Here is a 282,262-nt window from a genome sequence, read left to right on the forward strand (position 1 = left end):
AATCATAGAATGGTGGAAAGAGCTCTGAACTGGGGGCCCTTAGATGGGGTCCAAGTCCTGGTGACTTAGGACAAGTCACTTAACTGTAATTGAATCTATTTTGCCATCTGTGAAATGGGGATCATGGTGCCTTCCTCACAGAGTTGTTGTACCAATCAGGTGAAATGATGCCTGGGAAAGAGCTAGGTAAATGGCAAAATGCTCATCCTAGCCCTCCACTTTTGTGCACAGTGATTTAAAGGTGGCAAGAAGTTTCATACACACACGTTTTTGAGGCATTATGACTGAGGGAGGCTGGGGACAGCTGAGGTCACTTCAGGTTCCCAGGAAACCCAGGTCCAAAGGGTTCAAGGGGTCAGGAGGAGCAGAGTCTAGGGATGGGGGTAGTGTTATGGCTGTATGGCTTGCTGCTATTTTACATTTTATAGGCATTCACTTTTCAGGTTGTTATTCATAAATCTCTCTTTATTCTCACACACCATCACATGAGGTAGGATGTTGGAGGAGGGAGGTTGGTGTGTGGGGAAGATGCAGGGCCCTGGGCCCGGTTCCTTGAGGGTGGGGGGAGGGCCTGGAGGAGCCAGTAAGCAATGGGTTTGGCAGGAGAGGGGGTGACATATGTGGGGAGCCCTGGGGACCCAACCAGGCAAGCGGTTGGCAGGGAGAGCAGACGGCGTTAACCCTCGCTGTGCCACACTGCCTGACCGTGCCCAGGAGTAGCCCGTAGCTGGGGGTGCTGTTTTGTAAGACTGGCAGTGTTTGGGGTCAGAGGAGCAAGGCAGGCAGGAGGAGCCTGGACCAGGAGCTGTTGTGTTTCTGGGAAGTGGCAGCAGGTCTTGGATCTTCTTCCATCTTTGAGTTTCTCTCCTTGTCTCTTTCCACGTAGTCTTTGTCAGTTTATCTCTGGGTTTCTCCTGGTCTCTGTCTCCACCTCTGTGTGCCTTGAGAAGGTGACAGCGGGTCTCCACTCTGGCTAACTACACAATCTGTCACTCTCTCTGCTGCCAGCCCGGCTGGAAGCCCCCCTTTTCATCTTCCAGACTGAGCCCTCTCTCACCCCTGGCCCCTAGGCCTTATAGCCTTTGTCTACTGAGGCACCGCCCCTTCTTTCTTCACTCACCTCTCAGCTCAGAGCCCATCTCCAATCTCATTATGGCCTCTGACCACTGTACCCCCCCCCCCCCCCCTCAGCCTCTTCTCTTCCCTCCCCCATCCATCTGTCTTCCCTGCAGCTCTCCTCTTTGTGTCCACCCATCTGTCACCACCAGCTCTGGGCCCACTCCCTTCCTGGCCACGCCTGCCTGGCCTCTCTTCCCTCAGGCTCTGTTCCCTTGCAGCACTCTCTGCCTCCCCTTCCTTCTTCAGCTCTACTAGGATTCCCTTCTTCCTTAGTTTCCCTTCACTTGTTTCTTTCTTTCAGATACTTTCGTCTCAGTTGTTTCTTCTTTCCTCCCAGTTTCTTCAGCAATTCCTCAGCTGAGAGTTGGGGGAGAGCATGCAGACTCTAGGGTCCTTGCCCCTAGCCCCAGAGCAGCCAACCAGCCTGAGCCAGAGGCTGGTAACACTTACTCACAATTGCATCATCTCACACTAATGGCTTCTCCTCAAGCCTCTTGAGATGACCCCTCTGCTCCTGCAATGTTTTCCCTGGTTGGGGAGAGGGGCTGCAGCTGCCCTTCTCTACAACAGGACTTTAGGAGCTCCTCTACCTTCCAAGTTTGGGTTCAGGAAGGAATACAAATTCAACCTGAGGCCCATTGACCCTGACCCTCCAAGGGTCACTGCTTCTCCCATGCTCAACTTCAGCAACTCTCTTCAAGCTTGTTTTGATGATAGAATGCTGAATGACAGGGTCTCTTTTCTATTGCACAATGTCATAAATTCCCCCAAATTCTTACTGCTCCTGGGTCAGAGGGCAATAGTGCTCCTTAGGCCACCCAACTCTCAAATTGACCCTAGTGCTACCCTAGAGTTCATGAATTGATCAACCCCTCAAATCTTCCCCTGCTCTGAGGAATTCAAGAAAGAAGGGAAGGGAGGCCTACAACTCCAGCTCTCCTTTCACAAAAACCAGACTGTTAGCACCAGGAGGGACTTCAGCTAGCACTGTCTAGCTCCACACTTGAAGCTCCTCCTGACTATCCCCACCCAAAACACTCAGTCTTCTGAAGTTAGGTAGAACCTGCTTGTAGCACTGATTCTGCAAGGATCATGTGCTGCCTCATCTGGTTAATTATCCTGTCATCTATTTTCCGAATCCCAAGTCTCTAAGAGAAGAGGCCAGATCTCATACCTTTTTATGATGCCAGGACAGCGTGGCTTGTCCATAGCCACATTCAATAAATGTTTATTACTGCTGTGGCTGACAGTGCAGATGAAAGAAATGTTCTAACCCTCTCTCTAATTTGCTGTGTGACCTTGGGCAAGGCACACCACTCCTCTGGGCTATTTCCTCTACCTATCAAATGTGTTAGACCATATGAATAATTTCTTAGGTCTTATTATATGTTCCCTCAAAGAAACAAAGTCCTACACAATAAGGTGGGTTTTTGGTACAGAATACCATTGAAAAGATCACCTCCCAGGATTTTTTTGTGGGCAGTGACACAGGTGCAGGAAACAGAATATTTCCCTTTAGCCAAATAAACTGGGGAAGAGACACTGTCTGCTAGCAAAGCCCTCGGTGTTGGTCTTGAGAGTAGAGGTATAATCATAGGTGGAGACAGGCTGGGTCCTGGAGCAGAGAGGTCAGCTATTCAACTTCCCACGTAAGTCGAGAAGAGAAGCAATGGGATGGGGCAGGGAGGGAGAGAAGTTTTGAGGGAAAGGAAGGGGCTGGAGAAAGCAAATATCTGAAGGCACAGGGGTGAGCAAGGCCTAGACCAAGGAGGGGATAGGGAGGCTAAGGATCAAGAAATCTGTTTCCTAAGATGCTGCCACCCAATAAAACGTGGTCTTCAGGGCACCAGAGGTAACTGGTGGGCAGTGGGAATCATGGTCTGAGAAAGGAAGGGTGTTTGGGGGGCCCCAGTTGGTTATCTGGTTGTGCTTCTTCCATGGTGATGGAAAAAGTGTTTGTTTTGTTTTGTTTTGTTTTGTTTTGGGGGGGGCTCGTTACAGGAGCATCCAAGGCATAAGACAAGCTTGTGTTTGGGCTGCTTCCCTGGGCAGAGGAGACTGGAATATTGGAAGTCTTAAATTTTGTACCCTTCTTGCTCACCCACACTGTCCGCGTGATTCTGCCCAACCCTCTGCTTCTCTTTTCAGCCCCCTCACTGGTACCCAGCCACTTCCCTGCTTCCTGAAGCTGCCAGCAGGATGAGGGAGCTTACTGCTCTGTCCTTTGGGAGACCTGTTGGCCGAGGGAGGTGTGGAGCCAGCCCAGATGATGGTGGCAGCTGTGCTCGACTCCCGCCGGCACAGCACACAGCTTCTCTAGCTCAAAGCTAGGAGGAATGGGGTAGGGAAGCAGCAGGGTAGATATCTATACCCCAGAACCCTAAACATCACACACACACACACACACACACACACACACACTCAGGGAGGGGATTCAAGGTCAACAGCCCAATTCAGAGCACTAAGAGGAGTGCTTGGGACTCTGAGAAAATGGCCAGCTTTTTTCCATCACTGCTTGTCTTTAGGCATGTGTCAGCAGTGAGGGGAAAAGGCTGGGTTTATGCTTCTACTCCTGCCAGTTCTCTTCCCCCCTCAGCTGATTCAGCCACTGTCCACAATCATTTAGCAGATCTTCTATACTCCAGAATTTTGCCTCCATGAAGACCTAGGGAATCAGAGCATCTCCAGTTCATCCTCTATGAAGCCAAGGTTCTTTCTAAAACAGTCCAAAACCATTTTTGTTTTGGTTTATGAAAAGATCACCATTTACAGAAAGCCCAAGCTCCTCAGCATGCTAAGGGCCTTTGTGATCTGGCCTCAACCTCATCTCTTGCTGATCCTATGGCCCAGGCACACCAAATAATCATTCCCACCCATGACATGCCCTTTTTCGACTGTGCTTCCTCACCTAGTAAACTCTTTAAAGCACAACTCAGATGCTTCCTCTTTGCAGCTTTTCTAAATGCCACAATTTGCCCCTTGAATCCCTCTATATGCTACCAGAGCACTCTGGATTTACTGCAATTATTCCATTTATTACATTGTCTGTCTTCTCATCCCAGCTGTGAGCTACTTGAGGGTAAGGTTGTATTCTCTTCATCTCTGTACCCTAGCCAGTGTCTCAGAATGAATAAATTTATTGAAGTGGGGAGAAACTTTGCTAACACTCTTTTTATGAGAAGGGAACCAGAATTTGTCAAAGAGCCCCTCCTTCTCCTAGGGCCCTCTGGAGACCCAGAAGATAGCACTTGAGGCAATAATTTCATGATTTCCAGGGAGCCTGGGAAGAATAGCAAGTAACAGTATGGGCCAGATGGGATAATCTATTTTAATGAAAAGTGCTATTTATATATTTACAAAAAAGGAAAAAAGAAAACAAAAATAGATATTACAGCTTAATAAAAAGTATAACTGACCACTGTGGGCTGAAGGTGGGATACCCACCCGGCAGCCCACCCTAATGTGCCATCTGAGGGCCTGGAGAAAGGATGATGGGAAGGAGACATCAAGCTCAGTCCAGAGATCGCTGTGGTCCTCCTCAGGAGTTCCCTGTAGTTTGATCCTGGCATTTGACTCTTCTGTGTCTTTCTTCCTGGTCAGGAAGTTGGTTGGGTACAGGGAGCGGGGGCAGAGAGCAGAGGGGTGGCACAGGGCAGGACGGAAAGAGTAGAAGAGGGATCCTGAAGGATATGTTGAGATGGGTAACTAGGGAGTAAAACAGGAGCAAGAAGCTTCTATTTGTGATCCCAGGATCTGGCAGGGAAGAGGAAGGAAATGGGGGAGAGAGGGAGGAGGAGGTAGGGAGAGGAGGTAACTTGTTTATTTCTCACTGTCTCTTTTGGACAGGTTCACTCTTTATGCTAATCCCAGTCTGAGCCAGGCCCAGAGAGGTTCCAGTGACAAACTAGTGGTTTGTGTCCCAGTGGGACAAATGATCTATGAAGTGCACTGCAGAGCTGGCAGGAAAAGCTGGGGTCCTCCTCAGTAAGACACAGCTCCTGGCTCCCGGGGAGTAACGAAAAGGACATCAGCTTTGGCGTTGATGAAGTAGGTGACAATGAGAGAGAAGATGAGGATGCCGAAGCCCACCATCAGAGTGATAAACTGCAAGGTGGGGAGGGAATGGCGTGGGGAAGGCAGGAAAGGAGAAAGGTGTTCTCAGAACTCTGTCCAGTTTTGGATAATTGTTTGGGGCCAGGAGCCAGGACATCAGAATTCTGGTTCTGGCTCCAAGCACCAAGTACTGAAAACCCCCCATCTGGGGACTTAGTTTCACCATTTACAAAGAGGAGTAATTATCTCTGTTCTTGCTTCCACCTTGAATTACTTCAATTTTAAGCATCTTAAAGGTAGGGCCCATGGCTTTGATTCACTCATGGCACTTCCATTACTGACTTACTTGTGACAGGTGTGCAATAAATATTAGATTGCCTCATCCCAACTCTGCCAGATGGGGAATGCCAGATGGGACTGGATCTGTGGAAGGGCTACCTAGGAGCCGCAGGGAAAGGAGTATCTCCTTGGGTCTCTATGGGAGCATATCTCTATAATGAACATTTAATTCAAACTATCAATGAAGAAAAGCTTCCTCATAGGACATCCTGGCTGACCAGGGACAGATTTGCAGTAGGTTTTTGCTGCTTAGGAGATGGGAGTATAAGACAAAAGAAAGAGGTCAAATAGACTTCTGCCTGCTCCCACCTGCCCCAACCCCACCCTGTCTCACCTCAAGCTCTTTGCTGGCTATCAGAAATATCCGGGCACGGATATCCTTCCAGCGGCTCTCAGTCCATGTTGAGTATTCAGTAGAGCTCCACTGCCTCAGTTCAAAGGCAGGGGACAAGGCCCTGGCCAATCGTGCCGTGGAACGTACACACCGGGGGACCCAGTCCGTCTCGTTGGAATTCCAAGAACCCTGAACCCATGAGTACTCATACAGCTGCACAGGAAGACAGGCCATAGAACACGGTTGAGGTGGTCCTCTTTTCACTCTCTCCCTTTACCCTTAACATGGTCTTCTTTCATGCAGGCTGCTGCCTCTTCAACACTCAGATTCAAAGGGCTGCATCCCTCCACCTCTCCACCCCAATCCCTTGGATCCAACTGGGCCTGGGAGATCAACCAACTTTCCCTAGGGAGAGGGGACCCTCAGGGCACCTCCAACACCCACTACCACTCACATCCTTGTTTTCATTTGGGACTTTACTTGGATCTTGGCATTGTTCTCGAGTAAGGTCGATCACTTTGCCAGTCAAATTTGCCAAGGCATACTGTACCACATAAGTGGCGTTGGTGGGGCTGGAGACAGCAATGTAATGTTGAAGAGGCCCGTCACCTGAGTGGAGATCACAAGGGAAGGGAGAATTTGGTGAGTTGAAGGTGGGGGTGAGTGGAGCGGAACCCAAGGAACCAGGAAAGAGAAGGTTAAGAGAAAAGAATCCAACAGTTATCAGGAGAAAGAAAGGAAAGTGAAACAGAGAAAAAGAAAAGAAAAAAAAAAAAAAAGAGTAGAGATTAAACCAAAATTACAAATTTTTATCAGTTCCCTTCCGTTGCTTAAGAGTTGCATTCCCACACCATATGCTTACCCAAGTAGGACCTTAGGTCCTGCCTCATGATTGACTGGAACCATGAGTTGTTGGCTCTAACCAGGAACCCATAGAGCAGGCGGGTAACCTAGGATTGAAAGAGTATGAAGAGGAATGCATGTGACTAGGGGCACAGGGAAAGTTATGAGTGGACATCCAGACATGGGGTGGGAATGAGACTGGCCAGATGGACTCCGAGGTTGGGGAGGCAGTGGCTGGCTCTGAGCATGCTGATGAGGCTACACAGGAGCAATCTGGAGCATCAAGTGTCCTCACTGGTACAGGAATGCCGACTTCCAAGATCTGGGAGACCAGGCAAGGGACGTAAAGGATAGGGGCAGCCTGCTGTGTCAAGAGATGGAAGGGAGTGAGGGCACCTCTGCTCTTACCGTTTTAGGATCAGCCTCAACTGTGTCGATGGAGCCGGTTCCTCCTGCAAGCTGGTAGAGTGCTCTTCCCAGCACTGTAGCCACATCTGCCAGGGCCTATGGTAGGTGAGGAAGGGGGCTAAAGGCCCTACCTCCTCTGTCCTCAAATGCTAACATTCTAACCATCTTCACTGTGGTCTCCATGTTCCCACCCCAGCCCAGGTTACTGCTACCTTGGCAGTGTCTGTCACAAAGTTCAATTCCTCTTCTGGGCTCAGCTGTTCAGGGTAGCTCACATTAATGTTCTCAGCAGTGTCATAAATGCTCTCATAATATCTGCCAGGAAAGACAGTGTGAGCCTTGGCTATACTCAGCCAAGGCCCTGCCCCTTTCCTCCCTCAATGTCCCTTATGTAGGAACTCAAAATCTCATTTTTCTCTATAAGTGGGAAGGAGAGAGAAAAAAATTAGGATCCTCTATTGAAGAAGGTGTGGAGAATAGGGAGGTGGGAGTTAAGGGTGGAAGTAGCCAATTAAATACAAAGAATTTCCTGATGGACAAAGTAGAAAAGGTAAACGAGATCAAAATGCAGGAATCTCTCCTTCTTGTGAAATCTTTAATCACAAGGGACATTTCTATATGGTTTGAACTAGGGGTGCGGGATGGTTAAGATGACCTTCAGAGATCCCTGTCACACTTAAGAGTCTCACATCTTTAGAACACTATATACTTATGTTATTGTTCCAATGAACACTTACACTGAGGGTGCCCAGAAGCAGGGATTTGTGGGTATTAGAGCACATCTTCTCAACGATAAACATTACATTGTAATAAACCACCATGAAGCTCCTTGAGAGCCTCAAGGAGACAGATAAGAGAAGAGGGGTTAAGAGAAGAAAGCTCTCAGACTTTGTCATCAATAAATGCCTGCCTCACACAGAATCAAGTCAGCTACATAAACAAGTCCAAAATGTGTTCAAATGATGAATTATTCCTCACCTCAAACTGATGCAGAGGAAAGATCTGGAGAAGAGAGCTGACCCTATCTGCCAGAACTGTCATTCCTCTTAGTAAATGAGATGATGATACGTGGCTGGCATCAGAGAACCAGAGCTTAAGTATTTTCACTCAGAAACTCACTTGGCCCATTGGGAGAAGGGAAGGGAGGCTGGAGGCTAAGCAACCAGCCAGAGGAAGAAGGCCCCTGCTATCCCAGGCCTCAAGTTATAGGCAGCTTAGGTGCCCAGGGTCAAGAATGAGGTGACTCACAGAGCCTCACTTATCTGTGCAGCCCCCTCAGCTGTAGGGAACACTTTTACCCTCACATTGGACCATGCGCACCTACCTGAGTGGTGACAAGCACAAATGCATTTCACAGTGTAAGAACTGTATGCATCACCCTTCAGGTGGGTCCCAGAGTGACATGTTCCCTCTATCCTCCAGCCAAAGGACCCCCATCACCCTTCTATGTGCTTTTGTTTGAGATGCCCTCTGCTGGCAGCCCTGGGGAACTGATGCCCCTGGAGAGCTTGGGAGAAGGGGAACTGTACCAGGACTGTGCTGGGTAAGGGCTAAAGGTGAGGACTATTTTCTGAGATGAAAGTCAAGTCAAACAAGGGGCCCAGATCAGATGTGAACAGGGTACTGAGCAAAGAACACAAACTGACCTGTGGGCTTGGGGAGGGGAATATGAAGAAAGCAGACAGCAGTGACCCTTCTTGACACAGAAGACTCCCAAACTGCAGAAAAAACTCTCTTGGAGAACGAATAGGGTGCAAGGCCAGGGGACTCTTACTGGTTATGGAAGGCAGCAAAGTGGTCAGCAAGAACAACACCAGAAATGTTTCGAGCACGAAGAAATCGCTGCAGAGAAGATGGTGGGAGAGGCTGGGACTGACTCAGCCTTCTGAGGGCCACAGTAGGGACACCAGCACCGACGTTCTCCAGTATGGCCAGGAGATCCTCCACCTAGGCGGAGGAGGGAGATTAACTGAGGAGGCTGGGGAATGGGAAAATGGAGGTTTCTTTTAGGTTTGAAATGTTCTATACTTCAAGTCCCTTGCTTGGGAAGCTGTCCTAAGCCTGCAGGGAAGTAAAGACAATCTCTGAGATCTAAATTTCTTTTGGGACCAATGCTCTCTGAATTTCCTGCAGTCCCCCTACCCACTTTTTATAGTAGGACATTACTATACAAAGAAGGGAGAGGCCTGGGTTTTTTCATACTTATAGGTAAACCCCACTGTCCTCACTATTCTGCCTTATTTTCAGTTGATACTTAGTAATTGTTATACAGAATTAAAGGGGCAAACAATAATACAAAGCAGTGTGTTAAAAGCCAGATAGGTAACCCATTCTGTAAGTGCTACAGAAGTCCACAGCAGGGATGACACTGAAGGCTGGTATTACAGTAAGACCTCATGGGGAAAAAAAAAAAAAAAAAGTAGGCCTAAAGCTGGACCTTGGAGGGAGGGAGGGTCTTGAACAGGTAGTGAAGAAAATCTGGACAATTTGGGTACAGAGTATGGTACAGCCAGGAACTGGGTGGGGAAGCCTTGACAAATGGATACATGGGGCAGCAAGGACAGAAGGGCAAGTGACTCATTTGTCCTTAATGAGGAGTGATAGTTTACCAGGCAATGAATGATCAGACACCTACCCTTCTGAGGGAACCAATGCTGTACAACTAAGCTGGTAATTCTTCCCAAGGAGCAACAAAAGCTGTGGTGCTTATCTTTTAGCCAATACCCAATCTAAGGTCCTGTCTCACAGGCTCAGGGGATTGGTGGGACGGTGCCAAAGGGAGGGGGCACCTATATTCTGAGCTGCTGAAACAGGAAGTGAGGAGAGATGCTCAGGTTACCTGGTTCCGTACAGACTCATTTTTCTGAGACATGGGGTCTGTGTGCATCCACAGCTCTAGTGAAGTCCTTAAGGCCACCTGGGGGTGGGGAAGAGAAGACAAAGAAGCAACACTTTTAAACTTTTAATCAGTCTCCTGTTCTGGCCCATACCTGGGAGAAAAGAGTGGGAACAGAAGAGAAGTCAAAGGAAGAAATGGTGATACCTGCAATGAGGACAACAGAACAAAGAGGAGGAAGCTTTAAGTAGGAAGGAGGAGGGGTGGAGGACATATGCTGCACACCTGTCCCAGCTCCACGAATGAGTCAATGTTCTCTAACTGCACAGGAAACTTGCCCTTTTCCATATCGTAGACCATTCTTGAACTGCCAATGTAGTCAAAAGTTTCCTGAGGTGTGGGGATGGGTGAGAAAGAAACCAGAAATTCCAGGGGTTAAGAAGGGAGCCTCAGAAGGTCAAATCATGAGAGCTCTAGACAAGAAGACTACTGTCTCATGCCATCTCAAACGCAAGCCAGCTTACAGTCACAAGACCTTGCCCTCCTTCCCACCCCCGCTTCCCAGCTGTGACTATCTCTCACACATACGTGTCACTGGACTTCTTAAGCCCAGAAATGGGGAGAGCCTGAAGCGAACATCAGCTGTTATATATCTGCTTCTTGACTCTTCCCCACTTCTGCCAACTCAGCCCCAGCTGCTGTTCCTGTATTCCAGGACCAGGCTGTGGTGCCAGTGGGAAGAGGCAGGAGCCTCAAGGATCCTGGCTGAAGGCAGTAAAGGAAGGGTCCAGAAAATATAAGTAAAAAGACACCTCAAAGTGATCTTATCAGTACAGGGTAAGGGAATACACCAATTCCAGGTCAGGGTGCAAAGGCTTCCTAAAAAAGGGGGAATGTAGAGGGGAGACACAAGTAGACACATGCAGAAGCTCTCTGATAATTAACAACTTAGGTCAAGTGCTGAGATCCCACTCCTTCCCCAACCAATAGACTTGGCCCCTCAGAAGCATCAGCCACTCCCACCTTTACTATCCCTCTCATTCCCTGTCACTTCATGCCAGTGAAAGAGTCCTTACCCCTTGGAAAAAGACAAACATGACATTCCGGGGTAGGGTGGTCACATCAGGTGCCTTTTGCAAAGCTTCAGCTGCAGCCAGCTGGGTGACGAAGGAGGCAACTGCACTTTCAGCCCCTGGGGCTACATTCCAGAAAAAGGAACGACTGTCCAGCTGAGTACAGCAATGGGAAAGGCAGGAAAAGCACATTTTAAAACTGGAAATTAGGACCTGACCCCCAAACCCCATCTCCAGTTCCAGCCAAGAGAATATACATTTCCTGAGGCCCGGCAACCCAGATTCCTCTCCATATGATTCTGCCCACCGTAGCAACTCTGAAATCTGATATGCCCAAGAGAGGCCTGCCAGCCCTTTGAGCCCACCCTGGCCACCCCGACTCAGGGGCCAACACTCACCCGGGTGGCAGCAACCACAACCCTGTCAGCAGGCTCTAATGTCCCAGATGTATTTATAGGCTTAAGCATACTCCATACGTTGTAGTCAGATAGGGGATCACAGACAATTTCTGAGCAGGATAGAAACAGTGAGAGATCAACAGGAGTGAGAGAAAGAGAGGCAAATAAAGAAGGCATGGATGTCTTCTGTGACAAGTGCCCCAAGGACTGTGTGACATTTTCTCTATCTCTAACTGCCCCAGGTTAGTTTCTCTGCTGCTGTCCACCTCAGGGACAAGCTGCCTCACTGATTCAGAATTGTTTCCAGTTTCCACCCAGTATTCCCTTCCTATGCCCACTCCTTCCCTACCTTGGTCTCTCCAACATTCTCTGGCCAGGTGCTTCAACCTAACCCCAATACACCCAGCAGGCCTTAGATCTGTCCTACCTGGGTTGATACTGAAGGTGCTCTGGATAGAGCTGCGGCGCATGCAGGTGACAGTGCTGATGACAGCATGCATGTGCGAGAAGAGCTGCATGGCACACAGTGGGAAGGTAGGTGCTGAGCCATTCAGACTCAGGTTGTGATCTTGATAGCACTAGAAAGGGAGATGGACCCCACTGAAGAGACAGGTAGCTGTGGAGCCCCTCCCACACCTTCCAGAAAGAGGAGGGCCCAGCTCCATTCTTAAGCTACTCCCACATCTGTCCCTGAGCTACAGTTGTCCTGGTACAATCACAGGATCTAGAAGGTCAAAGAGAAAAACTCATCAAGAGGTGCCAAGAAGCACAGACTCAATGGCTTAGTTAGGGTGGATGAAATTATCCTACATCAAATGGCCTGGCCCAATTTGTAGCTTCAGACACTGTTCCTAATGTGATTTGATGTAACAAGCACCAAACGGGAAATCAAAAGACCAGATTCAACAGTTTGGACATCGATTCACCATGTACCTTGGGACAAATCTCTTAACTGCTCTAAGTGTCAATACCAAGAAGCTAGACTAGAATTATAGTATATTAGAGCTAAAGAGAACTTCAAAAATTACCAAACTAAATCTCTCAATTTCTATTCCAATGCTCTTTTCACCAGATTAGTGGTTCTTAACCAGGCTGGACTCCTTCCTTGTTCATATTAAATATTCTTTACATTTTCTTCCAATCTAGAAGATTTTAATGCTGTGATATCAGACAATGCAGAGAACTGAGAGGGGAATATGAAATAAGGATAAGAAAGAGTTGGCTCTTCCTTGGAGCTACTATCTTACAGAGGGTGCACAAATAAAATGAGCCTCCCTCCCAATAGGAGAACCTAAAAACTAATCCTTATCTCCCTCCCCATCCTCTCTCTAACCCAAATTGCTAAGAATTGGCAGAATCATTACCTGCTTGATGACCTGGGTTTCCTTTTCATCTTCAAGAAGAAAGATGGGGAAACTAAAGTCTTCATAAGCTAAGCCATCGCCCAGTGGGTTCCACTCGATTTCTTTACAGTGGGCAAACTCTGGCCCATAGGAGTTAGAGTAAACACCTGAAGGGGCGGATGGGGGAGACAGGTTGTTAGGGAACCGGCACTTAAGGACCAGGTGAGGGAAGAAGGCTAGGAAATCATAGGGTTGGGACTAAGAATACAAAAGGAGGAAGTGGCTCAAAGGAGCAGGTACCAATCTACTACCACCCACAGCAAAAATAGAGACACAGGTATCAGTGAGCCCTAGGCTGGCAGATGAGGGAAATGACAAGAAGAGAGGATGGAAGGTAAGTGAAAGGGGAAGTAGGAGAGGAGACGGATGAGTGACAAAGACAAAGAAACATTATCTTCTGTTTAGGAGTCAGTCACTCACACTACACACACACACACACACACACACACACACACACACACTCACCCACAAAAAGAACAGACACACCATATCAAAAACATTCACCGCAGACATGAATGTCTAACCAATGGCACTGAAGCAAAAATGAGCCTTGGGTGACTGTAGGTTCCCTTGATACTTTGGGGTGCTTACCAAACCCATCATTGGGGCACTGCACACTAGGAGAGAAGCCTGTGGGAGGACTAGGTTTGGCCAAGGACACTGCAAGACCAGCAATTCGCCTGGTTTTCCCCTTCAGTTTCTCCATCAGATTCCTAGAATAGAAAGGGATGCCAGGTAGGAATGCAGGGAAGTATTAGACAGTCCAAGATCCTGTCCCTCAGGATGGTAACAAATGGAGAATCAGGGAAATCAAAACTGTTGACCCATTTCTTGCCTTTTTGATCTTTAACTTCTGAGTCAGGACTTATGGCCCAAGCTGCGTTCAGGGCTTAATCTCACCTACCCTGTCCACGAATGGCTCTGTACACCATCACTTTTCCTCCCTGGGGTCCTTACTCATTCCAGCTATACTTTAGGGTCACTGAGATGATTCTATTTGGATGTGCACCTTTCCTGCTGAGGATCACAACTCCCCCCTGCCCTGATCAGACTAGGGCTGCCAAGGGAAGTTTTCACCCACAAGTGAGGGGAATGTTCACTAAGTCTTTCCCTCTCTGGATACATTTTCCCAGTAGGCACACCCAGTTCTTACCTGGTAAACAGCTTGCCCTCCAGCAGAACCATGTAAGGTGGGTTGGGGCCATCAGTCAACACCCATTTCAGATCCTCTTCTTTCTCTACTACGTGGATAACCCCTGTGTCCCCACTAATGGAAGCTGCCAGGACAGAATGGGTCAAATTAAAGCTTCAGCAATTCTGACTTTGCCTCACTGATTCTGCAGATTATTTATCTCCCAAAAACATCACAGTACATCTGAGTTAATGTAGCCACCTCTGGACTTGAACTCCATAGCTGAATCGCCCCCAAATGGAGAACAAGAGCCCAAAAGGACTATCATTAGAGGCCTTGTTCACTAAATATCAGAAAGGCTCTATAAACTTCATTTTCTTGCCCTCTTCCTTCAACCTCACTTAACCATATATATATAAGACTCTAGGACAGTACACACCAAAGTTTTCAAACCTGCATTTTCTCCAGGAAATGGCAGGCTCTAGTTCTCTAGCTTGGAGTTCTAGCTTTGAATCTTCCTTTGTGAAAACATATGTGTAGATTCCCTTGGGCTCAGTAGCCTTCCTGGATCTCCGTTCCTTTTGCCCTATTTAGGAATGACTTTACTTGCTTTTGGCCAGTTGTAGGTGAGGTTAATTAAGAACTTTGAGGTCTCTAGAACAGAGCTTCCCAACTGATGGGCCTTGAATGGGTTAGAGAGGTAATGAAATTGATTTCCTTCAGTCCTTGGGAAGGTTGGGGGCTTAGGGTTTCTACAGTCCCTAGGCTGGTCACCTCTAGCCAGGAGCAGACTCATCCATTTACCCCAAGATATCCTACAAATATCATCTATTTTTCTATGTGCCAGGATGATAAACAAATAACATTTTCTGTGTTTCATGTCATGATAATGATTGGGAAGCTTTGCTCTAGTAGATGGATGATTCATAGTCCAAAATGCCTTGAGTTCTACTTAGCAATACCCGAGTCTCTTGTGACCCATGGAGAGACACACTAGGTTTCTGCATTTCTTCTCCCTGCTAAAAGTTGGGTGTGTTACTCATATTTTAGTTTAGAGCAGTGGTTCTCAATCCTGGCTGTATATCAGAATCACTTTGGAATTTTTAAAAAACTACAGATACCTGAGCCTTACCTTAGATTTACTAAATTAAAATCTTTAAAGGTAGGGCCCAGGTATATGTATTTTTAAAACACACCACATGTGGTTCTTTGATATACAGCCAGGGATGAGAACTATGGCTCCAGACCAAGGCACTGAAATACTTGTAACTGGCATGAGACAGAAACCACAAGCACTTCCAGATTGATAGCCAAAAGAATTTTTCTCCAGTGAGATCTGGTAAAATCTAGACATGGAGGCAGCATCCCCAGTATTCAACTATGTTTTATGTATACAGTAAATAAATCCAGAATAAATTCAAGTTGATGGTGATAATGTTAGTATGTGGAGGAACATCAGAGTGTGGAATAAGGATCTAGATATCAATGGTAGTTTCTAAGTACACCAGAAGACAACAATCCTTGCCATAGCATCTGAAACATGGCGGGGGGCGGGGGAGCTAATCTAGCAAATACAAAATATATATAACTTCAGCTCTAGGAAGGACTGGAAGAAAACAAGCTATGACACCAGACTGGAAAAACAGGATTTTAATCTGGGTTCCAACTGGTGACTGTGTAGTCTTAAGTAACTTGCTTATTTTCTCTGGGCCTTCAATGGGGAGAAGCTTTTCTATTCCTTATTCATCTAATACTTTGGGGACAGATGAAAAAGAAAGAAGGAAAGAAAAAAAAACCTACATATAATAACCCTTGAGCACCTTAAAGAAAAGGTTCCAATAGAAACTGGGCATTATAATCAGAAAATCAACCATGGGTCTGTTTCTTCTTAGTTTTATTATGCTAGCTATCCTAATTAAAGAGCATGTAGCCTGCTCAGGATGGACAGATATGATGAACTAACACTTAAAAACAAGTAGATGGAAAAGGAAACAAGATCTTAATGAGGAAGTGACCCAAGTCCAGCCCCTCCCCTCTCCTTTCTTTGTACTGGCACTTCCTTTATCTTTAGAGGCTATCACTTTGCTTCCCATAGGGCTGCTCTAAGAACATGCGGCAGAATGATTCATTCCCGAAGGGGATTTCTTAGAACTCAGTTCCAGGAGGATAGGATGCTGGCTTTTTGCACTTACTGTGAGATCCCAGCAAGACCAGCAGTCTGCTCTCAGCCCATACTAGTCCTGGTTCTTTTCCACCCACAAACCAGTTTAAGAACTAAGTCCAACAAAAATTCTATTTGGAGCTTTTTGGGACCAGTCAATCTATTCCCAGTACTTCCTGTTAACAAGGACATGGGACAATGAACATATAGCACAGCTCAGGGAAGGATGGGTAGAAAAGTAGTAACTGTCTCCTTCAGCAAGTCCTTCATTTATCAGTGTCTCAGCTTTCTCCTAACAAATTGGAAGAATGATTCAGGATTCATTCAGTGCTGCTTGCTGACTGAGACCATACTACCCATTCAGCATCATCAATAAACATCTATTCAAAGGTAGTTTGACTTTTAGCTTTGTGAAGGACTGTTCTAATCATTTGTAAGTTAAAATTCAGAGGTGACCATTTTGATGATAGAGAAGTCAAGATTAGACCCTAAATTTCCTGCTCACATGAAAAACTATATTCTAACAGAGCTTCTGTCCAAGGAAGAACAACATCTGAAGACAGCTGGTTAAGCAACAGAGGAACTGCAATTCAGCCTTCAGATCACCACTTTTTTTCCCTCTGTGATTTTTACAGATTTTAGAACCATGTTGTCATAGCACTACTTTGGAACATGTTCACAAAGCACAAACACAAGTCCAAATGTCTCATTAATTCCACCTGACAACTCTTTAGTATTCTCAATGTCTTCTCTTCAAAGATTGTTCACTGCCTTTAAGAAGCCCATTTTGGTTTCAAAAAGATCATTCAGAATGCAGATGATGACTGGGCTCTAAAGGACTTCTATTCTGATTCCTCAGAAGGCAGTATACTAGAGTGGTTAGGAATCCTGGCTTAGATCTTGGATCACCATGGTTCAAATCCTGGCCTCATCACTTACTAGTAGTATGATCTTAAGAAAGTTACTCAACTTCTGTAAGCTCACGTCATCATTTGTAAATGGGGATAACAGGTCCCCATGGAGTTGTTATGAGGGTTAAATAAGATACACTTGTAAAAAGCTTGGTATGTAGCACTAAATGTTAGCTCTTGTTATCTCGTTCAGTTTGACAGATGATTCTCTTTCGCCTCCTACCCCAAAGTCTAATTTGAGCACTAAGATTCCCAAGCAGGACATGGGTCTTTCTATATATCTAGGGCACAGACTGAAATATTGGCCACAACACAAATCCCAACCCCAACTCACACTGGCAGCCAATCTGATGAGTGGCATTGAGCAGACGGACACAGGGTGCTGTTTTATTTAAGGGGATGTAGATCTTCCTCTCCACCGAATTTCCCCTGCACAAACCTGATCACAAGAAAAAGGTGTTAGAAATAATCGAGAACATTTCAAAGAACATTTCAAAGAGACCATAACAAGGGAGTAAGAAAAAGACAACTAACCTAAGATAACTGCTTAACTTCCAACATGGTCTCTTTGAAATGTTCTTTTATTGTATGTTTGTTTTCTTTTTAACTTTTTTTTTTCATACAGTTGATTTAAAAAAGAAGGGAAAGTTAAAAAAAAAAAAAAGAAATAATCGAGAGACATCTGTACCAGCCTCTATCATGTCATTTACTCACTGTATGGCTTCAGTAAGTCATTTGATAACATATTTTCTAATATGGGACTAATATCTTCTCATCACTTGGGGACAAATGTTCTACATTGGATAAATGTTCTACAAAGCACCCAGCAATGTGTCTCAGAGAGTTATTAAAAATTCCATGTGGAGCAAATGACAAGGAAGCCAACAGAGAGAAAACTTGATTTGTCAAAGGAAAGGTGTCTGACCTTGGATGTGTCAGTTTCTGCATGCATGGGTAACCACGCTTCTGGTTTGTCTTGTATGTCTCTTACTAATCAGTTAACAAAAGGGTGCCCATCTAAGAATACAGAACACAATTAAAAAAAAAAAACTTTCTGAGACACTTCTCCAGTAGTCTGAACAGCATTGGGAGAAACCTTATGCCACACCCCTGTCAGGGTTAGTCCACTCTTAGTCAACTACACCAAGAGCACCAGTTGGGCATTTGTGTGTGCTCACACTGCGGGAAGCTAGAGTTTGTCTTTTCAAGAACTATAAAAACAATGCGAATTTGGGGGAAGGCAGTCATGGTTACATACAGATATGTTTGCATTTTAGGGTTTCATCAACTAAAAAACCATATACCAGAAAACAAACTCATGAAAACAAGCACTTAAGCGCATTACAAATGCCGAAATCGCCTTCAATCTTTACTTCACGGTCTAAACAGTTAAGAGTACCCATATCCTACCTTAGTCTCATTTTACAGATGAGAGAAACTGAGGCAAGGCACAGGGATACGGGCTTTTGATGAGACCAGCAGAGTAGGAAATGAGGTATTTACCTTCCCAAGCCCCGCTCTATCCCCACTAAACAAGGCTGCTTACATCTTAAAAAGTCGAAACGCTCTGGGAAGGAAGGTGAACTCTGACATCCGCCGCTTTAGATTATGGGTGGAGTGGCTGGGGCCGTGGGGAAAACAAGGCACCCCGAAAAAATGGGAGACAGCTGGGCTCGAAGTCCAGGAAAAGGCCTGGAGGAGGAAAAGGAGCGACACAACGTGCCGGGGGGGAGAAGGGACCTTCAGGTCTAGGCAAAGGGGGAACTTCTGTCGCGGGAACGAATGAGAAAGAGGATTTAGAGGGTGGGGGGACAGAGGAGCAGAAGGGACATTAAGGGGCACGGCAGCGCTCGCTGGGCAGATCCGGAGGATTCCCCTTACAGGACGGAACTCATGGGCAGGGGAGGCCTCACCTGCCAGTAAGAAGCAGAAAAACAAAAAGTGAAGAACACTCCGATTTCCCCGATCAGGCCCAGAGCCGCCCCCAGCCGTGGCCATCTTGCCTCTCCGCTGAGCGGAAGCCTCTGTTCTCCTCCGGTCCGGTAGCTGCCTCTCTAGGCCACTATTGGCGCCGTCTCTGTGGCACGGAGTTCCAGACACCGGAAGTTCATATCTTGGCGTTTCCGGCGTTCGCGGCGAAGGGGCGCTGACGTGGAAGCTACCGAAGGATAGCCGGGAGTGGCAGGGCGCAGAGTAGGACTTCGAAGGCGGACGTCCAAAGGATGCTAACCAAGTTTGAGACCAAGAGCGCGCGGGTCAAAGGTAATGGAGAGGCAAGGGGGGAAGCACGGAGGCTGGATGCTAGGGCGGTACTGTCACGGAAAAAAAGAGGGGAGGTAGACGTGCCGGCCGAATTGGGCCCACTGGACGAATCTAGAGGAAAAGAAGAGGGAGGGAGGTTAGGTCTGGCAACGGTTTTCCAGTCTTCTCTTCATTGGTGTGTCCTTGGGTTCTGGTTCACCTATAAAATGGTCCCCGCTCCGCAGTTCCTCAGGCCCGCTATTCTCCTTTCCTTTTCCTCCTGGGAGCTGTGCTCCCTACTTTTGTTCTGCTCCCGAGGCCCTGTGACCTGTTAGGCTTTTTGCTGACCATGTTTTGGGGAGTTGCTCTGAGCTTTAGATCTCGATCTGCCTCTCACACCCGAATCAGTAGCTTTTTCAGAGAAGAGCACTGGCTACTTAAGGAGGCATTGGCTGCGCCATATCAACATCCAGTGCCTCCATTGGAATATATTTCCTACTCTGAAACGGGCCTGTAGTCATCAATAAAGCTTGATAAGATTGCCAGCCAAAGTACCGGACTCCCAGTTCAATTTGAATTTCAGATAAACAACTAATAATTTTTTGGTATTGTTTGATGTTTATCTGAAATTCATATTTAACTAGGCATCCTGTAATTTTCTTTGCAAGATACAGGAACTCCAGAGCTTGAGTAAATAGCAGTGGAGGGTGAGAGTGGGGGCAAATGCCTGAAATCTCAGTAGTAGTCTCTTAGACTGTTAGAATGACAAAGGCAGAGAAGTAAGGTCTTTTGAGATCTGGAAAAAATGATATCTAGAATATTTAATAAGATACAGTATGACAAAATATTTAGGAACTTAGCTTTGGAATTCTGAAATTTGATGTTGGGCAAGTGATTTAACATCTCTAAATCTCTGTTTCCTCATCTGTAAAATGTGAATAACATTCTCTTATAGAGAGGATTCAAATTAGAAGATACATAGAAAGTGTTTATTAACAGTGCCTGATAGTGCCTTAAAAAATGGAGGCCATTAGTAATGTGAGAATGGATTCTGAGCAGTTTCTAAGTCTCCTGGGAATATTGATCATTAAGAATTTCTGGACCTGGATTTTCAGAATGGGTCTTCATAACCTTTGAGTTTTCTTTTCTGTTCTTAATAACTTATTGGACAGTCGAGAACAAAAGTGAAAAAAGTGGAAGAAAAAAATATGTGTCAAAATATTTGAGTGTTAATATCCATTAAGGAGTATTTCTGTGTATCATAAAGGAAAAAAAAATGAACAACCTAATGGAAAAAATAGACGAAACATACAATTTAGAAGAAGAAATGTAAGTGCTCAGTAAACAAATGAAAATAAACTCCACTTCACTATTAATGAAAGAAATGCCAAAAAGAAAAAAAAAAAAAGAGATACCCTGTTTTTGTTTTGTTTTAGATTAGCAAAACAAACAAAACAACATATAATAGATAACATTCTGTGTTGGGCAAAGTGTAGCAAAAAAGTACCTTCATAAACTAGGTAAGAGTGTATATTGATACACACTTTTTGCAATCAAACAGTTATCTGCTGAAAGTTTAAATGCCCATACCCTATTCCTGACTAATCCCATTTCCAGGTCTTTAGTCTAAACAGTAATAATGCAAATTGACTAAATTATGACTGAAAGTATCTTTATTAGGCTTGTTGTTTTTTTTTTTGTTGTTGTTGTTAATTTCTTTTTTTTTTTTATTAAATTCAGTTTTATTGAAATACATTCACACACCATACAATCATCCATGATATATAATCCACTGTCCACAGTATGATAACATAGTTATGTGTTCATCACCACAATCTGTCTCTGAACATTTTCCTTACATCAGAAAGAACCAGAACAAGAATAAAAAATAAAAGTGAAAAAAAACACCCAAATCATCCCCCCATCCCACCCCATTTGTCCTTTAGTTTTTATCCCCATTCCTCCACTCATCCATGTACTAGATAAAGGGGGTGTGATCCACAAGGTCTTCACAATCACACTGTCACCCCTTGTAATCTACATTATTATATAATTGTCTTCAGGAGTCCAGACTGCTGGGTTGGAGTTTGGTAGTTTCAGGTATTTACTTCTAGCTATTCCGATACATTAAAGCCTAAGAGGTGTTATCTATATAATGCATAAGAATGTCCACCAGAGTGACCTCTCGACTCCATTTGGAATCTCTCAGCCACTGAAACTATTTCGTCTCATTTTGCATCCCCCTTTTGGTCAAGAAGATACTCTCAGTCCCACGATGCCAGGTCCACATTCATCCCCGGGAGTCATACTCTGCGTTGCCAGGGAGATTTACACCCCTGGGAGTCGGATCCCACCTAGGCAGGAGGGCAGCGAGTTCACTTGTCGAGATGGCTCAGTTAGAGAGAGAGAGGGCCACATCTGAGCAACAAAGAGGTACTCAGGGGGAGACTCTTAGGCACCATTACATACAAGTTTAGACTCTCCTTTGTGGTAATGAGCTTCATAAGGGCAAGTCCCATGCTCGAGGGCTCAGCACATCAAACCGCCAGTCCCAATGTTTGTGACAACATATGCTAGGGGATCAGCATCTCAAAGTTTAGAGATAGGCCTTACACTTCAGGGATAGAGTTAACTGCTGTAAGAGCTTACAATCTAGGGACTATTACAGTTATTGTGTCCACGTTAGGCTATGTTCTAAGATTCAATTCTGAGTTTACACATTGTAGTTAGTCCATATTGGTGAGGCATCATCCCTCTCACCATGTTTTCTCCAACACTTTTACTCCTATATATATATTTTCCTACAATTTTATAGAGTTATATTCACATACCATACATTTATCCACAGTGTACAATCAGTTGTTCATGGTATCATCATAAAGTTGTACACTTATCACCACAATCAGCATTTGAACATACTTATTACTACAAGAAAAATTGTTTTTTTTGTTTTTTGTGTTTTTTTTTAGCAATAAGAAAAAATGATAAAAAGAAAAATAACATGTCATACAATACAATATACTACTAAGGACAGCAGATAACACCACTACCAAGAATCCCATATTACTCCCCTATATCCCCTTCTCATATACATTTAGCATTGGCGTATTGCCTTTGTTACATTTAATGGAGGTATATTACAATGTTACTGTTGACCATAGACTGCAGTTTGCTTTGATTATGTTTTTTCCTGAATACCATCCCTTTTTCAAATTTCTACATGGTTGACATTCATTTGCTTTCCCACATGCAAAAACATTTTTATATTTGTATATTTAGTAACAGTCATTGGCCACTCCAGTTTTTGCCACGTTATACAGTCCCAGTCTTTATCATCTATCTTTACCTCTGGTGTCATACATTCTCCTATCCCACCTCTTTCAGCTTTACTCACAGACATCTTTGTTCAGTGTACTTACAATACCGTGCTACCATCACACAGTATTATCCTGTCTATTTCTGGATCTATGCAATCAATCCTAAACATTCTGTAGTCCTTCAGCATCAAATGGCTGATCTCTGCCCTCTTTCTATCTCCTGGTCGCCTGTGTTGTCAGCTTTTAACTCCCAAAGTTTGTTCATTAATGTCTGTTCATATTAGTGAGACCATACAGAATCTGTCCTTTATTAGGCTTGTTTTTGATAACCAAAAATGGTGGTGGTGGTGGGAACTGTGCTCCTCAATAAAATAATTTTAAAATGTGCATTTGTACTGTGCTGTTGCTAAAATGAATGAGACTGTATTTATATGTACTTAAATGTAATGAGACCCATGATATATGATTAAGTGAGAAAAGATGTTTGCAGAGTGATATTATAACATGATCCTTTTTTTAATAAAATGAATAAGATCTAGGTTTATATTTAACTAAGCATTATAAATCTGAAAGGATACACTGCAGACTGTTAACAATGGTTTCCTCTCGGGACTTCATTTTCGGTCATGATAGGGTAGCAGGAACTGGATTTATCTTTCCACCTTAAACATCTGTACAGTTGAACAAAAAATGTATGAAACAAAGATTTTCAGACATAGGCAGTGCAACAGAGTGATTCTTGAGAGAAGGGAAATGAACGAGTTGAGTCCTGTGATTATTTTAGCTTATAACCTTGAGAGAGTTTACAGGCTGCAGTGCAGGGAGGGAGAAGAGTCCTGTGGTCTTGCTGAATTGAGCAATCAATTTAGAGCTTGGGGAAACCAAGATAGCTAGAATTTGTTGGTCAAATATCAGGGAAGAGGGACCTGCACATATCTACAAGGTACCTACTTTGAGTATCGGCCTGCACATGCATATGAGGAAACTACCCAAGGAAAGAACCAGTGAAAAGGAGATGATAGAACAATCCCTGGAGCTCACACCAGGCTGGGAATAGTTTTTGTTCCTATGAGCTAGAGCAGAAAGACCTCCTAATATGCAGTTCGTCATATAGAGACCTCAGATGAGCATTGCATTAATAGTTAGTGATGCTAAATTAGGCTTAGATTAAAAGCTGCTCTGGACACACCCTAACAAAGCTCAAAGGCAAGCCTCTAAAGGATCAAACAAAACCCTACAATATTTAAAAGAAAATAATAAAAATCCGGTACCTAACAACATAAGCTTTGTAATATCTGGCATCCAATCTGAAATTATCAAGCATGTTGAATTAATGAATCTAGGATTCATCTAGCTGTTCCTTTTTCTTATCAGAATTGACAGAGGGTGACATATGGGAATTACTTAGCTCATTGTTTCATTCTGTTTTTCCAGGGCTCAGTTTTCATCCCAAAAGACCCTGGATCCTGACCAGTTTACACAATGGGGTCATCCAGTTATGGGACTATCGGATGTGCACCCTCATTGACAAGTTTGATGAACATGATGGTAAGAGAGTTTCTAGGAGGAAGTTAAAAGAGATATAAATGTTGTTTTCTGGGGTGGTTTAAGCCCTGTTTGATGGTTATTCCTTTAGGATTAAAGAATGTGAAAGGATAGGACTAAAAAAATTCTGAATAGGAATCACCTTAGAGATTGGAAACAATAGATTTCTTAAATATATGTTGCCTGCCTTCTCCCCCAGGTCCAGTACGAGGCATTGACTTCCATAAGCAACAGCCACTGTTTGTCTCAGGAGGAGATGACTATAAGATTAAGGTACAGAGGGTTTGTCATGACTGGGAGAAAAGGATGGAGAGAAATGGGAAGGTTTGAGAATTATGGAAGGGACTAAGAGACTGGGCATCTTATTCTTACAGAGCTCAGGCTTTTGACTAAAGCATTTATCCAGCAAACATTTATTTAATGCTTACTGTATGCCAGACATTGTTTTTGTTGGGAGTTCAAAGTTAAATAAGATATGGTGTTTGGAAGAACATTTTATTTTTGGGCTGTTTGAATTTGTTACAAGAAACTAGTGTTACTTTAGTTTTGGGTTTTTTGGGGTTTTTTTTTTGTAATTTACAGAAGAAAATTTAAAGATTTTAAGTTTAAAAACAAAACTAGAATAGTAACATGCTGGTCAGCTGGATTATAAACAGAAATGTTAAAAAATAAAAAAAAAGCATCTGACTTCTCATTTTTGCACTTTTTTTGGGGGGGGAGGGGGGAAGGATGTTCTTGATGAGGAGTATGAGTTGGCATTTATGGTCCTGTTTTTGGTGCCGTCTTTAGTTGTGTCCATCAATATCTGGTACTTTGGTAGTTGATTCAACTTCATTTCCAAATACACATTTTCTCTGCTTAGTGCAGCCTAACTGAGCAATGTAGTATTTTCCATAATAATGAGTTAAAGTGTGTTTGCCTGATAGCCAGTACAGACCAGACATGGCTGAATGTATGGGTATCAATTTGCTCCTAATTAGGAGTCTAAAGAGATGATACCGTATGTTATATTACTGTATCCTTTGGTGTCATGGTTATCTGTTCTGCCTTTTTTGTCCTGAGCTAAGGTGACAGGTAAAGCACTAAGAGGTTTCTGTTTAAACTGAGACGAACACAGTTATGTAGTAGAAAGGAGTTTAAATTTAAGTCCTGGATAAGTATCGTGTTTCATGTTATTAAATAGAGATGATTTTTCCCCAAAGAAAGGAAAAATCTTTATTTTTTTCTTTTTCTCTAGTCTTGCCTTCCCCCACCCCCACATGTTGTTTTAGCTGGCTTTTATTTTCATCCTTGGTCCTCTTCCCTCCAACCTTAATCAGGACTTCCTACCAGGGTTCTTAGACTGATTTAGAAATGCCAAAATATAAATCCATTCTTGTTTATTGAGAAACCTGAGCCTTTGAGAGGCCCAAGATCCTTAGTTGGATTTCTTTCTTTACAGGTTTGGAATTACAAGCTAAGGCGCTGTCTCTTCACATTGCTTGGACACTTAGATTATATCCGTACCACATTTTTTCATCATGTAAGTAGCCATGGTGGCCCCATAAGAATCTTCTCCTTGGTCTTTGAGAACCCTTGCTTTGATAACAAAATTTTGTTGTTGGAGTAGCTCTTCTAGGATCTGTGTGGTGTTGACCTTTCTGCTTTGTTTCTTTTTGCAAAAGTAAGAACTCGGGATTATTTTGAATTTAATTTAACTGAATTCAGAGGAGTCTAAGAGGAAGCCATTGTTTCTCTGTAGAAAATTGTGGGAATTTATTTGATTTCTGGTTTGCTGAGCCAGCAAGTTTGCAGGCAAATCCCATGTGGGATATTATTAGTAAATAGTAGGTGTATCTAGAGGAAGGTGAAGCTGAGATGTCATTTTTTTTTTAATTAAATTCAGTTTTATTGAGATATATTCACATACCCTGCAATCATCCATGGTGTACAAGCAACTGTTCACAGTACCATCCTATAGTTGTGTATTCATCACCCCAATCTATTTTTGAACATTTTCCTTACACCAGAAAGAATCAGAATGAAAAATAAAAGTAAAAAAGAACACCTAAATCATCCCCCCCATCCCACCCTCTTTTTTATTTAGTTTTTGTCCCCATTTTTCTACTCATCCATCCATACACTGGATAAAGGGAGTGCGATCCACAAGATTTTCACAATCATGCTGTCACCCCTTGTAATCTACATTGTTATACAATCATCTTCAAGAGTGAAGGCTACTGGGTTGGTATTTGATAGTTTCAGGTATTTATTTCTTGCTATTCCAATACATTAAAAACTAAAAAGTGTTATCTATATAGTGCGTAAGAATGTCCACCAGAGTGACTTCTTGAATCCATTTGAAATCTCTCAGTCAGTGAAATTTTATTTCATTTCATTTCACATCCCCGTTTTGGTCAGGTAGATGTTCTCAATCCCACGATGCTGGGTCCAGAATCATCCCCGGGAGTGAGACATCATTTTGATGAGCTAATACATGTTTTGAAGCATTAACAGTCATGTCCTATCTTAAAGTTTTAAGTCTGGTGGAGATTGTTCCCCTAGCCAGGCTTACTGCTTTCTTTGACTTTTGATCTATCAAGTACTGTAGTAGACTTAGGTACTGAGTTACATACTGGGGACTCCCAGCATCTTAATTCAGTCCCAACCTGGCTGGATCTTCTTATAATTCTATGCTATTAGACATAACTTGTACTATCCCTTAACTCCTAGTAAATGAAATCTCTTGAATTAAGTTAGAAAGAATATGATGAAATAAGCAAGGGTTTCCTAAGTATAGTTTATTTCCAAAACTACTACTGAAAATTTGAGAATGATAACTGCTCAGTTAGATAATATATTAGTTAGGAACTATTTGTTATCACTATAAAGGACTTGCTGAAGACCTTTGCCTGGAACAAATTACCACTAGCTGGAAAGTTAAGAAGAACCTTATTTTCTTTTATTTTTTCAGTTCAGTAAATACGTATTTGTCTTGCACTTGTTAGGCTCTGTGCTAAACACTGGAGGTGCAACTCTGAATAAGAAATTTCTTTTCTTAAGCTTATTTAGACATCAGAAAGGCTAGATCGTCTTTATGTGGTACTTTCTGCTTTGATTAATGAGACGTGGGTTTTTTGAAACTAGATGGCCTGACCAAAAGGAGTCAGACTGAAGACAAATATTCGCATCTTGGAGTTAAAAAGGGAAGGTCCTCTCACAGGATCATAATTTTTAAGAGTAACTGTATAGAAATAAATACATATACATACTGCATATGTAAAAAGGCAAATTAAATATATATTACTTTATTTGTCACTGTCTGCCTCTAAGACTCTATTATGCTTTTGTCTGGCTTCTGTTATCTCATAGGGCAAAATGCCGAAGTTGGAAAAGCTGGTAAACTGTTAGAGAGAAGACAACTAGCTTGATATCAGAAGCAGCAGCCCCTTTGCTAATATAGCTAAGACATTAGGCAATGGAATGATCCCCCAAAAAGAGAAAAATGGTTTCAGGAGCCTGACAGAACAAGTTTGTTTAATGTTCAAACCCTTTCTCTGATACTCCTGTATCTTTTAGGAGTATCCTTGGATTCTGAGTGCCTCAGATGATCAGACCATCCGAGTGTGGAACTGGCAGTCAAGGACATGTGTCTGGTAAAGCAGGAGACAGACGGCTCCAAATGACTCTGAAATCTTTTTTGAATTCCCCCATTATCACCTTCTCTTAAGAGCAGTCACTTCTCTTCCTGAAGGGGTTATGTCTGCTGATTAATTACTGATTGTGTTTGTAAAATGCTTTTAAGTACAAAATGATACATGTAGAGGGAATATCATTAGTGATATATGATCTAGATTTTCTCATCATTTCATGCCAGGGAAAGGAGGTCTTAGCTAGACTTTTAGAATAAGAACTTTAAACTGGTTTTTTGTTCTGTTCTCATAAAGCCTGAATCAAGGTCTAGACCTCTGTATTACATTGTGTTTGGGGCTGGCGTTCTATGTAGAGCTTTCTACAAAGACATAAGGACCATCTAAAATGATGCCCTTTAAGAGGGATAACCCATAAAATCTAGGAGATAAATCCCAGTATGAATTATTAAGATTTCATTTATTTTCATATTTTGATATGTCTTTGGTCTGAGAGGAGAGCTATGCAATCTCAGTTCTTCTTAAATTAGTGATATTTAAACACAAGCATTATAAGCAAGAAAAGAGCTATTGTTAAAACAGTGGATTATATTTATTGGTTCAGAATTGTAAGTGTAATTGAATAAGTATCTGTTGAATCTGGAGAGTGATATTTAGTATAGGAGTTTGTTGATTCCTGCCTCTAATTTGGTATCGTTTTTCTTTTTTCTTCTTGCAGTGTGTTAACAGGGCACAACCACTATGTAATGTGTGCCCAGTTCCACCCTTCAGAAGACCTGGTTGTATCAGCCAGCCTGGACCAGACTGTGCGTGTTTGGGATATTTCTGGTGAGCTATACAAGTTCAGGGGGCAACCTAGTCACCTGGTGCAAAACTGCAATTGCTTTAAATACAAAGGGTAGTTGGCTTAGAACAGGAATATTTAGAATCTTTGTTTTTGAGGGTATTGAATCGCCTTTAATGGTTCTTTGTGTTAGAGGTATTTCATAAGAAAAGTGGTGGTTCTGAAAAGTTCATTTAATTTGAAGAAATTTTCGCTTTTTAGTTAAAGTCTATTTACTGTTGGGAGTATTTGATTAAGAATCAAGCTTTTTACTGAAATAAAAAAAATACAAGCTTAATGAAAATAAATTTTGAGAATAAGGTTAGTGTAGGGAAACAGGATTCATGGATCCTATTGCCTCATGAAGAAATAAAGAAATCCCTCTATTAGATTTCTTTCTAGTGTAAGGAACATGAAAAGTAGGAAGAGGTTTATGTCCAGAATACCTTTTAATGGGCAGACTTCTAATAGACTTTTAGGACCAGAAATTAAGTAACTGGTAAATTTTGGATAGTTGAGGTAATCTTCCTTTCACAGTCTGTGTAACCTTGATTTTGAAATTATGATTTAAATTTTTAGTACTCTGAAGAGGCGATCTAAGAAATTGCTAACCAGAGAATTTAAATGCAGAGTTAGAACTGTTCCTATGGGATAGCCTTGGTAGGTAGATGGAAGTGCTTTGGTGAGTGTTGAAATAGGGAAATGAGAATCTAAATGCCATGGTTCTCTTCCCAATTAAAATTATTTGTTACTTACTGAGTTCTCTTCTATTTGTTTTTTGCCTTAGAAAATTTTAGAGATTTGGTTCTCTAAAAGGTCAATGGCTAGACTACAAAATTGTTTTTATTCTATAAGAGGAAGGCCCTCTCATGGGTCTTTGCCTGATTTTTTGTGGTACTAAAACAATTACTCTTCTGTATTGTATGTAGCATAGAAACAAGCTAAAGGGAGATGGGGACAATTGGAGAGTAGATCATGCTGTCTTTGCAATTTTTGAAAGCTCAGAACTGCAAGGGAGTAGTGTAAACAAGATTGTATTGGAGATAGGACAGTTGTACTCTGTTCCTCTAGGGCTTTTGCCATTGCAGTTTTTCATCAGACTGACTAGGCTATTTGAAGTACACCCAGATGTGATCAGTCATGCCAACAGGAGTTGCTGGACACAGGCACATGAGCCTGTGCCCTCTACTCTACCAATACCAGGGATCTTAACTTTGGCTCTACCAGTAACCTGGCTATGGTTTTCTATGGTTTTTTCACTGTACACACATTCAGAGCACCCTCTCTGTCTCAGGATGTAGGAGCCTGGTGGAGTTGGATCTTGGCTTGTACTATTCCAGCCCAAGAGTGTTGATTATTTAGAATACTTTTCTCAACATGGGTTCTGTGAGAAAATTAAGCCCTACAGAAAATACTTTAAGTGACTGTTTGCTCAATTCTTCCAAGAATATTATATTATACAACTAATGCCATTCTAGATCATAAGAGAGAAGTTAATTTATTATATATCTCATCTGATGCTTTAGGGCACTTGGGTTTCTTTCCCAGACCACCGGTTTGAGAAGGCCTTATACTTCTTCCTTCTGAGAATACTGTTTCTTCCACCTGATGCTAGCACAACTTCTTCCCTGTGGTCTAGCTAAAACAAATTGGGACAGTCAGTTGGAAGGATTCTAATTGGAGATCATGAAATGCGCAAGACAAGAAACACTTTTCTTCGTCTTTTGTAAGCAGAAAACATTTTTGCATTAGAATTGAGGGCCCTAGATCAGAGAAGAGAAGGAGAGGGTATAACCCCAGTGGGGTTTATACTTGTTCTTGAATGTGTGAAGTGCATGAATTACTATTATAACACTGTAATTGTTGTGCCTCGTGTATGTGATAGAATTTTGTGCTAACTTGCTGTACTAATGTTAATGCTCTCTTTTACCATTTTTAATTGTTTTTCTCTATCTCCAACTCTCTTGACTTCCAGTAACCCCTTAACCAGAGTGGAAGGACATCCTTTGGTATTTAACCAAGTGGGCAGAACTTTGGGGTTAGGCTTTTGCACTTATTCTTTCCTTTTCTAAAGGTCAGCATACACTTTTCATCAGGGTTATTTTTGTTTGGGTTCAAGTAAGTGCTGAACACAGAAAAGAAGTTAGCTTTCAGGCATGTTAGAAATCAACCAAAAGTTGGTTCTGAGTAAGAGAATGAACCTCCAAATTTAGAAGACTGATGAAAATTCTAATTTTTCTGAGTGTCTCTTAGAAAGGAGACACACTCTGAGCTAAGTAAGCAGTAAGAAAATACAGAGCTCCTTAAAGGAAACTAAACTTAGCTTAACCTGAATAGCTTAGCCTGGCAAAAGCTATTTGTTTAGCAAGGAAATATATTTACAAACTAGATATAGAAGATAGGTTATTTCTCTAGTTTGAGTTTTCAAGTAAACTGACAGTTAAATTACTTTAATATGCTTACACTTTTGCATGTCAAGCCCATGTACTTCAGGCTCATCTTTGAAATGGCTACTAAAAAATTATTAATTTACTGCTAGATCCTGTCCTCATCGTTCTCTTTTTACTGCTTCTCCTGGTCCCCTTTGGGAGGCATGCATCAAACTGGTCTGTTCTGAGAGTGTCCCTCTGGATTTGGGTAGCTGCTGTAGAAATTTTCCATCTGTCGTTCAGTCCTAGTGTGTGGCTTGTTGAAGGAACAGATATTTCTTCTCCAAGTTCTTTTCACTGCCTGTCACTATTCATCTGTCTGTTTTTGTCCTTTCCCTGGATCATTACATGCAAGCGCAACAAAGGCTTCCATTCTGTCATACAGCTTTCCCTTTTAATGTGTTTGTTGAAGCTTATTGAAAATGAAGTTCCTCACAGCTGTCTGTCTTTGTGTCTTCCCTTGAATCTGTTTTTATGCACCAGACTCATTAGAAAAAGTTGACAGATCCCATTAAAGGGACAAATGAAATAAGTGATGAAAGGAGGCATCCCTGTGATAATGTATTTTATGAAGCCTTGGCAGAGTGAATTAAAACACACATACACACACACACCCTCAGCTTTATTTTCCTCTGTCTATTGGCTAAATGCTCATTTTGGACAGGGACAAGGTAGTAAGAGCTGTCATGTCCTTTTAAACTCTTGCTTTTCCACTGCTGTTAATTAGGTGCCACTCTAACAAAAGAAGAGATACATTGTAGTTTTAAAATGATGAGTATAAATGCAGTCATTGAAATTAAGGTTTTATATATTTCTACTGATGTCAAATTTTAGGTTTGAAGCTACTTAGGTTTTATTTTTAATGATAGTTTTTTTCTTTTCCCCCTATTATAGATAATTGTTTTTGATTTTACAAACTTTAGGTAGTCTCATCTTCTACTTTCCCCCCCAAATACTTCAAAAGACAGGGTTTTATTCCCAGTTCTTCTGTTTTCACATTTATAAACTGTTATAATCATACCTGACTTGCCTACTTCAAAGGGTTTTTATCAGGATCAAAACACATAACGTATGTAAGAGTATTTTGAAAATCACAAAGTGCTTTTCAAACCGAAGGTCTGGTATTGTAATTTTGGTTCTGACCGTAGCACTGATAATACTCAGCTTTTGAAGATGGGTGTAGTTGAGCCATAAATGTGGGTTTTATACAAATAAAACTCTTCTTATCCTGGTGTCTTTTTTTCCATTGTTTTAAAATTTTGGACTAATTCCTTCCAAGGAGATCACCCTGCAAAAGTTTTAATGGCAAAATATAAGATCTGTAACCAACCTAGGAGTCTGTAGCAGGTAGGAGTATACTTTTTACATAATCCCTAGTTGTGTGGATCTTCCACCAAACAACTGTTTTGTACTTTATAGGTCCAGTTTTCATAACCCACTTGGAACTTCCCCATGAGTTGCCTGAAAGACTTCCAGTTTCAGAAGTACTGAGCTGTGGCCTTCCCAGATGGCTTTTCTTTAAAAGTTTTTGAGACAAGGGAAGAAAAGGTGGTATAGATTTTGTAAAGTTGAGTAGGATTTGAGTGTTTACCATTTGAGGCTGTTTTTCAAGAGCATTGAAGAATGGAAAATGGGCATTATTGGAAGTAGATAGCTCTTGGATTGAGGTTTGTCAAAGAAATCCCAGTATTAGTCTGTTAAGTTAGTGTTAGAGGAAAAAGGATGATAGTGACTGTACTTCAATATTTTAACTTTTCTAGAAAGAAATAGATAGGAGCTCTTGAGTCTCTTTTTTCTTCAGTATCTCTCCCCTCATCAATCTCTTTTCCCCTCTTGTCAAGCTGTCACTGTACCTTTCTGTGCTTCTAATACGGTGTTTTGTGGGTTTTTTTGTTTGATAACATTATGTTTGCATCTTTCATCCCACTCCTTACCCCTTCAAAGGCCTAAGGAAAAAAAACTTGTCCCCTGGTGCGGTGGAGTCAGATGTGAGAGGAATAACTGGGGTTGATCTGTTTGGAACTACAGATGCAGTGGTGAAACACGTGCTGGAGGTACTTATCTCTATAGTCAGTTTGCTGGATATGGGCTCTTCTCTAGTGAAACAGTGGCAACATGCTGTTATTTATTCATTTCTTCAACAAATATTTATGGAATGATTATTAAGTGCCAGGCACTATTCTAGGCCTGTTCTGGTAGTAGAATAGTGTGTGAGCCAACAGAGAAACACAGCTTTATGTGCAACCTGAGGGAGAGTAGTATTGCCTTATAAACTCACTGGGTAGAGAGGGAGAAAGCCTGGCATAGGCTCCATCACCATCCAAAAGCCCTTTCTCAGGCCTCTTGTAAGAGGGAAAAAGTAATTTAATGAAAATTATTCAGAACAAACTATGTGTAGATAACTTGCTGGCATGGTGGGAAAATAGAAAAGCATAAGGAAAAGAAACTGGATTTTTTAGGATTATCTAATTTAATCCTCCCAGCTGAAGTACTAGTATCTACTGAAGTAGTAGTATCTACATATATCTAAGTAGAACTGGGATTTGAACTTGGATCTGTCTGACTCCAAAACCTAGGTACTTTTTACCACGCTATAATTCATCTCAAAAATACCACCGATTCGGAACTCCTCATCTATGATCTGTCACAGTACAGAGTACAACTATATAAATAAGAATAAGGGTGTAGGTTCTCAAACTTTTTGCTCTCAGAACCTCTTTATACTCTTAAAATGTATTCAAGGCCCTAAACAGTTGTTATATTTGTTTATGTGAATTATTCCTGTCACTTTTTTTTTTTACCATATTAAAAATTAAAACTAAGAACTTTTTAGAACATGAAATAGCCAAGCACGCATTCCAAGAGCTATCAGAGCAGAAATATCATCACGAATCATGTAGCCTTTGGATAACTCCACTGTATACTTAAGAGAGAATTAGAATGAAAAAGGTAAAGAAAATCTTAGTATTATTATGAAAATAGTTTTTGGTCTTACCCCTTAATAAGGCGTTGGGAACCTTTATGGGTTTCCAGACCATACTTTGAGAATTGGTGCTTTACATTATAAAAAGCCTTTATTCTTTGGATGTTAATAATTGGATGGGAAAGTGACATGAATAGACAAGTAACAAAGCAAAGCTGTATATCCTAAATGTAAATGAAGCTGAGTTTGGGGTTAGAAAGATTTGGGAATTCACATGAAAATTTGGGGATAATATTGGATATAGAGTGACATAGTAACGCTCATGTTCAAAATCTTAGAACAGCGTAGTCCCTTCAGTCTTTTGTATGATGAGTAAATGTCAGGCACCTTTTATACCAGTAGAGTTCATTGATTTGCTTTGAGTGAGCAGTTACCAAGCCATTTTAGAAGAACCACTTCTGCTTTTCTGTAGGGTCATGATCGTGGAGTAAACTGGGCTGCCTTCCACCCCACTATGCCCCTTATTGTATCTGGGGCAGATGACCGTCAAGTAAAGATCTGGCGCATGAATGGTGAGTGAAGCAATAGTATCACCATGTCTAAGAGATTGATTGCTGGCTGCCAGCACGGTAGAGTAGCTGGGTCTTCTGGACTTTGTGACATATTTTGCTTATCTTGTGCTAATCTTGGGAGCATAAAAATTGCCCTTTTCCCTTTTTTCCTGTAATAGCATCCTGATTTTAAGGAGTATGAACAGCGTTAAGAATAAGGATTCATTCATTCATTCAACAAATATTTGAGTACCTGCTTTGTACTAGTCATTGTTAAAGTCTCGAGAGACACAATGGTGGCTAAAACAGATAAAGCCTCTGCCGTATGTAGCTTACACTTATTTTATTATGATAGCCAGGGACAAATGTATCAGGACAAATAAAACTGTAAGGGGATAAAGCATGATGGAGAAGGGATGTTACAATTGGTAGGAAGGTCAGAATGAAAGAATAAGGAAATGTGTAAAGATTAAGAGGCTTAAATGAAGAAAATTGCACTTTTAGATAGCAGTTGCTAACATAGCATTTTGTAGTAGTACCTAGCATTTAATTGAGAGGGTGTTGTGTCACCAAATCCCAAACTTACTGTGGTAGGGAATTGTGATGACCAAATTCTTTTTTGTCCTTCAGAATCAAAGGCATGGGAGGTTGATACCTGCCGAGGCCATTATAACAACGTGTCTTGTGCTGTCTTCCACCCTCGCCAAGAGTTGATCCTCAGCAATTCTGAGGACAAAAGTATCCGAGTTTGGGATATGTCTAAGCGGTAAGGGGGTTATTGATGTTGTGTGACCAAACCCAGGGGAAAGCCCCTTTCTCACTCTGTCTTTGGAAAATGAGTTGTGTGTTATCTGTCACATCTTTGTCATGTAGAAAAATCAAATTATACATTACGAAAGCTAGACCTAGAGTTAGGTCTAGAGTTAGTAGACATTTACAAATCTTAGAGTTAAGCCAACATTTACAGATTTTCAGTCAAGTAGAAATCTCCATATGTATTCATTTTATAGACTAAATTTAAGCATGTGTCTTGATTTCCTGCTAATTCTGAAGCTAGAGAAGAATATGAAATGAAAGCAATGCAGTAGAAAGTCATGATAAATAGGGAGAAATTGAAATATCAAAATAATAGGGTCAGTTTGAAGTCTCTTCTTTCTGTTCCTTGTTAGAGTTTATCATGACTACCTTCACTTAGGTTATGCAATTTACTGTCCCTAGTTTAATATTTTATTCAGCTTGCTGTTTTAACACTTAGCATTCTTGTATGCGACAGTTTGAAGTTTCTTAGGAAATTAATATTTTTTCTTTATGTACCTTTTTTATTTCCAAGGACTGGGGTTCAGACTTTTCGCAGGGACCATGATCGCTTTTGGGTCCTGGCTGCCCACCCCAATCTCAATCTCTTTGCTGCAGGTAAGGGTTATTTCTTCTTTTTTTTCTTTACTTTAGTTCAGAGTTTATAAGACTTGAGAGTGATTCTACATTAGCTTATTCTCCAGTAAATTCATAGTATGATAAGGAGGAGTAGATTTCTCAGTGCCACTTAGGTGAAGCTTTTCTCCTTTCCCCTCCCCTTATCTTCTTGGATTAGTGTTTTATTAGTGTTCTTTCTCCATAAAGAGCCATTTAACAGTAAGTCCTCTTTGACTAGTTCCTAGAGACTTGGGAGTCTAATACTAGACACTTGCCAGTTCTCCAACTAGAGGGAACTAGATGCTGCTTTATTCATTCATTTAACAAGCATACTAGCTTGTTATATGCTAGTATTCATTTAGTATTGAGTGTCACTGGTTGCTGGTGTTACAGCAGTGCGTAAAACAAAGTCCCTGCTTTTATGGAGCTTTTACTTCTAGTGCAAAGAGATAAGCAATAAAACAGTAAATATGCAAAATGATGTGTGGTGAAATTTTGAAGAAAAATTAAGCAAAAGAAAGGGAGATAAAGTTGGGTGTGGGAACTACTATTCTTTATCAGGGTTTCAGAAAAGTAAGGGGGAATGAGCCAGTGGGAACAGCAAATTCAAAGGCTGATCTGAGAGGTGATTCATAGCATGTTTGAGGATCATATGAAAGAGGCCAGTTAGAGCACAGTGAGTAAGGGCATAAGTATTAGGAGGTAAGACCATGGCCAGATTTTGCACTGCCTTGTGGGCTATTGGTTAGAATTTAAGATTTTATTCTGAATAAATGGAAAGGCATTGGAAGGTTTTAAGCAGGGGAGTGACATGATCAGACGTATGTGTGGAGAGCAGAATGTGGGAGGACAAGGGTGGAAAGTTTCTCTAAGGGATAGATAATGCTAGTAGGAAAAAAGCTTCTCTTTTTAAAAACAGAACCAAAAAAGCTACTTAAGCTAACATCCTTTAATTCAGCAAATATTTTTTTATGCTCTTGTTATATGCTAGGGACTAGGGGTAGGATGTAAATTATTTTAATTTTTGCCTTCTGGGATCTCATAGTATTGTGGGGATGATAGACCTAAATAAGTGCTGTAATAGAAGTTTGTGCAAAATATTGGGGGAACCCAGATGAGGGAGTGTCTAACTGTGGCAGTGTGATACAGTGTTCGGAAAGGATTTACAGAGATTCATTTGAATAAAGATTACAAGAATTGTGAAAATTTAGGTAAATAAGAGGTGCGTTCAGGTGCCTTAACTTTGTTTTTAGCATACATACCAATAGTAGTCCTTAGGTATCTCCAGTTTACAGTTTTTATTTTTTCCTGTGCATACTAATTCTTTCTTCTCCTTGTGCTCCAGGCCATGATGGTGGCATGATTGTGTTTAAACTGGAAAGAGAACGGCCAGCCTATGCTGTTCATGGCAATATGCTACATTATGTCAAAGACCGGTTCTTACGTCAGCTGGATTTCAACAGCTCTAAAGATGTAGCTGTTATGCAATTGCGGAGGTAAATCAGATTTGTTTCTTCTCTCCAAACCCTCTCACCCTTTGTTTTTTTAAATTTAACTTTATTTAAATTGAGATTTGAGGAGTTATTTTTTCAAATGATAAAAATGCATGTGCTTTATCAGCAGAAACTTTAGTTTTCTATTTTAAAACTCATAGCAAAAATGTGAAAAAAACAGATATTTTCAAATAACTAAATTTTTAGAAGATAAATTGAAAGGTGGAATTAATGAATAAGTCCTTTTATTGAACTTCTAAAAGCTGAGATTGTTTTTGCTTAATGAATTTTGAACAAAAGTTTGGGGTTTTAAAAACCTAATCTCTTTGTAAATAAAGTGATATTTTACTCTAATTTTAAAAATAGAACCTGGAAATGAGCTTTCTTAGTTTGTGGCCTGGTATTTTTTTTTTAACAGAGACGTTGTGGGTTTACAGAAAAAGCTTACAGTAAATAGATTTTCCATATCCTTCACCCTCACGCCCCCTTTATTAACACTTCACATTGGTGTATTACCTCTGTTACAGTTGATGAAAGAATTTTATTATAATCATACTATTAACCATTGTCCATAATTTAGAGTTCATTGTTTATGTTGTACAGTCCTGTGGATTTTAAATTTTATTTTATATATATATATATGTATGTATATATATCCTAAAATATCCTCTCTTAACCACTTAACAAGTATATAATTCAGTGGTGTTAATTACATTCACAGTGTTGTGCTACCATTACCATCATCCAGTACTGAAACATTCCCATGAGCTCAAACAGAAATTCTGTACTAATTAAGCATTAACTCCTCATTCCCTATCCCTACTCCAGCCCCTGACAACCTATATTCTAGTTTCTGACTCTGTGAATTTTCTTATTTGAATTATTTCTTATCAGCGAGACTGTACAATATTTGTCCTTTGGTGTCTGGCTTGTTTCACTCACCATGATGTCTTCAGGGTTCATTCGTGTTGTCACATATATCAAAACTTCATTCGTTTTCATTGCTGAATAATATTCCATTGTATGTATACCACATTTTGTTTATCCATTCATCTGTTGATGGATACTTGGGTTGCTGCCATCTTTGGTCAATTGTAAATAGTGCTGTTATGAACATTAGTGTGCAAATACCTCTTTGAGTCCCTTCCATCCAATACCCATAAACCACCATGGTACAGTACCCACAAACAAGACACCGTTCTTTTAACACTATTTTAGGTCTAATCTCCTGTCACAAATGGGATCACCATGGTTGAGCTGCTCCATTTAAACCATAGGAGCATAATGGGCAAGGAGGTGGCCATGAGTAGAATGGGAGTCCTCCAGCTGAGAATACTAGTTAACCAGTGGAAAGGAAATCATACTGCCACAATCTGCAGTGTGTCAGTTCTCCTGTAAATCAGGGAAAGTTTCCTAGTAGAGGGTAGCCCAAGTTGGTGACAGACCTTTCTGCCTTTATTTGGCCTTTCATTTCTGTAACTCTTCCTCTGCTTTTCAACAAAATGTGTATGACTCTAAACCAGAATATGTGTCTCTGGAAACTTCTAACTCTGAAGGAAAGATAACCTCTGGGATGCCTGGCAAAAGGAATTGTCCTCTTGGAAAGCCAGCTGCATCAGCATGCTAAAACATTCATGGTGGCAAACTTTGGCACATGGGTTTGATATCCACCCTCCAGCATCACTACAATAAAGAAATGGGTTTATCCAAGCACTCCAAGGGACAGGGGAAACCAGCCAGAGACAGATCACATGTTACTTTGTGGTGTCCACTGCACTTATGTGTAGGAATTTGTACCCAAATAGAACTAATTACACTCACTACAGTGAATCCTTACCCTATCTTCTGTTGAATAATTTGTGTTGTACTCAGGTTTGCTTTTTTAAAACTATTACTTGCTCATAGCTGAGCTGATGAAGCCCTTAAGGCTTGAAGAAAGGAAGAGTATAAATGTAGTATTTATTTTTATAAAAACCTAGTGAGTATATGTGTAAAAATTGCATAAGTAAGAGGTGTGGATAATTCCTTTCTTCCTTCTATCCTTATGCCTCTTTCCTGTTTTCTTCTTTTTCTGTATTTATGTACAGTGGTTCCAAGTTTCCAGTGTTCAATATGTCATACAATCCAGCAGAAAATGCAGTTCTACTGTGTACAGTAAGTAAGCCATGGTGTCCTCCTAGGATCTCCTCATTTTCCATGTCATCTCCCTGTCATGCCCTGGGGGAATCTCTAATGGCTATTTCAAAGCTATTTAATGGTTATTTTGAAAGATAAACAAGACTGACATAGTAAACACTCAGAGGCCCAAACCAGGTAGGCTCCAGTTATCAGAAACATGTTGTTAAATATTTGTGAACATATATCTTTCATAAGGCTAACAACTTCTAAACGTATGCATCAAGGTGAATGACCTGTATTGCTAAAAGTGCTTTGAAAGAATGTTTATGACTATATCCTTTCTATGCAAAGCAGATGCTTAACTTGGCCACTTGAGTAAAATAGAAGAGCTGTGATTTTGAGGAGTGGGGAGGGTTCCTTTCAGTGGAGGTGCCTTTAGGTTTATCAAGTATTCCCTCCGTTTCTTGTGTACAAATTAAAAAAAAAAAAAAAAGATGGGGGCTGGCATTCTAATTTTATTGCCCTGTTTGCTAAGTTAGAATGTATTAAAGCCTTTATTTCCTCATTTGATGCCTATTGTTTAATCCTAGCCTTCAATCTCTAGCAGTCCCATATTCTCTTAGCAATTTTCTTTAAACTAGCTTGATACTTTTTCTTCCAAGCAGACTTTTAAGCTAATGAGTATACTCAGGTTGGATTCTAAGATATTGAGGTCTTAGTCTGTTATTTTGTGGAATAGAATGCAATCCTTATTTTTATTCAAATAGTACCAGTATCTTTGGGATATAAATAACATAACACGAATGCTGACTTTGACAAAGAGTCCTGTAATTCTTAGATGTGGAACCATTCAAGTGTCCTCTAGGTGAAGGGTGAGAAAAGTATAGTTTCAGATTGTTGTCTGTGTGATGGAACTGTTTTCTCTGTCAAAATAAGCTGGTTTCTTGAGTACCTCTCACTAACAATTTAATTTCCCCCTTTCCTCTACAGAGAGCCAGCAATTTAGAGAATAGTACCTATGACCTGTATACCATCCCCAAAGATGCTGACTCCCAGAATCCTGATGGTAGGCATTCTTTTTTGTCTACCCTACTCTGCTTTCAACTCTCCCCATCCACATTATCACTCCTCATCAAGTTTTTCACATTCCATCCCCAGGCCATGGTCACATCACTCATGTCTGTTGGCAGGTGCTGCTGACAGTTGCATCAGAGGCGACCATGGTTTCAAATATTCATGTTCCTCCCCCCTTTTTTTTACCCCAGCTAGATATATATATATATTTTATAATTTGGTTATTAGAAACACTTCATTTTCTTTTTCAGCACAGCATGCTATCCTAGTTTATTGTCAGCTGAGATGACTTTCACCCTGGTATTTTCATTTATTTAAAAATGTGGTTCCAATCTTGGAATGTATCATCCTGGGACTAGGGATTTATGCCCTCCCATTCACATCCAAATCCTATTTGCTTCCTTTTGCATGTCAAAAAGATGAGGCTGCTAACAGCCCCACATCCCACCTGGGATCCCAGGATCCAGCTGAGACTCCTGCCTGCTTCCTCCATCACCACCATCCCATGTTCATGCCCTTACTATTAGAACTTACTGACAAAACTGATTCTCAGAATAGATTAGACTCTTACTTATGCTCCTTTCTGTAGACTTCCTCTAGTGTATTTATAGAAACTACCAGGTCAAAGCTTTATTCCTCAGGTCCCCACTCTTACTAGCATAATTTCATATATTAGACCTTATCAACAGATTCTCGAGAAATATTTTATTACCCTAGCTGGATGTGCATTTTTTCCATGTTGCCTTTGTGGGTGCTACCGTGTCATTATTGCTGCTAATATGACTCACTTTGTTTTAAATGTGATCATGTGTATTTGGTATCCATGAATCAAATTCTCCCCTGTAGATTAATAAACAAAGCCACCTCTGACTGAATTTTGTGATTTGGTCCACTCCTATCACCCCCTTGCTTTTTCCCCCAGATTTGTTTACAATTGATAGAGTTTAAATACCTTAGTTTTGTTTTATTACCAGTTTTATTTTCTCTTCTCCATCCTTTGAGGGAGATGCTGTTTAGTAAAGATGCAGCCCAAAGACGCGAAGCAGAAAGGAGGAACAGGAAAAGCAAAAGCTTGAATAGTGTGGTTCCCTAGTCCCTAGAAAATGGGAGTGTTGGTTGTCATAATAATTAGCTTTGTAAATCTGTCACCACAGGTGCTAGGTAAGTACAGGATGAGGCTGGCCAGCATGTTCTGTCCAGTTACGTGCTGACACCAATATATGTTTTGGTGCATCCTTCAGTTTATCCTCCTAGAAGTTTCTGAAGTGGAGTGCCCATTTCAAAATTCTAATCAGTAGGGCAATGTTTGGGAACTTAGGAACATTTTGTAACTCTCTTCATGGTGTTGAGAATGATTGATTGACATTTACGGAGCATCAGCTTAATGCTAAATACTGACCAACACAGAGCTCACTTGTCAAGATTTAGTTGGGAGTGCTTTGCCCTGCCCTGTTCTACTAGGAGGTCTGCATTTGCATGTTAAAAGCAGCAGAGCAGCTGTGTCCTAGGGAGGGGGCTCTTCTCCAGCTTGTCAGAGGCCTAACGATAGGAGGGCCTGCGCCACTGACAGGCTGCTTGCTGTGCCACAGCTTGGCCAGGGAGGCCCTGCTCGTTAGCTTGATGGAGTGTGCTGTCTCCTAAAATGGGTGGCTCTTCTGCCAATATGTGGTGTTGGTTGAAATGCAGCCACTTGGTCTAGAGAAAAGAGGCTTGGCAAGGGTAAGTGTTGGAGTTTGGAGGGGACTAGTGGAGAAAAGTCACTCAACAGTAGCCTCAGGTTACGGCTGAATTAGTTAGGAAGCAGCTGAACTGGCAAGGCCAAGATGGCAGCCAGCAAGACCAGCAGCTCCAAGGCACCTGACTCTGTCACTTGCCAGTGGCTCACCACATGCTCCCGTCCCTTGATTTTGTTCTTCTCAGCCCCTGAAGGGAAACGATCCTCAGGCCTGACAGCCGTTTGGGTTGCTCGAAATCGATTTGCTGTCCTAGATCGGATGCATTCGGTGAGTCAAGAATAAAAAGGGAAACTCATTTGGTAAGTGTAGTGGTAGTGGTCTATGTATTGTAGAATACAGAGCACTGTATTTCCCCTGTTCTCTCCAGGGCAGCTGTGATCATTACATATCAGTCTTACCTTTACCCCTTTCCCCCTCTCCACTTCTCCTGGGAAGAAAGGCTTTAAAATAGGTTATAATGATCAGTAAGGTGATCATTGTGCCTCTGGCTTAAGAACCAAACCAGAGACACTCTTGACAACGTGAAAGCCAGAAAAGCATCAGATTTGAAATGAGCAAGCTGTATGAGGAGTAGATATCTGTTCCTCCCTCTCCTTATCCTATCACTTTCATTGGTATTTGAAATGTAGTAAGCTCCAGCACAAGATAGTACTTAACAGTGCCAAGGAGTACTGTTTTTCTCTCTGATACATTAGGTAACTCAGACTTTGGTTGGACTTCTCAGGGTGTTTAAATTGAAAAAAAAAAAAAAGGAAATATTATGGCCCATGGATAGAGTCTTGGTTGGAATGGTCTGCCCTGAAGTGGGGATTGGCTTAGATAGGAAAAAAAACAATTTAGTTTACTGAAGCTAAGGAATGGTGTCAGCTGTCATCATTTTATGTACCTATTCCCACTTCCTCTCTTAACCCCTAATCTTGTAATACTGGCTTCAGCTTCTGATCAAGAATCTAAAGAATGAGATTACCAAGAAGGTACAGGTGCCCAACTGTGATGAGATCTTCTATGCTGGCACAGGCAACCTCCTCCTTCGAGATGCAGACTCCATCACACTCTTTGACGTACAGCAGAAGCGGTAACATGTCAGGTGCCCCTAACAGATAGGCAGGAGTTGGGAAGAATAGGCATCATTAGTAGGACCTTTTTTTTTTCTTTTTTTTTCCTCCAAGTGGCTTGGGCATTTCCTATGCTATGCTTCTAAGACTTTTTCTAGCCACTTTTTTCCTCCATGATCGTTCTCCATCCTGCATATACACAATGTATTGCAGTGAGGGGCTTATTTATTTGATGCCTATTTTTAGAGCACTTACTCTGAATGAAGAATGTTCTTAGGACTTAGAATGAGAGGGACACAGAGATGAATAGCACATTTTCTGCACTTAGAGAAGCTTACAGTCCAGTGGTGAAACAGACATACACAAAACCCTAACATACATGGGAATGAGGAGCAAGCAGTTGGGGGAGAGGAAAGGGCACAATGTGAGCCAAAAAGTTTAATTGCCTGAGTTACTGTATGGGGAATGTTTATTTGGTATCATTTTAAGAAATTGAGTTTCTGTTAATTTGAGGGTGAAAAGGAGTTAGGTTATAACCTGTGACAAGGGAATCAGGTCCACTCGTGTTTATTCTTTATCCCAGAACTTTGGCAACTGTGAAGATTTCCAAGGTGAAATATGTTATCTGGTCAGCAGATATGTCCCATGTAGCATTACTGGCCAAGCATGGTAAGCCTTCATTATATCCACCCTGATTCAAAGATGAGTCCCTCCCTCCCCCTATCGCTGCCAGTCTACTACACTCATCTCATCCAATAGAACACTCATACCCTTTGCCTCTTACAGCCATTGTGATCTGTAACCGCAAACTGGAGGCTCTGTGTAACATTCATGAGAACATTCGTGTCAAGAGTGGGGCCTGGGATGAAAGTGGGGTATTTATCTATACCACAAGCAACCACATCAAATATGCTGTGATCACTGGGTAAGTTAAATTATCTGAGATACTAAGTGGGAGAAGGTGGCTTCTTGAAATCACTATCCTATCTCAAGAGATATAGCTGAAGTCCTCCATAAGCTTTCTACATGGAAAAGCCTTGTCTGGCATTTATGAACTAGGGGGCATCAAAACATTCTTTTTCAACTCTTAAAATTGTGGAATGTAATACAGATACAAAAAGACACATAAATTACAAATATACGATGTAATGAATAGTTATTTACTAAACATCTGTGTAATCACCACCAAAGTCAAGAAATAGAACAATTCTGGTAACCCGGAAGCCCTTGCTATGTGATCGTTATTGATCACAAAAGATAACATTATTCTGACTTATTTGGTAATTTCTTCCTTGCTTTTCTTTATAATTTTATCACCTAGTGTGTTTCTTAAAAGAAAATGGTTTAGTTTTAAGTGGTTTTGAACTTCATATAAATGAGAGCGCATTGAATATATTCTTTTTATTTTGTTTATTTCTGTAGGGCGTATACCCAGAATAGAGTTGTTGGGCTATAGGGTATACATGTTTTTCATGTTTACTACGTAATGTGAAACTGCTTTTCAGAGTGTTTTTGCCAATTTGCAAACCCACCGACATTGTATAAAAGTTTCATTGCTCATCCTCCTTGTCAACACTTTGTCAGACTTTTTTGTGTCTATCATGTGGATATGTAATGCTATCTCATTATAATTTTACTTTGCTGTTATCTGATTCCTAATGAGATTGAGCACTTTTTCATTTGGCCATCCATTACGATTTCCTTTTCTGTGAATTCTGTTTAACTCTTTTATTACCCATTTTTAAATTATCCGTGTTTTTCTTGTTAATTTGTAGGAGTTCTTTATATATTTGGGTATCAGTCCTTTGTCAGGGCTATGTTTTGCAAATAGTATCTTCCATGTTATAGCATGTCTTGATTCTCTTTCTGGTGTCCTTTAATGAACAGTTCTTAATTGTAATATAGTAAATTTATGAATCTTTTCTTTATGAATATTGCTTTTTGTGGCCTATTTAAGAAATCTTTATTGATTCTAAGATCATAAAGTTATTTTTCTAAATTCTCTTGTAAAAACTTTATAGTTTTGCCTTTTCTTTCTAGGTCTATAATTACCTGAACTTGATTTTTATATATGGTATGCAGTAGAGGATTCAATTTCACATTTTTCCTTAAGGACGCTCAGTTGTCCCAGCATCAGTTGTTGAAAAGATCCTCACTGTTCTACAAGGCCATCTTTGTTATATGTAAATCAGGTTTCTAGACGTGCAAGGATCTGTTTCTGTGGTCTGTCTTCCACACTTCCACATTGTCTGAAATACTGTAGCTTTATTATAAGTCCTTCAAAAGTTGTTAGGCTATTTTCTTATAAATTTTAGAATCAGCTTGTAAAATTCCACTCAAAACCAATAAAGAAAAACCAAAAAAACAAAAACCTGTTGTGATTTGCTTTGGGGTTATATTGAATCTGTATGTTGATTTGGGGGTAACTATCATCTTTACAATATTAAATTTCCAAATCTATGAACATAGTTTAGTAGCTCTTCATTTATTTAGGTCTTCTGAAACATCTTTCAATAAAGTTTTATAGTTTCCTCTGTAGAGATCTTACATTTCTTTGGTTAGATTTATTCCTAAGCATGTGATAATTTTTATGCAATTTGTAAATGGATAGTATCCTTCTAGAAATTTCATTCTCTGACTTTTGGTTGTATTTAGAAATCTAATTAAGTTTTTAAATTGATTTTATGTCAGGCCTTGATAAACTCTTATTCTAGACATTTATTTGTATTTGCTTTTGGATTTTTTCATAAATAATCATAGCATCTGTGAATAGTGATAATTTTGTTTCTGTGTAATACTTATATTTTTCTTTTCTTGCTATAATGACTAAACACTGTGATAGCAAGCATTCTTGTTTTGTTCCCAGTTTTAAGGACAAACTTTCCTTTTATTGTGTTTTGGAATTATGTGGGTTTCCTATACAGTTTGAAGAGTTTTATAGAAATCGTTTATCTAGTAAGGAATTTCCTTGCTATTTCTTGTTTCCTAAGAGTTTTTATCTTGAATAAATATAGTTTTTTTATCAGATACCTTTTCAGCATAAATTAAGATAATGTGATTTTTCTCCTTTGTTCAATTAATGTGGTGAATTAAATTTATTTTTTCTAGTGTTAAACCAACATTGTATTCCTAACACAAACCTAACTTGGTCATGGTGTTGAATCCTTGTCAGATATTGCTGGTTTCAGTTTGCTAATGTTTTGTTTAGGATGTTTTCATCTGTATTTGTAAATAGATTGACCTGTGATTTCCCTTTCTCTTTCTATTCTTGTCAGGTTTTTATATCGAGGTTGCACTAATTTAATAAAATGAGCAGTGGTGTACCTTCTTTTTCTTTTCTCTTAGTGAGTTTGTATAAGATTGGAATTGGTTCTTCCTTGAATGTTGGGTAAAATTTGCCAGTTCAGCCATCCAGACCTGGGGCTTTCATTGTGAGAAGATTTTTATCTGATTCACTTTATTTTGTTTAATGGTTATAGAACTGTAGGAGTCTTTTGTTTTTTGTTTTGTTTTGTTTTGTTTTGTTTTGTTTTTAGTCATTTTTGGTAAATTTTATTTTTCTGGGAATTCAAGCATTTAAGAAAGTATTCCTGTCCTCATTCTTCAGGGTCTATAGTGATATCCCCTTTTTCATTCCTGTTAATGCCTTTTTCTATTTCCTTCTTAATCAGCCTTGTGAAAAGGTTATTAATTTTATCCAACTTTTTTTGGCTTTTTTGAACTTCTCTATTGTATTTTTGTTTTTTTCTGTTTTATTGATGTCTACTACTGACTTTATTATTTTCTTCTAAGTACTTTCTTTGGTTTAACTTTAAAAAGAACAGTAAAATTTTCACAATGGATGCTTATTAATTTTTAGTCTTTCTCCTAATATATGCATAGAGAACCAATTAATTTGCAATATTTCTTTTAATAGCGTTTATGCTTTTAAGGCCATAAATTATCCATCAAGAATTACTTTAGCTATACCCACAAATTTTGATTGATATTTTTATTTTTTAGTTCAAGATATTGTCTGCTTTCCATGATTTCTTTGTGTCAGAACTTGTCACATCTCTTTTTCTTCTACTTTCATCTGTTGCCTACAAGGAAGGAATTAATTGTCCATAGTGCCTACTGATCATATAGCAAAACTTGAAGATTTAACTTTAGGTCTAATTCCTATAGTCACTTCTGTTGCTCAGCTCCTATAGTAATAGCTTATAAAGAAAGATGATATCATCTGACCCATGTTTTTCTGCTTCATACAGAAGAATAAAATAAGTAAAATTGGCATTTGGTTTTTCTCTTTTTTGAGTCACTTCTGATCTATTCCATTGTTCAAATGTCGCGACAAAAGGATAATGAGAAGCTACAAGGCTGTGTTCTAGTTTGGTTCCATTTCTTTACAGGCTGGATTTTTCTTAAGTTCTAGATCTCTCCTCTCTCTTACTGAAAGTTTTACCCTCTACTCCTTATTCTTAGGGACCATGGGATCATCCGAACTCTGGATTTACCCATCTATGTCACACGGGTAAAGGGCAACAATGTATATTGCCTGGACAGGGAGTGTCGCCCTCGGGTGCTCACCATTGATCCCACTGAGTTCAAGTTCAAGCTGGCCCTGATCAACAGGAAATATGATGAGGTATGAAGTGGGTGTAAGTATGCTAGGAGTATTGACTGGGGCAGGACCCCATTTTTCCTTTAACTGATCTTTACTCCCTGTCCTACCCCACCAAAATGTGTAGGTACTGCACATGGTGAGGAATGCCAAACTAGTAGGCCAGTCCATCATTGCTTATCTCCAGAAGAAGGGCTATCCTGAAGTGGCACTGCACTTTGTAAAGGATGAGAAAACTCGATTTAGTCTGGCACTGGAGTGTGGAAACATTGAGGTGAGGGGAATATGAGGTCAAAAACCCCACATCATTTTAAAAAACAGAGTGGCCCCAAGAAGGCATTATTCTGGGCTTACTTCTTTAGCCAATAAAATAGAATTTGGGATTTTTAAAGTTAGATTGTGCCATCTTTGTGTTGCTGTCTGCCTGCCTTTACCTTTTTCTGTGTTTGCTTCTGACACAGGATTTCTGCTACTGTTGTTATTTTCAGTTAGTCTGGATTCAGTAACTTCTGGAACCAAGAATTAGCATGCAGTTTGAAAAATCTCTTTATTTCCTTCCACTTGATCATGCTGACTGGCTCATGGATGAAAGAATACTTATTAGATGTTGAGGCTCTGAGTCTACAGGCATTAATTTTAAATGAGGAGACAGCTTAGGAAAATTGACTTTCCAGTTCTGAACTCCCTTCTTTCCTTATGTCTTCTGTCTTCTCCAAAGTTCCTGAGGATCTTCAAACTTGGCGAGTAGCAAGTAAATAGCTAAACAACTGCTAGGAGGTGATTTTGTTGTAAAAGTAAATTTCTGAGGTAGAGGATAATGTGATATGACTCTTCTGTGATTCCAAAAGGACTGTTTATTGATACAATTTTTAATAGAATTAGACTGAAAGCTAGGAGTGATTGAAAGGGAATTCCTTGGCGTTTGTTTAGAGGCAAATGCTTTGACTACAGAGCCCCTGATTTTGAGTCGCAGTATCCTTCAACCTGTTTGACTTTGACCCTCGGGATTCTTTAGATTGCTCTGGAAGCAGCCAAAGCTCTGGATGACAAGAACTGCTGGGAAAAGTTGGGAGAAGTGGCCCTGCTACAGGGGAACCACCAGATTGTGGAAATGTGCTATCAGCGCACCAAAAACTTTGACAAACTTTCCTTCCTGTACCTTATTACTGGCAACTTAGAAAAACTTCGCAAGATGATGAAGATTGGTGAGGCCTCTGAAACTAAGAATGGAAAGGGAAGGGCTGTTGAGGGGAGGAGGGAGGAAAATAGAGGAGAGAGAGAACTTAAGAGAAAAGAAGTAACTTGGTGTCTCTTATTGACTTGGTGTAGCTGAGATTCGAAAGGACATGAGTGGTCATTATCAGAATGCCCTATATCTGGGTGATGTGTCAGAGCGAGTTCGGATCCTGAAGAATTGTGGGCAGAGTGAGTATTTATCCAGGACTCACCACTTCTTTGGGGCCTTAGGATGTATTTCCTCTTCATGATGAGTTATCACTGTGTAGTGGTGAGGGATTTCCCTTTATTGTGCATGTTTTCAGGAGAGACAGCATGTTCCTGCTGTGCTTAGAAGACTTTCTTTAAGGCCAAATGGGAGTGCAGCCAGAATATTCAGCCTGGCCAAACGCCTTTAGAAAATATTTAATAGTTGTGGGAGAGACAGGAGGTTTTAAAAGGTACTGGTACATATGCCCTAGTAAATGTGGTTGGTTGGATGATAATTTTATACCTTTACTTCAAGTCTGGAGGTTTCACTCATTTATTTATTTATTCATTTATACATTCAGGTTATATTTCTTGAGAACTCACAATAAACAATACTACATTTGAGAAACATCAGGAAACAAGAAAGGTGAAAGGTATACTTCAGACCAAGGTGTTAGCAGTAGAGGGGGAACCAATGGTCAGATTTGGGATATGTATTAAAAGTGGAATCAACATGATTTGTTGAAGTACTGGAAGTGCAATGTGAAAGTTATCTATTGCTATGTAAAAAATTACCCCCAAAACTTAGTGGGTTAAAACAATAAACATTTATTGTCTCAGTTTTAGCATGGCTTAGTTGGGTGCCTTTGGCTCAGTGTCTCTTGTGAAGCTGCAGTCAAGGTGTTGGCTGGGGCTGCAGTTATCTCAGCGTTCAACTGGGGAAGGATCTGCTTCCAAACTCATTCACATGGCTGTTGGCAGTCCTCAGGTCCTTGCTGCCTGTTGGCTGGGCAACATCAATTTTTGCCATGTAGAACTCTCCACAGGGCAGTTCACAGCTTGGCAGCTGGTTTCCCTCACTGTAAGTGAGCAAGAGAAGGGCACCCAAGATGGAAGCCACAGTCTTTGTAACCAAATCTTGTATGTGACATCCCTTTAATTCTGCCATATTCTGTTCATTAGAAGCAAGTTGATAAGTCCAGCCCGCACTCAAGGAGAGGGGATTATGCAAGGACACGAATTCTAGAAGGCAAGGTTCACTGGGAGGTCATCTCAGAGGCCTCCTTTCACTGCAGCATTCACTTGGAAATGAACCTGCCTATACCACAAAATCTTTTCTTTTACAGAGTCACTGGCTTATCTCACAGCTGCTACCCATGGCTTAGATGAAGAAGCTGAGAGCCTGAAGGAGACTTTTGACCCAGAGAAGGAGACAGTGAGTCTTTGCTTACATAGGTGTCTCTGGTTGTGGGAATAACTCTTGAGATCTTGGGGCAGTTTGGAACTATAAATGTCACTCTCCTATGTGGTTATCAGGAGAGGCAGAGAAACAAATGTGATCAGAGGAGCCTCCATATCCTTCCCCTACATGACTCCTGGGAGCTGTTTGCTTTTAACCTCCTTCCTTCTACCTCTCAGATCCCAGACATTGACCCTAATGCCAAGCTGCTTCAGCCACCTGCACCTATCATGCCATTGGATACCAATTGGCCCTTATTGACTGTGTCCAAAGGATTCTTTGAGGGCTCCATAGCCAGCAAGGGTAAATACGCATCTCTCCCATCATGTTTTTGGTTTTGTTTTTATCATTGTTATTATTGTTCATTTGTTTATATTTTGTAAAAGTGCTCTAGGGGATACCATTAGCTCTTAGCTTGATGTCCTTTTTGTGTATGAAGCTTCATAGAGTACTGAGATAACAATCAGAGTTATGGCACAGGCTTTTAATAACTCAATAAAAGCATTTTGAGATCATTAAAGAAAATTTGGAAAATAGGAAGAGAAAAGGGAACATCTTTTAGTCTACATTTCTAGCAACCACTGTTAACATTTTGGTATACTTCCTTATGTTTTACCATGGATGTAGTCACAGTCTCCATTCAGTATTTTATTATTCTTGACATACAATCTTAATATGCACATTCTCCTGCCTCAAATTCTATCATGTGGGTATACCACTTCTATCTTTATCTTCCTCCTGTTTTCTTGGATATAGCCTCTAGTTAACTTATCTTCAGTTAAGAGCCTACGTAGACTTTTGGATCTTTGTTCCCAGCTCTGCTGTTTCCTCTGTCTCCTTATACCCACCCTATATCCTCTGCTCTGCACATATTGTAAAACCCCACCCCACCCCCACCCCCACCCCCACCCCCAAAAAAGAAGCTTGAACCCATGTAGGTATATAGGTAGAGAAAAACAGGGAGGAGAGAGAACCTGTTTCTAATATGTTTTTTCTGCCAAGGATCACAAACAGAGCTGCCCCTCTTCTAGAATTATTGTCTATATTTCCCTCTCTACCACCACCTCTTTTTTAAAATGTAGCTTTGTTTTTCATTTTCCTTTATTTTATTTTATCTGGACTTTTTTTGTTTTTTTATTTTTATTTTTTTTTTAAATTTATTTTTGGGTAAATAAAGTTAATTTAAAAATCTAGCTGTCTTTTCATGTGTGGTTTAGTCATTTTAATTTTATTATATCTGAGCCTCATTTATGATAAGCCACCTTTAATCTTTAATGAAATAGAAATAAGTGAATGGTTGAATGCATATATCTACACTCAGATGGTAAAGTAATGAACACTCTGCCAATAAAAGTCCCTTTAAAAATTTCTTCCTACCCTCAGACTAAAAATAATCCAAATAAAGTCTGACTTCTTAACTTTGAGGGCTCCCTTCTCCCTGCCTAAGTAGAGTCATTTCTAGTATAGTATATCAACAAAAAGAAGTGAGGTGACAGGGAACTCTTCATCTCTTTTCTTTCTCAGAAAGATGTGAAGTCAGTCTTGAAGAACTGTGAAAAGGATAAAAGAGTTAGAAAATATACCTAGAAAGACGTTCTAGTGAAGGGGGAGGGAGCAAATTACTGGATACCTATAGGTTCCAAACCTTTTGCTTGACTCTATATTATCCTGTAATCCCCATAAAAAATTCTATAGAAGGCATTCTGGAGAAAAACAAACCGAGGTTAAATAACTTTCTCAAGCTACATAACTAGTGAATGCAGAGCTCCATGAGCCCAGTTTTGTCTGACTGTTTAAAACCCTAGTGTTTCTCACTAAGCCATGCATTATAATTGGGGGAGGGTTGAGGGGACTTTGTGGAGACATCTGGATATTGTGTTATGGTCGTGAAACATTTTTAAAAAGGTTGCTAATTATGTTTTTAGGAGAAGCAATGTGATGCAGGCAAACATTTCAAACTTAACTCTCAGAACATCTGAGTCTGAATTTCAGATTTATTGCTTTCCCAGCTGAATGACCTTGGACAGGTCTCTTAATTCAGTGGTAATACTACCTGTTCAACCTCCTTCCTTAGGTTGCTCTGGAAAAATAAATACAAATAATAATTGGGCAGAACCTTGGCATTTGCTTTAGAAAGGTACAACTCACCTGTGGAGAAGGCCATATCAGACTTCCTTGGCTATAACCAGCTCCTCTCTGTTCCCTCCCTCTGTAGGGAAAGGAGGAGCACTGGCTGCTGACATTGACATTGACACTGTTGGTACTGAGGGTTGGGGAGAGGATGCAGAGCTGCAGCTGGATGAAGGTAAGAGTGTTATTCTAGGGCTGTTCTGGGTAGATGGACTGGGACTTACTGGGTTGTGGGGCAGTTATACAGGCTTCTAGACCATCGGGGCCAACACAAGGATCCCAGAAGTTTGCTTTCCTTTTGGTTTCCTCAAATCTGTTTTGAACCTGGATTTTCCTTTACAGATGGGTTTGTGGAGGCTACAGAAGGTTTGGGGGATGAAGGTCTTGGCAAAGGACAGGAAGAAGGAGGTGGCTGGGATGTAGAAGAAGATCTGGAGCTCCCTCCTGAGCTGGTAGGTGGAATTCTACCCTTGTAAGGTTCTTCCCTTTCTTCTCCCCGTGGAAGCTAGGGGGTCTTGTTCCTCCCTTCATCCCTCCCTATCTCATCCTGAGGTTTCCACAGGGGAGGGGGGTCTAGGCCTTCCTATTCTGATGCTTATCCTTCACTGGAAAGAAGGAAAAATTAGAGGGTTGGTAGCCTTACCACTCACCACCTATCCTGAGATACTGAAAGAGAAGGATCTAGGACATTCCTCTTATCTGATTCTTCTCTCATTGGTAAGAAAAGAAGAATGAGATAATCAGGGGTGTGCTGGTGGCAGTTTTTGAAAAGGCAGCAAACATTTTTGCCTGAATTGGAGCCTTTGGTATTTCATTTTGTTACCAGTGAGGCTTCTCCTGTCTTCTCTCACTACCACCACTCCTCCCCATTGGAGGCTGGGAACAAGATAAAGCATAATGTTTTGGATTCCTTAGAACAAAGTGTTTTAACAGCTTTAAAAATGACTCAATGTTTCTATTTTTCCCCTAGGATGTCCCCCCTGGGGCAACTAGTGGGGCTGAGGATGGGTTCTTTGTCCCCCCAACCAAGGGAACTAGCCCAACTCAGGTAAGCAGGAAAACACAGCCTTGTGGGGATGAGTGTTTTTAAGCTGTCTAATACTTGGTTTGTATATCAAAAGTATCAGATACGTTTCTATTCTGGATAGAGTAGGATAGTTCGGAAAGAGAAAGAGGAAAACTTCACATGGCGTGGATTTTCTGTTTCTTGTTAGATCTGGTGCAATAACTCTCAGCTTCCAGTTGATCACATCCTGGCAGGCTCTTTTGAAACAGCCATGCGGGTAAGTCTTCTTAGAGTAACCTTGATTCTTCCTCTTGATTATGCCTAGCCCAGGGTCCCAGGAAGATGGTTGATTGATCTTAACCAAGTGGAAATCCTACCTACAAGGGTAGAGATGCATATTTAGCATGAAAGCCCTTGGTCTTGCCTAAGGATACTGCTGCCCTCATAAAGCCTTCCTCTTACCTGATTTCCCTGGGCCTAGATATCTCTAAAGGCAGATCCTCCCAGCCATCTTTTACCCATTTATAGGTTGCTTTCTAGTTTTGCATCTGGCACCTGTTCCTGAATAGGTGAATGGTTTGAACACTAAGTCCTGTTTTATAATAGCAACAGCAACAATAGTAATAACCACAACAAACAACATTTATTCAGCGTTTACTGTGTTTCAGGCACTATACTAAATGTTTTATAGGTATCATTAAATAAGGTAGTTCTTACATTTTATACTTAATATACTTTTTTGCTGATGAGGAAACAAGCACAGAGAAGTTAAGTACCTTGCCCAAGGACAATTGATTTTTAAGTGGCAAGGTCAAAAATCCTTGTATCTTTCTTCCTATATTCCAGCTCCTTCATGACCAGGTGGGGGTAACACAGTTTGGCCCCTACAAGCAACTATTCCTACAGACATACGCCCGGGGCCGTACCACCTATCAAGCTCTGCCCTGCCTGCCCTCCATGTATGGCTACCCTAATCGCAATTGGTAAGGCCTCTTGCTCCTTGCTTCTATCAATTTCAAGTTTGGTAGATATTTCAGATGGTAGTCTCAGTGACACAGTCAGAATTGTCCCAGTGCTGGGGTTTCCTCATAGGAAAAGCTCTTTGGCCTAACACTCTATGGGGTTTGGCTTACATTTGCTGCCGGCCCATTCCCCAGCCACTTCCACAGTAGAGGAGGTGTGATCATGTTTGCTAGAAAAAGAAGTTGAGTCTTAAATGGCTACTGACTTTCCTCTGTTGTCGTCTTACTTTTCCCTTTCCAGGAAGGATGCAGGGTTGAAGAATGGTGTGCCAGCTGTGGGCCTGAAGCTTAATGACCTCATCCAACGGTTGCAGCTCTGCTACCAGTTCACCACAGTTGGCAAATTTGAGGAGGCTGTGGAAAAATTCCGTTCCATCTTACTCAGTGTGCCACTTCTTGTTGTGGATAATAAACAGGAGATTGCAGAGGTAGGAGAGGTCTAGCCACTTGCCAATCCTGGGCACTCACACATTCTTGAATTTGTAGCATGATCTTCCTCTACCCCCCTTTCCAGGCCCAGCAGCTCATCACCATTTGCCGTGAGTACATTGTGGGTTTGTCCATGGAGATAGAGAGGAAGAAGCTGCCCAAAGACACTTTAGAACAGCAGAAGCGCATCTGTGAGGTAAGAGCCATAGACCTCTGAGCACTACAAAGATGTCCTCCCCAACCCTCCATTAGATCCTAATCCCATAATTGTATATCCAGATCTCAATCTGGGGAGGAAGAGAGATTTGGGCCCATTTTATGTGAAGGGGGCTGCATTTCTATACCCTTCTTGCTTACCCCATCAGTCTTCCATACCTCTGATTTATAGCCAATCCTGGGGTTTTGTTTGTTTGTTTGGGTTTTTTTCTTTTATTTTAATGCGTGTGAAACCTTGTACATGGCCTATCCTAGCTGCAGCGTCTACTTGGCATATGTTCCTCTTTCTGTCCACCAGATGGCAGCCTATTTCACCCACTCAAACCTGCAGCCCGTACACATGATCCTGGTTCTGCGCACAGCCCTCAACCTCTTCTTCAAGCTCAAGAACTTCAAGACAGCTGCAGCCTTTGCTCGGCGCCTACTTGAGCTTGGGCCCAAGCCTGAGGTGGCTCAGCAGGTAGAAGGAAACTCCTTCAGTGCACCTAGAGAAACTAGATCTATTTTACATGGAGGATGTAGAAGACCAAGGTCCTTACCTCTGAAACAAAACACTATATAACAAAATTCACCAAACAGAAAAACCTCAACAGAATGCAGAATGCCATTCTCTATTTAGTTCCTGACCTGGGTTCTTCCTTTTGTTCCTGGAAATGGAATAAGTAAGATATTCAGACATAGCACCAGTGTGAGAGTGATCTAAAACCTAGAATAGCTCCATGCACCTGAAAAGGACCCCAATCCTGTTGTTAAGCTCCAGATAACCCATTGCTACCTCCACTACCTCCATGTATGCATCAGAATTGTCTCAGAGCTGCAGTTTCCTCATAGGAAAAGATCTTTGGCCCAGCACTCTTTGGAGTTTGGCTTACATTATTGTGCCCTTCAAAAAGCATTCCCCTTAGGTAGTGGAAGACAGTTTTAACACTTTCCTAGGGCCTGACTCTGATAATTACCAGACTTGGTGAAGCAGTGTGGGTATGAGTCACTTTGTATTGAGAAGGGGAAATCCTGATAAAGCAGAATAGTGGTTGTTATAACATACATGACATATATCCTGTCCAGAATATGGGGCCTGTATTCATACAGTACAATTGCATCTTACATGAAAGAAACCTCTAAACCACGGTGATGAGATCATTTGAGTTGCTGTGTACAACTTTCAGTCCTATTAAATAAAATACTTGTTCCCTCCCCTAGACCCGAAAAATCCTGTCTGCCTGTGAGAAGAACCCCACAGATGCCTGCCAGCTCAATTATGACATGCACAACCCCTTTGACATCTGTGCTGCATCTTACCGGCCCATCTACCGAGGAAAACCAGTGGAAAAGTGTCCACTCAGTGGAGCCTGCTACTCCCCTGAGTTCCATGGTCAAATCTGCAGGGTCACTACAGTAAGTACTGATCTCAAGAAATGCTTTTAGGATATTGAGGAAAGGAAAAGAGAAAGAAGCGTGGTAGTCCTTTTTTTTTTCTCCTGTATTTGCCCCTGGCAACTTGAGGCAGTGACAGCAGAGAAAGTTAATGTTTCTCTTCAATGCTGTATATTGATACGTAACAAACAGCTGTCCACTGTGCCCACTTAGGGGTGGAGAAAAATCTGCTTTCTAAGATTCTTAACCTCACAGATCCTTAACTTTTTTCCTCTGTTTCTCATCCACAGGTGACAGAGATTGGCAAAGATGTGATTGGTCTAAGGATCAGTCCTCTGCAGTTTCGTTAAGGCCCCTTTATGTGCGTAGGGGCAGTCGCCATATTTTCCTTCCAGAGAATTAGTCTCTGTATCCTCCTTCTAACTCCCCGCCTCCTCCCAGCTACCCTTCAGATTTCTGATATTTGGCTCTCCCTGCCCTAAAACCTAATGTTCTTTTTCTCTTCTACTGTGGCTAATCAAAATGTCTAAACTTCTTTGCCTATGAAGACTTCTCATCTTCTCAAGGTGATTACAGACAGTTGTGGTCACAGTTGGCCTTGCCTTCTCAGCTTAGGTCTTTCAAGGAACAAATAAAAACTCAGTACTGAACAGTCATTTAATAAATGCCCTCATTCAATATTTATCCCTCTCCTCCCCTCCACTTTTGTATCCATTTTGCTTGAAAGGAAAAGGATGTAATAAGATACCATTTTTTACTCAGACCTTCCAAACTCTTAGCCATCCCCCAATTTCCTTGGGCCTTGGAATTGTCGAGCAAGGAGTGTGTGTGTCCAGAAATTTAAAGTCTGGGAGGGAACCGTTTGGTTTTCCAAAAATGCTTACCTTTTTAGGTTGATTTGTCTCCTGCAACCATTGTTCTCATATTTTGTTTCTCACATTGAATAAAGTAAATTCCTACAAGAGCTTCTTGGCTTGCCATTTGTTTCCTGTACACTTTCTTGATCCTGCTTAACCCATGCAGCTGCCTCATCAAAAGAGATATCTTTCTCACAATAATTATTTTTAATTTCAAAAGTAATAAATACCCCTACTTTAAAAATGCACATATTTTTCATTGGATATATGTGAGGCATAGACCTATAAATTGCTCTGAGAATGGTAGAAAGCAAGTAGCTCCCCTATTTCATTTTTTACTGCAGTTTGCCATTAGCTGCTAATTATAGCCAATATTGAGCATTTACCATGTGCCTGTTACTGTTCATGATTACGTTGGTATTTTGCTCATCACGTGCTAGGACTTGGGTGAAGAGTGACATACTGTGCTTTTGTTAAAACATACTTTTTTTTGCATTTAAAATTTTAATATCTTAAATAAACAGTACATTCACAGAGTACAAAAATCAGTTAATGTAAAAAGCTGTACTGTGACAAGTCTTCCCACCCTTTTCCTCAATACCCAGTTCATATCACCTTCTCCCAAACTGGTAACCACGTTATTAGCTCCCTTAAATCCTTCCAGAGATTTTTTTATGTATATACAGGCCGATAGGAATATGTTCTTTCCTATCCCTCTTTTATACACAAATGAAAACATACCATTTTACAATTCTGCACCTGGTTTTCTCACTTAGCATCGTTTAGACTTGTCCATATCAGTATGTTAGAGAGCTGCTTCATTGTATTTTTAACTTCTCTGCATAGTATTCCATTGTATGATGTGTCATACAATGTGCCCCTTCTTGGTGGATATGTAATTTATTTCCAATCTTGCTATTATGAACAAGGCTGCTGTGAATAATTTGATCATACATTGTATAGTTGGGGGAAGTGTGTTTAATAACCTAGATGTGGAATTTCTTTTTTTACCTTTATTTTGAGTTGCTTTCTTAAAGTCTGACTTCTCAAAATTTTGCATACTACTGTGATAACACTTTCCTCAAGGTACATTCTTTCTGTAAACATAGGCAAGTCAGTGATGAATTTTGGCAGAAAAAAAGCCCACAACTTTTTTGAGTTTAAAAATGAAATTACAAAATTATTTTACGTAAATACAAACATTTGCTTGAACTGAGGGATGTGAAAAAAAGTTGGCAGTCCCTGCCTCTTCAAGCTTATGTAACTGGGGAGACAAAAGGGATATACATATGAAATTGTGACTATCAGACAAGAATTTGAGATTGTTTAAAGCAGTGCAGAGCCATTGCTAAGTCCTTAAGTAAGAGAGTGATAAAAAGGTAATGCTGTAAAATGCTGTTTTGCAATAATGTTCACTCTACATTAGAAAGGCAGAAGAGGCAGCCAGGTGAGTAAATACTGAGATGGGGTGTTAGGAGTATCAATAGTAAAAATTAAAAAGCAGAAACATGTTTAAAAATACTGCAAAGGAAAACTCATGCTTGTTTTTGACTTCCTCTTCCTTAGTTCTATTATTTGTCTAGTATTTTCCTTATTAATGTGTTTATATTACCCCATTAATTGGTAAAGTCAATAGAAATACTAACTATAAGGGATAATTTTTATACTTCTAACATGTTTATTAATAAAACCATGTAAACAGTTCAGGACCTGAATGAGAAAGGTAACCTGGAATCAATTACATGACAGGTGTTGGAGAGAAAGAGGTTGCACAGCAAAGGATTTGACTATAGAAGTTTAGAATTGAAAAGGATTTTATGAGTCCCAACTCTTAATGTTACATATTTGTAATCTGAAGCATACAGTGGTGGAGAGTTTTAGACAAGGACTCAAAGTGGTTTAGTGACAGAGCTGGGACTAGAACTTGGGTCTTCTGATGCCCAACTCCCTTGGGTTTTCTCCTAAATTGTGCCAGTTGTGCTTGGAAGAAAATGTAGATTTTGCGCAGGTACAATTTTACAAGCTTATGCGAGATCTGTGAAGGAAAGAATGAGTACCTAATCTGGTGCTTGTTACACAGTATTCAAGTGTTTGTTTAGGAAGCTAAGGACCAAAGAGATGAAGTGACTTACATGTTTTTTTCCACCTAGGTGTGATTTCTCCCTTCTTTTACCCTTTATAGCAGTTTATCCTTAATTCTTTGACACTTCAACCTTGTGCATAGTATGTCTAATCCTACCTTTAGTCCAATTCCCAGACAGCTACCTTAGGACAGGGGCTGGTCCTGATTTATCTCTATATCCTCCATTGTACCCAGCACAAGATCTTAAAAAACAGTAGATAGATACCTCTAAGTGCTACAATAGATTTGCGTCTCAGGCAATTGTTGCATTCTGGCAGATCTGAATAGGAGGGAAGGAATAGACAGAATTGTCTCCATCTGAGCCTCTCCCACCTCACTCACAAAATTAGATTGGGTAAGGTAAACTCTGAGAAAAGAACGATATTGACTATGTTTTAAAATCTCAACTCCTGTGTAAGACCAAAGGAAGAGATGTTTATTTGGTGCAAAATCTATACTTTCTTTAGGGTGCTATATAATTTAACTTGTATGGTCAGTTTATTCAAACACCATAATTACATGGAACCTTGAATAGGGGGCAAGATCTGGTTGGTTTGTACAGGTTAGCATGAAACCCCAATACATCCCAGAGTAATTTGGGCAGAGGATAGGAAAGTATTTACATCTATAGATTTTGCACCAAATAAACATCTGTTCCTTTGGTCTCACACAGGAGTTGAGATTTTAAAACCTAGTCAATATCATCCTTTTCCTTGAAGGCCTGGGGGAAAATGTGGAAACCTTAAGCTTCCCCACTTGGGGAATTCCTGATATTTTCACAAGCATTGGGGAATAACATTGCAGTAGGCCAAGTCCTCGATCTTGGGGCTTGCCCTTATGATGCTTGTTACTGCAAAGGAGAGGCTAAGCCTATGTGTAAAGGTGCCTAAGAGTCACCCCCAGAGAACCTCTTTTGTTGCTTAGATGTGGCCTGTCGCAGTCTCTTAAGCCAACTGCCCTCACTGCTACATAGGACATGACTCCCAAGGGTATAAATTGCCCTGGCAACGTGGGACATGACTCTGGGGCATGAACCTGGACCCATCATCATGGGACTGAGAAAGCCTTCCTGACAAATAGGGGGAAGAGAAATGAAACAAAATAAAGTTTCAGTGACGGAGATCTCAGATGGAGTCAAGAGGTCATTCGCATTACATAGATACCCCTTTTTAGTTTTTAGTGTACTAGAATAGCTAGAAGGAAATACCTGAAACTGTTGAACTGCAATTCAGTATTCTTGATTCTTGAAGATGATTGTATAACTTTATAGCTTATACAGTGTGACTGTGATTGGGAAAACCTTGTGGCACATAATCCCTTTATCCAGTGTATGGACAAACGAGTAGGAAAAAGGGGGACAAAAACTAAATGAGTAATAAGGAGGGAAAAGGGGTATGAGATATTTTGGGTGTTCTTTTTTACTTTTATTTTTATTCTTATTTTTTGGAGTAATGAAAATGTTCAAAAAATTGATTGTGGTGATGAGTGCACGACTATGTGATGATACTGTGAACAATTGATTGTACACTTTGGATGATTGCATGGTATGTGAATATATCCCAATAAAATTGCATTTAAAAAAATTAGATTGGGGGTTGAGTTCCCTATGATAAATTGAGCTAAGTGAGGGAAGTCCGGAAACTAGGTCAGGTCTGTTACTACTACATTCAAATTGCTCTCGTGTTCAATTCAAGGTCCCATAGTGATTTTTTTTTTTGCCTGAATTGATTCAGCTAACAGTGAGTTCTTAAATTCCCGGTCCTGTGCCTTTTAGTCGGATACGTTCTTGTGGAAAATAGGAAATGAGACAGCTGTGCATTAGATTCGGCAGAGAAGTATGCCTGATTAGGGTCTGTGACAGCAACGAGTGCTCAATGAGTGCCTACTAAGTACCGTGCCCTAGCCTACGAGCTGGGGATGCAGCACTGAAGATAATAGGCAAAATTTTTTGCCTTCTTGATGCTTCACTCTACGGGGTTGGGGGTGGGGAAATGACAATAAACAAGATAAATTGTAAAATATCTACTATATCAGCATTAAGAACAGGAGTAGGAAGTATATATGCATATAGGGGAGAGGGGTTGCAGTTTTATTTGTGAGGCCAAAGAAGGCATCTCAGCGAAGATGACATTTGAGTAAAATACTTAAAGAAGTGAGAGGAAAATGGTATGGATTTCTCTGCACCATAATTTTCTTCTTAGTTTCTTATGCGTAGCTTCTGTTTATTTGTAGGCAGCTTGTACACCACAGCTCGGAAAGAAATAATGAAAGGGCTTCTTCTCTAGGTATTGTGTGAAGCAGAAAGAAAGTAGGCCAAGCCAGTAAGAAACCAGGCAGAAGATAACGGTAATTCCCCTCACATTAGTTTAATAGTTTCCGGCGAGAAAAAGAAAATTAAACCTTCCTGTCCCTTTAAAAATGGCGGCGCCGTACTTGCTAACAATACCATTGGTTGTACAAAGTAGAAGGGGGCGGAAGAGGGGGTGGGGCACGTGGCCGCGCTAAGGAGTCCCGCCTCCTACGGCGAGTCGGAGGTAATAAGATGGCGGCCGCCGAAGAAGAATGTGGTGTTGGGGCCGACGCGGACCAAGAATTGGAAGAGCTTTTGGAAAGTAAGAGCCAATAATTGGAAAGACCCAAAGGGGGCAGGTGTGAGAACCCATTCAGGAGGTTAGGTGAACCTGAGATGTTTGGGGCAGAGTGGGAGAGGCTTTCCAAAGGTTGGACGGGGGCGGAAGCGTCTCACTGCGACCCCGAATGAAATCTCTGAATCTCCTCCCTACTCGGCGGCGGGAGCTGGGGAGCTCGCCTTGGGTCCCTGAGCGGGCGTAGACCGTCGATCTCTCTGGGAAAATTTCCCAGATATGGGAAAACGGTAACCTATAGGACGATATTCCTCCAAGCTCTCCTGGTTTAGATCAATAAGTTCGTGAAGTTTGACTTCCTTTCCGCTGGCAGCAGCATTTTGTCCTCGGTAGGCAGCGAATCGGATACTCACAGTAACTCTTCAGAAGCCCGTAGCTTGTCCTTCAGTGACCCTGTCCTGTCCACACAAAAGACACTTCATTCCTCCTTCCAGTACTTTCACCCTTCTCTCACCCCTTTCTAGTTCTTTCATCATGTCAGTAGCTCAAGTGGACTCCTGTCCCATTTCCTTAAGAAACTGAGAATGAGACGGCTTCAGGGGAAGCCAGTTCGCCTTCATGAAATACTGTAGATGTTCTTTTCTTTTTTGTCCCTGTTCTCCACATCTCTGTTGGTTTCTTGCCCAGAGTGGGGCCAGTGCCTTCCCCTCAGGCCTGGCAAGCAAAGTGGTGGTGACAACACAGGCTTCCCAGGGCAGAGGTGAATTGTGTCTCTTGCTTAGTCATAGCAATGTGGGGAGGCAGAAAGATGAACAGAAACAGTGGAGGAGTGTCACTTGACTGTGTGTGAATTGGCACATGGTTATCTGCAGAGATGAGCCCAGAGGGAGAGCTAAATTGGAGAACAAGAGAAGATTTAATACTCTCCTGTGGAATACAGACTGGAGTCTCTCAGTTTGTAGTAGTACCAGGACCAATGGGAAGCTGGATGGGACATTACGTGGTTTCTGCTTTCTTGCCTAAGATTATTTTCTTTAGGGCTCCAGAGTGAGTTCAGGGAGCTATGGATGTCTATGTTCCCTACTCCTGTGTGGGATTTCTAGGAAATCATTAATAGAATGTGTTGGGGAAGGCACAGTAAAGATAGAGAAGTACTTTGCCCTCTCCAGAGCTTCGTTTAACTCTCTCCTCCCAGCTCTGAGACAGATTTGCCTGTTGTACCATAAGGAATTCCCTCCCCTTTGAGCACAATAAATTAAGTAATGGGGAGGGAAGTGGGAGGCTTACTGAGGGGTGGGTGGGAGGGGGAGACTCAAAAAAGGAAAAAAAAATTGAGGGAAGTTGGCATTTGGTAAGATCATTCTCCCAGTGCTTTGCCCCAAAAGCACCCAGCCTTGCCTCCTTACCCATCATCCCCAACACACTCCCCATGTCTCTTGTCTCTGAAGGTGCCCTTGATGATTTCGATAAGGCCAAACCCTCCCCAGCACCCCCTACCACCATGGCCCCTGATGCTTCGGGGCCCCAGAAGAGATCGCCAGGAGACACTGCCAAAGTATAAATTCCACCCACTTAAGGGAAGGGGAGGGAATGGTCTTGCAGCTCTGAGCAGAGGTGGGGCAGGCCCCTATGGGCCAGAGGGGAGTGGGGCATGGTCCCTTGGCCTCACATTGCTGAGTGCTCTTGCAGACCTCCGTCCTTGTGAAACAGGGACTTGAGGTTGAGTGGAGGAATCTCAAGGAAGTTCCCTGAGAAAAGAGAAGGTTTAAATGGTTGGATTGGGATGCCACTCCATACCACTTCCTCAGTGGCCAGTTGCATTTCTTGCCGTCCTCTTCAGGAGAGATAGTTTGGACCTCCAATGAAGGTGGGTAGGAGGGAGGCACTGCATTTCCCAGAGCCACTCTCTGTGGCTTCTACCAGAGCCCAGGTACAGTGGAATGCCAAGTAAGAGATGCATTTTTGACCACCCCTCCCTTGCAGGATGCCCTCTTCGCCTCCCAAGAGAAGTTTTTCCAGGAACTGTTTGACAGTGAACTGGCTTCCCAAGCCACTGCAGAGTTTGAGAAGGCAATGAAGGAGTTGGCTGAGGAAGAGCCCCACCTGGTGGAACAGTTCCAAAAGCTCTCAGAAGCTGCTGGGAGAGTGGGTGAGGAGGGGTCCCCAGACAGCTGGAAATACCTGAACAAGCCGCTTCAGTCAGAGCTGCTTGAGAATACCAGAATTCTTAGTAAGGTTGATAGCAATTATGATATCACTGCCATGGGGTTGGGTGAGAAGATGGGAGGAGGGGTGGGAAACCTGCTTAGTGAAAAGGACAAGATAGGAAAGTAATAGAAAAGATTATTCAAAACTGATCATTTTAAGGTCACAGTATTATTCTGGCTGTCATCATGGAGAATAAACAGATGCACAGTCTATGCAGATTTATAAAAATGACTATTAAGATAATCATAGAGTATTCAAAAATTTGGAGTGATAGTGATTCACTAGTAAATGCTCCAGATCCACGCTTGTAACGAGGTCAGTCTAACCAAGCAGACAGTTACAATCCCAAATGACCCTGGCCTTTTGATCGCTCTCAGGCAGTGATGTGACCTCCCAACAAGAATTCACTTCTTGCCTAAAGGAAACACTAAGTGGATTGGCCAAAAATGCCACTGACCTTCAGGTAAGGGGTAGGGGTGGGTAACCTCAAGGGGCCCATTCCCAGATGTCTTCACCAACAATATCAAAAGATAAAAGCTCTTGGGTATCATCCCAAGTCTTTCCCTGTCTCACTGATTTGTTGCAAACAAGTTTAAATAGTTCTTCTCTGGGCTTCAGCTTTTCCAAATGAGAGCGTGGTAAAACATCCCAAAAAGGCTTTACTCACTTACCTTTTTCCTGTCTTTTCTAGAACTCAGGCATGTCAGAGGAGGAGCTGACCAAGGCCATGGAGGGACTGGGCATGGATGAAGGGGATGGGGAAGGCAACATCCTCCCCATCATGCAGAGTATCATGCAGAACCTACTATCCAGGGATGTGTTGTACCCATCCCTGAAGGAAATCACAGAAAAGGTTTGTGAGCCTCTATTTCCACTTTCCTCCTGACTTTCCATCATATTAACCCATATAGGATACTTTGTCTGCTCAGAGCCTACAGAGAAAGAATAACTCAAGTGAATAAATACCTCTGTTTTCCTCTTGTTTGTTTGGGATGGAGAAGATTGGAGGGATTATGTCTCTGAGAGGGTAAAGCTACCATTCTCAGCTCTAGTTTTCTGTGGACTGTTTCAAGACTCTGGGTTGTTGTCTGATAACCCTTTTGGCATTTTTGTCTTCAGTCATTTCCCCAACAGGGATTCAATGAGGATTTTACTGCATATATTCCCAGCACTGTGTCTATGCTATGAGCAATTTAAAAGTGTTTTAAATGATGTTCACTGCCGTCAAAGAACATATAGTTTTACTGGAGAGAGTATAGGCATCGAAGCTTTTAGTGACACAGGGCAGCATGGTTAGGTGTAAAGTGAGTAGTGAACATCAGGAGACAAACCAGAGTCTTGAGTGGGCCAAATCTAACTCTCAAGCTATGAATAGTTCTTAACATTTTAAAGGGTTGTTAAAAAACAAACCAACCAACCACAGCAGCAACCAAAAAACCACAAAGAATGTATGACGGTGACAGTATGTGGTCTGTAAAGCCTAAAATATTTCCTATCTGGCCCTTCACAGAAAAAGTTTGCCAACCCCCAGTATAGATCATAAATGCTAATATAGTTAGGTGATCCAGTTGGATTCAGAGCTGCTTCTCATGCTGAACTCAGTTATTTAGCTTTTTCTTCCTCTTACATCCCGTTTCCCTTCCTATTATAAATTTATTCTCATTCTCCTTCCTTATCCATTTTTCATTCACGCTTCCCTCAGTATCCAGAATGGTTGCAGAGTCATCGGGAATCTCTACCTCCAGAACAGTTTGAAAAATATCAGGAACAACACAGTGTCATGGTCAAGATATGTGAGCAGTTTGAGGCAGAAACCCCCACAGACAGTGAAGCCACTCAAAAGGCTCGTTTTGAGATGGTGCTGGATCTTATGCAGCAGGTAAGTCCTCTTGCTATCTGCTCTCTGATGCTGTCTGCTTGGGTTTTGAGTAGGGGAGGTATCTGGGAAGAATCCCACCCTATCAAATTTGGATAGAAGAGGGAGCACAAGAGAGGCCACCTATCTTCAAGAGAAAGCAGAGAGATCATAGCTCAGATCCCTTTTCTGGGCTGCTATATTTGTTTTCTGAGTTTTACCCTATTTCATATTCCTCTTTCCTTGTTTTCTAGCTGCAGGACTTGGGTCATCCCCCAAAAGAGCTGGCTGGGGAAATGGTGAGTATGTCTTCTCCTGGTTTTAATCAGAGCCCTGGTTTCCAAAATTCTGTAACCTTTAGTGGTTCCACCTAAGATAATAACTGTGGCTACTGGGGATGGACCTTCAGAAGCTCTGATCTAAAATATGAGCAGTTATCTGAGTCCCTTCATCTTTTCTCCAGCCTCCTGGCCTCAACTTTGACCTGGATGCCCTCAATCTATCGGGCCCACCAGGTGCCAGTGGCGAACAGTGTCTGATCATGTGAAACACTACACGTTTTCCTTCCTGATTCCCAGCCATGGGGAACATCTGGAATCAGCAGAACCACTGGGAGCTGAGGCAGGAGTGTCGTCTGCGCAAGCGATCTGCCCACTGCCTTCTGCCATGCCACCCAAGACTGTGCCATACCAGCTGAGGCTTTCTCTCTCTTTGAGGAATAGGGTCCATGCTATAGGCCATTGTTTTGAGCCCTACTCCATTGCAGTTGCTGCTGCTAGCAAAAGCCCAGCTACCTGCCCTGTGAAGGAAGGCATTCCTTTTAGGGCGGGCATCTTCTTCCCCACTCCAAAAATAATGTTATATATGGCCACACTGATACTCACCTTTACACCCAGGGTCTTCGTGTCCTGTCTCTATTCCCTCTCATGGACCTGGGGAATGGGAACAGAGTCCTGGGATTCTATTCCTACAATTCTCTTGGGCAGGGCCTTTGGGAATAGAGAGGAACTGAGCCTGGACTGGGGCAATACGTCTGTCACCATGCCCTCTTACCTTCAGACAGAGTGTTCTGAATTCTCTGAGGGGAAAGGAAATGAGGACCTTTGCATCTAATCACAGTAGGATTTGGAAGAGAAGCCCTTGGATTTTCCTCTCTCCAAGTAATGAGCCCACAACTCCCCACCCCAACCTGACAACTCAAGTTGCTGCTCAGGTTCTTTCTACAGTGCTATGTGATCTAGGTGAACCCAGCCACTGACCTTCCTTTGCCTTTCCTCTCAACTCCTTTCTTTTTTAAATACCTGTTTGCTCCAACCCTTCTGCAAGCCCAAGCTGTGACAAACGAGGGCCCATCCTGTTTCTCCTCATCTGGTCCAGCCATCATTCTCACTGGCCCCCTCTCTTCCTGGCAAATGCATATAATTGTATTGTCAGGTCTGGGGAATGAATGACCTTTCTTCCCCCAGATATATTTTGCTTATTTGAGACATCTAATTTTCTTAGAATCCTGTCCCTTGATTCAGGGAGGTGGATTGGGAAAGGGGAAGGGGTGCAATTTGGGACCGTTTTCCTGCAGGCCCCATGGGGCACTGTCTAATAAATATTCTGAGTGAGGAGTGTGGCCTGTTTTTCATTCAGGTCTTTTTCTAACATTCCTCAGCTTCTGTAAAGTACAGAGTGAGGAATGTTAGAAGACTAATTCTGGGCTCCCAGTGGCTTATGGTGGAAAAACCTCCCTCTGTCCCTCCACCCTTCAGTTCCCCTGCCCCATTCTCCAGTTCAGTTTGCATCTCAGTTGGAGACTCAATAGCCATCTTTCCTCATATCCTCTTGAGTATTTACCTCTGGGAAACCCTTCAGATGGTATTGTATTGTAACATTTCACATTGTTATTATTAATGTTAGTGATATATTGTTAACATGTTTTCTAAACGATTTTTGAGCTGACTCTGCCCTTTTCTCTGGGAGCCAGTGGGTTCATAAACCTTGGCTACCATATGTTGGTGGATCCTTGGGTCAGACCAGCTGGCTTTCCTGGTTCAACACTCAGAAAATAACTGTTGCCAGAGCAAATTCACATTCATCATCTGAGTCACTTTAAGCTCCTGACGTGTCATTTTCCCCTGGGTTAAGACTTTTTATTCCTTGAAATCCCACACCTTCTATGGGGCCAGCAAGGAAGGAAATGCTCTTGAGGCCTCAAGCTGTTTGGGATGGTCCAGTTACTATACCTTATCAGGGTATGGAAGAGCCTAGGACTGAATCTGACACTTCTCCACTGTGCAAGAGATGGGAAAAAATACTAGGAGACTTGTGATGATAGTCACAGATCCTGAATAGCTAAAATTCTTTCCTTATAGCTTCTGCTAAACACTCGACTAGGATAGAGAGAAAGAAAAACAAAAGGGCCCTGCCCCTAGAACCTTTTGCCCACTGTCGTGCCAGTTTTCTTTTTCAAATTCTTACTTCTGCTGTTTGACCCACAGCTCACTCCAGAAGTCTAAATAGATGCCCTGGTTTATTTTAGCTTTGTTCCCAAGTCACTTGTTTTTGTTTTTATTTTGATTGAACATGGGCAAGTTGACCTCAGGTGACATTCTGTTCTAAAAATACTATTTGAATTATTTTAAGACGTGGAGGGGTGGAGCTTAGCACTCTAGGGTAGTCCTTTTCAAACTGTGTGGGTAAAAGAACACTTTTGCTTTTTGTTTTTAAAATATCCAGTTCTTCATGTACCAACACGTGTTTCTATTGCCTGTGACTAGTGTTCTGCTCATACTGTATGCTACCCACCATACAATTTGGAAAGCACCCGAACTGGCCAGACCTTGTTCAGCAAGATAAGTCCACTAGTCATGTACCTGGGTGTCACAGCAATGTCAAAATGCTAAAAAGTATCTAAACACTGAATTTCTTACTCATCCTGTCACAGCTGGTACAAACCTGGTCACTGACCGGTACAAGTCTGCGAACCACCTTTGAGTTGCACTGCTCTGGGGCTCTCAATCTCTCCAGAGCTCCTAGCCACACTTACATATTTTTTATACTTGGATTTCTCTTTTGTATGAAGGTTGCCTCTAGAGACTTTTTCTTTAGCAAGACTACGTCAGTACAAGAACATGGCTAGCATTTTTCTAGCCTGCCTTTTCTTCTACTTAAAAAAAAAAAAAAAAAAAAAAACCCATTACAGAGCTTAGGTTTGAGTTGTATGTGAAATATTTATGCTGTTCTCAAACTCCCAAAATTCTGGATGTTAGAAAACACATTTGTGATCATATGGATGATTTCATGAGTTTAGAAAAGAATTCTTACAGAATTTGTGATAATGGGCATTTTCCTGTGACTCAGGATTTAACATCCTGGCAATGGCTCCAGGAGATGGCTCGAGTATGCTGTTGAGATGGCCTTTGGAAACTTGGGAAAAACGATGGCTCACATTAAATGAAATAGAAATGACAGACTGTAGGGGAAAGGATCAAGAGGCTCAGAGAAAGTGAGCATGCAAGAATGAATCTGTTTTATAAAACTGGAAAACACCAGCTGACTGAGTTCTTCAGGAAGGCCTGGAGAAAACTTTTTTCTGAAGGCAGTGAAAAATATACTGATGAAGGGGTAACCATCATCTTTGAGAAGTTTAGAAGTGGGACTGGTGGAAGGAGATGTCTACCTAGTATCACTGGGAATGATAGGATCCTGGCATGGTAGAGGTAAAGATGGTAACACTTAACTCTCAGGCACGAGATGGGGTGAATTTCCTTAATGGGTAATAAGGACAAAGTGGAGATAGTTAATAGAATGAGTTTCATAGGGGCAAGGTAGATGGGCAGTTGGTAAGGGTATTGATTTATATATAATTAAGAGAGATCAAGTGTGATTAAGCAGAAGGCTAAGGTTCAGTAACTTCAGTGGAAAGTCAGAATTCCTTGCCCAGATTCCAAGACTGAGATGGTTCTTAACCTATCAATTGAAAGACCAATTCCCCGTGAGGAAGGACCCTACAACACTATGGCAAGTATGTAGAGTAGTGACTCCTCTGTCCTTCCCCAAGGAACGTATAGTCATTTATTTGATTAATCATACACTGGGGAAAGAGGAATAACCAGATATTTTGAGAACTGTTGAATACAGGGCCTGAGTTGACACTGATACCGAGGGACCCAAAGACCATCATGACTCTTCTTCCCTCTCTCATCCCACCCCTATTACAGGAGATTATGGGGTGGCAGGTGGTCAGGTAATAGAGTTCTGGCCCAAATCTGTCTCACAGTGGGCTCCAAAAACCCACTTTATGGTCATTTCCCTAGTATCCAAATGTAATCAGAAAGAACATATTTGACAGTTGCCAGAAAGTCCAAGTAGAAGCCCCTGAAACTGTACCCTCACCTCTGCCAAGATAGTAAATAAAAAACACTGTTGCATTCTGGGGAATTTGGCAGAGATTTAGTGTCACCCTCAGAGACTTAAAGGATGCAGGAGTGGTGGTCTCCATCATGTCCTCATTTTGTTCACCTCTGGGGTCCCTGCAAAAATTAGGAGGCTTCTGGTGGGTAAAATGGACTACTGCAAACTTAGGCAGGTAGTAGTTGCAATTACAGTCTGTGCCAGATGTGGTTTCTTTACTGGGTAGAGAACACAGTCTCTGGTATAGGTGTGTGGCTAACAAGGCTAACCGGGGCTCAGCAAACTACAGCCCATAGGTCAAATCCTGCATATTGCCTATTTTTATAAATAAAGTTTTATTGGCACACAACCATGCTCATTAATTTACATATTGTCTGTGGTTGCTTTTGCACTGCAATGGCAGAGTTGAGTAGTTGTGACAGAGACCATATGGCTTGCAAAAACTAAAGTATTTGCTGTCTGGCCCTTTATAGAAAAAGTTTGCTGACCCCTGATGTAGTTTATACATCTTTCAATACCCACTAGGAAGGAGTATCTGAAGCAGTTTGTGTTTGCAAGGGGTGGGCCACAGTATTTATTCGCCGTCTTGCCCCACAGCTATATTTCTCCCCTTCTCTGTTACAGTGTAGTCCAAAGGCCCTGGACATTCTGCAGAATATCACTTTGTTTGCTTTTTTAAGGATATGTTAATCAGGTGTTAAGGATGTATGAATTAGATCTGATTATCAAGAAGTGTCAAATACTTTGAATTTCTTGGTAAGACATAAACATTCCAGAGGGTGAAAGATAAATCCTACAAGGATTCAGGGGCCTGCCATATTGGTGAACTTTTTAGGAGTCCAGTGGTCTGGAGTATTCTGAGACATCCCTTCCCAAGTAAGGGACAAATTATTGCATCTTGTATTTACCTTAAGAAAGAAGCAGAGTGCCTTGGTAGACCTTTTCTAGTTTTGGAGGCAACATGTTCTGTGATTGGGAATGCTGCCCTGATCCATTTATCAGATAACAAAGACTGCTAGTTTTGAGTGGCACTTAAATCTAGAAAGGGCTTGTAGCAGGTCCAGGCTCTGGTACAAGCAACACTGCTGCTTGAGCCATATAACTTGTAAAATTCAATGGTACTAGAGTTATCGGTGCTAGGAGAAGATGGTGTGTGGATTCTTGGATTCTCTGGCAATCCCCAGTAGTAGAGTTCTAGTACACACTTCTAGGGTTCTGGAGCAAGATGGCACCATCTGCAGCAAAGTCTCACCATTTGCAAAGCATCCCCTAATAAGCTGTTAGGCTCTGTTAGAGACTATGAGCTGGCTATTGCCATACCTATCAAGTCATAAGATAGGGTGGGTATAATGGCAATCCATCTTAGAATGGAAATGGTATGTTCAGGAAGGTCCTTGGTGGGAACAAATGAGTTAAATTGAACAAGGTGCCCCAGACCCCCATATCACCTATCTCTGTTGTACTGACAGTTTACTCTCAGCTCACACCTATTGCAAACTTCTTCAACCATCTGACAGAAAAAGGTAAATACAGGTCTGGTTCATAGATGGAGTGTCTTGATACATGTTAGAGTAACCTAAATATGGACTGCTGCCTCACAACAGTTCCACTCAGAGGTAGCCTGAAAGACAATGATGAAGGGAAATCCTTTCAAGAGGTAGAGCTTCAGACAGTCTACCTAATCATTTTGTCTGGAGAGATAAGTGGCCTGAGCAAGGATACACATGAATTCATGATTAACTGGCTGATTGGTCAAAGGCTTGAAGAAGCAAGATAAGAAGATGGGGAACAAGAAGGTCAGGTCAAGACCATTTGGATGGATCCATGGGAGTAGGACCTAATAAAATATTGCATATTAAGGGCCACTAGAAAAGCACTAAATAATAACCAGACAGTATGACTTGGCCAGGACTGCCTCAGCTACCACAATGTTTGCATAGTGAACTTATGAAGAGAATCGCCAGCATGGCAGAGATGGAGACTATTCATTACCCTATTACTATGGACTCCCCTTTTACCAAGGCTGATCTGTCAACTGTTATTGCTAAATGTCCAGCCTGTCAGCAACAAAGACCAATACTGAACCCCCAATTCAGTACCACTCCCCATGGAAGACAACCGGCTGACAACCAGTGGCAAGTTGGTTACATTGAATCCTTTTCATTTCTGGAAAAGACAACAACTTAATCTGACCAGAACTGTTAACATACTATGCTTTGCCTATTCTGCCTGCAGTGTCTCAGCCAATACTACCATCCAGGGACTCACATACAGAATGATGACTTGGAACAAGGAGCCCAGTTAATGGTGAAGTGGGTGTGACAAGGGACACATGGCCATGGTATTCCCTGGGCCCACAAGATACCTGTCCATCTAGAAGCTATCTTGACCTGAAAGATCAATGGAATGGCCTTTTGAAGGTGCAGTTGTAGATGAGGCCACTATCCTTCATTATGCGGTATAAACCTAAATGGCTATAATAGATGGCTTTATCCCCAACAGGTAGAATTCATGGGGTCTGGAACCAAAGGACTGAATAAGAGTGTCTACTCAACATCACTCCCAGTAAGCCACTTGAGGAATTTGTGCTTCCAGTCCCTGAAACTTTGAACTCTGTGGTTCTGGAGGTCCTGGTTCCCAGAGTGAGTAGAGATCCTTCCACTAGGCAATCTCAGTAAACTTAAAGCTATGGCTGATGGCACTTCAGGCTTCTAATGCCGGTAGACCATCAGACAAAGAAGTTACTATACTGTCAAGGATAATTGACTCTCTTTGTTATGAGGAGGTAGGATTGCTGCTGCATAACGGGGGCAAAGAAGAATGTGTTTGGGGCGCGTGATCCCCTGGGATATCTCTTGGTCCTCTTGTGCTCAGTTTTAACATAAATGGGTAAGTACAACACTTATGTTCTGAGAGGGGCATGGACACCATGGGCTACCTCAGGGATGAAAGTCTGAGTGATGTCATTAGGCAAGCCTCCAAGGCCAGCAGAAGTGCTGGCCAAGGGGAGATGAGTCTAGAATGGGTGGTAGGGAAGGGAAATGATGAATATCATTTATGGCCTCAGGACCAACTCCAGCAGCTCCTTTTCTAAGTGTCACCATAGACTGAATGTTGGAGAAACTGCCTGGATAGAGTATTACTGTGAAAAGCAAATGGATCTGAGCAAAGCTAGGGGTGGACCATGGTAGATACTATTGGTATCCTGTCCAGATTCCCTTTACCAGGAAATGTGAGTGTTGGCTCCTAATGCTTCACAGCTGCATCCTTCTCTTGAGAATTGCCTTCTGTGCCAACAGATGCCACTTCTGGAAATTCCTGGGAGGTTATGCCCTCCCGGGGCAGCTCCACAGCCAATGACTGGTATTAGGGTAGAAAATCCAACCTCCTCTTTGCCTCAAGGTGATACAAATGCAGTGTCATTTATGTTCCAGGGTTCCCAATAGAAGTTAAGCTTAACTCATATCTTTCCTTAGCTTTTTTCCCAGTTCTACCTTGCTTCTCTCACTCCATTACAGGTTTTACTTGTGAGCACTCTCCCAGATCACTTGAGCAAGAATCCTTTTCTGGGGCTCTGCTAGGTGAAACAGGTGGATAGTGATATTAATGAAGAGATAACAAAAGTAGGAGCAATTTGGTGTTGGCAGAGCATACAGCAAATGTGAGTTCCATTTTGGAATGCTAAAGTGCCATTGGCCATCAGATATGTAAGTGTAAAGCTTGAGGAACTCTGGCTTGGAAATGAAGACTTGGGAGTCATTATGGTGATGGTGGTTTAAACTGAAAATGAAGAGGAAGAGAAACTCATGAAATTAATGGTCAAAAGAAATATAAATATAATCATGGAACATAATGCCATGGAAACCAGTGGGATTGAGCTGCTAGAAGGGGTACTGATCATCATAACCTCAAATGCAGTAGGAAAGCCCAAGAAAAGAAAGAAATGAGTTCATTGATTTGGTAATATCAGTGGTGTCCACAAAGCAATGAGCACAGGAACTAGACTGCAGAGTGGGAGGCTTTTATTCCCATATTTACACTAAGATAACTTGTCAAGGTCTTCAGTAACCTTCATGTTTCCAAATCCAGTTGTGAATTTTCAGTCATCTTAACCCCAATCTCTTAAGCAGGAATGACAGTTTATGGTGACCTCAAAGCATTTTTTTTTTTTTTAACTTGGTTTGTAAGACCCTTCACTCAGTTGGTTTTCTTTTTCTTCCTATTTTCTGGCTGCTCCTTTTTAATATATTTTTCTGGGTATTCCTCTTCTCTGGTCTCTACTAGTTGGAGTGCCTCATGGTTAGAGGGCTCAGTCTTTAGATGGCTTCTCTTTTCTTCCACAGTTACTCCCTGAGTGAGCTTTCCCCACCCTCATGGCTATCTAGACCATTGATACCCTGGTAACTCCCCAATTTTTACTTCCATCTGTTCCTTCTCCAGTGAGCTCCAGATTTCTATTTCCAACTGTTTATTCAACAGCTGTACTTGGAATCTAATAGCTATCTCCAACCTAACATGTCTAAAATACAACTCTTGATATTCCACCCCCCTCCTCCCAAATGTCATGTGTGAGCCTGTTCATGCCCCTCAGGTATTCTATCTTAGCAAATGGTGTCATTTTATCCAGTTACTCAAGTTATAAAATCTGATTCATCCTTGGCTGTTCTCTTCATCTTGCATCCCACATTCATTTCTATTAGCAAATCTGTACTCCTTCTTTGAAGAACATCCTGAATTCAACCACTTCCACTGTAACCCTCTTGTCTTCCTAGGTCTTCTGCAATAGCCTCTTAACTGGTCTTTCAGCTTCTATTTTGCACCCCACCCCCTCTGCAAGCAGTTCCCAAACAACCAGAGTGAACTTTTTCAATGATAGATCATGTCACTCTTTTACTCAAAACCTTCCATGGCTTTCTAGCACTCTTGGGATAAAATCCAAAGTCCTTACCTTGGTCTGTAAGTCTTTAAGTGATCTGGCTCCCATCTTGTTTCTCCACACTCATTTCCTACCTGCTCTTTTTGTCACACTGACTTCCTGGCTATTTGAAAACACATCAAGCACACCCTCTAGTTTCAGGATCTATTACCTTATTCCCTCTTTGAACATATTAAGCCACCATAGCTTCAGGGTCTATTACCTTTTTATTCCCTCTGCCTGGAATGTTCTTTCCCCATATATATGTATATATATATATATATATATATATATATATATATATATATGTATATAATATATATGGTCACTCTTCAGATCTTTAGTCAAATGTCACCTCAGCAGAGGGACCTTCCCTGAGCCCCCTGTATAAAAGAGCACACCCACCCCAGTAACTCACTTTTATTCTGCTTTATTTTCCTTTATAGGAAAATAATAACAAAATTATGTTTGTGTGTCCCTCTCTTCCCCCAGAGCCCTCAAGCTCTGCAATAATAAATAACATGAATGCAGGATTCTTGATTTGTTTTATTCACTCCTACTGTCCCAGCAAGTAGAATAGGGCAACCAGGGCCTGACTTGTAGTGGTCATTCAGTAAATAGTTGTTGGCTGGATGAATGAAAGAATGAACAGAATGGCAGCACATATTCAGTGCCTTGGCCCTGTTCTAAGTTTTGGGGTTACAAAGATGAAAACGACACAGTCCCTCACCTCATAGAGCTTATATTCTAGTTGTGTAAGTTCAATTGTAAATATATAATTATAGGTTGTGAAAATATTATGGAAAAAACTAGCAGCGTAAGGGGATAGAAGATGGTGGCGCTGTGGGGTACCATTTTAGTTAGAATAATTGAGCTCCACTTCTCTGAAGAAGTAGCATTTGAGTAGAGGCATGATTAAGTGGAGAGAACATGTCTAGTAAAGATTTGATAGATAAATTCCAAGAAGAAGGTACAAGGAACATGCTTTGGTTGGAGTAACCCAGCACCAAGGCCAATGAGGCTAGAGTGAACTAACCAGCATGGGAAGAGATGAAATCATAAACAGGTGGGCACCAGATCACATAGGGCCTCAAAGGCCACCATGACCATTTTAATTTTTATTGTGTAAAGGGAAGCTATTGGAGGTTTTGAGCAAGGGAATGATATGATCTGACTTAACATTTTAAAAGGTCACTCTGGCCTTCCTATGTTTAACTGTAGCAGGGCAATAATGGAAGTAGACAAACCAGTTGGGCCTCTTTTGCAGTAGTCTAAATGGTACGGAATGTTTTGGAATAGGGTGGTAGTGGTTGAGGTGGTGAGAAGGGATCAGTTTCTTGCGCACTCATCTTCTGGTCAAAAAAATCCTCTAGCCTGTCAGTTGGGAATGCCCTTGATATCAGAGATTCTCTGTACCCTTCTGTTAGGTGTTAGAACTAAGTAGGGTTTCAGAATCATCAGACATCACCTGGCCCATTCTTGAGACCCTTCAACACACTACCCCTCTTTGGAGAAAGAGCCCTTTGAATTTTCAGCTTTGCTGCAACTCAAGCTTCCGAGCCTGTTCTTTAAAAACAGGTAAATGGGGGCTCCCAGGCGGAAGCAGGCCTCAATGGTCTAGAAACCACTTAAAAAACGGCCTTCAAAGGAAGCGGTGTTTTCAAGAGAAATCTGGCGAGAATTGCGCGTTTCCCAGTGTTCAAAAATAGGGCAAGAATGGATGGAGGTCGCCCAGAAAATTGCCAGCCAGCCCGTTGTAACTGTTTTCATCACAACTTATGGGAAGCCCCTAACTCGCATTTGGCTTGAATATTACGAGGGAAGCCAGCCATCCAAAAACACTACAACAACTTTGCCTCATTGGTAATGCGCAGGCGCCCCACCGCGCTGTTTTCCGTTGGCCTTAAGCTCCGCCCCTAGTGCGTCCTTGGAGGGTTGAGAGCCTTAAGCTCGCGTGACCACTCTTCTTTCAGTCTCCTCGAGCGCGTCGTCGCAAACGGGCCGGAAAGCGTGGCGGCGCAAGCGCAGGCGCAGACAGCGGAGGCGGTGGTGGTGGTGGCGGCTGCTGGCCAGTGTAAGATGGCGGCGGCGTTGGTGGTGGCAGTGGACGGGGCGGATGGGCTTGGAACCGTCGGAGGAACTGTTGGCAGAAGGATGACCCGAGACTGGAAACAGGCTGCTGAGCCTCGCTGGCTTCCGTGCTTGTAACTGCCCCAGCCGGACATCCCCCCCCTTGACCTACTCGGTCTGTGTCTCGTTCCGGCTCGGCCTGCTCCCCCTCTTTCCTGGCTTGTCCCCGCTCAGGATGGTCCTGACCCTTTTCCCAGGCTCCCAGGGCTCGGGTCTTCTCCTTCCCCTGACCCGAGTCACCACTGGAAGGACTGGCTGCCCTTTCCTCAGGTCAGCCCTGGGGTAGCCACCGAGAACCAGCCCCACAGTACACAGGGATGTCTTGTTTCATCGGGTGACCAAGTTGTCTGCTTCTTTTCTTCCGTTCGGATTGCGGGTCGGGGCTCGTCTTGAGTCTCCCCATCACCTCAAGGCTGCCGCGTAATGTGCCCCCCTCCCCCACGCCAAGTTCTCGGGCCCAGCACCTTGTACGGAAGTCCGAGGTCCAAGAGCCCGGGAGTCAGTTGTTGCCTTTTGGTCTCGTACCGTTTATAATAGAATTTTCTTAGTTTAACTACCCCGCCCCCAAACCTTTCAGGACACCGTAGAACGGTCTCATTTGGTTCCTGTTAGTTGGAAAGCATCTGGTGGCTTGAATTTCTGACTCATGATTGTTGCTGTAGTCTGTAAACAAACCGGCACCAGCGCTATCACATTCTCTCCGGGACTTCCCCCCTGCTCTGGGGCTTCTTGTTGAGAGGTTGTTTGGTTATGGTTTAGCATTGCACAGATTCAGTTTTCCTTTTAAATGACATTTATGTTTTGGTGGAACTGGAAGGTTACTGGCATGGCCTTTAATCCCCCTGTTGTTTTATTTTATTTCCGTAACTATGTGTGTGCGTTATTTGTTCAGTATTCAGAATTAGATAAATTATTCTGAATTTGAATAGTTCTGAAGAGGTCTAAAAAAATGCTAAAATGTATGCATAATTTTATTATGTTTTATGGAAGAAACATCTTTGCCACTTAAACTTTAACTTTTTTCAGTCCTTCAGTAAATCTACAGACCTATTTTCTCAGAAGCTCAGCCTGGCCTTAACTTCAGTCATAAAGGAGGAAAGGTGAGTAGGAGTTGAAGGCATTTAAATTCCTGAGTTCAAGACAGACCCTGTCCTGATATTCAAGTGCTGACCACTATAGTCATAAACTTCCTACCACTTTCCTAAAGAGTAAGGGTATTGTTCTTGGCTGTGTTCCAGCTCTGGTTAAATTACTTTTACAAGTTTAATTGGCTGGGCATCTTGATTTTCAGCCCTAAACACTGCTGTATATCTTTTAAAAAGCTTGGACATTAATGCCCACCCCCCTCCCACACACCCCCCCCCCCCCTTTCTTCTTTATTCATTTGCCTTGTGCTTTGGCTTTGTATGGATTGTGTTTCTTACATTGTTGCTTGAGTTCTTTTCAGACCTTTTGTCAAATCAAATCTTTTCCTTTCTCAGGGCTTCAGATTGTTGTGCCTTGCCATTTAAAGAAAGTTAGCTGCTTTTCACAAAAGCTGGGGAGTAATGAATGGTGCTGCCTTTAGTTTGTGTCTTGAGTCCAGACCACCTTAGAATTCCAACTTTTCAGGACATAGGTAGTGATAAATCTTTGGTTAAAAATCAAATAGCAGTTGCTCTTTTATAGCTGTTGTGAAGAATTCTTGGTCAGCAGAGGAATCATCCTGTGCACTCAGCATTGTGGGCCAGTGCCAAAGAGGAAGTCAGAACCTACTTGCCTGTCCTTTAGAGTTTTTTGTAAGTGTAATTTTTGTGAGGTTCTTAGGTTTCTGGTAGCAGAGAACAGTGCTATGGTTAAAGTTTGTGAGATATAGAGAATAGCTGAATGGCTGGAGAAGGTAGGTGTGGTTGATTCTTTATGATTTGTAGTAGGAAAAGTTGAGAATGACACTGGTAAGTTTTATTACACTAGATGTCCCAATTTTAAAATGCTTATTATGTACTCGAATAAGATTATTAACAGTGGTCTGTGTGTATAAGACATAAAAAGTGTAAAGGGAAAAATGTAGTTATTAGAGCCAGATAGACCTACGTTGAAATAGTGTTACTAAGATTTATTAGCCGTGTGACCTTGAGCAAGTTACTTAACGTTTCTCTTGATTTCCACATCTGTAAAAGTGGAATAACCCCAGGGTCATTGTGAGTATTGTATGAGAGGGCCTATATGAAGCTCTTAAATTATGCCTAGCACATGATAGGCACTCAAAAAATATTTTTTCTTTATACATCATTGATATCGCTTTGAATAAGTTATTCTTCAGTTTACACTTCTTTGCATTTTGCTTTAGAACATGTTTTCCTGGTTAATTTTTAAAGTTCATTTTAAATAGGTCAGCTTAGATGTTTGGTTTGTAGGTGCCTACCTAGGGTTGTCTTCTCAACGTGATTCCGGTCAATGTGGTAGGGGCTCCTGACCAGAGGACAGACAGAGGGAATATGACATGTCAGTGTATGTATATCTCTAAGTGTATTCTTAAACTAAACATCAGTAATTGTCCTTTGTTCATTGTTTTGGTCTCTCCATTAGCACACCTGATCAGAATTGACAGTATCGTAATTCCTTCCCTTCCTGCTGTAATGTTGGTCACCATCGCTACTCCAGGCACCCCTTATACTTTTTCTTTTTTGCCATGGAGGAAAAACATTTTTTCCAAGCTTGTGAGATTTGTAGTGATCCTTATCAAGGCTTTTAAAGAACTAGATCATGAAAAGATCTCATTTCTTTCTGAAGTTAAGGAAGACTAGGAAACTATGATTTTTTTTTCATAGTTTTCTATTTTCTTCATTTCCACAGTTGGACTATCTTAATATGACAACACAGATGAAAAGTTTTTGACCTTCTTTTGTTGGCTTTTCTTCTACATCTTTTTAGGAGAGGCAGAGTCACATGAAAATCAAGAAAGTGTTGGTAGCATTGTGATGAAATCAAATTTATTCATTCAAGCTAGTGATTTGATCAACTTTCATTACCACCAAATTCTCATTTGAAAGGTGAAGACATGGAGAGGGTGGGGCACAAGGTGGGCTGAGACTGCATTTGTATCATTTGTGGTTTTAAGCCTGAGATCTGCAGATCTGTGTTCAGGAGGGGGGAAAGAATGGGAGGAGAAAAGGAAATATGTTGAAAGAAGCATAACTTGGAACATTTTTTATCTTAAGCACTAGATAAGAACCTCTCCTCCTACCCCAACCTTCAGGAAAGTTTTAATGTTTTATGTTCCAGGTGACATCAGCATGTACAGTGAATCCATATTCTTACTCTGTGGGCCACAACTGTAAATTTCTTGTCTTTTTGAAGATATTTTTATATTTCAGGGTTTTAGGTATTACATAAGAATTGTGGCATCTTATTAGGAAGTATTTCTTACCGTGGCTGGAGTGAGGGACTAGATATGCTGTGACTTCTTAGTTTTTACCATCAGTCTGGCAGGGCATAGTATACAGCAGTCTATTAAATGTAGAAGAGTCATTCCTAGTGCTAAGATCCCTTAGTGTTGACTAGTGTTGCAAAAGCTTGTCTGCAGAGAGAGCTAAAAGAAAGCAACCTTTTTGTTGCCAGTTTAAAATAATACTTAACCTTTCAAAAGCAAATGGTCTAAGCCTACTTATGATTATGCCTAAGAGTCTCCCCTAGATAACCCCTTTGTTGCTCAGATGTGGCGCGCGCGCTCTCTCTCTCTCTCTCCCTCTCTAAGCCCACGTGGCAGGTGAACTCACTGCCCTCCCCCCTACATGGGACATGACTCCCAGGGTGGTTATCTACCTGGCAACATGGGACATGACTCCTGGGGATGAGCCTGGACCTGGCATCATGGGATTGAGAAAGACTTCTTGACCAAAAGAGGGGAAAGAAATGAAACAAAATAAAGTTTCAGTGGCTGAGAGATTTCAAACAGAGTTGAGAGGTCACTCTGGACGGCATTCTTATGTGCTTTATAGATATCCCTCTTTAGTTTTTAGTGTATTGGAATAACTAGAAGGAAATACCTGAAACTGTCAAACTGCAACCCACTTGCCTTGATTCTTGAAGGCGATTGCATAACTACATAGCTTAACATGGTGACTGTGTGATTGTGAAAACCTGGTGGCTCAGACTCCCTTTATCTAGTGTATGGACAGATGAGTAGAAAAATGGGGACAAAAACTAAATGGAAAATGGGGGTGGTGGAGGGGGATGGAATGTTTTAGATGTTCTTTTTACTTTTATTTTTATTTCTTTTGGAATAAAGAAAATGTTCAAAAATTAATTCTGGTGATGAATGTACAACTATATGATGGTACCATGAATAATATGATTGTACACTGTGAATGACTGTAGGGTATGTGAACATACCTCAATAAAACCGTATTACAAAAAAGAAAAAAAAAATCGACTCTAGTATAAGGCGTTCTATAGACATGGACCCTGTTGTGGGTGACTGGGCTCTTCAGAGGTTTCTTACTTTAGGACCAGTGTTCTATCAGGTGAGTTACAGGCTTTTAAAATCATGAAGTGACTGAAGTCTGCTTTCACTAGATAGATTTATTACTAGATTATTTCTATTGCAGAAAACTTAATTCTAAACATTTCTAAGAAATGCCCAGATAATAAAACAAACAGGTGTCCAAAGAGAGCTTTTTATTGCATAACATTGGTGTTAGAGTTAATTTTTTAATGTCTGAGAAGGAATTAGCTTTTTTTTTTTTACTAGATTATCAGCGGGCCATGATAATCTGCTTTTTACTTTCACCCATTTGGAACCTAGGCAGCTGAGTGAATTGAACCATATTTGTCTCAGTAACAGGAATGGGGGTAGTGACTATGCCTATTTTCAGTTCCGAGCCAAATGCCAGTGAGTATTACATTAGCATTACAATAATAATTGAAATTTTTCATATTTTTTTTCATGAATGTACCCAATAAACTTCATCACTGTTAAAATTGGTCAGAAAAGGGGCTACCTGCTCCTTCAGTCATTCTTTTGGAGTGAGAAGGATGTCCTTGAAAACTCTTCAAGAATTAGTATGTGATGACTTTTATGAATTGGCCACTTCTCTATAGCAGTCTTTTTTCTCTACTTCTACAGGACATAGTTCCTGGGTTAGAAGCCCAGTTTTTCAAATATTTACTTTACTTTGGAAATGTGTTATACTCTGTATAAATTAATGAACTGAGCCTGCCCCTGAGTTTGTCAGTAGAGGTTTGGGGAGTGATTAATATGACCAAGATGGCATCTTACTGATGATATGTGGTATGTTTAATGGATTGGGTCATTGTAAAAATTTTGGTCATTGTATCTGAGAGTTAGATATTTGCTCTTATCCTCTGAGGTTTAAGGAGATTTGGCCAAGTTCTATTGTGAAGCATCTATGTTGGTCTCCCATGTTTTTTTGTTCTTCCTGGTTGTTCTTAGCCATATGGAAAGCTATTAGAGGATTTACCTTCATGCTAGCCAAGGGGTAGTATTTCTCTGGTATGTTGTAATCATTGCCACATTGTTAGGTATATTTTGTTAACCTTACTTGGTACCCAGCACTATACCTTGTCCTCTAGCCTAATGCAGGTAGGAGCTTCTCTTTCCTTATTGTTTCACGGTTTTGTTTTTAGTTGTACATTTGGAGCATCACTCTGTCATTTCTCTAGAGTCCTTTCCAACTATTTTAAGAAAAATTTGAAAAGTGAATGGCAAAAACTGGTAATGGGTACTGGATTCTTACTGTAAAGGTAAAGCATTTCATGGTTGAAGCACAATGGAAAATGATTTTAGAATCATTACATTAAGATACATGGCTTGAATGTTATTATAAAAAGTTCCTTAGCTCTGTTGCTGAAGGTCAGCACTTAAGGGTTAGAGTGCATTCCTAACATACTCTAAAATTCTGTTGTTAGAATTAAAGTCAGTAAACTGTAAACACAAGGCATTTGATATTACCAACAGAGAGATAAGGCACTAATTCAAGGAAAGAATGATGTTCCTTATTCATAGTTTGGCCGATGGAGGACCTCCTCATCTTCCTCATTATCTGTGGTGATTGCTTTGCAGTCCTCCATCTTGGTTATCCTCTGAACCTTCAAGAGATAGAGGAATTTAAAAGGGGGATTCAGTGTGAGCTCTCTGGTAAACTGTTTTATCCCATTTCATAGAATATGAATAAGCTCTAAAGAAGGTATTAACAGAGAGCTCTTGGAATTCTTTAAAAGGCTAGTGAGAGCGGATAAGCAGATTCCACAGACTTGAAACTGTGTCCTTTATTGTGTACAGTGTTTGAAGGATCCTTGCTGAGTGGCAGAGAAGCCCAGGATTCTCTAGGAAATGCAGTCTGAAACCAGGAATGAGAAGCTGGAAAAATAATTATTTGAATACATACCATATACAGACAGTCTCTTTGCATACATATGTTGTTTTTAATCCTCTAAAACCCTCTTGCAAGGTAGTGATACCCTATTTTAAAAAAGAAACTGAAAGTGGATGGTAGTGGTGGACTTCAAACCCAAGTCTTTCCATTGCCAAAGCCTTTTTCTTTCTGTTATACCATCTGTCTTTAAAATAGGTGCTCTTTAATGCCAAACAATGAAGCAAATGATCTGAAAGTTAGAATTAAATATTTCTTATATAAATGTATAGAAAGTATAAAAGGTCTATACAAATGACAAGATAATAAGAATTTTAAAAACTTAAAGTTGTTTAGACATGGGTTGGTCTCAGATTATGATTAATGAGTTTGTAAGGAAATACTTTTTATGGCCTCAAGAACTAAATTGAAGAGATAGCTGACTTCTAGAGTTGTATGATCCTTTAATATGGAGAAAATCAACATCCCCATTTAATCCCTCAGGTATTTCCATGGTAAAAGCTGTTCTGACTCTTACAGGCTTTTCTCAGTATACATCTTTCTGTACCTCTGTAGCATTTGAAACTTGATCTCTCGACTTTCAAGGCATTTAGTTTTCCCATTCCTTCTACTTCACCTACCATTTTTCTGTTCTCCTTCTGTCCCCGCTCTTCTTTCACTTCCCTAAGGGTAGGTATTCCCCAAGATTCTTTCTTTGGACTTCTTTTCTCTCAGGGCTTTCTTAGGTACTTAACTTTTTTGTTTTTTAAGTTGAGGTGTGATTTTCAAGGTATTTGATTTTGAAGCTTCTCTGCATAGATAAATCACAAATATGTATCTCTGACCCTAATTTATTTCTCAAGTTTCAGACCTATATTGGTTTCCCACTACCTTCCCAACATGTCAACTTGTTATTTACACATATTCAAAATCAATTTCATTTTCTTCCCCCACAAGCCAGCTTCTCAGTTATGGCACTTAATTTCCTCTAGGCATCCAGATTCAAGCTTATTGTTCAGCTTCCATAGTTCTTTATTGAGCCAGATACTTTCAATTTTACCTCTACAAAGTTTCTCACATTGATCCCATTCTTTCAATTCCTTCTGCTATCAACTTAAGGCAGGCACTCATTACTTCTTCTCTGGGCAACTATAATAGCTTTTCAACTTATTTCTCTTCCTTTCCTGTCCATCTTAATTACTCTTGACAGAATAACTTCCTGATACTTTTTTTGTTGTTGTTTACAAACTTTGTGACTCTACATTGCTTACCAAATAAACTATATATGCCATGTATTGCCTTTCAGAGCCCTGAAGCATGTGCATGGGCGCACACACACACACTTACTCTCCCTGCCTCCTCCTCCCTCCCACCCCACAACCCCTCTCTGTCACACACACATATCCACCGACCCTCTACTTCTCAGTTACTTACCCTACCATCTAGACAAACCAGATTACCCATATGTTTTCTTAAACATAGCAACTTTTTCAACTTCCACGTCTTTTCTATTCTGGTCCCATTAAAAAATCTTCCCGTCTCAACTCTACCTATTGAAATCCTATTCTTCCTTCTACCTGAAACTAAACATTAATCTTTTCCTCTGTTGAACTATGAACATTCTATTTATCTTTACTGATACTTTTATCTCTTTCATCATAGTTAATTATTCACTCATTTTCCTTGATTATTGGCTACCAGAAAGATCATGACTGCCTCACTTGTATTTGTAGATCCCATATTACCTTGTACTAATATGTACTAGCGTGTCTGTTTACAGATGGGCCACTGGGTGGTGCCAGAGGCCTCTAATTTGGATGAAAATGGGAGGCATAGTGCCACTGTACAATTGGGTTGTCCTGTGCTGTGAAATCTTTTGGATAATAGGAATAGAAATTAATTTTCCTGATTCAGAAACATTCAGTTTCCTTTCTACTCTTCTACTAGAGGAGACAGTGCAGTATATTCATACTTGATAGAGAATGGCCTGTATTTAAGGGCCTGCCCACCATAAACATATTTTATATAGTATGGGTTTCAGTATCTTTGGGGTCACACTTTGAATTTCATTTTCTGAGGTTCTCTGTCTCATTAATTAAACACTGTGAGTGTGGCTGACAGCATGAGTCAGGAAAGTTGGCTTGGAGAAGTGTTTGTAGTGAAGCAGAAAAATAGAAAGGTGAAGAGAATGAATTTAAAATGAGCCATTTCAGCAGGAAAACCAAAATTGGCAGTGGAGAAAGTAGGTCCAGTTGCTTCCAGATGGACTTTGGGACCTAAAACTGAAAAGCAAATTTGTACTTTGGATGGATATCAGTCCTGAACAGCTGTTCAGTTATGAGTATTATGGGACATCTGTCCTCCCAAGAGGAACCAGGGACTGTGTGGCTCTCAGATAACTGTCTTACTAATAATTAAGGTATTTTCTACCATCACCTTTCAGTTTCAGAGGAAATTCTAAAACCTTGTGTCATTTAAATATGGACATTCATGTAAGAGAGCTGGGCACTAGGGTAGCAGAATGAGGCTTACCAAGCAAGACTACTGGACTGCCCTGAGAGAATGCTGGGATTATGCAAGTCATGGGAACTGACTGAGAGTGAGTTCAGGGTCTTAGTAAAGGGGTCAAGGACAATAATATTATTTAGATATCGATGTTTCTATCAGATCAGTTTTCATAGGCTCTTGACTCCAAAAAAATTAAAATGGACTTGGGAGAAATTTAAAAAAAAAGAAGAAGAAGAAGAAAACAATGCAAATTAATAGTACAACTGATAGAACTTTGAACTTCTTTTTAAGCTCCTGATATTCTTAATTATCACCATGACAATGTGTTTGGAATTCATTTTGACTTTAATGCGTCATTGCTAATAAATCACACAGGCAGCTTTGACTACAGCAGAAATCCTTTCAGCCCTTATGTTTACAAGTGAGAAGACCTGACATTTTGCTTTCATTTGCTGTGACATACTGGCCACTTAGACAACTTCTATTAATAATAACAACCTTGAGAATTTAGTATTTTTGATTGTTGTGTTTCATCTGTTATTTAACACTTTGCATGATTTCTTTATTTCTCCCTACTCTCCTTCCATTCTCCCTTTTTTTTAGGTCAGCTTTATTGAGGTATAATTTACATACAGTAAAATATATCCTTTATTTAGGTAGCCCATTCTGTGAATTCTGACAAATACATAGTCATGTAACAATCAAGGCATAGAACATTTCCATTATTCCAAAAAGTTTTCTCATGCCCCTTTGTCAGTTAACTTCAAGCTCCCCCTCCCGTACCCTCTGACAACCACTGATCTGTTCTCTGTCCCTATAGTTTTATCTTTTCCAGAATGTCCTATAAATGGAATTAAATATTATGTAACTATATGAGTCTGGTTTCTTTCACTTAACATAAAGTGTTTGAGATACGCATGTTGTGTGTGTCAGTAGTTCATTACTTTTCATTGCTGAGCATTATTACATTGTGTGGATATACTACAATTTGTTTATCCATGACCCAGCTGAGGGACATTTGATTGCATACAGGTTTTTGTTTTTGTTTTTTATGACAAATCTGAATGAAGTCACTAAAACATTCACCTACAGGGGTTTTTTTGGACATGTATTTTCATTTCTCTTGGGCAAATACCTAAGAGTGGGATTGCTTGGTTGTGTGGTAGGTGTATGTTTAACTTAATGAGAAACTGCCAAACTGTATTGCAAAGTGGCTGTACCATTTTGCATTCCTTATCAGAGTTCTAGTTGTTCTACATCTTTGTTAGCACTTGATCAAGTAGGTTTTCATTGTTTTTCTTTTTCCTTTTAACTTTTCTAGTGGTGTGTGGTGATTTCTCACTGTGGTTTTAATTTGCGTTTCCTTAATGACTAATAATGTTAAGCATCTTTTCAGGTATTTATTTGTCACCCATACATCTTTGGTGAAACGTCTGTTCAAAGCTTTTACCCATTTAAAGAATTTGGCGGGTTTTTTTCCCTTTACTGTTCAGTTATGAGAGGTTTGTATGTGTGTTTGTGTGTGTGTGTGTGTTCTGATTACATGTAGTCTTTTATCACATATGTGTTGTTTTTTTTTAATTAGAGAAGTTGTAGGTTTACAGAAAAATCATGCAGAAAATACAGAGGTCCTATATACCAACCTGTTAATAACCTTGCATTAATGTGGTATATTTGTTAAAATTGATGAAAGAGCATTTTTAAAATTGTAATGTTAACAATTGACCATGGTTTGCTTTAGGGTTCACTGTTACTGTTGTACAGTCCTATAGGTTTTTAAATTTTTTAAAAAAATTTTTCTCTTTAACCGCAGTTCATTCTCAGTGTTGTACTACCATCACCACCATCCATTACCAGAATTTTTCCATCAATCCAAATAGAAACTGTACAATTTATGCATTAACTCCCCATTTGCTACCTCCCCCAAGCCCCTGGCAACCTATATTCTAGTTTCTGACTTTATGAGTTTGCTTATTCCAGTTATTTCATATCAATGAGGTCGTACAATATTTGTCCTTTTGTATCTTGCTCATTTCACTCAACGTGATATCTTCAAGGTTCATCCGTGTTGTTGCATGTATCAGAACTTTGTTCCTTTTTACAGCTGAATAATATTCAGTTGTTTGTATATACTACATTTTGTTTATCCATTCATCAGTTGATGGTCATTTGGGTTGCTACTATCTTTTGGCAATTGCGAATAAAGCAACTCTGAACATCAGTGTGAAAATATCTGTTTGAGTCCCCACTCTCAGTTCTTTTGGCTCTATACCTAGAAGTAGGGTTGCCAGGTCTTATGGTAATTCTGTATTTAACTTTCTGAGGAACTGCAAGAGTGTTTCTCACAGTGGCTGAACATTTTACATTCCTACCAGCAATGAATGAGTGTTTCTGTTCCTGCACATCGTCTTTGACACTTACTAGTATTTTTTTGATGGTAGCCATTTTAGTGGGTGTATCATGTGTTTTGAAAATATTTTCTTCCTTCTGTAGCTTGTTTTTCATTTTCCTAACAGTATCTTTCAATGGGTAGACATTTTTAATTTTGATAGGGCCAGTTTATTAATTCTTTCTTGAATTAGGTTTTATATATTTTTTGTGCAAGATACAGGTTGAGATCCTGTTGTGTTTTTTTGTTTGTTTGTTTGTTTGCATTTGGATGTCCAGTTGTTATTCTATACATGGTTTCTGATACAAATCTTTTGTCAATATCAGGAAAATAAAGCAGCCCCAGTGGTTTTAAACAATAGATGTTTGGTACTCTTTTTCACAGAATACTCTTACCCAGTAAATTAACTCCTTCTCTGCTTGTTTTTAGTTAATGTTTTGTCATGTAATTGATTTAAAATTTTAGGCCTTATCCTTATTAATAATCCTTATTATTTTTATTAAGAAAAATGTAGGCCACCGGAATCTCTTAGGTTGAAATTAAAATAACACTTGGGTCTTTTTCCCCATCCCCCAGAAGTTTACTGTTTAACCTTTAGTTTGGCAAGAGTTGTGGTTATTTTTAGAGTACAGGCAGTAGTAGAGCTAATCTAATTAAATTCCCCCAGCTACCTGGGGCAGTGAGCTCATCAGCTCTTCCAAGCTCAACATGGTTGACTCTGGACTCGATTTTACAGGGAAATTGATCAAGGTAAAAACAGTGCATGTTATTGGGAATGCATTGTATTAAAGAATGAAGAAAGTATTTTGGATTTGGGTCAGATGTGGTCCTTAACCTCTGACCATAAGCTAAGATTGTATTTTTTGGTGGTAGAACAGATTGTAGACTGGCTGCTATGCATGAGACCTACAGCACATAATAGCATCCTGGCCTGCTTGAATTTGGGCACTTACTCTAATTTCTGCCCTAGAGTTAAGATAGTTTTAAGTGTCTTCATTTTGATTGAAATATATATTGCCTTGTTAGAATAACAGCTCATCCTCAAAGTAGTTATATTTTATTATTACCATCACTTCTTTTTAGAGAAGTGGTTCCCCAGAGAGGGAATGTATACACCCAAAGGGGTATGCAAGATGATCCCATCATGTATAGAAGAAAAATATTGAAATATCTATTTATTTTATTCCTAGAGAAATTAATTAATGTGGATTGTGTGTGTGTGTGTGTGCGCGCGTGCATGCGCACATGTGAGCATGTGGACATGGAGTCTGGGAAAGCACATTTGTTTTCTAGATCCGTAAGAGTCTCAGGTTCAGGCAGTCTGGGCTTCTGTACAAAGTGATGAGATTCTGTCTTGAGAAAAGTTCTCTGGAGCTCCTTTTTCATTCTTTTTGGGACTAATAATAATGGGATGAAAAGTATGGTGTGGTAGACATTTTTTATACTGGAGGTGGGAAAACAGATTTTTTTCTCAGTTGACCTGATATATACTGGTCTGCTTATGACTTAAAATTTTAATCCTAACAAAGTAGTGCAGTCAGTTTCCCCATTTTGTGGGACTTTGCAATTAAGGTAATTAATTTAAACCGCAGGTGGGGGAGAGGATATGATGAGATGCTAAAAAATATAAGCAAGGACTATTGAGAGGGAAAAACAAGGGCTGTGTGAGGTATACTTTAAAGATATATGTATATGTATGGAAGAAAGAGTAGGAAAACAGCCTACTCTGCAAACAGCCGCTCACCTATTTTCTTTTTTTTTTTTTTTAATTTAATAATGTTTTCTTTCTTGTTTTTTTTTTTCTTTTTTTTTCATTTTTATTGAGATTGTTCGGATACCATACAATTATCCAAAGATCCAAAGTGTACAATCACTTGCCCCCGGGTACCCTCATACAGCTGTGCATCCATCACACTTAATTTTTGTTCAATTTTTAGAAACTTTTCATTACTCCAGACAAGAAATGAAGTGAAAGATGAAAAAAGAAAAAAAGAAAAGGAAACTCTAAACCTCCCCTATCCCTAACCAACCCCCCTCAATTTTTGACCCCTAGTGTTGATATAGTACATTTGTTACTGTTTATGAAAAAATGTTGAAATACTACTAACTGTAGTATATAGTTTGTAATAGGTATATAGTTCTTCCCTATATGCCCCTCTATTATTAACTTCTAATTGTATTGTCATACATTTGTTCTGGTTCATGAAGTGATTTCTAGTATTTGTACAGTTGATCATGGACATTGCCCACCATAGGATTCAGTTTTATACATTTCCATCTTTTGACCTCCAACTTTCCTTCTGGTGACATATATGACTCTGAGCTTCCCCTTTCCACCTTATTCACACACCATTCAGCACTGTTAGTTATTCTCACATCTTGCTACCAACACCCCTGTTCATTTCCAAACATTTAAGTTCATCCTAATTGAACATTCTGCTCATACTAAGCAAGAGCATCTACATTTCTTCCACAAGGCAGGAGGGAGAGTCAAAGAAGGTAGAGAGGCAAAAGAAAGAGGGAAAAAAAATGACAGCTAGGAAGCAGCAAAAGGAAAAATAACCTTAAATCAAAGTAGAATAAAGAATCAGACAATACCACCAATGTCAAGTGTCTAACATGCCTCCCCTATCCCCCCCCTTATCTGCATTCACCTTGGTATATCACCTTTGTTACATTAAAGGAAGCATAATACAATGATTCTATTAGTTACAGTCTCTAGTTTATGCTGATTGCATTCCTCCCCCAATGCCTCCCCATTTTTAACACCTTGCAAGGTTGACATTTGCTTGTTCTCCCTTGTAAAAGAACATATTTGTACATTTTATCACAATTGTTGAATACTCTAGATTTCACCAAGTTACACAATCCCAGTCTTTATCTTTCCTCCTTTCTTCTGGTGTCTCACATGCTCCCCATCTTCCTCTCTCAACCGTATTCATAGTTACCTTTGTTCAGTGTACTTACATTGTTGTGCTACCATCTCCCAGAATTGTGTTCCAAACCACACACTCCTGTCTTCTATCACCCTGTAGTGTTCCCTTTAGTATTTCCTGTAGGGCAGGTGTCTTGTTCACAAAGTCTCTCATTGTCTGTTTGTCAGAAAATATTTTGAGCTCTCCCTCATATTTGAAGGACAGCTTTGCTGGATACAGGATTCTTGGTTGGTGGTTTTTCTCTTTCAGTATCTTAAATATATCACACCACTTCCTTCTTGCCTCCATGGTTTCTGCTGAGAGATCCGCACATAGTCTTATTAAGCTTCCTTTGTATGTAATGGATTGCTTTTCTCTTGCTGCTTTCAGGATTCTCTCTTTGTCTTTGACATTTGGTAATCCGATTATTAAGTGTCTTGGCGTAGGCCTATTCATATCTCTTCTGTTTGGAGTACGCTGCGCTTCTTGGATCTGTAATTTTATGTCTTTCGTAAGAGATGGGAAATTTTCATTAATTATTTCCTCTATTATTGCTTCTGCCCCCTTTCCCTTCTCTTCTCCTTCTGGGACACCAATGATACGTACATTATTGTACTTTGTTTCATCCTTGAGTTCCCGGAGACGTTGCTCATATTTTTTCATTCTTTTCTCCATCTGCTCCTTTGCGTGTAGGCTTTCAGGTGTTTTGTTCTCCAGTTCCTCAGTGTTTTCTTCTGCCTCTTGAGATCTGCTGTTGTATGTTTCCATTGTGTCTTTCATCTCTTGTGTTGTGCCTTTCATTTCCATAGATTCTACTAGTAGGTTTTTTGAACTTTTGATTTCTGCCGTGTACATGTCCAGTGCTTCCTTTACAGCCTCTATCTCTTTTGCAATATCTTCTCTAAACTTTTTGAATTGATTTAGCATTAGTTGTTTAAATTCCTGTATCTCAGTTGAAGTGTACGTTTGTTCCTTTGACTGGGCCATAACTTTGTTTTTCTTAGTGTAGGTTGTAATTTTCTGTTGTCTAGGCATGGTTTCCTTGGTTATCCAAATCAGGTTTTACCAGACCAGAACAGGCTCAGGTCCCAGAAGGAAGAAACATTCAGTATCTGGTTTCCCTGAAGGTGTGTCTTAGAAAATTGCTCCACCCTTTGATGCCTCGGGTCACTGTGCTTTTCTGCCCAGCAGGTGATGCCTGTTAGCCTATAATTCTTGACTGGTGTGAGGAGGTAGGGCCGTGTTCCCCCAGGCTCTGGGGTCTGGTTCTTAATGGAAAGGGCCCCACCCCTTTCCTCCTGGAGAAGACAGACCCCTCAGGTGGAGGTCATTAGCATTTCAGTGGTCTCGCTCTCTGCTTGTGGTGTCTCCACCCTTCCCAGAGTCACAGCCCTGGAAACTGAAAATGACTGGGGCTTTCTTCACTGAGCCAAAAAAGAAACAGATAGTCCCCTTCAGACCCGGTCCAAGGCGACCCTCCTGCTCTCCCAGGTCAGTCGTCACCCAAAGCCTCTGTCTGTTTTTTTGGGGCTGCGTACCTGTAGTGAGCAGTTCACACTCGCTGCTTAAAACCCCAGTTGGAGCTCAGCTGAGCTGTATTCACTTGCTGGGAGAGAGCTTCTCTGTGGCACCACGCGGCTCCGCAGCTCGGGCTATGGGGGAGGGGGTCTCACGACTTGGATCCGCAGGTTTTACTTACAGATTTTATGCTGTGTTCTCGGGCATTCCTCCCAATTCAGGTTGGTGTATGATGAATGAATGGTCTCGTTTGTCCCCCCGCAGTTATTCTGGATTATTTACTAGTTGTTTCTGGTTTTTTGTAGTTGTTCCAGGGGAACTACTTAGCTTCCACTCCTCTCTATGCCGCCATCTTGCCCGAGTCCCCAGAATTTGTTTCACACCTATTTTCTTTATGTAACTTCACAAATCTTTTTTTTTTTGGCATTGACTTTTATCATCACCCTTCCAGGAGTCCTTCCCTCAAATTCAGCTCCAGTCCTATTCTCATAGTATTTCTACTCTCCCGCCCTGGCCTACTATGAGCAATTTGGGGGCAGCCGTATTTTTGGGAGAGAACACTTTATGAAGCTACTTGGATTTCTGTAGAGGACAGTAGGGGGTAAGGATAAGGATGGGGCTGCTTCTGGGATAATTGTTGTGGAATGAAAGGGCTGTTGAAAGATTAGAGGCCATTGTGCCTGGGTACAAGGACTGGGGTCATAATCATACTTTGTCTTTTACTAGTAGCTTTTGTTCAAGGCAGTGAAAGAGCTTAACAAAATTCTGTTCTGAATAATATTATTCTTTGCTCTTTGGAATTTGCAGGAGGTAGGCATCAGACCCTGAAAAAATAATGACTGTGTTATAGTGCATAATAGGAGAAAAGCTAGGTACCTTGACTTCTAGCAAGGGCTTTGTCAAAAAGACACATCTGGAGAAAGTTGGTTGAATTAGGTGAAATAATGTAAAGAATTTTAGGTTTTTTCTTAGGGGTATGGTGCTCTTGAGTTCTAATTCCAGTTCTGCCTTTTAGATTCATTAGTTTGAAGCTAGGCATCTTAGTGAAACATAAAGCTCAAGCTCTTACCCCTGTTGATGATATTCAGAATCTGACCCACCTCTTCATGTTTTGAAGACAAGTATTTTACAGAGTTTGTGGCATATTACTAGTATTTATAACAGAAGATTCTTGAAGCCTGGAGGGCATTGCCAACTCAAGCTTTTTGTATTGAGTTGAGGCTCTCTGCTTGCAGTACCTGTCACTTGATATACGCCTGCTGTTCCAGGTTTTATTTCAGTTCCCCCTTTCACATCAGAAAAGTTACTGCCAGTTTCTCAGTGAGTAAGGTAAGGCGATGGTGACTGATCTCTCAAAGACATGTCACTTTATGGAATTTAGACAGTTTAAAAAAAAGAAAAAAAGGGTTCTTTTCAGCAGCTGAGAATCCCTGTTAAGCACACAAAAAATTAATTTTTATAAAAACAGTATTACTAATACCCCTTGTCCCTCTTATTGTCTTTCCTAGAGCTAATTGTTTCCTAATTATGTCATTTTCATCCTCTCTCAAATCTAGGCTGGCTACAACAAATACCATTCAAGATGTCCAGCAAAGGGAGCAGCACAGATGGCAAAACAGACTTAGCTAATGGTAAGGGGTCAAAATTATGGCAAAGCTATTTTTGCTATCAACTGGAGATACTCCCCCTCCTCAAAGATAAGGTGTAGACTTTTAGTGGCAGGAAGGAAATCTTTCCTAAGAGTGAACCCCCTGTTGTTTTGAGTGTAGGAAATTACACAGGAAACACCTTGGACTGTCTGGTACTTTTGCTCCTTCGACTTTTATCTGATTGTTTTTAGAAGATCAATAAGAGAACTGTGCCTTGAACAGGTCAGGTGGCTTGGCATTCTGAAAGGCTGTAAGGGTGGACAGAATGGACCAACCTAGGTGCTGTTAATAAAGGAGAAAAATAAGATCTAGTTGGTGGTAGGAACAAGGGAAATAGAAAGGAAAGGCTCTTCAGTTATAGTTGAGATATTCCTTTCCATCTTAGATCATAGTTCGATAGAGGTGTTAGATATGAGATGAAGTAAGAACTCAACCCAATGGGAACTGGGGCTTCCCCTCTTCCCCCCACCCACCCACCCCAGTGCTGCCAAGTGTTAAATCATTGCACCTAGGGCAGATTTGAAAGCAGAATATCAGGATTCTGACAGAGTATAGCTGTGGCCTGGGTTGTTACCAGTGCTTCAACTCTGAGCCAACTTCTAGAGAGACCTCTTCCAAATGGGTATCATTGAGCAGCTCACAGTCCAGCATTCCTCAACACCTTGCAGGTCAGGATTATAGGCTAAATTTTAGTTGATATGATTGGTAGTACAATGAAGGTAAGGAAGGATGGGTGAGATTTTTCAGCATGCTGCTTTGTTGCTCCTGCATTCTTTTCTTACCACTTCCGTTCATTCATCTTTTGTAAAGAAAAAAGTGTTTCAGAGTTTTCACTGGACTTAGTTGAAAGGTACAAGGGCGGGAAGGGGGGCGGGTTATAGAGGGGTTTGAGGTAGACTATTGATTTGAAGCTTGGCCATTAGCTAGATCAGGAATTGGCAGACTACAGCCCACAGACCAAATCCAGCGCACATTCTGTTTTTGTAAATAAAGTTTTATTGGAACACAGCCACACCATTTGTTTACATAGTGTCTGTGGCTGCTTTTTGCTACAACAGTGATGTTGAGTTTATGACAAAGACTCATATGGTCTGGAAAGCTTAAAATTTTTACTATTTGGCCCTTTACAAAAAAAAATTTACCAGTCCCTGAGCTAGATATTGGTCTCTGACTGTTGGGGTATACTGAGCTTGTGATACACTCTGGCCCTTGTTAATATGGTAGGGCCCCCAAAGTCACCTGAATTTGTTAACCATAATTTTAACAATATATGCTAGTTTTGTTGCTTTATTTTTCCTTCTCCACAGACCTGTTGGGTGTGGTATCTTTATCCCTTCTCACCAACTCAATCTCAAGCCCAACAGGCATTATAAAAAGAAACCATAACTGTTAAACTTCCTTGACATACACAGCAGTTTCAGCACATGTGGTTGCAAGACTCAAATTGCTGAGGTCTTTCCCTTTTTTCCCTATCTCCTAGCCCAGTCATTTTTACACTGCTCTTAGGTAGGTGCTTTTGAAAAGAGCTGTTTCTGTCTCCCCTAACCTACTGTCACTACTTGAACCAAAGCACTTGTATATTTTGTCTGTTTTCTGTTTTGGGTTTTACGTAAGAGTTCATTGAGAAAGGATTACATTGCTTCAAAGGTTTTCAGAAATTACTGCTGTAATCCAGGTAATTAGGCAGTAGGGTACTCAGACTCTGGATCCTGAGACATCGATGTGGTATTGGAATTGAATAGCTCACACTAGAGTTGCACATAGCTGGTCTGCCTTTCCAAACAATGTTTATTTATGGTAGGACAAAATTTGTAGTCAATTGAGGAAAACAGGTCATGATCAGTGTTTAAAACTTACATTCCCCTGTTCCTTTCCTCACACCTTGACCTTAGGTTGGAAGTTTTTGGTCATTTGGGCTCTAAAACATTGCCCAGGTGCTCATTGGAAAATATGATTTGGCTGTTGTTAGATAGGAGAGTGCAGTATATAATTATAGGGGATTAGATTCCTCAAAGTAACCCAGTTATTTTAAAACTACCAACATAGAAGTCCTAGAATGTAGTCAACTTTTCTTATCAGGTAACACTATAGTAGCTCTGGTTTTTATCAATTATACTTGTGCTTCCTGATAAGCTGTTGTCTCAAAGTGTTCCATTGACTAAAAACAGTATAAAAATCTTTGAATTTATGGAAATAAGTCAGGATATGCTTACCAGTGAAAGGTGAGGGACAATACACTCACATTATCACCATCACACTTAATCCTACATCCTTCTGGATTCCCAATGGATTTTATCCCATGATGAGTTTCATAATGGGCTTTGGGATGAAGAAACTTAGGATATAGGAAGAGAGAGAGGTAGTGTTGTGTTCTTGAAGTGGGAAATGGTCCAACTCTACATTCATAAATCAGGGTGATTTTAATTAGTTATTTTCCATCTTTTCCTAAGGAAATGATTAAGCCAACTCTTGCTGGAATTGGCTGTTCTTTTTCCTTATATTTAATTTAATTTATTTGTTGTAAATATGGATTCCCATCAAATAGAACAAAGCCTAAAGTAGTTGCATCAGGCAAACTTTAGTACAGTCTGCCACTGCTCTTTCCTTCTTGAGAACTTGGAATCATCTTATATTGTCATGCAATTCTTCATTTGCTTTGAAGTACCTTTATTTGTATGTTGCTTTGATCTTTATCTTCTTGATTTCTGTCCTTTATGAGTTTCCCTCTCAGAAGTTTCTCTTTATAAGCATTTATAATGAAAACACTTTGACCATAGTAGGTCTTTTGATACAATGCTTTCTTCGACTTAAGACAGGAAATCCTTCTGATCATTGCCTGTTTCCTTATTTTCCCCCCTCACCTACCTTTTCCCCTCTAACATGCAGAAAGCCTGTCCAGCAGTCCAGAGGAGATGTCTGGAGCTGAAGAGGGAAGAGAGACATCCTCAGGCATTGAAGTGGAAGCCTCGGACCTAAGCCTTAGCTTGACTGGGGATGATGGTGGCCCCAACCGTACCAGCACAGAAAGTCGAGGGACAGACACAGAGAGCTCAGGTGAAGACAAGGACTCTGACAGCATGGAGGACACTGGTCATTACTCCATCAATGATGAAAATCGAGTCCATGACCGCTCAGAGGAAGAGGAGGAGGGAGAAGAGGAGGAAGAAGAGCAGCCTTGGCGCCGTTTACAGCGCAAGCGGGCCAACCGTGAACAACAGGACTCATCAGATGATGAGCGGGCCCTAGAGGACTGGGTGTCCTCAGAGACATCAGCCCTGCCCCGACCTCGCTGGCAAGCTCTTCTTGCCCTTCGGGAGCGAGAGCTAGGTTCAAGTGCCCGCTTTGTATATGAGGCTTGTGGGGCAAGAATCTTTGTGCAGCGTTTCCGTTTGCAGCATGGGCTTGAGGGCCATACCGGTTGTGTCAATACCCTGCACTTTAACCAGCGTGGCACCTGGCTGGCCAGTGGCAGCGATGATCTGAAGGTGGTGGTGTGGGATTGGGTGCGGCGGCAGCCAGTACTGGACTTTGAGAGTGGCCACAAAAGTAATGTCTTCCAGGTGAGGCAAGGGAGCAGAATAGCACCTGAGAGTCATCAAGGCATGAGTTAGACAAATCTGAGCTGCTTCCTGGAGTTGGAGCTGTTAATTGTGGTAGGAATTGAACACCATGACTCCTGGCTCTTCCTTGGCTCCCGTAATGATTTGGAAGAGTTAAATACACTGAAGGTCCCATAGCAACTTTTGTTTCCTTGAACCACACTGGAAGCTTTATTATAGGCAAGGTGTTGGAACACGTCAGAAAGGTTTTAGTTTTTGTTTTGTTTTTCATCAGAAAGTTTTTTAATGTGCCTTGGTAGGAGTCATTATAGTAGAAGAGCACGAGCTCTTGAGCCAAATTGCTTGGGTTCAAATCCTGGTTCTACCACTTACTAGCTGTGGGATCCTGGGCAACTCTTAACCTCTGTCTTCAGTTTATTTATCTGTAAAATGGGACGTAATGGTTGTGAGAATTAATTAACAATAGAAACTAAGCAGTTAGAACAGTGCCTGGTACTTAATAAACATATAATAAAATATTAGCTAATAATTGTTATTATTCCCTGAAGATTTTGTTCATCAGCTCCAAGTGGTACTAGTCATTTATCCCTAAACATGCGCTCTTTCCTTCCCCAACGTCCTCCCTAGAGTTCCTTTTTATTTTTAGCAAATTTATGTTTGCTTCCTAAATCAAGATTTCCTCCTGTATTCCTTAATTTTCTTCCCTTCTAGGTATATAGTCCAAGTTCATTTGAGTACTTTGTACCAATTCAACCTTTCAGAGCAACTGAAATGCTCTTTTACAACAGTTCTCTCCTTCTCATATAACTCCTGGAAGATATTGGACTTTAGCCAACTATATGAGAGTAGGAGAGCTGAATTTCTAGTTGTTGGGCAAGAAAAGAGGATGAGTTGGGGTCTTTACATTTTTATCTCTCAAATTCACCTTTTTAATTTCTTTTGTGTGCCCCTTGTCTTGCCACCCCAGGCCAAGTTCCTTCCTAACAGTGGTGATTCCACCTTGGCCATGTGTGCCCGTGATGGGCAAGTGCGGGTAGCAGAACTGTCTGCTACGCAGTGCTGCAAGAATACCAAGCGTGTGGCCCAGCACAAGGGTGCTTCCCACAAGGTAAGTAAGGGCTTGTACAAAATTTTGTGCAATACAGATTTTCTCTGAATCTTGGCCAAGGCCCTCCCCTGCACCTACCTGGTGTTTCCCTTTTTTTGTGTGCAAGGTGGAGCTGATTACTTGCCTCACCTATTTTAGTACTAAGTTTTGTATATAAGAAGGGAGAAAAAGCAACCACCCTAAACTTGGAAGGCAAATGTTTGAGAGAGCCTTAGGTCATGCACATAGAGCATTCAATTGATTATGCCTAGCCTCTAAGCTGCCATTGGTTTGGAGATCCTTGGGATCTCCTTTGCCTTCCAAACCTCTGAATTTTACTCTTCTTGTTTTTAGAACACCATAGCAGTTCCAGGGAGCTATGTGAGAGTCCCAACTTTCCTGCTTGTAGCTCTCAGCTCACAAATAGCACTGTGTCTGGAAGCCTTATTTAGAACTGGGAATATAGGTCAAGTATTTATGGTGGCATCCATTGAGGAGCTAAGAGCTGCCCTGTCTCAGGGTAGGCACAGCAGTCTTCAACACCAGGGTTTCTTAGAAACCCTCAGCAAACATGTAGGTGGACCTAGAGTGTCCTTTGGGGTAATAGTGAGCTTTTTAGGACTGATGGCTCAGGAAATGTGAGAATTACTTATTTTTTTGGTCTCTTAAGCTCACCCCTCCCCCACAACCTACAGATTTATAGAACTGAGATGCAGGGAATGAAACTTGAACACCATTTGTCTCCCCGTTTAAGAGTTTGTAATTGATTTTATTTGAGAATGAGCCCTAAGAGCTGATGTCTTCCTTTGGTACCAGTTTTCAAATTTCTCAGGGGCTTAATTGAAACGACAAGTAGACCTGTCCTTTTGCCTGTTACAGAATTAAAAAAAAAAAAAAAAGAAACTAAGTAGTTCATGCAGGACAAGACAGAATGGACTTAAATTATCCCTTTTTCTGGGGTTCTACAAAAAAAGGGTAGAATTGCTCACGCTGAGACAATTTAAACACAGCCCTTCCTAAAGGGAAAGGGGATGAATTAAAGGACCTCTAATTCTAAACTTTAGGAATCTCATCCTTTCTCTTTTTCTTCTTCAGTTGGCCCTAGAGCCAGACTCTCCCTGTACGTTCCTATCTGCAGGTGAAGATGCAGTTGTTTTCACCATTGACCTCAGACAAGACCGGCCAGCTTCGTAAGTATAGCAGTAGTGTCTTTACAGAACTGGATCCTTGGCCTTAAAGACATTCTCTCTGTCCTAGGCAATGTTGACTTTCTGGTTCATCAGAATAGTCCACTTGTGCCTATAAGAGGGAGTTTATGGTTTAGGGAATTCCTTGCTTCCTTGTGGTTGTCTCTTTCTCAGCAGGGAAATACTATTCAGTCTGTCTTCATTTCTGAAACAAGGTTCGGTTATCTTACAGTGAGGGCTTTAATTACTTGACAATCTTCTGTTCTCCATTCATTTGGGTGTCACTCAACTTATCCACAAAAAACACATGATGCTATTTTGTGTACTCTACAGAGCAGCTTAGAGATAGGATCATGTGTAATTTTTAATTCTGTTATATATATAGAACATGCAGACAGTTAAATAAGAAATCTTGAACAAAAATATTGGTGACTATAGTGGCTCTGTATCATATCACAGTTCATTTTTACAGGAATTTGCTCCTTGTGGATAAATTAAATCAACTTTCAGTTGTGTAATATCATAGAAAGGACATAGCATCTTGTTTGGATCCTAGCAGACCTAGGTCAAATCTGGGTACTGCTAGATACGTGGTCTTGGGCAAGTCATTTAACCTTTCTGTACCTCAGTTTCTTCATCATTACAGTGAGCATAATGCTTCTTTATCTCAGGGTTTCTATAACAATTATTGATAAATGTGCTGTCCATACTGTAGTACCTGGCACCATGGTTGGAACTGATTAAATTGTAACTACTATATTATAATTATTTTAATTTCCTTTTTCAATTTTATTGCTCTTACAATACACAAATAACATTTTTTGCTTTAGAGATTCAAATAATACAATATGTGGGAAAAGTGTAAATGCCCTGTCATGTAGCACTCCATAGTTTTCTAGCTATTGGTAACTATTGTTAGCAATTTTGAACATCTTTCCAGTCCATTTTCTTACGATCTAATGTTCTGGTTTACTAATGCTGCTGTTATGCAAAACACCAGAAAATGGATTGGCTTTTATAAAGGGGATTTATTTTGTTACAAATTTATAGTCCTAAGGCCATAAAAGGGTTCAAAGTAAGGCATCAGCAAGAGGATACCTTCACTGAAGAATGGCCAATGGTGTCCAGAACACCTCTGTTAGCTGGGAAGGCACATGGCTGGCATCTGCTGGTCCTTTGTTCCCAGGTTCCTTTCTTTCAGCTTCTGATTCCAGTGGCTTTCTCTCTAAGCTTCTGGGAATCCTCTTTTAGCTTCTCCGGGGCAAACTCTGGGCTTCCTCTCTTAGCTTAGCATCTCCAAACATCCTTCTGTCTGCGTCTGTAAGTATCAGCAAGCATCTCTGTCTGCTCTGGCTCCAGAGCTCTCTTAAGTAGTCCAGTGAACTAATCAAGACCCAGTCAGAGGTTCCACGTTATCAACAGACCAATTAGTCTCCGCTCACAAGATTGCACCAAAGAACATGGCTTTTCTCCGGGGCATAATATATCCCAACTGGCAAACCTAAATATGTACATATATACTTTTCCTCATAAATGGAATAATTATATGTATATTTCTATAAGTTGCTTTTTACACGTTACAGTGTTTTGGAGATTTTTCTGTCAGACTGTAAAGGCCTGCCACATTTTTAATGACAATATGTATGTCAGGGTGTTGGTGTGCTGCAATTTATTTAACCACTACCTTGTTCATGGATATCTAGATTGTTTATTGTATTGCTAGTCTTAAAGGTTATTATAACAAATCTTGTATATCAATACCAGTATTGGTAAGTGATGTCACTAATGTCACATAGCATCCAAGTAAAATATAAGTAAATTTAGGGAATAGAATCTCAGGCTGATTATTTAATATTAGACTTTTTGTTTTTAGAGCGATAAGAATAGAAAAAGTTTCCTGGAAAGCGGAAGAATTTTAACAATTACTTAATGGTGGAAATGTTTTTAAGTTTGGGGAAAGGATATACTGGTTACTTTCATAAACTTCAAGAGTATGAAGGTTGGGAGATGATGGGTTTATACTGTGAAGGGCAGCACAAGACTGGGTGACTAGGGATCTGCTTGCTAGTACTAGCTCTGCAGTTACCTAGCTTTGAGAAAGGTCGTTGACTCTCTTGAATGATGTCTGTTATTTAGTTCCTTGGTTCTGTGATGATAATGGAACATTAGCAAGTTTTTCAGAGGCAAGGGGAAAGGCAAAGATGCAAGAAATGACTAGTTTGGTCTGCTTTGGTAGAGAATTGTAAAGCAAAGTGAGTTCTTATCCTGTGCTTGAGGTCCAATGGAAAACCAGTGATAGGCCACAAGGAATTGGAAATCTGGTTCAGGTAATGAGCAGAGAAAATGACTTTGGCAGATTATTGATATAGACAGGAAATCTGGCTGAAAGTTCACCATGATTCGAGTTGCAAGCCATGATTCCTCCTGAAGGGAGGAATATAGGAGAAATGAAGCATGGAAGGAACCCTCAAAAAGGTTTTGCTGTAGGGGTCGATGAAGTAGTATTAATAGGCTAGAGTTGGGTAGGGGGGCCAAACATGAAGATCATGACTGGAAAATCCAAGCTGTCCTTAAGTGTTTTAAGCTGGTGCCTGAACACCCACATAGAGACATTTTTGTAAGTTGGCAGAGGGGAATTTTTCTTTTGCCATATATGTGATAGCTGAGTCTCTAGGAGCTGGCAGTATTGGCCAGCATCTTAGGGAAAAAAGTTTGATTTGGAGCTATGGGTGGGATATTCTTTTAGCCAGTGGTAGCCAGTTTGAGGTATTCTTCAAAGGAATCCTTTGGTCTGTTCTATAATTATGGCCCTTTTTGCTGGGACATATACCTGCACATTAATTTTAAGGCAAGATTTGGTAAATTGGTTTCATTTGCTGTCTCCCTCTACTGTGAAAATGTTTTTTATTTTCTTCCTGCCATGATTAATCATTTTTGTAGTATGTTTGCATATTCCCCAGAGAGCTCAAGCACTCTGTGCATTCATCCCTTGTCAGAGAGAATTGTTAGTGTTTGGTGTATAATTTCATCATAGAAAGATTGAGGTCCTTGTCAGAATCACATAGAAGTGGAGCCAGTGCTTCATAATCTATCCCTTTAGTCTGCATTTTGCTTCCATAGGGTAACTTTTATATTTGCATGGTTCTGTCATTCTGAAAATCCAAGTTGCTGAGGAAATGAGATGGTCATCCACCCCAGTACTCTTCCGTATCTAAAACCCTGATTAGGCCTGCCACTTTTCCTTGGCTAGTTTTGTTCCCAAAACTGTTAATCTTTTGACATAGTTTCTGCCTTGCCTTTTGAGGTGTTTGGTTTTTACCCGTTAAGGATATTCATTTTCAGTGACCTCTGTACACAACTCTTTTAATGGAACGCTGCAGAGATTTTAAAATCGAATAAAATCTGTCCACTTTGCCTAGAGCAGTTATAGGCTACAGTGACTTTGACCATGCAGAGAGGATGCTAAAATCGTTTCTTTACAGAGAAACTTGTTGTCATGGTTATGTTACTTTGTTTCCATAGCATCAGAAATGAATAAAACTACAGCATTAAAAACAAAAGCTAAAGCCAGGCCCCCTCCTATAGTTTCTTGACTTCATTCCTGTAAATATACTAATCTTCATGATGTCATGCTTTTGATTGGTTGGACTCTTAGATCTGAGGAGAGTATTCACAGTGCAATCCCTTAATGTAGAAAAATTATGGCTGTTATTTTTCTGGCTAAGTCAGTCAATCAATCTCTCTCCCTCCTCTCTCCCTCCCTCCCTCCCTCTTTTTTTTTTCCTTTGTTTCCTTATTCTTAAACTTTGTACATGAATGTCTGAGTAAAATGAGAGCATGTGTCACTAATGTCACTAACCCCAGGTGACTGCTTAGGCCACATTCCCATACTGAATCTTTGTTTTCCCTGAGGTTGAAACTGTCCGTGTTATGCAGTCAACTGCTTCATTCCTATTGGACAGTGATTTAGGGAAGAAGCTTAGGTAGGGAGAAGTAAGCCATCACTGCTGGTGCTTTAAAAGAAGAATGCTGTTTTCCTTTGTATTAGCCCTGTGTTAGAAACCATGGGTTGTCAGTTTTCAGTGTACATTTTTAAAACTGGGTTTTAGGTGACATTTTTCTGGAATTTGAGAGAGAGGCTGTGAATCTTAAGGTCATTTTTAGTTGCTATTTCTATGGTTCTCCTTCCACCCCTCTCCCTATTCCCAGGTGATTGGGAAGATGTATTTATAATTAAAGGATGGGAAAAAATGAATAGTAATATCTGTTTAATGATTAGTTGTTGTCATGTTGGACTCTCACTAAACTGAGACTTCATAAGGAGTGTTTTCATAGACCTTTAGCCTGTACTTATTGAAGAACACTAGAAAATGACTTCATTACTAGATTTTTTTTTCAATCCCCAGTGTAGCATATGGTAAATGTGTGTGGTAGTTTTCGTCTTTTTCTTGTTCCAAGTTGAAAAACCAACCAAACAAAAACCTTTTTTTCTTTCTTTCCAAATGAGACTGTTGGCTTTCTTATTAGCCATGTGTGCATTACTCTTGCTCTCACTTGCCTCAACCATCTGGATGTTTTGGAGAATATAACTTTGTATGCCTTTCTACTCTTAAAGGAAACTGGTGGTGACAAAAGAGAAGGAGAAGAAAGTGGGGCTTTATACAATCTATGTGAATCCCGCCAATACCCACCAGTTTGCAGTCGGTGGACGAGATCAGTTTGTAAGGTGAGTCTGTGGCTCTCTTGTGCCTTTGAGAGTTTGAGACTCTGGTGCATTGCATACTACTTTATTCCTTTATGAAAAGGTGTGACTTGGCTTGGAATTCATTAATGAACTTGTTGAATTTTTACCATCTTCTAAAGCGCTTAAGCTCTTTCTGAGGCATTCTGTCCCCTATTGTAATAGTTTCTGAGGGACAACTTTATATAAGATAGAGATTATCAAGTTTTAGAGAATTTTAATGAATTGACCAAGGTCCCCACATAGCAGCTAAGGTAAACTGGGTTAAACCCAGTTTTACCATCAAGTGCTGTATTAGTAAATATCTTCCACCATTTTCATATACAAATTAACATGTGCTAGAAAATTTGAGTGCTGGTTTCAAATTCAGAAACACTTTGACTTGGGAGCATTCAGTGTGAACTTAGGTTTTTGGCCCTCACTGTTTTGAATCACTCTTCGTTATCTGTAGTGATAGCTTTGTTACAGTGAACATCTGTGGTTACACTATCAAGGTAAGTCCTAAGGAGAACAGAGATCATAGATTCAATTCTCTTAGTGTCCTTTTGATCCTTACTCATAAACTGTATCCCATCCCTATCCCATTGGTCTATTTTAGCTACATGTTTTGATTGCTTGGGGGATGGATTGTCAGTTTGAAATGGAGGAAGAGGAGGTTCACTAAAGAAATGAATGACTTTTTGCTTTTCTAATGGTGGGTAAAAGACATTTCTGATGTTTCCTTTGTAAATGAGAGTACATTTTTATGACTGTATCCTGAAATTAATTTTATTTATAAGAATGATGGGGATAGAATAAGTTTGTGGAAAAATATACGAGAAATGACCTTACTATTCCACAATCTTGCCACAAGAGAATTGGACAACCTTGTTACTTTCATTATCCTCTTCTTCCCTTGCCTTCAAAATTCCTTTCTTCCATTCATCAGTCCTCAAATACATAGCTAGATTTTTTTTTTTTAATAAGCTGTTGATCATAAAGGGTTGTAGTTACCAAAACTTTCAGGTACTACCTCCTTCAAAGCAAGCATTCACTGAAATTTCTAATTGAGATTTCCTACTGAGAGCTCTAGATTACATGAAAAGTCTGTGTCCCTAGAAAAATCTGTGTTCCTAGAAAATTTAACCACTAGAACCTAGATATTTGGAGGGGAACGGAAGAGTCTGCTCTGTTGAAAACTACAGTTGGTGATGCCTTATTTCAGAGCTTCCACTTTCCCAGGATTAGAGGGGGCTAAAAATTCATTTTAGCATTTCAGGCAAGGAAGAGATACTCAGATCTTCTGTGTCTTTTAAGCCTTGGTATCCCCTGTTCTTTTATACATCACAAAATCTCAGCAGATAATAGGCTGTTTTCTTGGCCAAAGCATGTGTAAACTTTGAGGCACACTGATCCTGCATAAACAGGCAGTTCTTTCCACACTCCACCTCTTCTCTGATATTATACCTCTGACTACCATCAGCTTCTCTGGCACCTCTTCACTCCAGCCAACTGAATGTTTTTGGATATCCTCCTTTCTGATTCTTTGGAAGAACCTGAAGAAGAGCTCATTGTCCAGTACAAGTCAGAAAACAATTTTGCTGAATATTTTATGTCATAACACCATTAGTTTTCTCTTCCAGCCCGGAGGAAGTCCTTTAAAATAATACAGAGAAAAAGCTAACTTGTCCTCAAGGAAAAATTTGTCATCTCCTAGTCTAGCATCATCTTTAGAACATAGTAAGTTCTAAATAAATAATTATGAGAGAAAAGGGGAGAGAAGGGATGGCTATCTCCATAATAAGGAAGAAGGGCAGAGATCATTAGATACTAAGAAACGACTGGTATATATCTGAAAAGCACCCTGTGGGGCTTGATATTTAGGCATTTTTACTTAATATTCTGAATTCCTGAAGTTTATGATGGTTTAGTGACATTTGAGAGCTATTGATTTAGACTTAGTTTTGAGAAAAAATGTTTTGATTATCATCTGATAAGTCTGCTGAAGATTAGCCATTGGTAGCCTAACAGTCTCTTTTTTTTTTTTTTTTTTTTGGATGGTAGTATTGGGTGGTGCATATCCTGAATATTCTCTTTATGCAGGTTATTAAGTAGAGGACTGTGGAGAATACAAAAAGTTTCACTGCATTCATTCATTCATATGTTCATTCAGCTAGTATTTCCTGAACACCTGCTCTGTGCTAGAAGCACATTTCCCAGACATTGTCCGTTTCTTCAAGGAGCATTACTTTGGAGAAACAGGTATATGAGGAATACAGATATTAAGTAACGTACCCAGTATTACTCAACTAGTAGGTAGAATAGTAGCATTTTAGTACTTGAACTCAGGTCAGACTCCTAAAACACAGCAGAAACCATTTTACTATACTGTGGCAAAGACGGACAGAGAGCATAGTGTGCTCAAGGAAGCATAGCTTTTTGGTGGTACTGGTGGTGGTATAATATATAGGATCTGTGAAGAAGAGTGGTAGACAGCCACACTGAGTTTCTACTTAATAAGTAGATAGTACAGAATCACTGAAGAGATTTAAATAGGAAATTTACTTAAATTTTTGAATTTTAGACATAATTCTGGTGGCAGTATGAGAATACTGTGGTAATCTTGGCAAAAAAATGACAAGTGGTGGAGACAGAAGGTATCATCAAGAAATATACACGGAAGTAGAGTTGACAGGAAAGAAATTAGCTGTACAGAAGGAAAAATGCGTGATTTCTGATTTGGCCACTTGAGTTTAGGGTAGTACCATTAACAAAGATGGTAGATTCAGGGAGAGGAGTAAGTTTTAGAATGAGTAGTTTTGAAAGGAGTAGAATGTGTTTACTTTTGGACATGTTGAGTTAAAATTATTCATGGTTTATCCCATTACAACATGCAGCTGGCAAGTAGATATGAATCTAGAGCTCAGCAAAAAGCATGGGCTAGAGATTCAGAATCTTATATTTATTTGTGTATAGGTAGTAAAGCATTGGTATTGAGATTTGATCACACAGGAAAGTATAGAATAGGATTTTTTTTCTCTTTTTGAGTCTCTGGTCTCTGAGAATATAATGAAAACTCTGGTCCCTTGTCCTTGGAAAAATGTACATAAGCAAAGTTTTCTGTGGTTTCTAGGAGTTCACATACTACTCAATCTCCAGGTTAAAAGTCTCTAATAAAGACCAAGCCCCTGGGAAATGTCAACGTATAAAGATTGGAAAGAAAGATAAGCCCATGGACACTGCGGAGTGGTTAAGCATCAAGGAAAGGTGTTTCAGGGAAGGAGTAGTCAACAAAGTTAAGATGGGGAGAAAGGCATGAAAAGTGTCTTGTTGGATTTAGCAGTTAGGTTACTGATACTTGTAGTCTGAAAATTTTTGTTGGTGAAAAGAGGCCCAAAGCCAGATTGGGATGGGTTAAGTGAAGAGGAAGTGAGGAAGTGAAAATATCAAATGTAGATTGCTCTTTTCAGTAATTCAACTGCAAGGGGAAGGAGAGAGAAAGCAATAGTAGGAAAGGACAGTCAGTAGAGGGAGGATTTTTTTTTTTTTTAATGGGGAGACAGTGATGAGGAAGAGGTAGAAAATGGGCCAATCAAACCAGGTCCCTGAAAGGATGAGATGAAGGAGTTAGGGTTTGGAAAGGGTTTGAGGAAGGAGGACTTTCAAGGTAGGAAGAAGAGCGTGAACCAGTGGCTTCATTGAGGAAATGTCCCTTTGTCTGTCCTTACTTCCAGCTGGCTGTGTTCCTGCCACTATACTTAATTGCAGCCCTTAGAGGGATCAGTGTGTAAGTTCTGAAATTTTCATTGCTTTTTCCACCGCAGGATTTATGACCAGAGGAAAATTGATGAGAATGAGAACAATGGAGTGCTCAAGAAGTTTTGTCCTCATCACTTGGTAAGATTCATGAAGGGCCAGTGGCTCCTTGCTTCCCTGATTTGCTCCTAAGGCTGCCCCTGAACTTGTTGTTATGGTGAAGAGCTTGGACATTGGAGTCAGACACCTGGATATGGATCCTGGCTCCACCACTTAATCAGCTTTGTGACCTTCGGCAGTCACTTCACCTCTCTTAGCCTCAGTTTCCTTATCAACATAATAGAGTGATAATTGCCTTGCACTGTGATTGTGAGGCCTTAATAAGACAATGTGTATTTAAAATGTCTAGCACACAGAAGACAACCAACAGAAAGCCCTAGGATGCTCCCCCATGAGGTGGTCACGTTTCATTGCTTGTACTCCTATCTGTCTGTCTCTCTCTTTCTCTTTCTCTCTCAATCTCTGGGAGAAGATATAGGGGAGTTTGAAGGAAAACCTGTTTCCTAAAGATGGTGTAACAAATGGGGGGGTGGGGCATCAGTCAGTATCTGCTCCTTATTGCAGGTGAACAGTGAGTCCAAAGCAAACATCACCTGTCTTGTGTACAGCCACGACGGCACAGGTACGTGAGCAGGGCCCAGCTCCTAGGCTGGCATGCCCCCTTTGTCTAGGGAGCTGCTGAGCCAGTGAGGCATGTGCCCTCCAGAGCTCACCACTGTGCTATAGCTCCAAGTGGAGCAGCTGGGGAGTAGTTGCTGATGGTGAGCACGTAGTGGGAGGATGCAGCAGATGACCCGTGGAGATGCCAGGCACCACTTGCGGAATGCTACAGGTGATATTTAGCAGGGCCTATCCTGGAGCCCAAGCTACTTGCCTGAGCAGGTTCTTGTGCCTTTGACTCATGCTAGAGTTAATGGGTATGATCTTCAGAGCATTCTGCTACCCCTGGGTTGGCAGTGTGTTTCTAACCTGCCCTAGACAACCTGATTTGCTTGCTGTTCCAACTGAGTAACATGGGTGCTATATACATGGGTGTTAGGAGGGGGCACTATTGGCAAGAAGCCCCACCCCAACCCCCAGCTCCTGGTCCCAGCTCTTTTTCAGCGTTTGCCTTCACTGCTGTGTGCTTGTTCTTGGCAGAGCTCCTGGCCAGTTACAATGATGAAGACATTTACCTCTTCAACTCTTCTCACAGTGATGGGGCCCAGTATGTTAAGAGATACAAGGGCCACAGAAATAATGCCACAGGTGAGGCTGTCTTTCTAAGTTTCTGTGGCCCAAGCTGGTTTGCTTGGAGAACCACAGTATCTCATTCTGGTTGTGCAAAAATGGACTACCTGTAGGAGTAGGCTATCTGTCACCATGAGTAGTGAGAGGTTTTCTGCAGTTGGGCTGGAGCTTTCATGGGTCTACTATATCTAGAGGAGAGAGGGCTCAGGAACATCTCTCCCCATGGCAGCGATGTTGCTTCTAATTGGCTTGGGCATAAGGGGACTAGACTGATTTTTTTTGTTTTTTTTTTTTTTTAAATTGGATTCCACAATAATTTCAGGATAGGTGTGAAGACTTGTTAGAGTGTCAGGGAAAGACCTCTTTAGTCAGTGGTACTGAATTACCTAAAATGGGAGAGTAAGCTTTTATGCAACTCTAGGGAGGGAGGGGGAGGTGATTCTTTTTGTGTGAGGCAGAGGAGGAATTACAATGAAGAGCCCAAGTTAGAATGAAGATTGGCCTTTTTTTCTTCTTTCTGTGGTTTCCAAACTTTGCTGCACATTGTAATCACCTGACAATCTTTTAAAACTCTTGATACTTGGCTCCCACTCCCATACATTATGATTTCATTACAGTGGGTTATGACATAAGCATCAAGATCTTTAAAAGCTCCCTAAGTGATTCTAATCTGTGTAAAGTTGGGGAATCACAGGTCTTTGTTGTTGTTGCCACTCCTAAGACATCTGTCATAATTTTGACTTGGAGAGAGCAGTTGGATTGTTTTCCTTTTTCTGTTGAGCTAGTGAGAAGGGAGGGGAAAACTTGTACTTGGATCTCAGTCCATAGGCAGACAAAAGAAGGGTGCCAGTCTAATGGCAGGTGTGGAACTGGTCACAGTGTTGGGAGTCCTGGTTTTTCTTAACTCCAGAGTCTTGTTCAGAGTCTGATAGCAAGCACAGTTCAGGTGCTTCTTACAGGAAATTGTGGAACATACCTCCGTCAATCTCAGGTCAGCTGATGACCCAAGAAACATTGACAGGGTACCAATGAAATACACACAAAAGGATAATGCTAGCTTATAGGACAGTGCTACCCAGGAGTGGGCAGAGCTGGGGCAATTCAGGTTGGGACAAGGAAGGCTTTAGTAAGACCTGTAGTTGCCCAATAGGATATAGACTAATCAGTCATGCTGAGGTTGTTGCAGAAGGGCTGCAGGTGCCTCAGACCTATAGAGTTCTTAGGGAGAACATAAATAATCTCCAGGACTGATGTGATTCTTATAACTGTTATATCTGCATAATTCCTCAATTTATTTTGTAAAAATGAAAGGATTTCTTTGACTCTCAGCTGATTTAGAATTTGTGAATAACTCAATTCCTTGTGCAGCAAAGATAAATAGGCTTGATGCCAACCTTCATGAGGTTTGTTCTCCTCATTTATCATTTCAGTAAAAGGCGTCAACTTCTATGGCCCCAAGAGTGAGTTTGTGGTGAGCGGTAGTGACTGTGGGCACATCTTCCTCTGGGAGAAGTCATCCTGCCAGATCATTCAGTTCATGGAGGGGGACAAGGGAGGCGTGGTGAGTATGGTGTCCTGGGCTGGCTGGCTCCCTAGTCTCTCCAGTCATTAAGGTATGTTTCAGCAGGGCCACTGAATTCTCACTTTGACAGCATAATACTAAGTCTTCTTAGAGGTCCAGCCAGCTAAATTAAAGGGTAGTATAGTCTGGGGGTGCTGAGGTTTTTCCCTGCCTACTGTCCTTCTGAGGCACAGTTTATTGAGAAAAGAAAGGGATCTTAGGAAAGAACCTTTGGCTGAGTGAGATGATGTATTTCTAGTCATGGACCTTTTCCAAAAGAAAATCTTCAGCGTTCAGGCACATTCTCTTACATGTTGCCAAAGATGTCTCTGTGTCTCATTCTTAAGTGGCTAAGTAGTGATCCTTGACTGGATACTGAGTCAGAGGATGAAAGTTAAAAAGAACTTTTTTTTTTTTGACAATTGGGAAAATCAGAATATAGTCTGATTAGATACTTGGTAGTCAGTGTTAAATTTATTTGCTGTTATAATAGCATTCTAGCTATGAAGGAGAATAGCTAGTATTTAGGGGTGAAGTGTCATGCTTACATTGAAATAGATACAGACACATAATGTATGTGCACATATAGGGAGAAAGCAAATTTAGAATGTGTTTTTAAAAAAGAGTGGCTGAACTGCTGACTATACAACCATGATCATATCACTCTCTCTCTGTCCTTTGAATTCTGCAGTCAGCCTCTATGGAGATGGGGCAAAGGGGGAGTGTGAGAATCCTGAGTTATAAAGAGTGGTCATCTCTTAAGATGTATCTAGCTAACCATATCACTTTTTTCTTTTTTGAGACCCAGAGTTAGGAAGGATTGCAATAACTTTCTATGGCAAGGTTTCTGGACCCCAGAAGATATGAAAGAGGCAATTTGGGAGACTTAGATTGTATTGGTCTCCTAAGATAGTACTGGTTTACCTAAATAAGGCCTCCAAGGAACTGTTGAGACAGCTTGGTCTCTCTTCCTTTCCATTTCTTCCAACCTCTGGGGAGCTACAATGAACCCAGCCATCTCTTGATGAAATTTATCCAGAGTGAGGTTTTAGAATTTAGAATGATTCTTTGTAGTCAGGATCCCATTCCTTCTTGTGTTTCTTGCCCTGGTGTGAGGCTATTTCATATTTTCTTCTCATTTCCTCTAAATTTTTGGAACCTGGGACTTACATAAATCCAGAGCTTCTATGGCCTGTATCAAGTGTGGAGAGGTCTAAAAGTTCAAAGTGTGTCTCATTCCTCCCTGCTTCATTTCCTACTCTTCCAGTTAGGGCCTCTAGAATAGGTCCCCCTCTGTCATCTATAGCAAATAAACCCAAAACATTGGAGTCCTATCGAGAATTCTGTGACAGGCGCATAGTCAGAAGGCAGTCACAAGGGGCCAGGGGATCCTTTCTTGATCATAAACTATTGTCTTGCATTCTGTTCCAGAGAGATGCAGGGCTGAATGCCCTCCCCCAGGCCAGCACTTGTCCATTCTCCAAAAGCACTCTGCAGGCCAGTTTGCTTTCATCTCAGCCAATACCAGGGTTTGATGCTTAATCCTGGTGCTCAGGTGGGGAGCTTGGGATGGGTGGGCCCCAGGCCTGAGTTTTAGGGTAATAGAGTGAGGGACTAGAACAAGAAGTATAGAGACTGTGCCCTGAAGTGAGAGTCCCAGCTTGTTCTTGCCTCTGTGTAAGCTGAATATTCCATGTGGTCCTCACTTGGCTCCTTATTTTTTTATTGTAACCTCCCAGTTCTGGAGTCATTTGGGACCATCCTCAGTACAGACTCATAGCAATTTTAGATCAAAAAGTAGAATGTTAGAATTTTAGAAGGGATCTTAGAAATTATCATTCACTTTGCCTGGGTCTCCCGACTCTGTTTTTGGCTTGGACTGGAGTCCTTTCTTTGTTCCCCTTCAGCTTTACAGGGAAAAGGGTGGGGGGTGATACCAAAGGAGAACTTAAGTCTCCCAAAAGCACTTTGCTGCTTTATCCCATTCCCTACATTCCTCCAGCCCAGTGCATCTAAGGCCAGAGCTCTTTTCTCTGCTCAGTCATTATTGACAGGATAAGTCCTGGTATTTAGACAGGTCTGGTGAAGTGACCAGGTACTCTGGCCCAGAAGTTCTCTGTCGACTCCCCCTGCAGGCTCCAAATCAGGTACTGTATGTAATTTATTTTGTTCCTCTTGCTGTTGGCTTTGTCCTTAGACTTAAATTCCAAGGAATTGTTCCCCTATGCCTTTTTTAAAAATTTTTGGCTGGCTCATTCAAGCATAGCTGAGTAGAGGTTAAGGCATAAGGAGATGGAGGAATGAATTCTGATTTTATATATATGTGTGTATTTATATATATGTGTGTGTGTATGTGTGTGTGTGTGTGTGTGTATATATATATATGTAAGTTGTCCCATATCCTTTGATAATATTTTCAGACAGTGGAGTTTCTGTCAAGTGCTGCCTTATCTTCTGAGGTCAGGTGCTGGAACCTCTTCCTCACTGCCCCGAAGAGCCCAGATATGAACGTTGTAATGAGCTGATAGGTGAAGTGGGAGAAATCTGTGACTTCTCCTAACTAACTAAGATAGACTTAGTTTTACCCTTTTCTGAACATTTGTTTGTTTATTTGTAAAAAATGGAAGGCAAAGAACGTTGGAAGTCTGAGTCAGGCTTTATTTTCCATGCCTGCCCCTGGCTTTTCCTATGCTCCTGTCTGTGTGTGCAGAGAAAGTCAGAGAAGGTTGGTCCAGAGACAGAATTTTTGCCAGGGGCTGTTTTCCTGGAGCCATTCTTGGACTACAGGGCAGCTGCAAGGCCAGGTGGAGTGAGGCAAAGAGTGGCTCAGACCACACTGTGTTCCTTCTGGGTTCCTTTCTATCTGTTCCACATTGACTAACAGCTTGACAGTGCTTTGGCAGCTGGATCTGAGACCAGCAATTCTAGCGGGCATGGGAGCTGCCCTGCCCTGCCTTGCATTGGTAAAACTGGCATTTCCAAGTTAGACAGCAGGGGGCATGAGTGCCTTTGGATATAAGGAAGCTGTCTGAGCCAGAAGGCCTGCCCACCATAGTTCATTTCTCCTGCTCAGTGAATATACCCAGAGGGTAGCTAAGATTGTGGTTGTGGAGGCCCCAGGAAGCTGCTTGCTGTACCATGCTGCCCTACAGCTGAATATATTGTGCTCTCACGGCAGGTAGCACAGGCTATCGTCCCCTGGGATGTACAGGGCTCTCAAACAGACATGAGCCTCAGCCCCCACACTCCCCCAGCTCAGCCTCCTCTTTCCAGCCTTTGCCTTCCTCCAGTTCTAGTAAACAGTACCAAGTAAATATAATTGTTCTCTGGCTCTTCTCTGGGGGCTCAGTGGCAGCTGCTGCTTTTTTCATTTTTTAAAATTCATGTGCCACTTGGAAAAAGCCACTGAGACATTTTTTCCAGCTTCAGGCAAATTTGAGCTCTGGCATCTGGAGTGAATGAGGTCATCTGGACCTTATTGCCTTCTTGTGAAGCCAGCAATAAGCTTGGCCAGTCACCTGCCTACCCCTAGGGCTATGTCTGGGGATGCAGCCACCCTGGCTTACACATAAGAAAAATGGTAGATGGGCTTGGTCATGTACCCAGTCTGTTCCTGGTGTTTCCTCCACCCCCAGGGCCCTTTGGCCCAGGCTAATGATGTGTGGGCCTGCCTTTCCAGCGGCTCTCTCAGCCCCAGTTGAGGACAGTTGTTTGGCTTAAGGCTTAAACCCTTTTCCCACACAACTCTGATCCTGTGCTGTGCTTCCCTCCTGACCAGGTAAACTGCCTTGAGCCCCACCCTCACCTACCTGTGCTGGCAACCAGTGGTCTAGACCATGACGTTAAGATCTGGGCACCCACAGCTGAAGCTTCTACTGAGCTTACAGGGTTAAAAGATGTAAGTGGTTGACTGCAAAAGTTCTTTTCTTTCTTCTTATCCATATCCTGTTATGATTCTTTATTGTCACAGAAAGGAATAACTTGTTACCCAGTTCTTTAAAGGCACTGCTCTAATACCTTCCCCCACATTCCTGTCATTGCCTCTCTAGGAACAGTCCCAATTCAGGGGTCTCGAAGCCAGCTTCGAAGTGCCTCTAGTTGGTGGTAGAGTAGGGGTAGGGGATATCTTTAGAAAGAATCATTCTATAATATTTCAAAGTTTCCTACCTTCTCAGTGGCCAAACTGGGGGCATCCTTTCCTACTCTAGTTCCACTTCAGCTTATCATCTCCCACGGGAAATTTTTGTTAGGATAGAACACCAGCCTTTCTGATCAGGTCCAGGGTTCCTATGCATACCTTGTCCCCCACCCACATTGGGGTTCCAGGTGATTAAGAAGAACAAGCGGGAGCGGGATGAAGATAGCTTGCACCACACTGACCTGTTTGATAGCCATATGCTCTGGTTCCTCATGCATCACCTGAGACAGAGACGCCATCACCGGGTAAGCTGGGGTGGGAAGTGAGTTGTTCCCAAGGGCAGTAACCCTCTTGAGAGGGCTCCAGAGTTCTAATACATGGCTCCTCACTTCTTTGGGGGGAGGTATCAAGTGGTCCTGGCTGGGTTTTCCTATCTGTTGTCCTCAATCCCCATCACAGCACTGAAGTAGCCTTGGAAGAGCTACCAGCAGAAAGGGATGGTTCTGCTGCTTGCTTTCCACTGTGGTACATGCAGAGTGCTATCTTCATAAAGGCAAAAGCATGAGGGTGGGGAAGGAGTTAAGAAGAAATAAGTCTCAGGGTGTCCCTTCCATTTCCTTTTCAGACCAGAAGAGGCCTAGGGTAGGGGTCAGCAAACTATGGCAGTTGGCTTTTGGTCTGCTTTTATAAATAAAGTTTTATTGGAACACAGCCACACCCATTCATTTGTATATTGTCTTTGGCTATTTCAATGCTATGATGATAGTTGAGGAGTTGCGGCAGAGTTAAATAATTGTTACAGAGACCATATGTCTTGCAAGTCTAAAATATTTACTATCTGGCCCTTTAAGAAAAGGGTTGCTGACCCCTGGCCTAGGCCATCTGAATTCTAGTTAAGACCTAACAGGACAACTTCCCTTGTCTCGTGGAAGTTACTAACAAACCTTTCCCATCCCACAGCGTTGGCGAGAATCTGGGGTTGGGGCCACAGACGCAGACTCAGATGAGTCTCCCAGCTCCTCAGACACATCGGACGAGGAAGAGGGCCCTGACCGGGTGCAGTGCATGCCATCCTGAGGCCTCACACCCAGGAGGAGTGGGCTGGGGCTACCAGCCCAATCCTGCCTGGGCAGCCCTTTCCTGTCCCGGCCCCATCAACAGAAACGCACTTTGGACTTCTTGCTTTAGGTGAAAGAAAGACATCCCAGGAGGACAAACCAGAAGGGAACAAACCATTGACAGAGAGTACTTAGGAGTGGGAGTTGAGCCCTGGAATAGGGTTCCATGGAAAGGTACATAGGACTCAACAGAAATGGCCTTTCCCTAAAGCTTTTTGTGGGGGGACTGGGAGCCTATTTTGTTAAATGGTTTGGGGTGGGGAATGGGGTTTCTTTTTCTTTAATCCCTTGTTTCTTGGGTGGGGGTTGGGGGAGGCAACTGGCTATTCACTTCCAGGGGGCCAGAGTCAGGGGTAGGAGTGCCACTCTCTCTTTGGTTTAGGTTTTTGACCTTTTTTCTCTTTATTTTTAAAATGTCTATGATAGTTTCATTGTTTTTCCCCCTGAGTAACCCCATACCAGGACCCTCCTTTTCTGGGAAGTCCTTAGAGCCCCTGACCATCCCATAGTCTTTATTTTCTTTTCCATCTCATTCCTTCTCTGTACTTATCAGTGTTTTGCACTTAATTATGTATCCTTCACTCTTTTCTCTTCATCTCATCACCCCCTAAATAGGTCTGATGAGGGAGGTTGGGTGGAGGTGGGAGGAGCAGAGCTGGAGGAAGAAGAGGAAGGATGTTACCTCTTCTGTTACTTTAAAAAAAGAAAAAAGTCTGTTTTGTGGCAGCAATCTCCCTGTCCCTGTCACTTTTAGGGGCCTAATTTTATAACTATAAATATATTAAAAAGCAAGTCAAACTTGGATGTATCAAGTTAAAATTATTGTCATAGTTTAAATATCTATATATTCTCTGAATGCAATAAAGGGACTTAAAGAGAGAGTGAGCGAGAGTAATGATGTGCGGGTGACTCCTGGGGTCAACCTATATCCTCTATGGTATGGTCGTTAAAGATTGGAGCTTACTCTTTAGCTTTTAGGAAGCCCTTCCCCATTCCCTGCCTTGGTTTGGGGTTGGAAAAAACAGGACATTGCTCTCAGCTCTGCCTCAGGTCTCCTACCTCTCCTTAAGTCTTGCGGGGGTTCCCAGAGAGCCTCTTCTTCCCAGAGGCTGACCCGTCTTTGAAACTTGACTGAAATATGACTTCAGGAAGGGTGCCACCACTGCAAACTGTCTCTCTCACTACTGTGTGTGATTGAAAAGACACACACACACATGCACACACACACACACACACTCTTATCTTTAGCTGCTTGATTCTTGAAGCCATCCAGCCCTATACCAGCTCCCTTCCTAATGGAGTAGTGAAGGGAAAGACCTGGATTTGGCTTTTTACCTTGTCCACTTCTTGATACCTTGGAATTGAAGGACAAGGACAAGTTGTTAATCTAATAATTGACTAGGGTGACTGGGGCTTGGAAACCTCAGTCATATATTATTTGTCACTGAGTATGAAAATTGCAGTTGAATTCTTTCCCTTAAATGCTTTTGCTGCTATTTCTTTGCCCCCAGCCTCCACAAGATCTAGCCAGCAATTCAAGGTCATAGACCAGACCAGGAAGGAGGGCAAGAGTGAAAGAATGGTATTCCTAGACACTCCTTCCTCCTGCCCCTTTTCCTAGCAGCTCTCAGACCAGATGTTAGCTGTTGCACTTCCCCTCTGATGTAAGCAACGTGTGGTGACTGAGTGGTCTGTGTTCCTATTGCTAGTGGGGTGATGGGATGGGCTGAAAATCATGCACTCTGGAATTTGTTGTATTTTCTCTCAGTAAAGCCTTCTTTTTCTGACTGCTGCTCAGTGTGGTATGTGGGCCATTCATTCATGATGGGATTTTTTTTTTTGCTCCTTCCAGTGTAGGTGTCCAGCGCTGTCCTCTCACCCTACCCGTTACAATTTTAGGAAGTCCATTCTGGGGATATCCATGTTTCCAGTGATTGGGCTCCAATTGGAGACTATTATAAGTGGAATAGGCCCCACTTAGCTCAGTGATACTTAGGGGATGGATAATGGCTGGATGGTATTTGGGGTGTGTCCCAGTTTCTGTTCCAGACTGCAGTTAGGGATGTGGGGATAAATATTGTTCCCCTTCCCTTCCCAGTCATTCAGTCTCCAAAATCCTGATCATTTACAGAAATTCCAGAATCAGTCAGGTACCATACAATCAATCACCTTTATTCCAGGGTTAGAACAAGGCCGTGCACACTGCAGACAGAGGAGCACAGGATAGGGGCAATCTCACAGCAGTAGAAGGGGTAGGGGAGCACAGGTTAGTCCTTTTAGATTATTTTGCCTTACAGAGAAACTACTAGACTCTGCTGAAAATGACCCTGTCTCTTCTCCCATCTCATCCTCTCCTCACAGGAAGACTCTCTATTCTTTTTGCATTCTTACTCACTCGCTCTTACTCTCGTATAACATCCCAAATGGAAGGAAAGTTTACGCCTATTTTCCCCTCCCCTTGTAGAGATTCTGCAAGTATTCTCTCTTTAAGGGAGAAGCCAGACAGGGCTGGGGAAACTTGGGAAGGTCCTTTTAAGGCAAAACTGTGGAGTAGTCAAGGTGTGTGTGTTAAGGCAGGTGTCTGCAACAGTGGCCAGAGGAGATAGGCAGGCTGGGCTGGACTAGGAGTAGAGGATGTTCTCAAACCAGTCTGGCTTCTTCCCTCTTCCAGCAGCTTGCTCTCCCCTCCCACCAAAGTTTTGCTCCCACATCCTAAAAGCTCCTAACTTAAACTTTCTCTAAATAGTCTCTGAGATTGAATGTGAATTTAGTTTTTTTTTAAATAAGCTTTCCTTTTTGTTTTGACTGTTAACAATTTCACTCTCCACTCCCTTTACGGTGGCATTCCCCTCCCACCCCCACTCTGGCCTAGACAATAAGTTAATGCTAGACACCACAAAAAAGGGGCAAACATGGCAGTGCAGGTTTAATATACATATATGTAGAATATATATGTACACACAGTTAGCACGGTCGGGGTGGGGAAGGACATTATAGGACAGGCAGGAGGCCGGGGTCACTCATTATACTCTAGTGATTTGGCTAGGAGGTGTCCAGAAGCCCAAGGGGCCAGGATATTAGGGGAAAGGAGTTACAAACCTCGTCTGGATTGAATTGGGACAGGGATCAGTGCAAAGGAAAACGTCATAATTAACTTCTTCCCTTCTTTCTAGGCTGGGGTGTTCTAGACCAGGGAGAGGGAAGTTTGCCTGCGGTAACCACATCAGGACCCTGGAGATGAGGGCAGGATTAGGGTTAAAACTTAAAGATCTCTATTCCCTAACCTCAGATTCAAGGTCAGTATGTACAAGTCTTGAGTAGAGATAAAGGAGTGGAAAGGGGGACCCTTCTCTGTCCTTATCCCCATCTCAGGCTCAGTGGAATATATTCCCAGCATAGTCTCTCCAAAACAGAGGTTAAGTGGGGGGGATGGGGAGAGGGGAATAATGGATGTGAGGGAAAGGGTCTAACGTTGGGTGCTCCATGGGGCTTGATTTTGGGCCAGGATAGGATCCACTCATCTTCTCTCATTAGATCCCTAGCTCATACCATCCTAGGCCCATGAAAGGGGAGCAAAAAGGGATCTGCTGGTACCGAGGCCCTCCAACCTGAGGAACAGCTGGAAACCATGAAATCTTCAGCCAGTCTAGCATGGAGTTACAAACACTGATCTCTGGCTTTTCCTTGCTGCCTCTATGGGGCGAGCAGCTTAGGTGGCCTCTTCGCCTTCCCTCCCCACTGATTTTCCTTCATTCCACCCACCTCATGCCTCGTCCCTCAGGTCTTCGTTGGAGGAAAACACCGGTCCTTTCTGTTTCCACACTTTAGAAATGTGGAGGGAAAGTGGAGGAAAGGGAAGTAGGGGGAATGTGCCAATTTCTATTTGCATAGAAACTGCCCCCACCTCTTCCTAGAGTGGGGAAACTAAGACCCCAACCTGACCCCCACGCCCTCACAGGGAGGAGGACCTAGATGAGCTAGACATACAGACACAGCCAGAGCGTGCGCACACGCACACACACGCGCACAGACGGGGGTTTAGGACCAGGTTAGTAAGTGGGTAGATGGGTTGGGGAGGGTGTCCTTGCCCCTCTCCTGGAGGGTGAGGGAAGGGAGCGGTCTGATGAAGGTCCAACCTCCTCTTCCTCCCCCTTGCTCAGGCCTTCTTCGGTGGGGGGGCGAGTTTGATGATCTCTTCCTCAGAGGGCTGCCGGATAATATCTGGGGGCAAAAAGGGATGTGTCAAGGGAGGGAAGTTGTAGGAGATGCCAGGTAGGCCCATAGAGTATCAGGCTCCACATTCCCAAAACTGGGGAGAATACCCCAAAGATAATGGCAGTGGGCAAAGTATAGCTGCCAAGGGATGGCCTCTTACCTTTGTATTTTTTGGCACTGGGAATACGGGTTAGCTTGGTGTCCAGCTCATCCTCCTCAGAGATCTTCAGCACACGAGTCCGATAGTCAACCACCATAGTGAGCAGATCAGGACGGCGGGAGATCTCAAAGATATGCTCAATGTAGGAGAGGTTATCTGGAGGAAGGCGGGAGACCTGAGGTCAGAGCTAGGCTGCAGAAGTCAGCTTCTGTTCTCCCAGACCAGGGTTCTGGAACCAAGGCTGAGTTGCTCACATAGGTTATCAGGAGGGGACAATACTGGAAGGAGAGGGGCTACTGAGCCAAGACAAGAATGCAAGGCACCCAATTCACAGTACAGAGGACTGTTCGTAGGAAGGGCAGATAGTTGGTCAGTGAAACGTCTAGATTTTAGATTCAGAATGAGGAATTTAGGTTAGATACCAGGTCCCACATTGCAGGGAAGGGGAAATAGAAAATATAACCTTCCATCCAGATATCCCACACCCACTCTGTCCCTCTTCCACCTTCCCTCCAAGTAAGCATCAGGAAGAACTTCTCAACGCACATGTCTCTAGGCTATCCAGGAGAAATTCTGGGCCTGGCTGAGACATAATTCTGAATGAGACAAGGCAGAGACACTACCAGAAGGATGAACTCTATGGCTTGGCCAGTCCCAGGAGATTACAGATGACCTTATGCTTGCTTTCTGGTTCTTCCCTCTGACTAAAGCAATAGTCTCCTAACTAACCTATTCTTCTCCATCCTCCGTCCTATCCACACTACAGTCAGATTGGTATTTCTGAAGGGACCTCAGGTCACTCACTTCATCTGCTGAAATAGTATAAACTACTTACTCTATCACTCAAATCCCTCCACAGCACAGCCTTAACTTACCTCTCCAGCCACTTCCTTCATAGACATATATGCCCCAGCCAAACCAAACAGGACCCCTTGCTTTTCTCAGACACAGCAGGCACTGTCTCACCTTTGTGACTGTGTTCCTCTGCCTTAGCATGCCCTCCCTGGATCCTGCCTTTGAATTTCCACTTGCCTTGCAAGGCCATTTTACGACTGTCCTAATCCATTGACTCCTCTCCCACCCAGAGACCATGGCTCTGTGGTCTCTCAAAGTACATTAAAAAAATGTTAGAAATTTTTTTTTGAATTTGAAATTTCATCACTTTTAACTCCTATTTTTTATGTTTTCTCAGATATGTGATAATAGTACAATAGTATCTAGATAAAATTTTTCACTGACAAGGGTCACACTGACAGAGGTCTAAAGACCATTGCCCTGGAGCCCCCTGTGCTCTCTTAGGCCATCTCTTATTCTGCCTTTTCATGGAGAAGTGTGCTTTGTGTGTACAGAAGCTTCGAGCTTATCTCTATTTGCTGAATGAATTGAGCCCGAAAGGCTGATGGTAGAACCGCTGTGCCTCCTTTCCCCCACCTTTGTCCAGTTTGTTGTGGCTCTCCAGGAAGCTAAACCAGGCACTTCCAGTAGTGATCTCCTCACTTTTCTCGCTGGGGATGTCCTCCTTGCAGGCTGACTTGAGCTGCTCCAGATCTTCAAAGGTGATGTTGTTGGTCAGGTCCTGGAGAAGGGTCCCGTACTCGGCCATGACTGGGGAGGAAGGCAACAAAGCGAGAGGATGCTGAGCTTGAGGTACAGGGTCTCGTTCACTCGCTGGCATTGCCCACCCCACCCCTACTCTACCCCAGCAGGTATGTGCCTAGAAGATGGAGTGTGGGGAGGTCCAGAGCTGGAGGGATAAAAGACCTAGGGGAGGATGTGGGGATAGACAGGAAGTAACTCAGAAGCTAGGAGCTGGGCTGAAGCCTAGAGTGACGAGTCACACCTCCTTCCCCCCACCATCTTTTTTCTTATTCCCCACCCCCAACAGTAACCCTGGCAACAACTCCCTTGACTGAGGAGGCGGTTACCATAGCAACCTGCTCCTGACTTTCTCATCCACTGCCTCCAAGTCCCCCCCACCCAGTCGCCCCACCTACCCACAACCCCTCCCCCTGTCAATACACAAAACACACACACACACACACACACACACACATACAGGGACCAAGGAGAGGGCTTACAGTGGCAGTGAGAACCTGAAAAGAGGCTGGAGGGGGTTGGTTGGAGCTCATTTATTCTAGTTTTTATCCTTTCCCAGAAGCAAAGGGGTCCCTCACTTCAACTTCCCACCACCCCACTAATGAATCCTTTTGGATGAATGCCTAGCTGCTTGGTCTAATGGCCCCTGCCCCTCTATGCTCAGCCCTGTATTCAGTCATTAGGGGCAGTGGGGCAGGAGGAAGCAATGGGCCACCCCCACCTTTATGGAACCCATTTTCTCCCTCAATGGCTATCAGGTCCCCACTCAGCCTTCTCTCTCCTAGCCTTTGTGCTGTGCTTGCAGCCCCCGCGCCCAAGAATACCAAGCGGCTGGCTCTGGCCCCCTGCCCAGTTCCCAGGCTGGCTGGGGGAGTGGGGAGGGGAGTTTGGATGCTGCGCTGGGAGATTCTGGCAGGAAGGGGGCTGCCACCCCTTCCTGCATCAACACCCTGCTGGCAGGCACAATGTTCAGCATGGCCTCCCACAGGGTCTGGGCAAGGCCAGATCTCATCCAGGCCCTCACCCCATCCCTCTGTTATGGTGCTCCTTAGATGAGAAATTAGAGAACATTCAAGGCCCTCCTCCTACTCACTAAGATAGGAACTGTGGCTAAGACAGGAAGAAAGAAGGTCAGACCTTAGGATGAACTCTGGATGTGATAAATCTGAAACTAGTGGTGAGCTCAAATGAGAACATGTTTTCATAATCAGAAAAATAAAGAGTTTAAAAAAAAGTAAAGCATGTCATCAACACTCTGTGGCTACACCACGGGGTGGGTAAGAGCTCAGTGACCTTGTCCCTGACAGTGCAAAAATCACCTTTCCAATTCCCAGTGTTGGGCTGGGAATGCAGCAGATAAAAGGCTAGCCAACACCTCTACCTTACTTCTTGCCTACATGCAGGGAAACTGAGGCAGAGAGGCCTGGCCACTACACAGGAGGCCTAGACCCAGAAGTCCCAGCCCTCTAGGACCAGAACAAACAAGCCTCCCTTGGTGGCAGGCATGGTGACACAAACACAAAAATGAGCCCAGACAGCAGGCCCAGCATGACCCACGGCAAGAAACAGGCACTCAAAGGCATGTTCACTTGCACACCCAGGTGCAACCAGACAGAAGGGCCCAGTGGTGGCCCTGCCAGGCTGGGCCAGGAACAATGCTCTCTGTCAGCACCAGGAACCATCTCGGCCTTGAAATCTAGGTCATAGCAGCAGGCGTTGGAGCCCAGCCCTCCACCATCCACTGATAATCTAGGGACAGAAGGTGGAGGGGTGTGGGTGAGGGGGCTGATGGGGAGAGGGTCCCAAAATGAGTGCAAGAATAGGGAAGGGGGGGTATGGGAGGAGTGGTGGTGAGAAGAACTGGAAGGGAAAGAGCAGCCTGGGAAGGAGACAGGAAGACCTGTCCCAATGGGGACCCAGGGACCAAGCCCTCAGCTGGAAAAGCGGGCAAAATTTAGGGCCGTCTTGGCCTGCTTTCACATGGAAGAAGAGTTTGTAAATACGGCAGATCCTGTGGGAGGAAAAGTATGTGTCTATGTATGTGTGTCAATCTCCTGGGAGTAGTTAAGATTTAGGGCTTTGAATCTAACAGACTTAACACGGGAGGTGGGTGGGAAGGGATTAATGTCTGAGACACCCACCCACAAAGGCTGTGGGGCTGTGGGTTAGGAGCATTCTAAGCGTGAAGCAGAAGAGGCCCCTGAGGGAAATAGGAGTGGGAATGTTAAAGTGGCAGAGGAGAAGCATGTGTGCCAGGATTCTATGTATGGATCCATACATGCTGTGTATGCTGATCACTGGGCATGGGCATAGGTATGTGGAAGAGGCCAGGCTCAGTATCTGGTATCTGCATGTGTGGAGGTTCTGGTAGTGGGTGTGTCTGTGCCAGCATTGCCTGTGTGGCTGTGGGTGCACTGGCTATGAGTGTATGTGATTTGTGTATTTGTATGTGTCTGACCCAGCCAAGAATGTGTGTAAAAAGGTATAACCATAGGCTTACCTCCAGAGGAAAAAAGGAAGGGAGAGGAGAGCCTACAGAATGAAGGAGAAAGCTGGTCTGCAAATGAGGAATACTGTGGGGTAACTGACGCTGTGGGAGGAGGGGCAACGGAGCACACAGAGGCCACAAAGAGAAGGCCTCAGCCTCAGCTCAGCTGTTACCATGGCAACCATGGTTCTGGGTCCCCCGCCCTCCTCCCAGTTGTCAGGACAATGGCACCACTGGGTGGGAGGGATGTGGGGAGTGGTGAGTAAGAAGGGACAGAAAGGATAGGAGGTAAGGTGCCCCCCACCCCCTCCAGGGAGCAAGGAAAGGCAGCCTGGTTGCCTCCCTGAAGAGATCCCATTTGCCCAGGCCTGTGTGTGTGGCAGTAGAGTCAAAGGCAGAAAATTTGTGGGTGTGGGGAGGTAGAATCTCCTTAAATGGCTCTCAGGTCTCACTGATAACCATTGTCCCTGGGATGGTCTGGCCATGGTGGGGCTTGGCAAAAGCTTGGCTCCTTCACCCCCCATGCCACTTGCATCACTTAAGATTCAGAATTCCTTAGGGCCTATGGAGAAGTCTTGCTCTGAAAAATCCTTCTGATCTCTGAAGCAGTGTAGAGGGCTGCCCAGGGAACACCAGCAGCCTGGGCGGAGGCCATTCTTGGGACAGGATACCAGGGCAGGAACTGGGAACCGGAGCTGTGGCTGCCAGGAAGTCAGTCCCCTTCCCTCCCAGCTCATTTTATGCTCTGCTCACCACTTCCTCACACTTCCTTCCTTCCTTCCTTCCTCTCCATCCAAGCTGGCCCCTGGCAGAGCCCTGAGAAAGGCCAAACCAACTGAGGATGCTGGGGAAGAGGGGCAGGAGGTAAGGATCATTCCAGTGCTGACCTTTTAGGGAGGGAGTTTGGAAGATGAGTGTGAGGCAGGTGCCGTGTGGACACCAGTGGGGAGAGAGGCAGGCCCTGGGGCATTTTGGGAAACCTGGCAAAATGGGACATCCACCTGGAGGAGGTGGTAGCACCAAAATAATTTCTGTGCATTTTGACCTTAATTCATGGTAGCTTGTTTTAGAACTGCTGGGGCATACCCTACCAATATGGTTTTCATAGTGGGGAATGAGGTGCCTAAAGTGTTCCCTTATCATCTACACAAGGGATCAGGTTGTGCCTGCCCTGGAGGTCACATTCCCTCATGAGGTGGGAAATGGTAGAGATAATTAATTCTCAGAGGTTAATCATTGTGGTTCCTCTTTTTGTTCACCAGGCAGACAAGCCCCAAAAGCATGTTGGGGGCTGTGTTTGTGGGGAAGGTAGGTTCCCCAGGGGAATCAGCAGTGGAGCCAGGGCCCCCTTAAATCCTCAGGTCCTCCATCTTGATGCTGCCCCTTTTACCCCTTTAAAGGCCCAGGCCCAGAAAAATGCTCCAGAAGTTTCATCTACCTATCATTAAGTTCTAAATCACCAGGAAATTTAAGCAAGAAGGAAGCCTGAGGATTGGATGCTGCTGCCCCTCCCTCCCCAACATCTGCTGCAGCTGCCTAAGGCTGAGGGGTGGGGCCATCCCCACATAGCTGCAAGAACCCAGAGGTCCCTACAGAGGGCAGGAGGGTCTCCCAGGCTGTCTTGCTGCCTGGAAGGGAAGGGAGGGTGATCAAGAGAGGCAGAGGGATACAAAGTGAGGGCACAGGGTTCCAGCCCTCCTATTTAAAATTATATCTGGGCCCAAATTCTAATAGTCCTATGAATTATTCCTTTAACATCATACCCGATTGACCTCTTCCCTTAGCTTCTGTCCAGCTTTGAGGGTCTTTATTCCTGTAACAAAGGAAGAGGAGGGCTCTGAGGCTCCAGGGTCAGCCTGGCATGAGGGGACGAAGGACAACTGGCCCTAAATTGTTCAGTCCAAGAAGACAAATGGGTCACTACTGAGCACAGGGAGCCTTCAGCCTTTAGTCAAAGGAAAAAGGCCAGAACCAAGATGGGGGCACCAGGAGACCCTTGGCATTGGATTGGGCCAAGTGGAACAGGCCTTCCTGACGGTGTTGAGTGGCGAGAAGGGGCTGTGCCTCTCCCTAGCCCCATCTCTGTCTCAGCTCATCAGGTTAGGTCTCTCCCTGTCTCTCTCTGCCTCTCTCTCCCATCTCTCAGTCTCTTCCCATCCATTTCCCCTGCCCTGACTCTCTTTTTCTCCTTTCCTTTCAATGGGCTTTCATGACTTCCAGCTTTTCCTACTCACCCATCCCATGGCAGGGGGTGAGGGGGGAGTCATAAATACCCAAGACTCCTGGGTTCTATGACTCAGTGTCCCCATCTGAATATTCAGAGCTACTATTAGGAAAGGGTGACTTGGGCTTTCTCTCTGACTTAGGCTCCATCCTTGGCAAGGAGATAGAGTAAATTTGGTGGGGAGGGGCTTGGAGATCAGTGATTGGCCACATACAGATTGATGGAGATGTTCATCATGATGATGTGCGTGAGGATCCGTGTGGGAGATTAAGAGGTGGCATAACAGGGTGCTGTGTAACCATAATCCTCTTCATACACGACAATACATGCACACATGATGGGCACAGGTGTCACGGAAGAGGAAGTAGGCAACCAGGGAAGCCAGAAGCCTAGGGCATCAACTGGCAATTTCCCCAACAGTGTTTAACCACCAAGAGAAGAGCAATTAAAGTGATTATGGCTCTGACAGCCTGGGGGCCAGACACACACGTAGAGAAACAAGATACACAGATTCGGTGCATTCCCCTAACTCCCTATGGGCTTACCACCATCCTGCTCTCATCTTCCCCAATTTCCGAGCTGCTTTAGTCCATTCTCCAGCATCTTCCCACTCCCCTGACCATCTCAGTCTCTTATTTTCCTTCCTCTTTCTGTAAAGAGACTGTGTCTCTGTCCCTCCCTTGAGGTCTCAGTCTCCCTCTCACACACATTCCTCTCATTCTCTGACTTGGGCTCCATCCTTGGCTGACTCATACTCCTTTCTTTTTCTCCCTCTCCCTTTCTTTCACCTCCTCCTCCATGCCTGGGCCACTCTGATGCCCAGAAACTAGCCACTCCCAGCACCCTAAGCTCTGACTGGAGCCCGTAGGACAGGCCACCAACAGCCTCTATCCTTCCTGCTCACTCATCCTCAAGATCCCATCTCCCTGTCCTGTAGGAGACCAGGGTTTTCTCTTAAAAGAGGGCAATTCTGAAGCCCAGGGCTGGGAACAGCCGCTCAGGAAATGAGGGTGGAACTGGGGACAGTGCCCCCTTCTGCCCCCTCAGCTCTCCTGTTGATATTCTTTGAGCCCGTGGTCCAGGAGACGGGCACATGGGAAGCAGTGGGGGTGTGGTGGAGGTTGGGAAGCAGTGGGGGTGTGGTGGAGGTTTGGCTGTGTAGTGCAGAGATGTTTGTGACTTGGTGTGTGCGAGACACTGTGTAAGAGTCACATGGGCGTGTGTCACTGTGAGTGCTGGCGTGTCTCTTGTAGATGTGTGTGCATCCCTATCAGTTTTGACACAGATTATATAAAATTAATTGGGGGTTTTATAAGCAAAACTTCACTCCTCTACACTCCCAGCTCCTTCCTCCTTCCCTCTGGACAATCTTTTGCCTCTCCCTCCTCTTACGCAGGTTCAGTGGGCTGGGGATGAGGGCACATGGTGCCATCAAGCGCTTTGAGCCCTGGAAGCAGGGGAACACTGCTTGGGGGAACTGAGGCAGGGCTGGGCTGGGACATGGCCAGCGGAGGCGAGTCCCAGGCCAGAGAAGAGGAAGGAGGGGCAAGAGCTGGCCTGGCAGAGCCGGCTGGGCGGGAAGCAGGCTCCATCCTAATCCCCAGGCCCCGGTCCGACTCCCAAACTGCAGTTCAGCGTGGAATGGGCGGCCGAAGCCACACCACCTCCAGCACCCACTCCGCGCTCGGGACGCACCGACCGAGCGACGGACCCTTTGGGGCCTGACACACAGCCAGACCCATCCGGAGACCCCACGCTCCCAATGTGGCCCTCGGCGTCCCAGATCGACTCCCCTCCAAGGCCAGATCCCAAATCTGCTCCCTCCCCCCGACAAGTCTCCTGTCCGCCCCTCTCACCGCCTCCGGGGCTGAGCGCTCAGGGAGCGGGCACTCCCGGGTCCCGGGTTCCTGACCAGAGTCCGGAGCCTCCTCTTCGGCTCCCGCCGCCGCCGCTGCTTCTGCTGCCGCCGCCGCCTCTTCCGCCCGCGGAGCCCGAGCTCGAGCCCAGCGCAGCCTCACCCCACCCGGTTGGCCCGTGATGTCAGAGCCGGGGAGGGGCGGGGGGCGGGGAGCGGCGGGAGTGGGGAAGGCTGGGGGGAGGGGAGGCAAAAGGGGGCGGGGATCGAGAGTCTGGGGCCCTGGAAGGCTTCTAGGATGGGGGCAGAATTGGGGAGGGTCGATGCCTCTTTCTCCTAAACGTCTCAGATTTAATTCTTTCCCGGTGGCATGCCCTCCTCCCCCTTTGACCTTTCGATGACCACAGTGGCTGGGACCTTGAGAGACACAGAGTAAGTTAAGGGCCTAGGGGCTCAGAAAGCTCTTTGGCCTCTGGGTTCTCTTAGCTACTTGATTTGGTATTTGGAAAAATCTCTTTCCTCACCAGGTAGCTTCCTCCTTATGGCTCAGGGGAGCCATAGTAAACGACTGGTCAGTCTTCTCTCGGTTGAGATAGGGGTGAGAAGCACCTGGGTGAGAAGCACTTGACCTGGGTCCAAGTATCTTCTCTCTTCTGGCCTCCTGTGTATTTTTACCCCTGGGGTGTGCTAGCAGCCCCCTTCTGTCCCTCTCACCTTTCCCAAATATACCCCCTTCCCCGCCTCCCCTCCCCCCTCCCCCATGATGTAATTTTATTTTCTGGGGAGGAAAAAAAAGCAACAGTGAGCTCAGCATGCAAATATAGACAACCTGCAAAGCCACACTTAGCTCTGTCTCCCAGCTCTGACCCTCTGCCTAGGCCTAGCATGGCAGCTCTCACTTCCGCTCTACCCCAGGGACTTTCCTCCCCCAGATTCTCAACCAGACTGAAAGAGGGAAGGAAGAATTGGGGAAGCGTCTATTTTCACCCCATCTGCAGCCCCTCAGCTTGGGCAGGGTCTGGCCCTAGGAAGACAGATTGGTTTGAACACCAGCAGCATTCAGCGCCAGCCCCCGGAATACACTGGCCTTGCCTCAGGGCCACCCTGACAGAGACCCCTTAGGAAATCTTGAATGAGCGCCGTCCTTTCTTGGGTCTACACTGCCTCTGAATGAGGCCCGGGCTCTGCCTGCTTTGGGTTTCACAGCCCTTCCCTTTGCTCTTTACCATCTTTACCCCCAGGAACCCCTGTCACTGCCCTTTGAGAATAACACAACCTCAGAATTTGCCTTTGTGTAAATCTCCTTTGCTCCTCATAACAACCAACTGTTTTGGGGGCTAAAAACTGTTTCTTTGATCCATCCTTGAAGCTCAGAGAAGCCAAATGACTAATCTACAGTCATGCAGTTTGTCAGGAAAAGGTTCCAGTCTTCTGGAGGCCACAAGGTGGTACAGGAGACTTGGGCTTCAGGCTGGCTCCACTCCTCTCTTGGGCAGATTATGTCTCTAAACCTCAGTGTCCTTCTGGTAAGATGGGGATGAGAAGGCCTATCTTACAAGGTTCTCCTGAGATTTAGAAATAGGAAGTCTCTAGGGATTGGCACAGGTGGGTGCTTAAAAATGGGAGCTTATTATTTAGTCCCAGGGCTTCTACTAACCTATGTTAGATGGTAAGCTCCATAATATTATTATATTAGCCCAATGCCCACACTATTTATTAAATATTTATTAAATGGAAACATGTTGGATAAATATATGGTTTCAACTCTCTACACTCCTGTCATCTTCTCTAGGAGCGGCACTTCCTGGATTTGTCAATGGAGAATGAGAACTTTTCTAATCTCAGGTCACATCCTCCCCAGACTTAGAAATCACCCTTACACCTTATCCATGAAAAAATGTAATGTGTATTATTTATAGGCTAATTTTAGCTACTTGGTTTTTCCCTCTTGACTCCTTTACACTTACCCTTGCCTGGGCTTGGCCTGGAGAGAACATGGGTCCTTCCTAGCAGGATCTCCAGCAGGGCCCAAGTCTGTGGGATCTCCATCGTACAAAACCCCATGTCCTCTCTCCATTCCCATGGCCACATTCCATGTTCTCCCAACTCCTTGATTATTATAACAGTCTCCGATTACAAGAGTTGAGCTCCCTGCTCTCCATCATCTCACCTCCCCATATCTATCCTACTTATCATTGCTAGATTAAATTTTGCCGTTCCCACCAACTAACAGGATTAAATTCAAACGTCTCCTTAACCAAACATCTCACATGCCCACCCAACCTCACTGCCACCACTTAAACTTCTCTCCTCATCTCTCATCTCCTCTGTGCCACCAATATGACAAACACATCCTGCCGTACTTTTGATGTTTCCGTCAGCTGAAATGTCCCCTCCCAAACTCCTGTCCCCTAGTTGGATCCCACTTCTCATTTATGGCCTAGAAAAGGCTCATGTCCTTTATGAAGACATCCAACACACACTGATCTCTCTCTTCTGAGTCCATTCTGTTTTTTCATTTGTTCCTTCTTTTAACAAACATTAGGAATTTTTTTGTATGTCAGATGCTGTGGACACAGAGAAAAAGCCTGGGTCCCGGTCTTCAAGGGATCCACTGTCTAGTGGGGAAGACAGACTAGTAAATGAAGAACCGTATTATAGTGTGCCAAGTGCTAGAATAGAGGTGTACCCAGAAAGTGCAGTGGGACCCAGTGGAGGGAGCTGCAGGAATGGGGCATGCCTTGGGAAGGCCTCATCCAGCAAGTGTTATTTGGGATCCATCTTAAAGTTCAAAAAAAGAGCTGCAGGGAGGGTGCTATCAAGCAGCACATAATCACTTAATTATATATTGCTTTGTATTTTTCTTCAATTGTTTAGTTTGTTTGTCTTGACTTCCCAGTGAGGCTAATCAGCTCGAGAGCAGAGACAGGCCTGGCACTCTCTGTTCTCCCAGAGTCTAACCACGGCACTGGACAAACACCATGTGTTCAGAAAAGCCTTGTTGACTTGAAACGGATTAATAATCCAGGCTTCTTTGGGATAACTGCTTGGAGAGAGCCCCATCCCCCTCCTAGCACAGTCCCCTAGCTCATGCCTAACAAGGCACCCACACTCAAATCCTCCTCTTTTGGCCTCCTCCCTCCTGCCACAGGGGTGAGACTTCACCAACAGACACTTGCTCATGCTGCCCCAGATCTTTTTATTGAGGGCTCTCATTTGACCCAAATACATTAACAAGAGACTGCTGAGATACCTCCCCAAACACAGGACCTTCCCTTCCTCTTGGCCAGGAATAAGACAGTCAGAAGGATATAGGGTTTGAGAGAGTGGGGATACGTTGTGCACAGATGGAGGGAATAGGAGAGGGATGGGAGCCTGTAGTTATGGCTAGAGGAAAACCACAAGAAAAAGTATAGGGTGTGATGGAAGAAACAAAGAGCAAATACAAGTAAGTTATGAAACAAGAAACAGAAGTTGGACGAGAGGACTTGGCTGATGTCTAGGAAAAAGTAGCTCCTTTCCTCAACAGATGTGGGGAATCACTGTCTCAGCACCCAACATATAGACCCAAGGGGTCCTATAGCAGAGAATGGTCTAGTGTCCCTGGAGATGCTCAAGAAAGGACAAGGAAGGCAGGAGGGAGCATAAGAAGAGCAGGTGGGCCTGGAAGATAGTTGCCACAGCAACTAACTAGTCATCATCATCATCATCATCATCATCGTCATCATCCTCTGTGTTGATCTCACCCGCCAGCACATCTTCCAGCCAGTCCTCCAGCTCCTCAGCAGAAGGCAGGTCTTCCTCGTTGTCCATCTCCATCCATATGCTATCCGCCTAGGAGATGGCATGGACAAGGGACAGAAGGCTAAACCTGACTTGGGTCTTTGGGGCTGTCCTCCTGTATGCTCTGTCCCTTCCTGTCATCTATTAATGGCCAGGGAAACTGTCTAGGGGAAGGTCTGGATTAGAAGAGCACAGCGGGACTGGAAAGAAAGGATTCATTGACAAACAGATCTCCCTCAATCTTTCTTCCTTGCTCTTGCCATACTGAGCTTCCTAAAGCAGTCCTCTCTAACATGCCCTTGATGCAAAACCATTGGTGGCTCTTCAAAGCCTGTGGAATAAATCAGCAACTCTTCTGCATTCAAAGCTTTTCACAACCTGCTTTTCCAGCACCATCCTCAGTGATTTCTAGACTCTTAGGCCATACAAAATGACTTGCCTTTTCCTGAACCTGATAGGCATTTTCCTACTTTTGAACCTTTGCTCTTGCTTTTTCCTCAGTTTGGAAATGACTTCCTTTCATCTTTGCTTGTTAAAATCCTCATAAACCCTGCTCTGGTTCTCTCAACCAGAAATCACTCTTTTCTTCTCTCTGCTTTCCTAGCATTTTATTTGCATCTTTTTTTTTTAATATAAAGTCGATCAGATCCGGCCTGGTATTGTAGTTAATGGAATACATGTCTGCCTCCCCAATTAGACTGAGAATTCTATGAAAACAAAGGCTGTGGCTTATCCAATTCTACTCAACAAACAATTTTGAAGCAACTATTGTGTGTGTATGAGACAATCTCTGTCCTCAAAGAGCTCAAAGTCTACCAGGAGAGGCAGACATGATCCATAAAGAACCATATAAAAGTCATGTTCCAGATGCCAAATGGTTTCTGGAGTGCCAAGGAAGGAATGATTCCAAGTGGGAGATCTGGAAAGAGTTTGTAGAGAAGAGACAATTTGAACTGGACCTTAAAGGATGAGCAGCATATTCCAAAAGGGAGACGGGAATGGTCAGGTCATGAATCTCTCCCTCTATGTGGCCATTAGACTGGGCATGGCTACTTCCTCTGGGAAGAGCTAAGTCCCTAGTTAGCAGAGCAGAGGAGGATGAGGGAAGGACACTCACATCAGTAACATTGACGACTCCTATTTGTGGGGCTGACAAGTCGATGTCAAACGTCTTCTCCCAGTACGGAACCAGCTGCAGAGAGACCCAAATATAGTAACTTAAAGGAGTCTAGGAGCAGATGAGTCCAGGAGGGTGTGTCAGCCCAGGGATAATGAGAGGACACTAGGAACCTGCAGTGCATGGGGAACAGGTCCAGCTGTGAGAAAGGGTAGAGTGAAGCAGTAAAAGAGTAGAAATCACAAAGGGAAAGTGTCAGTAGAGTCAGCTGGGAATGCTGGCCCTTGCTTTCTGAGGAAAACCGGATAGGAAACCCCTGTTCTGTTCCTCTGACTCACCTTGTGACTTTGGGCAAGACACTTCTCTCAGTTTCTACGTCTCAAAAATAAGATGGTTATACCTGTAGTCACTCATGTCCTCACATTTCTGTTCATTCATCCAGTTCCTTAATCAACAATAAGTGCTGGGTGTTGGGGATTCAGCTGGGAACAAAACCGTCCCAAGACATTGGATTCTCTGCACTATGATTCTATGATGAGTGTGTGTCCATGTGCAGAGTTAATGTGCCCGTCTGCTCACCAGTACTCTGGTTTCCTCTAGGAGGATTCATCCCTGTGCACATGATGGACCTGCCCCACCTCTGCTCTGGGATTGGTGTTATGTCCCAGCAGTTCACTTCTCAGCCTGTTCCCCTTCTCCCAGGTTTCCCTTGACGCGTAGTGTCCTTGAGCATGCAATAGGCATGACCTCCCCAGGGTCCTTGGGCAGGAGATGCTTAGAGGCTCTGAAATAAAGCCCCCTCAGAAGATAGCCCAGAGTCAAAAGCCCCACCCTAGCATAAAAGCGCCTGGGCAGGTATTAGCCTCTTACCAAGGGGAAGTCATCAGGGTCAATCCAGATGATGCTAAGATCAGGGTTGTCAGTGTTTTCTTGGGCCACGGCCTTGAGGATCTCCAAGAATTCAAAACCATCTTGGAGGGAAAACAAGTGAGAATTATGAGGCGGGACAGAGAGGAAAGGGACACAGAGGATATAACAGTCCAGATCTTTCTCCCTGCCTTTCACAGCTCCACATCTTCAGTCCTAGGCTTCTTGCAAACTCCCAGAAATGCTTCCCAAGTGAGGACTATGCTCCAATAAACACATCGATCTCCTCCCTCACTATCCACCAATGCCCTTCCCCAATCCAATCCAGGATTCCTCTCTCACCAGGATCAGCTTCCTCTGCAAAGGCCACAATGTGGATTCCATCCATATCATCCTCCTGTTAGGGGGTGGGAGGTGGGGGGAATTTTAGCTCTCCTTTCTGAAGTTGGAGAGCCCAGATCAGACCCTAGAGTGTCCTTGAACCTGAATTTTGTGAAAATCATGCTTCAGGACCAGGTACATTCTTGTGGTGGTAACCCTTTTCCAAGTCACACTGTCCCTTTCAGTTCCAGGGCCCCTACACCTCCTCTGGAAACCCTTTTAGCCCCAGAGCTTGAGGGATCTTCTCTTGTCATCTTTATCCACTTATATGTCTACCTCCCAGTTCCTGACACATTCTTTAGAATAAAAAACCCCCAACCTTTGCTGGTTCATTGTCTTTTCTATAAGAGGGACATGAGGACCAGCAGGTGGGATGTTTCTAGGTCTTGCGTCTTTAGCTGCCCATGCTGCCCCAAGGGCCTAGGCCTGGCCAGAGGCACTCACCCAGGTTTCATACATACTCTCAGGCTTCAGTTTCCTCAGGGTTGATCTAGAAGAGACAGAAAGAGGGTCACTACTCAGCGGGTGAAAAGGTCACCCTCCCCTCCCCCCACTAGGGTCCCCACAGCAGAGGCTGCCCGGGGGTCATGCCCAGGGCACAGACAGCTTTAATTCAGAACAAAGGCATGTGGCAAAGTCTAAGCTCTGGGCATCGGGCCCAATCACTGCATAGTTAAAGCAAGTGGGAGAGGAGAGGTTGGGCAAGGGAACTGGAAGAGAGACTTTGGGGAGAAAGGTGAGATCTGGACATGGGGCATTCATTCATTCATTTACTCATTCATTCAAGGAAATTGAATACCTAATATGTTCTAAGCACTGTGCTAGATGTTATGTGTATAGAGTTGAACAAGGCAGATATGGTTCATGCCCTGATTAAGTGGATCATAATAATCAAGTGAGAAAGGAGAGTAAGTAGTGTTTACACTCATGAATGGGTATTTCCAGTTGTGGAGTATTGTGAAGGAAGAAAATTATGTATGAGTGTTGGGCAGAGTGTCTCAAACTTGAAACTGTTGATATTTTGGCCTAATAATTCTTTGTTGAAGGGGCCTGATCCCGTGCTTTGTAGGATGTTTAGTAGTGTCCCTGGCCTCTATCCACTAAATGCCAGTAGGATTCCCCCAACCAAAAATGTCTCCAGACATTGCCAAATATCCCCTGGAAGGTAAAATCCTCCCCACAGCCTCCCAGTGAGAACCACTGGTGTATTGGAAAGAATACAGACAGACCTAGGTTAGAATCCCAGTTCTGATGCTTACTCCCTGCGGAAACTCTTAAATTGAGGTTGTTAAAAGGATTACATATAAAACAGGAGTAGAAAGCACCTAGCAGTTCCTGGCAGATCACAGGCACTCAGCACTCATTTGTTGACTTCACTAATGTAAATTACAATCATCATCACAATGAACTTGGATTGGTGTTCTTGAGTGTACCAGCCCAAGGAGGAGCCCCAGATCCCCACCTCTTGTGCTCCTCCACAAAGCTGACAATCTCCTCTTTGCTGTTGGGTTTGTCTGGGATGGTTACAGGCTCCTCCATGAAGGCCTCATAGAAATCAATCTCATTCAGCTTCAGAGTCAGCTTCTTTGCCACCTTTGAGGCAGGGTGGGGAGACAAAGAAAGTAGAGCAGGGGACACAGGACAATGATGAGAAGCAGTACCTGTGGGGGCATAAATACTAGGAAACATGGGTCCTAGTCTTGTCACTGCCACTGTGACATTGGACAAGCATCTTAACTTCTCTGGGTTTTGGTTTAACATGAGAGGGGTGGGTTAGATAATCTAAAGTTCCCTTCAGCTCTAAAATCTGTGTGCGGGAGAGGCCCAAGTTCAGGGGGAGTGTCAGTGTGTGGAAGGGGCCAGGTCCCCCACAGATTCTGAGAAAGGAGGCTGGTGGGCGGCTTAGGGGACTGAGGGAGACCTAATAAACCATGGGGAGGAGAACCTTGCTGTCAAAGGTGGCGAAGAAGGGGATGTAGGGATGAAACTCCTCTGCTGCATCCTGGAAGGCTTTGAAATCTGAGGGGAGAAAACAGGGTCAGTCTCTTGGGGAACCAGGGTCTGCCAGAGAATCATCCCCCCATCTGCCTCTTCCCAGTTCTTTGGTGGGTGGGGCTGGTGGGAGGAAGAGTTCATGCAGAGATCCTCTGCCATCAGTCCTCTGAGAGTGTATAGGACATAGTAGGGCTGGAGTAGGGGGAGGTGGAATATTGGGGATGCTTCTTTAGGAAACCCCAAGAATGCAAAGAGATTAGAGCAGTTGACAGACATAACCATGGCAGAAGGAAGAAGAGGTGCAGGAGAATTAGGAGGTAGAGATGCTGAGACAGCGGGTGAACTGGGGAGGTAGAAGGACAGATGAAATGGGGGTTCCTGGGGGGGGGAGACAATGGAGCTAAGGGTTACTCACGCTCTGAGTCTTTGTTCTTGAAGTAGCCAATGAGTTTGATCTCATCTTCAATATTATCAAATGCCTGCAGCTCTCGTTCACCCTCAATCAGTTCCACAGGATCCTCTAGAACCTGAAAAAGCAGGGACATTGAAAGAAGAGTGAGTTTCTATCCTTGAGGGGAGAACCAGGGAGAGGGATCTAGGGAGAAGAGGTCTGGGGAACTGGATGAGTGTGTGTCTGTGTGTGTGTGTGTAAGGTTGGGGTTGGCAGGCGGGTACTGGATGAGTGTATGTCTGTGTGTGTGTGTGTAAGGTTGGGGTTGGCAGGCGTGTGGCCGTGGACTCTTAGAGCAAGGCCATCAGGTCCAGGGGAATTCTCACATCAAGCAGAAACTCCACCAGGGTGTCAGCAGACAACTCGCCATCATACTCAATGACTTCATCTCCCTTGAACACATAAATGCTGTCCTCTTCGATTAGTCCTAGGGAGTGATTCAGATGTGACCTATGATCCCAACCTTCCCGCAGATGCAAAGGTTCCAACCCCAAGTTGCACCCCATTCAAGAATCCTGCTGGAGCCCGCATCCTCCATCTCTCCCTTCTCCTGTCTCATCCACCTCCACTGCCCCGCAGCCCATACACCCCTGATGTCCAGTTCTGGGGGCTCTCCAGGGAGAGCTAGGAATCAGGTAGGGTTGTTAGGGTAGGGAATGGGGAGATAGAGATTCCAGGAACATTTCTCCCTGTCTCTGCCTGCCATAAATGGAGATGGATATTCAGGCTACCTCCTCTGAGGACTCAAGTAGCTGACTCCTAGTCCAGCCCTTTAATCCCCTCCTATTACTGACCAGATGACTTCATTACGGATGACCACTCTTCTCCCCCATGCTTGTGCTGAGTCCAGTCTCAAGCCTGTGCTGCCCCCCGGTGGCCATGTGCCGGGGCACCCAGCCAGTCTCGGAAGGAGAGGTTAGAAGAGGAGTCTGCAGAGGCCTCTCCAGCCCTACCTCTGTACTCCCTGGTTCTCCCTTCCCTCCAGCAGGTGGATCCTGTTTTTTGGTAAGAATAGAGAGAGGCCACCCACACCCATCTCTGGGATTTGAGTGTGGGTCTTTATAAGAAAGGAGAGGCCAGGGGCTCCAAGCTAATAAACTTACCAACCTCAATTTTTTCTTCCCACCTTTCAGAATAGGCACAGTGGATTTCCCAACCCCTCAGCTCCCACAAGCTGCTGGCTCAGCCTCCACCCTAGGCCTTCCCCAGTCTCACACCACGTTCCCGTTCTTGGTTCTCTCACCCCTCTCTTACCTAGTTTCTTGGCTACGGCCGCGTCCTTCTCAGAGTCCACCAGCCCGAAGCCAACACCCTTGTCTTCTAGGACTTGGGCTGCTAACTAGAAGGAGAGAGAGTTAAAATTAGCCCTGGAATGCTTATTAACCCCTATTGCCCATCTCATGCTTTTAAGCTGGGTCACTTGGGTACAGGGAACATGAACTGACCTTGACCCTATGCTAGGTTCCAGAATATCCTAAATTACCCTACACCCTCACCCTTTTGGTCTTTAGTTCAAATTTAATTTCTGAACATTAATTGCTCCTTTGTTTTCAGGTTTGACACTTCCCATTCCTTAGGGATGCTGAGGAGTCCGGCTTCAGTGTGACTGACGGCCCCTCCTTAAGGGCTGAGCCCTGACCTCCATCCTGATTGAAGGCTGTGCTCAGCATGGGGGTGATGGCAGAAGTCCCTGGGATTTTTCAGAGTGACTCCCAATGGGAACAATTTAGGAGGGCAGTGGGTAAGGCTGTGGCATGTGACATGGTGGTGGAGAGGCTGCTCTGGACTGGGGAAGGCCAGGGTGGCCACAAAGAGTTTGCAGTGTCCACCACTTGCCACCCTAGAGGGAGAGAGACTGGGACAGGGGCCAGCTCCCATGCAGGGGCCTTTCCCCTTTCACCCTCTCTCTCAGCCTGTCCTTGGGCTATGGGCAGGCACAGCCCTAGGTCCCTCCCCCAGAAGCCTCCCAGCTGCTTCCAGCTTCACCCCATCACAAACCAGACTCAGGCACTGTGATTCATAGTGGCGACAGGGAAGGGTGCGGTTGGCAGATGATGGCTGTGGATGCTGAGCATTCAGGATAAAAATACTCAGCTCATTAATCTGATGGCAGGTTCCAGCACCCGGCAGGGGGCAGGGGTATACAGAAATGAGAGCCATGCGGTCCTGGTGTCTCGCCCTGAAAAGATCCAAGCTCTGGGCAAGCCGAGGCCTATCTGTACCACAAAGCCAGAGAAAGGGGCTGTGGGAACAAACACATCCTGGCCCTTGGAAAGTTTATGTGGTTGCATCTCTCAATTATCCCCCCAAACATAGGTGCTTTTTTCTCTCTTTTTACAATAAACCCTCTCTCTCTCCTTGGCGCATCCCTGTCAGCTGCTTGAGGGTGGGGAGACTCTCCGCACAAAGAGAAGATGGAGAAGGCATGCTGAAGCCTCCTTCAACCACAAGGATTTTCCAGTCAGGGCATCCAGCTTGATCCAATAGGGACTGACAGGGAATTTGGGTGGGGGGAGAGGAAGAAAAGGGGACAAGGAAGCATGGTGGTTTCTCGGAAATATTTAAACATTTAGCCCTTTAATGCATGACATGTAAATAAGATAACAATATTTAAAGTTATACTCAACATGGGTCTCTTTGGGGTCCAATCTCTAATGCATCCAAAGAGAAGGCACATTCTGGCTAGGAAAGTAGATTTCTAGGGTGGGATGTGGAAGTCCAATATATCCCCTAAATACCTCCCTTTTTGCTTCCTCTCCCCAATTCCAAGGACACCCCAGTCCTAGCCAAACCTGGGACTACCCTCCTCCTACAGCATGGAGGAGAGCCACCCTGCAGCCCCTCTCCCTCAAATTGCCTCTCTCTGGTAGTCCTTTGGGAATCCCAAATGTCTGTTTCCCATTTGTCTAAGGCCTCATGCCTCTTGTGTCCTGTTGGTCAAGACAGGGGTCCTGTGCACTGCCCTTAGCCCCCAGACCCCACCCTTAGACCTACATGGAGTTGTGGTCCCTACCTGAAGCATGGGGATCCCAGAGTGACACGGAGAGGGCTCTGCAGAACCTCAGGCCCCACCACTCACCTCCAGGATCAGCTCCTCCATCTCAAACTGTCTTTGTGAGGCCTTGTCATCCTCAGGGGGCTCATGGTAGAGCAGTGCCAGCACATCATACTTCTTGAACACATTCTTGTAGTTTTTCGCGTTGACGTTGATCACACGGTCCACACCATCATACGCAGGGAAGTCCAACCCTTCCTCCCCGTGCACCCCCAACTCGGGTGTCCCTAGCACCAGCAGTAGCAGCAGTGCCAGCCACAGAGCCAGTCTGGCTCTGGCCCCCATCTTGTCTGTAGCACTCATGGAGGTAGTGGGATCTGGGTCGGCTCTCCTGGTCCAGAAGGTGGTGAGCTGGGGTAGGGAGGGGCCCCAGGGTCCTGAATCCCCAGTTAAGGGGCTCAAGAGGGGGTGGGGTGGGAATGGCCCTGAGCAGTGGACAGAGGACACTGCTGGGTCCTGGCGAAACTGCCGACAGAACCAAGAGAAAGAGGGTCAGGAGGAGGGCTAGGTGCAGGGGGTGGAGAGGGAACCGGAGCTGCCCGTGAAACTGGCACCTCCTCGGCCCCACCTGGCCCTGTCTAAATATGTCCCCGTGGTTGGCAGGAGAGACAGATAACCTTCTGAGGCCAGGGCAGCTCCATGAGGGCCCAAATCCTCCCACCTCTTACCCCTCTCACCCAGTCTCCCAGCGTCTCCTTCCCTCCCCCACCCTCCATGTCCAGGGCTCCTCATCCCCTGTCCCCAGGCCGGCCTACGAGCTCATCGCCATATTAAGAAAGGAAAAGGGAGAGGCAGCAGAGCTAAAAATAAGACCAGATGAGTCGGATGTAAATGAAACTGGGCTTGGGGGAGGGGAGGCATAGGGGTAACTGGGGAGAGCTGAGGGTAGGGCAAGGGTAATTAGAGAGACGGAAATGGGGCTGCAGAGGAGGAGGTGTTAAATTGATAATATAGGACAAAAGGGGAACAAAAATTTTGATAGTATAAGACAAAAAGGCTCCAAGCCCTAGAAACCTGAGATCCCCATAGGTGAACTCTTTCTTTGATCCTGTGGAAGGGGGGATGTTGGGGACAATAAAAGTGCAATGCAGCCTGCAAGAAAGAGACCCCTGCACTTCCCTTTAAAGAACCAGGACTAAGGATGAGGTCATTTTCTGAATAAAAGATGGAGCCGTGTCCAGGACTGGCAACCTGGCTCTGCTCCAGCCAGTTTCCTTTGCTTCACTCAACACTCCTAACTCGGTAATGCAGGCAAAGGATGGGGTGTGGGTGAGAAATGTTGGACCCGTTCCCATCCTGTACAGACGTGGATTTGGGGTTTCTCTGCCCTTTAAGGCCCAAGATGAAAAGAATGTGGTTCTGAGGAAAAACACCCGGCTGCTCCCTCCTGCTTGTGCCCTCTGCCCTGATCCTGTGGGACTCTCTTTTCTAGGACACGTTCCGGAGGCCAGTGGAAGGGAAGGAATCCCCAGACTGAATGATTCCAAAGAGAGGGAATAGCTACTATTCTTTCCTATGTCTTTACAAGGCAAAGAGGATCAGGTATAAACACTAGAAAAAAAAAAATAACACTGGGAAAACATGAAGAGGTGGGCCCTGAGCCAAGGATTTGATTAATTTTGTGCACCTGTGATCCAAAGCAGAGCTCAGGAGGGAGAGGGGGTGGCCTCTAACTTCCTGGATCCCAGCTTGGAGGTGAGGGCAGAGTTGATGAGTTTGGCTCTGGGTACCTGGGAAGAAAGGACCCTCTTCATGCCCCTCCAGAATGCTTACCCTGCCTAGGTAAACTGAGGCAACCCCCCCTCCCCCAGAGGCATCTCTGGTTCTGGAGGGACAGCATTTATTTTGCACCCAGGCAGGGAGGTGAAAATATGTCAAACAGAAGAACTTTTCCACATGCCTGCAATTTGGCCCTTCACATGGCTGAGCAAGGAGGACCACAGAAAAATGTCAAGAGCATGGTATGAGTGTGTCCAAGAGAGCCAGCTGTCATTGTGGCAGGAAGGACCAGCGCCTGACCTAAAGCATAGCACATTAGAGCTCAAGAGGCCTCAGAATTCCTCTCTTGGTCTCACAGGAGATTGATTATGTGCCCAAACACCCCCCAACCAGAGTGAAGACCCCTGGGGCCGGGGAGGGCGAGGGGAGGATGGGCTGACCCACCCGAAAGTAGACGGCCTAGATGACATCCAGCCCGATTTCTCACTCCTGCTGCACCCTAGGGAGGGGGAAGCATTGGACACAGATTTTGGAACATTATCCTTGTTCCAATGTGAATGTGCCCTTTGGTGCCCCCAAGAGTGTGAGATGGGACTAAATGGTGACCTGGGTTTGCTCTATCTCCTGATCCTCTCCTGCAGCCTCCAGAACCTCAGCATCCCCCAGCCTCCATCCTATCCTCTGGCTCTCAGTTCCACTCTTACCCTTTCCAGACCTGCAGACTCCCCTCTATGCTCTATCCTTCTCCCTCTGATGCTCTCTCTCCTTTCCTCTCAATCTCTTCTCTCTAGGCCCCTGATTTCAGGCCCTTGGACTTAACAGGCCTCAGCCACTGGTCTCAAATGACCCTGAGTTGGGGCCTCTGTATTTTTAAACCACCAGACACCCGAAGCTCCTGCTCCTGAAACCGGAGGAGCTGGCTCCTCCCTTCTCCCCCTCCCCACCTCATGCATACACCCCAGCCCCTCCATCTTCTGGGGTTCTGGTTCAGCCGTGTCAGCAGCCCTGGGAAGGACCCCAGACTTATACAGCCCTGTCCCTAGGAGACCTCGTATTGGAAGAGGGAGGGGGGAAAGGCGGGAGAGAGACCTCTGAGAGGGGCCTGGTATGGGGAAGAGTGTCTGACTATACCTCATTGTGGCTTTCTCTTTGCTGGCCTGTGGCCTCCCACCCTCCAGATCCACCCATGCCTCTTCTTTCATCACAATCCATTTTCTTTTGTTTTGGTTTTGTTTTGGCTTTGGTTTTGTGTTTGTGTCTATTTTGGGGGGTGCCGGCCCTCATTCTGATTAGTCTATGTAGTGGCTAAGGGCCTAAGTTCTGGAATCAGTCAGACCCCTTAGTTTCTTCATGCAAAAGAGAGTGTGAAGTGGGAAGAAGACATTTGTTGTGTGGACTCATTGACGGTGTGTTGTAAAGCCCTTGTCACAGTGCCAGGCATAGTACACAGTCAACTTAATGCATGTGTTTCGTGTTTGGTAACAGCGATAATCTCCCCCTGCTTTCCTTAGCATTTCTCTGTGTACATTTGTGCACAGCCAACCCTCTACTCTGAAACAGGTCGGAGAATGAACTGGCCCCCAGGGCGGGCGAAGCGGACGGCTCAGGACTGAGGAGCCAAGGGGGAGACGGGAAGGACGCGCTGCCGAAGAGTGTGGGCGGGAGAGAAAGGTCCTTGGGGACTGACTCCCCACTCCCCAAGACGCGGCGAAGTGGGGGCCCACGCTCGATGCAGACCAAGCTTTTGGGACTCTCCTTCACCCCGCGGGGAGCCCGGGTGGGAGGGGGCGGGGCGCATCGCCTCAAGTCCAGGCTCCAGGGATTCAAGCGCCTTGCTCCAGCCTCCATTTCACGGCCACAGCAGAGAGAACAGGCTGAGGGATGAGGTGAGGTGGAGATGCCCTGGGGACGCGAGGCAGGGGCTGGGGACGGCCAGTCGGCCTGGAGGGCTCCTCACCCCCCGCCCCCGCCGCGTCCAGTCCCTTCTTCAGAGCCGAGCGCGGGTCCCACAGTCGCCGCGCACCGCGTGACTGACCAGTCCCCAGTCATTCGAACCTCCCTGGGCCTAGCCTCTTCATGGATGGCATCAGGACCCTTCTAGGCAAAGCCTGTGATTCTGCAGGCCGGTCTGGGGACGTCGGAGGCGGGGGCCAGACGAGCGGACCCTGCCGCCCCGGATGGGGGTGCTGTGGCTCCTCTCTCAGGCTTTGCTCAGCTGCTTCTCTCTCACCTGACCCCGGCTTGACCTTTGGGGCACTCACTTGTTCTGTCCGTGTCCTCCAGGGGATGAAGAGTGACTTTAAGTTGGAGAATACCCCTCAAGGAGTTCTGCTCCCTTCCCAGCCTCGACTGGGGTTCCTGAAAGACTTCCCCAGCCTAGCTGCCATGAAGATCTAGGAACGGGACGTCACAATAATCCTCCTCCCCTGAAATCAGACGCGACACATCCAGCCAGGTGAGAGCTGGTTCCAAACATTTATTCTCTGGACTAGCTTCTTGATTCAATAGGACAGCACCCCTCCTGGCTGGGCCCCAGCCAGAGGGAGGCTGGGTTATCCCTCAACCTTCCCATTTTCTACCTGTGATGCCCTCAACCCAGCCTCAGGATTGTCTGTCTCTCTCATCCAAGGTCGTTCATCCCAGCGTCTCTCTGCCCCCAGCCCACTTGCTCTCTCAGATATTGTATTGAGTTCCCATTTCCTAACCCCAAGCCCCAGCCCTCAGGACACCCCTGTCATGTGAGTTTAGTAGTATGTCTCCTTCTCCAGCCAACCTGTGGAAGAGAAGAGAATAGAGTGGGCCAGGAAAAGACCACAGGGGAGGGACCCAGAGGAGGCGTCAGAAGAGAAGGATGGACAAGACTGGAGGCCAGAGGGCCTGGAACACAGGGCACTGGGGACTGGAGGAACAGGGCACTGGAGCCCAGGAAGAGGGCTGGGGTCTAGGCAAAGGAGAGGCCAGACAGCCGGGTGGGGAGGTGGGGAGACAGCCAGTGGGTCTGGAGGCACCAGGTGTGACGGGACCGACCAATTAGGGGAGCCTCACCTCCTGGCCGGTGACGGATGATGAGCTTTCTGGTTTCATCGTAAACAAAGATAAGAATGCTGAAAGGCATGGCGCAGAACCACCAGTAAATCCTGCAGAGAGCAACAGTTGATCAGTGTGGCAGGAGATATAGGGGATATTGGCAACAAAGAAGGGCAGGTGCAGAGAACAGCACAACAGAATCCAGTGTTTCATTATTAAATGTGCACTATGTAGTGGAGAACATGCTGGGCGCTGGAGCTACCCAGGTGGGTAAGAGCCAGCTGATCCCTACCTTTGAGGAAGTCAGAGCCTGAGGGGTGGAGAGGAGAGGTGCAAGACAAACCTAAAAAGCTGGTGATGATATATGTATGGTAAATGTCATATTAGAGGTGCATGCATTGTTCATGGAGATTAGTTACTGACTTTTGTGGAGTTGCTGAGGGAGACCCCTTTGCTTTCCAGATACCCTATGCCATGCACCCACAAAGGGGGGATTGTCCAAGCAGGATGGATCTATCTGAGACATTTCCCAGACATCTAGTGAGGGAATATTCCACCAGGAAATTCAACCACTCTTCCTTATTGCAAAAATGGGGAGATTTCTTCTTCCCTAGATCTCTTCTATCATTCGAGACCAGAAAGATGGACTCTGGGGAATGTTTGAATCAGGACCCCATTTGTTGCTATGGATAACAGAGAGAAGAAATGCTCCAAACCAGTGTTGTCCAGTAGAAATATAATGCAAGCCACATAATTTAAAATTTTTGAGTAGCCACATTAAAGTAAACAAAAAGAAACAGGTGAAGCTAATTGTAGTAATATATTTTATTTAACCCAACATATCCAAAATATGATCATTTCAACATGTAATCAATATAAAAATTATTAATGAAATACTTTACATTCTTTTTTTTTCATTCTACTTCTTCAAAACTCAGTGAATATTTTATACTGACAGCACATCTCAGTTCAGACACTCAATTTTCAACAGTTAAAGGGAAATGTAGTCCAACCAAAACAATAAAGTGGTGTTAGAAAATATTTTACACTGATTTAGTTTTTAAATTTAAATTAAAATTAAAGAAAATTTTAAATTCATTTCTTCGGTCACCCTAGCCACAGCACAGAAGGGCAGGGGTTACCTCATGGGAAAGCACAGGCCTAGACCATGGTTCATTCTGCACACATGCCAACAAGTATAAGCATTTATATACCAACAGTCGCCCATTCATTCAACAACAATTGTTTATTTCCTGGGGAAATAAAACGTGATTACATGATGGGCTTTGAATTCAAGGAACTCTGGAGGATCAGGAAAATGTGGGTAGATAAACACAAAACACATATTCATGATATTGGGTGCTAAGTTTTAGGGTCAAGGTACATCAGAGTGCTTAGAAGCACAGACAATGCTCCATTGCTTTTTCTTACTACTTAGATATTGACGTTAATAGCCACAATAATAGAGCTACAACGAACAAAGCACCCACTGCCACCGTGACTCAAGCACCACACATATGTTTCTATACACAATTCTCACAACAATCTGCCAGGTAGGGATGATCGAGACTTTACAGGTAAAACTGAGGCTCAGATGGTTTTGTACTTGTCCAAGGCCACAGGAGAGTTGAGATTCAAATCTAGGATTATTTGCATCTAAAGCCAGTGCCAATGTCTCCTATTACACATCAGTTGAGCACCTACAGTATGTAAAAGATCGTGGAAAATACAGCAAGGAATGTAATGGTGAGTGATATGTGTAACGACTTCCACAGAAACAACTTGGAAGGATACACAGTAAATCATTAACTGAAGCTACCTACACAGGATAGGAGGTGGCAGTAGAGTGGTGATTTTGCTTTTTCCTCTGTAAATTTTTAAACTGAGTTTTTTCACAGGAAGCATGCGCTGAGATCTTAAAATAAACAAACAAAAAACCCTGGAACTTGACATGGCAAGGTAGCAGATCATGAAGAATTTCAATATGCCCACTCACATGTATACACATTAAAGTATATTTGCCTAAGCACAACAGAAATATCCATGTATTGTCTAGGTTATTTTTATGGTTCCTTTGGCTCCAAGTAATATGTGTATTCTTGGACAGATATACAACAAATCATTATAAAACAGCTTCCTCTCTGTTAAGCCCTGGTAAATTTGCTTATTTAGTGGGTTTTGACCACTGCTCATGTCATCTAAAGCCTCCTCAAATGAGATCCATTTATCAGAGCACAGACAATTACATCACCAAGCCAGCCTTGTGCCCCCGGACAGACCCTTGCCAATGGCTATCTTGTTCAAACCCACATTCCGTCTCACATACCCTCCCTGTGCCCTGAGCCTCCCATGCCTGCAGCCCTTCCCTCACTCACTTGAGTGGGTACATTCGCAGGGTCTTGTCCATGCCGGGAGTGTAGGACAGAAAAGCAGCCAGGACTGACTCTTCCAGGATCCCAAATATCGGGACTTTGTTTCTGGGCAGAAACATTTATGGGTGTGTTGGAGACAGAGAGGGACAGGTAGGAAGAGGGGATGGCCTGTCCCCGTCCCTGTGTGCGGGTTTGGGAGAGCCTTGGGGCTTTTGGTGGGGCGCTCACTTCATGCCCTGCTGGAAGACTGAGTTGCGGCGGGTCTTGCAGATGATGAGGTCAGCCCACTGCACAACCACGATGCTGGCAAAGAAGGCCGTGTGGCACGTGAACTCCACCACCTTCCGCTGCTCGTAGGTCTGCAGGGTGGGGTAGAAGGAGAAGAGGGAGAGTGTCAGAGGGAGTGTGGTTTTAGATATGCCTCAAAGGCTTCTTCCCTCCCATGCCTTCCAGGATCCCCAAGGCTGAGCTAGGTCCTTCTCTTTAGACTCCCATAGCCCTTCACACCTGTCTGTTTTAGCACTTTATGTGTTTTATTATGAATTGTTTATATGTTCTCCTTACTTGGCGGGGAGCTCCTAAAGGGTGAAGGACATGTCTTATGTATCTTTGTGTCCCTTCATGCTTAGTTCAGTGAATGGCGTGTAGTATGGGCTCAATAAATACTTACTAAATTAACAAAAGCAATGTGTCAGATGAGTAATAAAATAATGACAAAAATATGTAAATAATGGGAAGAGAAGGGGTTTGGGATGGTTTGGGTGTTCTTTTTTGTTTTTCATATTTTTTTCTTTATTTTGGAGTAATGAAATGTTTGAAAATTGATTGTGGTGATGAATGCACAACTATATGATGATACTGTGAGCCACTGATTGTATCCTTTGGATGGATTATATGGTATATGAATGTATCTCAATAAAATTGCATAAACAAAATGTGTGGTGTCAGAGAAGGAGGTAGAGAGGAATGCAGAGTCAGAGGGAATAGGTCAGAAAAGCAGGTGGGCTAGAGGGAAATATGAACACACAGGGGAAATGAATGTCAAAAGGGTGGTACCATGTAGAAGACATTCACTCGTTCATTCTTTCATTCACATTTTACACATAGGAATTTCAAATCTGATGGGGAAGATAAATATGCGACCTAGGTGAGTACAATAACTTATAAAAGAGGGATCACATAGGGCCATGCAGACACAGAAGAGGTGCATCTAAATTAGTCTTGAGAAAAAAAAAAAGCCTCAGTTTTAAAAAATGATAGCATGTCTATAAATAACTCATAGATCAAAAAATTTAAAATAATGTAGGACTGAGCAATAATGAGACACACATATCAAACCTCATAGGACACGGTCAAAGTTGTACTTGGAGGGAAATAGAGAGCCTTAAACAATTAGAAAACAAAGGCTGAAAATCTGAGCATCCCACTTAGAATGAGACCAATCAGCATGTGCATGTGACCAGATAACACCACCACTATCCTTCGGCAAGGCAGTCGTCCCACCACTTCCTGGGTCACTCCTCCTCATTTCTTGAGGATTGTAGCTCCTGATTCACTGTCACTTTAACAGTTCTCCTACCCTAGTTTTTGGAGATTTAAATATCCATGTTGAAGATCCTTCAAATACAGTTTCTTGATCCACAATGTTATTGTCCTTCACTCCCCACCTGGGCTGCTCACTGCTGACGTTAAACTGGATCTTGTCCTTTCCAACAGCTACAATTCCTCCATAGTCTCAATTTCAAGCGTCTCTCTCTCTCTCTTCTACTGTCTTCTACCTTTCAATCTCACTCACTCTCGGATCTCAAACCCACACTGCTGGGACTCCAGTTGGACCTACAATCCATCGACCCTACGTTTTCCCAGTCTCTCAATCTCTGTGGCCTCACTTCCTTCCTTAGCTTACTGAAATCTCAGGGTCCACATTTTTAACCTTTCCCTTGCATATACCTTCAGATCCTGAACTCTGCCTCTCTGATTAATTCTATTTACTTAACTACTTTGCACCAGCACCCAGGAGGGACAAAAGGTGGCTGGGGAAAAATACACAGCCATGATGACTAGTCTCACTTTAAATTCATGACCATGTACTTTAAATGAGCCCTTAGTGCTGCCTAGGATTTACATTACATTCTTCTGTCCATTTATTTTCCCACTCTCCCAGACGACTATGCCCTATCTTCTCTTGCTTCAAACCTTCTCTTTTCTCACTTGCAGCTGGTAAGCTTGCATCCTGTTTCACTGAAGAAATAGAAGCAATGATAAGAGAAGGTTCGTAAGTCATCCCATCATGCCTACCTCCCACTCATACCTGCATCCATGAACAGTTTGCTCATCTGTTACTGTGGATGCATGGCCCTTGCTCTTCCACTTGTCCCCGAGCTCCCATCCTAGCTCACCTGCTCAAGGACATTTGTCCAATAATTGTCCTCTCTCTCTACTGCGTCATTTTTTCTCCTTTCTATCTACTGGATTGTTCTCATCACAGCTTGCTGTGTCTTCTTCCATCTTACCTCCCTTGACCTCACATTCCGTTCAGCTATGGTTCATTTCTCTGTTCTTCTCTGCAGTAAAGCGCCTTTTAAAATGCGGTCTAATTTTCCTGTCTCCAATTTCTCCCATATTTTCACTTGAACCTCCTTCAGTCAGGCTTTTGCTCCTCTTTAAACTGTCCTTGTTAAGATCACCAATGGCTTCCCAGTTGCTGAATCCAATTGATACTATTGGTGTAGATTGTGCCAGTTTGAATGTATTATGTCCCCCCAAACACCATTATCTTTGATGTAATCTTGTGTGGGCAGACGTTATCAGCATTGATTAGATTGTGATTCTTTGAGTGTTTCTGTGGAGATGTGCCCCTCCCAATGGTGGGTGATGACTCTGATTGGATAATTTCCATGGAGGTGTTGGCCCGCCCATTCAGGGTGGGTCTGAATTAAATTACTGGAGCACTATATAAGCTCAGACAGAAGGAGCAAGCTTGCTACAGCCAAGAGGGACACTTTGAAGAAAGCACAGGAGCTGCAGATGAGAGACATTTTGAAGACGGCCATTGGAAGCAGACTCTTGCTGCAGAGAAGCTAAGAGAGGACAAATAACCCAAGTGCAACTAAGAGTGACATTTTTGAGGAACTGCAGCCTAGAGAGGGATGTTCTGGGAGAAAGCCATTTTGGCGCAGACGCCAGTCACGTGCCTTCCCAGCTAACAGAGGTTTTCTGGACACCATTGGCCATCCTCCAGTGAAGGTACCCGATTGCTGATGTGTTACCTTGGACACTTTATGGCCTTAAGACTGTACTGTGTAACCAAATAAACCCCTTTTTATAAAAGCCAATCCATTTCTAGTGTTTTGCATTCTGGCAGCATTAGGAAACCAGAACATAGATATTGGCCCAATTGGCGGTATTTGGTATAATGTTGATTAGTCCCTCCTATTTGATACTTATTCTTCATGTGGCTTCCAGGAGTGCCCACCTCCCTGAATTTTTCTCCTACTTGCCACTTGTTTTCAGGCTCCTTTGCTGGTTCTTCTCCCTGATAGCTAAATATTAGAGTGCCCCGAGATTCAGTCCTTGGGCCTCTTCTTCTGTCTAGCAACACTCGCTTCCTTGTTGATGGCACCCAGCCCCATAGCTTAAATACCACATAAATGCTCATGACTCTAAAGTTTTTATCTCCAGCCTAGGCCTCTTCTCTGAATTCTAAACCCTATGTCCAACTGCCTTCTCAGTTGTTGCATTTGTCTACTCAAATAGGCATCTCATGTCCCAAATGGTAGTCCTGATTTTCCTGCCCAAACCTGCTCTTCCTACAGTCTTTATCTTCTGAGTGAATGACAACTGCACGTTTCTAGTTCCTTGGCCCAAAAGCCTTGGAGTTATCCTTAATGCTACTCTTTTTCTCATCCTACTCTCAATCCATCAGCAAGTTCTGGTGTTCTACTTTCAAAATATATTCATTTTCCAATCATCTCTCACCACCTATCTGACCCCTATCCTTGTCCAAGCTATCATTGCTTCTTTTTTTTAGTGGAATTTAATGAGATACATTCACATACCAGATAATCATTCACACAGTCTTCATTTCTACACTCTTCTCCAAACCTCTCTCTCCTGTCTTTTCCTATCTGCCTGTAATGCCCCTTTTAGTATTTCGTGTAGAGCAGGTCTATTATTCACAAACTCTCTCAGTGTCTGTAAATATTTTAAATTCTCCCTCATTTTTGAAGGACAGTTTTGCTAGATATAGAATTCTTGGTTGGCAGTTTTTCTCTTTCAGTATCTTAAATACATCATACCACTGCCTTTTTGTCTCCATGGTTTTTGCTTGAGAAATCCGCACATAGTCTTTTCGAGCTTCCCTTATATGTGATGGATTGCTCTTCTCACTGCTTTCAGGATTCTCCCTTTGTCTTTGACATTAGACAATCTGATTAGTAAGTGTCTTGGAGTAGATCTATGTGGATCTATTCTGTTTGGGGCACACTGTGCTTCTTGGGTGTGTAATTTTATGTCTTTCATAATAGAGGGGAAATTTCCCATGATTTTCCCTTCTCTTCTCCTTCTGGAACACCCTGACATGTATATTCATGCACTTCATGTTGTCATTCAATTTCCTGAGACCGTGTTCATAGTTTTCCATTCTTTTCCTATCTGTTCTTTTATGTGTAGGATTTCAGATGTCTTGTCCTCTGGTTCACTAATCCTTTATTCTGCCTCTTCAAATCTGCTATTGTAAGTCTGCATTGTGTTTTTCATCTCTTTTATTGTGACTTTCATTCTCATAAGTTCTGCCATCTGTTTTTTCAGACTTTTGAGTTCTTCCTTATATTTGCCCAATGTCTACTTTTATATGCTTTATCTCTTTTGCCATATCTTCCATCAGCTTGTTGATTTGACTTTTTAATTGATTTAGCATTTTTGTTTGAACATCTTTAATTAGTTGGTTATTAACCAGCCACAAATGTCCTTGCAGTAATGGTTAGGCCAGTGCTTGCTTTACCAGACACCTGGACACCATCACCTGGCCAAGTTGACACATGAACCTAACCATCACAGCCCACCCCTTGTCAACTTGGTAGTTGTATACATCACCTTAAACCATACTTTATCTCTAAGTAGAGAACAATAACAGACATATATTTTGCCTAACAATACTCAGCTGTCTGTGTACAACTGGAAACCCACTAAATCTCTCCAGAATAGGGTGCAAGTCCTTGGGTGACATTAACTCTTAAACTTGATTTCCTTTAACTTAAATACTGCAAAATGAACAATACAGCTTATGTCATATGATAAGGGGATAAGATAGAGAAGAAAACAAAGATATTTGCTTTATGACTGTTCTAGTTTGCTAATGCTTCCAGAATGCAAAACACCAGAGATGGATTGGCTTTTATAAAAGGGGGGTTTATTTGGTTACACAGTTACAGTCTTAAGGCCATAAAGTGTCCAAGGTAACACATCAGCAATTGGGTACCTTCACTGGAGATGGCCAGTGGTGTCCAGAAAACCTATGTTAGCTGGGAGGGCATGTGGCTGGCATCTGCTTCAAAGTTCTGGTTTCAAAATGGCTTTCTCCCAGGACATTCCTCTCTAGGCTGCGGTTCCTCAAAAATGTCACTCTTAGTTGCACTTGGGATATTTGTCCTCTCTCAGCTTCTCTGGAGCAAGAGTCTGCTTTCTCATCTGCAGCTCCTGTGCTTTCTTCAAAGTGTCCCTCTTGGTTGTAGCTCCTCTCCAAAACATCACTCACAGCTGCACTGAGTTCCCTCTGCCCGTCAGCTCATTTATATGGCTCCACTGATCAAGGCCCACCCAATGGGCAGGCCAACACTCCATGGAAATTATCCAATTAGAGTCATCACCCACAGTTGGGTGGGGCACATCTCCACAGAAACACTCAAAGAATTACAATCTAATCAACACTGATAACATCTGCCCACACAAGATTACACCAAAGATAATGGCGTTTGGGGGACACAATGTATTCAAACTGGCACACAGACAAATACAAACATACTCATAACAAAACAAGGAGGAAATATTCATGTCATCATAGTCCTCATTTCTGTAATTGGTCACATGGTCATAGTTCATATTTATCACTACCTTCTACCACTACCCATTCCACATACCCTTTACCATCAGCAAGGACTTCAGCTGGCTGTGGTTATTTGCCTGGTGGGATGACCCAAACCTTCATTCCTGAAGTTTATTGGCCACTGATAGTCCTGCCTGGATTGGGTTGTTGCAGTTTTCCATTGACTTTAATCACAGGGCATGGTAGTACTAAGAGACGCCATAGGGGATCTCTTGTATTCCAGGAAAACTCTTCTTTACCTCCATTGTGTAGTTGCAGTGCTATTTCCCCTTGAAAGCCAGGACTGATCACCCCAGCCAGTACAGTAATTCTCTTCCTTGCTTATTGATTCAGAGGCATAAGAAGCCCAAAGTGACCAGGTGGCAGTCTTAGCTTCCACTTCAATGGAATTATTGTGTTTCCTGGTGGAAGCACTCCTCCTTTTGGAACTAAGACTTGTAGGCCAGCAGAGCTTAGGCTTGCAGGGACAGGAAGCAAAACTTTTCCTAGTGGGTCACTAGGAATGATAGTGGTGCCACTCCTGTTCTCACCCCTTGATTCCTGGACCTGTGAATCCTGGCTATCGGAGAAACAGCACCATAGAGTGGACTCTGATTTGGAGCATACACAGCCTCCTGGAGAATATTGTCCCACCCCTGCAAGGTATTGGCACTTAGTTGGTGCCAAAATTGAGTCTTCAACAGGCCACTCCACTGTTCTTTCAACCCAGCTGCCTCTGGATGATGGGGAACATGGTAAGACCAGAGAATTCCATGAAGATGTGCCCATTCCTCCACTTCGTGTGCTGTGAAATGGGTTCCTTGGTCAGAAGGAATGCTGTGTGGAATACCGTGATGGTAGATAAGGCATTCTGTTAAGTCCATGAATGGTAGTTTTGGCAGAAGTATTGCGTGCATGGAAGGCAAACCCATACCTGGAGTATGTGTTTATTCCAGTGAGAACAAATCACTGCCCCTTCCTTGATGGAAGTGGCCCAATGCAATCAACCTGTCACCAGGTAGCAGGCTGATCACCTCAGGGAATGGTACCATATTGGGGACTGAGTGTGGATCTCTGCTGCTGGCAGATTGGGCACTCAGCAGTGGCTGTGGCCAGGTCAGCCTTGGTGAGTGGAAGTCCATGTTGTTGAGCGCATGCATAACCTCCATCCCTACCACCATGACCACTTTGTTCATGAGCTCATTGGACAATGACAGGAGTTGTTGGGGAAAGAGGCTGATTGGTATCCACCAAAGGGGTCATTTTATTCACTTGGTTATTAAAATCTTCTGCTGAAGTCACCCTCTGGTGAGAATTCACATGGGACACAAATATCTTCATGTTTTTTGCCCACTCAGAAAGGTCTATCCACATACTTCTTCCCCAGACTTTTTTGTCACCAATTTTCCAGTCATGTTCCTTAAGTCCCTGATCATCAAGCCAAACCATTAGCAACAGCCCATGAATCAGTATACAAATGCACCTCTGGCCAGTTCTCCTTCCAAGCAAAATGAACAACCAGGTGCACTGTTCAAAGTTCTGCCCACTGAAAGGATTTCCCCTCACTATTTTCCTTCAGTGACATCCCAGAAAGGGGCTGCAGTGCTGCAGCAGTCCACTTTTGAGTGGTGCCTGCATATCATGCAGAATCATCTGTAAACTAGGCCCGAGTTTTCTTTTCCTCAGTCAACTGATTGTAAGGAACTCCCAAGACAACATAGCTGTGGGCTGGGAAAGAGAAGGTGGAAGGAGTGAGGCCCGTGGGCATTTGGGCCACTTCCTCATGTAACTTGTGCCTTCGGGACCCACTCAAGTTCTGTCCCGTATATACCATTTCCATTTTATGATGGAGTGCTGCTGTGCATGCCCAAGTTTATGGCTTGGCAGGTCGGACAACACCCAGCTCATGATAGGGTGCCAGTTTGAATATATTGTGCCCCCCAAACGCCATTATCATTGATGTAATCTTGTGTGGGCAGATGTTATCAGTGTTGATTAGATTGTAATTCTTTGAGTGTTTCTTTGGAATGCACCCCACCCATTATCTGATTGGATAATTTCCATGGAGGTGTTGCTCTGCCCATTTGGGGTGGGTCTAAGTTGATCAGTGGAGCCATATAAATGAGCTGACAAACAAAGGAACTCAGTGCAGCTGAGAGCAACCTTTTGAAGAAGAGGTACAACCAAGAGGGACACTTTGAAGAAAGCACAGGAGCTGCAGATGAGAGACAGTTTGAAGACAGCCATTGAAAGCAGGCCCAAGAGCAACTACGAGTCACATTTTTTAGGAACTTCAGCCTAGAGAGGAATGTCCTGGGAGAAAGCCATTTTGAAGCCAGAACTTTGGAGCAGACACAAGCCACGTGCCTTCCCAGCTAACAGAGGTTTTCCAGACATCATTGGCTATTCTCCAGTGAAGGTACCTTACTGTTGATGGACACTTTATGGCCTTCAGACTGTAACTGTGTAACCAAATAAATCCCCTTTTATAAAAGCCAATCCATTCCTGGTGTTTTGCATTCTGGCAGCATTAGCAAACTAGAACAATAGGTAACTCAGGTCTCATGGTAACTTAGTGGCCCATGGTTAAGCATTCTTTCTCTGCTAAGGCCCAATAGCAGGCCAAAAGCTGTTTCTCAAATGGAGACTAGTTATTTGCAGAGGATGGTAAGGCTTTACTCCAAAATCCTAAAGGCCAGCATTGTGGTACTCCTATAGGAGTCTGCCAAAGTCCCCAAACAGCATCTCTATTTGTCACTGACACTTCCAGCACCATTGAATCAGCTGGATCATATATTCCAAGTTCTGGTCCCCACTCAAAACTAGAAGCTTTTCTGGTCACTCAGTAAATGGGCCGGAGTAGCACACCCAAATGAGGAATATGTTGTCTCCCAAATCCAAAGAGGCCAACTAAGCATTGTGCCTCTTTTTTAGTCATAGGAGGGGCCAGATGCAACATCTTATCCTTTACATTAGAAGGGATATCTTGACATGCCCTTCACCACTGGACACCTAGAAATTTTACTGAGGTGGAAGGCCCCTGTATTTTTCTTGGATTTATCTCCCATCCTCTGACACACAAATACCTTACCAACAAATCCAGAGTATTTGCTCCTTCTTGCTCACTAGGTCCAATCAACATATCATCATCAATATAATGGACCAGCATGATGTCTTGTGGGAGGGAGAAACGATCAAGATCCCTGTGAACAATATTATGACATAGGGCTGAAGAGTTGATAGACCCCTGAGGTAGCACAGTGAATGTATACTGCTGGCCTTGCTTTTAGCTGAATGCAAGCTGTTTCTGGTGGTCCTTATTAATAGCTATTGAGAAAAAAAGCATTTGCCAGATCAATAGTTGCATACCAGGTACTGGGGGATGTGTTGATTCACTCAAGCAATTAAACCACATCTGGAACAGCAGCTGCAATTGGAGTCCCCACCTGGTTAAGCTTACAATAGTCCACTGTCATCCTCCAAGACCCATCTATTTTCTGCACAGGCCAAATAGGGGAGTTGAATGGGTATGTGGTGGGAATCACCACCCCTGCATCCCTCAAGTCCTTATGAGTGGCATTAATCTCTGCAGTCCCTTCAGGAATCTGGTATTGCTTCCTGTTTACTATTTTGCTAGGCAGGGGCAGTTCTAGCGGCTTCCACTTGGCCTTTCCCACCATAATAGCCCTCACTCCATGAGTCAGGGAACAAATGCGAGGTTCTGCCAGTTGCTGAGTATGTCTATTCCAATTATGCATTCCAGAAACTGGGGAAATATCCAAAAAAAGGTCTGGGGACCCACTGGACCCACTGTGAGATGAAACTGACCTAAAACTCCATCAATCACCTGACCTCCATAAACCCCAACTCTGACTGGTGGATCAGAGTGATATTTTGGGTCTCCTGGAATTATTGTCACTTCTGAATCAGTGTCTCATAATCCATGAAATATCTGAGCATTTCCTTTTCCCCTGGTAAAAAGCTGTAGGTCCCCCTGGGGAAAGTTGGGAAGAAGATTAACAGTATAAATTTTTGGCAGTGTAACCAAGTCCTTCCCCAAGGGTACCAGCCTTCCCCTCATTCAAGGGGCTCTGGATCTGTAAACTGTCTCAAGTCTGGGAATTGATTAAGGGACTATGACTCTCTGTTTTTGTAATTCAAGGTAGACTTTTGTTCACTTGACCTAGAATTCTGCTTATACAGATCAAGCAAGAATTTAGTAGACTGCCCATCTGTTTTACCACTAGGTACTCCATGATTTACTAGCCAATGCCCTAAGTCTCTGCAAGTCATTATTTTGACTGCTGCTTTGAGTCTGTTTTCCATTATGGTAGCCAGGCCCACCTTGTCTGTGGTGATTAACTGCAGCCACTTGGCTTTTGCCGACTTGGGATGCGATTATCCCCATTGTGTTTAAGGATTCCAGCTCAGTGACAGCAGTTCTCACAGTAATATCTGACCCACAGAGAAGGGTGACTACAGAGCTCTTCAGGGATGACAGAGCTAGCCTCACAAATTTATTCCTCACAGTCCTAGTAAAAGGTGTGTTCTCTGGACATTCCAGGGGTGTGTGAGCAGGTCTTCCATGATAAATCCACTCTAACATTCCAAGCTCTCTAAGCCTTTGAATCCCCTCCTCTATATTATACTAGGGCAGTTCTGGCATTTTGACCTCAGGTAATGTTGGCCACCTTTTGATCCATGTTTCAGCCAACCACCCAGTTAATGCCCTTTCTAACTCCTTAAGCTACAACATTGAATGCGAAATCTCTGCTTAATGGGCCCATTATCAGTAAATTCAGCCTGATCCAACTTTATATTCCTTCCACCATTATCCCACACCCTTAATATTCATTCCCACATATATTCCCCTGATTTCTATCTGTATAAATTGGAAAACCCATACAGTTCTTTTGGAGTGTCACATACTTCCTCATGGGTCACACTTTGTACCTCACCCTTCGGGGCTTGTTGGGACTTTAGTTATAGGTCTTGAAGCAAAGACTGGTGGTGGGGGTGGGTCATGAAAAGAATTAGAAGTATTCCTCAAGCCGTTTACCTCAGGACATTCTGTTGCAGTTTCATCTTCTGAAACAGGATTAATCTCTCCAGACAGAGGAGTGAGGGCTGCTTCCTCAAGGGAAGTGATTACAGGTTTAGCAGGTACTGATGGGTTATTCTCTTTAGGTGGAGGTTGGATGGCAGGCTCCTCAGGGCAGACTGGAGGTTGGGAAGCTATTTCCTCAAAGCAGGCTAGAGGATGGGTATCTGTCTCCTCAGGGCAGACTGGGGGGGAGAGGCTGTTTCCTCAGGACAGACCACTACAGATATATCTAACAAAGACTCAGCAGAATCCAAGGTTCCAATGTCCTCGCTGCCATTATTATCATTCCATATGTCCCCATCCCAAGTTTCAGGATCCCATTCTTTTCCAATCAATGTCTTTACTTTAACAGCAGACACCCTGCGAGGTTGAGATTTTAGTTTATGTTGTAAATCTCCTACACACACAATGAGACTCTGGGTCTGGTTTTCAGAAATCTCAAGTCTGCAGCCACAGGAAATAAGATTTTCTTTCAGGACACATATAGAAACATTTATATCTGTCATACAGTGCTTAAGTTTCAAATTTGAAGCCTTTAGCTCATCCCTTTCACTTATAACTTTATCCAGCATATCTAAGAGCAACCAGACAACATCATTATACCTGTTAACTCTGCAAAACTCTGTTAAGGTGTCAAAAACACTGTCATCCAGAGCCTTGCTTCATACAAGAGTATGATTAGGAGAATCAGACAGTGATATTTTGTGTATGATTTAATAAAACAGCCTTCTGGTTTATTAACCAGCCACAAATGTCCTTGCAGTAACAGGCCAGTGCTTGCTTGACCAGACACCTGGACACCATCACCTGGCCAAGTTGACACATGAACATAACCATCACACTTGCCTAATTGCTCTGGCAAGAACTTCCCATTCAGTGTTGAATAACTGGCTACAGTGGGCATCTTCCTGGAATCTTTCAGTCTTTCACCATTGATATGATGTTAGCTATTGGTTTTTCATATACGCCTTTCATTGTGTTGAGGAAATTTCCTTCTATTCCTAGTTTTCTAAGGGTTTTTCTTTTTATAAGAAGGGGAGCTGAATTTTGTTAAATGTCTTTTCTACATCAATTGAAATGATTGTGTGGTTTTTTCCTTCGTTCTGTTCATGTGGTGTATTATATTAATTGGTTTTCTTATGCTGAACCACCCATGCATACCTGGAAAAAAATCACTTGATCATGGTGTATAATTCTTTTAGTGTGCTGTTGACTTCAGTTTGCAAGTTATTTTGTTGAGGATTTTGCATCTATATTCATTAGAGATATTGGTCTGTGATTTTATTTTCTTGTGCTATCTTTATCTGGCTTTTATATGAGAGTGATTTTGGCCTCATAGAATGAGTTAGGGAGTGTTTCCTCCACTTCAATTTTTTTGGAAGAGTTTGAGCAGGATTGGTGTTAATTCTTCTTGCAATGTTTGGTAAATTCACCTTTGAAGCCATCTGTCCTGGGCTTTTCTTTGTTGGGAGACTTTTGATTACTGATTCAATCTTTTTACTGGTTATTGGTTTGTTGAGATTTTCTTTGTCTTCTTGAGTCAGTGTAGGCAGTTTGAATGTTCTAGGAATGTGTCCATTTCATCTAGTTTATCTAATTTACTGGCATATAGTTCTTCAGAGTATCCTCTTATATTCCTTTTTTTTTTATTGGGGTTAGTAGTAATAGCCCCCTTTTCATTTGTGATTTTAGTCATTTGTGTCCTCTCTATTTTTGTTAGAGCTAAGGATTTGTCAATTTCATTGATCCTTTCAAAGAACCAACTCTCTCTTTTTTGAAATTCTCTATTTCATTTATCTCCACTCTAATTTTTTTTATTTCCTTCCTTCTGCTGGATTTGGGTTTAATTTTCTCTTCCTTATCTAGATCCTCTAGTTTTGAGGATAGGTTTCTGATTGGGATCTTTCTTCTTTTTTAATATAAGCATTTAGATTTAGAGCTATCAGTTTCCCTCTCAGCACTCCTTTTCTACATCCCACAAGTTTTCATATACTGTGTTTTCATTCCATTCACCTCAAAAGAGTGATCAGTGGATTGGATCACACACCCCTGTTCTTGGGAAGCTATGTCTTTGTATCCCACCCTGATATCAGCAAGCTGCACCAGGGGCAGGGGCTGAGTATTGCACTGCTGCCTGCTGCGATGACAGTAGCCACTCCCCAGAAAGTACAATTCACTGGTATTTACCACAATTACCTCCTCTTCCTCCTGCTTCAGTGTTATACTAGACTCTGGAGTTTCCAAATTGTTGATTCAGACAATTTCTACCAGTTCGATAGTTGTTCTGGTGGAGGGACTGATTTCTGAAGCTTCCGACTCTACTCTGCTCCCACCATCCTCTCATCTCAAGTGTACTTTTGAGAAACCTGTAACTAGCTTGGTTTGGAGGTGTGCCGGTTTGTATATATTATGTCCCGCAGAAAAAGCCATGTTCTTTGATGCAATCTTGTGGGGGCAGATTGAGTAATCTTTTTGATTAGGGTGTGACCTTTTGATTGGATGTTTCCATGGAGGTGTAGCCCCGCCCATTCAGTGTGGGCCGTGATTAGTTCACTGGAGTCTTATAAAGGGGCTGACAAATAGAAGGAACTCAGAGCTGCAACTTAAAGAGACATTTTTGAAGACAGCCGTTGAAAGCAGACTTTTGCTCTGGAGAAGCTAAGAGAGGACAAAACACTCCAAGAGCAACATTTTGAACAGTGCACAGGAGATGAGAGGGAAGCTGGAACACAATCTGGGATCAGCAGATGCCAGCCATGTGCCTCCAGAGGTTTTCTGCCTTACAGAGGTTTTCTACCTTACCTTGGACACTTTGTAGCCTTAAGACTGTAACTCTGTAACCAAAACCCCCTTTATAAAAGCCAATCCATTTCTGGTGTTTTGCAAAATGGCAGCATTAGCAAACTGGAACAGGAGGCATCATGATGAAATGGGAAAAGTGCTGGGCAGGTATCTAGAGTTCAGAATTCAAGCCCAGCTTTTCTAAGGAGTCACTGTAGGACTTCGAGCAAGTCACTGATCCTTTCTGGGCTCTTTACTCTCTTATAGAATGATGATATAGACTATTTATCCTCTATAATTCTTTAATTCTAGCAATAATTGGTGTCACATCTCCCACTGTCTTAAGAAATTAGGACAGGAGTATTGACAGAAACAAAAAAACCACACTAATCAGAATTCTTGAATACATATTGTTGGGGGGAGGAATTCAGTTTGGGCATGTTCATCTTGGATGTTATGAAAGACTACTGTAGAGAGGCATCCTCTAGGTCTAAAAGGGTTTAGAATGACAAGGAGGAATAAACAAAGAAAACAGGCTTTCAGATTTGAAATCATATTATTGAACTCTCACAGAGGAAGGGAGCTTAACAGGAAAAGAAAGGATCCAGTGTTCATTTCTGGGGCAATCATGGTAAGAACAAGGAAGAATAGAAATCAACCCAGAAAAGTTCTGAAGACAAAGAAGGCCTCCAGATTCATAGGAGCTGAGAGATCCAAGAAGGTAAAGATGGCAACAGGTAGTAGGAATTAATGGAAATGAGGCCATTGTGAACAATGAGAAGAATATTTGCTGTTATGATCAAAGATTGAAGCCAAATGTTAGAATGCTAATATAGTACTGGAAATGAGGTATCAATTCTGTCTGCCTTGTGCTTTCATTCTCCAAGTCTTCAACAGTTTACTAACCCCTCTTTTGCCTTCAGTACTCTTGTTCATCACTACCTACTACCTCACTCATTCTACTCACCCACTGCTGCCCATAGCTGTCTTCCAGGTCATTCAAGAATCGATCATCCCAGTCCAGGCGCATGCCCAGCAGATCAACAGGTTTAAAACCATTTTCAGCCAGAATCACAAAGTAGGTGAAGAATCCAGCCAGAGCCTGGATCATTCCTGAGAATTACAGAGTCATAAGACCAGGGAGTTGGTTCAGAGGAGAATCTCCAAAAGCAGAACATGGAAGGGGTGGGATCGCTTCTAGTTGGGTTGGTTTTTGTCTCAGCAGCAATGCTAAAGATTCTCACCGTCAAAGAGCTGATCCTGCCACCTATGTGTGACCTGACTCCCAACCCTAACATTTGTTTCTAAACTCAACCCAGAGTCATCGTTGAGTCAAATAATCTGAAAACTGGAAAGGATCTCAAAGTCTTGACTCCTTCTGCATTTCCTCTGTCATTCAAATACTCATCAAGTCCTTTCCCCCTCCTCATATCTCTCCCATCTTCTCCTTGCCTCTTCCCTAGTCAAAATCTCCATCCCTCATTCCTGAAGCATGGCAATAGCTGACATTTATTTTTGCCCACTAACTATAATTCTTTAGCATTAACTATGAAGCTGGGCACAGTGTAGGTACCTTGCAGACACTGTGATTCTCACAATTCCTATACTTCATAAGTGGGAAAACTGAAGCATAAAAAAGTATTCAGTTATTGTCCAGGGTTATACAGGTACATGGTGAGATTGGAATTTAAACATAGGTCTGACTCCTAAATCCGTGCTTTTTCTATGTGTTTCCTCTCCTGGGTATAGGGATGATCTTTCCTATTCCCAATCTCACCTTACTCCCTGAAACACCTCATTGCACCTGGCAATTCAAGGTCAAAGAACTCTACTGTCAAATGACTATCAAGGCCGGCCCTGAAATAAATGCCACCTATGTCTACAAACTTATTTACCATGACACCTTTATCATTACTAAGGGCTAAGAGCTCCACTAAGCTGGTTTACTCACTCTTCTCCAACCACATCATGGGAATTTGGATCTCCATATCTGAACATACATTTGCTAGTCTAAGCCATTTCTTCCAACTCCCAGTTGAAGTCCTAGCTCCTACATAGGGCTTCTCTGACTATCCTCATACTTGGTGGGCTTGCTTGCTCTATACTCCTGCAGCATGTTCTGTCTATACTCATTTGGCACTTGGAAAGATGCTATCATTTTATCTATGTCTGCTCCTTCTTGACTTGACTATAAGTCAAGAGCACTTCGGAGGTCAATGGTTCTTTGTTTTCCTAGGGCCTAACATGGTTTGTTGTTAATGAAGAAAATACCTCCTTGAGATCGCTCAGATGCCAAGGTAGGTGCAGCCACTCCTCAATCCCTTCACCCCTCACTCCCTGTCCTCACCAATCTGTCCATAGGCCATGCCGATTAAACGGTTGTTCACCAGATTATCAGTCTTTGGATTCCGTGGAGCCCTCTTCATCATGTCACTTTCAGCTGATTCATAAGCCAGAGAGATAGCAGGGACCTGGAGGATGGAGAGTGGGAGTGAGAGGCGCACAAGGTTTGGGGGGAAACTCAGAAGAAACTTGAGCTCTGTCCCTTTCCCTTGACACAAATTTTTCCTACTCCTTAGTCTACTTCACAGGAGTTCCTTGAACTGGATCCCAGCTTGGTCCTCACCATGTCAGTGCCCAGATCAATGCAGAGGATGGTTATGGTCCCGAGAGGCAGAGGGATACTGAGGATCATGAACAGCAGAAAGGGGGTGATCTCAGGGATATTGCTGGTCAGGGTGTAGGCGATGGATTTCTTCAGGTTGTCGAAGATGAGGCGGCCTGGGGAGGATGGTCAACCTTTCATGAGAAGAACAGAGAGGACACACCTCCCACAAACCAGCTCCCAGACAGACAGACAGCTATACATCAGTGCCACAGTCCATGAAAGGGTCTGAAGGTCCTAGATCTCAGCAGTCCTAGTGTTGTTTCTAAATTGTGTGATTATTAATCAAAGTCATGACTTACTAACATGCCATGTCTGTGTGCCATGCCTCAGATTCAACAGAGCTAATGTTATCTGAACTCTGAAGAGTAACCAGGGTTGGGTCTAGTTACTACTTGGGAATGTCTGAAAATGTCAGTATAAAAGCCTTTAGAAGCATCAGGTTGAAGTGGAAAGAGTCTGGGCTTGGGACAGACTTGGATTTGAATCCTATTTTATGCCATAACTAGCTTGTGATCTTGGGCACCCCTTAACTTTTTGAGCTTCAGTCCTCCTGCCTTGCAGGATTGCTGAGTCTTTCTCTGACTACTCTTTGAAAAATCTTAGTAATCCCTCCCTGCACTTCCTGCTTTATTTTGTTCCATGGCACTTATCTTCTTTTAACATACCATGCACTTTACTTACTTTATTTTCTGTCTCTCCCCACTAGAAATTAAGTTCAGTGAGGACTGATATTTGTGTCTTTTTTTTTTTCCACTGCTATTTCCTCAGCATCTAGAATAGTGACTGGCACATAATTGGGGCTCAAAAGAACTTATTGAATTGAATGGATATAAAATACCTAGCAAAGTGTCAGGATCATGGTGGGTTTCAATAAAATCTAAACAATCATGATTATGTGGCTTGTCATGTGTTTTAATAAGATAGCTCCAGGCAGAAAGCAGGAAGACTGGGGTGCAGAATTCTGAGATTCTCTGCTTACCTATGGACATTCTCTTCAGCATTCTCTGGGAAGTGAGTGCTTAATTTAGCTCATACAGAGGATTCATGGATCAGGCCCCAACTCATCTTGATGTATCATCATTCAGGCAACTAATTCCTAGGGGACCTTTCTGAGGATTACCTGGGGGAATGTGGAGTTCCAGGGGTATGGCTACATCTTTGAACATGCTGTAGACCCACTTGAATCCCACTGAGAGGAGATAGAAGATAATATGCTAACCAGAGTCCAGTATACCTAGTAAACCTAGACTTCCTCAGATCCCAAAGAAAAGAGTCCCAAATAGGGGTGTTCTACCTACCAGCTGAATCTAATTTACAAAACTTTATCTTATGGTTAATTTTCCCAGTCTTCACAGGATCATGGAGATTGGACGAGGGGCAAAAGGAACAAAATGTAGACCAGCTCCCACCAGGGTCTACAGGTCAAGTCCCAACCCTAGACCCTCTGCTTTCCTCACCCTCCTCCACACCCGTGACGATGGAAGCAAAGTTGTCATCCAGCAGGATCATGTCGGCCGCCTGCTTGGAGACGTCAGAGCCGGTGATGCCCATGGCAATGCCAATGTCTGCCTTCTTCAGCGCGGGGGAGTCATTCACCCCATCTCCTGTCACTGCCACGATGGCTCCCTGGGGAGGGTCCAGACAAAGGGAGTGAAATGGTTACTATGTCAAATTCAGGACCAGTCCCAAACACCAGTGTGATTTCAGCACCCCTTGCTTCTTGATGTAGCACAATGCCTTGGATTCTTGGCTCTTCCCTTTCCTTCTTGTCCTGAGATACTAAAACTTTCAGGGATCCTCCAAACTGAAGCTCATCTCAGGGGTTCAGGTTGGGATACTCTCTTGAGTCTCTTCTAGCCTAGCCCACATGTTCCTCTGCCTGGTGTGGGGCTGGGTTATGCCGCATGATTTCTGCCAGTCTCCCCAGGGATCCTTTGTCTCTCTTACCTGCCTCTGACACCCCTCTACAATGATGAGCTTCTGCTGAGGGGAGGTCCGAGCAACACAATCTCTGAGTGGGTTTTGAGGGATCTCATCAAGCTTCTCTGGTGACATATCTTTCAGTTCTGAGCCATGCACCACAATGGCTTTGACATCCCTAAGGGAAAAGAATTTCTAAAGGCTAGTTCTGAGTGTTAAGACTTCATTAGGAGTCCTGGAGCCCTCTACCCAACCTTTACTATAACCTCCTTATTGTTTCTCCTTTTTCAACTCAGTCTCCTCATTTGTCCCAATCATACACTGTCCCCAAATCAATACATTCCATACCTTTTCCCTCTTTCCCAACTAGTCCTCCCTTTTCTCTACCTCTTTTTGTCCCAGTTAGTCTGAAAACCCACTAACATATTCGGTTAGTCATGATCTTATTGTGTTTTACTTTGTGATATTTAAACCCTGCATATCCTACCCTCTGAAGGGACCTCCTAGAGCTTTAGTAAATGGAATCTGGGTGGGGCAGGCTATGGATGGAGAAAAAAAAAAGCAGTTCTGAGTGCTTTTAGGGTCTTACCTGGGATCGACCTCGCTGAGAGGGATGTTAAGCCGGGTAGCAATGTCCTCTGCTGTTTCAGAGTTTTCTGAGATTATGCCCACACCCTTGGCAATGGCCTTGGCTGTAATGGGATGATCTCCTGTTACCATGATCACCTGGGTTGGGGAGAGGATGGAAGAGGAGCCAAGAGTCATCTTCATGGAGGCCCCAGCTCCTTCACCTTTCTCCTCTAAGAACTAACAGTGCACCACTTTCATTCAACAGGGTTTTTAGTAGCTCATTCCCAGGCACTCATTCTATAGACCAAAAGTTTTGCTTCTGTGGCTTCAACCCTTGGGAATGGGTCAAGACCATTCCACACTGGCATGTTTGACTTAATGAAAAAGACAGGAAAGTGCTAACTAAGCGATGGATACTAGAGACTCATAAAATCCCACTATGAGCTGTTACTCTCAACCACTGATTCCAAGAGTACTGGTTCAACTGGATCCTCACCAAGCTTGGCCTGTAGAGCACCCAGTAAATGGTGAGGATTTGGGAAGATTGGACTATAAAGTATAGGACAACTTTGGTTCTAAATTTCCCAGGAATAAGTCAGAAATCTGTGTGTATTGCTATGATCAAAATTTCATTTAATTGCTCCAAAGCAATTCTGCTTTCTAAGTTCCAAGACAAAAACACCTACACACTGAACAAGTGGGAATAAGAAATATCTGGAATAATCCATCTGCTTAGCAAAATGTCATCTAAACCCAGGTGCAATCAGATCCTCACTCTCTTTCTCCCACTGTCTCACCCCACCACTTGGTTTTTACATATTTTTGGATACTAGGTACCAGCTCTAACTGTTGTCCAATTCCTACCCAAAGATTAGCTGCCTATGGCTCTGTGCTCACATAGCATTCTGTTTTTTCCATATTAGAGCACTTATCCACTTCTTTGTATTGTGTTGCTTGTTTGTCTCTCTCCCCGACTGGACTGACAGCTCCGTGAAGGTGGAGGCCATATCTGTGGGTCATTGCTGTTTCCTGCCTTAGCACAATGCCTAGCACATAGTAGGTCCTTGTGCCAGTTTGAATATATTATGTCCCCCAAACGCCATTATCTTTGATGTAATCTTGTGTGGGCAGACATTATCAGTGTTGATTAGATTGTAATTCTTTGAGTGTTTCTTTGGAATGCGCCCCACCCAGCTGTGGGTGATGACTCTGATTGGATAATTTCCATGGAGGTGTTGCTCTGCCCATTCGGGGTGGGTCTAAGTTGAGTCACTGGAGCTATATAAATGAGGTGGCAGACAGAGGGAACTCAGTGCAGCTGTGAGTGACATTTTGAAGAGGAACTATAGCCAAGAGGGACACTTGGAAGAAAGCACAGGAGCTGCAGATGAAAGATATTTTGAAGACGGCCATTGGAAGCAGACTCTTGCTCCGGAGAAGCTAAGAGAGGACAAATACTCCAAGTGCAACATAGAGTTGACATTTTTTAGGAACTGCAGCCTAGAGAGGAACGTCCTGGAGAAAGCCATTTTGAAACCAGAACTTTGGAGCAGACGCCAGCCGTGTGCCTTCCCAGCTAACAGAGGTTTCCGACACCATTGGCCATCTTCCAGTGAAGGTACCTGATTGCTGATGTGTTTACCTTGGACACTTTTATGGCCTTAAGACTGTAACTGTGTAACCAAACAAACCCCCTTTTATAAAAGCCAATCCATTTCTGGTGTTTTGCAGTCTGGCAGCATTAGCAAACTAGAACAGTCCTCAACAAATAATTACTGAATGAAGGAAAGAGGGAATAATCACTTCCAGGGAACCACTGTCCCTGGCTCCCAAGTGCCTTCCAAGCACACTGTTTTTTAAGCTTTGACAGGAAGGAGAAGGAAACTGTGACTGAAACTAAATTATCCAAATGCTTCCAGGAGCAGAGGTCCTGAAAAGGTAAGTTATTTATTTTCAAATCATGGAAAGAAGGCTTGATGGAATTTTTCCCAAAGAACCAACCCTCATCATTCCACACTGGCATGTTTGACTTAATGAAAAAAGACAGGAAAGTGCTAACTAAACTATGATTACTAGAGACTCAGTAAAATCCCACTATGAGCTGTTACCCTCAACCACTGATTCTAAGAGAACTGGTTCAGCTGGATCCTTACCATGTTTGGCCTGTGGAGCCCCTGGTAAATGGTGAGAATCTGGGAAGACTGTCTGAACTGTCAGGCTGTCTGAACCCTTTTTGATGTCTTTCAGATTTACACTGCCCTGAAAGCTTTCCAGTGGCTCACGAACAGTGACCCAGAACCTATTGAATAGATGTGGTAACATCCACCTATATTCCTAGGACCTAGCCCAGTCTGATCATTAAAATAGACTGTTCTGTTGAAGTTTCTGCCAATACCACTTCCCTGCCAAGCAGGATAAATAAAAACACAAAGTCAGTCACCCCAAGAGTGAGTTCCTAGGACATTTCCCAGATCATTGAGATGCATACATACAACAGAAGTGCAATTCTAGAGAGAATGGCTCCTTTGAAGTAAAGAACATCTAGCAGTTTCTAGAATTTGCCAAGCACTAAAGGAATTTCATTTCCAACTTCTCAGTGCTGAATATACCTATGATATTCCCACACAGTCTTGCAAGCTGCCCTCTGTTCCCATGTGTCCTTTTCCCTCCAGATCAGACCCAACTAAGAGAAACTTTTCAGCCTTGGTGAAGTTACTGTAGGCTTTCATGATGGTGTTCAAAACCTAGCTGCCATTCTCAGAGGGGCCAGTTTCACAGCAAGGGACAAGTATCTTCATGCTGCTAAAAGCCTCAGTTGGTGGCAAATGTAATAGGATAATTTTATTTTAATTTTTCTAATCACATTTATTCCAAAGGACAGAATTATGGTTACCTAGGAAACACTAGTTCCACTGTCATTTCTTTGTAAAAACTTTGCTGACATGCAACCCTTATCCTACCTCTTTCATTCAGCAGCCTTGCAACATTCAGCAGCTCTGCGTAAGTCTTAACACCATTTCAGAGTTGACTTTGAAAGTGTCTGTCCTGTGAAACAACCTCCTACATGTGCATTGCAACTGGTCCTCCAAAAATTGGAGGATGGTTATTGTGTATGTCTTACAACCATGCCACAAAGCAGCCTCTATAGGGAAATGGGAATTATGCAAAATACTTCACTAAATGGGACAAATTTTTGTTTGTTTAGGGTGCAGAAGAAGGTAAGAAATTATGAGACCTGCAACCCCGTGCTCAGAAGAAGGACTGGCCTAAAAATCACTGAGGCCTCTTACTTCAGTTCCCATCTCATGGGCAGCTCTGGGAGACAGCCTACTCTGTCTCAGGCTGTGAAGATATCCTGATCTGATGGGCATTTTGACACAAACAACCCCTTTGTCTTCTGTTTGGGCCTTCCCACCTAGGCACAATCATAACTGTCTTCCCCTGGGAGAGTTCCTCTTGCTAGAAGGATTTTAAAATATATCCACAATGTCATCCCTCACCCCAACAGCCCACTTCAAGGCTATTTGATGGGGTAGCTTACAGAACTGTGGGACAAAATCAAGATAACTTGGTTTTCCTAAGCAGATGTGCTATAATAATGCTATCTGTGCAAAAAAAATGAATCACCCCAACATCTTGTAATGTAGTGACTAGGGCATTTGCTTACAATAATTTCCTACAGCCATTCCTTGTTCCCTACTCCAATGACCAATCATTGAGTTTAGCATGGGTCCAGGATAACCTTCAGACAAACTGCCAACAGGCAAAGGCCAAATATGAAACCAGCTCCAACAGATGGCAGCTAGTTCTCCTTAAATACCTCCTTTCCACCTCTACTCTGACCCACACCCCTCCTCTATCTAGGATCTGGAATATTCAAGTGATCCAGAATATCTGATATGAATGGGGGAAGGCTTCAGTATCTGATCTATGAAGCTGTAAATGAGTTTTAGAATTTGACCTAGGAAACATGAGATACACAACATCTCAGAATTAGAGGAATTCTGCTACCATCCCTTGAAACCCAATGCCCACACTGACCAAAGAGGAATTCCCACTTACGGGTTTGTTTTGCACCTGCATTTTTCTCTTGGACCAATTCATTTGGGTTTCTAGCTCTTTCTTCTGGATATATGCCTGTTGGGGAAGCTAGTCACTAAAAGTCAGACCCATTGAGGGACCCCAGCTCTTGGTATCTTATTCTAACAGATGGTTTTCCATTTATTTAGGTCTTCTTTGATTTCTTTCAGCAATGTTTTGTAGTTTTCTATGTACAAACTCTTTACATCCTTGGTTAAATTTATTCCTAGATATTTGATTGTTTTATTTACTATTGCTGATGGAATTTTTCTTGATTTCCTATTCTCATTGTGAATTATTAATGTATAGAAACACTAGTGATTTTTGCATATTGATCTTGTATCCCATAACTTTGATGAATTCAATTACTAGCTCTAATAGCTTTGTTATAGGCCTTTCAGGATTTTCTATATATATAGGACCAGGTCATCTGCAAATAGGGAAAGTTTTACTTCTTCCTTTCCAATTTGGATGCCTTTTATTTCTTTTTCTTGTCTAATTGCTCTGGATAGAATTTCCAGTACAATGTTGAATAACAGTTGTGACAGTGGGCACCCTGTCTTGTTCCTATCTTAGCGGGAAAGCTTTCAGTCTTTAACCACTAAATATGTGAGCTGAGGGTTTTTCATATATGCCATTTATCATATTAAGGGGGTTTCCTTCTATTCCTAGTTTTCCAATGTTTTTATGAAGAAGGTGTGCTTAATTTTGTCAAATGCCTTTTTTGCGTCGAGATGATAATTTTTTCCCTTCATTCTATTATTGTGTTGTATTATATTAATTGATGTTCTTTTGGTGAAACACACTTGCATACTATGGGTAGAGTCCACCTGATCATGATTTATAATTTTTTTAATGTATTGTTGGATTGAGTGTGCTAGTATTTTTTCAAGGATTTTTGCATTTATATTTATAAGGAATATTGATCTATAATTTTCTTTTCTTGTGGTATCTTTATCTGGCTTGGTATTAGGGTGATGTTGGCTTCATAGAAGGAACTAGAGAGTATTCTCTCCTCTTCAATTGTTTGGAAGAGTTTGAGCAGGACTGGTGTTAATTTTTCTTGGAATGTTTGGTAAAATTCACCAGTGCAGCCATCTAGTCTTGGGCTCTTCTTTGTTGGGAGGTTTTTGATTACTGATTCAATCTGTTTTCTTTTTATTGGTCTGTTGAGATCTCCTGTTTCTTTTTGAGTCAGTGTAGGCAGTTTGTTTCTAGTAATTTGTCCAATTTATCTAGGGTATCTAACTTGTTGTCATACAGTTGTTCATAGCATCCCCTTATAATCCTTTTTATTGTTATGGGGTCTATAGCAATGTCCCGCTTTTCAATTCTGATTTTAGTTCTTTACATCTTTTCTCTTATTTTCTTTGTCAGTCTAGGTAAAGGTTTGTCTATTTTATGGATATTTTCAAAGAACCAGCTTTTTGTTTTGTTGATTCTATTATTTTTTATTTTCTATTTCATTTCTCTCCACTGTAATCTTTGTTATTTCCTTCCTTTTGCTCACTTTGGTTTTAGTTTGTTCTTTATCTACAGCCTCCCGCTGTGAGGTTAGGTCTCTGATTTCTTCTTTTTAGCATAAGCATTAAATTTAATGTAGGCTATAAATTTCCCTCTCAGCACTGCATTTGCTGCATCTCATAATTTTGATGTTGTTGTTTTTGTTTTCATTTGCCTCAAGATATTTGCTAACTCCCCTTGTGATTTCTTCTTTGACTCCTTTGTTGTTTACAAATGTGTTGTTTTATTTCCACATATTTGTATATTTTCCAGTTCTCCTTCTGTTATTCATTTTCATCTCATTTAATTGTGGTCAAGAGAGATACATTTCATTATTTCAATACTTTTTAATTTATTGAGACTGGTTTTGTGATCTAAGATATGGTCTATCCTGAAGAAGGATCCATGTGCCCTTGAGGAGAATGTGTATTCTGCTGTTGGGTAAAGTGTTCTATATCAGTCTGTTCGGTTAGTTTATGGTATCATTCAAGTCTTCTATTTCCTTACTGATCATCTGTCTAGATGTTCTATCCATTATTGAAAGCAGTGTATTGAAGTCTCCTACTATTAATGTAGAACTATTTCTCCCTTCAAATCTGTCAGTTTCTACTTCATTTATTTTGGGGGCTTTGCAATTCAGTGCATACATTTTTATAATTGTTATGTCTTCTTGTTGAATTGACCCCTTTATCAGTATAAAGTGATCTTCTTTGTCCCTCATAGCAGGTTTTTACTTAAATTCTCTTTTATGTGATGTTAGTATAGCTCCCTGTGCTGGTTTGAATGTGTTATGTCCCTCAGAAAAGGCCATATTCTTTGGTGTAATCTTGTGTGGGCAGATGTTATCAGTGTTGATTAGACTTGGAGTGTTGCTGTGGAGATGCGCCCCACCCAATTGTGGGTGATGACTCTGATTGGATAGTTTCCATGGAGGTGTTACCCCATCCATTCAGGTGGTATCTTTATCTGGCTTGGAGCCATATAAATGAGCTGACAAACAGAAGGAACTCAGTGCCGCTGAGAGCAACATTTTGAAGAGGAGCTACAGCCAAGAGGGACACTTTGAAGAAGCTGAGAGAGAGTAGCTGCAGATGAGAGACAATTTGAAGACAGCTGTTGAAAGCAGACTCTTGCTCTGGAGAAGCTAAGAGAACAAATGCCCCAAGAGTAACCGTGAGTGACATTTTTGAGGAGCTGAAGCCTAGAGAGGAACATCCTGGGAGAAAGCCATTTTGAAACCAGAACTTGGAGCAGATGCCAGCCACATGCCTTCCCAGCTAGCAGAGGTTTTCTGGATGCCATTGACCATCCTCCAGTGAAGGTACCTGATTGTTGATGCATTACCTTGGACAGTTTATGGCCTTAAGACTGTAGCTGTGTAACCAAATAAACCCCCTTTTATAAAAGCCAATCCACTTCTGGTGTTTTGCATTCCAGCAGCATTAGCAAACTAGAACAATCCCCCAGGTCTCTTTTGTTACTATTTGAATGGTATATATTTCTTCAATCATTTCACTATCAACCTACTTGTGTCTTTGAATTTAAGGTGAGTTGCTTGTAAACAGCATATTGTTGTGTCATGCTTTTTAAACTATTTCGCCAGTCTCTACCTTTTGACTGGAAAGTTTAATCCATTTACATTTAAAGTAACTACTGATAAAACAAGACTTTCTTCTGACATTTTGCTATTTTAGCTTTGTAAGTCTTATGCTTTTTTGTCCCTCAGTTCTTCCACTAATGCCTACTTTCATTTTTTGTTTTGCTTTTGTAGTGCACCATTTTGAGTCCCTTCTTATTCTCTTGTGTATATACTTTTCAGATATTTTCTTTGTGATTACCATGGGACTTCAATTTCACATCCTGAATCTGTAAGAACCATGTTTGATTTGATAGCAACTTAAATTCAATAGCATACACATTTTCCGATATCCCTCCATTCCCCCACTTTTTGATGTACTTGTTAAAAAATTATATCTTTATACATTGTATATCCAGAACTATAGATTTATCATTACTTTTTATGTATTTGCATTTTAGAACAGTTCATAAGAAAATAAAAAGTGGAGTTACATACCAAATAATATAATACAATAGTACTGGCATTTATAATTACCATATGGTTACTTTTACCAGAGGCCTTTATTTCTTTATGCCACATTGACCCACTATCTAGTGTCCTTTCCTTTCAGTCAGAAGGACTATCTCTAGCATTGCTTGTAGGGGAGGTCTAGTGGTGACAAACTCCCTCAGCTTTTGTTTATCTGGTAGTGTCTATTTTTGAAATACTGTTTCACTGGATATAAAATTCTTGGCTGGCAATTGTTTTCTTTTAGCACTTTAAATATTTCATTCCACTTCCTTTGCTTCCATTGTGTCTGAGGAGAAAACCAGAACTTAATCTTATTGGGGCTGCCTTGTACATACCACATTGCTTTTTTCTTCCAGCTTTCAAAACTCTCCTTGTCCTTGGCATTCACTTTGACTATTATATGTCTAGGTGTTATTCTCTTTGAGTTTATCCAATTTGGACTTCACTGGGATTCTTTAAAAAAATTTTTTTATTAAAGAAGTTGTGGGTTTACAGAACAATCACGCACAAAATACAGGATTCCCATACACCACTCCACCACTAACACTTGCATTGGTGTGGAAAATTTGTTATAATTGATGATAGCACTTTTTTTGTAATTCTACCATTTTTTTAACATTAGTTAATTTGTTACAATCGATGAAAGATTATTAAAGTAGTACTATTAACCATTGCCCATAGTTTACATAGGGGTATTTTTCCTCCATATTCTTCATTGAGATTCTTGAATGTGTATATTAATGTCTTTCATTAAATTTGGGAAGTTTTCTGTCATTATTTCTTTGAATATTCCTTCTGCACTTTTCTCTCTTCTCCTTGTGATACTCCCAAAATATGTATATATTTGTATGCTTGGTGGTGTTCCACAGGTCTCTTAACCTCTGTTCACTTTTTTTAAATTCTTTTTTATTTCTGCTCCTCGGGTTGAATAATTTCAATTGTCTTGTCTTTGAGTTCACTGAGTCTTTCTTCTGCCAGTGCCAATCTGCTGTTGAAACCCTCTAGGGAATTTTTCATTTCAGCTATTGTGGTCTTCAACTCCAGTAATTCTATTTGATTCCTTTTTAAAATTTCTCTCTATTGAGATTCTCATATTATTCATTAACTGTATTCTTGTTATCCTTTAGTTATTTTTCCATGTTTCCTTTTATTTCCTTGAGCCTATTGAATATCTTTTTTTTTTTTTTTTTTTTTTTTTTTTTAGTTTCTGTCTGGTATTCCCAAAGCCTGGTCTTCTTTGCTGATGGTTTCTATCTTGTTCCTTTGCACGGGTCATCATTTCCTGGGTCTTTGTTTTGTTATCTTTTGTTTCACAGTGTACATTTTTATATGTTAACTCTGTTATTTTGCCCCTGAGCTGCCTGTTCCTTAAGTCTGTATCCAGTTAGTGATATGACAGAGATTTCCTTGAGAGCCAGTAGTTAACAAAAACAAACTAACACACAAAAGACACCTTTCACAATCTTGTAAATTGACTCTGCTTTGGCTGGAGGTCTCTTCAGAGTTCAGCCCTCCTTTCATCCTGAGGCAAATGTGAAGTACAGGGTTCTCTCAATCTTATCTGGGCTTGTTGGAGCCTGTTTCTTGTCCTGGGTTTGTGCTTGCTTGTGGTTGTAGGAATTCCCTCATGTACAGGAATTAGAATGCTACGTCTACTCCCTATGAAATAGACTTTCTTCCCTTACTGGGTGTTCTATTGTATGATTAATGCAGGTAGTTCTTTGCTCCAGGATGCTTTAATTTAATTGTTTCTTAAACTGCAGTAGCTGTCTGAAAGCTGCTTTACCTACAGGACAAGTTTTGGGAAGGCCAGCCAGAGAGAAGTTTCCTGGTTCAGTTTTTCATGCTTCCACTTGATAACTGGGTGCCGACATACAGTCACCCCAATATGCACATATGGTTACTCTACTACCTCTGGAATTAGGCAAGGAGCCCACAATGGTAGCACAGGCTGGCTCCATACCATGCTGGGGAAGGGATGGGAAAGGGGCTAGCAAGGGTGCCACGAACTTCACCTACCATTTTAAAATCTGTGTTTTCTTGATTTGGCCCTCACCTAGTTACTGCAACCCTTTAATTCTTTTCTGGGGTTTGGAGGAAGATGGCTCTGCCAGCTTTTGCTAGCTGTTCAAAGATTCTGTGGAGGATCCATCCTGGAGTGTCTTATGCCATTATCTTGGCCAACTGTCTCCTAACTTGGGGACCTCTTAAGACTAAACATCATAAACTCAATTATGTAGAAATCAATTTAATTCAACCAACATTATTAAGCACACACCCTGAGCAAGGCTTTCCATTAGTGGCTCAAACTTGTGACAGGTAGGAGAGGGTTCCTGGGGTATTCAGGTGTTTACCTTAATCCCTGCAGTACGACACTTGCTCACAGCATCAGGCACTGCAGCTCGGGGAGGGTCGATCATGGATATGAGCCCCACAAAACAAAGGTCCTTCATGGGAAAATTCATTTCCTCTACATTAAATTCATAACCCTTGGAGTAGTTGCTAGGCAGATTCAAGTAGCAGAACCCTGGGGAGAGAAAGAAGAAGGGGCTAGCAGTCATTCAACCATCTATTTCCCTATCTCCCTCACCCCAATATCCTAGATTTTCCACCCCACAAATAATAACATTTTTTGTGTCATTTTTTCAAAGCCTCCTGCCATAGCCCCCTCACCTAGCACACGTTCCCCCAGGCCTCCCAGTTCCAAGTAGGCATTTTGGAAGTTATTCTTCATTTCATCATCCATTGGGTACTCCTGCCCATTCAGAAGGAAAGTAGAGCACAAGTCCAAGATCTTCTCAGGAGCCCCTTTCATCATCAGTACATGGGTCTGAGTGCTGTCCTCCTGAAGGTGGATAGACATCTAGGGAGAGCAAAGGAAGCATCTGGTGGAACAGGAGGTGAGGGCATGGGATTGGAAAAAAAAAAAAAAAAAAAAAAAACAGGGAAAAGTTTTGAGAGTAAAAGAGATAGGTAATCCGTTTTAGCCTGTTTCAAAACCCCTTTTCCTCCCCAGCCTTAACCCTGTGCCCTAACCCCAGTCAAAGCTGATCCAAGGTGGAGCCCAAGCCTCTCTTCCTTTCCAGAAAACCTCAGCCTGTTATTATTTTCACAGCCACATTAGAAGTTCTCTGAGGGCAGAGCCAGGAACCCTCACTTTTCCCCTGCTTCCTTCCTGTTTGGACTGCTAGACAGCAGAAATAGTAAGGCTGGCAAAGAAAGATAGCAGAGTAGAGTGGAAAAACATACAAACTTAAGAGTCCGGAGACCTGTTGGGCCTTCCCTACCTGTAGGCACAATCATAATTCTCTTCCCCTAGGAGAGTTCTTCTTGCTAAAGGGATCCATAAACTCCCAGATGAGATAGCTCTTAGACTACATCCACAGCGTCACTCCCCTTTCTAACAGCCTACCCCAGCATTCATAATGTTCATATGAACACTGTTCTTCTCTCATCTCCCACAATATGATGCAGTAGCTCCAGAACTGTGGGATAATATCAAGATAACTAGGTTTTACTAAGCAGATGTGCTATAATAATGCTGTCTGTGCAAAGAACCAAACCATCTCAAACATCTTGTAACGTAGTAACTAGGGCATTCGTTCACAATAATTTCCTACATCCATTCCTTGGTCTCCACTCCAGTGACCAATCACTGAGTTAGCATGGGTCCAGGCTGACCTTCAGACAAACTGCCAACAGGCAAAGGCCAAATATAAAGCCAGCTCCAACAGATGGCAGCTAGTTCTCCTTAAATACCTCCACTCCTGACCTGCAGCCCTCCCCCAACTAGGATCCAGAATATGCAGGTGATCCAGAATATCTGACATGAATGGGGAAGGTACCAATATCTGATCTATGAAGCTGTAAATGAGTCTTAGAATTTCACCTAGGAAACATGGGATACACAACATCTCAGAATCAGAGGAATTTTACTGTTGTCATCCCATGAAATCCAAGACTGAGCAGGACCTTTTTATTAACTTTACAACCTCAGAATCTACTTCTCAAAATCTCTGTTCCTTGCCTACTTAATTGTTTTTTTTTTTTTCCTTGTGGAGCTAATCTCTGTGTGGTCTTTTTTTTAATTAATAATTCTTTCTGTTCAAGAAGTTGTAAGTTTACCAGAAATATCATGCATAAAATATACAAAATACAGAGTTACCATATACCACCAGTTAATTGCTTTTTTTATGAGAGAATGTTTGCAAAACATACTTGGAAAACTGTGAAGCTTTCCAACTCAAAAATAGATTAGTCTTTCTAGTCCCCATGGTCACTGTCTCCTAAGAGCCAGAAACTTCCATTGACAGCGTCCAGATAGATCTCAATAGATATAGGGGTCAGTGGGGTAGGAAGTGGGCCAGGGGGTACAGACAGGGGAAGGGGGCGCAGATTTATGAAGTGAACTTGATGAGACATCATGCAACAAGGAGAGAGAAATGAAATCAGTTTAGGTTTTGCACTGTCCCTTTGATCTCGAGCTATGAAAAAGATCTATGGGGCTCCTCTAATGATAGATAGAAAATTCCCCTATGTAGCCTTTCAGGTAACAAAATCAATGCCTTGAAAGGAAATGAGAGTGGGGAGGGGTCTGGGGGGGGGCGGGGAGAATTGCATGGCTCAAAGGGTAAGCCAGGTAGGAAACCAATGTGCAAAACTGTGGGTTAAACTGTTCTATAACAAGCTTTTAAAAACATGTTCAGTTATGGTCAAAATGTGCTTAAACAGTTCAGAGGGAAAACCTTAACTTGTTTTTAAGCAGAAAGCTGCAACAGATTTTGAAAGCTTAATTTTTTGAGCATCAATAAATATTTGCCAAATGAGTGAAAGGTCCAGTAGATGATAATGAAACCTACTTTAGCTAGTAACTGGGTCACAGAAAATCATTATCTTGATAGAAAATGACAACTAAAAAAGGTGAGGACAGAAACCTGGAAACAAAGAACCTTCTTTTCATTTTGGTCGCTGACATTTCAGTCGCAGAGAGAGAAAGAGACCAAGCTCTGCAATGACCAGGCAGCTAAGTTGTCCCTTGCAAATACACCTAGAGCAAGCGAATTAAGGCAGTTAGCCCAGGAGCAAGAGAGAGTGGCCGGTGGGCTTTTCTCAGAGCCTCCCAAACCCGAAGCCAGGCAGCCAGCTGGCTGAGCACACTTGGTGCAACTTCAAAGGATGATTTTGCTGCTTGAATTTGACATTCCATATCTCATAAAAAGCACTAAAGTAGTCACTATGGGGCACATCAGAACTTTGTTGGACATCCCTATACATATGTTGTGGGTTTGTCTTGCTTTTATTTTGAATCACATGGAGGGAGAGGTGCCTAATTTTTTCCACAGTCCTTAATCAGACCCTGCCAAGCACAAAATTCCTGTCTGGTCAGTGAGGTCACTAGACAACAGGAAAAAAAAACTGAAAATAAGATTGCAATTTGGGCCTAGGAAATTTATTTTATTACACTGACTAAAAGCCAGTTTGTTAGAAGTATGGATCTATTTCTCTAACTTTTATTGCTCTTTAACTCTTATTTAACTCTATTTCTTTAAATCTATTGCTTTAATTCATTGTTTTCAGTTTGAAAGTATAGGTAATTTTTTTATTATCCTAAAGATTTGGTTATTTCATTATACATTTTTCAAAACAGAAAAGCAATACAGACTTACTTGGGGGTCTCGCTTCACCTCTGTAACCCACAACTGAGTGTCTGGCCTTTATGTCATGTATGGGGTTGGCAAATCCACTCCCCACCGAGGAAGTTGTGATTGCCCAGAAGAATTCAACCCTTACGTGGTGAAATTCAAGTCACGTTAATGGCGCCATTCCCTACTATCTACCCTAAGCCCCCTTCAAAGCTTGACAGGACTCTCACCCGGGAGAGAAAAAACCATCCTTCCTGTCCCTCTCATGGGTTTTACTGTTAGTGCCGCCACCATACCTGACTCAGCATTTCCCCTTCTCTTGTCCACTCTGCCCTAGATAATGGACAAATGTTCCTGGGAAATGAAAAACTTCACAAACACATCGGAGTCCCCTGGTCACCTGATAGCAGTCACTAGAATTTCAGGCTTGGAATGAAAGAAGGAAATGTTTGATGATTAATGAAATAAGAAATTTCTGGGGAAGTGTCTAGCAAATCCAACCTTATTAAGCAGTGGCAAATCTCATGGTCGACACGGAAAAGCCTCCCAACAGCTGCAAGTGACTCTAACATGACTCTTTCACTAACCAGCTTTTGTTACCCACAGGCATTTCAGAGAGTATTCTATGACTTGCTCTCTCTGCAAGTGGACTGGGCTCAGAGCTCTCCTTGGACTGAACACTTCCTTTATCATCTACTCCTGTCTTCACCTGTTTGTCACTTTCTCTTAAAGTGTGTCTTCCTCTTAATCGGGATACTGGTTATCCACTGCCTCCACTAATCTGCTCAGAGATGAAGTTGAAGGCAAAGGCAAAGCTTGTGTGTCCCCAGATGATGAGCCCATCCTCCCCCACCCCTCCCCTACCTTTGTTGGTTCTGTACCTGGTACTTGTTAGTAGAATTAAAGGGAATCTCTGCCACCTTGGGGCTTTTCTCTCTCATCTCCTTCACAGAGCCATAAGACTGCTCGACAAACTTGAGTAGGGCTGACTCGGAAGCGTCACCTGTTGTTTCTCGCTGCCAGGATGGGATTTCGGTAAGTCCCAAGAGGCCTGGCACCTGGGTTCAGGCTCACCCATGGAGCCAAGGGGAGGGCAGACTGGGGAGGGATGTCTGAGGGAAACCACTGAACACCAGGAAAGAGATTTTAAGAGAGCAGGTTGTACCCTGGACACTGAGGTACCCTTTTCCCCCTTAGACCTGACACCTTAGCTATGGGAAGTGCCTCCTGATTAGCCTTAAAGTCAGCCCGGTTACAGAGACCAGTGATTCGGGCTAGCATAAGCCAGGTAGGAGAGTTCTTGTCAAATGTATTCCCTAGGGAGAAAAAAACAGAAGAATTTTGAGCAGGGGATAGGAGGGTTTAAAGCAGATGGTTAATTGCATCCTGTTTCCTACCCAAATACTTCTCAGAGGTAGCATTTCCTTTCCTCCACACTCCCCTTCCTTCAGCTCCCCTCTCCAGCCGTCTTCTCTTTGTCTGGACTCACCACCCCCTTTCAGCTCATTTATTCCCCTAATCCTTCCCCTCCTGGCCCACTAATATCCCTAGTCACCAGATTGATCTTCTGTGGTGTCGGCCTCATATGTGGTCTTGTCGAACCACATGTGGGCGACTGTCATGCGGTTCTGGGTGAGGGTGCCCGTCTTGTCAGAGCAGATGGTGGAGGTGGAGCCCAGCGTCTCCACCGCCTCCAGGTTCTTCACCAGGCAGTTCTTCTGTGCCATGCGCTTGGCTGTCAGGGTCAGACTCACCTAAGGCCACGAAGGCGGAAGGGAGTAAATGGAGAGAAGAGAGACTCCTCACACCACTTTCTATTTTTGGAGAATTGACCATTTTAATTGCTACTTTACATTTTTTTTGGTTCTTATTTCCCTTTCATTTCCTCCTAGCCTTTAGAAATTCCATCTGTGTCTATGGTAAAGGAAATCAGAAAAGAATTTGGTTCATGCTTTATGGAAGAGTTGCAAAAAAAGAGGGTGTTCCTTTAACATGGTGTCATAGAGAATAATCGTCTTTATTCCCCCTGGAATATTCCTCTTACCCATGAATCGTTCATCTTTTTTTTATTCAGCAGCCTCCTTTCCACTCAAGTTCAGGCCACACTTCTTTCTTAAGTCTGATCTTTCCGGGGACCACATATACAGCTAATCTTTTATTGTGGTATGAAATGCTATGTGTGAGGGGGGAAGGGAGGGTTGTACCAATAGTTTTTTAAAAAAAAGAATGGGGAGGAAAGACGAAATCGGGAAGTAAAATTGCAGCACTGGAAAGGACTTGAGAAATGATCTAAAACCCAAAGATTTTTGTTGGTCATAAATTCAAAGTAAGTCAGGTGTGTGGCAAGGCTGTTTTAAAAACTAATGGATTCTTAGGCTATGGTTATGTAAGCACAGAATTCTAATCATGGGATTATAATTTATTTACATAATATCTAATGTTTTTATGCTGTGAAACCACCCCTGAGTATCATGCCCATTTTTATCTTAAGAGGGATATTGATAAAGTGGAACATAATCCAAATGAGTGATCGTCAAGACAAGGAAGGGGTCTGAAGACAATGTCATACGCAGAATGGTTAGGAAAATTAGATCACTTTACCTCTCTCCTGGAGAGTGTGAGGGCACATATGGCTACCTTCAAACATCTAAATTGCTAGTCTGAGAGATCCTGAGAGGAGAATTGACTTATTTTTTGTTTCTTCGGATATGAAAACTCAAACCAAAAAGGGAATCATATTTTCACTCAACACAATGAAATTTAACTAAAGTAGTCCACCAATGAAAGAGGCTGAGACAAAAAGTGTTGCGCTTCCCATTACTAGATATAATAATCTCTTCCCGCAGACTTTATAGAGAATATTCAGCATTGGTAGAAAGGTTGAATTTATATGGCCTTGGAAGTCCTTTGCAATAATAAGATTCTGCAATTCTAAATCAATGTTCCTCTATAAACAGATGAATAAATTGACACTTGGACATGTTAGATGATTCGGTCAAGTTCACCAGCTACTACACCCAGGACTAGAGCTCAGTCCTTGGGATTTATGATGCAATGCTTTCTCCATCACAACTTGCTTCCTTTCTCATTGAGAAACAGAAGGCACCAGAAAGTATGGATGGGGGGTTCATTGTAATTTTGGGAGCCAAATTTTTTTGGCAACTGTACAAATGTCAGGAATACTCTGTACTTGGGAGTTTCAACAACAAAAGAGACACTGTTGATTTCGTTCCCCTGGGGTGGTTTGCCTGCCCCCAGGCCACCCTCCACCTTGTCTACTCACAGTGACAGTGGCCAGCAGTCCCTCAGGCACATTGGCCACGATGATGCCAATAAGAAAAATGACAGCCTCCAGCCAGTGATAGCCTAAGATAATCGAGAGTGTAAAGAAAGTGACACCAAGGAAGATGGCCACCATCGTGATTAAACGGATGAAGTGTTCAATCTCAATAGCAATGGGAGTCAGGCCAACTGACAGGCCTGACACCAGTGAGGCAATGCAGCCCATCACCGTGTTGTCTCCTGTAGCAATCACAATGCCCCGAGCTGTTCCTGTGGACGAAGGGGGAAAGAGCTGTCACCCAAGACACTCCAAGTTTGAACTGAAAAGACTGCTGGGTTTGATTCCTACAAAAAGCAAGCTATCAGTGGTCAAAAACAAGGTGGAAACTCAAGGTCCTGTGGGAAGTCATTATGTTCTATTCTCACCTTCCTTCTGGCTGACTCATATTTAGTTTGTACAAATAAGTGTCTCCTAGTCTGAAAAATCTCTGAAGAGATTTTAGAGTTAACCACAGAAACCCAAATACCTTCACCGTCAAGGTCTTCATTACGCTGAATCTAAATATCTTCTATTGTCTATATATTTCTCTTGCTTTGTGCTTAGCTTCTGAATAGTTTTTCTAGATCCCCAGGAACAGTGGCATCTAGGACTCCTTTCTGGTGGAGTCCTAGATGCCAACATTTCCTTACCCTGTAACTGGGTGATTTTCAACTGGGGGTGATCCACCCCCCCCGGGGACATTTGGCAATGTCTGGAGTCATTTTTGGTTATCAAACTGGGATGGTAGGAGCTTGCCACTGGCATCTAGTGAGTATTGGTCAGGGATGTTGCTAAATATTTTGCAATGCACAGGACAGTCCCTTTCCCCTCAACAAAGAATTACTTATCTGGTCCAAAATGTCAATAGTGCCAAGGTTGAGAAACTGTGCCCTAACCTGAGCCCCCATTGCTCTAGCTAGAGCCAGTCTGACCTCTGGTGGGTACCACAGGCCATAACAGCTGGGCTTCTGGGTTTATCAAAGTCCTTTTCTCCACCAGCACTGTGTCAGGAGGGGTATTGGACATCCTGTCTAACAATACATAGAAACGCAGGCTGCTCACCTACATGGTTTGAATCGAGGGTCCTGCCAAGCTTCTTTGCTCAAATTAATTCTTCCTGCTCTACCTATAATTGCTGTAGTTCCTACCATTAAAGCCACAGTCAGAATCACTAGGAATAACAACATAATTTAGTGGAAACAGCATGTATTTTGGAATCAGAAAGACTCAAGGCAGGAGGTCCAACTTCTAACTTACTAGCTATTCACCTTGGGGCAAGTTACTTGGACTCTCTGGAATTTGACTTTCTCATCTTTAAAATGGGATGAAACACCTACAAAACTGTGAGGATACAATGAATGTTTTTAAAAGAACTAAAATAGTGCTGGACACACTGTAGAGACACAAATACTAGTTCCTTTTTTTTTTTTTTTTTTTTCATTTAGATGAATTTAGAGTCTCCAGAAGAACTGATACAAAAATCACCGAGGTGACTTAGGCGTAGCGCTATTCTATCAGCACCTATAAACATCTTTGCATGGAGCAGCTGGTGATCCCCATTTCCAAGGTCACCTTCAGCTCTACAAGTCTGAGAGCAGGGTCCTGCTCAAAAAGCAGACAGGTCAGGTCATGGTTCATATGGAGGAGGAGTTATGGAAAGGTTCACAGAATGAGGCACTCAGGGAATGAGCCTCAGACTGGTTACCAGAGGCATTCATTGGGCCTTAGGAAAGGAAGATGCTAAAATAATTGGTAAGTGCTGTACCCATATTGTGCCAAGGTTTAATCTCTGCTATTGTTTCCCCGTGCTTGGAAAGACAAGTTTTAAGAACTAATCCCAAAGTATCCAGAGATTTGGTGGGGCGACATCAACCTTGGGGGAGATTGAGATGGCCAATCATCCCACATTCCAGGCCAGACTGGCTGTTGTGTATATTCTTCTGTATATTGCCAGAGAAATAGCTCAAGCCCCAGTGAAGATGTGTGAAAACCTCAAGAGAAATGATCGTACTAGCAGCTCTGTCGAAGTCCACAGTAATGAGAGCTGGGAGACAAGGATCTAGAGCAAAGGTTAAAGTTATGCCACTAATTTGAAAATTGAACAAAAATTACTCAACTTAGCATTCCTGAGCTCTTCGAAACTAGATCCACCTTCTTAGCCTCCTAGTATCCTGTTAAAACCCTCCTCCACTCCAGCCAGACCCTTGTTTCGTAGAGGGAATGGCACTGCCTGCTTCCCCCCATGCTCCCTCATCTGAAGCATAAACTTAGCTGATGAAAAACCTACTTTGGAAGGACAAATCTGAGCAAATTTCTTCCTAGAATTTAAAAATAGAAATCTAGTGTTTGGGCAGAAAGCTTGCTCACTTGCATCCTGCTGTCCAATCAAATCTGCTTCTTTAGTGTGTATGTGTATATATATGTATATATATGTGTGTGTGTGTGTATACATATGTGTGTGTATATATATATATATATATATATATATATATATATATATATATATAACTTTCTAGTTGGATTCTTCCTTAGTGTCTATTTGGTCTTAACGCTTAATGTTTTTTACACTTTTCCTTTAAGATATTTTCAAATTAAATAATTTTATTACCAGAGAGGTTATTAACAATCTTTTAGTCCAGAGTTGGGTCTGTGGAAAGAGTGTGGGATTTGGAGACACACCTGCATTCCAATCCCTGATCTTTTCTGTTGAATTATGATCTTGGATATGGTGCTTAATTTCTTTGAACCTTAGTCTCTTCCCATGTAAAATAGGCTGTATTGTGTTGTGAGGATCAGAGATAATATCTGTAGCACTTGAAACAAATTAGGTATTCAATAAAAATAGCTGTTTCTTAGATACCCAAACATTTATTTTTTTAAAAAATTTTTATTGTGATAACATAGAATTTCCCATTTTAGCCACTTTCAAGTATACAACTCAGTGGCATTAATTAAATCCACAACCAAATATTTATTCTTAAGCCCAAATAATGTTTCCAAGTGTGTTCCAGGAAGCCTGGCAGGTCTCCTTTAGGGGAAAGGGCTGAGGACAGGTTGACATGATGATGTTAGGTCATTGTTACCACTTTGGCTAGAACTACCTTCCCGCTCATGGAGGTACTGGATTCCAGGAGCAAAGCCAAAGCCTGAGTGGCACCTCTGGTACCTCGAATTTCCAAAGCCAATATCATCTCTTGACGAGGAGAATAATTGGGAGAAGTTAGGGCTTAATTTAGGAAAAGAATGAGCTAGCAGGGTTGAATAACTTGCCTCCCTTCTCTGCCGTTTTCAGCTAATAGAGCATAGTCCATTCACTAGCTGGAATAACAAGAGCTAAAAATTATAGGTCCCTTATAGACCTTGCTAGGTCTTGTGCAAAGCATTTTACATATATATCTCTTTTAATCCATACACACTGTCATTGTGCAAATGTGGAAAAAGTGGCTTTGAGAGGTCGTTTCACTGAAGGTTGTACAGCTCTTGAGTGATGGAGTGACGGAGAACCTAAAACATCTGTTTATAAGCTCTTAGCTACTCCCACTATCTTTAAAAGACAGTTCTTGAAATCTTTATGTTTCAGTCTCTGCTTTTGGATCTAGGCTACTTATAATGTGATAGTCACCTTCCACACAGTTGGTGGAGAAGAAGCAGATGTTTCGGGTCTCCAGAGGGTTCTCATGGGTGAACTCGGGGGTGCGGGTCTGGGGCTCTGACTCTCCGGTCAAGGAGGAATTGTCTACCTGGGATGGGAGAGAGGATGGGTGGTAAGGTGAACATGGGATAAAAGGCAGATTCATTTATGAAGATGACACATCTTCATCATTGACATACAGAGTAAAACGTAATCTGTACACGAGAGACTTTATTGTCTGTAATCTCAAATTTACACTTGTAAGTTCTCATGGTTCTGAATGATAGATCATATTTCCTTTAACTGAGTCCACATCCCTACAGCACCCTGAGTCGATGTTTGGCCCCCTCCCATAGCTATCCACATCCGCTCACCTTACATCCTTGTGCAGAGATAAGCCGGATGTCAGCCGGGATTCGGTCTCCACCTTTCACTTCTACCAGGTCTCCCACAACCACATCTTGTACTTTGATCTGCATCTTCTCTCCATCTCGAATTACCAGGGCTTGCTATGGGAAGATAGCGCAAGGTCATTTCCAAAGCATCCTGCTTCCCCCAACAAGCTCCTAGCCTACAACCTCCTATTCCTTGTTTCCTTCCTTCTGACTCTCCTTTCTTACTGTTTCACCCACCATATCACCCCCAAAGGTCTCTTCTGTAGACTATAAATTCCTACCATTGCTGTTTGCAGGGACCTTTGCAATATGACTTTGGTGTTCTTCCCATTAAGAGGTGGAGTCTATCTCTCCATCCCTGGATTCTGGGCTTGGCCATATGGCTTGCTTTGGCCCATGGATATTAACAAATGTGACAGTGCAGAGGCTTGAAAAGTGCTTGCACACTAGGGACTGTCCTCTTGTTCTGGGAACCCCTACCTGCCCACCACATGAACAAACTGAGTTAGCCTCCTGGAGGAAGACAGAAAGGCCCAAGCTGTCCTGTCACCCCAGTGAGGCCCCAGACATGTGAGTGACATCACCTTAAACCATCCAACCCTGGCTGAGGCCAGCCCAGACTAGAATAACAGACCAGATTTAAGCCACTAAATTTGGGGGTGGTTTGTTAGGCAGCAAAAGCCAACTTTTGATACAGTTCAATCAACCAAAATACTTTGCTCCCAAAGTCTTACCCAAGGAAGGAATTAGGTTTTCTGCTGACACCAAAGGGAGACAAAAATGCTACGCTATAGTGCTAGAACCTGGTCATGTAGTTGAGAAATTTTGGAGCCTGTCCCATTCCAAGTTTCTAGCCCTATGCTCCTGTCTACTGTCATATTGTTTCCAGGTACCTTAAAAAAAAACCTTTTATTTGAAAATAATTTCAAACTTTCAGAAAAGTTGCAAGAATAAAAATAGTATCATGAACATCTATATAGCCTTTACTCAGATTCATTTATTAGCATTTTAGCCCATTTGCTTTATCATTGACTTTCTCTCCACGTGTATGTGTGTACCATATACTCTTTTTTTTTTTCTGTATCATTTGAGGGTAACTTATATACATCAGGGTCTTTTATCCTAAATTCTTTAGTGTGCATTTCTCAAAAATTAAGATATTTTCTTACATAGCCACAAACAGTTTCAACTGACAGAAAACTTCTCTCTAACTTACTGTCCATATTCGAATTTTGCCAATTGACCCAGTAATATCCTTTATAACATTTTTTTTCTCTTCTAGCACACAATTCTGTCTGGGGGTAGGTGCTGCATTTAATTGTCATGTCTCTTTAGCCTCCTTTAATCTAGACCATTTCCACAGCTGTTCTTTGTCTTTTAAGTCAACATTTTGAGGAATCCAGCCCCCTCTCTTCAGCCCCTGCCCTTTTTAAGTTTTGAATAGAATGTTCTCATTTGGGGTTTGTATGATGTTTCCTCATGATTAGATTCAGGGTATACATCAGGCCAGAGCGTTTCATTGGCAATCTTGTGTCCTTCCCAGGGTATTATAGACTTTCTAGGTGTTTTTGAGGCCATTGAGAGGGTAACGTATGTGAAACTTAGCCTTATCATCAGCCTCGCTCAGCTCACGGCATGGCAGTATATAATTCTTCAGGGGACTGAACCATTGTGTTTGGCCACATTCTTACACCTCTCTCACTGGCTCCCTCCACAGCAATCCTACCTCTGGCACCATGCTCCTGAACGAGTCCATGATCCTGGAGCTTTTGGCCTCCTGATAATAGGAAAAGCAGCCAGTGATGATGACCACGATGGCTAGTACAATGCCCAGGTACACCTAGGGGTGGGGAGGGAAAACGTTTGTCAGTAGGTCCTTCTTTGCCTCTTCAGCCTTAGAAATCAGCTGCAAGGGCTGGCATGCTTGGTTCCCTGGTGAAGGAGCCCTGAGCTGTGATGAGGTGTCAGCAAAATCCTAGACCAGAACTGTATCTTCCTCTCTGGGGAAGGCTATTTATCCACAGGGGGAGGGGGAGGGAAAGGAGAGGTGGGGAGGGAGGAGATGAAGAGGTTAAAATTCAGGGGAAGAGAGAAAGGGACTACAAAGTGCTTCCATGATCAGTCAGGAAGATAATCGAAGGGAAGCAAGTTTTTGGAGGAAATGCATCTCGGGGAGCTGAAACAGCAGCTTTCTAGATAAAATGCTAGAGAAACCAAGAAGGACCAGGGGCTCCCTTTAGGAAGTCCTAGGAAGATGAGGGATTTGGGCCAGAGAACTTCAGGAGGACTAAGGTGCTGAGCAGAAGACTATCAGGGGTTGAGGAGTGGGGTTTAGGCTGGGCAGTATTAATTGAGCAGACTCACATTATCTTTGGTAGGTTCCTCATTGAAATATATCTGGATGCCATAGGCAATGAAGCAGAGAATGGCACCAATCCACAGTAGGATGGAAAAGCCACCGAACAGCTGTTTACAGAATTTGACCCATTCTGGAGTGGTGGGGGGTGGGGTAAGTGTATTCGGTCCATCTCGCGCTAGTATTTCCTGTGCCTGTTGGTGGGTAAGGCCCTGTGTGGAGAAGAAATAGGGATGGATAGAGAACTATATATTTAAAAAAAAGCAGCAATAGAGAAGAACCTGGCTTCAAATCCCAGATCTGTGTTTTATAGCCCTAGGATAGAATTAGGGACCAGAGAAGCTCTCTCAAGGTCAGTCTGGAAGTCCTTCATAGGAAGGACCTTCCATTTATGAATTATCCTTAATCATTTTTGGACACCTTTCTTGCTATTGTGGTAGTTACTGAGGATTCCAAGAATGGTGCCTACCTTTAAAGGGCTCAAACTCTAGTGTTCTTTATTTTTATTATGTAATAATATAATATATAAAATATAGTTGTAATACAATGTGCAAGGACAATATAATGATGAAATTCAATACATAATGTTGATAACTTTATGGACATTCACGCTTTGGCTCTCTCTTTCATTGAGTAGTAGGAAAAAAACCCTGCTAAAGACATGAATACATAGAACCTCTCTCTAGTCTTGTGCACAAGCTTGGGTGCTGGTTCCTCTAAATGAAAATGGTAGTAGAACCTAATAGTAGTAATAGAGGCTTTTACTCCTATATCAGTGGTTTTCAAAGTATGGTCTGGGGACCCCTCGTGTTTCCAAGACCCTTTCGGGGGATCCACAATGTCAAACAATTTTCATAGTAATACTAAATAGATATTTGCCTTTTTCACTTTTACTCTCTTAAGAATGTAAAGCTAGGAGGCTTGATTTCTGGCTCCACTCTTGCCCTGGTGGCCTCAGAGTCAGAGTTGGGAACCTCTGCCACCCTCAGGGAGATCCTTCACTCACGTTTGTCAGGTCCACTGAATATTTGGTGCTCAGATTTTCCAATGTTAACATGTGATCATCCTGAAAAGACAGTAGAGTCATCGAGGGAGAGAAGGTGACCTCAGGTCATTTCCAGGGGGAGAAGGAGAAACACACTGGGGAAGAGGGATGGCTCAGGCCTGTCAATTAATTCTGAATTTCCAGAGGGCAACTTGTCAGCCCCCATGTTGGGTGTTCTCACCATGATCACTTCCTTCTTCAGCTCCTCCATATCTTTCTTCCTTTCTTTCTTCTTCATCTTTGTTTTCATACCCTTATTTGGACTTGGGCTTGGATTCTGCTCATGCCCAGGAAGAGTCACTGCACTTTGTTGCACACCCCCATACCCCATAGTTATCCCTGGATATAGCTGACCCAGCTCAGCTGGTGGGAAGAAAGCAACGAGAGTGAGGGGGAGTGAGGGAATCGAGAGGAAGGAAGAGGTGAGGAGGTGTAAAGTGGGCAGCAAGAGAAAGGGAGGGAATGGTGGAGCAAGGGAGAGAGAGATGAAGGGAATAGGATGATGAAAAGAATAAAATGGTGGGGAGAGAAAGAGGGAGCAGAAAGGAAGTGAAAGGAATGGAGGAGTCAGGTGGTAAAGACGTGAAAGGGAAAGGGGAGTGAAGGAGGAAAGCTTAGGGGAAAAACAGAGAGAAGCGAAAAGGCCAGAGGTGAGAGCAGGTGAGGGAAAGAGTGAAGGGAGTGAAGTGGTCAATCAGAAAAGGTGGGAGGAGGAAATGTCAGGATCGAGTGAATCAAAGATGAGCGGAGCGTGGAGTGATGGGAGAGTTCAAGTGCGAGGGGGAAAGGGTGAAGAGATGGGGCAGAGGAAATGAAGAGGGAGGGTCTCTGGAAACCAGAGGTGGAGGCTAACTTTGTGCCTAAATGATGATGAAGATGCCACACATGTTCAGTGAGTGAGGAGGCCACAATAGGCTTCAGGTCATACTGGGAGCCTCCCAGCCCCAGGCCTGGTGGGTGCCGCGGCAACGGCCCAGGTCTGTCATCACAAAGGCGTGATGGCATTGTGGCAATCCCAACAGAGAATCCGGAGTCTCAGGGTGCCTGGAGCAGGGTCTCCAGAAGAGAGAGTTTCAGTCTGAGGGCAAAACTAGAACAAAGTCCTGACTTAGTCAGGCAGACATCCAAGGTTTAGAGGTCCCCATAATAGCGGACTCAAAAAATAAAGTAGGTACTTTGTATTTGAGGATATTTGCAGTGAGGTACACCTCTTCACCAACATTGAGCCTCATTTTTTAATTTTAGCAGATCATATAGCAGAATAGTTCAGATCACACACTTTGGAATCAGTCCTGGGTTTGGAATCAGCTCCTCTGCTTACCAGCTGTGTGACTTTGGACAAGTTACCTAACCTCTCTGTGCCTCTCTTTCCTCATCTGTAAAGGGGGATACCGTTTACTTTGTAAGGTGGTGAGAGTGAGGATTACAGTGAAATGCTTTCTAAGTAAAGCCCTTCGCACCATCAAGATGTATATCGTATGCATTCAATAAATAGCTTGAATTAAGTATTTTTATTTGTGAACAAAGCTACCTTAAAGTTTGCTTAATATTCAGATCTTCTCATGAAAGTAAAAATAGGATTTTCCATGTGATAACACTGTATTTCCTAGTCTTAAAAGAGGATACATATATCTCTTCCTCTTGCTTTCCCTGACATCTTGGTAAGTGGTTTTACTGTATTGACTTCATAAGTTTTTTGTGTAATTTATACTCCAACTGCTTCCAAAAAGAATCTGAAGCAGCTGTATATTTCTATCAATCAATTATACGTTTTCAGTGATGCTTGTCACATACATTTCCCATTTTGTTGTTCTGATATTTATTTAATTGCATTTTGGTTGTGACTGTGTTTAAAAAATATGAATGTATCTGCAAACATCTGTCTTGGTGCTGATGCAATCCTCTTTCAATATTCGGAAATAGAAATTTTCCCTTTCCAGATGGGATAAATGATAGCATATTCCTTTAATAGATTAAGATTTTTCTTCTCTGTTAAAAGTGAATAAAATAAAAACTGAAAGTCCCACTCTCTCTTCTTCCAACTTTAGCCTCCCCATAGCTGAAGTTACTGTTAATTACAGAATGCTACATGTCCTTCCAGTCTTTTTTCCTGTTTTTACAAATAGATATCATATAGGAGATGTATTTTTAGTTTTTATAGAATCATCCAATGTTCTTCTTTCATTCATCAATATGCCATGTATGTAAAACTCATTTTTTAGTGACTGAACAACATTCCATATTCTGTATTGACATAGTTTGCTCAATCATTCCCATAATCATGGATTTATAGAATATTTTGCATTTACTTTTAATTTTTTATTAGAGAAGTTGTTGGTTTACAGAAAAATCATGCAGAAAATACAGAGCTCCCATATATACCCTCCCACTGCCCAGCACACACACATTTTGCATTAGTGTGGTATCTTTGTTACAGCTGATGAAACAATATTATTATAATACTATTAATTATAGTCCATAGTTTACATTAGGGATCACTGTGGTGTACAGTCCTATGGTTTTGTCTTATTTTTTATTAGACAAGTTGTAGATTTACAGAAAAATTATGCATAAAATACAGAGTTCCCATATACTACCTTATTATTAACACCTTGCATTAGTATAGCACATTTGTTACAATTCATGAAAGAACATTTTTATAATTGTACTATTAACTATAGTCTATTGTTTACAATATGGTTCACTGTGTTGTACAGTTCTGTTTGTTTTTAAATTTTTATTCTAGTAACATATATACAACCTAAAATTTCCTGTTTTAACCACATTCAAATATACAATTCGGTTGTATCAATTACATTCACAATTTTGCGTTGTCATCACCACCATCCATTACCAAAAGTTTTCCATCCCCCCAAAAGAAACTCTATACCAATTAATGTACCCATTGTCTACCTCCACCCCAGCCACTGGTAACCTATATTCTAGTTTCTCACCCTGTGAGTTTGCTAATTCTAATTATTTCATGATGTGAGATAATATAATATTTGTTCTTCTGTGTCTGGCTTACTTCACTCAACATGATGTCTTCAAGATTCATCCATATTGTAGCATGTACCAGAACTTCATTCCTTTTATGGCTGAATAGTATCCCATTGTACATATACACCACATTTTGTTTATCCATATATCAGTTGTTGGGCCCTTGGGATTCTTCCATCTTTTGGCAATTGTGAATAATGCTAAGAATGTTGGTGTGCAAATATCTGTTCAATTGCTGCTTTCCATTCTTTTACATACATAACTAGAAGTCAAATTGCCGGGTCACATGGTAATTTGATACTTAACTTTCTGAGGAGCTGCCAAAGTATTTTCCATAGCAGCTGCACCATTTTACATTCCCACCAACAATTAATGAGTGCTCCTATTTCTCCACATCCTCTCCAACACTTGTTAATTTCCTTTTTTTTTTAAAAAATAGTAACCATTCTAGAGGGTGTGAAATCGTATCTTGTGATTTTGATTTGCATTTCACTAATGGCTAATGATGTTGGGAATGTTTTCATGCATTTTCTGGCCATTTGTACATCTTCTTTGGAGAAGAAGCCATTGCCTAATGCAAGGTCTTGATGATGCTTCTCTATGTTCTAAGGATTTTATAATTTTGGTTCTTATTTAGATCTTTGATCTATTTTCAGTAAATTTTTGTATATTGTGTATTCTTTTACTTAAGTCTTTGGCTCAGTTTTTAACTGGGTTGTTTGTCTTTTTGTGTTGTTGTAGGAGGTCTTTATATTTTTGGATATTAAACCATTATCAGATATGTGGTCTCCAATTTTTTTCTCCCATTCTGTAGGTTGTCTTTTTACTTTCATGATAAACTCCTTTGATACACGAAGTTTTTAATTTTGATGAAGTCCCATTTATCTATTTTTTCTTTTGATGCTTACATTTTGATGTAACATCTAAGAAACCATTGCCTAATGCAAAGTCTTGATGCTTCTCTATGTTCTAGGGATTTTATAATTTTGGTTCTCATTTAGGTCTTTGATCCATTTTCAGTAAATTTTTGTATATTTATGTAAATTCTTTTACACATAGAGATCCAGTTTTCCCAGCACCATTTGTTGAAGGGATTATTCTTTCCCCATTGAGTGGAGTAGGCACCTTTGTCAAAAGCAACTGATCATAGAAGTGAGGGTTAATTTCTGAACTCTCAATTCACTGGTCTATATGTCTGTCCTTGTGCCACACTGTTTTGATTACTGTAGCTGTGAAATAAATATTAAAATTGGGAGCATGAGTCCTCTAAATTCACTCTTCCTTTTCAAGATGTTTTTGGCTGTTCAGAGTTCTTTACCCTTTCATGTAAATTTGATGATTGTATTTTTGATTCTGCAAAGAAGAGTGATGGAATTCTGATTGATTGCTTTGGGTAGAATTGATATCTTAATGATATTTAGTCTTCCAATCCATGAACACAGAAGGTCCTTCCATTCATTTAGGTTGTCTTTGATTTCTTTTGAGCAATGTTTTATAGTTTTCTGTAAAAGTCCTTTGCATCTTCGGTTAGATTTATTCCTAGATTTTTTATTTTTTTAGTCGCTTTTGTAATTGGATTGTTTCCTTGATTTCTTTTTCTGATTGTTAGTTATTACTCTGTAGAAACACTACTGGTTTTTGTTTGTTGATCTTGTATGCCACCACTTTGCTGAATTCATTTATTAGCTCTGGGAGCTTTGCTGTGGTTCTCAGGACTTTCTGTATGTAGGATCATGTCATCTGCAAATAGGGAGTCTTACTTCTTCCTTTCCAATTTGGATGCCTTTTCTTTCTTTTTCTTGCCTAATTGCTCTGGATAGAACTTCCAGTACAGTGTTGAATTACAGTGGTGACAGTGGGCAACCTTGTCTTGTTCCTGATCTTAGAGGGAAAGCTTTCCATCTTTAACCATTAAATATGGTATTAGCTGAGGATTTTTCATATATGCCATTTGTCATATTGAGGGAGTTTCCTTCTATTACTAGTTTTCTAAGTGTTTTTTATCAAGAAGGGCACTCAATTTTTCCAAATGCCTTTTCTGCCTCAATAGAGATGACCATCATTTTTTTCCCATCATTCTGTTAATGTGGTATATTTTCTTATGTTGACCCACCCTTGCATACCTAGGTAATTCCCACTTGCTTATGGTATATAATTCTTTTAATGTGCTGTTGGATTCAGTTTGCTAGTATTCTGTTGACTGTTTTGCATCTATATTTATAAGAGATTTATAAGGGGAAAGAATAATCCCTTCAACAAATGGTGCTGGGAAAACTGTGTCTCTATGTGTAATTTTCTTATCTGGTGCTATCTTTATCTGGTTTGGTAGGAGGGTGATGTTGGCCTCAGAATGAATGAGGGAGTGTTCCCTCCAATGCAATTTTTTTGGAACAGTTTGAGCAGGACTGGGGTTAATTCTTCTTGGAATGTTTGGGAAAATTCACGTGTGAAACCATCTGGTCCTGGTCTTTTCTTTGTTGGGAGGTTTTTGATTACTGATTCAATCTCTTTACCAGTTATTGGTTTGTTGTGAACTTCTATTTATTCTTGAGTCAGTTTGAGTATTTTGTGTGTCTAGGAATTTTTGCATTTCATCTAGGTTATCTAATTTATTGGTTTATAGTTATTCATATTATCCTCTTATAGTCCTTTATATTTCAGTGATGTCCATAGTAATGTCCCCCTTTACATTGTGATTTTAGTCATTTGTGTCCTGTCATTTTTTTATTTTTTCAGTCTAGCTAAATGTTGGCCAATTTAATTGCTCTAGTCAAAAAACCAACTCTTGGTTTTGTTGATTCTCTCTACTGTTTTTTTTTAAATTCTCTATTTAATTTATCTCCACTCTAATCTTTGTTATGTCCTTCCTTCTGCTTGCTTTGGCACTAGTCTGGTCTTCTTTTTCTAGTTCTTCCAGTTTTAAGGTTAGGTTTCAGATTTGAAATCCCCCTCCCCCTTCCCCTTCTTCTGGCTGGGTGTACTTTATTGATGGTATATGACAAGGTAGGGCTTTCTGCCCCTCCCCTTCTTTAGGGGGACTGGAATGGAAGCTGTGGAGGATGGGAAATTCTCAGTGTTGGAGAATTGAGTTGGGGCTAGGACTCCCCAGCAGCTGAGTGCTTCTCTCTTCCTCTCATGCTGTTGCTGGGGCTGGTGGTCCAGGGGCTCTTACTCCTTGGAAGTCATATAGGCCATAGTGTCCACCACCCTGTTGCTGTAGCCAAATTCATTGTCATACCAGAAAATGAGCTTGATGAAGTGATCATTGAGGGCAATGCCAGCTCCAGAAACAAAAATGGAAGAGTGGGTGTCACCATTTAAAGTTTCAGGAGACAACCTGGTCCTCAGTACAGCCAAGGATGCCCTTTAGGGGGCTCTCCGTTTCCTGCTTCACCGTCTTCTTGATGTCATCATATTTGTCCATTTTCTCCAGTCAGCAGGTCAGATCCATGACAGACACATTGGGAGTGGGAATGCAGAAGGCCATGCCAGTGAGCTTCCCACTCAGCTCTGGGATGACCTTGCCCACCACCTTGGCAGTGCCACTAGACGCAGGGATGATGTTCTGGGCAGCCCCATGGCCTTCATGACACATTTTCCCAGAGGGGCCATCCACAGTCTTCTGGGTGGGAGTGATGGCGTGGACAGTGGTCATGAGTCCCTCCATGATACCAAGTTGTCATGGATGACCTTGGCCAGAGGGTCCAGGCAGTTGGTGGTACAGGAATCATTGCTGACAATCTTGAGGGAGTTGTCATACTTCTCATGGTTCAAGCCCATCACAAATATGCAGGCATTGGCCAATGGGGCAGAGATGATGACTTTTTTGGTGCCACCCTTAAAGGGAGCCCCAGCCTTGTCCACAGTTGTGAAAACACCAGTGGCCTCCACAACATATTCAGCACCAGCATCACCCCAGTTGATGTTGGTAGGATCTCACTTCTAGTAGATAGTAACAGATTCCCACTGATGACATGTGTCCTGTTCTCAGCCTTGATGGTGCCTATGAGCTTGCCATTGGTTGCCTATGAACCAGGCACCCAATATGGCCAAATCTGTTTATTCCAATCTTCATCATCGTGTCTCAGAAATGTGACTGGCATGGCATGAAAAGATGTGGCTATCTGTCAAGTGGGGAGGAACAGAGAAACTCCTCCTTCTTTTTTAATGTATCATTTAGAGCTATAAATTTCCCTCTCAGCACTGCCTTTGCTGTATTGCATAAGTGTTAGTAAGGTGTGTTTTCATTTTCATTCACCTCAAGATACTTCCCTAATTTCCCCTTGTTTTCATCTTTAACCCATTGGTTGTTTAAGAGTACATTGTTGGAGGCGGGGCAAGATGGCAGACTGGTGAGCTGTATGTTTTAGTTACTCCTCCAGGAAAGTAGGTAAAAAGCCAGGAACTGCGTGGACTGGACACCACAGAGCAATCTGTCTTTGGGCATACTTCATACAACACTCATGAAAACGTGGAACTGCTGAGATCAGCGAAATCTGTAAGTTTTTGCGGCCAGGGGACCCGCGCCCCTCCCTGCCAGGCTCAGTCCCGGGGGAGGAGGGGCTGTCAGCTCCAGGAAGGAGAAGGGAGAATTGCAGTGGCTGCTCTTACCGGAAACTCATTCTACTGATTCAAACTCCAACCATAGATAGACTGAGGCCAGACACCAGAGACTCTGAGAGCAGCCAGCCCAGCAGAGAGGAGACAGGCATAGAAAAAAAACAACACGAAAAACTCCAAAATAAAAGCAGAGGATTTTTGGAGTTCTGGTGAACACAGAAAGGGGAAGGGCGGAGATCAGGCCTTGAGGCGCATATGCAAATCCCGAAGCAAGGCTGATCTCTCTGCCCTGGGCACTTTTCCTTAATGGCCCTGGTTGCTTTGTCTATTAGCATTTCAATAACCCATTAGATCTCTGAGGAGGGCCTTTTTTTTTTTTTTTTTTTAAATCCTTTTTGCTTTTTCTAAAACAATTACTCTAAGAAGCTCAATACAGAAAGCTTCAAAGAATTGAAATTTGGGCACGTCAAGTCAAGAGCAGAACTAAGAGAGCTCTGAGACAAAAGGCAATAATCCAGTGGCTGAGAAAATTCACTAAACAACACAACTTCCCAAGAAAAGGGGGGTGTCCGCTCACAGCCACCATCCTGGTGGACAGGGAACACTCCTGCCCATCGCCAGCCCCATAGCCCAGAGCTGCCCCAGACAACCCAGTGTGACGGAAGTGCTTCAAATAACAGGCACACACCACAAAACTGGGCGTGGACATTAGCCTTCCCTGCAACCTCAGCTGAATGTCCCAGAGCTGGGAAGGGGGAGCAGTGTGAATTAACAGAGCCCCATTCAGCCATCATTTGAGCAGACTGGGAGCCTCCCAACACAGCCCAGCAGCCCAGAACTGCCCTGGGGGGACGGCACTCACCTGCGACATAGCACAGTCATCCCTCAACAGAGGACCCGGGTACACAGCCTGGAAGAGGGGCCCACTTGCAAGTCTCAGGAGCCATACGCCAATACCAAAGACTTGTGGGTCAGTGGCAGAGACAAACTGTGGCAGGACTGAACTGAAGGATTAGACTATTGCAGTAGCTTTAAAACTCTAGGATCATCAGGGAGATTTGATTGTTAGGGCCACCCCCCCTCCCCGACTGCCCAGAAACACGCCCCACATACAGGGCAGGCAACACCAACTACACACGCAAGCTTGGGACAACCAATTGGGCCCCACAAGACTCACTCCCCCACTCACCAAAAAGGCTAAGCAGGGGAGATCTGGCTTGTGGAGAACAGGTGGCTCGTGGACGCCACCTGCTGGTTAGTTAGAGAAAGTGTACTCCACGAAGCTGTAGATCTGATAAATTAGAGATAAGGACTTCAACTGGTCTACAAACCCTAAAAGAACCCTATCAAGGTCAGCAAATGCCACGAGGCCAAAAACAACAGAAAATTATAAAGCATATGAAAAAAACCAGACGATATGGATAACCCAAGCCCAAGCACCCAATCAAAAGACCAGAAGAGACACACCTAGAGCAGCTACTCAAAGAACTAAAGATGAACAATGAGACCCTAGTACGGGATATGAAGGAAATCAAGAAGACCCTAGAAGAGCATAAAGAAGACATTGCAAGACTAAATAAAAAAATGGATGATCTTATGGAAATTAAAGAAACTGTTGACCAAATTAAAAAGATTCTGGACACTCATAGTACAAGACTAGAGGAAGTTGAACAACGAATCAGTGACCTGGAAGATGACAGAATGGAAAATGAAAACATAAAAGAAAGAATGGGGAAAAAAATTGAAAAACTCGAAATGGACCTCAGGGATATGATAGATAATATGAAACGTCCGAATATAAGACTCATTGGTGTCCCAGAAGGGGAAGAAAAGGGTAAAGGTCTAGGAAGAGTATTCAAAGAAATTGTTGGGGAAAACTTCCCAAATCTTCTAAACAACATAAATACACAAATCATAAATGCTCAGCGAACTCCAAATAGAATAAATCCAAAAAAAACCCACCCCGAGACATATACTGATCACACTGTCAAACATAGAAGAGAAGGAGCAAGTTCTGAAAGCAGCAAGAGAAAAGCAATTCACCACATACAAAGGAAACAGCATAAGACTAAGTAGTGACTACTCAGCAGCCACCATGGAGGCGAGAAGGCAGTGGCACGATATATTTAAAATTCTGAGTGAGAGGAATTTCCAGCCAAGAATACTTTATCCAGCAAAGCTCTCCTTCAAATTTGAGGGAGAGCTTAAATTTTTCACAGACAAAGAAATGCTGAGAGAATTTGCTAACAAGAGACCTGCCCTACTGGAGATACTAAAGGGAGCCCTACAGACAGACAAACAAAGACAGGACAGAGAGACTTGGAGAAAGGTTCAGTACTAAAGAGATTCGGTATGGGTACAATAAAGGATATTAATAGAGAGAGGGAAAAATATGGCAAACATAATCCAAAGGATAAGATGGCCGATTCAAGAAATGCCTTCACGGTTTTAACGTTGAATGTAAATGGATTAAACTCCCCAATTAAAAGATATAGATTCGCAGAATGGATCAAAAAAAATGAACCATCAATATGTTGCATACAAGAGACTCATCTTAGACACAGGGACACAAAGAAACTGAAAGTGAAAGGATGGAAAAAAATATTTCATGCAAGCTACAGCCAAAAGAAAGCAGGTGTAGCAATATTAATCTCAGATAAAATAGACTTCAAATGCAGGGATGTTTTGAGAGACAAAGAAGGCCACTACATACTAATAAAAGGGGCAATTCAGCAAGAAGAAATAACAATCGTAAATGTCTATGCACCCAATCAAGGTGCCACAAAATACATGAGAGAAACACTGGCAAAACTAAAGGAAGCAATTGATGTTTCCACAATAATTGGTGGGAGACTTCAACACATCACTCTCTCCTATAGATAGATCAACCAGACAGAAGACCAATAAGGAAATTGAAAACCTAAACAATCTGATAATGAATTAGATTTAACAGACATCTACAGGACATTACATCCCAAATCACCAGGATACACATACTTTTCTAGTGCTCACGGAACTTTCTCCAGAATAGATCATATGCTGGGACATAAAACAAGCCTCAATAAATTTAAAAAGATTGAAATTATTCAAAGCACATTCTCTGACCACAATGGAATACAATTAGAAGTCAATAACCATCAGAGACTTAGAAAATTCACAAATACCTGGAGGTTAAACAACACACTCCTAAACAATCAGTGGGTTAAAGAAGAAATAGCAAGAGAAATTGCTAAATATATAGAAACGAATGAAAATGAGAACACAACATACCAAACCTATGGGATGCAGCAAAAGCAGTGCTAAGGGGGAAATTTATAGCACTAAACGCATATATTAAAAAGGAAGAAAGAGCCAAAATCAAAGAACTAATGGATCAACTGAAGAAGCTAGAAAATGAACAGCAAACCAATCCTAAACCAAGTACAAGAAAAGAAATAACAAGGATTAAAGCAGAAATAAATGACATAGAGAACAAAAAAACAATAGAAAGGATAAATATCACCAAAAGTTGGTTCTTTGAGAAGATCAACAAGATTGACAAGCCCCTAGCTAGACTGACAAAATCAAAACGAGAGAAGACCCATATAAACAAAATAATGAATGAAAAAGGTGACATAACTGCAGATCCTGAAGAAATTAAAAAAATTATAAGAGGATATTATGAACAACTGTATGGCAACAAACTGGATAATGTAGAAGAAATGGACAATTTCCTGGAAACATATGAACAACCTAGACTGACCAGAGAAGAAATAGAAGACCTCAACCAACCCATCACAAGCAAAGAGATCCAATCAGTCATCAAAAATCTTCCCACAAATAAATGCCCAGGGCCAGATGGCTTCACAGGGGAATTCTACCAAACTTTCCAGAAAGAACTGACACCAATCTTACTCAAACTCTTTCAAAACATTGAAAAAAATGGAACACTACCTAATTCATTTTATGAAGCTAACATCAATCTAATACCAAAACCAGGCAAAGATGCTACAAAAAAGGAAAACTACCGGCCAATCTCCCTAATGAATATAGATGCAAAAATCCTCAACAAAATACTTGCAAATCGAATCCAAAGACACATTAAAAAAATCATACACCATGACCAAGTGGGGTTCATTCCAGGCATGCAAGGATGGTTCAACATAAGAAAAACAATCAATGTATTACAACACATTAAAAACTCGAAAGGGAAAAATCAATTGATCATCTCAATAGATGCTGAAAAAAGCATTTGACAAAATCCAACATCCCTTTTTGATAAAAACACTTCAAAAGGTAGGAATTGAAGGAAACTTCCTCAACATGATAAAGAGCATATATGAAAAACCCACAGCCAGCATAGTACTCAATGGTGAGAGACTGAAAGCCTTCCCTCTAAGATCAGGAACAAGACAAGGATGCCCGCTGTCACCACTGTTATTCAACATTGTGCTGGAAGTGCTAGCCAGGGCAATCCGGCAAGACAAAGAAATAAAAGGCATCCAAATTGGAAAAGAAGAAGTAAAACTGTCATTGTTTGCAGATGATATGATCTTATATCTAGAAAACCCTGAGAAATCAACGATACACCTACTAGAGCTAATAAACAAATTTAGCAAAGTAGCGGGATACAAGATTAATGCACATAAGTCAGTAATGTTTCTATATGCTAGAAATGAACAAACTGAAGAGACACTCAAGAAAAAGATACCATTTTCAATAGCAACTAAAAAAATCAAGTACCTAGGAATAAACTTAACCAAAGATGTAAAAGACCTATACAAAGAAAACTACATAACTCTACTAAAAGAAATAGAAGGGGACCTTAAAAGATGGAAAAATATTCCATGTTCATGGATAGGAAGGCTAAATGTCATTAAGATGTCAATTCTACCCAAACTCATCTACAGATTCAATGCAATCCCAATCAAAATTCCAACAACCTACTTTGCAGACTTGGAAAAGCTAGTTATCAAATTTATTTGGAAAGGGAAGATGCCTCGAATTGCTAAAGACACTTTAAAAAAGAAAAACGAAGTGGGAGGACTTACACTCCCTGACTTTGAAGCTTATTATAAAGCCACAGTTGCCAAAACAGCATGGTACTGGCACAAAGATAGACATATAGATCAATGGAATCGAATTGAGAATTCAGAGATAGACCTTCAGATCTATGGCCGACTGATCTTTGATAAGGCCCCCAAAGTCACCGAACTGAGCCATAATGGTCTTTTCAACAAATGGGGCTGGGAGAGTTGGATATCCATATCCAAAAGAATGAAAGAGGACCCCTACCTCACCCCCTACACAAAAATTAACTCAAAATGGACCAAAGATCTCAATATAAAAGAAAGTACCATTAAACTCCTAGAAGATAATGTAGGAAAACATCTTCAAGACCTTGTATTAGGAGGCCACTTCCTAGACTTTACACCCAAAGCACAAGCAACAAAAGAGAAAATAGATAAATGGGAACTCCTCAAGCTTAGAAGTTTCTGCACCTCAAAGGAATTTCTCAAAAAGGTAAAGAGGCAGCCAACTCAATGGGAAAAAATTTTTGGAAACCATGTATCTGACAAAAGACTGATATCTTGCATATACAAAGAAATCCTACAACTCAATGACAATAGTACAGACAGCCCAATTATAAAATGGGCAAAAGATATGAAAAGACAGTTCTCTGAAGAGGAAATACAAATGGCCAAGAAACACATGAAAAAATGTTCAGCTTCACTAGCTATTAGAGAGATGCAAATTAAGACCACAATGAGATACCATCTAACACCGGTTAGAATGGCTGCCATTAAACAAACAGGAAACTACAATGCTGGAGGGGATGTGGAGAAATTGGAACTCTTATTCATTGTTGGTGGGACTGTATAATGGTTCAGCCACTCTGGAAGTCAGTCTGGCAGTTCCTTAGAAAACTAGAGATAGAGCTACCATTCGATCCAGCGATTGCACTTCTCGGGATATACCCGGAAGATCGGAAAGCAGTGACACGAACAGATATCTGCACGCCAATGTTCATAGCAGCATTATTCACAATTGCCAAGAGATGGAAACAACCCAAATGTCCATCAACAGATGAGTGGATAAATAAAATGTGGTATATACACACGATGGAATACTACGCGGCAGTAAGAAGGAACGATCTGGTGAAACATATGACAACATGGATGAACCTTGAAGACATAATGCTGAGCGAAATAAGCCAGGCACAAAAGAGAAATATTATATGCTACCACTAATGTGAACTTTGAAAAATGTAAAACAAATGGTTTATAATGTAGAATGTAGGGGATCTAGCAGTAGAGAGCAATTAAGGAAGGGGGAACAATAATCCAAGAAGAACAGATAAGCTATTTAACGTTCTGGGGATGCCCAGAAATGACTATGGTCTGTTAATTTCTGATGGATGTAGTAGGAACAAGTTCACTGAAATGTTGCTATAGTATGTAACTTTCTTGGGGTAAGTAGGAACATGTTGGAAGTTAAGCAGTTATCTTAGGTTAGTTGTCTTTTTCTTACTCCCTTGCTATGGTCTCTTTGAAATGTTCTTTTATTGTATGTTTGTTTTCTTTTTAACTTTTTTTTCATACAGTTGATTTGAAAAAAGAAGGGAAAGTTAAAAAAAAAAAAAAAGAAAAAAGACAAACAAGGAAAAAAAAAAAAAAACAAAAAAACGATGTAGTGCCCCCTTGAGGAGCCTGTGGAGAATGCAGGGGTATTCGCCTACCCCACCTCCATGGTTGCTAACATGACCACAGACATAGGGGACTGGTGGTTTGATGGGTTGAGCCCTCTACCATAAGTTTTACCCTTGGGAAGACGGTTGCTGCAAAGGAGAGGCTAGGCCTCCCTGTATTTGTGCCTAAGAGTCTCCTCCTGAATGCCTCTTTGTTGCTCAGATGTGGCCCTCTCTCTCTGGCTAAGCCAACTTGAAAGGTGAAATCACTGCCCTCCCCCCTACGTGGGATCAGACACCCAGGGAAGTGAATCTCCCTGGCAACGTGGAATATGACTCCCGGGGAGGAATGTAGACCCGGCATCGTGGGATGGAGAACATCTTCTTGACCAAAAGGGGGATGTGAAAGGAAATGAAATAAGCTTCAGTGGCAGAGAGATTCCAAAACGAGCCGAGAGATCACTCTGGTGGGCACTCTTACGCACACTTTAGACAACCTTTTTTAGGTTCTAAAGAATTGGGGTAGCTGGTGGTGGATACCTGAAACTATTAAACTACAACCCAGAACCCATGAATCTCGAAGATAGTTGTATAAAAATGTAGCTTATGAGGGGTGACAGTGGGATTGGGAATGCCATAAGGACCAAACTCCACTTTGTCTAGTTTATGGATCGATGTGTAGAAAAGTAGGGGAAGCAAACAAACAGACAAAGGTACCTAGTGTTCTTTTTTACTTCAATTGCTCTTTTTCACTCTAATTATTATTCTTGTTATTTTTGTGTGTGTGCTAATGAAGGTGTCAGGGATTGATTTAGGTGATGAATGTACAACTATGTAATGGTACTGTAAACAATCGAAAGTACAATTTGTTTTGTATGACTGCGTGGTATGTGAATATATCTCAATAAAATGATGATTAAAAAAAAAAAAAAAAAAAAAAAAAAAAAGAGTACATTGTTTAATTTCCGCACATTTCCATTTCTCCCTCTTAATGATTTCTACCTTCATCCCATTGTGGTCAGAGAAGATATATTATATATGGTTTCAATATCTTTGAATTCATTGAGACTTATTTTGTGACTTAACATATGGTGTATCCTGGAGAAAGATCCATGTTCACTCAAGAAGAGTGTGCATACTGTTGTTGGGCGAAGTGTTCTATATATGTCTGTTAGGTCTAGTTGGTTTTGAGTAATATTCATGTCTTCTATTTCCTTATTCATCTTCTGTGTACATGTTCTATCCATTATTGAAAGTGATGTATTAAACTTTCCCACTAATAATGTAGAACCATCTATTTCTCCCTTCGAATCTCTCAATATTTGCTTCATATATTTTGGGGCTCTGCTGTTAGATGCATATATATTTACAGTTGTTACATCTTATTGTTGAATTGTCCCCTTTATCAGTATATAATGACCTCTTTGTCCCTTATAACTGTTTTTTACTTAAAATCTATTTTATCTGATATTAGTATAGCTACCCTAGTTCTCTTTTGGTTACTACTTGTATGGCATGTTTTTTTTTCTTCCCATCCTTTCATGTGCAACTTTTTATGTCTTTGAATTTAAGGTGAGTTTCTTGTAGCTAGCATATAATTGGGTCATGCCTTTTTATCCATTCTGCCAATCTCTGTCTTTTGACTGGAGAGCTTTATCTTTCACATTTAAAGTCACTATGATAATGCAAGACTTTCTTCTGACATTTGCTATTTAGTTTTTGCAAGTCATACCTTTTTTTGTCCCTCAATTCTTCCTTTAATGCCTACTTTCATATTTATTTAATATTTTTTGTATTGTACTATATTGCATCCCTCTCATTTCCATCTGAATATATTTTCATATATTTTCCTTGCGGTTATCATGGGGTTTAAATTTAACTTCCTAAATATATAAAAATAATATTTCATTTGATACCAAGTTTACTTCAATAGCATACACATTTGCTGTTCTTTTACCCCTCTGCCCCTGCCTTTTTTGGTACTTGCTACAAAGTATATCTTTATTTGTTGTATGTCCAAAAACAAATCCATCATTACTTTTCATGCATTTGCATTTCAGCACACGTAGGAAGTAAGAAGTGGAGTTACATATCAAAAAATATAATACAATTGTATTAGCATTTATAACTATCAAAATGGTTACCTTTACCAGAGGTCTTTGTTTCTTTATGCCACTTTGAACCACAGTCTAGTGCCCTTTTCTTTCAGTTTGAAGAACTTCCTTTAGCATTGCTTGTAGGGCAGTTACAGTGCTATCAAATTCGCTCAGCTTTTGATTATCTGAGAATGTCTTAATCTCTCCCTCATTCATGAAAGCCAATCTCACTGGATATAAAATTCATTGGCAATTTTTTTCTTTCCACACATTAAATATTTCAACCTACTGCCTTTTTGCCTCCATGGTTTCTGATGAGAAATCAGCACTTAATCTAATCAAGACTACTTTGCACATAACATGTTGCTTTTCTTTTGCAGCTTTCAGAAATCTCTCCTTGCCCTTTGCATTTGACAGTTTGACCACTACAGGTAGAGTAACTTTTTCTTCGAGTTTATCTTGTCTGGTGTTCTCTGGGCTTCTTGTATGTGCATAGTCATGTCTTTCGCTAAGTTTGGGAAGTTCTCTATCATTATTTCTTTGACTATTCCTTCTTCCCTTTCTCTGTTTCTTCTCCTTCTGGGACTCCCATAATTCACATGTTGGTACTCTTGTTGGTGTCCCAGAGGTCTCTTAGGCTATTTTCACTTTTTTCTAATTCTTTCTTCCTTCTGCTCCTCAGCCTGAGTCATTTCAACTATCTTTTCGCTGAGTTCAGTGACTTTCTTCTGTCAACTCCAAACTGCTGTTGAGATTCACATGGGCATTTTTCATCTCAGTTATTGTAGTCTTTAACTCCAGTGGTTCTGTTTGGCTCCTTTTTATAATTCCTATCTCTTTATTGAGAGTCTCATATGTTTATTCATTGTTTTCCGGATATTCTTTAGTTCTTTCTCTGTTTTATGTCCTTGAGCATATTGAAGACCATTTTTAAAAAGTGTTTTTCTGTCTGTCCACAGTCTGATCTTCTTTGTCAATGGTTTCTATCTTCTTCCTTTGAATGAACCATCATTTCCTGTTTCTTTTTGTGTCTTGCAACATTTTGTTGCACACTACACATTTTAATATTTTAGTGAGTTAACTCTGGGATTTCATCCCTGAGCTGTCTATAACCTAGCTTTCATCTAGTCAGTGATATGGCAGAGATTTCCTTGAGAATCAGGTGGTAACAAAAATAAATGAACCTAAAAAAAAAAAAAGCAGCTTTTACAGTCTTCAAAATAACTCTGCATTGGCTGGCTCTCTCCTTCAGAATTTAGCCCTCCTCTCAAGAAATCAGCCTGAGGCAAAAGTGAAGTCCAGGGTCCTCTCAGTCTTTTCCAAGCCTGTGCCTTGTCCTGGGCTTGTGTGCCTTCATGGCCTTGGGAATTCCCCTGTTTACGGGAATATGAATGTCCCCTCTACTCTCTATGAACTAGACTTTACTCCCCTCTCAGGGTGTTCTACTGATGTTACAAGGCAGGTAATCCTTTGCCCCAGGCTGCTTAGACTTTATTGTTTCTTATACTTCTTTAGCTGTCTGCCAGCTGCTTCTGCAAACAAGGCAAGTCCTTGGAGGGCCAGCCAGAGACACGTTTCCTGGAGCAGTTTTTCAGGCTGCAACCTGATAGATTGGCAACACCTTACAGCACCCCAGTGTAACCAAGATGTTAGGATTTATCAAACGATTATGATTTCTGAATCATTATATAGATAGTTCCATATACTTCCTAGTATATTAGAATAGCCAGAGGGAAATACCTGAAATTTCTGAACTGTAATCCAGCTGCCTTGATCTCTGATAGTGATTGTCTGTCCGTATAGCCTTTATCTTGTGATTGTAAAAACCTTGTGACTGACCCGCACTTGTACCCCTTTATCCTGTTTTTCAACTTTAGAGTCTTATGACCACTAAAGACAGCTGCTATTGTTTATTAATGAAGGGCCTTGAGCCAGCCCAGAAATAACTCACCCCAATTCCAAAATTGTCTTGCTAGAGAGAGCTGAATCTAACCAAAATTGGCCCACCTGACATGTATAGTTTAAACTTTAACCTATAATTGCATTTTAATACCAAAAATTGTGCCCATCATCTTATTAAGTCCTCCATTTTCTTACATACATTCTGTGGCTAGCTTGTAATCAATCTGTGCATGCTCGATAATTAGATTATCTCTAAACTCGTCATCTGGAGCCATTTTGTTCATTATCCTAAACCCTGCCCATCTTTTGATACCATAAAACTACCAGAGTTACTGGAGGAGACAGATTTTTAGGCTGATAGGCATATGATCTCCTGCTTTGCGCTTAGCAATAAACTCTTTCTTGGAAATCTGAATGCCTCAGGAGTTGGTCATTAGCATGCATCCAGCAGAGAACCCACCACTTTTGATCAGTATCACAAGTATGGACGTAGGGGTTACTCTGCTCCCTCTGGGACAGGAACAGGGGTCCACAATGGGAGCACTGGGGAGGGGTGGTGGAGGTGTCAGCAAGAATGCCTTGAGCTTCTCTCACCATTTTTTTAAACAAATTTATTGTTAACATGATATGTTTTATAATCTAAAGTGTGCACTGAATCACACACAAAAGGGAAATTCTGTTCTTATCATTTTTAAAGCTGCCTTTTCTTGACTCGGCACTCACCCAGTTACTGCAACCCTCTCTAACTGATTACCAGAGTTTTGAGAAGCCTGGCTTTGACAGTTTTTGCCAGTTGTTCAAATATTCCGTGGAGGAACAGTCCCCTGGAGCATCTTTCCTTGCCATCCTGGTCCACTGGAAAGCATCCATTTATTTTTTAAACATTAAAACATTGCTGTAGTGATATTCTTATATACAAATGTCGTTAAGCCCTTGTGTTTCTATTTCTGTAGATTGATTCCTGTTGCTGAATGGTAGGGCACTCTCAGTTAAAATTTTAAGATTCTGCCAGATTGCTCTTCAAAAGTGTTCTACCTATCTATATCCAACAGGATGTGAGAATGTACATTCCCCATGTCTTTGATTACACCAATAACCTTGATCTTTTACATTTTTACCAATATAATAGGTATTTTGTAGTTTTAATTTTCTTTATTATTGAGGTGCACATTTTCCTGTATTTATTGGCCTTCTACATTTCTTTTCTTTTTTGCAAATTGTTTGTTCTTATAATTTTTCCAATCTTCCATTAAGTTTTCTTTTTTTAAAATTGATTTATAAGAGCTCTTTATCATAGATTTCAAATCTATTAGGGATATTATGCTAGCATTATATTTATCTATCCATTTGCTTCATAATTATTTACAAGGAACTCTGATACTCATTCGTGACTATTCTTGCAGTTGCATATCAAAGCCAACATGTCATGTTCTATAAAAAATATATAGTGAGGATTTTAGTTGATATTGTATTGACTCTTTGTAGTAACTTTTATCTTTACCGCATTCTGTCTTCCAAAACAAAAATTAAGTTTAGCTCTCCATGTATTCATGTTTTTTCTTTATTTCTCTCATCATGCCTTTAAATTTTCTTTAAATACACCATATACCTCATACACTAAAACTTACATGTAATTTGTTTTGTTTCTATTGTAAACAGAAGCTTTTTGTATTGTACTTTCTATCTCACAATATTTAGGTATACATTTAATTTTTAAAAATTAATATCATATCCTGCAACTTTGAACTCAGTGCCTCTAGAATTTTTTTGTTATTTTTGTTGCCTTTTTTTTGGCTAACTTCCTTGGATTTTTTAGGTATTTAATCATGTCCTGTCCTAAACCAAAAAAAAAAAAAAAAAAAGTTTTTATTTCTTCCAGTTTATCTCTTTAGACTTTTTAAATACAAACTCCCTACCCAGGATTTCAAATGTTGTTGCTATTGTTTTTGTTCCAGTTGCTTTTATTATTAGTTTTCTAGATTTATCACATTTTAATCAGGAAAGATTTTGAATGTTACTGATTACCTTCTCAGCATCTTTGAAATGATTATTTAATCAGTTTTTTAGTTATTGCTAGTTGTTAGTTTTCCTTGCTGAATACTCTTACTGCATTCCACTATTTGGTGGTAGTAAAGTTATTTTAAATATATATATAATATTAAATTTTATCAAAACTGCATTTAAATAGGCTGGTCAGCACACACTTCTTTTCTATATTCTAATATAGTTTCAGTAATATGAGAATGTTCTTTGAAGAATTGGAGAAATTTTCTCCATTGAATTCATTGGAGTCAAGAACATTTTTGAAGGACTAATTTTGAATTCAATTTTCTTTCTTTGATATTGATCTAGTCATTTTTTTTCCTTTTTTGGCCACATTCATAGCATTATGTATATTTATGCATCTGTCCCTGATGGGTTATCAAACTTCCTATTCAGTAGCTGAAAAGGAAATGCCATGGAGAGCATTCCTGCATGGGTCAGAGTTTGTCCTTAATTTCTAATGTTTCATCTTATAGTAAGAGTCTCTCACCTTTTTGTAAGATCATCTAGCAGATTTTTAAATATCTTCCTACCTTTTTTCTTAAGCCCCTATTGCATCTTTAAGATCATATCCTCTCCCTTTCTCTGGTTCTAATCGCATGGGTTTGCCCAGCTCCTACTTCTCAAATGTTCATTGTCCACCAATTCCTGGATCCCTTTGCAGCCTCCCCAGTTCACTAACTCTCCAGGCTAATGAGGTTCCCTCCACACCTACAGGGTTTTCTGTTCTTGCAGCTGCAGACAAGTGTGGCACGGGGGTGAGAAGTCTAGCTCTCGTGCTGGACCAGCCTATTGCTTGAATCTGGATTCTGATGCTTATTACCACTGAAACTTTGAACGCATAATTTAATCATGAAATTATGAGCCTCAGTTTTTTCATCTGTAAATTGGAGATAATAATAGTCTCCATTTTACTGGATTACTATGAAGACTCTTTCATTCATTCAACAAATAGTTTATTAACTACCTAACATGCGCCAGACATTGTTTTAGGTGAACAAAAGAAATAAAACCCTTGTTTTCATGGAACTTATTCTGGAGGGGGGAGACAGGCAAACAAACAAATAAAAAGTATATGTAAATAAATATATATGTCTACATATATTTAATTATCTGTAAGTATTATGCACACATATATAATTTCAGGTAGTAATAAGTATGTATGAATAAAAACAAAGAGAACTGAGGTTTGAGGTGCCAGGGGTGCTGTTATATTTGGGGTGGTCCATGAAGGCCTTTCTGAGGTGGTAACATTTAAGGAGCGATCTGGATGAAGTAAGGATGTCCAGACATGTGAACAACTAGAGAAAAGTGTTCCTGGCAGAGGGACTATTAAGAACTAAGGCCTTGAGGTGAGATTACATGAGATTATGCAAATTACATGAGATCATGCAAATAAGGGTTTAACATAGTTCGGCACAAAGTGAGCACTCAGTACTGATATTGCTGCTGTTAATGGATGCTCCACCAGCACCATCACCATCACCACCAGCAGTACCACTGTTAGATTTGTAATGAAGAGGCCAAGATATGGCTCAGCCAAGAACTGACTTCCGTCTGGCTTTCCAAGACCTTTGCATGGGATTGTAAGAGTTGGTGTTTTCCTCTATCCTATTTCCAAAGACCTCTGGAGGAGTGCACGGTGCCCATTCACCCCTCCATCTCCAAGACACAAGCTTCCCTCCCTCCAACTCCCTCCTGCCCATCACATTCCATCCAGGAGTTGGTTCTGCACACAATATAGACTGTCAGTGTTGACTGCCGTGCTCTGTCAGGCTACCCTCTCAGCTTGATGGTGGTCTCATTTTGGTCTGGCACAGAAAACCATAAGTGGCCCTAAGGATTTGGGCCCAAATGGACTCGCAGGCCCTTCCCTGTCCTGGACAAATCTTTGTGACTCTTGGGGTAGGATCAACCATGAGAAAGGAGGCCCCTAGTTTAGTTTCTTCTAGGTCACTTTGCAACCTTGCTTCTTGCGCTCTAGCTCTCCATCATCATCTCTTCCTCAAGCTCTGTCCTCTACAAGCCAATTCCACCCCCTCCCCAACACAAATTTTAATACTTACCACAATTTGGGAGGAAAGAAAATATGAATTATAGAGATCTGAATTATGGAAGGGATTTCTTTTTTTCATAAGGAAATGCAACTTTATTATTTTCAAGTATATATGTAGTGCCTCAAACTAATGTCTTACAAAAGGTCACCAAGTAAAGGTCCTGTAGATGCTTCTTTAACAAATATATAAGGATCAATGATAATTAGCTCATGCAATCTCTACTTCTAAATGGATATTCCTAAAGTGCCTGAAAAGTATCTGTTTCGGGTAGACTATGTCATCCCTAGTAATACTGTTTATCTTCTTACTTTACTAAACAAATGCCATTTTTATTGATTGTGCAGAGATGAACTTTTGTCCAGGCAATAATCTCAATTTACTCAGGTCTGAATTAATATGGTTTCCCATTTATATTTCCAAGCCCAAGGCAATGACTCGCTTATTTCAAGGTCCTTCTGATAAAGTAAAATTCCAGTGCAATGAAACAGCAGCCCTGGGAAACTGTTGATGGATCTGACCTAATGTTTGTTCTTTGTGCTTCCTTCCTTTCTGCCTTAGGCCTTTGGTTTCCCTGAGGTCTCTCTCTTGCTTGGCTCATCCTGGTCTCTACCAAACATTCCCATTGCCTTCTAAGTCAGGCCTAGAGAATGGGCAGAGCTGCTGGTGGAGCAAAAGTGTTAGGTGGGGAGGGGGTAAGGGATCTAAAACCAACTCCCCATCTCAGGGAAACGGGGCATAATGATTATTTGCATGAAGGGTATTCTCCTAGGAGAAACAGTCCTGATATCTGAAAAGTCCAAGGTGAGTCACCTAACAATGTTTTTCCACTTGTTGCCCAAAGGTTCTGACCACATTCATGACCTAAGCTGATTTTGCATGTCCCGGGAAGACAGAAAGGTTCTGGGAGAGTTTTCCACCCCAATTCCAGCTGATGGCCAAGGAACTCCTTTTCCAGGACTGGTTTGGCAATGTCTGGGAATGATGTGCGTTCATCAGGATGGGCATAAAGGTGAAAGGGCTGGGAGGAGCTGGCAATGAATTGGCAGCGATCTTGGAACAACCACTTGGAGCCTCTGAGGATTTATCGTTCAAAAAGGTGAGGTGTTATCAAGCACATTGCGCTTCTGTGACATCTGGGCCTCATGGACCAAATGGACCACTAACCAAGGCACTGGAGAGCTCTGTGGCAGACGGGTGTGGAATGTCAGGGAAGCAACCTGGACTGCCTTCCGGTGCGGCGTCCACTGCTACTCTGATGAGATCTGAATTTGGTGTGCTGGCAGGGTACTCTAAAGGGGCAGGATGCAGAGCTGGAGCCCACGACATCTATCTGGAAACTCCAGACATGTCAAATGACCTTCCGTCATTGGCGCTCTCTCTTTCCTTTTTTGGTCTCTCTTTCTTTGTGGTTTCCCTCCTCTGGCTGTCCCCTAACATCCCAGGTGGCTGCCTAGCGTTCCTCTTGAGGTTAGGAGGTTGCTAACTGGCCTCTTCCCAGGAGCTTCGCTCCCTGGCCTCAGGCCCTTGCACTTAGCAGCAGGATCCCTTTGTGATTTCAAGGTCTGAGGGGGAAGTGAAGGGAACTGTGTTTGGCAGGAAGAAAAGGAGTGGGCTGGAGAGATAAAGGGATACTTGGTGATCTGAAGGCTAAACTTCTGGTTTAGACAGGCCCATGCATTTGGCTATTGGTCTATTCCAGTAGGATCCCTAGTAGTGGGTGAAGGGATAGGGAATGGGGGAGGGGCAGCTGGAGTGACCCTCAATTCCTCAGAAAAAAATAGATGTAGTGGGGTAAGGCAGGGTCTGGGGAGGGGACCCAAACAGGTAGTGTCTAATCTGATTGTTCACAGTTAGCTCAATGGGGCAATCACTCCAAGCTTAGTTGCCTCCCACCAACTTAGCCTATTGGTTTGCCTCATTGTTTCTCCCTAAATCTTCCCAGTTTTTTCCACCCCTTTGCATGGCCATCCCTGCAACACTTCCAGGGCACCCCATCTTTCCGGTGTGTGGTTCTTCTTCCAATGAGCTCAGTAGTACGTCTCCTTTTCTACCCAACCTGTTATGAGAGATTGGGGGTGGGGGATTGCAATGTGAGCTTAAAAGAAAGTAAGAGATGACTCTCCTAGTGGGGCTTGGGTAGTTGAGGCTCCGTGGAACCAGAGGCTGGTAGGCTGAGGGGAGTAGCTGCAGGCTGGTGAAAAGGGAAGGGGAAGGAGATCCGGTGAGCTGGGGTCATAGATTAGAGGAAGGGAGAAGACCCAGCCTGCCTTTAGCCCTGGAGGGGTAGCGGCGGTGTGGGGTTGAGCTTTGCCGGGAGTTGGGGTGCTGTGGAGGTGCTTACCACCAGGATATCGCCGCAGAATGAGCTTGCGGACCTCATCATAGACGAAGATGAGGAGACTGTAGGGGAAGGCACAGAACCACCAGGTGACCCTGAAGGAAGCAGGGAAGCAGAGTGTCAGGAGCGTTAGAAGTTGACATGAGGATCCCATAGTGTAGGATCCAAATAGACCAGAACTTGGAACCGAGACAAAGGCTCACATTCCCCCTCTTGTGCCCCACTCTGGCCTCCTCTAAAGAGACACTCACTTGAGCGGGTACATGCGGAGGGCCACACCCATGCCCGGGCAGTAAGACAGAAAGGCAGCCAGCGCCGTCTCCTCCAAGAGCCCGAAAATCAGGATCTTGTTCCTGGAAAGGTGAAGGAAGGGCGGTCCCGTTTGAGAGGGCCAGGGAGGGAAAGATCCAGGGAGACCCCTCGAGGTGGAAGGGAAAGAGGAGAGAGGCAAAGCCAGAGAAGGATTGTAAATGCCATCTGCCTCCGTCCTCTTCTCACTTCCTCTTCTCATGCTTTATGTAATCCAAGAGGGATTTTATTTTCCGTTTCTGATTTCTCCTCCGATAGCTGTCTATAAAACATGTTCATTAAATAAACGTTTTTATGGTGTTGGGTAAGGTGTGCTGTGCTGAAGATACCGTGGTCAATACCAGATTCCATCCAGAGGGGGGAGCCTGCCCCCAGGCTGCTTATAATCAATCATGTTATTGATCAAGCCACGTTGTCTGTGAAAGTGTCTCCCCAGTGAAAGCTCCATCAGTGCAGGGCCCAGGCACATCTTACACTTTTTCAGTGTCTCCTACAGCCACTGGTAGTTGTTCATTGTAAATATTCAATAGAGAAGAGAATGTTTGTGAAGTGCTTAGCACAGGGGAAGCTCACTGCATAGTAAGAGCTTAATACATATTCACATATCAAAAAAGCAGGATAGAATTAGGTTACGAGGGCAATTCCCGGACTCAGGCAGGCGGAGTCTAATCCCAGCTCTGCCACTTATTAGCTTTTTGGTTTTAAGCAACATTTCTTAATTTTTCTGAGCCTCAACTTCTCTTCATGTGAAATGCAGATTATTACATTTATATCATAGGGTTGCTGGGAAAATTATAGAAGATAATGCACAGAAAGCATTTGAACATGGAAAACGCTCAGTTCATATTATTCCTTGACCTTTTATGTTCTTATACACTGAACTGTAAGCTGGTGCTTCCCACACCTTTCATTCACTAAGGACCTCTCTTGGTTTTCTTCTATAAAGGCTACATTTTAACATGATTTTTGTCTCGCAAGCTGCATTTGTAAATAAGTAATAAAAATATTTCCTCATTGATAATGAATTAGTAGCACATATAGCTTCCAAACAGAACTGTGACTTCCCAGCACGCAATATCACCATTGTATACTACTGTAATACTGTACTTTGTGATATGTTTTCTTTGTTTTTGCCTAAGAATGGTGAAATTTTAGTAAGCCTTGGAGTCTTCTCATAGGTAAGTGCTTGATTTCCATGAAGCTTTTTGAAATAATGCAACAGCGTGGCAGAGGGGCTCCAAGGGGCAGGAACCCCAGGTGGGGCCAGAGGAGCTCTGAGGCGGCCTTGGTCCAGGTGATTGTGGGAATTAGTGCTCCTTATCTGTACGCAGCCTGACTTTCATTGCTTCATTCCCATCTGTCTCTCAGAGGAGTGCCTTTAGCCAGTTTGGTGTTCCCACCTTCCTGTATCTCCCATGAACTGCATACTAAGTCTCTAGCCCCAGAACTGTATCCAATTGCTTTGAACTCTCTCCTCCTTGGTCTTTTCTCTCTGCATTTTCCCGTCAGTATTTTTAGCTTGCTGGAATCTCCTTCCTTCATGTTAATTTTCTCTATCTAACTGATTCTTCAGTTTCCCCTCCCTAGGATCTTGAATGCTATTAACTTCACCAGGGCTTTGGCATCTTTTTCTTCCTTTCCAAACTAAGAAATTGTGACAAAACTCACTTGGGGGGTTGTGGCCTTTGGTTTATAGTAGAAGAAAATAAAGAAGACGAGAATGATAACCTTCAACACCCGCCTGCCATCCATGCCAGAGGCATGAAGTAAATATAGAGTACCTAAGAGGTGCCAGGTTTGGGACCGGAGAGTCCATGCAAGGTAATGTAATGGCTGAGAGCTTGGGCTTTGGAGACAGACTCGGGTGAATCTTTATCAGCTGAGTGAACTTATGCACTCCATTTAACCTTTTGGGGCTTGTTACTGATAAAAAGAAAATACTACCATCTACCTCACAAGGCTGTCGCAAAGCTAAACAATGTCTTTCAAGCACTTAGCACAGAGCCTGACATGTGGTAACTCCACTATGAGGAGGCACTGAAATGGGCCCTCAGCAGCTCACAGCCCCCCGGACGGATCACACACCACCACAGTGCAAATACTAGGTCTAGCACTACCTGCCGAGCCCATAGGAATACAGAAGAGCCTGGATTTAGGGCTGCGCAATGGCTGGCACTAGAGTAAAAGTTGGGGAAAGGAAGCAGGAAGAAAAGAGATGGGAGAAGATGCAAAGGAAGGAAGATGGAAGGGGACCATTCTTAGGTACTCTTCAGGAGCAAAATTAAACAGAAATAGCCTTCCTCTTTACTAGTCCATTTCAAACTTGGCTATGGATATACAGCTGGCTAAATGAAATCTGATGTTTCCCTCTATCTTCCCCACCTCCCAACCCCAGCAGATTGGGCCCAGGGTGGGTTGGGATGACCTGGAGTTGGAAGTCTAGGCTGTCTGGGTTGGTGACTGTGCCCAGATCACTCTCTGCCTGGGTAGGGGTGCCCGGTGGAGGTGGGGCGCTCACTTCATGCCCTGCTGGAAGACTGAGTTGCGGCGGGTCTTGCAGATGATGAGGTCAGCCCACTGCACAACCACGATGCTGGCAAAGAAGGCCGTGTGGCACGTGAACTCCACCACTTTCCGCTGCTCGTAGGTCTGGGGGAGAGGAGATGAGAGTGTCAGAAGAAGAGATAGGACTAGAGTGCAGCATGGTTCAAGGCCAGTTATTTAAACCCTGGGCACCTAATTTCACTCTTAGCCCCCAGTTCCAGTTGGCCACTTCCACCCACTCCCACCAGGCATTTCGCCCCACCCCTTACACCCATGCTCCTGAATGTATACCACTCCACTCACCCACTCCTGTCCATAGCTGTCCTCCAGGTCATTCTTGGACCGGTCATCCCAGTCAAGGCGGATTCCCAGCAACCGTGATGGCAGGAAACCATTCTCTGCCAGGATCACGAAGTAAGTGAAGAAGCCCCCCAGGGCCTGGATCATCCCTGTAGGTAGTGGGCAAAAGGCAGAGGGCCTGGATCAGAGAAGGAAGCAGGGTGGAGCCAGCCCCGAAGGGTCATATGTGCAAGTCCCTGACCCCCGGGAGCTGGCGCCTGTCCTGGAATTTCACTGGAGGCTTATCTCTCCAAAAGCTGGAAAAAGAACTTTCTTGGGGTTCCCTCCCAAGCTCAGGACCCCTGCCGCACCGATCTGTCCATAGGCCATGCTGATGAGTCTCTCGTTCACCAGCTTGTCTGTTTGGGAGTTTCGTGGCTGCCGCTTCATGATGTCACTCTCAGCTGCCTCGTAGGCCAAGGAGATGGCAGGGACCTGTGTGGATGGGGAAGGGGAGGACACATGCAGGGAGTGGGAAAACACAGGAGGAGAGGAGAAGCAGTGACTCAACAAACACTTATTAAAATATTAAGGACTGTAATTTGATCCAATCCCAGCCTGGTCAGCTGCCCCTGATACACCCCTTCTTCCATCTGCTGCCCGTCCCCACCCACTGCACCCAAGTAGTGGCCTTGCCTGTCCCCTACCCCAAGCCCCGGCTTTACCATATCTGTGCCCAGGTCAATGCAGAGGATGGTCACGGTGCCCAGAGGCAGGGGTATGTTGGCAATGATGAACAGCAGAAAGGGGGTGATCTCAGGGATGTTGCTGGTCAGGGTGTAGGCAATGGATTTCTTCAGGTTGTCAAAGATCAGGCGGCCTGTCGGGAGGTTCTGAGGGCATCAGGGAGATTAGAAGGACCCTTCCCACCCCTAGCCCCTGAAGCATGGTGGCCCCATCTTCCTGGGAGAGGAAGATCCTATGTGTCAAGGAAGCTAAGGTAGGCTATGGATGCCTGGAATCCCAGGTTGACCCCTGGGGTAAATGGCAAGGGAAGCAGATAGGCTGGGTTTCCCAGTAGCCTCCTCACCCTCTTCCACACCAGTGACGATGGAAGCAAAGTTGTCATCCAGCAGGATCATGTCGGCAGCCTGCTTGGAGACGTCAGAGCCAGAGATACCCATGGCAATGCCAATGTCTGCCTTTTTCAGTGCAGGGGAGTCGTTCACCCCGTCCCCTGTCACTGCCACGATGGCTCCCTGGGGAAGAGATACAGCCAGAACCTGAGGATGAAGTCCTTGTACCTGCTTGGCCCCAAGCTCAGGCCCCTTGCCCTGCCTCTGCCTCTCAAGTCCCTACCCTCCAGCATGACCTCTGACAGCCACCCACTTTGCTCACCTGCCTTTGACATCCCTCCACAATGATGAGCTTCTGCTGAGGAGAGGTCCGGGCAAAGACGATCTCAGTGTGGTTCTTGAGGATCTCATCGAGCTGCTCTGAAGTCATGTCCTTGAGGTCAGAGCCATGCACCACACATGCCTTGGCTTCCCTGGAGGATGGGGCAGAGGCAGCTGATTCCTTGGCACCTGGGTCAGCCCTGCTGCCTCTCCTTACCACCTGCAGAGTGCTAATCTCCCCAGTAGGTTGGCTCCCCCATTGCTTCAATTCTCCGTTCCCTCAATGCTGAATTACTTCCTTTTCCCATTTCTCTCTTTGAGGAAATGACACTAAATCCTTACCATGAAGCATCATCACAGTCTTAAGTACAGTTTGCTAGACAATGCACTAGGCCATTTATAAATATTTTATTCTAGTAGCAACCCTGCAGTGTAGATATTATCCAAATTTTATAGTTGAAAAAAAATGGAGGCTCAGGAAGGTAAAGTGACATCCCCAAGGTTACACAGCTAACTAGTGGCACAGCCTGGACACAAATGGGGGACTGAGGAACCAGTCACTGAGGTGTCAGAAGAAAGGTTTATAAGGGTCTCAGAGATGGTCTCCAAGTACCCTCAGAGGACACTCGAGTGTTCTGTGGGTGAGGACGGGGTGATCCTGGAGTGCCCTTACCTGGGGTTGACTTGACTGACAGGGATGTTGAGCCGGGCTGCAATGTCCTCTACGGTCTCATTGCCCTCTGAGATGATGCCCACGCCTTTGGCAATGGCCTTGGCTGTGATGGGGTGATCCCCAGTCACCATGATCACCTAGTGGGAAGGAGAAAAGAGAAAAGGAAAGCAATATTAGGGTTTTTCTCTCCCTTCTATTCTTTTCCCCAAATCAGGAAAATCTAGGCTGTTAGATGTCTCAGGCTGGTAGATTCCAACCAAAATAATGGAGCCATGCATGTGTGTATGTGTGTGTGTTTGGGTGTTTGTGGCAAATGACAATGACAAGCTGTGTTTGGAGTATCAGAGATAGTTCGCCTAAAAGGAAGAAAGAATCCATGACAGAGTAACAAGTTAATGAGGGTCCCTTTGAAGAGAAGCCTTGAAGATTAGGAGTTTGAATTTCTTGGGAAATTAGGCTTCAGAGCTAGAAAGACACTTAATAACTTCCTCATTTTACAGAAGGGAAAGACCAAGGCTTAGAGAGGTTCCATGATTTGCTCCAGGTCCCAGGGACCCAGACCTAACACATGCTTCTCTTAGTGTCCAATATGATTGCTGCAGGCAATCTAACCGGACAGATTAGGGATAAGATGGAGACAGCCCACCCCTGCCTCCCACATGCCTTTGTCATCCCTCCGTGATGTCAGAAGAAGGTGACTCCTGTCTTAACTTGATAATGTTCACTGTTGTTGCAGAATGGATGGGGTTGGGATGGGGAGAGGGGGTAGTTGCTATCTGAGAAGACAACTAAGAGGCTCTTATAACCATAAGGTGGTCGGAGCTAAACTAGGATAGCATTTGCACACGTGTGTTTCTGGAACCAATCCAACAGATACTGAGTAGGAGTCCTCTTTGGGCCCCACTTCGCTCTCTTCCATACCCACCACTCCAATGAAACTGCCCCCAAAAGCCACAGGGGCCTCCCAATGGAAAAACAAAAGCTTCTTCGCAGTGTCTCATCCTACTTGACTTCTCTGGGGCATTTGGTTTTGTTGACCCTCCCCTCCTTGTAACCCTAGCCTCCCTTGGCGTTCATGGCTCCTGTATCCTTAATTCACCTCCACCCCTCTTCATGTTCTTTCTCAGCTTCCTCAAGCTGGCAGCCCAAGAGAGTGGGAAAAACACTAGCTTTGGAGTCAGACTGCGGGACCACGGTTTAAACATTGACCTACCACTTCCCAAACACAGACCCTGGGTGAGTCAATTCACTCTGAGTCTCAGCACATAGGAGAAGATGATTCCTACCTTCCCAGGTTGTCATGGAGATTAAATGGTATCAAGAGGATGCTCAGTAAGTATTAGCTATGTACTACCACCCTCTCCCCTCCTTCATTGGTTCCTTTTTCTCCACTTGCCCCTAAATATTGGTGTGGTCCAGGGTTTCAGTCTCCTCCTTTTCTTGACCCGTGTACTCTTCCTGAGAAATACAGTAAAATATACTAGTATATATTTAATTTTCACCCATGTGCTAATGAGACTCAAATCTCCAATCCTGGCACTCTCTCTTGGGCTCTAAACCATATTCCAACTTTCTCTGGAACAACTCTCCCTGGGGGTCTGTTAGACACTTCAAAGTTAAGGGCAAAAGTCAATGCATAAAAAAATTGAACTCATTGTCTCTACTTCTACGACCCCCACAAAACCTCCTCCTCTGCTCTCCACCTTAGATACTATCCTCTCTATTCACTCTGTCACTTTGTCTCTTATATCTTTCTCACCTCCCAAGTTCTCAAAACATTTCTCAAATGTAACTCTTCCCCCTACTCCCTTTGTCATTGCCCTAGTTAAGGTCATCATCCGTGCCTGAACTATTGCAATGGCCTTTAAGTTGTTTCCCTGACTTTGGTTCTTCCCCAGATCCAGGCCCTCCTCCCTCCAAGTATCATCTGAAAAGCCAGATCAGCCCTGTGGCACCTGTGGCTCTCTGTGGACGACAGGATAAAGCATAGGTCTGGCATTTAAGCCAATTGGCTGTGACCCAACGTTCCAGTCCCAATCCCCAGTGTACCTCTGCCACCTCTCCCCCACCCAACACACACACACTGCGTACAGTCTAACCACGTCAGGGTACACACTGTTCCCTGATCTCGACATGCCTTCCTCTCCCTCATTGCCTTACAAAATACTCTTCAACCTTCAAAGCTCAGATCAAATATCATTCCCTCTGTAAAACACTGTCCAATTCCCCAAGGCAGAATTAGCTGCTCCCTTCTCTGAGTTCCCATTGAGTTACTCTGCCCATGCCTCTGTGACAGTTCTCATCACAGCGGAGCAGGAAGAGCACGGACTCACCCGTCTAGGACACCAGGTTTCATATTCCCAATCCACCTCTTACTAGCAGTTTTATTTTAGGAAAATTACTTACCCACTCTGAGTCTGTTTGCTTTATCTTTAAATGGGGCTAATAGTGCCTGCCTTAGAGAGAGAGTGGTTATGGGGTTCAAAAATCACCTGCATGCAAAGTGCTAAGTCCTCTGGTGTGACAGTTTAGAAATAGCAGACTGTCTTGGTTCTGATCCTGGCTCTACCGTTTCCTGTTTGACCTTGGGCATGTTACTTTGTGCCTCAGTTTCCCTGTCTTTAAAAAAGAGAAAATACTCCTGCCTATATTGAAGGGCTGTTGTGAAGACTATACAAGATCATACAGGTTTAGTGCTTGGAACAGTGCCTGATTCATATAAAAATTCAAATAAATATTAGCTGTTTCTATTATCAGAGTACATGACCCATAGTAGGAGCTCAATGACCATGGCTATCATGACAGCACTGTGATTAATTGCAAAGGCAAAATATGTTCTGGAGGCCAGGCACTATATCTTACTCATTTTTGTATCCTGAGTGCCTAGCACAGTACCTGGTCTTCAGTAGACAGGTCAATTGATTTGAACTGATCTGGTAATTCGTGAGATGCTGAACAAAGAGGAGCAAAGGTAAACACAGGAATTGGTGACCAGGGAGGTTAAGGGGAATAGTACAGAGCAATATCCTGGAAACAGGAAAGTAACCTCCAAGATGGAAGGGATGTTTGCTGAATTCCAGCACTTTGAACAATGCCTGCTATTCAGTTGGTAAACAACAAATATTTATTGAATGAAGAATAAATGTAACACAGAGGAAGGAGTGAGTGGTCAGTGAGAAGCAGTTGTGGTTGGACAAGAGAACCTAGCAGAGGTGTGCTTGAGTGGAATGAGGACCAAAGCCAGTCTACAGAGGTTATGGAACAATGAGTAGTAGCAGACAAGAGCTTGCTAATCTTATCCCAAATGGTTAGAGAGAGTGGGCCATGGCTGAGTTGGGTAAGATAGGGATACCAGATTGTGCTTGAAAGCTGGAGGGATGCACGTGCAGATGGGATCATTAGCTGAGCTGGGAGGGGTGGGGTGGGCATGGGAAACTGATCACCCTCAGTAAAAGAGACGAGGGTGAGAGCTCAAAGGCAAGGGTCAGCTTCCATGTTTCCTTGCAGATGGACAAGTTTCCCCCTTGAGTCAGAGGCAAGGAGGCCACCAATGGCCTGTGTGTCCTCAGGACAGCTACCCTTGCTGTCCCATGACCTTTGGCATGAAAGAGGAGAGGATGGAGGGGAGGGAGAGCCTGGTACCTTGATGCCTGCACTTCGGCACTTGCCCACAGCATCCGGCACAGCAGCGCGGGGAGGGTCGATCATGGACATGAGCCCCACGAAGCAGAGCTTCTCCGTGGGAAAGTTTAGCTCATCTGTGTCAAATTTGAAGCCCCGAGGAAACTTTCCAGAAGGCAAATTCAGCTGACAGAATCCTAAAGGGAGGCAGAGGGAGAAGTGAGAACAGAGAGGTGGCTGTCTGGATGCCCCATGAGTCCGTCACCTTGGGGATGATGCCACTGAGGCTTGTGGACTCCTTTCTCAGCCCTACTCCCCTGTTTCTGGCCCCTCACCCAGCACACGTTCCCCTAGTCCTCCCAGTTCCATGTAGGCATTTTGAAAGGCGTCTTGCATCTCCTTGTCGAGAGGGATCTCCTTGCCCTGCACCAGGATGGAGGAGCACCGGTCCAGGATGCGCTCAGGGGCTCCCTTCATCACCAGCATGTGGCTCTGGGGGCTGTCTTCTCGCTCGTGGATGGACAGCTGAAGAGAGGACAGGCAGTTATGGGGGTGGGGCATATTCATCTTGGTAGCTCCAGTACGCAACACAGGGCCTGGTACAGAGCAGAAGCTGGTAAGAAAATCTCCTTTAATAAATGATCCCTGATCCATCCAAGATTGTCAAAATAGGGAGAATCTCCATGTGTGGAGGGGTATTTGGACCTCGTGGTCCCAACTCTTGAAACCTGACAGTCACCTTCTCATATTACATTCATTCATTCAATGAATATTTGTTAAGATCAGTCACGAGACAAGCACTGGACTAGGAACTGGATGGCTCTCTCCTAAGCATTCCCCACCACCATACTGGCCTCAGGGGCACTGATCTCCCTTTACCTCTCTGGTTTCTACATAGCATAGCTGAGAGTGGTAATTAACAGATGTCTAAAGTCTGAAGGACACTACAAGGCAAGTATGGAAGTATGGTTCAATTGAATGGGGGGAAGAGAGGAGAACAGGGCCAGAGGATGGGGAGTTATGGGACAAAGAACTGTGAAGGTGATAGGTTTTTAGGAAGGAATGAAGATTTGGGAGTTAGGGGATAAGAGCCAACCAGACATGTAGTCACAAGTTGCCCTGGGGGATGAGACAGAGGTGAGGGGACATGACTATCAGATAAGCCCACTCCTCTTATTGATAATTCTCCCTTGGCTTTGCCCCTCCCCCCATTTATGACTCTCCCTCTTGCCCTGTCCTGTCACCCCAACCAGACCTGGTACTTGTTGGTAGAGTTGAAAGGAATCTCTGCCACCTTGGGGTTCCTCTCCCTCATCTTCCTCACTGAGCCACAGGACAGCTCAATGCACTTGAGCAGGGCTGACTCAGAGGCATCACCAGCTGTGTCCCGCTGCAGAAGAGAATTCAGAGTTATGGGGCAGGGAGGGAGTGGAGGACCAAGGAAATTCACTGAAGGCCCCACAGCAGCCACAGGGTCTGAGAGGGGAAGGTGGGCAGGCTTTGGAGATACTCTGGGGACACACGCGTTCTATGATCTGACCCCCTACCTTAGACACAGAGATGTTCTCCTGCCCGGCCTTGAAGACAGCACGGTTGCAGAGACCAGCAATCCTCGACAGGGCCGTCCACGTCGGGGATCGTTTGTCAAAAGTGGCCCCTTGGAGGAACGGAGGGAGAACCAGGAGCTTGGATCTCTTATAGAGCCCTTGTCTCACGCCCTCCCCCAGTCCCAGTGCCCTTAGCATCCTCCAGTCCCCTCATGCCCATCTGGAGGGCTCAATCACCAGACTGATCTTCTGTGGTGTCGGCCTCATGGATCTGGTTGTCGAACCACATGTGGGCGACTGTCATGCGGTTCTGGGTGAGGGTGCCCGTCTTGTCAGAGCAGATGGTGGAGGTGGAGCCCAGCGTCTCCACAGCCTCCAGGTTCTTCACCAGGCAGTTCTTCCGCGCCATGCGCTTGGCTGTCAGGGTCAGACACACCTGGCAGGGAGAAAGGAGAATAAAAAATGGTTAAGCCCGTTGCTGGAGATGCCCATGACCTTACCACGGACCATGGCTCTATCTCTTCTCCCTTGATCCTATTCCACAAACATTAATGGGTGGGACCTAGGTGTAAGTAGTGAATGTTGAATCGAGATCATGGGTATATGTTAAGGTGAAACTGTCCATTAGGGAGTTGAAGACATTTGACTAGATCTCCAGGGAGGGCCAGAGTAGAGCTGGGGATAGAGAGCTGGGCGTCATCCACACAGAAGTGAAGCTGTGGAAGAAGATGAGCTCACACCAGGGGATATAAGAAGAGCAGAAGGCTGAGGCCTGAGAATCAGTGAGAGGGGAGAAGGAGGAGGCACTGCCAGGGACAGAGGAGAGAAGAACCAGGATTCTGACTTGTCACAGATGCCAACAATAGAAAGGATTCTAGGAGAGTGGGCAGCAGTATCAATTTCAGCAGCCGAGCTAAGGATGGGAGGTAAGAAATGTCACTGGATTTGCTAGTTAGTCATTGGTGACCTTTGCAAGAGCCCTTACAGTAGAGCTGGCCAGGATGAATGCCAGACTGCAGGGAGACGAGTACATGGGTAGTGAGAAAAGGGTGACCATGAAGACCACAAGCTCGAGAAGGGAAAGCGAGTACGCAGGTATAGCCCAGTCTGAGATTTTTCAGAGGCTCAAACTTGGAGCTGTGTATTAAATAATTTGAGGATGTGATTTTAGGGACTGGAAGGGAGGAACTTGCTGAGGAACAGGAAGCAACTGAGCTTTCATTACTTTTGGGGAAAAAGTAACCAGACCGACCCCTGCTGGCACCTCAGCCCAACCCACTCACAGTGACAGTAGCCAGCAGCCCCTCGGGCACGTTGGCCACGATGATGCCGATGAGGAAGATGACGGCCTCCAGCCAGCTGTAGCCCAGGATGAGAGACAGCACGAAGAAGGAGACCCCCAGGAACACGGCCACCCCTGTGATCAGCTGGATGAAGTGTTCGATCTCCATGGCTATGGGTGTCCGCCCAACCTCTAGGCCTGAGGCCAGAGTGGCTATGCGGCCCATCACCGTCCTGTCACCTGTGGCAATCACGATGCCCCTGGCAGTGCCTGCGACAGAGAGGGGGATGCCAGGCTGAGTGCTCTGGAGCTCCCAGGGACTAGGACCCTTCCCACTCCCCAAGCAAGGAAAAGCATCTCAGAGTAAAATGACATATCCTGGAGGTCAGTTTCAGTAGATTGCACTTCACTTGGGCTTACCTGCATCGATTGACAATACAACACACAATACAAATGACCACAGCTCAGTTCAACAAGAAATTATTTTCTCTAATACTTAGGCCTGGGTGGGGGGGGGGCCTGTAGATCATCTCAAAGTTCAAACTGAGGGGATTCAATAAATGAAATCAAAATATCACCTGTAGCCTTTCAGTGCAGTTGGTCTCATATGTGCTATCAGCCAAAAGCATATTATGAATACAAAGAAAGTACTTCTTGTAGATTTTCCACATAATCTTAAGATTTTCTTTCTCAACATCAGGCAAAAATCTCTTAAGAAGCTAGAAAATTATTGGAACTTATGGATACACTAGAGGGGGCTTCTGGGAAGGTAGTATGGCCTAGTGGGAAGGGTGTGGCTGTTGGAGTCAGCAAACCTGGGTCTGAATGCTTGTTTGAATTCTTACCTATAGGAATTTTTAGTAATCTAATGAGATGGTGCTGTCATCCACCTAGACCAGTGCCCGGCACATAGTAGACACTCAACAAATGTTGGTTCCATTCACCAACATTTCTTCTCTTCAAAGCCAATTTCAGAGTAAGACATGGGGATGTTTTACCATGCATTTCTGAATAAGTACCAATCATGGGAAATGAAGAATAAATCTCAGCATCTTAGTACATTGAAATCTTAATGCTTGGTGTTATAATTCCAACTAGGAAAAAAAAGCCCAGAGAAACACAATATAGAGAAGAGGAATGAGCAAAGTGAAGGGAAAGTTGTGGAGTTGGGAAACCAAGCCTCCTTTGCCCACATTCAGAGGCCCATGGTCTAGTGAGGCCTCTTTCTCCCACCGCCTCTGCCCTCCCTCCTTCTCAGTTCAGCCCTGCCTTGGCTCACTGGAATGACCACAGAGACCTTGGGTTTCAGTTGTGCTTTGACACTTGCCATTAAGTGATGGCAGTGCTGGGAGTAATTGGCTTTTGTTTGTCTCTAGAACCAGAACAGGAACTGGACAAGGTCGGCAGCCTGTGTGTAGGGAATAACTTCTTCTGGTGTAGCAAATGCCTAGATGCAGCCTGAAGTACTGTCCAAATGTTCACCTTTTCTGAAAGCTTTCCTGATCCTCCTGCAACCTCAGGCTCTGACCAAGCAAGGGCTGGAAAAGGAAGTAACTACTCCCAGAACCAGGAAGAGTGGAAGATATCCGTCAAACCCAAAGGCTCCTGAGAGTCAAAGTTGGTTTGGAGCATCAGTGTCTGTGTGTGCGTCTGTGTGTCTGTGTGCATGTGTAGAGGGGTCTTGGCCCAATATCTGAAGGCTTCAGAATCCACATAGCCTTCAGATGGACAGAGTGAGGATCTTCCTGTGGAGAGAGAACTTCCCACAGAGTCATGCTTCCTCTTGCTATCTGGAAGAGACCATTTCTGAACTATTTGGGGCTCCAGGACCCCTCAATTTCCTCATCTATGGCAGGGCTATTGCCAAGTAAGTACTACCACAGCAGCCCCCACCCTGACTGGGAATTTAGGATTCAGACTCTTCCCTAGGTTGGTAGTAGTAGTAGGAGCAACCCCAGCAGGCCAGTTTCTCACCTTCAACGCAGTTGGTAGAGAAGAAACAGATATTGCGGGTCTCCAGGGGGTTCTCATGGGTGAATTCGGGGGAGCGGGTCTGGGGCTCTGACTCGCCTGTCAAGGAGGAGTTATCCACCTGAGGAGGAAGGGGATGTGCAGTCATTGACTGGCAGATGCACTCATGCACATTCAGCTGTCTCCTGAGTCCAATCGCATTTTCAATCTCCATGACACAAGGGACAAAATTACACTTGTCCTTGTTGCATACTTATAGCATTACTCAGCTAGTGCCCCTGCTCTGGTTTGGAATGCTGGCTCTTACTGACTCATTATGTGTCCTTGGGCTAGTTTCTTAACCAAAGCCTCCATTTACTCATCTATGAAATGGGAGATGTAACCAGAATCACTGCATTGCACAACTACAGGGGGAGCCACTAACATTGCAGTCTGTGAAAATGGCACCTCTAGGGTTGTCCAGGGCACAATCTGTGTGGCCACATGCAACAGCCCTGTAGCACGATTACATCATTCTTGCATAGTTAAATTAGATAGCATATGTGATATATAGAAAGCATTTGACACACAATTGGTATTCAATGCAGATTGCCACAAAGTGGATGACAAAGAAATACCCCTGGGCACAGAACATTCCTAACACATAACAAGGAGACAATGCATAAGCATCATATGCTGAGGGCATGGGGGACGATGTTTACAATTGGACCTGGGTCTCCCAGCCCTTAAACCTCTAACTCTAGCCTCTATACAGCCAGAGTCTTAGACCAAATCAGTTGTTCTGGCATGTCCTCCTCACCTTACATCCATGAGAAGAGATGATCCGGAGGTCAGCAGGGACACGGTCTCCACCCTTCACCTCCACTAGGTCTCCCACCACCACTTCCTCTGCATTGATCTGAAGCTTCTCACCTTCCCGCACCACGAGCGCTTGCTGTGGGGAGGCCATGGGATCTCATTAAAAGTTCTTCTCTACCCCTGCCTTCCTGTCCTGCTTGGTCTCCCACTTCACCTCCAGCCAAGCAACAAAAGTAAATCCTGGCATGAAGAGCCAGAGACTTTTCTGCTACAAGCTACCATCTCAGAGCACAAGTTGTTGAGAGGGGATGAGCTGGAATCTCCCAGAAAGTGGATGCCCAGTCCAGACCCAACCCTACCATCATCTACCTGAGGCACCATGTTTTTGAAGGAATCCATGATCTTGGAGCTCTTGGCCTCCTGGTAGTAGGAGAAGCAGCCAGTGACGATGACCACAGCTGCAAGCACCACGCCCAGATAGAGCTGGTGAGGAGAAAGAGTTTAAGGGACCTGCCTTCTCCCAACCCCAAAGGAGCAGCTCAGTCTTGGGATGAGCATTCAATGCCATGTGGATGAAAGCCCAGACTTTTCTCTGTGACTGGGGGTGAGAGTGGTAGGGCTAAGTCCTACTCTCCAACCACCCCCATCCTCACTCTAGTTTTCCAACTCCCAGCCTCCTAAGACAGGAAGGGTGGGGAAAGACTTCAGAAGTTCCCAGACCTTGGACTTCTCCAGGGAGTGTGGACCCAGGGATGCAGACAAACCAAACTCACCTAAGTGTGAGGCGAACAATCTCATTCATTAGTAAGCATTATGTGTGTGTATGAGTGTGTGGAGGGGATTGCTTTATATATATTTTTATACCTCACTTGTTTTCAGCCTTGAGCGCAGGGTCTATGGGTTATGACGTGAGGCCTTGCTCCTTGCCCTCTTCCCTCTCATACACACACTGAACTAGGGATTTGGGGTTGGAGGGCAGGGTCACGGACTGATCTGTGGTTCAGGTGAACCAACTCACATTGTCATTGGATGGTTCATCCTCCATGGCAGCCTGGATGCCATAGGCCAGGAAGCAGAGGATGGCCCCAATCCACAGCAGGATGGAGAAGCCTCCAAAAAGCTGGCGACAGAACTTGACCCACTCAGGGGTCGTGGGGGGTGGGGTGAGGGCATTGGGCCCATCCCGAGCCAGGATGTCTTGGGCACGCTGGTTGGTGAGGCCCTGAAGGAGGTAAGGCAAGGTGTGGGAGCACATCGCTGGAACAAACCCAGCCCCTCGCCACTTCCCATCAGCTCCATCACAGGGAAACAAGATCACACCTGGTTGGAAAGGGTGGGAGATGACCAGGAGAGGCCACATAGAGAAGGTGGCTTTTGTGATGGGTCTTGAAGGCCTTGAAGGCTGAGGAGGATTTTGACTGTGGCTCCACCTCTAATTATCACTGGATTGAGACACATTTTGGTTAGGGCCACAGCATCTCCTCTGGAGGCAGCCTGGTTAAGGCTCTCTGAAAAGACACCTCAACTGGTCCTCCCCTTATCTCCCTTCCTTCAGATTCACCCTTTTCCCAAGGATTGGAGAAGAGCCCTGCATCATTGATCGTCAATGCCATACAGTTTGGGCAATCACCTGCGCCTTCCCATAGAAGCCTCACCTGGCCCTATACCCCTAGCCCCAGACCCATTCAAATGCCCCTTGTCTGTTTCCCCATTCCATCCCACACATGATTCTAAAGCTGCACTCACCATATTGCCTTGGAATTCTATGTTTACATTTCATTCAAATAGTAGACTTTGAGCTCCCTGAAGTCAGGAGCCACTTCTTATCTTTGCATCCATTCATTCATTTATTTAAAATATATATATTGAGCTCCTACTACACACCAGGAACTATTGATGGTTCTGGGGATCCAGAGATGGACAAGACCAACAAAATCCTTACCCTTGTGGAGCTTATGTACTAATGAGGTGACACACAATGATCAGATAAACAAATACATACTAATGCCAGATAATAAAAAATATTATTAAGGAAAATAAAGTAAGGTACAGTGTTGGGGCATGGAATTTTAGAAAGGGCAGTAAGGGAAATCTTGTAGGAGGAGGTTAGCATCCACTAAATTTTTGATTAATGATCTTTCTTCAAAAAAGGATGAGCTTGTTAATACAACTATGCTACATACTATTTATGTGACTTCTGGAAGTTACTTTCCCTCTGTGAGTCTTCTTACTTTAATAAATAGATCTAAAGTATCTCACAGAATTGTTGGAAGGATTGGAGAAATGTATGGCAAAATGAGTAGAGGAAAAAGTTCTGAGAAACTCTGGGGCCTGGGTTCTGAAGAGTCCTGGGTTCCAGGGTACACAGGGAAAGAGCCATGGACCAGGATGCAGGGATCTGAGTTACAGTTCTGGCACTGCCATCAACTAGCCATGTGATCGTGGGCAAGACAGTTGGGCCTCAGTTTCCTCATCTGTAAAGGGGGTTGAATTACGGTTTCCAGGCTCCTTCTGCCCTGATACTGTTTGGTTCTGTCAACTCTTTGGTGGCCTCTACAGAAGCTCCTCAACTCACCTTGGACAGGTCCACTTGGTATTTGCGGCCCAGATCATCCAGGGACAGCTTGTGGTCATCCTGGGGAAGGGAGGTCGAGTTACTCTGGGGAGAGAGGCCTGGGAGGGTGGTGTCTAGAATGCACATGAGGGCATGCAGGTGAGGGGCATGGGAGGAGCAGGCACGGGCTTCTCTGAGTCTGAGCAGCTCTCCCAGCATGGGGCTCCTCCTCCAGGGCTCAGCTAGGTGGGCTGTCTCACCATGGTCACTTCCTTCTTCAGCTCGTCCAGCTCCTTCTCTTTCTGCTTCTTCTTGCCGCCCCCATTCTCCGCGGTGGTGGCGGCAGGCGAGTACTCACGGCCAGCCTGAGGGAGGAAGGGACATCCCAGAGAGTCAGGGAGGACAGAGGCAGTGAGGCTGCAGCCTCCATTCCCACCCTACAGCTGGCAAGCCGGGCACTGAGAGTGGGGTCAGTGGATTCAAAGGCAGTGATCATCCCAGGGAAAGAAAGTGGGACTGGAGGATGGAGGGAACCCCAGGTCCTCAGTTTGCAAACTATTTGCTGAGCCATTGGGGCTCTACAAGAGGGGCAGGGCAGGCTGAGGGCTCAGGACTCAGAAACACCACTCTTAGCTGATTTTACTTGGTCTTCTGCTAAGATTTTATTGAAAGGGTCCTGCTGCTAAATACAAAGCAAAACAAACCCAAAGGTTAAAAAACACCATCCTCGGCTCTAGGAGAATTCTGGAAGGGAGTGAGTGGGAGAAGTAGAAACATTTTGTAGGAATGCCTTTGCCCCAGTACCATGGCTACTTTACTTAGAGAAGAATAGAGGCAGTTAGGAAACTGGAGGAGTAAGAGTCTTTGGGGAGCTAGGGGGTTAGACCAGGGAAGTATCCAGAGGAGAACAAGAAGCAGTAGGGAATGGTAGTGAGTGGTGGACATGAATGAGCAGCACTGATTATCTGAGAGTACTTGGAGAGGAGGAGCATATCCTGCAAATGGGAACCCCAGATTGCTGGGAGCCCTGTCCAACCTGCTGGGCAAGCCTGTCCGTTACTGGGCAAAAGCCAACTCACAGGCCGTGGGGCCCCAGAGCACAACTGGGTAAGAAGGCAACTGAGCCTCATTTGTCCAAGAAATAGAAGAAATTGGCTCTGAGAATAAATCTAGACATAAAATGCTTCTGGCTCCTGAGCCCAGGCTTTCCTGGGTCCTCTGGTAAGACCAGATCTTGGTGGGGAGAGAGGGAAAGGAAAGGTATGGGGTGCCTTGGGGCCTCCTTGCTCTCACGATGATGGGTGCATTTCAGAGACGTCACAGCCTCCCCCTTTGCACTGAGGGGAATGGTGTGAATGGCATGTTTGTCTTTCTAGTGTGCTTGCATTCAGAAGCGCTCTCTTTCTTGTTTCTCATGGTTTCTAGGTCTTCTTTTAGTGAACATTTTAACTGTAGCTTCACAAGGCCCTCATTTTTCCTGTCCTCTTCAGGGCCTGTGGTCTCGTCACCACTGCCAGCTTCTAGGGTCTCACAGGGAACTTCTTGGGGTGTGGATAAGTGACTTCTCCTTTCAGAAGGGTGGGGCCTCTTGGGGTGATAGGATAGCCAAGGCATGAAGGTCTGGGGAAGCCATGACCAGCATCCCAGAAAGGCACATTCTCACTCCTGCTTCCTCTCCAGCCCTCTCTCCTCTACCTCCTTCAGGACATAGTAGCCTCATCATGGAGGTGCTGCTCATTTCTGCTCAGTGCCTCAGTTTCTCCATTGGACCCTAAAGGCAGTGCTAGGCTTTCAGGAATTAAGGTGTAAATTTTTTTTCCCATAAAGAGTATATACTTGCATAGCATCTACAACAGAGGAGTTTGCCCCTTCTTGCAGGATAATTTTTTTTTTTTAACTTTGGCCTATCAGAGTCTGGAGCAATCCCAGGAGTGTGACAGCTGCCCTGTTCCTAAGAAGTCAATAAATCCAGCACCTTGAGAGGTTGAGGAAGTCTGAGCAGTGAAATCAGGAACAAGGGTGCAGGGGTTGGAGAGAGACACTTTTGTTCCCTAGATACACTAATGATCTGAAAGGATATGGGCCTTTGGAGGAGGTGTTGCTCAGAAGTGCTCGGCTCAGCAAAGGTGACCGGTAAATCTTGCATTTGTTTCCTTTGGAAGCATCTCTGAATCAAGTATATTTTAGGCTTTCTAAAAGCTGATCATCTTGGGGACACTGAAAGCAGCCCACCAGAAGAAGGGGAGAAGGGTTCATGAATAGCTCTACCTCTTCCTTTCCAGTTGATTTAAGAGGGTCCATTTAATTGAATGGATTGAAATGCTTGGGATCCACTAATTCTCTCCTTGGTAAGTCAGGGCTGAGAAAAAAAATAAAAGCAATGAAGGGATCAGGGGCAGGAGATCAGGCTTTCCCTGAATCTGGCCCTTCAGGAGCTTCAGGGAAAGGAAAAAACTTGGGCATGTATAAGGCTGTGACAGGGGTCAAAGGAGCAGAGCCTAGAGGAATTTCTGTACATTCAAGTGTGAAATAAAGTTCATGAAAATTAGAATGAAATGCATGTTTGTTTTTCTTTTTAAATTGCTGGCCCATGCACGTTTGGCATGCTGGATTGTGGCTAAGCTAAGCAGCTCCACGCAGCTCCCTCTTTCCCCAAGCTCCCACCCGGTTCTTCTAATGGCTCGGAGCTTGAGACATACTGCCCCTTTCCCCTCCTCCTGTCCTGGCAAGAATCTCAAGCTCTGCAGCCAGGAGCCTGCGGAGATTTGGGGCCAGTGGCTGCCCAGGCAAGAAAGAAAGAGAGGAAGCAAGGACCCCCCTTCTCCCTCTGCTCCTCCCTCCCCCATCCACCAGCCCCCCTCTCTGGATCTTGAATGCTGAAGGAGAACAGAGAGTTCTTTTTGAGAAAGCCAGAGGCTGGGACAGAGTGGGGGCAGCTGGAAACCGGCCAACCCAGCCCCCACCTCAGCCTCTCCGTGGCAGCCAGAGAAGGCTGGGCACCCTCCCACCAGAGTCATCCCTTCCCCCAACTCCCATGCTGCCCTTCACGGCCACAGGGTGATGGGTGACAGCTAGGTCTATCCACGAAGTGAGGCTGCAGTGAAAATGGGAGAGGAGGTGAAATGTATCCTAAAAAGGGGATGTGGGTCGGGGTGCTTTCCCTCTTCAGGGATCTCCTGGTAGGTTGGGTTCCAAGCTCTAGGCCCTAAATACCCCCACTTCACTGAACCTCTCAGCCCAGGCAAACCAGATCCACCCTCCCTCTTGCTACTGTTTCACCCCATAGCTACTGGGGCAGGAGTTAAGGGGATTTCAGGGGTTGGTGGAGAAGGACAGACCCCAAGCAGCTGGGGTCTCCTAGAGAAATCAAGGTCAAATTGCTTCCTAAGCAGGATCTCTTGAGTGGGTCCACCTTGCCCTAGGTTGGAGCAAGGCAGAGGGCTACCCCTTCTCCTTCTCTCTCCACTTAGGGTGAAGGGGTGGAAGGCTTGGCAACCCACTCAGGCCTGGTGGCTCCCTTGGCTGGGGACACCTTTTCCCTGGGGAAGCAAGAGATGCCAAGGAGTGGCTGAAGGTGCCAAGACAGAATATCTTCCCACAGTTGTGACCCATTCCTCCTTGGAACCCACACTTCTCCTATAACCCCTAAGGGCTCACAGACCCTCACACACTTACACACAGCCATATCTGTGCTCACGCATGCTTTAAGACTCCGCAAACCTCTTTTGCAAATTTGCCTGCTGAGACACAGACCCAAGTGCTCACCCATGAATATGTGTATAAATTCCAGCCTGTGGAGAACACATGGGTTGTGGAGACACACACACACACACACACACACACACACACACACACTCCATTTCTATTTATAGCTCCCACCCAAGCTCAGGAACCCCGGTGTCCAGGCCCAGAGTTTTCCCAGCTGCTGAACTCAGTGCAATAACACGTCCTTGTCTGACCTCTCCTGGGCCCAGAAACTTCCCTGTGGCTCCCCATAGGCACCCTCTTTCTTTGGAGCCCGCCCACTGCTCACCATGCCCTTTCCCTCCCTGCCCTCCTTTGCCAGCATTCCGCAAAAGGAAAGCAGCCAGACCCAGTATGTAAAGGGACTGGGTCATTTTTCTCCATATGGAAATTTCATTTTCAAGAATTCGAAACCCTCTCCCTGCCTCCCCCACCCCCTACCCCCGTCTCTGATCTGTGGTTGTTAATCTTCCTCTGGCATCCCTGGTGCTGCAGAATGCCATGGCCACAGGCAGGGGTGGATGGGTGGGGGGCAGGGGGCAGGCTTCTCTCACCAGCCTCTGGGAAAGTCCTCAAAGCCCGCGGCCGGGAGCCTGAGGACAATGCCGCCCAGGACATCCGGAGGGGTGCTGGGGCGGGGGCCAGGGCACCCCCGCTCTTCCTGCCCGCACCCCTCCCAGCTGTCCCTGGCACTCAGGGCCCCTGGAGCCGGTGTCCAGAACTGCTTGGTGACTCTGATCTGAGAGCAGGATGCTCCACTGACCCCCCGCCAACCCATCCTCTCTGGCTGGGACACCCAGAGAAATGGATATTTTCAGGGGTAGCGGAGGAAGGCGTGGAGGACTAACAGTACCAAATATCCCTTTGGCTGAGAGGCTGAGAGCGAGGCCAAGAGATGTGGTGACAGAGGAGACTGTCCCGGGACACGGTGGGAAGAGCAGGGGTAGAGATGCAGGGATGGGGTGGAAGGAGAGCTGGAGGGGGTGTGGGGTGGGCCGTGGGGCTGATCGTGGGGGGCAGACAGTGAAGCGGGCGGCACCTGGGCATGTGAGCGCCGTGGGATCTGGGATCCCAACTTCAAACTAGCCCACTCGGCCAGCTTCTCTCTCCTCCTCCCTCCATCTCAACCTTTCTCACCAGCCTCCCTCACCCACCAGAGAGCCCTGTTCTGCCCCACAGAGCAGCCCCTGATCTTTGGGGATACTCACCCCACGGCCCATCTTGGGGCAGAGAGGCTGAGGGGACCACGGCTGAAGAAGTCCCTGGGCAGACCCCCAGCCCACACCAGCCAGTCAGGGACAGCCAGAGACCCCGGCAGACAGACAGAGACAGCCGAAGCAACAGGGTAGCTTTAAATAGGTCCTTCTCCCCCTCTCCTCCCCCTTTCCCTCCTCGGGAAAGAAACGTTTGTTGAAACAGGATCTCTGAGGACTCCTCCCCTCCCGCCCCTTTAGCAACTGGCCACTTGTCCCTCTGAGTGACCCCCCCACAGCTCCCCTCAGCCTCCCCCTGGTCTGTGGCAGCCACACAGAGGTTGGTGAGGAGAGGGGGCGGGAAGTGGGGTGGGAGGCAGCAGGTCTGGGGGTGGGGTGGGGATGGAACATGTCCCTCAGGAACCTGTGGAAGGGGGGTGCTGTCAGCTCAGATCCCCAAGATCTGGGAAGACATGTGGCCGGGCCCATCCTCTTGTTTTTCAGATGGGGAAACTGAGGCCCAGATAGATTAAACAGTTCGAGCTGACAAAACAGAATCTGAATCCAGGACTCCTGAGTCTACGCCCAACCTCTCAGGAGAAGAAACAGAGGCTATTCCTTCTACTGTAGAGGTTGCAGTGACACTAAAGCACAGAAGTTAGTGTTTGAACCCAGGGCTCACCCCTGTAAATGAGGCACCTCAGAGGGGCCCCTTGGGGGGCCCAAAGGTGGTTCAAGAGGCAGCATGTGTCTCGAGTTGAGGGAGAAAAGGTCCCACAAGCCCTCACAGATGTTGTCTTTCCAAGGTCTGAGAGGAGAACCAAGGCTTCTGGGAAGAGGGAGGCAGCTGGGAAGGGGCAGACGGAGGACAGGGGGACAGGACGGAACCAGGAAGGAAGCCCTGGACCCAGCCTAGCAGGCATCCACGGTGACATTGCTGGGTTTTATTTGCCCCTTGTTTACAGAAAGGACATGGCATTCCCTTTGCCACTGTTGAGGCGCTCTGGGCTGAATCTATTCCTGGGGTTGGCGCTGGAATGGAAAGAGGCTACAAAAGAGGAAAATTCTCCTCATAAGAGGTATGTGGAGGTCAATTTCATAACAAACATCATACGTGAACTGGAAACGAGAGCAATGCTTCCTTCTTCCAGTGGGAGCGGAAGGTAAACTTGCAGCACACAGGTTTGAGATTAGACAGAGAAGAGTCTTCTCGGCAGGAAGCACGGGAGGAACTGAAAGAAGCGCCTGAGGAATGGGAAGGGGTCTTGCCCTGGGCTGGAAGGGGCATCTGTAACTTTATACCAGTTAGAACCAGGGATAGAGGAGACGGCCCAGACAGGATCAGCTGGTCTTGGGGCGGTGTGGCTGCCCATTTGATAAAAAAGTGAAAGAGAGGGGCAAAGAGGGGAAAGGGGCAACCAGAAGAGGCAGAGAGAAGGAAATATACTGCCCCTGCTTTTTCCTGGGAGCAGTCAGAGGACAGGTTTCTCCCGGACCGTGTCCTCATTTCTCTGGGCACAGAGACGGGGTGAAGGGAAGGCAGCCAAGTGGGGGTGCAGGCCTTGTGGTCCTGAGCCCAAAGGTAGAAAGGAGGGAAGGAGGGAGGGGGTGGGGTCTTCGGCCCCGAGGGTGTGGTTGGGCTGGGAACTCCCTGCAGGCGGATTATCGGCCAATCCTCCAGCAAATCCATTCTCAGGGCACAGGGATCCAGTCTGAATTCCCCAAATAACTGGCCCCCTCTGGGCCTGCAGTTGGGATTTTCCATTACAGGGATCTGGCAGGTCAAATCCCATTTCTGCCCTGCTTCCTCCTTCTGGGTTTCAGGCAAGAAGGATGGGTGGGATGGGGCAGCTCCTTCCCTCCGGGACTCCTGTATTCACCCTGCATGGGGGTCTGGGGGAGAACAGGTAGTGGGAGGAAACACTGATGGAGAAACAGATACAGGTTCAAGCCCCTGTGGACAGAGAAGAGTGAGAGGGAAGTAGCTGAAGATATGGTAAGAAGGCTTGTGGTTAGACATCAGGAGACTGCCCAGGGAAGAATTCACTAGAAGAGTGGCCCAAAGGCGGCTGGGGCATCCACCACTGGGGCAGCTGAAGGGCATCCTCACCTGGGTCTAGGAATGGATGAGATGATAGCTTGGGATTTAGGCTGCACCTGTTCCTTAGGTTCCTAGGCAAGAATTCCTGAGTTATCTTCTGCCCAGCCCTCTCCAGGAACACAAGGTGAGATAGAAGAGAACATGGCAGCCCCAGAACCTAAGGCATGTAGGTTTCCGACACTGGGCTCTCGCAGTTTTCGTCCCCCTACCCTCAACCCTGCTGGCATCTCCCAGTGCTGCCCAGTCCTTCCAAGGCCCTGGCACTGGTCCCTGTAGCCAGGCTCAACACCGGAAAGGTCTGTGCCCTTCCTCTGCCCAAACAGCCTGGCTGGGGCTCCCTGCCATGCCCTGCACTGGAGCCAGAGCACAGCCCCAAGGGCACTGCTGTTCACACACTGGGGGCCCAGAAAATGAATGTGGACAGGACACCAAGGGTCCATTCTTCACCCATGCATCACTGACCACCCTCCCTGAGGCTCTGGGAGTCTACCTCCTCCTCCTCCTCCTCACTGTGAACCTCAGACTCCAGGACATAGCACTCGGCCCTTCCGGGGTGCCAAGGTGGGGCAGTGCTTCTCTTGACCACAGCCAGTGGTACCAGTGTGGATCAAGGCCTGTGGGGTAGGAGCTGCAAAGGGGAGAGTAAAAAAGGCTTTAAAGAAGGAGGTATAGAGGGCAGGGTAATGGGTTGGGGAGTGGGTCTGAGGGCAAGTCACAGATGAGAAAGAGATCGGCAAAGGGCAGGAGGTTGAGGTGGCTCTGAATCAACTGCTGTTCAGTATGGGAAAATCTGCGTAGGTGTGTTGGGGGGGAGGTGAGAGAGAAAGAGAGAGATCAAGAGAGAGTTGGAGTGAGACTGAGGGATGAATATTTGCACATGTACATACGTGTGCCAGTTAATGACCGAGGGGGACATCACTGTGTGGGACTCGGTGTGGGTATGAGAGGATGACTGTACCAAATGGTAATTCAAAGGAGGAGCACCATTAAAGAGGAGGGGGCAGCACTCATCTCAATGTGTGGCCAATCTATTAAAACTCAGCTATCCGTGTGCCAGCACGTGTCAGTACGCAGGTGTGCGTGAGTGTGTGTGGGGGCCAGCGGGGTGGCTGGTGTGAAGCCGGGTGTGGGTGGATGTGCGAGTCCATGGGAGAATGCGTGTGTGCACGAGGAAGGGGGTGGGGACTCCGCTGAGCTGCAGATGGGCTTTCAAGGTCTCCAAGAAACAGTTTTGTTTCCTAAGTGACTGGCCTCCTGGGGCCTCCAGCCCAGACTTGAAGGTTGTTTCAAGATCATAAAAGAGAGAGAGGGAGGGGGGCGGGAGGGAAGGAAGAGCTGGGAAGCTCCATCATCTCTCCGCCCCTGCCCGTCTCCTCACCCCACTTCTGCACCCGGATTCGGGCCCAGCTCCCCAGGCCTGTTCGCCCCTTCCCTCCCCGGCAGTCTTCCCTCTGGGCAGTCTCTCCTTCCACTCCTTCCAACTCTCCTTTCCCTTCCTCTTCAGGGCCTGTGGTCTTGTCACCACTGCCAGCTTCCAGGGCCTCACAGGGAACTCGTGGGAGTGTGGGTGAGAGATTTCTCCTTTCCTGGGGGGTGTCTCGGGGTGACAGGTTAGAAGGGGGGGCCCTGGGGACGATCTGCGTGGCCGTGACCAGCTCCCCAGAAAGGTGCCCTCCCCCTTCCCCTTCCTCTCCAGTCCTCTCTCCTCCCCACTTCCCTCACATTGTGGTGAACTTGCGGTGGCAAGGGTGGGCTCAGAGCCACACAGTGACTGTCCACGCCCTGCTGCTGCCTCAGTTTCTCCACTGGACCTCGGGCACCATGCTGGATTTTTTCTCTATCTCTGCCTTGGCATCCACTCCTTTGTTTTCTTTCCGGTCTTCCTTTCCAGTCTATCTAAAATAGATTCTGAAAATCTCTTCCTCTGTCTCTTCTTAAGTCTATCATCTTTAATCTTTCCCTCAGATTATTTTTATTACCCTTTTTATTTTTAAAACCACATTATGAAGAATTCAGAACATAGAGAAGAGGAAAAAAGCACCCAGAATTTTCCTCAACCTCTCTGCCTCTGCTGCATCCCCACTTCTTGACCTCCTTACTTCTTCTCTCTGGGTTTGGATGGTGCCGCGTTTCTGTTTCCTACCTAGACACACAGGTAGAAGTCCGCGGGAGCAAAAGGGGACCTGTGTCAACCCCTGCTCCTTGAGCCCGACGACCCAGGCTGCTCTGTGTGTCTGTTTTCTCACCTGACCCTGCCCGAGGTCCCCACCGTGGTCTAATGAGAGTTGTCTGCAAGTCTGGTCAGCAGAGATTAGTCCTAGTTGGGCCACTAACCACCTGTGTGTCTTTGGACAAGAGGCTTCCCTGCTCTGGTCTTAGCTTCTTTATCTAAGAAACAAGGAGCAGGACCAGAAAATCTCTGAGGTCCTTTTCTAGCTCTGAGAACCACCATTTGGACACTTGGCTTCAGAAGGAGATCCGCAGGGGTAGGTACTCCTATTTTGTTTATTAGCATGGGGGTAGGTGCTTCAGCTTTGTCTATTGGTATGATCCTAGAAATGGGCCCGAACCCTTTAACTCTTGGCATAGAAGAAAGGAAAGATTCAGGGTTTGGGCAAAGACTGAAAGATAGGGCAGGGTTGGGACTCTTCTGGGGAGAAAGGCAGGGGAAACCTTGCACAGCTAATACCAGATGGGTCTGTTTGGGCTATGGGGAAGATGGGGTTAATGGGCTTGCTGAGTGTGGGGAGCAGGGGTCACAGCTGGGCCCTCCAGGGTTCCTGTTTGCCTTTGATCCCAGCTGGGCAGGGAGGGAGCAGCCCCCACCAGCCCCCTGAGGCAGGTTTGCTTTGGCGGGAGATCTGACCCAGCCACTGGCCCTGATCACCCCACCGCTCTGCTCCCCCTATCCAGAGGCAGCCTGGCTGGGCCCCCAGCGTCCTCCTTCCTACTCCCTTCTTCTCTTACCGGGCCCCCTCCACTTGGTCAGGACACAGCTCTGTTTGTCTGCCTGTCCCCTTTAGCGTTTTGGCCACTCAGCTAGGACAGGACGCCATGCAGACATCTGGCACACAGGGCCACAGCCTCGCTCCCACACAATGGGCTATCCTTGGGACTTCAGGGAGCTCGGCCTGCTCTGTGCCTCAGTTTCTCTGCAAGTCCAAGATCCTTTCACTCTCGGGCTCCTATCTGGATGTTCTTAGCACTGCCTCCTTGGGGAGCGTGGGCACCCTGCTGGTTTGACTCAATCAACAGTGCTTGCTCATTTTCATGGTGACACATCATTCAGACGTTCGACCAGCATTTGTAGAGAGCTTAGCATGTTCTATGAGAGGTGCTGGAGAGACAGTTACAACCAAGGCAAATCAGGTTCCCACCCTCACGTTGGCTCGTGTTCCTTTTGCTCAGAATCTCATGCCATTTAGTCACCAATCTGTCTATTCCTTGACCCTGTCTCTCCAGGGAGAGCTCAAAGCCCTTGGGGACTCCTACCCCATTTTCCTGAGCTGCCCCCACTTCCTGACCTCCATTCTTGCTAAGCGACATTGGAAGGGCCCAGACTCTGCCTGCCACCTGCGCAATTCCCTCATCACACTGATGTGGGAGCCAAGGCTGGGCCGTGGTGCACTGGAAATGGCTCTGGGCTGGACTGGAGGGCAGAGGCTGGTGATAGAGTCCCTTTACCTCTCATCAGTAAAGTGAGGGGGTTGGACTAGCTAGCGGTTCTCATCCCTACCTGCACATTAACATCCCATGCCTGGGCCTCACCTCCAGGGATCATGTTTTAATTGGTTTGAGGTGGGGCCCAGGCATCAGTATTTATTTTGTAAAAGCTTCCCAGCCAATTTAATGGGCAGGCACAGTTGCAAACCCCTGAGCTAGAGGGTCTCTAAGATCTTTTACTCATCACAGTTACCAGCTAATGAGGCACCACATGCAACGTTTTAACACTTTGCAAGTGTCACTTCATTCAATCCTCTTAACAACTCTACTTTACAGATGGGGAAACTGAGTCACAAAGAACCTAAGGAATTTACCAGGTAGAGGCGCTGGGATTCAAATCTAGGCAGTTTGATTCCAGAGCCTGCGTGCTTCTCTTCTGTGCTGTAAGGATATCAAGAAAGATCCACTCTGGGTCTTTCTCTCCAGGAGCACATGTGCAGCAATCACCAGGTTGCAATGGTGAAAGTGACAAGTGGCCCAGGAGATGAAGGGGAAGGAAAAATGCCCTCACTGAGCATTGGCCTTGAGCCAAGCACTGCTGGCTGTTTGTTGCACCCCAGTACACTTTGGAGTTCAGAAAACAGGAGGTGGTTCTCAACTGGAAGAGGCAGGCAGGACTTCACGCAGCATGTGGCATTCGGGGTGGGCCTTGGCAGATAGGTAGGATCTGGCTTGGAGAGACAAAGGAGAGCACATTCCAGTTAGAGGAAACTGTGAGCAAAGAGAGCTGGAGCATCCGGTGCACAAAGAGGAAAATGGGAGCCAGCACCGGAAATGGATGCTGGCACCATTTCACGGAGGGCCTTGAATGCCAGACTGAACGCTATTCTAAATGCTAGCATTTCCTAAAAGGTTCTGATGATAAGTGTCACCAGGATGCTTGTTAAAAATACAAAATAGCAGGCATGTCTCTTAGGAACTGGTTCACGAGGGCTGTGGTGGAGACTGGGAATCTGCATTTTTACCATCCAGCAAGCTTGAGAAACACCACCATAAGCAATATGGATCCATTTAAAGTTTTTGAGCAGGGGAGTGAGCTTATTAAAATGGTGCCCTAGGGAGGCTCATTTGACTGCAGGGGTTGTGTACAAGGTCTTGGGGTGTTGGGCTAGAAGGAAGAGATAGGTAGGAGGCTGCGGCAATAATTTGGCCAAGAGGTGGTGAAGGTTGGAAGCAAGACAGTGGCAATGGCAGTGAGGAGAAGGAGACAGATGAGAAAGATCCTTGCGAGGTAGAATTTCAGGAGCTGGCAACTGAGGAGATGTGGGGATGCAGGAAAAGAACGAGTTAGAGATGGGAGAATGGTGGTGCCAAGTTAACTAAAATAAGAGTATGGAAGAAAGGAGCTTGTTTGGGAGGGAAGTCACAAGTTGGTGTTGAGCATATTGCATTTGAAGTGCTACTGGCAGGGCTTCCAGGTGAAGACATTGGGTGGGGGTTGGAAAATGGGAGACTGGAGCTTGTGAGAGAAGATGGGCTGGGGAAGTCACCTGCATAGAGGAGGGTGAAGGAGACCACCAAGGAGGAGAAGTGAGAGGGACAAAGGGCCAAGGGCCTTGGATAGAACCTTGGGTAGCCTCTCCACTGGGGGAGAGGAAAAGAAGCTGGGTGATGGGGAAGTAGACAAGCCAGAGAGATGGGAAAACTGGGCCAAGTAAAGGGGCCTGGAAGCCGCGGGAGGAAAAAATTTTTAAAGGCACAAGAAACTAACAGTTTCAGATGCTGCAGAGAGGCCAAGGGGAAATGAAAATTGACCTTTAAGCCACTTTTATTTGTCATTTCAGAGATCACTCCTGTAACTTTTAAGAAAACTGTTTCATGGAGGGTTGAATTGGAAATAAGATGAGAAGGGTTAAGGAGTGTGTGGTGAGGAAACCAAGGCAGGAGTACAGTTTATCCTTTTTCAAGAGGAGTGTAGGAAATGGAAGGAGAAAGAAGACAGTGGGTAACTCCTCTCTCACCCTGCATCTCCTCTCCCTTTGTCACAGGTCTCTGCCCATGTGCCCCAGCTTTGATCATAGCGAAGTATGGCGATACAAACTTTCTCATTTAATCTTCATGTCAGTCATCAAAAAGAAAATGAGGTTGGTACTATCATAATTCCCATTTTACAAGAAACTGAGGCTAGAGACAGTCAGGAGCAGGAGCCAGGCCACAGAGCTGGTAAATGGAGGTCTGTCTGAAGCCAAAGCTATGCTGTTTTGTTTTGGAATCCCAGCCCCAAATGTTTGACTTAGTCAGAACCAGGAAGCTTCCATTTTATTTCTTCTGCCTGAGCTCCTGATTGGTACCCTCCCTCACATCCTAATTTTTAGGTTTGTTCCATCCAGTCCCCTCTTCCCTGAGATCTCCAGTTCAGGCGCTGGGATGCTCGATGCCGAGGGCTTCTCTGAAGACCTGGAGTGGGCATCCCTGCTCGCCTGGGCTCCCCAACACTCTCCTGCCCACGGGGTGTACCCCCACACCTTGTCATTTCCCCAGCCATGAGTTCCTTCCCTACGTGATAATTTATATTACATGGATGCAACATGACAACATGGTTAAGAATCTGTGCCATGGGGTCCGAAGGCCTGGGTTTGAAATCCTACATCTACCATTAATTGGATGAATTTTTTAGCTCCCCTGACCTTCAGTTTCCTTAATGTCTCTAGTTTGAAGAGTTATTTTGAGAATAAAAGTGCTTAATGAATGTTAGCTATTATTTTCTGTCCTTTTTTCCAATGTCCTGGCCTTGGGACTGCAATGTCTTTGCCCGCTGTACATGATCTCCAGCACCCTCCCCACCACAGAAGACAGACCTCAGCCCTTCCTAAGCTGCCCAGAAGGCCAGACTCTAAAGGAGGAGAAGTTTCCACTAGCTATGGATGGAAGTGACCAGAATAAGATGGATTCCAGAGGGGAATAACAGTGTCCGCTATGGAGGAAATGCAGCCACCAGAAAGAGAGGAGCTAGAGGACGCTTTTTTCACTCACTCACCCTCATTCACTCTTGCTCACTCACTCACCTGGCAAATACCTGTTGGCCTTCCACCCCTTGCCAGGCACTGTGCTAGGCAAGGGGGCAGAGCAAAAAGGAGTTAACAGTGGCCTTGTGATGCTCCCAGCCAAGATGGAGCAGCAGATACAAACAAGCCCTGTAATTACAATACAGAGTGGGAAACGCCACCAAAGGGCGGAGGGCAGGGTGCTGTGGGGGCAGGGGAGGGTCACGTTAGCATCGGGCCTCTGTGCTCACACGCTCTCCCATGGCGAGTGCATTCACCCCCACTTGTTCCATCTGTTTCTTTGTTTTTGTAGTTCTTATTTCTGCCTTTGTTTTTCCTTCACTTTCCTAATTGAGAGTCTTTGGAAAAATCCGACCCTTGTTTCAGTTGGACTAAGGGAAAGGAGAATCGTCCACTCTTTAGCCAGAATAGCCTGAGGGGCCAGATTCCTGGAGAGTGCAGGTGCGGACAAGTGGACCATGCAGGGGCTGTCGATGGCCGTCGGGAGAGAGCCTGCTGTGCTGGGGCAGGAAGAGGTGAAGACTCAGGAGGAACCGAGCTTGGCTTCCAGGGCTGAGGTGGTTGCGTGCTCCCCACCCGCTCTCCCTCCCAGAGCTCTCCCTCACGCCCCCCTGTCCTCTGTTCCCAACGGAGGGGAGAGTCAAGACCCCCTCCCACCTTGGTTCCATTCCTCTTTCCCCACGCAGGGCACTTTGAAGGGCTGGGACCCTCGAGTTAGAAGTGAGTCTTCCATATCATTTGCAGCAGAGGGCTCTGTGTGTGTGTGCGCGCGTGTGTGTAAGTGTGCCCAACCATCGAACAGGTTCAGCCCTAGGCCTCCAAGGCAGATTCAGTATGTGGGGCTTTTCCACAAAGCTCCTCTCGTTTCATCTTCCCCCGTTGCACCACACACACACACACACACACACACACACACGTACAACCTCCTCATTGTTTCCTCTTTTCCTAGGCCCCCAGCACTGCATTCATTCAACAAATATTTTCTGGAAACCCACTATGTGCCAGGAGCTGGAGATACATTAGTTATTTCATAAGACTGCACAGACACCAGTTGTGTGCATATGTGTGTGGGTGGCTGCATGTGTGAGTAACTGTGGGCAGAGAAGGAAGAGGCAGAAAAACGCTACGAGCTTAAGTTCAGGGGTCAAACAGCTCAGATTTTGAATGCAGGTGCCACCACTTGCTAGCTGTATGGCCCTGGGTAGGTTATATAACCATCTGTGCCCCTGTTTCCTCTTCTGTAAAATAGAGATAATAATAGTACTTACCTCATGGGGTTGCTGTGAAGATGGAGTGAGCCCGTGCCGAGAGCTAAGAACAGTGCCTAGCGTAGGGTAGGTGTTCAGTAGTATTAGCAATTAACATCGCTTCCTTCTCATTCCCCTCACTCAGAGCTGGGTGTAGACAAACCTGTAAATGACCCGGCCCCCAAATCTGTCTCTTGCTCAACCTCAGTGACTCAGAGGCAGCCACCTGGTGCTAACTGCCTCCTGTTCCCTGCAGCTCATCCACAACACTCAACCCAACCAAACTGCTGCCATCTTCTGCGCTCGACTGATCCCTGCACCCCAGGCCACTCTGGCTGGGGGAGAAGTGATATCACACTGTGTGGGTTGCCTCGGCCCTGTGCCACCCTCCAGATGTGTGTTTGCACCACCAGCTCCCTCTTGCCTGGCTGGGAATGGAGGAGAGGGATGGGGGAGCAACTGCGGTGGAGCCCAGCACCCAGCCTTATGGGACTGGGGATTGGGGAACTTGTCCAGGGAAAGAGGATGAGGGGATTCCTGATCAGAGGGATCTGTCCCTGGCATTCCAGAGTGGGTGGCAGCTGGCACAAATCCTGGGCATAGAAATGGTAGGGCCTCTTCAGGGATCAGGGCCAGGCCGTGACAAGGCTGGTAGCGGCACCAGGGTCCCCTGTTCTTGAATGGCTGTGCAGTCCCCTTGGCGTGGGTTTTGTGAGCTGGGGCAGGAGTGTGGGCTCAGTCAGGGCAAGAAGTGGGTTCAGGGAGTAGCTACACACACAGAGAGTCTACCAGGGAGGAAGGAGGGAGATGAAATGGGAAGGTGTCTGTGTGTGTGAGAGAAGGAAGGATGGCTTTGCGGTTCTGTGAGTGTGTTTAGTATGCACGACAGCTGTGTGTTTATCTTCGTGTGTGCCTAGGTCCCCAGGTATGCACCTCTGCTTCGGTGCTGAACTCATAGTCAGAGTGAGGGCTGGTTTTGGGCTCTACTTCTGTCTCTGTGTCTTTGTCTGATCATCTCAGCCATGCAGCTGAGAACATTCTCCCTTTTGGGAGGGTGGGAAAATATAGCTCATCAGGGCAGTACAGGTCAAGGCTTTATAAACACACAAACTAAAGGGCATTCTCGTGCGTGATCCTTAGCTCCCCACGAAGCTGGGATTTATACCCATTGGAAAGAGAGAGCTAAGTGCTATGTGTGGGCTTGTGCCATTTCTATACTTCTGTCTGGTAGTACTTGTGCTTGTTTATTTGATGGATTTGTCACACTGTCCCCAGGGCAGCACCTGCCTCTGCAGCTCAGTGTGTACATGTGTGTGCTGTGTCCATGTTTAACTTAGTTTCCAGTGATGTTTGTCTTTGAAAACAGGAACAGAAGTTAGAGGCAGACGCTCTACAGACAATCCTAGGTTCAAATCCAAGTTTGGACAATAACTAGTCCATTAATGTAGGACAAATTCCTTAACTTCTCAGGGGATAATAACAGCACTAACCTCACAAGGTTCTGGTAAGGATTAAATGAGGTCACGTTACACACCTGGCACAGGTCAGAATACGTCAAGGGCCTTATCTTTGGATGTGCCCCTCTCTCTGACAGCTGTGTTTCCATGGTGACAACTGTAACTGTGATATCTCAGCCAGATTAACTGCTTTTGGGCAGAGCATTGGTCTTAATTATCTTTAGTGAAAGTCACACCCAAAAGTCATGCCACCTCAGCGCCACCTCATTGCCACTTCAGTGCCTTGTACACACATGATCTAAAATGAATTAAATAAACATGTGAAACACAGGGCAGGCATCTGATGCATGTGCACACCTGGCAGTACACGGAGGGCAGCTGGGCAGCTAGTGACGGCACAGTGACAGCCCAGCACAGCCACCGTCGGGGCCTGCGGTTGCTGCTGCACATCCCACCCCTTGACTTCCTGCAAGCCCGGGCCCCTGCCTCCGTCATGGCTCAGTCTGGCCTGAGACTCGCTGAAGGCTTCCTTCCTCCTTTCTCTGCTCACCCCACTGCAGGGCACCCACCTGGGTGCTGGGTAAGCCTGTGGAGTATTTTTAGGGGTGAGAGGAGTGGGTCCAGGGTGGCTCTCATGCTTACACCATGTATTCCTCCTTTGCATGTGCGGGTGTTGTGTATGTATGTTTGCATCACTCCGTTGGAGTGTGTGTGTGTGACGTCTTTCTGTGCAAAGCCCCTCTCCCGTACAGTCTGGGTGTGTGTGACTTGCCTCGTGCCTGGCGTTTGCTCTCCTCCCCCCAGATTTCCCAGTTACATAAACGTCTGACTGGTGAGTCAGGCCTGGGCTATGGGCTCCCCCTGCTGGCAGCCTCTGGAACCCTCAGTCTGGGGAGGGGCAATAGAAGAAGCTGTGGTTCTCCCAGAGTTTCCTGTCTGTCCCAACCCAAGCCGTAGGGTGAGGGATGGTCCCTCAGCTCCCTGGGTATCCCCTCTCATAACAGTCAGGCTAGAGCTTGGTTATTACTTGTTCATGGCATGTTTCCCTGGCACAGGGCAAGGGACCATGCTGGCCTAGTTTGCCATGGCTTCTCCAGTGCCCAGCACAAGGCCTGGAGTCATCAGTATTTGTCGAATGAATGGGTTTATAGGGTGGAGAGGCTCGGGATGAGAGACAGTAGGGTGAGGTGGAAAGAGATGGGGCTTTGGAGACAGGCAGGCCTGGGTTCTAGTCATACCTTGGCCACCTACAAGCTGTGTGGCTTTGGGCAAGCTACTTAGCCCCTCTGAACCTCAGGTTTCTCATCTGTTAAATGACCCCATCTTGCACAATTCCCTGTAAAGGCAAGAAAGAATATCTAAAAGGGCCTTATTGTGTATGCATTTCATAAATGGCAGCTATTATTATTACTGTGACTGGCAATATCTCTCATCCTTCAAAGCATCAGGAAGGCATTAAATCCACCCCACCCCCAAAAAAGAGAGGATGGTTTTCCTAAAAAAGGCTTCCCTATGACTTTCATTTTTCACATAGCTCAGTCTGGTCTGCAGATGGATTTAAATGAAATGGGTCTGGAGAAACCAGGCTGTGAATATGTCAAGTGGAAATAAACAGGTACTCTTCTGCCCTGTTCCTGGCCCTTCCTGCAAGTACTGGGAAGGGAGGGCTGGACCTCCGATTTCCTTTCCCAGCCTGCAGCATTGCACCTCAGAGCTTCTCCATGCTCTCCAAGGGCTCCTGAATGTGGCTACAAGAGGCAACTCCAGATCACCTGCTCTGAGCCAGGCACTGTGCCAAGCTCGGAATAGAAGGTTGAGGAAGGTCTCCTCTGGCCTGTGCACCTCCCCTCTCTGGGCCTGCTTCCTCCTCTGTCAAAGAGGGACGGGTGGAGGGTTGGGGGTGCTAGAAGAGATCACCCTTCCATCCACCTGTCACTTTGACAGCTTTAGCCTTCCAAACCTTGCTCTCCCTTCCCATCATTCTGGCCCCACACTTCCTGCCTCTCTCCCTTCTCCACAGTCGAGGAGACAGAGCCTCAGAGCCTCCTCCATTCTGCCACCTCCAGAACAGGCCCCACCCTTCCCAATACAGGGCGAAGTTCATCTCTCTTCACCTGAAAAAGAGACTCCTTCACCTAAACCCCAGGCTTGTCCTCTCCTTAGGTCTAAACTAAACCTCTTAGGAAGCAGTTTAAATATAATTTAAAAACCAAAAACCTATCTCCTATTTCACGTTGCTCTAAGGCAAGCCCTTCATGTGTATTATTCATCACAACCCTTTAGTGGATGTCATCAACTTTGATTCACAGAGGAGAAAACTGAGGTTAAATGAGGTTAAGCAACTTGACCAGAATCACCCAACCAAGAAGTGACGGTGCCTAGCCGACCCACGCTCCTAACCCACTGTCCTCTGGTTCTGCTCCCTGACGGAGTGGCAAACAGGTTTCCCTTGACCTTCGGGAACCCTGACTGCGCCCTTTAGCCCAGACCCTCTACCTTCCGTAACTCCTGGGTCCTGCCCACTGCCAATCTGCAGGGTTTGCAGCGAGGCCTAGCAGCCCAGAGCAAATAGCTGAATTCTAAATACGTGGCCACAGTCACCTCACCGCCCCCATGATGCCTGCACCCAACTCTCAGGGAAAGGCGAGCAGGTGCGGGGTGGGGGTGCACTGCGTGCGCTGGTGGGTGGGGATTTGCCTGAGCCGAGGTTCCGCCAACTCCTCGGGGTGGCAGCGGGAGCCGGGAACTGGGCGGGGCGGGGCGGGGCCGGGGGCGGGGCCTGGGAGGGGCGGGGCCGGAATCGTCTCCGGGAGCTGTCGAGGGCGGGAGGGAAAGCCGGGGGAGGAAGAAGGGAGGAGGGGAGGAGGACAGAGATTTGGCCTCTCCCGCCCAGCTCCGCTCCGCGCACCCACGCCTCGCTGCTCCGCTTAGTGGCCCCCACCCGGGCATGCGCCCCCCTCGCCCCCGGTCCCCCAGAGCCTGCGTCACCCCCCGGAACCACCCCAGAGCCGGCCGCGCAGGATGGGCGCCCTCGGCCCCACGCCGCTACCGCCGCCGCCGCTGCTGCTGTTGCTGTTAATGACTGGTAAGCCGGGCCCCCTGCCCCAGCCCGCCCGGCAGGTGTCTGCCCCGGCGCCCAGCCCGGCCCGTCTCCCTAGCATTTCGGAGCTCCTCCTTCAGGGCCCCTCCAGCTTCCCTGGGCTTGGCATCCAGCTGCGCTTTGTGGCCGCCCGCCAGCTGGAGGGGAGGATGAGAGCACCCCAGCTCTAGGCCCCGGGTTGGGGCACACCGAGGAGTCCCCCTGGGGCGCTGCGCCCAGGCACGGCCAGGCCCCGCTTCTCAGCCGGCATACCCAGGTCCCGGAGTCGCCGCGCCCAAGGGCTGCGACTCCTCTCTGCTCCCCACTCAGCTTCAGGCCAGGCCTTGGGTGCTTGCCCTGCGTGGGCAGTGCCGCCCTGTCTTCATAATTGCCCCGGAGTTGGCTGGAGGCCCAGGGGCTGGCTCTACCCCACGATCTTTGAAGTAAGTCCCCCCAGTTTACCCCTTCCCCACTTCATAATCTAAGGTTGGAGCCAGTTCCCTCTCTCACCCCCATCTCTGCCCTGGGCTGGGTCTCTTTTTGCCCCTCTTCCCCTCTCCCGGATGGCACTTGGTTCTGCAGCCTCCAGCTGATCGTCACACCCCTTTAGTCCCAGCCTCCCTGCCTCAGAATCCAGGCTCCGTGGAGACTGACCCTGAGCTCTCCAAGCACCGTGTCTGTTGTGGTGGGGTGTTCATGGTGGGATGTTCTGGGCCACCCCGAAAGGCAGCGTGGGGGTAGTGACAGCGGAATTGTTTTTGGCCTGAACTGGAGGGTTCCCTATAGGAGGTGATCTGGGGAGAAGTGTGGCATCGTGAGGAGTGGGGTGTTGGAAGCGGTGGCATCGGTGGCAGGATTCGAAGCTGCTGTTGTCAAGGCAGAAGCTTAGCCTCAGCCGCCTTTTTCTAGACCAGAGTACCACAGTGGCCCTAAGCTGCGTCTCCACCTGCCACAGAGGGCCCTGGTCCCTGGGCAGCAAGGATGAGTCCTCTCCTTGGGGCTCTGGGGCCAAAAGCAGGAGGATGTACAGAAACGAAGGAGCTGTGGGGCCCGGTTGCCTAGCACACGTATCATTTTCCCCAGTGGGCAGCACAGCACAGAGAAGAGCCCAGGGGAGGTGGGGAAGTGTGGTGCAAAGAGATGGAAGAGGAGCCTGCCCAGCTCTGAGCACCCACTGCACGCGGCGCTGACATGCATTACACAGATGGCGTCATGTCACAGATGAGAAGAATGAAGTAACTTGCCCCAGAGGACACATCTAGTGAGAGATGGAGCCAGATTTGAACTCAGCTCAGTCTGTCATCAAAGCAGGCCTCTTTGCTCTCCCTCCCCTCTCTGTGGTGAACACAGAGGAGGGGCCCTGGCTGGGGAGAAAGAGCTGCGTGTGGCAGCTGGGTTTCCTAAGGCTGTGGGGGTGACTTTCCCATGGGGATCTCCACACATCAGCAGTTGTGGAGCCAGGAAGGTGGGAGGGGACCTTTCCGAGCAGAGTCTGCCCTAAGGCAGTGGCAAGGGAAGGTATCAGCTCAGCTGTCTCTGCCATCATCCTGATTATGAAATATGCCTCAGGCAGGGCCTCTTGAGTCACACACTCACTAATTCACTCATTCATTCTCCGAGTTGGAAGCTCTCAGCTTTTCTCCAGTGTGGAAACTGAGGCCGGGCAGAGGAAGGGATTGGCCTCAGACCATCCAGCTTGAGTTAGGGCTGAGGCTGGACCCTAGGCCTGTGACCTAACCAACCAACCGCGAGTTTGCCCCAGTGACTCAGCCACAGGAAGAAGCCAAGAGTCCAGCTGGGGTAGGAAAGAAAGCCAAGGGGAACTGGTCTGGGTGGCAAAGCTAGACCACAGGCTCTTGGTGTTTCCCTTCATCTCCAGCACAAAGACCGTGGGTATCCCCCTGGGAGGCCTGGAAGTGAGACCGGTGGTGAGGTTAGTCCCCTCAGACTTCACCTTGGAGTTTCCCCTTGTTTCTCCTTGAAGGGGTGTGTTGAAGTCACCCAGGAACCACAGGATCTTGGCCAAAACAATATAGTTCTCTTTCCTTATTTTTCTCATCTGTAAAATGGGGGAAGGAGACTGACCTTACATTCTGGGGTTCTGTGATCTTCTCTAGTAGGAGCTATGGAAGGATGTAAGAGAGAAGGAAGAAGTTGAGCCCTCCAAGGCTACCCAGGCTATCTTCTGGGGCTGGGTAGAGCGTGGGGATGGGGTTAGGTGCAGAAGAGAGGTTTGGCCCCTCTGGGGAGAGAGAGATGCCTGTTGACAGAAAGGAAGCCATATGTTAATGAATGCCCACTATATGCGAATGAAGGATTCGTTATGGAGTTGGGGGATGGGGTGCACTGAGCAGCTGGGCCAGCCTGGAAGGTGGGCAGGCCACAGGGGAGGGCTTCTTCTGCCCCCAGAGGCCAGGGCAGAACCTAGTTCTTGCCCCAGAAGCCCCAGCTGTCTCAGCGGCCCTGTGGGGTGGGAGAAGCAGTGAGCTCATGGCACAGCTGGAGGGGGAGGGCATTGTGTGCCAAGAACTAGCTGGGTCTGTGCCCTGTCCGGGCTCGGGCCGCTGGCTCCATTGTCTGGAGTCCCCTGGCCCAGGTGACACTGCTGAGTCAACCAGCCCTTTTGAGGAAGATTTTGTCAGCTCCCCTCAAGCAAAGAAGGGGGTCTCAGAATCCCTTAGCCAGGAAGCAACCCGGAGCAAGCCCTTAGAGAGTAAGGGAAGATACTGGGGAGAGAAAGGGAGTAGGGAGTAGAATTAAGGGGGCATATAGATGGGTACAGCTGGAATTGCTAAGTCAGTATCAGAGCTTCCCTTTCTGCCCTTAGGCACTCTGCTTCTTGCCTATCAGAAATGAGTTTTGAGGCAAAATTGGGCCTATACCCCTTCCTTGAGACCCAGGTGTCTTACCTCTTAACATCCTTTCCCTGCTGTCAGTACAGGATCCAAGCTGTCTACCAGTTTTCCACAGGTTTCTTTGCCTTTCACAGGCAGGGGTCAAGAATGGGGTTGGCAGTGGTGGGGATGGAATGGGGACAAGGCACCCCCTTCTCCCACCCTTCCCTACAGGAGTTGGATGTTATGCCCGGGAGGTGTTGGTCCCCCAGGGACCCCTGTACCGTGTGGCTGGCACAGCTGTCTCCATCTCCTGCAATGTCAGTGGCTACGAGGGCCCTGCCCAGCAGGACTTCGAGTGGTTCCTGTACAGGCCTGAGGCTCCAGAGGCTGCACTGGGCATTGTCAGTACAAGGGACACCCGGTTCTCCTATGCTGTCTTCGGACCCCGCGTGGCGGCTGGTGAGGTGCAGGTGCAGCGTCTGCAGGGTGATGCCGTAATGCTCAAGATTGCCCACCTTCAAGCCCAAGATGCTGGCATTTATGAGTGCTACACACCCTCCACTGATGCCCGCTACCTGGGCAGCTACAGCGGCAAGGTGGAGCTGAGAGGTACTGGGCCCTGAGAGTGGATGGGGGCCACACCACCCTAAAGGAAGAAAGTCAGAGCCAGGAGAGACCTTAGAGGTATCTAACCACCTTCAGGTTTTGCAGCGGATGAACCTGCTGTCCAAAGAGGTTATTTGACTTGCAGAAAGTTACCCCACAAGTTAATGACTGGTCTGGGACTCAAACCCAGATCTTTGCATTTTAGTCCATTGCTCTTCTTACTGTGTCAGGCTACCTCCTGGGAGATGTGTCCTTAAGCTGTCCAGTTTCCTTTCTATTCCCTGATAGACTAGGGAAGCCTGAGGGTTGAATAGACTGTACCCTGGAGATTCCTGGGGGAGGAGTAGGGTGAAAAGTAGAGATAGAGTAGGAGAAGTTAGACCATGTGACCTTCTCACTCTCTTAAGTTTCTTTGTCTTCAGTGAAGGAAGACAGAGCCACTTTTCTGAGATATTTTTATCGGGGGCAGTCCCAAACATAGCGTGAGTAGATGGGTTGGTTCTCATTAGTTTAGCAAGTATTTATTGAACACCTGGGGTGTGCCCAGCACTGTGCTTCACACCTCTGGGTTACAAAAGAAATACAACATGCTGTCTTTGTCCTCCAGGAGGTCACAGTCTATTTAGGGAGAAAGGTTGGAGACACAAGAAACAGTAAGAAGAGCTGCTAGTTCCCACCCCTCCTTCACTGCAGCTGTTCTCTCCAGTTCTTCCAGATGTGCTGCAAGTATCTGCTGCCCCTGCAGGGCCCAGAGGCCGCCAAGCCCCAACTTCACCCCCTCGCTTGACTGTGCATGAGGGGCAGGAGCTGGCACTGGGCTGCCTGGCACGAGACACACAGAAGCACACACACTTGGCGGTGTCCTTTGGGCGCACTGTGCCCGAGGCACCAGTGGGACGAGCAACCCTGCAGGAAGTGGTGGGACTCCATCCAGACTTGGCTGTAGAGGCCGGAGCTCCCTATGCTGAGCGTCTGGCTGCTGGGGAGCTGCGGCTGGGCAAGGAGGGGAGTGATCGGTACCGCATGGTGGTGGGGGGCACCCAGGCGGAGGATGCAGGCACCTACCACTGCACTGCTGCCGAGTGGATTCAGGATCCTGATGGCAGCTGGGCCCAGATCGGGGAGAAGCGGGCTGTCCTGGCCCACGTGGATGTGCAGACGCTGTGTGAGTGCCACACATCCCCGGGTGGGCGCTGGGAGGGTATGCATCTTGGTGGGCACCGTGGCCATTGGGAGTGCAAGATGGTCACCACCTGACTCTGGGGAACCCACCTTCCCTGGTGTAAGCAGCCCTGTTGGCGTGACTTCCCTCTCTACCCATGATGGGTTTTCTCTGTTCGGAAATTGGGTGTGGAGACAGGAGGGCCATGGCTGAGGGGTGAGACTCAGGCCCCTGGGTGGGGAAGATGGTTGTACCTGGGAGTTGGGGGACCCAGTGAGGGGCAGATAGGGGCCCTTCAAGTTGCTGTTGTCAAGGAAGGAACTCTTGTTGGGGACTCCAGATCCCTTGTGCCCCTTCTTGCCTCCATAACACCCCTTACTCTTTCCTTTTCAGCCAGCCAGCTGGCCGTGGCGGTGGGGCCCGGTGAACGTCGGATTGGCCCAGGGGAGCCCTTGGAACTGCTGTGCAATGTGTCAGGGGCCCTGCCCCCACCAGGCCGTCATGCTGCATACTCTGTGGGCTGGGAGATGGCACCAGCAGGGGCTCCTGGGCCTGGCCGCCTGGTAGCCCAGTTGGACACAGAGGGTGTGGGCAGCCTGGGCCCTGGCTATGAGGGCCGGCACATTGCCATGGAGAAGATAGCATCCAGAACCTACCGTCTACGGCTGGAGGCGGCCAGGCCTGGGGATGCGGGCACCTACCGTTGCCTCGCCAAAGCCTACGTTCGAGGGTCTGGGGCCCGGCTTCGTGAGGCAGCCAGTGCCCGCTCCCGGCCCCTTCCTGTGCATGTTCGGGAAGAAGGTGAGAAGTTTTGGGGTAGGCAAGAGGGTGTTGGGCTCTTGACAGGGGCTTGTAGAACACTCTTCTTTCTGTTTCCATGCCCGCTCTCCTGCTTTAGCCTTTCTCTCATCAGCTGCCTCCATGTCTCAGGATTTCAAGCTCCTCTTCTTCCAAGTTTGTGGCAACATCCTGAGTTCCCTGGAGTGTTGCTTCGACAGCAGCCCTGACCCCAGGCCCCCTGACCCTTTACCATCCAACCCCATGTCCTTTGTTCTGCAGGCGTGATGCTGGAGGCTGTGGCGTGGCTAGCGGGAAGCACAGTGTATCGGGGGGAGACAGCCTCCCTGTTCTGCAACATCTCTGTGCAGGGCGGACCCCCCGGCCTGCGGCTGGCTGCCAGCTGGTGGGTGGAGCGACCACAGGAAGGGGAGCTGGACCCTGCTCCTCCTGCCCAGCTGGTGGGTGGTGTGGACCAGGATGGTGTGGCAGAGCTGGGGGTCCGGCCCGGAGGAGGCCCTGTCAGCGTGGAGCTGGTGGGGCCCCGAAGCCATCGGCTGAGGCTGCACAGCTTAGGGCCCCAGGACGAAGGCCTCTACCACTGTGCGCCCAGCGCCTGGGTGCAGCACGCTGATTACAGCTGGTACCAGGCGGGCAGTGCCCGCTCGGGGCCCGTCACGGTCTACCCGTACACGCATGGTGAGTGAATTGCCACCCTCCCAACTCCGAACCCTGGCCATCTTCTGAGCCTCCTGCCACTATCCTCTTTCTCTTCCATAACATATCACATGAAGAGTCTGGAAAATCCAGCTTTCAGCCCATCACCACCCATCTGCACCAGGGTTGATGAGGACTTGAATGCTGAGAGGGCAGGGAGTGGGCAGGGGAGGGCCTGTCTGAGTGGGGAGGAGGTGGGTCCAGGGAATTTACTGGGGAAAGTGCTGGGAGACGAGGGCGGCAGCGGGTGGAGACAATGGCATGCCAGGCTGAACAGAGCCGTTCTCTCTCACCCAGCCCTCGACACCCTGCTTGTGCCCCTGCTGGTGGGTACCGGGGTTGCCCTAGTCACCGGTGCCACCATCCTTGGCGCCATCACCTGCTGCTTCATGAAGAGGCTGCGAAAACGATGATCCTTCCACTCCCCAGGTGAGGGGGCAGAACCCACCCCCCCCCCAACCTTGTCTTTGTCAGGCCTCCCATCCTGAAGTCCTGAGATGAGCTCTCCCTCAGGAGGAGCAGCCCGTGCTCAGCTCTGCAGGGTCCTGTTAATGGGTGGTGCCAGCAGGGCACCCCACAGGGCTCCTTCTCTCCTTAGCCCATGCCACACTGTCTCTCCAGTTCCTGCAGGTGTCGACCGTCTTCCAGCCCAGCTCCAAGCTCTCCTCCGGTTGCCTGGATACCTTCTCCCTCTGTTGGCCCTTCCTTTAATTTATTTGACCTGTCCCCACCCAGAGTGGGGGACAGGCCCCAATTCCCCTCTTCCCTCACCCCAAGTGGAGATCTCCCAAACTCCTTTCTCTGGCCTTCTGTTCTTGATCCCATACCCATCCCATAGGGAGGCCATTCCCTGTCCTAGAATTAGTTTTTCTAAAATGTGAATAAACTTTTTTATAAAATCCAGGACTGGCTGTGTCTTTCCCTGCCATGAGGCTGAAAAGGGCTGGGGGTGTGTGGCAGGGAGGTTGTTAGGGGCTGACAACCTATTCAGAACGACCCAGGCTACAAACACCATCTGGCCTCTGTGGGCTGTGCCATCCACCCCAGGAGGGGACACCTGGGTCCCATCTGCTGTCTGAGCCATCAGGGCCAAGCCAATTCGGACTTCTACTGTAGGAGGGGGTGCCCAGAAAGGGAGGAAGAAGCCTAGCTGAGCTTGGTCCCCCCTTTCTTCAGCCTTCCCCCATGTTATAGGGCAGGGGCTTCCAGGGTCCGTGCCTTTTCTGAGTTCCCCAGACTCTTGACACCACTCTGCTGGCTCATTGTCCTGGTCTGGCTAATCCTGGACCTGACTCCTCCTACCACAGCTTGGGAGTCTCAGCCCCTTTCCTCCTGATGTTAATTATTCTGTCATTAATTATTCTGTCAGACAGCACAGAATAGAAACTCCAGAACACAGATGCCCTGAGTGGTGGGGACAAGAGCAGTTAAGGAAGGGCTTGTGTGTCCACAGAGCCCCTGCATACCCTGGGCTCTACAGTCTGCCCCCACCCCTCACCCCCAGCCCTAGGTTCACCCCTCCTCCAGTGCCCTAGGGAGCCTCTGAATTTGTCATTGCCCAAGGATTCTCCGCTCCTAGAAATCTTAGCTAAACTGTACCTGAAGAGGCACCCATTCTTCCTCTTGCAATTCAATTATTTAAACATTTATTGAGCATTACTAGTTGCTAAGTGTTATTTTTACAGATGAGGAAACTGAGGCCCAGGGGAGTGACGTGACTTTTCCCAGAGTCATAGAGTTAATCAGTGACAGTGACAGGACTAGAACCCAGGTCTTCTGACTCTCAGTTAACTGTCCTTTGCACTTTACAGCGGTGCCCTGGGCGGTGGCTTGAGTGGCAGGGAGAGATGTACGGTGGGGTCTCAGTGACTTCAGGGGGCAGGAGGGGCCTTGTTCCAGCCTGTTTCTTCTCTGCCTATTCAATGCAGTTGCGTTAACTGAAGTGTAAGTCTGTGTGTAGATGGCAAAAGACCCAGCCCCCTCCTGCCTGGACTCCAGCTGTTTCATTGAACTAAACCAAAATGACTCCCTATTCCCCAGCCCAACATTTGTGGGGTTTTTTAGGGGGTGGAGGTGGGGACCAGCCAAGGCCAGGGCTGGGAGATCCTATCCTTGACTGCTGGTGACCCAGGTGGCCCTGTGACCTGAGGCAAACACATCTGTGCCTAGACTGGAGGGAAGGGACTGGGCCTGGGGCAAGCCCTCTCTGTGAGTGGACCCAAGCTGGGATGGGCTCTCTCCAGGACTCTGTCCTACTTCCAGGAGGCCCTGGTGCGCCGGGCCCCACAGGACCCAGGCTTGCAAGCCTGGAACAGAGCAGACTGGGGTGCTTTTCCCCAAGGGGCTCAGACTTTTATTAAGGGGCAGGAATGGGGTGTAGAGAAATGGAGGTCCTTGCTGGGCTCCAGCGGCTGTGGGACTTGGCCCCTTGTCAGAGGCTGTCCTTCCCTCGGCCTACACCTGTCTCCCAGGAGGCCAGCCTGGGGTTCCCCCCCCAACTCCGTCCCCTCTCAACTTGCCACTGCTGTTCCCTTATCATCCCTGGAGGCTGCCCCTGGTGACTGGGATGAGACCAGTAAGCAGGTGGGGTGGGCAGCAGGCCACAAACACACCCAGAAGTTTGGACTCTTCTTGTTTTTCTCTCACATTCAATCTTGCCTTTTAAGTCCTATGGGGCGGTGAGGGGGGGGGGGTTGCCACCTCTTGCCATGGATACCTTTCCTGCTCCAGCTCCCTCTCACTCCCCCAGGGATCACACCAAGGCCTTCTAATTACTTCCTCCTTTCCATCTTGCCCACTCATCTTCCCCAAGTCTATCTCCAGCTTGTCACTGCCCAGTTTCCACTGACAGCTGAGTTCTTGGGCCCAGAGTTAAATTTTTCAGCACCTGGCTTCAGGATCCCCTTCCCCATACACAACATCCCACCCTTCCCATTTCACTGCCTCTCCCCTCCCTGGCTCCCAGGATCCTCAGCTTCTCTTCAGCTTCTCAGCTTCTCCTCAGTTGACAGCCCCCACCACCTGAGATGACCTCCAGGCCTTAGCTTAGAGCTACAGTTCTCACAGTGTGTTCCCCAGACCAGCAGTACGCCCTGACCTGGGAACTTGTTAGAAATGCAAATTTTCTGTCTCTACCCCAGACCTATTGAGTTAGAAACTCTGGGGTTGGGGTCCAGCAATCTGTGTTTAAACAAGTCCTCCAGGTGATTCAGAAGCCCACTAAAGTTTGATAACCACTGCTTGAAATCATTCTCTATGCCTTACTCAATTCCTAGCTTTCTGACCACCAAACTCCCCACCCCCTGCTCCGAGAGACTTGCACAGGTTCTCTGGAGTCTGCAGTTTGAACTAGACCCACAGGCAGGCCTATAGTTCGGTTGCCACAGGCATGGTCTCTGTTTTCCCCTTGTGCACTGCATTCCAATGCCAGGAACAAGGTTTCTGAATGTCCACCCACATGGTGTCAGGATCAATGCTCTGGCCCCACCAGGCACCCAATCACTGATTTGAAACACTCTCCACTCAGTGTCTCCCAAGGACAAACCCTGCCTTCCCAAGGGCCCTCTGAGCTCCAGCTCTAATGAATTTCTCTTTCCTAGATCTCTCCCCTTGCCCTTCTCTCTCTTCAGAGTCTCCCTGCTCTCGCCCCTCCTGCCTCTGCCATTTCACTCCACTGTCAGGAAGTGGTCATCCCTGGTTCTCCCCCTACCCCAGGCCCCGCTCCAGGGTCCCAGCTCTGCATCTCCCTTCACTGCCTTCTTCCCTGCACATGTGGACTAGGGTCATTCACACCCTCCTAAGCCTCCCTGGCAGCCCTTCAACCTGTCACAGTGGTGGGACTGGGGCTGGGAAGGTGCCCCTCCCTCACCTGTGCCTGCCCCTTTCCAGCTTTCTCTCCTCTGGTTCACCTTGGGCTTTCTTCGTCCAGTTAGGCAGGTGAGCCATACTCAGAGAAGCTGGCTGAGGAGGCAAGTGGGGGCTAAAAATCAGCCCGTGTTCTCTTCCCCAAGCCATACACTGTGGTTTGGGCAGCCTCCATCTGGAGGAAAGTGTTCCTTTTTAGAATTTGCACAAAGGCACGCCATGGGTTAGTGGCAGCCCTGAGTGCACCACCTGTCTTTTGGTCCATTCATCTATCCATAAGATGTCCCATCTGCCACCACCTTCCCATCCAACCCCCCATAAATCCATCCTCTGTCCATCTTTCCACCCACAAGCAGATGTGAAGGTCAAACACAGTCAGGCTGGTATGCTCACCCATCCCCACCCCTCCATTCTCCTGACATCAAGACCTCTTCCCTCCACACTGGATTCTACATTTGAGATTCCAAAGGGGCCTCTCTAGCTTTAGCACTTTCCCCGGACCTTGCCTGCCTCCTCCTCCTCCATCTCCAATATCCAGCTCCCCAGGTACCTGTGTCTGGCCCCCGGTCTGCCACAGGGGATCTGGAGAAGAAACTGGTCACAACCTTGGACTCACTCTCTGGGGGTGGCAGGCAGCCATTCTGCTCCTTGTCAGCTCCGGTCCCCCCACCCGCCCCCTCCCCCGCCCCCTCCTCCTCCACCTTCTCATCCAGCCGGCTGGGGATGGACCAGTAGAGATGGGCATCAAGACGGGCCGCAGCCTCGGCCAGCTCTCGGGCACTGCACGAGGGCGTGGGCACCTCAAAGGTCTCGTGGAAGCTGGCATAATCCACCTCATAGAACCCGTCCTCCAGGGTCAGCACTGAAGTGAAGCGGTGGCCCCACAGCACCTCGTCCACCAGGTAGGAACTCCGAGCCTGGCATGTCATTCCTGGGGAAGCAGGGGCATGGGTCAGGGGGAGCCCAGCCTCAGGCTTTCCTCTCCTACCTCTCATTCGACAACCCTATGCCCAATATCTTTCCCTGCTTCTTTCCCAAGGACTCAACCCCTTGGCCCAGCCCATTCACCTCTTCTCCATTTCCCCAATTGCTCTTAATTTCCAGCCCATGCTCCCTTATCCTGTCCATCAGGGATTTGGCCATTTGCTACTAAAATTAGAGAAACCTTCAAAATAACATTAGGGATCATCTAGTCCAACTTCCCACTCCATATGGGGCTCCTCACCAGAGCATTCCCAACAATGGGCATCTATCTTCTGCTTGATAGACTCCCAAGGAGCCTACTCCTTTGTGTGAGGGTGCTAATAATTGGGTTCTTCTTTATTCATAGCTAAAATCTGCATCCCATGATTTCCACCATTGGTTTCATCTCCTTGCCATGTGACAACCCTTCTAATATCTGAAAACAGGTGCCTCAGGGTTTCCTCACATCTTTTCTTCTCTAGGCTGAACATCCCTGACTCCTTTCACCATTTCCCATTTGACCTGGTTTCCAAAAATTTTACTTTTTGATTGCAAACTAGAATGAGCCAAGGAGAACCCTTTAAGCACCTTGAGTATGATAAATACTCCAACTGTGGTCTGATCCATGCATAAGAAGGGGCTCAACACTTCTCCATAGAGGCCATGATAGTTTAGTTAAAAAGAGCCCAAGATTATATTACATAAACATTTTTGGAAGCTGCATCACATTCTGTGACATGAAGCCTGTGGCCAACTAAAACCCCAAGTTCTTTTTTTCACCAAAGCTCTTCCATGCTGTGCTTACATAAGTAATTTGTTTAAAGCCTAAATGTAGAATTTTATATTTATTCCTTTTAAATGTCATCTTGTTGGGTTTTGGCTCAGTACTCCTTGCTTTTTAAAAGCATTTTTGAATTCTGACTCTCTTACCCCAAATATTACCCATTCTCACAGCTTTGTCTCTCTAGAAAAATCAGACTGGCTCTCATCCCAATCTTCTCCACCCCATCCTCCCCAGCCCTCTTTGTCCTGGGCCTGTGTCCTGTCTTGCCTGTCAGGTTGGCATGACCCCAGGGCAGGTCATTCTCCCCCTACTCAAAGGTCTCTCCTCTGGCACATATCTAGCTCAGGACAAAGGGGAAGGGAAGAATGAACATTAGCTAACCAGAGACTGGCTCCTAACATTGAAAGTTTAGCCCTGAGATATCACAGGGACATTGGTATTCTTTGTTCCTGTGGTTGGAACAGGAAATATTCCTGGGCGAGAGGAAGAAGAGATAAAAGAGACACTGGGGAGAGAGGAGTTAAGAAGAAGAGAGCAAGAAGCTGGGGGTACAAAAGGAGAAGACAGCTAATGGCAGAAAAGCAGTGACAGTGGAGAGGTACAGAGGAAAGGGAAAGAGGAGAGTGGAGAAAGTGGGGAGAGTTAGGGGGTCCCTGGGGAGTGGGTGAGGAAAGGAGAACACTGGAGGGAGGGTGAAGCAGAGGCTGAGAATGGAGGGCAGGGAAAGGGTTTGAAGACAACAGCTTGTAGGAGGGCACCAGCTGGGGGCAACAGGTGCTCTGGCATCAGTGGCTGGAAGTGAAGGGTCCCCTGATGGGTCTTTGGTTTTCCACCTGAAGTTCCCTCACCCTCCTTTCACCTCAAGATTGCAAGTCCTAAAGGACCCCATTTGCTGTCCCTGTACTATTTTTCTCCTACCTGCTTGCAACCCCTTCCCTGGGAAGGCCTGAGTTGGAGGTATGTGTTGACATCACAGGTGAGTTGCCAGTTCCTTCTGAGAAGGGGTTAAAAATGCTAAGATCATCTACTTCTCTTGACAGTGGAAGTTTAGAGTCTTCTGATCAAAGGGGAAGCTGAGGCAGAAGTAGGCCAGGGTATAATATCTCCCCAAGGTGCAGCCTGGGAATAACTCAGGCCATGAAAAACCCCAACTAAAAAATTCCAGAGGACTGGACCTGTGGGCAGTGAGAAAAACTCTGAACCTAACCCCTCCTTCCAACTCAGGACCACTAGATGCTGAAGCCAGGCTGCCTGCGCCCAATCCAGGCACTGCAATTAGTTAGCTTATGCCTGTGGATAATTTACTTAACCTCTTTTGGGGGCAGTTTCCTCTCTAAAAAATGAGTTACCTTCAAAGGGTTGTGGTTAGGATTCAATGAACTCAGAGGTGTTAAAGTGCTTTAGAACTGTGCGTGACACAGAATAAGTCCTCAAGGAGTGTTAGCCAGTGTTATTGCTCTCCCCTATTCCAAGTGACAAACTTTTCAGCCCAGGACCCCAAGTCAGGGCCATTCCTCTAAGTTTCCTCTTGGTCCTGTGCTGGGTGCCCGCCGTCCACAGGGCCCCCCATCTCACCTCAACCTCTCATCTCCCCCCACCCTCCCCAGCCATCTCTTAGCCGCAGAGCCCCTCTTACTGCCCCAGCCATTGCGCACGCGCACCATTTCCTCCACCTCTAAATCCTGTTTCCCACCAACCCCGTTCCTCTCCCGGGACCGAACCGCACCCGTGGCTTCCACCATGCCCTCGAGGATGACCACGATCTCGAAGTCGTCCCTCTCGAGGGCGCGGCGCGAAGCCTCCCAGAAGGGGCTGGCAGCGTCGATCTCGTGGCTGATGACGAGCGGCGAGACAAGGAAAAGGCGGTCGTCACCCGTGTCGAAGCCCACGCTGAGGTCGGTCTGGTGCAGCGGGATGAACTCGCCCTCGAGCGTCTGGCGCGAACGGATGAGCTTGGCGCGGATGGAGGCCTCGACGATGTGCGAGGAGCGCAGGTCGCCCACGCGGAACATGAGGCAGAGGCGCCCGTCGCGCAGCGACACCACGGCGTGCGAGGAGAAGACGAGCGTGGCGGCGCGCTTGTTGGGCTGCGAGATCTTGACGAACATGCAGCCCACCATGAAGGCGTTCACCATGGAGCCCAGGATGGCCTGCAGCAGCAGCAGCACGATGCCCTCGGGACACTGGTCGGTGATGACGCGGTGCCCGTAGCCGATGGTGGTCTCGGTCTCGATGGAGAAGAGGAAGGCGGCCACGAAGCCGTTGAGGTTGTTGACGCACGGCGTCCACGCGGTGTCCTCCAGATGCTCCAGGTCGCCGCGGCCGTAGGCGATCAGCCACCAGATGGCGCCGAAGAAGAGCCAGGTAAGCGCGTAGGCGAGCACGAAGAAGAGCAGGCTGAGGCGCCACTGCAGGTCCACGAGCGTGGTGAAGAGGTCAGTCAGGTAGCGGTACGTCTCGCGCACATTGCCCTGCTGCACGTTGCACCGGCCGTCTTTCTCCACGTAGCGCTGGCGGCCGCGGCGCCGCGGCGGCTCATCCGACCCCGGCGAGAAGGCTGCGTTCTCCTGCGCCATGGCGCGGGCGGCGCGCGGCCGAGAAGCGTTAGTGCGAGCGCGGCGGGCACCTGGAGAGGGCTGGGGGTCCGGGCTGCCGCGACTCGTGGCCCCTCCCTCGGCGCCTCGGCGGCGGCGGCGGGAGCCCTGCAAGAGCTTAATAAAGGTTTGCTGAATTAACGAACACGTGGGAGAAGTGGAGGCACGAGATGTTAGGGCCCCGCATCGATTGGCTGGGTGGCCCTGAGCGAGTCCATTTCGTGTCACTGAGCCTCAGTTTCCGCATCAGTAGAAGGGGAGTAATACACACAGTGCTAGCTGTCTCGCCACCTCAAATAGTTGTGACGATCAAATGGGATGATGGCTAGGAACCAAATGGTGCTATACACGTTCCATTAATATTTTCAGGTTATGGAGGTACCAGAGATCCCGGACCCACCAGCTCTAACTAGGGCCCTGGGAAATTACTTTCTCGGGTGGGACTCAATACTCCTCTCAAGAGAAGGATGTTTGAGTCCTTTCTTTTCCTTTAATGTCTCTGCAGTCTTGGGCCCAGTGGCCTTTTTCTTTTTAATAGTGACATGTGTCCCAGTCGATGGGGACCTACCTGTTAGGGGCTTGTCTGACTTAAATTGTTCAGACTTTTCCAAGTGTGTAGTTGTAAGGTAATGAGTTTGTGTTGTATATTCTCTATTTTCTTGGAGATACTATCTTCTTAAGGTTGGCCTTGAGTTTGAAGTTCATGGTCATCCCTGGGCAAAAGGCCCAGGCGTGGAAGGAGTTCCCTGAAGTCATTACACAGTGGGCTCCTTGGAAGCAGTTACTTAATCTTCCTCTCTTATGGATAGAGCCCTCCCTGCCCTAAGGTCTCCTCAGGCTCCATGCCTGGCTATTGTCAGTGCAGTTCCCCATCCCTGTTCTCCACAATTCAACTTGACTGTCCAGCCCGGCTCTTTTGAGGGTCACCGCAAGATTGACACACAGAAAATCTTCCCCTCCCTTCCTTTCCTGGACATCACACACCCCACCCCCTCCCACTTCTTCCTCTCTCAACCCAGCTTACAAAAGGGCAAAAGCAGAAGTTGTGGAAAGTAAGTGAAAAATCTGTGGGCAAGGGTTGAACATTGACACATTAGAAAATTCCCACTAGAAACCCTCTGTGAGATACAGCTGTGATTGCTGCAGCAGCCCTGTCAGCCCCATTTCCCCTAGGGTCTTTTCCCATTGGTGACAGCCATGGCCTGAGAATGGGGAGGGGGACGACAGGGGGTGACAGCAATGCATCAGCCAGGGTAAAGGGAGCACAAGCTCATCAGGAGTTAGGTGTGTTGCCGCTAGTATTTTGTTCTTCATGAGAGATATTAAATCAGATCAAGTGAAAAACTAAGCACCCACATTTACTTCACCACTCCCTCCAGCCTTTCCCCCTCCCCAGCCTCCTACTTCCCCTTGACTATCCCAACACCAGCCCTGCCCCCCACCTGCCATATGTCCCAAAGCCCACATTCCAAGTGAAGCCCACCTGATTTTGCTTCAAATCCTTCCCCTTGAGGATCTCCGAGCTGCAATCTGTCTTAAGAGGGAGGTCCAGAGCCCTTCCCTAAGCAATCAGGGGCCCGAAGAGGGTATGGGCCATACAAGGAAAGATCTAGAATAAGGATTTGGACATACAACCTTCCGTTCGCCTTCCTGAGAATCGTCCCCCACCCTCCACTCTGAGGAAACCTGGACTAGCTCAGGGGTTGGGGGTGGGGGAAGTAGACATAAGGATAACAGATGGCCTGGTGTTTGACCAGGTCCTGCTATCTGTGTCATCCCCATCCCCACACTGCCTGGATATGTAACTCTAAACCCAGCACTCCAGCACTTGAGTTCTGCAGGGAGGTGCTCTGCAGCCAGACCTTTTGGAGTGTGTGTATTGGGGTGGAAGCAGGAGGAAAGACAAAAAAGGGATGGCTTGGAGTTTAGGGGCACCACCCACATTCCTTTTCCATGAGGAGGCAGGGGATACAGGGTCCAGGAGCCCCATTGCATTGGCAGGTTAGGGTCTTCCCTTCCCCTAACACTGAGCCTCCTTTTCCCTCCCTGCAGCCCAGGGCGTCCTCGGGAAGTGATCTCTATGCACTGACTGTCTCAGAGGCCCCAGGTCAGGCAGAAAAGTACCCAGATTCCACTCATCCTAGCTTCAGCCCCAGGTGGGTTTCTAGATGTTCTCTCAGGGTCTTAGGTAGTCTACCCCAAGTCTGCCTGCTTAGATTTCTCTGCCCAGGGGTGGGGAGGGCACCTCAGTGTCTGATCCTAATCCCCCAATCCCCCCCCCCCAACTCTCTCTCTCTCCATTGCCCCAGGGATCTTATTCTGATTATGTCCCATCTCCTGTTTTATTAGGTGGGTAGCTGCACTTTTCTCAATGGGGAAGGAAAGGTGTGAAACTGTTACCTCCATCCCAGAATCAAAGATTCAATTTCTGCAGCTTCTGTCCAATGATTCCAGTTCTTCCAGCCTACTCTTTCTCATTTCTTGGACATGCTGTGACCCCTTTCCAGTAGACCCCAGTACCACGTTTTCCTGGGGCTCCCTCCCTCCCCACTGGGAGATATTAGGGGGCAAGGGGGCTTATTTTCTGGAAGGGGATCTGGTGAAAACTCTTTCAGGAAACAGCTCCTCCCAAACCCCTCACTTGCTTTGGAAATGGGGGCCCAAACCCCAAGTCCCCCGGAACTGAACTCACAGCACGTGGAGATGAGTGTAGTCGGCAGCAGAGACCCCTGGGGGGTGGTGTCCATGCTCCTGACACTCCGCCCCCCCGCCAGGCCCCCTTGGAGGGTAGGAACCGCAGACACCGCTGTTTCTCCCAAATGTAGCAGCAGCTCTGACTAGGACTTGCTATCTGTGTCATCCCCACTTCCCAGGCTCCCCTGCTCCTCTCTCGTTTCTACGGTAACCAGTCTGGCGACAGCTCGAGAGCATCCCCCTCCCCTCCCCAGTCCTGGGTACCACTAGGGGCTGATCCACACGCCATAGCTATTTTTAGCCAAAGTCCCTCCTCCCGGACAACTCAGAGCTTGCCTCCTCACCCTTTCAAGAAAAAAAAAGAGAGAGAGAGAAAAGAGAAGCTGGCACTCTGGCTCTTTCTGAAGAAGCTCCTTACCCTGGGAAAATACAGGCCCTGATGGGTTTGGGAATAAGGTGTTCGGCTTCCTGGGGATTCAGAGGCCCATCTGGGAGCTGGCAGCTCACAACCTCCAACAGGGGCCACTGGGTGCGGGTGCTACTCCTGGCTCGGCCCCACCATCACAGTCTCCATTTTTGTAGAGCACCCTGACCCAAGGAAGTAGCTAGAGGGAAAGAGATCCACCTGAGGAAGAGAGGCAGTCTTCACCACTGATTTATAATGTGGCTATAGGAGTCATTTCACCTCCCTGAATCCCAGTTGTTTTATCCAAGTGTGGGCATGTGCACACAGTCTGTTTTTGTCTATAGGGTATGCAGATCAAATGAGACAATGGAAATAGGTGGCTTTGAAATGTATTTTGCTAATAGCAAAAAGAGAAAAGCCTAAGCCAGGGCTTATTAACTAACTATTCACTTAACTGTTATGGAGCCCAACCATGTGCTAGTCAATGTGCTGGGTGAAAGGCATAAGACAGTCCCTGCCCATGAGGAGCGCTGGGTCTAGTCGGGGGTGGCAGTGGGAAAGACACAAACAAATACTACTACTACTATTAATAATTATTATTATTAGCTATCATTAGATATGAATCAAACACATACCTCTTTTAATCTCCACAAGTCCTATGAGACAGACATTATTTTTTCCCGCTATAAGGAAATTAAAACTGAGAAAGGTTAAGTGATTTACTAAATGTCATACAGCTGGGTAATGGCAGAGATAGGAGTCAAACTCACACATCTGTGTCCCTCCTCATGCTTTTTTTTCCCACAAAGTTACACTGCCTCAACAATGTAATATATCTGTGGCATATCAATATAATGGGATGCTGTAAAGCCATTAAAACTACTATGTTCATATATATGAACGTGTGTATGGACACAGTGTTACATTAAAAAGGTTGAGCATAAAAATATTCTAATAAATTAGTCATAACTGTAATAGAAATAGCTGCGGGAACACTGATAAAAATCAGAAAAAGTTTTGGAGAAATGTAAAGAGTTCAATGTTCGTCCCCCACCTACCCACCTCCGGAAGTAATTAAAGCAGAGCGTGGTATTCAAATGCAAGTTGTTGTTGCTATCAGTATTATTATACCCAAGGTAGTGATTTGTTATTCAGTTTTCTGAAGTTGTGACAGGAATATATGAGGTGGAGGAGCTGGGAGATGTAGAAACGGACACTGGAGGGTTAGAAGTTTCTGGAATGAATTGGCAAGGTGGGAAAGGCCACATTGGGTAATAAAATCTCTAGCGCTGATGACCTGGGTTCAAATCCCAATTCTGTCAGTTCCTTAGCTGGGTGACTTTGAACAAGTTACTTAATTGCTGTGAACCTCAGTTTCTTCATCTAAAAAATGAGAATGAGCATATTACCCATCTCTTGGGGTTGTCGTGAGGATTACATGTAAGCAGGCAGTAGCTACTGTCCCTCCCTCACCCCCACCCCCACCTGCCATCCCCAGGGATCGCCGAAAGCCCTGCGCAGGTGTGCCTCCTCCCTCTGTCTGGCACCGCCCTGTGAGACCTGCAGGGGGCACCCCCGGTACACTGCCCTCCTCTCCCCAGCCCTCTTGCCTGTGTTTCTTGTTGTTCCAAGTGGAAATATCAAGTTTTCGGCTCGAGATTGGCATCAGGAGGGCTGTTAAAGCCCCAGTCAACATCCCTGTCTCCTGGGCCTGGCCCTGTCACCCGAGCTTTGGGACTGCTAACCTGCTCTTCTCTGTCCTGCCAAGTGGCTGCTCACGTTGGTTCCACTGTGCCAGGAGCTCAAAGAGAAGAAATCAGACTCCTGGGCAAGAACCCATTTGCATAGAGCTGGCCCCATTTCCCAGAGAGGAAATCACAGGGCTGGCAGGGTCCTCCAGAAAGTGTTCTCAGCCAGCCCCTTGCCTCAGTCCAGGCTGCTCTGAACCTAGCCTTGCTTACAAGGAAGGAGGCCACTACTCCCTTGCCTGATTTTCTGATCCGGCAGGTCCTAGATTTTTACCCTGTTATCTAACCTCAGTTCCTTGTTTATCATTGAGCTTGAATAGAGGCGGCAGAAAAAATTTTCCTAGGTACCAGGATACTGAAAAAATAGGCAAGATCCTAGCTTTCAGGTCTTAGTGAGAGAAAGAAAGCAACTTTCAAAGGAGTCAATAAAAATGTCAGTACACTTGTGATGATGGAAGATTGGGTTTGGAACTGGAGAATGGTGGGAGCAGGAGGGGCACAACTGGAGCCACTACTAGTCTATAAAGAATTGAGGTGCAAAAAAAAAAAAAAAAAAAAGAAAAGAAAAAGAAAAAGGAGTTAACTCTGGGCAGATGTATTCCTTCTGCCATGTTCCTTTGGGGGGAAAAACATTAAAAAGGTTCCCTTTCTGACCTAGAGATAGACAGCAACTAGTGAAGGGGGAACGATAATCTAATAAGAACGTATAAGATATGGAGCGTAATCTTAATGAAAGGGAATGCTCAGGAATGACTATGGTGTGTTAATTTTCTTAGAGTATGGTAGGAATATGTTGGAAGCATGTTCTTTATTTGTTTTTCTTATTTCTTTGTTTTGTTTGAAATGGTTTTTTTTAATTTTTCGATAAATAAAGCATAAAAAGATGTGGAAAAAAAAAAAGTTCCCTTCCTTCAGCAGACACAGCTCCGAGGAGCCAGGGCACAAAGATTGGTAAGCTGAATGCAGGTGCATTTCAGTCCTCAACTTGCCCCTCAGTGGGTGTCTTTGTGCAGTACACAAACTGTACAACTGTATGTGGCAGCCCTGGAATCAGCAAATCTTGGAAGGTTTCCTTGAGCAAGATCTTGATACTTCTTGGGCAAACACTTGGAGGTGGGAGAGGAGGCATGATGGGGAAGACAGGAGATGGTAGAGGATATAAGACCTTAGTAGAGCAGGGAGGCTGATCTCGTAGATTATAACAGTTTATATAAATTCAAGGGAGGCAGGGCCTTAGAAAACTCAGAGCAGAGGAGGCATATGGTTGAAGCAGTGCATGGAGCAACTGACTGTAGCTGGAGATTAAAATGAAATGGGAAGAAGCAGAACACATAGCTCCAGGATACGCCGAGCACTTGCTGGTCTTCTTCAGCAGAGCAAGAGGATCAGAAGCCTTCTCACGTGCAGGTCTACCTTGCTTTACAAGATGGGTGGAGATGGATGGGGATTTGAAAGTCATATGGCATTTAGAGGTGGTCCAGTCTTAGCCACCTTTTACGGATAAAGCAGTAGGTCCCAAGAGAAGAGTCTGGACCAGGACCTGGTTCTCCTGACTCCTGGTCCTTTTTGTTCCTTTATTACTTGTTGTCTCCCTCTTATTGACATGTACTGGGTATTAATGGAATTTCTATCAGTTGGACCCAAGTAGAAAGAGAATAGAGGAACCACCTGATTAAGAAAATTATTTTTTTAAAAGGAAAGAATTCTTTAGTAATGTGATTAAGCATCCCCTAACCTATATGTCTAATAAATGTGGGTTTGTGTGTATTGCATTCACTTAAAGGAGGTGGCATACCAAAATATTAATCCATCAGTGACTGGGAGGAGGCAGCTCAGTCCTTCCCTTGATTTTCTCTTCTGGAGCCTGAGTCATCCACCCAATAGATGCCCACTACTAATGGAATTTGTTTAGCTCTTGTGGGTCCTGAACAGAAAAATTTCACTTGGAGTCCTGCGGCAAGCCAGGTCAGTGTCCCTATTCTTTCCAGCCAACTCTCTGATTTGTTAAGGTAAAAGTGTTGTCTCTGTCTTGCCTCCCAACCCAAAGCTTCCATCATCCCTTTTGTTCACACCTGCTTCTCCCAACAGAAGCCCATCACACTGCTGTCCACTGGAAGGATTCTCCTTCCAAATCAGATCCCTAACTGCTACTCCCAATTTGTGCTCTAAGGGAGCTCCTGCCCGATTATGTATGAGGCAAAAGGAGAAATGGGGTCAAAGTCAGAAGGAGTGAGTCTGAAAGGAGCGATTGAGGAGAATAAGGAAGACACAGCTTGCTGAGCTAAAAGAAGACAGAGATGTCCTCAAAGAAAGAAGATACCCGGTAATTGTCATTTTGTTTGGTGGGCATTGGACAATGTAAACCTGGTGAATTTTTCATAACAACATTTGCTCAGGGGTCACAGCCCTTATTTGACAAGTCAGATTATGTTTAAACCATTCATATTCTCTCTAGTATTACTCAGAGAGAAGCTCTGGAATCAAACAAGGATTCAAATCCCAAATCTAATAACTCTCTAGCTATGTTTCCATAGACAAGCCACTAAACCACTCTGAATCTGTTTCCCCCTCTTGGGTAATATCTATTTTGCATAGTAAACACTCACAAATATTAATTTTCTATGTCCCTTATCAGTGATTCACTATTGGGCTTCTAGTGACTGTTCTAGAACTTCTTTTTATAATTTTTTTTTTAAATTTTAAGTGGCAGTTGATATGTACAAAGAAATATACATGCTGAATACATGTATGTATGTTATAATGCATAATTTAAAAACAAAAATTCAATTTAAGTCCCTCTTTTAAGATTAGAATGTTACAGTGTTGTTGAAGCTATCTGTGTACTCTTCCACAATCCCACACCCCTGATGTTCTAGAACTTCTAAATTCTAATTGCCTAGTTCCACTCCCAACCTAATTTTTGGTAATTGAACTCTTCTGCTCTACAGAAAAGGTGAAGACCATTTGGAAGGAATTTCCCCTGATACTTCCTCTTTTACCTCAAGATTTCTCTTTCTGCTCCTGCTCTTTGATTTTGTCTTCCCTCCCCAGTCAGAGGAGCGCCTTAAGTGTCAAGCCAAGGAGTTTGGACTGTGACTTAAGCAAGGAACACCTGTTTGGAGTTTCAATACAAAGGCACAGCAACTACACATGATGAAAACATGTTGCCTCTTCCTTTGAGACTGGAGAGAAGGGTGAATGGTGGGTGCAAGGTCCTGGACTGAGATAGTGGCCATGGGAAAACAAAAGAACACCCTAGAGAAATAGAAAATTCTGGACAGAATTTGGTGGCTTAATTAACATGATAAGGAAGCCTTTAAGGAAAGGGGGAAAGGGGAAGGATAAAGAGTAAAGATAAACTTATATTTTTAATCTGATAGACCAGGAAAAACAGTTACAGAATAAAGGAAGTCACAAGTACTCCCAGCCTTGGGGAGGAAGATGATGATTTCATTCTGGGGCCTGTCAAGTGGAGTGGAAATCCCCCGCAGGCAACTGGAACTGTGCAGGTGGAGCTGCAAAGAGAGTCTAGGGCCCAAGATAGAGATTTTAGCATCACTCACTAAGATGCAATAGTTGAAGCTATGGAAGTAACAAAGTCTGGAGGGGCGAGACACAGGAAGAGAACATAAGACTGAACCTTGGGTATTGGAGGAGGGAGCAGCTGTAGGTTTGGGTGTGTAGGGGCAGTAGAAGAAGATGATGCTGGAATGGCATTAGGTCCAGGTCATGATGGGCCTTTACCAGGGCCTTCCCCTGGTAAAGAATTTTGACTTTACTTACAGAAAATGGGCAGCCATTGAAGTCTTTTAAATTGGGAAGTAACACAGATTTGTGTCTCAGAGAGATGGTACATTATTGCTGTTTCATTATTTTTGAATGAAGGAATGCATGATTATTAGAGTGGAAAAAGACTGGAGGTAGAGCTGCTGCAGAAATCCTGGTGAGAGCTGATGGCCTGGACCACAGGAATGGCAATGGGATGGAGAGGAAGGGAACAGTATTTAGGCTTTTTAGAAAGTTGATACATTGATCAGAGAAGGGAGACAAGGTGAGGAAAAATGAAGAATCTAGGATGGTTGCTATGTTTCTGGTTGGGCGAAGGGAGACTAGGGGAGAAAATAAAGGAAGAGGAGCATTTTTGTGAATGAAATGGCATGTCCACTTGGAAGATGTTGAGTGTGAAAGTGGTCATCCTGCTGGGTTGGAAATGTCAGCACATGAGTAGAAGCAGAAGCCAATTGCTTAGATAACATTTTTGGAAAAGTAGTAAGTGCACAATAAATGCCTGTTAATGATTGCATGAATCAGTTCAGTTTCTTTGGTTTCTCTTTGGTAGTCCTTCATGTCTACTTTGGAGTTTCCCCACAGCCTCCAAATCCTTCTCAATATCTGAATGTCAAGACTGTGGCTCCCTTCAGGATCTCTTAGATGCCCCATTTCCATTACCTTAAAGCTGTTATACCAGCCTTGCAAGTGGACCTCAGACTATCTTACCACAGCCCCTCATCCCCCATTGCCTTAGGGACAAGGGGGGTATTGAGAATTTGAAGAAAATCTGGGAGACAGTTTTCATGTACATTGTTCTGAGATTCTATTGTATTTCTCTCCTTTCTGAACAAAGTTTTTGCACTGGTTTGGATCTGTTATGCACCCCAGAAAAGCCTATGTTCTTTGAATCCAATCTTTTGGAGGCAGACCCATTGTGGGTGGAATCTTTTGATTAGGTTGTTTCCATGGAGATGTGACTCCACCCTTTCAAGGTGGGTCTTAATCCCCTGGCTGGAGTCCTCTATGAGAGGATAAAAGGCAGAGATAGTTTGGAGAGAGTAGAGAGAAGCTAAGAAAATGCCCCAGGAGAAGCAAGAAGGACCCGCAGAAACTAAGAGCCAATTTGAGACCAAAACCCAGGAGAAGAAGGGCCAGCAGACATCACCATGTGCCTTCCCATGTGACAGAGGAACCCCAATGCCATCAGTCTCTTGATGCCTTAATTTGCACATTTTCATGGCTTTAGAACTAAATTTTCAACCTAATAAATCCCCATTGATTTCTGGCTTATTGCATTCTGGCAGCTTTAGCAAACTGAAACCATTCTCAAAACAGTAACTTATATGTGCTTAACACTTTCTCAATGTCCAACAGTAATCCCTAGTAATCTGGTTCCTACCCTGATCATTCTTCTGAAACTGCTTTCAAATATCACTGGTGACTTTCTCGTCGCCACATCCAATGCCTTTCTCTCTCTCTCTGCACCTTTTGGCACAGCTAGAACCTTCTCTTCAACAGTCTCTCCTTCCTTGGCTCTTGTGACATTCCACTCTCTTTGTCTCCTTCCTGCCTTTTTGTTGGATTCTATGTCACTTTTGGGGGGTTCCTCTCCTCCTCCATCCTCTAAATGTGGGCATTCTTCACTCTCTTCCTAGCTGTCTTTCCTCTACACAGTCTTCATTGGCTGCATCCCTGCTCTCATGGCTTCAACTCACTTTTTCCTGGCAGCAACTACCTCCTTCTCCCTTTAGCTCTGACCTCTCTCAACACCACCCAGCCTTATCCCCAGCTCTGAAGTCATCATCTCCTCTTCCTCCCACCTCAGTCTCCTCTCCTGGCTGGCTTCTCCCACTTCCTTATGCCCATTAATGGCCTCACAGTTCTCCTCTTCACCAGACTTGAGATGCTAGTGTGATCTCTGAAGTCTCCCACTTTAGCTCATCATGTCAAGTTAGTCCCGAAGTTTTTTGTTCTCTTTCAATGTTTTTGTACTCTCTCTCTTCCATTTTCTTTGTTTCATTTTTCACTGTCACTACCCTGATTTGAGCTCTCATCTCTTCATGCCTACACTATTGCAACTACTTTTTCCATCAAGTATATTCAACTGCTGTTTCCCCTTGATGCAAACTATCTTGCTCACTTCCTAGAATTCTGCTCTGGTTTTGTCCACCCATCCCCACCCACTCAAGCACCTCCATTGCCTACAGAAACTCAAGGCTTACCATGAGTTGGCACAGCTTTATATTTACTCCATATCTTCCCTACAGGCCAAAAACTATGCCTGTGATGCTTAACTTTTAGCACAGCCCAAATCAGGGCTATTTGACATGTAAATTTACTCATCTATGGCTTTTAGAGATTAAACTAAGCTAAAATTTTAAAATTCTTTCCTTTTCTTCTGGATTTATACCTACTCAGTATGGTAATACTGGCTGTTGATCAGTAGTTGTATGTCTATGATGAACAAAAATAGAGAAATAATTATTTTGTTCTTTCAATGCCAAGGGTGGGAGATTGCAAATCAAAAAATTCTCAAAACATGAATTCAAAAATGTTTGTGCATCCCTTTCTGTACAAATACTAATTCAATTTTAAGTCTTAAGTCACTTTTTTAATATATAAGATCTTCTGCTCTTCCCACTTCCTCTCTTTCTACTGCTCTCCCACTTTTCCTTCGCTGGTAGTAGCCACCTGCTCCTGTTCCCCCTGCCCTTGTATCTGAGGACAGGAGGGTGGAGCAGTTACCCTTCCTTTCCCTCTTGCTGAATAGCAGGCCCAGCAAGAGCATCCTCACCCTTACCTTGGGCTTGGTTTGGGATGGTGGGGAAGGCCGTAGGGGTGACGGAAGGGAGAGGAAGCTCTTCCCTCAGCTGGCTGTCCTCGGGCTGCAGCCCACCCCCCTTCACAGCAGGGAGAGACACCACATTACCGCAATGAATTATTACATGAATTATTGTGACGGCCACGAACCCATCAGCCCCACCCCACCCCCCTTGGTCACCCTGGCCTCTGGCTTTGAAGCCCTCTTCTGACCAAATCATGATGATGAGTATTCAGGGGTGGGTGGGTAAGGGGGGGGGGCATGGAAGGGGATGGAACCAACTTTTTCTGTGTTTTGTATTGTATGTTTTCTTCAACATGTAACCAATCAGTATCTTGTCAATATAGCCGGCCAATCGATCGACAAAAATAAATAAATAAATAAATAAATGTTTGTGCATCAAAGGACATTATCAAGAAAGTGAAAAGACATCCTATAGAATGGGAGAAAATATTCAGAAGCCATGTATCTGATAAGGTTTTGATATCCAGAATATATAAAGAACTCATACAACTCAACAAAAAGGACAAACAACCCAATTTAAAAATGGGCAAAGGATTTGAACAGGCCTTTCTCCAAAGAAGATACACACCCAACCAATAAGCACATGGAAAAAGGTGCTCTACATCATTAGCCATTAGGAAATGCAAATCAAAACCACTATGAGATACTGCTTCACACCCACTGGAATAACTGTTACTTAAAAAAGGGAAAATAACACTTGGTGAGGATGCAGAGAAATAGAAACCCTCATGTAGTGTTAATGGAAATGTAAAATGGTTTAGCTGCTGTGGAAAACATTTTGGCAGTACCTCAAAAAGTTAAACATAGAATTATCATATGACCTGGCAATCCCACTTTGTCCAAAAGAATATACCCCAAAGCATTGAAAGTATATACCCTAAAGAATTGAAAGCAGGGACTCAAACAGATCTCTGTATTCCAGTGTTCATAGCAGCATTATTCACAATAGCCAAAAGGTAGAAACAACCCAAGTGTCCATCAACAGATGAAAGGATAAACAAAGTGTGGCATAGACATATATTTTAGTTTGCTAAACCTGCCAAAATGCAGTATACCAGAAATGGACAGGCTTTTAACAATGGGGATTCAATAGCCTACAAGCTTACAGTTCTGAGGCCATGTAAATGTCTAAATCAAGGCATTATTAGTGGATACCTGGACTCTGTCAGATGGCAAGGCACATAGTGTCTGCTGGTCTCTCCGTTTTCCGGGTTTCATTGCTTCCAGCTTCTGGCTTCAGTGACTTCCTCCCTGTTTCTGTGTCTTTCTCCCTTCTATGTGTGTCCTTCTTTCTCAGTTTCTGTCTGCTCTATCTGTGGCTTTCTTTCTCAGCTTCTGTGTTTTCTGTCTGTCTTCTGTGTCTGAATTTCGTCCTCTTGTAAGGGATTCCAATAAGAGGATTAAGATTCACCTGGGACATGCCCCAACTGAGGCAACTAATCAAAATGTCACACCCACAAAAGGTTTACACCCACAGGAATTGATTAGCTGTAAGAACATGATCTTTCCTGGAATCCATTTGGCTTCCAATGACCACAACATACAATGGAATATTAGTCTGTCATAAAAAGGAATGAAGTTCTGACACATACAACAACATGGATGCACCTTGAAGACATCATCTTGGGTGAAATAAACCAGACACAAAGGGACAGCTTTAGTATGACTTTAGTTAGATGAAATAACTAGAATATGTAAATTCATAGAATAGAGAGTACAGGTTGCCAGGAGTGGGGTGGGGGCAGGGTGGAAAGGGGAAAATGGGAAGTTAATGCTTTATCAATGCAGAACTTCTTTTTAGGGTGATGGATGGTGGTGACGATAGCACAACATTGTGAATGTAACTAATTCTACTGGATTGTATGCCTGAAAGTGATTAAAATGGGAAATTTTATGTTGTATATATGTTACTACAATAAATAAATTTTTAAAAAACACTAAAAATATGGATCCAGATAATGAAAGAAGTCCTTTGTGATGAAAAAGTTGAGAACTCCACTCTGCGCTCTGGTCCAATGAACAGTTTGCTGTACCAAGGCAGACTTGTATTTTCACGAACCCCGTGACTTTGCTTTTGTCCCTCTTCCTTAAACTCCCTTCCTCCACCTCCCAGACCCTCAATCCTCTGCATCCTTTAGGGTCCTTATCAGCCATCACCTTCCCCCCTACCCCCCTGCATCTGCCAGGGACTCCCCCCCCCCCACCACCACCCCCTATCCCCCGCCCCGGTAGCGTGCTCTTGTCCTTTCTGCAGCCTCCAGCACCTCCCGCACTTCGGCCGCTGCAGGCGAGGATGATGTGCACTTTTCGCACCCAACACAGCGCCTAGTACTTCAGGAAACCGTGACCCACACGGCCAATGTGCTGAAGGATGTAGTAGCCCCCGAGCCCAGCCCTAGGCCGCCCCAATCTCCCTCCCAGGCGTTGCTTTGGACGCTGCCAGCGGGGTCAGTGGCCCGTCCTGAATTGATTTCCACCTCATTAACCGGCCCCAGTCCCGCCCCCGCCGGCTCCCGCTCTCGATCCCGGTCTCTGACACGACTGCCTCCCTTTTCTTCCTTCTTTCTTCCCTGTCATCTTGCCAGCTCAGCTGCTATCGCTTCGCGTATCGGGTCTTCATCTCTCTTTCTGCCTGCGCCTGTCTGGGTCTCTGTCTTTGAGTGTTTCTCTCAGCCCTGCGTCTACATCTGTCTGGGGCTCCGCTTCCTTGCCCCCGAGGCGCCGCCCCCTGCCCGAGCCCCTCCAATCCAGGCTGCGCGGGCCTGGCGCTCCACTCTCCCATTGGCCTGTCCGCGGCCCCCCGCCCCCGCCCGTTCGCCCCCCCCCCCCCCCGGGCCCCTCCATTCACACAAAGTTTGGCTCCGGCGCTGCGGAGGGAGGGGGCGGCTCGGCCCGGCCCAGCTCTGCCCCCGGCCGGCCCGACCCCGGCCCCGGCCCCCGAACCAGACCTTATCTGATCCCAGCTCCGCGTTTAAGAGTCCCGCCCTGCGCGTCGCACGGCTCCGTTCCTCTCTCCTGCCCGCCCCGTCTGTCGGTCCTTCCGTTCCGCAACCCCGCGGCCCATCCGAGGGGCCACTCCACCCCGGATCCAAGGTAAGACCCTGGCTCTGAGGAAGGAGTGCTGCCGCCCCAGCCGGGGTCCTGTCCACCTCACTCTCCAGAGACATCGGAGCCCCCACCCCCTCGGTGC

The 282,262-nt window shown here is 44.5% G+C and overlaps 12 protein-coding genes, 1 long non-coding RNA gene and 1 pseudogene across 23 annotated transcripts in view; 7 read left to right on the plus strand and 7 right to left on the minus strand.

Moving 5' to 3' along the window:
• Positions 1 to 4,428: 4,428 nt before the first annotated feature.
• NCSTN (nicastrin) lies at positions 4,429 to 19,075 on the minus strand. Of its 3 annotated transcripts, XM_037825579.1 has the most exons (19): positions 18,924 to 19,057; positions 18,557 to 18,702; positions 17,936 to 18,027; positions 17,345 to 17,449; positions 13,960 to 14,083; positions 13,398 to 13,519; positions 12,768 to 12,913; positions 11,831 to 11,981; positions 11,404 to 11,513; positions 11,009 to 11,161; positions 10,218 to 10,322; positions 9,936 to 10,013; positions 8,871 to 9,043; positions 7,309 to 7,411; positions 7,097 to 7,192; positions 6,708 to 6,795; positions 6,300 to 6,454; positions 5,846 to 6,058; positions 4,429 to 5,223 (listed from the first exon to the last, which is right to left on the minus strand). In XM_037825579.1, exons 5-19 carry the CDS (start codon positions 13,989 to 13,991, stop codon positions 5,101 to 5,103), a joined length of 1,848 nt encoding a protein of 615 aa, XP_037681507.1. In that variant the 5' UTR covers positions 13,992 to 14,083; positions 17,345 to 17,449; positions 17,936 to 18,027; positions 18,557 to 18,702; positions 18,924 to 19,057; the 3' UTR covers positions 4,429 to 5,100. The 3 variants fall into 3 exon arrangements, with proteins under 3 accessions (XP_037681507.1, XP_037681506.1, XP_037681505.1); XM_037825578.1 differs by lacking the exon at positions 17,936 to 18,027; XM_037825577.1 differs by lacking the exons at positions 17,936 to 18,027; positions 18,557 to 18,702 and having other exon boundaries at positions 18,924 to 19,075.
• COPA (COPI coat complex subunit alpha) lies at positions 19,069 to 57,766 on the plus strand. Its single transcript, XM_037825576.1, has 33 exons — positions 19,069 to 19,272; positions 24,003 to 24,116; positions 24,313 to 24,386; positions 25,555 to 25,635; positions 27,672 to 27,748; positions 28,461 to 28,570; positions 32,939 to 33,048; positions 34,390 to 34,489; positions 35,099 to 35,234; positions 35,799 to 35,881; positions 37,227 to 37,377; positions 39,462 to 39,528; positions 40,483 to 40,558; positions 42,487 to 42,569; positions 43,238 to 43,377; positions 43,941 to 44,026; positions 44,144 to 44,282; positions 47,822 to 47,984; positions 48,088 to 48,234; positions 48,976 to 49,165; positions 49,290 to 49,385; positions 50,513 to 50,601; positions 50,805 to 50,928; positions 52,841 to 52,930; positions 53,098 to 53,207; positions 53,726 to 53,803; positions 53,970 to 54,038; positions 54,608 to 54,744; positions 55,025 to 55,211; positions 55,298 to 55,408; positions 55,727 to 55,888; positions 56,629 to 56,823; positions 57,093 to 57,766. The coding sequence occupies exons 1-33, from the start codon at positions 19,233 to 19,235 to the stop codon at positions 57,150 to 57,152; spliced, it is 3,675 nt and encodes a 1,224-aa protein (XP_037681504.1). The 5' UTR covers positions 19,069 to 19,232; the 3' UTR covers positions 57,153 to 57,766.
• A 4,531-nt stretch (positions 57,767 to 62,297) lies between these two features.
• PEX19 (peroxisomal biogenesis factor 19) lies at positions 62,298 to 71,179 on the plus strand. 2 transcript variants are annotated; one of them, XM_037825585.1, is made up of 8 exons: positions 62,300 to 62,393; positions 63,815 to 63,921; positions 64,350 to 64,515; positions 64,952 to 65,037; positions 65,266 to 65,427; positions 66,277 to 66,453; positions 66,684 to 66,728; positions 66,893 to 71,179. In XM_037825585.1, exons 1-8 carry the CDS (start codon positions 62,324 to 62,326, stop codon positions 66,974 to 66,976), a joined length of 897 nt encoding a protein of 298 aa, XP_037681513.1. In that variant the 5' UTR covers positions 62,300 to 62,323; the 3' UTR covers positions 66,977 to 71,179. The 2 variants fall into 2 exon arrangements, with proteins under 2 accessions (XP_037681514.1, XP_037681513.1); XM_037825586.1 differs by lacking the exon at positions 63,815 to 63,921 and having other exon boundaries at positions 62,298 to 62,393.
• Positions 71,180 to 77,741: 6,562 nt separating this feature from the next.
• Positions 77,742 to 119,411, plus strand: DCAF8 (DDB1 and CUL4 associated factor 8). 6 transcript variants are annotated; one of them, XM_037825581.1, is made up of 14 exons: positions 77,742 to 77,819; positions 78,902 to 78,975; positions 95,115 to 95,189; positions 98,094 to 98,767; positions 99,735 to 99,875; positions 100,950 to 101,044; positions 105,657 to 105,767; positions 109,586 to 109,658; positions 110,142 to 110,199; positions 110,718 to 110,825; positions 112,238 to 112,368; positions 116,147 to 116,266; positions 116,695 to 116,811; positions 117,467 to 119,411. In XM_037825581.1, exons 3-14 carry the CDS (start codon positions 95,141 to 95,143, stop codon positions 117,581 to 117,583), a joined length of 1,794 nt encoding a protein of 597 aa, XP_037681509.1. In that variant the 5' UTR covers positions 77,742 to 77,819; positions 78,902 to 78,975; positions 95,115 to 95,140; the 3' UTR covers positions 117,584 to 119,411. The 6 variants fall into 6 exon arrangements, 4 of the variants coding, with proteins under 4 accessions (XP_037681509.1, XP_037681511.1, XP_037681508.1 ...); XR_005215186.1 differs by lacking the exons at positions 77,742 to 77,819; positions 116,695 to 116,811; positions 117,467 to 119,411 and adding exons at positions 77,826 to 77,990; positions 113,800 to 113,923; positions 114,442 to 114,515; XM_037825580.1 differs by lacking the exon at positions 77,742 to 77,819 and adding an exon at positions 77,826 to 77,990.
• Positions 119,412 to 119,775: 364 nt separating this feature from the next.
• PEA15 (proliferation and apoptosis adaptor protein 15) lies at positions 119,776 to 130,322 on the minus strand. Of its 2 annotated transcripts, none has more exons than XM_037825588.1 (4): positions 130,164 to 130,322; positions 123,497 to 123,604; positions 122,000 to 122,155; positions 119,776 to 121,845 (listed from the first exon to the last, which is right to left on the minus strand). In XM_037825588.1, exons 2-4 carry the CDS (start codon positions 123,600 to 123,602, stop codon positions 121,781 to 121,783), a joined length of 327 nt encoding a protein of 108 aa, XP_037681516.1. In that variant the 5' UTR covers positions 123,603 to 123,604; positions 130,164 to 130,322; the 3' UTR covers positions 119,776 to 121,780. The 2 variants fall into 2 exon arrangements, with proteins under 2 accessions (XP_037681516.1, XP_037681515.1); XM_037825587.1 differs by having other exon boundaries at positions 123,431 to 123,604.
• On the plus strand, positions 123,631 to 130,345 carry LOC119512478 (chitin-binding lectin 1-like). Its single transcript, XM_037807176.1, has 3 exons — positions 123,631 to 123,646; positions 126,882 to 126,947; positions 129,938 to 130,345. The coding sequence occupies exon 3, from the start codon at positions 130,070 to 130,072 to the stop codon at positions 130,343 to 130,345; it is 276 nt and encodes a 91-aa protein (XP_037663104.1). The 5' UTR covers positions 123,631 to 123,646; positions 126,882 to 126,947; positions 129,938 to 130,069.
• Positions 130,346 to 133,356: 3,011 nt separating this feature from the next.
• Positions 133,357 to 142,484, minus strand: CASQ1 (calsequestrin 1). Its single transcript, XM_037813433.1, has 11 exons — positions 141,836 to 142,484; positions 140,011 to 140,095; positions 139,083 to 139,183; positions 138,721 to 138,832; positions 138,256 to 138,329; positions 137,773 to 137,903; positions 136,755 to 136,800; positions 136,272 to 136,326; positions 135,933 to 136,033; positions 135,063 to 135,137; positions 133,357 to 133,996 (listed from the first exon to the last, which is right to left on the minus strand). Exons 1-11 carry the CDS (start codon positions 142,112 to 142,114, stop codon positions 133,853 to 133,855), a joined length of 1,203 nt encoding a protein of 400 aa, XP_037669361.1. The 5' UTR covers positions 142,115 to 142,484; the 3' UTR covers positions 133,357 to 133,852.
• Positions 142,485 to 146,274: 3,790 nt separating this feature from the next.
• ATP1A4 (ATPase Na+/K+ transporting subunit alpha 4) lies at positions 146,275 to 192,448 on the minus strand. The gene is made up of 22 exons (XM_037813444.1): positions 192,299 to 192,448; positions 192,079 to 192,138; positions 191,081 to 191,284; positions 190,443 to 190,556; positions 188,696 to 188,830; positions 188,313 to 188,430; positions 184,652 to 184,920; positions 182,924 to 183,122; positions 182,575 to 182,684; positions 182,250 to 182,384; positions 178,400 to 178,589; positions 178,081 to 178,253; positions 168,074 to 168,210; positions 167,512 to 167,662; positions 167,022 to 167,190; positions 165,523 to 165,677; positions 165,244 to 165,367; positions 163,864 to 164,009; positions 149,158 to 149,288; positions 148,933 to 149,034; positions 146,576 to 146,667; positions 146,275 to 146,303 (listed from the first exon to the last, which is right to left on the minus strand). The coding sequence occupies exons 1-22, from the start codon at positions 192,446 to 192,448 to the stop codon at positions 146,275 to 146,277; spliced, it is 3,093 nt and encodes a 1,030-aa protein (XP_037669372.1).
• A 6,102-nt stretch (positions 192,449 to 198,550) lies between these two features.
• LOC119512485 lies at positions 198,551 to 215,809 on the minus strand (annotated as a pseudogene).
• Positions 213,574 to 238,843, minus strand: ATP1A2 (ATPase Na+/K+ transporting subunit alpha 2). Its single transcript, XM_037825589.1, has 23 exons — positions 238,708 to 238,843; positions 234,016 to 234,120; positions 233,777 to 233,836; positions 232,220 to 232,423; positions 231,571 to 231,684; positions 231,203 to 231,337; positions 230,407 to 230,524; positions 228,434 to 228,702; positions 227,388 to 227,586; positions 227,151 to 227,260; positions 226,859 to 226,993; positions 225,939 to 226,128; positions 225,625 to 225,800; positions 221,983 to 222,119; positions 221,311 to 221,461; positions 221,003 to 221,171; positions 220,638 to 220,792; positions 220,284 to 220,407; positions 219,937 to 220,082; positions 219,608 to 219,738; positions 217,032 to 217,133; positions 216,784 to 216,875; positions 213,574 to 216,498 (listed from the first exon to the last, which is right to left on the minus strand). The coding sequence occupies exons 1-23, from the start codon at positions 238,717 to 238,719 to the stop codon at positions 216,470 to 216,472; spliced, it is 3,063 nt and encodes a 1,020-aa protein (XP_037681517.1). The 5' UTR covers positions 238,720 to 238,843; the 3' UTR covers positions 213,574 to 216,469.
• Positions 238,238 to 247,850, plus strand: LOC119526477. Its single transcript, XR_005215187.1, has 4 exons — positions 238,238 to 238,427; positions 239,658 to 239,771; positions 246,505 to 246,600; positions 247,289 to 247,850. It is a non-coding gene; the product is annotated as an uncharacterized LOC119526477 (long non-coding RNA).
• A 5,215-nt stretch (positions 247,851 to 253,065) lies between these two features.
• On the plus strand, positions 253,066 to 260,306 carry IGSF8 (immunoglobulin superfamily member 8). Its single transcript, XM_037825590.1, has 7 exons — positions 253,066 to 253,310; positions 256,373 to 256,750; positions 257,454 to 257,912; positions 258,303 to 258,710; positions 258,969 to 259,385; positions 259,701 to 259,832; positions 260,025 to 260,306. Exons 1-6 carry the CDS (start codon positions 253,247 to 253,249, stop codon positions 259,814 to 259,816), a joined length of 1,842 nt encoding a protein of 613 aa, XP_037681518.1. The 5' UTR covers positions 253,066 to 253,246; the 3' UTR covers positions 259,817 to 259,832; positions 260,025 to 260,306.
• The window catches only part of KCNJ9 (potassium inwardly rectifying channel subfamily J member 9), a 32,877-nt gene continuing 7,832 nt past the window's right edge, over positions 257,218 to 282,262 (minus strand). The window contains exons 1-3 of one of the 2 annotated variants that reach the window (XM_037825592.1): positions 270,301 to 270,446; positions 266,741 to 267,725; positions 257,218 to 264,198 (exon numbers count right to left, since the gene is read on the minus strand). In XM_037825592.1, coding sequence (XP_037681520.1) covers positions 263,717 to 264,198; positions 266,741 to 267,590 — 1,332 coding nt within the window. In that variant the 5' untranslated portion in view covers positions 267,591 to 267,725; positions 270,301 to 270,446 and the 3' untranslated portion in view covers positions 257,218 to 263,716. Of the gene's footprint in view, positions 264,199 to 266,740; positions 267,726 to 270,300; positions 270,447 to 282,262 lie in introns of those variants that run through there. The other variant, XM_037825591.1, reaches the window with a different exon arrangement.
• Positions 281,926 to 282,262, plus strand: part of KCNJ10 (potassium inwardly rectifying channel subfamily J member 10) — a 29,618-nt gene continuing 29,281 nt past the window's right edge. Inside the window, exon 1 of the mRNA XM_037825594.1 lies at positions 281,926 to 282,165. The gene's annotated coding sequence lies outside the window, so the exon portion shown is untranslated. The remainder of the gene's footprint in view (positions 282,166 to 282,262) is intronic.

The sequence above is a fragment of the Choloepus didactylus genome, chromosome 2, assembly GCF_015220235.1.
Source record: "Choloepus didactylus isolate mChoDid1 chromosome 2, mChoDid1.pri, whole genome shotgun sequence".
Classification (NCBI taxonomy): domain Eukaryota; kingdom Metazoa; phylum Chordata; class Mammalia; order Pilosa; family Megalonychidae; genus Choloepus; species Choloepus didactylus.

Excerpts from the sequence above, each read along its gene's own strand:
- NCSTN (XM_037825577.1), bottom strand. The coding sequence starts at position 19,008 with ATGGCCACGGCTGGGGGCGGCTCTGGGCCTGATCGGGGAAATCGGAGT. Across the intron at positions 12,914-13,397 it reads GTGCCCCAATGATGGGTTTG|GTGTTTACTCTAACTCCTAT; the intron begins GTAAGCACCCCA and ends CCGCCCCTTCAG. Across the intron at positions 7,412-8,870 it reads TTTGCTGCCTTCCATAACCA|ATATTATGAGAGCATTTATG; the intron begins GTAAGAGTCCCC and ends CTTTCCTGGCAG.
- COPA (XM_037825576.1), top strand. The coding sequence starts at position 19,233 with ATGCTAACCAAGTTTGAGACCAAGAGCGCGCGGGTCAAAG. Across the intron at positions 42,570-43,237 it reads TCCTAGATCGGATGCATTCG|CTTCTGATCAAGAATCTAAA; the intron begins GTGAGTCAAGAA and ends TACTGGCTTCAG. Across the intron at positions 47,985-48,087 it reads TCAACAGGAAATATGATGAG|GTACTGCACATGGTGAGGAA; the intron begins GTATGAAGTGGG and ends CAAAATGTGTAG.
- PEX19 (XM_037825585.1), top strand. The coding sequence starts at position 62,324 with ATGGCGGCCGCCGAAGAAGAATGTGGTGTTGGGGCCGACGCGGACCAA. Across the intron at positions 64,516-64,951 it reads AGAAGCTGCTGGGAGAGTGG|GCAGTGATGTGACCTCCCAA; the intron begins GTGAGGAGGGGT and ends GATCGCTCTCAG. Across the intron at positions 66,729-66,892 it reads AAGAGCTGGCTGGGGAAATG|CCTCCTGGCCTCAACTTTGA; the intron begins GTGAGTATGTCT and ends TCTTTTCTCCAG.
- DCAF8 (XM_037825581.1), top strand. The coding sequence starts at position 95,141 with ATGTCCAGCAAAGGGAGCAGCACAGATGGCAAAACAGACTTAGCTAAT. Across the intron at positions 110,200-110,717 it reads GTACAGCCACGACGGCACAG|AGCTCCTGGCCAGTTACAAT; the intron begins GTACGTGAGCAG and ends TGTTCTTGGCAG. Across the intron at positions 110,826-112,237 it reads CCACAGAAATAATGCCACAG|TAAAAGGCGTCAACTTCTAT; the intron begins GTGAGGCTGTCT and ends TTATCATTTCAG.
- PEA15 (XM_037825587.1), bottom strand. The coding sequence starts at position 123,602 with ATGGCCGAGTACGGGACCCTTCTCCAGGACCTGACCAACAACATCACC. Across the intron at positions 122,156-123,430 it reads CCACAACAAACTGGACAAAG|ATAACCTCTCCTACATTGAG; the intron begins GTGGGGGAAAGG and ends GCCTTCCTCCAG. Across the intron at positions 121,846-121,999 it reads CAGTGCCAAAAAATACAAAG|ATATTATCCGGCAGCCCTCT; the intron begins GTAAGAGGCCAT and ends TTTTGCCCCCAG.
- LOC119512478 (XM_037807176.1), top strand. The coding sequence starts at position 130,070 with ATGTGGCCCTCGGCGTCCCAGATCGACTCCCCTCCAAGGCCAGATCCC.
- CASQ1 (XM_037813433.1), bottom strand. The coding sequence starts at position 142,114 with ATGAGTGCTACAGACAAGATGGGGGCCAGAGCCAGACTGGCTCTGTGG. Across the intron at positions 136,801-137,772 it reads TTTGTGGAGGAGCACAAGAG|ATCAACCCTGAGGAAACTGA; the intron begins GTGGGGATCTGG and ends TGTCTCTTCTAG. Across the intron at positions 135,138-135,932 it reads ACCCTGATGACTTCCCCTTG|CTGGTTCCGTACTGGGAGAA; the intron begins GTAAGAGGCTAA and ends GTCTCTCTGCAG.
- ATP1A4 (XM_037813444.1), bottom strand. The coding sequence starts at position 192,448 with ATGGGGTATGGGGGTGTGCAACAAAGTGCAGTGACTCTTCCTGGGCAT. Across the intron at positions 165,368-165,522 it reads TTGATCTGGGCACTGACATG|GTCCCTGCTATCTCTCTGGC; the intron begins GTGAGGACCAAG and ends TCCATCCTCCAG. Across the intron at positions 146,668-148,932 it reads CTGCGAATGTACCCACTCAA|GATTTACTGGTGGTTCTGCG; the intron begins GTGAGTGAGGGA and ends TGCTCTCTGCAG.
- ATP1A2 (XM_037825589.1), bottom strand. Across the intron at positions 220,083-220,283 it reads CATGGCCTATGGACAGATCG|GGATGATCCAGGCCCTGGGG; the intron begins GTGCGGCAGGGG and ends CACTACCTACAG. Across the intron at positions 216,876-217,031 it reads CTCCGCATGTACCCGCTCAA|GGTCACCTGGTGGTTCTGTG; the intron begins GTGAGTGTCTCT and ends TGCTTCCTTCAG.
- IGSF8 (XM_037825590.1), top strand. The coding sequence starts at position 253,247 with ATGGGCGCCCTCGGCCCCACGCCGCTACCGCCGCCGCCGCTGCTGCTG. Across the intron at positions 253,311-256,372 it reads GCTGTTGCTGTTAATGACTG|GAGTTGGATGTTATGCCCGG; the intron begins GTAAGCCGGGCC and ends CCTTCCCTACAG. Across the intron at positions 256,751-257,453 it reads CGGCAAGGTGGAGCTGAGAG|TTCTTCCAGATGTGCTGCAA; the intron begins GTACTGGGCCCT and ends TGTTCTCTCCAG.